Source organism: Lepidochelys kempii, chromosome 2 (genome assembly GCF_965140285.1).
Source record: "Lepidochelys kempii isolate rLepKem1 chromosome 2, rLepKem1.hap1, whole genome shotgun sequence".
NCBI classification, from domain to species: domain Eukaryota; kingdom Metazoa; phylum Chordata; order Testudines; family Cheloniidae; genus Lepidochelys; species Lepidochelys kempii.
The window spans coordinates 42,172,420-42,460,777 of NC_136381.1; the positions used below are offsets into that span (position 1 = coordinate 42,172,420).

General features: G+C 43.4%; 4 protein-coding genes, 1 long non-coding RNA gene and 1 pseudogene across 9 annotated transcripts in view; 4 read left to right on the forward strand and 2 right to left on the reverse strand.

The window, feature by feature from the left end:
* Nucleotides 1-1,817: 1,817 nt before the first annotated feature.
* On the reverse strand, nt 1,818-55,976 carry PTDSS1 (phosphatidylserine synthase 1). Of its 2 annotated transcripts, none has more exons than XM_073330515.2 (13): nt 55,548-55,976; nt 50,260-50,351; nt 45,769-45,813; nt 36,047-36,171; nt 32,414-32,572; nt 28,272-28,423; nt 26,423-26,564; nt 24,273-24,385; nt 22,075-22,140; nt 8,952-9,051; nt 8,429-8,497; nt 7,796-7,865; nt 1,818-6,254 (listed from the first exon to the last, which is right to left on the reverse strand). In XM_073330515.2, exons 1-13 carry the CDS (start codon nt 55,724-55,726, stop codon nt 6,145-6,147), a joined length of 1,422 nt encoding a protein of 473 aa, XP_073186616.1. In that variant the 5' UTR covers nt 55,727-55,976; the 3' UTR covers nt 1,818-6,144. The 2 variants fall into 2 exon arrangements, with proteins under 2 accessions (XP_073186616.1, XP_073186617.1); XM_073330516.2 differs by having other exon boundaries at nt 55,643-55,732.
* MTERF3 (mitochondrial transcription termination factor 3) lies at nt 55,527-94,700 on the forward strand. Of its 4 annotated transcripts, none has more exons than XM_073330519.2 (8): nt 55,527-55,675; nt 60,348-60,702; nt 63,611-63,763; nt 65,178-65,367; nt 74,448-74,595; nt 75,867-75,938; nt 83,943-84,104; nt 93,501-94,700. In XM_073330519.2, exons 2-8 carry the CDS (start codon nt 60,372-60,374, stop codon nt 93,693-93,695), a joined length of 1,251 nt encoding a protein of 416 aa, XP_073186620.1. In that variant the 5' UTR covers nt 55,527-55,675; nt 60,348-60,371; the 3' UTR covers nt 93,696-94,700. The 4 variants fall into 4 exon arrangements, with proteins under 4 accessions (XP_073186620.1, XP_073186621.1, XP_073186618.1 ...); XM_073330520.2 differs by having other exon boundaries at nt 60,351-60,702; XM_073330517.2 differs by lacking the exon at nt 55,527-55,675 and adding an exon at nt 56,029-56,120.
* Nucleotides 94,701-100,915: 6,215 nt separating this feature from the next.
* On the forward strand, nt 100,916-114,643 carry UQCRB (ubiquinol-cytochrome c reductase binding protein). Its single transcript, XM_073330522.1, has 4 exons — nt 100,916-101,021; nt 107,133-107,204; nt 107,427-107,593; nt 114,409-114,643. The coding sequence occupies exons 1-4, from the start codon at nt 101,003-101,005 to the stop codon at nt 114,484-114,486; spliced, it is 336 nt and encodes a 111-aa protein (XP_073186623.1). The 5' UTR covers nt 100,916-101,002; the 3' UTR covers nt 114,487-114,643.
* A 3,119-nt stretch (nt 114,644-117,762) lies between these two features.
* Nucleotides 117,763-124,060, forward strand: LOC140906489 (elongation factor 1-beta pseudogene; annotated as a pseudogene).
* Nucleotides 124,061-162,412: 38,352 nt separating this feature from the next.
* On the forward strand, nt 162,413-177,357 carry GDF6 (growth differentiation factor 6). The gene is made up of 2 exons (XM_073329363.1): nt 162,413-162,845; nt 174,986-177,357. The coding sequence occupies exons 1-2, from the start codon at nt 162,494-162,496 to the stop codon at nt 175,882-175,884; spliced, it is 1,251 nt and encodes a 416-aa protein (XP_073185464.1). The 5' UTR covers nt 162,413-162,493; the 3' UTR covers nt 175,885-177,357.
* A 101,652-nt stretch (nt 177,358-279,009) lies between these two features.
* The window catches only part of LOC140906492 (uncharacterized), a 384,729-nt gene continuing 375,380 nt past the window's right edge, over nt 279,010-288,358 (reverse strand). Inside the window, exon 6 of the long non-coding RNA XR_012157129.2 lies at nt 279,010-279,432. This is a non-coding gene — a long non-coding RNA (uncharacterized LOC140906492). The remainder of the gene's footprint in view (nt 279,433-288,358) is intronic.

Sequence of the window (288,358 nt, forward strand, 5' to 3'; positions counted from 1 at the left end):
TCCAAAGACTATTTTTAAGCTGTCAAGGTGAAAGCTACCGTTTAACGTTTTAATTAAAATGCTTCCAAAACCTATTCGTGTGTGTGTGTTTTGCGTTGGTTATTTTTTTAGTAAGTATAACATTCTTTGATAACAGTAACAGTTTGTAGGTCTGTGTGGACAGTGTATGTAATTGAAGTCAATGGGAGCTGCAGATTCCTTTGAAACATCAGGCTGGGATGAATGAAGTTAGCCACCCAAAATTACAAAGCAACTTTTGAAAATTCAGGGCCTTATTTTGTATTTGTAAGAAGGCATCACCTAGAGGCCCCATCTAAGACTGGTTCCTGCTTGTGCCAGGAACCATATATATATATACACAGAAGGGAGACCGTTCATGCCCTGATGAGACAACAATTCAAGTTGATATCAAGCGTTTTGGGAAAATACACACTTGGGATATTTAGATGAAATTATGCAGATTTTATCAATGTGCATTTTCAAAGCAAGTCACCAAGCACTTAAAACTTCCCCCATCTGATGTAATATCTGTTTATCTAAAGCTCATTCTGTAAAGTCCATACAAGTACTGTGTGTTTAAAAAAACAAACAGAAAACCCACACAAAATAAGTCATCAGGACCCTTCATTTTTATCTGCAACCTTAAAAGTATGAAAAAATACTAAAATTAAATCCATATGGTACACAGCAGTATAGTCTGGGACTTGCATTATTGCTGATTATAGGAATTCAGTGTTTATAATTTGCATTCTTTCCCAGGCCTTTTTTTGGGGGGGAAGTGAAGAGCTGAGGTTTATGCTCTTGCCAGATCATAAATCAGACTCTAGAACAGAGTGGGAGCTTTAAAGACCGCCCCGTTGGGTGAAGTGTTATGTTCCCAAGCTTGAGGAGACCAGGCCTGCAGTTTGACAATGGAAACACTAGGATAAGATCTACAGTGGAGACACACCAGGAGCCTATGACAAAGCGATCTTGAAACACTTTATAAGTCCATGCCGCTAACTCGGAGTTCAACATGGAACCACACTGTACAATAAACCATAAATTTTTTAAAGGATGAGGAAATTCAGGATTACACAAATTCTACTGAGGATGAATCCCGTTGTCAGTAATGAACCAACATATGAAGAACAGTGAAAATACCAGTGCAACCATGTAAACAAAACAGAGCTGAGCTCACTACAGTTCACAGCTTTCAAGAAGGGAATGGAAGAATCATTCCTCTCCAGTTTCCAGTGAATGTGCCTGAAAAAAATTTAGAATCAGTCTTCAGTACGAGCTGTGAAAGTGGAGAGGATAAGCGAAAACGTCCATTGTTCCAGAGATTATTCAATAAGGGCCAAATCCTCCTCCCACTGAAATCAATGGCATCCATTACCCATTTTGCTGTGAATTGCGAGGTTTTATGTTCTGAAATCTTTTGGGGGAGGTACTCTGAGGCCTTCCTGGCCTGTGATTAACGTATCATAAAAGCATAAGAACACAAGAATGGTCCACCTAGCTCAGTATCCTGTCTTCCAATAGTCGCCTATGCCAGGTGCTTCAGAGGGAATGAACAGAACAGGTAATCATCAAGTGATCCATCCTGGCACCCATATCCAGCTTCTGGCAAACAGAGGCTAGGGACACTATCAATGCCCATCCTGGCTAACAGCCATTGATGGACCTGTCCTCCGTAAATTTATCTAGTTCTTTTTGAACGCTGTTATAGTCTTGGCCTTCACAACATCCTCTGGCAAAGAGGATTATATATATATGACAATACAACTCTTTTTGCTTTTCTACTTTTCACATTTCCTTCTTTTTAGCATTGAAAACCTCTCCTGTTCCTGAGAAAAGATACACACAATTAAACAAGCAGAGCTGTACATATTGTTTGTATTCACTATCCAGATGCAGCAGTGCACATGGCTGGTTGTAAATTACAAGTCCTGTATCTCACATGTAAAACAGGCCGTGGTTTTGCAGACAGTGAGTATCAGCATTGCGAGTGTGTCTTTCAGAAAGCTTCTCATGATAGAACATAGGCCTCAATTTGTGCCTGCAGTGTCTAGACACTGTGCTGCCTGGTGCTTTTAGCATATTTCAATAGCAAATAGCTACCTTTAACACACAGTTTTTATACAGTATAAGAACAGTGCTGCTGCTGCAGCAACTACATCGGCTGTGAAAACTAAGCCTAAGTATTCCTGTTATCCAAATGTTGCTATTGTACTTCACTGATGGAGGCATGAGCAAAAGCCCACCTTCTAATAACCTGGGTCTTCCAGTTCACTTTCTGTTCACTTTAGAAGGTCTGCAATCAAAGCCACTATATGACAACTCACTTCTTTCCATATCTTTGTGGTCTGCAATAATAAAGTAACATATCCAAAATGCAAAACGAATAGCCAGGTTTACTAGAACAGCGGTATTCTGCCTGCTAGAAACCTGAGAAGTAGCGTCAGAAACAAGAGAAAGCTCTGATATTGCTGATGTATTTTAAAAGTCTGCTCTCCTCCCAAGTAGCAGATTGCAGTGAGACCTGAGAGTGCTTGAGCCTTGGTTCTGTGATGGAAGTGGATGAACGTGTCAGCCTGCAACTAGGCATATAAAAAATAACAGCTTCCAACAAGTGATCACCTGCTGTGCCCTGTTGTATATAGATGACAAACGCATAGTGGTGACATGAGTTGTTTTACTGAACTACTGCAAAATACGATGCTTCGCAATCAGTACAGAGCAATTCTATTGAAAACAATGTTAAATACGTGGTAATTGGTATTGGCACATATTGTTTGTATTCACTATCCAGACGCAGCATTTACTACATTATCACACTATCTTGTAATCATGTAGTAAATACCAAGGCTTTAATAGATGAAACAGCAAACTATTTTCTTCACAGCCGAGTAACAAAAGAACAACAGAAATCAAGCTCCTCCATGTATTTTATTAGATACTGTGTTTGATTTATACAGCTCTCCATCCAGCTTTAATACTGGCAGCTGGTAGTGAGGTTCACTTTTGGTGGCTTCCGGTTCATTTTATACCCTTCCAGCATTCCCCATCCTGAAAACTGTCTACTGCTATTAAATTCACTCAGTGTTGTAAAGTGTTGCCACTATCCTCTGCTTATGCCATGCTGGACTGAATTAGCCCCCCTTCAATGACTGACATTGAGTAACGTCTCTGGAGGGCAAATTCAGTCCTTTCAACGGCAGGGAATAGCTTGTTTTAAAACTGGAGGACAGAATAATAGGAGAGAGAAAAAAATAAAAGGAAGGCAAGATGAGAAAACATGGAAGGACAAAGAATGGGTAAAAAAGGGACAGTGCATTTGTAACAGTAACAATGACTATTCAAGCAGCGGAATTCTTGATACAAGGAAATTAGTTAATGTAACAGCTCAAGTTATTCATCATTCTCACTGGCCATTGCACATGGACTGTATGTGGAGTTCAGCGATAAGGGGGGAAATGATAATTACTTCAGATTTACAGCAGTGATCAAAAGCACCATCCTATCTGTGCCAATGCAAGGCCCATTGCCATGGAAAATGGAGTGGAAATAGCACTTGTCAGCCAGAGGATTAATTGTCAGAACACTTGTCAATCTCAGCCAGGATTGCTGATGGAGTGCAGAAGGTGCCATTTTTCAAACTGCGTAAAAGACTCTACTTAATTCCCCCCCTGCATCCCCAACTCTCCCTTTAATTTCAAAAAAGTAAAAACAAAGAACACACTGGGAAAACGTGAAAGATGTTTTTTCTGCACATTCCTTTTCCATAGGCATTATGAGTTGAAGGTCCTGACCTATGTTTTACTGGTCAGACCTGTGCTAGTGTAACAGAATTCAGAAGTCAGAACCTTCAACAGATGAACCTTCAACTTTCTTCATATTTCCTTTTTAAAATTTTTAGGGTCCAATTCACAAATGTGAGCACCAATTCTGCACTTGCAAAACATTCACATATACCCACTGTGTGTGGGAAATGGATAACTGTACACATAAGCCCCAGTTTACACAAGCCACGGTGTGTTTTATATGTACAATGCGAGTATGCACATATTTTGCAAGTACAAAACAGGCTCTTACCTTTGAAAAACTGTGTCCTTTAAAATAAAAATTATACATGTGACATACAAAATGTAAACATGATGTTAAACTTCAGCTTCCTGCTTTGGTACTGAATCAATAGGAAAAACAATTCACAATGCCATCCTCAGTCTTGCAGTGACTGAATTATAAACAAGTGACATATAAAAGTAACAAATTCGAATAGCCAAAGAAACTTGCAAATACATTCAACAACAAGCAGCATGCTAAGAACAAATGGAGATGCCACAGACCACAGCTTTGGTAATATAAATGAAAAGAGAATTTTTGTAGAAAAATCCAAAGAAGTCTTCCAGGCCTTTTTTCCTATAAAATTCAACATAGTTGCAGAAAAATGACATAGCAGCCTTCAATACAATTTAGTTGTTAAGTTGTACATTTGTGTTGGACTGAAGAAAATTAAAAGGGCTTCCAATGAGTTAGGCAGCAGCATAAGTGTATTCCAAATGTTGATAATCTGTGGCACATAGGTCGTCATGGAATACACATAGGATGGTTTTCCTATTTACAGTATCATACACTTGTATGATAAAGTCTTTACAGCATTTTACTTTACTAGTACATAATGTGTGGCAAATCACAGTAACATTTCTCAGAAATTAAATCTTAGTTATTACAAGGACTAGTGACTCATGGATGTTATTTATTTGTCTTAACCTGTCTGCTTTGCTGAGCTCTCTAAGGTTATAGGCTCCACAACCCAGTTGGCACCAAAAAAAAAAAAAAAAAAATCAAAAATCTGATAACTTAGTTCAGGAACTAACTGATTTCGCAGGTTTACTTAAAGAACAATCGTTATGCTAGCTGCAGTTTGAGGGAATCACCCACTTTGAGACCATAATTAGTATGGATGTTTCAAATATGTGGTTTATTTGCTGTTTGCTGTTTGATAGCATGTTAGGAAATAGGAAAACACTGTATAAACAGAAGGGGTCATATTGTGTGACCCCTTCTACTCTCAGCAACACAATGAGTCTTTACGAATGATTGTAAACTTACAAAAAAGTGAGCTGCAGTACTTTGTGAAGAAGCTGCCCATCATCAGACTGGGCAGTACCAAAAGCCCTCAAGCTGCCTTTAACATGAATCTTATTTAAAACTTGAGGCAAAGCAAGGGACAAGTATTTTACAAAGTATGACGCAACTGAAAGAGTAATGGCTACTAGTACCGTACACAACACTACGTGCAGCTAATGGCAGCAAATACATAGCAGTAAATGGGGGGGGAGGTGTGTGTAAACTGAACAATACAACATCTGCCCCTGGGGTCAACAGGTACAGTCCTCACTACTGTGTAACAGGTTTCATATATGCATTGGTAGTAGGCTTTAACAAACAGGATAGGGAACAGAATCAGAAACAAGGAAACATTTGAAATTAACTCTGCAATCTTTCTAAGAAATCTGGACACATACCCCAGTTGGTAAAATCCTGCCACCGAGTGGAGATTTTTTAAATAAAAATGAGCAATTGGATAGAAATATGGAATTTTTTTTAAATACTTAAAATAAAAAGAACCATTAGTATGGAAAAGTTTAGTTGTCTGATTTTAATCAAAGATTGTGTATGTTTCAAAACAAAGAAACTAATCAAAACAAAGACACAAAAACAACCAATCAATCCCCTGGCGTTCCCCTGGTGTTCCCCCCCCCCCCCCAAACATCTGGTTATCATCCATTAACCTTTGGGTTAATGTTCTCAACTAACAAAGACATTAAAAATGCAAATCGGGATACCTGAACATACACCTTTACATACCTGCCAAGAGCAAACTATTTTTCCTTTCAACATACTACTACTTGTTTCTGAATGCCAAGTGCTGAAGAAATTAGATTTAAGTCAGTGAATGGCACGTGGCAACAGGCAATGATCTGCAATACACTGATGGCTACATCTTAAAAGGTACTAAGACCCTTCGGTTGCTGCAAACATTTCCCACCCATCTTCCACCTGTTTCTTATTAACCTTCTAATAGGTAATTCAGAACCAGGTCCAGTTTTCCTTCTCATGTCTAGGCACACTCTGGAACATCTTTAGAGACTGATCTTATTTCTTGCCAATTCCATTGGTTACTTTTGTTTTGGAATGACGATTTCTTCTTCTAGATGAATGGCTCTCAGTGTTGCCTGAATGTTTTGGTGGACTATCTTCAGTACCTACAAAGAAATCAAAATTAATTTAAGATTTGGAGCTGACTGTTGAAAGCAATTCTTTACTGTTTTAGTTTTTAAGGTTTCCTAGATATGTAACGTTTAAACTAATTATTTCAGGCTGAAACTATTTGTTTGATACTAGCACTCCATCTAGTGGCCAAATTAAAACATTTATTCTGTCAGCGTCTGCAAGGCAACTTAAAAAATTTAACAAATTAAAATGTGATGCAGAAGTGTCCCTCATTTACACTGATGTCACTCATTTTAATTTGCCATCTCCCTCATACTGTTGATAATTTTTTACATTAGAAATTAAGAACCATGAACCTGAGGTTGAAGAGAATTATGGAACGAATTCTCACATCACCAAGTTTCCTGCATGAATAATTGTTTAGTATCTCTCATTTTGGATCTTTGTCACACACATTGGGCCTGTGCAGGTGTAGAGGTCTGATGATGATTAATATACACTGGCATTAACCTCATGCACACTTTAGCAGAAAATTTGCTATTGAGCAGATAACTCTGATGAAGTCAGGGGACACGGTCAAAGTTTTTAGACCAACAATTAGAGTTTTTTCTTTTCCTATGCTTGAAAAATCTATTTTAATGTATGTATTTTTCTAAAGAAATCAATACGCTTCTTTAAATAACAAACCAAAAAGAAATCAATACAGGCAACTTAGGAAATCTGTGTATGCAACTGAAGAAAAACACATTTAAGTGCTTCAAGTGTCAGGATTCCAGGAAGTTGAAATGAAAAGAAAATATTGTTTTAATGTTGTAAATACACCTGGAGTGTAACCTCTAAATGCTAGTTTCCAGATGCTAATCTTGCCCTTTTTCCACAGGAAGGTCCTCACTAAAGTGTAAGAAGGAGAAAACAGGCTGCCTACTTGACTTTCATTGCAATAAAAAATGGCTGACTAAATGTCCGTGTGGACCCTGCTGAACTGCATTAAGTTCTTTAACTAACGAATATACTTTGATCTAGTTCTCTTTGAAACAAAACGCACATCAGTAGGGTCCACACAGACAGCTAGTCTGTGGCAGGCTAGTGCAGGTAGACTGGCACCCCAACTTGCCATGAACTAAATGTTCATGTAGTCAAGCCCTTAGTAAGTGTCAGTAGGAACATAAGCTCCTGGGCACATACCTGCCTGCTCACTAATAAGCAGGCATAAAAGCACATTTCACATTGTTCACCTGAAGCCATACAGGGGATGTTCAGTGAGAAAACCTGCCCAACGAGGTTGTGAAATTCTCTAATCTCAAACATTCGCTGTCAGGAAGGAATGGAACAGCAACAGGTGGAGGAGACATTTGTTCCATTAAAAATTGAATCACATTCTAACGAAAGGAAAGAAAATCAGTGGGGAAAAATAAAAGTGGCTTTGCAGCCTATTTCTATATGCACTTGAATTGCGAGGGTCAGAAAGTAAATCAAAGAACCTATACTGCAGGTTTCTTAAGCTACATTTATTAGGACTGAGCTGTATTCCCAGTGATATGACACTGAAAATGTGCATGCAAAGCAGCAGTACCTTTAGTGAATTTAGAATGAAGCCATGAGGCATCTGGGCTGTATGGACTGTCCTCGCTTTCCGACAAGGTCTGTAAAGACAAGGAGGACACACGTCATGGGGAGGCTGAGTCAATTTCTACTTCTCCTCTCCACTACATTTTCGGTTAGGACTTGTAGCATTAAAGCTGCAGCAAGAATTCTGACGAAAATGCTAATGGAAGTAAAGGCCTTTCCCCATCTTGTTATCAAGCACAAATAGCTGATACAACAATGGGACCGTAAAATGGCAATAAAGCAACAGCTCCAAGGTGGTCTGTCCTTTAACAAAGCTTTTCTCAGTATTTTTCATATTCTTCTGATCTTTTCACGTAGACAGTGGAGACATTAGTTATTTATTATTCCAGTCTTTGATAAAGTTCCAGCCCTATTTTGTATAGCTAGGATTACCGTGCTCCTTGGAGACAACACCACACTTCGGGCTCACTCCAAAGCCAACTGACTTCAATGGAAGTGTTTCCAACTCACTTCAAAGGACTCTGGATCACAACCTTGATTCCTGTGTCAGAATTCTCTTTACAAGAACTTATAACAATATGGCTTTGTTGCAGTTTAATTTTGGCTTAAAATAAAAACTGAGTCCCCACCAAAGTACCTTTTCTCGGTGGCCATAGTACTCCGCATACCAAACCATTCCATATAAACACAGGAAAGTCGTAACAGCCTACAAGAGGGTGGAAAAAACAACATAAAAATGTTTATAGAATCATAGAATATCAGGGTTGGAAGGGACCTCAGGAGGTCATCTAGTCCAACCCCCTGCTCAAAGCAGGACCAGAACTTTACAGAACTTTGGGCCAAGATCTCTACTGGTTTAATTGCATTGAGTCAATGCAATTACTCCATTTGAGAGAGTTTGGCCCTTTGTTTCTGAGAATATTAGTAAATTCAATTTGTTTATTAAAGAAAGAGTATTTACAAATTCATAGTAGCATCAATAATTTTCAAAGTATTAGGGCTCATATCTGCAACTCCTACTGGGTTAAGAAGTCCTTACTTACTGAATTCAGCAGGAGTTCTTGTATATGTACACACTACCCAGGTACATAAGGTTTGCAGGATCGAGGCCTCAAGGCATTGCTGGGCACGGTGTTTCATGAACGAGAAGTCTCACTTACCACACAAAGAAGCCAAAACACAACATACAATATTTGTGTTTTGGAGAAGAGCTCTTGACCAAACTTTATGCACACAAAAGCTTCAAGGAAACCAATGACTCTGTGGGCAGAGAAAGAAAAAGGGTGAGGTTATAAATACTGGTGAGGTAAAGAGTCTGGACTCTGTCCACGCTAAATAAGCAGTAGCTTTAGCCAGATTTCTGATGAGCACGCCATTCTTTTGCAGCAGCGTTAGTGTAGAGAACATGGAGAATTCTGGGCTGACAGCCCTCAGAGCTGAAATTCTCTGCTTATCCAAGGTATGGGCACAAAGGGTTCACTGACAGTGAAAGCTTCCCCACACTCTCTGCTAATACGCCTCCATCTTTACCTGCAGGGATAAGATGATCATTCCATTTATTAGAGCTCATGCTCTAATAAATTGGTTAGTCTCTAAGGTGCCACAAGTCCTCCTTTTCTTTTTGCGAATACAGACTAACACGGCTGTTACTCTGAAACATTCCATTTCTATGTCCACTCAACCCACAGGTTCTCTGTTGAGACAGTCAGCTGTACTGTGGGCACTTGTCTACTCCATGCTGGACTGACACCACCAACTCATTTCATGCAGGCCAAACAGCCATTAGATGGTAGATAGTAGCTACTTTACCATCCTAGAATCGTTTCAGCTGGGGAGCCAGAGGTGTAAAGCCATCCCCAATCCCCTGAGCCACCATTCACTCTGGGTGAGTCCCCAGGCTGCCGGCTCCAGTAGTTAGGTTTGATAGACATGTGAAGGTTCTCCCTCAAATTCTCCACCCAGCGATAAGATGGGAAGAGTAGAAAGAGGGTAGCAAGAAGAAAGGGTAGACCTGCCTATTATCAGAGAGCCAGTTCCCTCTCCTAGCTAATATGCATTGGGACATGAGTAGTGGCCACACAAAGCTGAGACTATGCCTTCCTGGCAGAAGGAGGGATTCCAGAATTTTGGCCCCAAGTACACACATGAAAGACATTAAAAATGAAGGTCCAGATCCTCAGTAAATCAGTGCAGTTCCACTGCCATCAAGAGAACTGTACTCATTTACACCACATGATCTGGTCCTGTAAGTTTGAAAACACAGAGAAACAACCTTAATTTTATAAACTTGAAGAGATTAGCGCTTACATTTATGGTACAACTGACATATCTGACAACATCCCAGGAAACAAAGCTTCCACACTTGCTAAGTAGCAGGTGACACAATATCACTGGCATACATGATTAATTCATGGATCAGGCCATAGGCGAGAGAAGATAGGGCAGCTCAGATAGCAGCAAGCAAAGTAAATTTGCAGACAGAAAACACAGCTTCCAAAAGGCTAGGTTTTTCTGGTTTGCTCTTTACAGGAAGATACCATGTAGGTCAATATGAAAACTGTAGGACAACAATGCAACATTTAATTTTGCACCTTGGAGTGCAATTATTCTTTCGATGACTCCTATAAAAATTTGCATATATAATCTGCAGCTGCTTACACATGTAAAATATTGTTTGATCCAAGTGATACTGAACATTGTACATTCATAAACACAAATCCAATTTAGGCACAGCAATAAACCCAAATACTTTACTATAAGACAAAGGGTCAAGTACGGACTGCATTAGTCATTATTAAACATCCTTTTAAAAGGCTGCAGAAAGAAGGGCTTTTTCAGATGCCATTCTTATACCAAAAAATATTCTTCACAAAGGCTGTCAATTTAAAATAGGTCACCAGTTATCAAAAACATCTATTTTAGTCAGTTTATAATTAAATCTTCAAAAGCTCATGGGAACTTGGTGAGAAACTACCATAAGGGGTATATACAATCTATAGCTCATGAGGCAGCTGGATAGGCACTGGTAGCTTAGAATTTCTTATTAACTTGTTGAAACTGAGGTTCTCTAAGAACAATAAAAATAAGTTTTCTCCTCAGAAGTGTGTCCAGAAAGAACTATGAAAAATTAAATGAGACTGATTGGCTTACAATAAAAGTATGCTCACTAAGGACTGGAAAGACTACAAAGAGATGTTATCAGAATATCTGTGAGGGTGTTGGTGGGGGGTGAGGGGAGATTTTGTATGATGTCACAACAGTAAGAGTGTGTGCATGAGGGGAGGAGGGAGGGAGGACAGTTAACAGATGCCTAAGCAAACTACTGGTTTACTGGTCTTCCTAAAGAAACCAACAGAGATGAGAAGGAGTCTAATGGAGTCTCAGGTTCTCATACAGTGGAGATTTCTAAAGCAGAGGATATGAAAAAAGAAGGACTTTCAGTTCTGGTCATCTACCTCAATCTCCATTTGTTGCAGCTGTTTGCTCAGCAGAAAAAGCACATCTATCCCCTCCTCAAATCTCCTTGAAGAGGATATCAAACACCCCGCTTAAGGCAAATCGTTCTGGAATCATGACCTTGAATCACCCTCACTCATCTAAAACTGATACTTTAGAAAAGAGGGTAGATGATGTTGAAGATTTCACAAGAGACTGGATGCAAGACCAGAGTGAAGTTTGAAGTCCGTTAGTGGAGTCCTTATCAATTCATTGTTAAATAGAACTCTAAGAAGAATAATTGTGAGAACATCAGAGCTACCAGAAAAAGTTGAAGGACTTATAGATTCATAGATACTAAGGTCAGAAGGGACTATTATGATCATCTAGTCTGACCTCCTGCACAACGCAGGCCACAGAATTTCACCCACCCACTCCTGTGAAAAACCTCTCACCTATGTCTGAGCTATTGAAGTCCTCAAATCGTGATTTAAAGACTTCAAGGAGCAGAGAATCCTCCAGCAAGTGACTCGTGCCCCATGCTACAGAGGAAGGCGAAAAACCTCCAGGGCCTCTTCCAATCTGCCCTGGAGGAAAATTCTTTCCCGACCCCAAATATGGCGATCAGCTAAACCTTGAGCATATGGGCAAGACTCACGAGCCAGATACTACAGAAAATTCTTTCCTGGGTAACTCAGATCCCAGCCCATCTAACATCCCATCACAGGCCATTAGGCATATTTACCATGAATATTTAAAGATCAATTAATTACCAAAATCATGTTATCCCATCATACCATCTCCTCCATAAACTTATCGAGTTTAATCTTAAAGCCAGATAGATCTTTTGCCCCCACTGCTTCCCTTGGAAGGCTATTTCAAAACTTCACTCCTCTAATGGTTAGAAACCTTCGTCTAATTTCAAGTCTAAACTTCCTGGTGGCCAGTTTATATCCACTTGGTGCACATGCTCTCACATTCCATAGTGATAGGCATCTTCAGATACTTTTTAGCATTAGAAAGCATTGGGTCAAAAGTTTGAAATGCTATTCTGTGTTCTAAAGTTTTTCAGAACGCATTTTAAATGATGTCTGGGCCCCTCCATCTGACTCATCCCATCTTTCTAAAACTTGTATTAAGCACAAATTGGAAGGCAACAAATAAGAAAAGGAGCATGAAGGTAATCTGGAGTCATAAAGACACCTTAAAATTATGACAAAATATACAATATTTGTGATCTTGCAAAGTCTATTCAGATGCACAGAAGTAAATCTTTGACTTGTCAATCAGGATATTTTCTCTTCAGGCAGAAGGGCATAGTTCTTTTTCTTGTCAAAACTTTCTGTAGTTGATCAGGGAGAGAAACGCACATTTTTGATTTTTATGACAAACAGCCACTTTTAAGCAATTCAATTGAGAAAAATAATTTGACTGGGCTAAGTAGGGTGATGAATGTGATAAAAAACTATAAAGAACAAAAATAGAACTTCTGAAGAATCCCTTTCAGATTCTGTTCTTCCTGAACTTCATTCAGGTTTTGTTTAAATATGTTATCTGCATTATCCCCCTTATTTTAGTGAAACTTCTATATTCTTTCAAATGATCATTTACATTTTTTTCCTATTTTAAGGATGATTTTTTTCTGACTGCTCAAGGAAGGTTTTTTTTGTTTTTTTTTTAATTTGTGATGAAGCTTTTTCAAGGAGAGATGAGGCTGTTAAATTCAGCTAGTGGTAAAGTTTCTGCTCCTCCTAATTCTGAATGTTCAATTTATAAGCACAAAAGCACAAACTTATGTCCCTTTTTGGCAATAATTTTTTTTAATGATTTGATATTATCTGACTACAGTCTAAACACTTCCATAGTAATCTATTTATTAGACAGCTCTCTTCTTACCAGGGAAACTTCTATTTAAATTTTCTTTAAAATGCATTTTCTTGCTGATTGTCAGTCACCCTATGATCTTTTTACAAATCAGATATCAATGACTGAGACTATTAAATCCCCTTCCATGCACAGAGCTTCTTTATACATTTTGATTTATAGAACACACCTAACCTGACACTCCAGATGTACACACAATGCAGTCTTTAAAAACCCTATATAAAACAAAAATCAAGTTTAACCTAATCTGAATCTACTCATCCTTACTCAGCCCTGAAAAAAATACTACAATAAAGAAACAGGGTTTGCAACATGCTGTGAAGGTCAAAACCTGTGTCAGACCAAAAGAGTCTGCGGAATTTCCACTGTGAACTTCATCTTCCCAGCCCCCAAAATAATTATTTCTAGAGCTTGTCATCTTGAGTGTGTCATCACAATCTCTGGGTTAAAAACTAAGAGGAGAGGATCTTTCCGAGATACACAGAATACAAACAGTAAAGAGAGTGTTATAGATCAATGCCAACACCCTGACTTGCATGAAACGGAAGCCAGTAGAGTCTCTGCAGTGCAGGTGTAATGTGTTTCCTGCGGGAAGTACTGGTAAGTAGGTGGGGAGCTGCATTCAATACCAGCTGAAATTACCCAACTTGTCTTCATAATTCTGTCAAGGCAACATTACCCTCTTGTAATTTCATAATCTGCCCTAAAAAGGTAACGAAAGAACTAGACTTTCCATGCTGAGCTAGATAACACAACTGTACAGAAGTATGTTAACACAGGTTTTGAAGCAATAATGAACAGTCTAGCAAACTATGAACTGTAGGGTGCGTTTTTGGATTCATGTACAAAGGTGCATGTTTCTAATCTATTATTGACATTAATGAGGGTTCCTGTGCTTAAATCTCCATAGATGGACATTAAAATACAGCCCTGACTGTGAATATGCGAAGGATACCTTACACTTGTTGAAGGACCCCAGACTATAACAGGTTGCAGAGTAGCAGCCGTGTTAGTCTATATTCGCAAAAAGGAAAGGAGGACTTATGGCACCTTAGAAACTAACAAATTTATTTGAGCATAAGCTTATGCTGTAGCTCACGAAAACTTATGCTCAAATAAATTTGTTAGTCTCTAAGATGCCAGAAGTCCTCCTTTTCTTTTTGCGAACTGTAACAGACAGTGTGTCCACTCTTCTCCCAAGAAAGAGCAATGAAAGGAATCCACCAATACCACTTGTCAGTTGGTGAGAAGGGCCGCTACTGAGCATGTTTGGTTTTCTCCCTCTGACAGGGGAATGTCTGCACTGATCCCATGAAGCTTCAAATCTCCAACAGTCCATGGAGATTGAGAGGTTTTACATCAACAATGCAAACAGACCTTTACTTAACTGAAATGATACAGTAAAACTACATATAGAGAAAGGATAGCAAAAAGGATACTGTACTTCTTACATTTTTCATCTTTTGTCAGGAGTACATAAAAACATTAGACATTTTCCTATAAGAAGCATGCAGAAGCTGTTCTAGCAGTGGTTGAAAATAAATTTTAAAAGCAACTGCCCTTCAAAATAAATTTAAAGAAAAATCAAATGATCACAGAGAACAAAAAACAGACCCCCGTCTGCATCAGGTAAATCAATTTTGTGGACAAAAGAAACGATTAGACATTTAAGAAGGACCAGGTGTTAAATTGTGGCTCTCTTGAAGTCACTGGCAAACTCTCCTCCACTTCAGTGGGACCAGAATTTCACCCTGGTCTCTACTTAAAAGCAATTATTCAAGTCCTTACTGGTCCAAATACTTTGATTCTTTTAAAAAAAATTTTGCTCTAAGGGACTATATCCTGCTAAATTCTTCCACTTCTCTAAATGATATAGTGATGCCAAGCAAACTAGTGTTCACATTCAATCTCCAAGAGACACAACATTACCAAAACAGTAAGGAGTTTCTTGGCACATTTCCCTTTGGTCTGAAATGTACAAGTATACTGATGATCCATTAGTGTGTGCATATTCATGCCACTTCTTGATCCATTCTTTAAGAAAAGAAACCTAATCCATTTTGTGAAAGATTAAACAGCTTTCTCTGCCCAGAATAAAGTCAGTCTATCTTAAAAGAATCAATGACATATAGCTAAAAGCTGCCTTTTATCTTCCTATATTGTTTGGCCACATTTGTTCACATATAGGACCCACTCAAGAAAAAGAAAACTGGAACTTGTACATTTAGCATCAAGAAGCTCTATCCCTCAAACCTGCAGCCAAAACCTCAGAACCTAAATTAAAGCCTGCACTACACTTAAGCACCCTTAAGAGGATATATGAATATAATAAAAAGGTTCCTTCATTGAACACATAATAGCTCTTCAGTGAAAGACTTTTGCTTAATGTTCTCACCAACTTTGTGTGGGTATTTCAGGTGCTAGAAATTCATTGCTTAAAAGGGATGTCCATTTGTTCAGATTCTTGTTTAACATTTTTATTTTACTAGTGCTTGTTATATAAAATATCCACATGCCGTTCAAAGTCTGAACCACCCCCTATGACCTAGCTATATTAGGATTTTATATAATTTACAGGATTGCCAACCACAAGCATACCAATTTTTGTATATAAATTAGATTAAAAGAAACCAAACAGCTTTTAGGTTTTTTATTTACTTTCTTATGATTGAGCCTTTAGGGTTCACATTTTCCAGCTTTGTTCCACATTCATGAGGGTTATAAACTTCCTTTTAAATTAAAACTAAGATTCTTACTTAGTCAGATGATTCTAGGAGCTGGGGCTATCAGAGAAACACCAAATACCATATGACTTCTGATAAAATCACAAGAGTTGGCAGCAATATTAAATGTATATATTTGTGGTACCTAAGCACTGTACAAAATTAAAGAACATAAAAGCCTAGAACAAAATGGTGTTTTAGTAAGCAAAAGTACCCAAGTTCAAACGACTGACATGTGAGTGTGTGACTTATTCAGCTCTCTAGAACAATGGCTCTTGACCAGAGGTCTGGAGCCCCCCTGGGGGGGCCAGGAGACGTTTCAGAGGATCCACCAAAATAAACCAGAGAGGGGCCAGCATTAGACTTGCGGGGTGCCCAGGGCAGAAAGCCAAAGCCTGAGCCCCACCACCCTGGGCTGAAGCCGAAGCCTGACCAACTTAGCTTTCCGGGGCCCCGGGCAACTGCCCTGTGTGCTACCCCCTAACACTGGTGGCTTTTAATCTACTGGATATACAGAAAAATAGTTGTGGCACAGGTGGGCCGTGGATTTTTTATAGCATGTTAGGAAGGCCTCAGAAAGAAAAAGGTTGGGGACCTCTGCTCTAGAACATCTTAAATTGCAGTGAGAAATATGCCATATACTGTATTTTGATTTTCTTTTATCATCTCTTCCAATGTTTTTTACTGTGCTAAACAATATAGTACTCAGATAAATAGGAAGTGACCCTCATTTGGGGAATCTTCTGATGTTTCAGAGTTTAATTAACCGCAATTAAAAAAATTAATCATGATTAATCACACTGTTAAACAATAGAATACCAATTGAAATTTATTAAATATTTTTGGCTGTTTTTCTACATTTTCAAATATTTTGATTTCTATTACAACACAGAATACAAAGTGTAAAGTGCTCACTTTATATTATTATTTTTATTACAAATATTTGCACTGTAAAAATGATTAACGAAAGAAATAGTATTTTTCAATTCACCCCAGACAAGTACCGTAGTGCAATCTTTTTATCATGAAAGCGTACCTTACAAACGTAGATTTTTTTGTGTTACATAACAGCACTCAAAAACAAAACAATGTAAAACTTTAGAGCCTACAAGCCCACTCAGTCCTACTTCTTGTTCAGCCAATTGCTAAGACAAACAAGTTTTTTTACATTTATGGGAGATACTGCTGACTGCTTCCTATTTACATCGCCTGAAAGTGAGAACAGGCGTTCGCACGGCACTTTTGTAGCCAGCATTGCAAGGTATTTATGTGCCAGATATACTAAACATTCATATGCCCCTTCATGATTCAATCACCATTCCAGAGGACATGCTTCCATGCTGATGATGCTCGTTAAAAAAATAATGCATTAATTAAATTTGTGACTGAGCTCCTTGGGGGAGAACTGTATGCGCCTCCTGTTCTGTTTTACCTGCATTCTGCCATATATTTCATGTTATAGCAGTCTTGGATGATGACCCAGCACAAGGTCATGTTAAGAACACTTTCACAGCAGATTTGACAAAACGCAAAGAAGGTACCAATGTGAGATTTCTAAGGACAGATACAGCACTCGACCCAAGGTTTAAGAATCTGAAGTGCCTTCCAAACTCTGAGAGGGACGAGGTGTGGAGAATGCTTTCAGGTGTCTTAAAAGTGCAACACTCCAATGTGGAAACTACAGAACCTGAGCCACCAAAAAAGAAAATCAACCTTCTGCTGGTGGCATCTGACTCAGATGATTAAATGAACATGCGTTGGTCTGCTCTGCTTTGGATCGTTATCGAGCAGAACCTGTCATCAGCATGGACACATGTATTCTGGAATGGTGGTTGAAGCATGAAGGGACATATGAATCTTTAGCGCATCTTGCACGTAAATATCTTGCGATGCCGGCTACAACAGTGCCATGCGAACGCCTGTTCTCACTTTCAGGTGACATTGTAAACAAGATGTGGGCAGCATTATCTCCTGCAAATTGTAAGCAAAATTTTTTGTCTAAGCGATTGGCTGAAGTAGGACTAAGTGGACTTCTAAGTTCTAAAGTTTTACACTGTTTTATTTTGAATGAATTTTTTCTTTACATAATTCTAGATTTGTAAGTTCAACTTTCATTATAAAGTACTTGTATTAGGTGAATTGAAATATACGATTTCTTTTGTTTTTTACAGTGTAAATATTTGTAATAAAAATAAATATAAGGTGAGCACTGTATTCTGTGTTGTAATTGAAATCAATATATTTAAAAATGTAGAAAACATCCAAAATATTTAAATAAATGATATTCTATTATTGTTTAACAGTGTGATTAATCGCAATTAGTTTTTTTAATCGCTTGACAGCCCTAAAAAATATCATTAATCTTGCTAACTGCCAACTCCATAAATGACTTGGCTATACAGCACATCAGTCCGTATGCCATTCCAAAAGCAGAATCTGAATGTTCACTGGTTGTTATAATAGAATCTCTTGAGATTCAGCAAATGGGCGCGAAATGGACGTCCCTTAAAACCTCAGTGCTAACTCATTCATCTAGGTTGGTTATATTTGCCAAAAGCAAGAAGCAGGAGTAAAAGCATACCTCAGCATGGATCAGCCCTGATGGGACAATATCTACATAAGCAAGCCTTACTGACATAAACAGCACCGATGTCTGTAACTTCAAGAGGACAGAATGTTCCTTTCAAAAAAAGCACAGCTGTCTTAAGACAGATTTGTTCCCGTCACCTTTTATAATGTTTCTGTGAGAAAACAGCAAGTCCTTAAAGGCTTTCTGCAGACTGTAATCCTCTCTTAGCTTTAGAGGACAGGTTTCTGTGATTTTTGCCAGCTGTGCTGCTACACTGTCAGGGGCCAGACTCCTGCAATATGGATCTTACCCAGGCAGTTACAGACATTTTGCTTTCCAGAACTGTCCATTTTAAAATGATCCTTTCCATATCTCAAAAAGAAAAAAAGAAAGGAAAGGAAAAAAAAAAGAAAGAAAAAAAAAGCAGGATAAGACTCTAAAGAGAGATGACTTTTTAAAAATATGTTTTTTCTGCTTAACGTCTCTCATTGCTATCACTTGCATTACTTTTAACATGTTAAACTTCACTATTGTAGAAAAGAATATTTGGGATAACCGCATTGTTTAAAAGAACCTGTGTATACAAGTGAGGGAACAGTAAATAAAAAAATAAGGAAATTTTAGTACTAAAAGTGTTGCCCTACACTACTCCCAGATTGATGGGAATCAAACAGTTACCTACCTGAATAGTAACTGTTGTTCTGCAAAACGTGGGTGCAGACATATATTTCACTTGGCGTGCATGTGCCCACGGCACTGAAATGGAAGAATTTTGCTTTACATTGCCCGTTGGGGTGATGCTTGTGCCCTCTGGCCCCATAGCCCCTCCCATAGCTATTTAAAGGCAGCGCTGCCTCGACCCCTCTCTGTCGTACTGAATGTCAATAGTTGAGACTTCAGTGCAAAAGGGACAGAAGTTGGGTTGTGGAATACACATCTGCACCCACATCTGGAAGAACAACAATTGCAGTACAGGTAGGTGACTTTTTTTCTCTTCAACTGGTTGAAAAGGTGTATTCTACTCAGATGACTCTTAAGCAGTAAACGATGGAGGTGGGGCTCGGAATCTACTTAAATAATGACAGCAGAAATGCTCTTCCAAAGTTTGGTTCTGATCTAGATGCCCCACTTAAGACAAGAACTTAGGGTGTGGCCTCATGGACACCTTGTTTTTGAAGAACTGAGTATAGGGAGAGTCCACCATTAAGGCCTACAAGCTCACTAAATCTCACAGAAGATATGACGATAAAAAAAAAAAAGCTGTTTTTGGCAAAGAAGAGACAGAGAGCAAGTGGCTAGGAGCTCAAATAGAGGACCCTAATGGCAGTGTGCTGAGATCGCACCAGGTGGACCCTCAATGAGCTGACTGGATACAGTTAACTTAGGCTTGAATAGAGACTGGGAATGGATGCGTCATTACACAAAGTAAAACTATTTCCCCAGGTTTATTCCCCCCCACTGCTCCTCGGACGTTCCTGTTAACTGCTGGAAATGGCCCACCTTGATTATCACTACAAAAGGTTCCCCCCCACCCCTCGCTCTCCTGCTGGTAATAGCTCATCTTAAGTGATCACTCTCCTTACAGTGTGTATGATAACACCCATTTTTTCATGTTCTGTGTGTATATAAATCTCCTCACTGTATTTTCCACTGAACGCATCCGATGAAGTGAGCGGTAGCTTATGAAAGCTTATGCTCAAATAAATTGGTTAGTCTCTAAGGTGCCACTAGTACTCCTTTTCGTTTTGCGAATACAAACTAACACGGCTGCTACTCTGAAACCAGTCATTGTGATTCCAGCCACAGGAAGGAGGAACAGATAGAATTTGGATGGTATAACCCAATTGCACAGTGCTTAGGACCCACTTGTCTGAGGTTATTGAATCCCAAGCCCTATGGAAGTGGGACAGCATGTCCCCAAATGGAGGGGAAATAGCCTTGACTGGTGACTAGTTTGTTGCCCTTGAAGGGAGGGTCAAATTGGCTGCTTGCCATTAGTTGATGGACTATGGGCTGGCCGACTGAAGATGGAAAAAAGAGGGCCTTCTCCTGTGCAACTTGTGCCTCCTCTTGGAGAAGTCCTGTTGTGTTGCAGAATAAGCAGTCTGCCTGAAATACTGCTGGGAGTATCAGTGGAATTGTTGTTGTCGCTGATCCCCATAATGATGTCTTAACTGTTGAGGTATAAACCCCAAAGGATCATAATGTGGCCCTGGAGTCCTTAAAAGAATGTAATGTCTCATCAGTCTTTTCAGAAAACAAAGACATAGCCAAGTCTGTAGCCAAGAAGCTCTCCTCATTATTACAGTTGAAGCCATAATCCTAGATGAGGTGTCCGCCATATCGATTGCTGATTGCAGTGATGTCTTAGACACTAGTGGGCTCTCTGCCAGAAAAGCCTTAAACTCTTCCACAGCATCCTCAGGCAACTCATCAATAAATCTGGACATTCTGTCCCAATTCACAAAGTCGTATTTAGATAAAAGCACCTGCTGATTAGCAATGTGCATATGTAAGGAAGACATAGAATAAATTTCTCCCCCATTTAATCCAATCTTTTGGCCTCTTTTAGACATTCACTTACATCTGCCCTGTCACATTCTCTCATTAGTGGCAGTCACTGTAAGCGAATTAGGAAGTGGATGCAAGTAGAAACACTCAAATCCTTGCACAGGGCCTGCACTAATGTGACCCTTGGTGTTGAAAACAGGATCAGTTCTGTTCTATTTAAGCATCTGTTGAAGCACTTTACTAGAGAGTTCCCTTGTGATCCAAAAGAAGGCTTCCTGCAGTGTCAAAGAACCTTTTTACTGGATAGTGCTATAATCTGGCGGGGGGAGCCCACTAGCTCAGATTGGAAGTTCTGGTTAGCAAAAAGGTCTGTTCCATCTCTAATTTCTATGATATGAAGAGGACTTTGTCGTTTAACATTTTATTAAGCCACCGTTCCAGAAGCCAAGTAACTAATAAATGAAGACTAATACAAATTAGCTTGATGGATTTTTATATTGATCTAAAAATAAAATCTGCTAAATGCCATCTATCTGCGGACAATGGTGAAATAATTTACAAAGTGCGCTTAATAAAAATTTGTATAGTGCCCAGCACTATGAGATCCTGATCCATGACCTGGGCTCCTAGGTGCTACTACAATGAAAAGTTATTATTTATTAAGAGCCTAAAATTCAGCTCTCATAAAGCCAATAATCACTGAAAACAGAAGGAACTGTGCCCTCATATCTGAAGGCAGAATTTAGCCCTACTTAATTATGCTTCACAATATCCCTGCTAAGCAGGCACTTTGCACAGTTTAAATGGATGCATCAGAGGTTAAGCTATTTGCTAAAGCCACCAAATGCACCACCAACTAAGTGGGGAACAGAATGCAGATGCCCTGACTAACATTTCTTTCTTTAACCAGCAGCACCTATAAACTCTCCCTTCCCTTCTCTATCCTTTCCACCCCACAAATCTAAGATATTCTTCCCCTGTAGGCTTCTCCCCAGGAACCTTTTCTGTGCCTGTCTTTTAGATTGGAAGCAATTTGGGGCAAGGACTGGCTTCACAGCATACCTGGCACCGCACTGAGCACACTGCCAACACTTAAAAAAAACCAACAGAACAGAACACAGCCTCACGTTTGTAAAATTTCCAACAGTCGAGAACACTTACCCGAACACCCAGCACTGAGTTCCTACCCTTTTGCACTGTGTGTCTGTGAGGTAGGCGTAATATTGCCTGGAAACAGAAACAACAAATGAAAATTCTTTAACAAAGCACAAAGCTTCTGAAATACATTTACACTTTTAAAAAATGATGAACATTAATATTCCCTGTATCAAAAGTGGAGCACTTAGGGCTTGTATCATGCGTTACACTAAAACATGATGAAAGCCTACTGGATAGCTTCAGTTTTAGTAGGACTAATCATCAGATGGGGAAAAAACTCAACCAGAGGCGAACAAGTCTTGGAAGAGCAAATTTGATTTAAAAAATGATCTATGCTCTAAACTTGGAAGTTATTTTTCATTTTAAGTTATTCTAGTTCCTGAGTGTGCATGTACGTCTTGGGAGGTACAGTGTGTCAGTAGAGGGTTAGTCTTGGGGAAAAACATAGTCTAAGGAAACCAAGGATCTGTTTAAAAATTAGATTCATCATTTTAAAATACGCCTCTTTCCGGTTTTGACATTACTCTGAAAGGCTCCCATTCTGACACTGCGTCTCCATGGGAATGGAACACAGTTTACAGGACTATCCTGACAGCCCTGGTGACTGTTATCCTCCATTCACAGAACACACACAGCACAGGGAGCAGCACAATGCAAGGTTTTTCATAATCTGCCAACCTGTATCAGCACTGACCTGGAGAGATCACTGCTAGGGGTGGGGGATAATTCAGTTTCAAGCCAGGCAGTTCATTGGTTTTCTACAGAGACTGCCAATAAAGGATACCACTTGTGACAGTGATTGTATTTTGAGGGTAGCAGATAACAGCTAATTAATGTGAATGGAAGGTAGAGCAATATTTGTGGTATGATTATTAGGAAAAATGCCATTTGCCAGCACAATGGGACACACGATATCAGCACTGTCTTCTTTTTATCCTTTCACAAATACAGAGGCAATTAAATTCAAAAGTCTTATGTTGCTGTAACATCAGGGTTAAGAATTTAAACAGAGGAAGTATAATGGGGAAGAATGGTCCAGTGGTTCGGGGTGTTAAGCTGCGACTCTGGAGACCTAGATTCAATTCCCTGCTTTGCCATAGACTTCCTGTGTAACTTTGGGCAAGTCACTTTAGTATGCTTCAGCCCGAGCAGGAACGTCTACACTGCTGTTTTTAACCCACTAGCGCGAGCCCTGCAAGACCAAGTCAGTTGACCCGGGCTCTTAGACTCGCTGCCATGGGCTTTTTTTTTTTTTTTTTGGGCAGTGTAGACATACCCTTTGTTTCTCTGTGCTTCTGTTCCCCATCAGTAAAAGGAGGATAATAGCACTTCCCTACTCACAAGAGTGTTATGAGGATAAATACACTAAAGACCGTTAGGCGCTCAGATACTATGGTAATGGGGTCCATATAAGTACCTAAGAAAGACAGAACACACAATATTGAAAAGTTACGGTTCCTACACAAATAATTTGCACATACATATTAAAATATATATTTACCAGAACCCCACCCCAAAACAACCTCAAATACAATATATGCTTCAATAGCTGTAATCTTCACTTTTCAATTTGGATGTAAACAGAAGCTGGTACAAGACATTTTGATTGCTACACAAAATTACTTCATGAAATAATTTTGTAAGGTGACTATGGATTGATTAGTTCTCAAGTCCCAGTCATGGTTCATATTTTGTAGCTTCACTAATTATTCAAAACAAGGATCTACCACCTTTCCTTACAAATACATTGTGGTATATTCCATACTCAAGCACAAATAGGTAGCTAGAAACAGGGATCATGGAAAGACGCACAGGTGTAAATTCCCTAACGTGCATGCTATAATGATCATATGGCTCTAGTCAACAAAAGAACCTAATATGAAATTATGGATGGCTGCATATGGAGTTAATCCACCCAACACAGGCAACTGCTGCGCAATCAGAAGAGAGAATGATGGATTCTTATCAAATGCAGATTTTCACACAAGTCTCACCATTAGTAGCATACACCCAGACTGCTGAATTTTATCCTTAGTCTTATACCTAGTACTGCAAAAATAAGGATAATTTTGCCCTTTTTGGAGACTTAAATGCATTATTTCTTTTCACATACTGTACTTATTTATAAAGCCTGCACACCTTTTCTTGTGTTCCTAAGGGTCACAACTACTGTACAATTAGAAAAAAATAAAATAAATTACCTTACAGTGGGTGCTGTGATAATTCCAATGAAGAGAATTCTACCCCAGCTTAAAGGGTGACTTGCTTGGAACACAAAGATATGTTTCAAAAAGAATGTGTTCAACTCAGTCAGCTGGAAATAAAAAAGTCAGTTAATAAGGTTCTGTTTTACAGGACAGACCCATGCACATGTAACCCCTTCTCAGAGACTGATACATAAAATGTTAGAATTAATACAATAATTAAAATACACAAGAGGGAATGATTTATGGTTTATTGCAGCTCAGTAACTAGCTCTGCTGGTTGGATTAAGAATTAAAAGCTCTTAAAATATCATCTTCAGAACAGGCAAAGTTGTATACCAAGTCAACAAAACAAAAAAATAAAATTAAAAAAACCCACCACCACAAAAAAGAAAAAACCCAGTGCTGAACTACTTCGTATACTTCAGATAACCCATCAAGGTTTCAGTTAATAGTTTATAGAGTTCCATTTTGGAATAACAGCATAATTCTTGAAGCAGGGCTAGGATGCAAATTTAGAAAGAAGTGTTCAAGTCTGTAAAATTCAGAGCTCACTGGACTCTTCACAAACCAAATCCAGCTTTTTTCTTTCTAAAAGAGATGCCCATTTATACCTGTTTAGTTTAAAAAGTTGTTTTTTTAAATTAAATCCCTTAAAAAGATCTAAAGTTAGTATAAATTATGGGCAAGTGGCTGAAATATGCACAAACATGTTCGTAATTTAGTACCAGCATATTTATGCTCTCTCCCCAACAAAACCAGAAATTATCAAACTAGTCCATCACTTTTAAAAAAAAATAGCTAAAATGGAATATGAAAATGTGGAATTGGAGGTGGTAACTCCAAACAGCTGTAATAAACCACCTGTTCCCTTGAAACAGGTACTCCTGTTTAATTTTATTGAAGTTTTTAACCCCTTAAGAATTCTCACAGTAGAAAATGAAGTGAGGATGTGACTACTCAGTATGATCATTTGTTATTTTAGATAGCGTGTCCTACACTGTATTGTACTGAAGTATTTTTGGAATAAGAATTGTAGGAACGGCGCCCCAGTGGGCCTCATCTCAAAACAAGATACATCTCTCACAAAGGAAGTCTGTTCCAATCAGCAAAATTGTAAGTAAGTAAATTGCATGCTATCTTGGGGGTGAATTTTCTAAGATGCTAGAATGATTATATTCAAACATCCCCGTGGACACTGTAGAAATTATTCTTTCCCCATTAAAATTAGGCTCCCTTCTACTCCCTCCACCCTTTACATTCAATGCATTAGTTCCTTTCTCTTTTTGCATTAAAGTAAAAGCCTTTGGTGGCAGCAATATAACTGGGGCCAGACACCAATGACTGTAAAGGGTTTGTAGTCCCTCGGTAATGCAGTGCTCTCTTGCTGTATCTCCTTCTGATCAAGAATGGTTTACATTAAACCAGTAGCTCCTGAGCTTTTAGGGCAAACGTACCAGTTTAACTGAGTTGTATGAGGTAGTGTCTGCCGACTCAGACGGCACAACTGAACGAGAGGCAGGTAGCAGTAGCCCAGAAGTGCCCAGGAAACAGGATCACCACTAAAGGCTATGTCATTAAGGGCTATTATGGGCTTCACTTAAGCAAAACTTGTATTAAATGTTGTCTGACTGAACACAGATTAAGGGCAATGGGATTAAAGTCCTAAAAAAGAGAACACATCCCTGGGTATCATCACAAATGCTGTAAGGTATTTCAGCAAGTGCCAAATTTTAAGCACATGAGTAATTCCATTAAAGTCATATGCACTTAAAGTTAGGCACATGTTGAAGAACCTGGGTGCACTGGTGACTGAATTCTGAATATCATACTAGTACATGCACCATCAGCTGGGAAAAACCTACCCATCTATTTCTTCAGTTCTCATAACTATCCATTGCATACAGTAATCCCACAGCCAGTACATCAATCTGCAGCCATTTGTTTCTTTCACAGATATTGTAATTTCACTTGTAACTGTAGTCCAGATGCGTTGGATAGTGTCCAGAATAGTTTGTGGTATCAGTTCATTTAACTGTACATTTCAATGATGGACTAAGATAAGAATATAATATCTTCTAATCAAACTCAGCCAGTAAGTAAACTGAGCTGATACTAGTTTTGATTTCACAAAAGTTATTTCTTACCTGCCAGATGATCATGAAAAGGTATATTCCAGCCACTCTTTGAAATGAAGACTTGGGGTCAAACCAGCGAACATAGGTCCAGCTAGCTGGAGTGAACTGCAATACAGCTCTTTTGATTTTCCCTGTGGTGGTATGAATGTCCCTGAAAGAAAAGAATGGCTGCAGTAAAGACAAGGAAAAGATAAGGCGGGGGGGAGAGGGAGGGAGAAGACAAGTGATACTGCATTTTAGTATTTCTATTACAAATCATGATGCAGTGCTCTTTCCCATAAATCTATACTTAAGTGCAATGTGTTGCGTGTTACAGCAAAGGTTGCATTAAGAGGCAGAATTTATTGAGTGTTTCAGTGAAGAGGCAAACAGCTATTATGAGAAATAGCCTTCTTATAGCAGAGCTATATACAGACTTCAGTCAGTAGTAAAAAAGCAAAAACTAGAAAACATTGAAGTCAAACTCCCAGTACTATCTAAAGTAGTTATTCAGTTTGGGTTTCAAAGCATTTTTTTCTTTCCCTGAAGGAAAAAGGACCAAGAAGAATGGTGTTCTGCAAATCTGCCACAAATTCCTGAAGAGAGGTTCCCTCCCTCATTATCTCCCTATTTTACAGCTTCACTGTCCTTACCAATGAGGTCTAGATGGTGATTCCCTTCTATAGATCATCAACACCACTCTTATTCCACAGGTCTGAGTGTGTTGCTATTGCAGGATTCCCAGCCCATGCTAAGCTTGGTATTGGACCCAACTTGGGTGTCCCACATCGCCATGTACAGCACTGGATGTAAGCCATAAGCTTACCCCTGCTTCATATATTTTTTCCCCCACGTCCCATCTGGGGAGGAAGGGGAGTCTCTGTCAGGTGGGCTGCATTTTGTTTTTGTTAACATCTTTGTTACTTGAACGGTTAACAAAACAAATGAAAGGAAAGCTTTTGGTGAAACCTTCCAACTCTCCTCTCCTCCAGCTGAGGGTTGGGAAAGCGACAAATTAGATTTCAGCCTGTTGCAATGTCACTATCCCACTCCCTGTGCTCCTTCAGGGGAAACAGGGAAATCTAAATCTTTGATTTAGGCCGGATTCTGCCACTCTTATTCACACTGCCTACTGTCTTATACTGCAAGTGCTTCCACTGATATTAATAAAAAGAAAAGGAGTATGTGTGGCACCTTAGAGACTAACAAATTTATTTTAATATATAAATATATAATATATATATTAATGCTCAAATAAATGTTAGTTTCTAAGGTGCCACAAGTACTCCTTTTCTTTTTGCAAATACAGACTAACACGGCTGCTACTCTGAAACACTGATATTAATGGAACCACCTGTGGAGTAAGGTACTACACAACATAGGTTTATCATAATGTGATCTTATGTATGTTAGGTACTGATAGTATTATTGCTGGGTCACTACACTAGAGCATAACAGCCTGATCCCAAACCTACTATTAAAAGGACGAGTCAAACAGTTCAGATGTATGTGTGTATTTGGTTCCTTTTTCTTCAAACAATGCTTTGCTGCCATGAATTAAGAGATTAAAAATGCAAATATTTCCTTCTACCATTTTGTACTCTATTTGGCCTCAACTTTAACCTTTAAGACTAAGCAAAAAATTCTTAAAAATTCAATTATAATCAGGTACACAATTCACACAAAAGGATTGACACAAGATGGTGCCTCAACGTTATTAATCTCATATATAGCACTGTAAATATACACTGATAATACTCCATTTCTATAGCACATGCATTTTACATACATAAAGACATTTAACTAGGAGCTAATAATTCAAAATTTTACACTGCAATATTTTAAACATGAAACTTATTGGCTTTTACTTTAGACCTACTTGAAACTTGCCCAGTGATAGGTCCTCATCTCCAAGAAACGACAAACTATCATGCCCAACCAGATGCCACCCCCGTTACATAGCAGGATGTCCAAAATGACTTGATCCCACCAGCATTCAGCAAAATTAGGCAGAAGATGCATGAAGAACAGCTACAGAATACAGCAAAAAAATTCTGGATGAGGAACAACATAGAATTCTTACAAAGATTTTCAACTTTATTTTTTTTAAAGCAACTGTTGAACAAACAAAAAGTGTCATATTTTATGAGCCTGCTTAAAAGTCTATTGAAGTCAATGGGAACCTTTCCACTGATTCTAGTGGACTTTGGATCAGGGTCCTAAGAAGGCTTCAGACGTTACCCTCCTCTCACCTTTTCCCTCTGGTGCTGTACTATCTATAGGAATCAAATGCAGAGTTTTGAGCCCCACAGACATAAAATGTTATAACACAGAACCCTTGCAGAACAACTGCATTTCTTTCAGAGAAAGGAAGGTGATTTTGTGCTTGTCTAAAATCAAAAGGCTACATTTTAAAGAGAATCTTCTTTGTTATTTAGTGTTAAACAGTCTGTTCTCATGAGCATCAATACTGAAGCATGTTGGAATGCAAGATTTTTAAGACTTCTAATTGAACACATTTCAGGAACTTAAGTCTTTTTTGTTAATGACGTTTTGGGGAATTTCCTGCTTGTAAAAGGTTATAGAGCTGGCAACCCGTATGATGCAGTTTTTCTGTTCATAGATAGATACAGCATAGACAGCGGCAGTGCAAGCTTTGCCATGCTGACCTACCAGACTGTCTCATTCTTGACCTGGAGGGACCTAGGAGCGAGAGGGTATTTCACTCTCTGTGTGCTTTCAATGCCTTGCATTTCTGCTAACTACCGATTGAGATAGTGCTGTGATGGTGCTATTAAAAAAGACGACCAAGGGTCGGTCTACCCTGCTGCTTAAGTTGATGCAACTTACATCACTCAGGGGTGTGAAAACGACAACTCCCTGAGCGATGTAAGTTACACTGACTTAAGGCATTGTCCACATCATGCTATACTGGTGGGAGAGCAGCTCCTGCTGACATTACTTCTGCCTCTTGCGGAGGTAGAGTAATTATGCCGACGGGAGAGCGCTCTCCTGTCGGCATAGCGTGTCTTCATGAGACATGCTACGGCAGCGCAGCTGCATCAGTGCAGTTGTGCTGATGTGGTGCGGTAGTGTAGACATGTCCCTGGACCAACTACTCATTTCACATAGGGCAGAACAGACAGTAATGACTTTCAGTCCTCAATAGCTAGATTCAAACTAGCAATACAGGGGTAAAAGAGCTGATACAATCTCCCAATATTTCCAGTTTCCTACAAACTTCCTTTGGAGAGCGTAACAGCATTCATTTCTAAAGGTCACTGTCTTGCTCCTGTATGACTCAGGTTCATGTCATGAGCAGCGTATGGATTCAGTCCAGCAAAAATATATACCCTGTGCCCCTCAAGAAGAAGTAACTTTATAATCTTCATTCATAGAGTGAGTGAGGCAGAATGGTGGAACTGAGATATTTTAAGTAAAACAGAAACCTGATTCATTCAGGGCTAGAAACGGATTGCTCATCTTAAGTGAAAACAAGTTTTGATCTCTATTACAGATTATCTCCCCAAACCCCAAAGGCTTGAAATTGGATAACATTTATCATTAACATTGGATAACTCATCAGAAAAGGGGATACGTTCATGTTGAACAGTCCCTGTGGTACGTTCAAAGAGGTGCCAAGCAAAACAGATATTCCTCATGGTGTTCTGTATTTTCTTTCATTAAACGCCAAGAAAAGTGAATGGAATTGGCTTGCGTAGTCTCTTGCGTGCTACCAGAATTTCACATTAAAACATCTTTTCATTGCCAGAAGCATGCAGAAAAAATGTTATGTCAGATCTGTGAGGGAGGGGAAAGGAGTGCCTCATGCACAGAGCAAGAAAGGATGCTGGTCACTGTAAAACGAAATACAGTGATCTATCCTGACAGTGATACCTTTCCTCCAGGGTAACTGCAGAAACAGAACTGTTTAAACATCTTTATTTTCCCTGCACTAAAGGTGTGGGCCAGTTTTAACATGACAAGGAAGAACTTTAAATTATTCTCCAGAATCAAAGATGTACACGACTTATACTCTCACAGTGGTTTCAAATCAATCATCTTACTTCATAAAGTTTTTGGATAAATCTGGTGTGAAATGGGCATTATATCCATTTCTCATATTATGTTTTAACTCTCTTACAGTATTTAATGATCACATATACTGCACTATTTTTGCCCAAAGACACTACAGATTATAGCTGAGGAGGCTGAGTTTAAACAGAGTAACGATATTTGCATAATACCAATTTGTGGTGTGGTGGTGCTGAGCACAGAGCATCAAAGGTATGTTTGAATTCCAACTTTAAGAAGATAGTATTCAGCATGTGTGAGTGTCCAGTGTCAGTATGGGGATTTAGCCAGCTGACAGCTAGCAATGTTAACAGGAGATGCACAACAACTAAACCCCTATGCAACTCCCCTGATAACGACTGTAGGTTTCTAATGACTCTTCTGAAATAGTTAAAGGACTAAAAATCCATTTGAGTGGCAGCATCCTATGTATATGGTAAACTTTCCCCTAAACACATTGTCTGTTCCAATACTCTGTCCTTCACTAGCAGGGAATACCAATCGTATGGGGTCAAGTTGTGGGTGGTGGCTTTGTGATGATCCATAGGGGATGATAAGAGTCACTTTAATTTGTGAGCTGAGTCAGGATTTCAACCTGTTCTCCAAAGGTGACGGCTAGTGCCTTAGCTCACTGTGCCACCTAGTGCCTTCATGAATTGGAATTCTCTTTTAATTTTAAACAATACTGTTGTAAGGGGGCCTGGAAGAGACAGAATCCATGAATACCTAAGAATAACAGTACACATTAGTAGGAGGAGATGTTAGGGACAATATTTTCAAACTGAGTGGTACTCATATTAGGTTCCTAAATCCGTATTTAGTTTCTAAAACATAAGTCAGTTGATTTTCAGAAGGCCCAAGCACCATCAAACTCCAATGAAGTCAGTGAGATCTGCTGCTTTAAAAATTAGGCCTACTAAGTTGGGTGCCCTAAAAATGGATTTAAGAACTTAAATTTAGACATCAAAGTCTCAAAATTTTGTCCGAAGTCGTTTTGGCTTGTAAGAACTAGAGCCTTCCTGGTCTGAATTGCTTAATAACTGAAAGCAAGTTTCAGAGAGTCTCTCTCATTGCCAGTTCTAGAACATCAGCTTCCCCAAAACTGGCATCCTCCATACCCTGATCATTCAGGCGTTACAAAACAGAATTCAATTTTGCAGAAATGTGGCCTCAGGAGTTTAGGGAGGTAACATTCTACTGATTAAAATTATAGGTTAGATAAGATAAAAGTTAGATAAAATTGAGTTATTTAGGATAACGAGTATTCAACCTAATTATCACAACACATCTAACAACAAGAGGCTAGCGCACAGCCTGCTGTCCCTATTGGCCAATTCAACATAGATGTCAGCAATTTTCAAGCACAAAGAGGGCTTGAGAATGAGAGACAGCTGCAGAAGTGAGCTAATGTGTGCATACGCCCACATCTAGAGAGAACTGCTTTAACGTGATAGCACAGAAATCAGTCAGTAACTCTTGAAGTTATACGACAGTGTTTTAAGATAACAGTTCAAAACACTACTACTGTAGGCTGGGGTCACGTTATGTAGGATACTGTTACATATGGGGCAAAAGTAGGGCTGAGCACTGCAGGACTAGTCTAACCAAAGGCTTTGTCTACACTGGGGAATAGCTCCCACTTGGCAATGGGTGCCCAGCAATTCATGCCGATCCCTTAGCGTGGACAGGGGCAAGCTAGGGTTTGCACTGATTGAATTTGTCATAGTTTAGTACTAACTATTTTCACTTTCTAATTTTTTTTAGTGTAACCTATTTGGTCTTAACATTTCTTCCTGAAATGATTATAGCATATGTTTTTTATAATTTACTTTGTACATATACTGGTATTTAGCTAGTGCTGAAGTAAAATTGCCAGTCCTCTTTCCTGTATGCTATGAGTAATATATAGTACCATCAGCCTGCTCATGATTTAACATGTCAACCTACCTCAGTGAGCTCCCAGGTGATGCTAATAGTCCAACATAGCCCATAGCTGCGGATCAGCAAGGCCTTCATTGCCCAGCCCCAGAAATGCCCAAAAGCAAATATGTCAAAATGGCTGAGGATTCTCTCCCAGGTGATTACATGGCAGTTCACAGCATATTCCTGTTAACAAAACAACAACAGATCCTCAGCTAGGATTTACATCTGGAAGCACCAGAACAGGAGGACATTTTTAACTCAGCGTAAACTGAAAGGCTGAAACTAAAGATATTCTGGATTTTGAATCCATGTTACTATTCCCACCAACATTAGAAATGCCCTCTTCCGCCTCCTCCTAGCCCTGGCAATTAGGTTAGAAAAAGGGTCACTGGGAAACTGAATGGTAAACATTTGAAAACAATAAGAATTTTTCTCCTTCTGCTGTCCATCTCTATCATTTTTGACTTGTTTAAGCAGGTGCTGATTGTTATCATTGCTGGTAATTATGGGGCAAATTCTGTCCTCAGTGCATAGCCTCAAGTATGTACACTGTAGGCTGGTTTTTGTACACGGTGTGGACTGGGGGCAGAATGTTCCGCTTGGGCCTCAGAGCTATAAGAATGGATTCTCTGTACCCTCCTCCCTGCCTGGATAGAACTGCACCAATACTGCTGCGATCAGGACCTCGGATGCCTGTCTCATATGGAGACAGGACTTAACATTATGTACAAGTTTATATTTTGCCACCTCCTTTTTAAAAAAAAATTAACCAAACAGCTGGAAGCAAAAATCATGCTGCACTCTTCTATGAGCCATAAATCTGAGATGAGGTAGAACAGGGACAGATAGAAGAAATCGAAAGAAATAGCTATGTGGAATAATGTTGCTCCCCATCCCTCAGTGCTCTTCCTCAATTTTTAGCCAATAAAGCTGCAGGAAACAAGAATAGGATAAGACTGATGTCATCATGGTACAAAATGAATCTGAAAGGGGTAGTGATAGTCTTTGCAGCCTTTGGGGTGAATGCTGCACATGTGACTGAAGGATAGAAGCAACAGTTAGGAGAAAGAAATATGGAAAATACACAAATAAAACCTCAGGCAAGCAGGTCATGGGAAAAAAAAAGTTATACACAAGTGATCATGGTTCTCTTGCTTTAACACTGTCCTTGAAGGTCTGGTTTTCAAAAAACTCAACAGTGGTACATCCTCAGTACAATGCCTGAAGCAGTTCCACAGACAAGTTGCAGATCCAACTTCCACTGACTTCAATGGAGCCAGAATTTCACCCAAGCCCTCCCAGCACAGGGATTGTAAGCGCTGCTCACTGCAAGTGACCTCACATGGGCACCGGGTATAATAGGCTAGGGGAGGCTAACCCTCTGCCAACCCCGGCTGTTGCATGACCACACTCCGCCCCAATGCCCTACACTCGCTCCCCCTCCTCTCTGAAGCTGGTGGGGGTTCAGCTCCAGCCAGCGGACGGAGGGATCAGGCTGGGGCTCAGGGACTCTTCTGGCTGCAGGGGCGGGGCGGGGGAGGTGCTCAGGGCTCCAACAGGTGAGGTCTTATGTGTAGGGCCATACCAAATTCACAGTCCATTCTGGTCAATTTCACAGCTAGAGGAGTTAAAAATTGGTCAATTTCAGGTGTTTACATCTGAAATTTAATGGTGTTGTAAACATAGGGGTCCTGACCCAAAATGGGATCGGGGCAGGGGAGGGGGAGTGTGTGTTGCAAAGTTGTTGTAGGGGAGTCTGCAGAATGCCACCCTCACTTCTGTGCTCCCTTCAGAGCTGGGGGCTCCTAGCTGCTAGTCCACACCAGATAAAGGCAGGGGCCCCCAGCCAATTTGGGGGAAGACCCTATTGGGTCACCCTGAGCCTCTGCAAAAGCCGCAGGGGAAGAAGCCCTGAGCCTGGGTGCCCCAAGTCCTGCCTGTAGCCATGGGGCAGAAGCCCCGAGCCTGGGCCGGAGTGGATGTGGGGTGGGATGGGGCGGAAGCCCTGAGCCACAGTGGCTGGGGGTGGGGTGCGGGAGGCGTGGAAGCAGGGGAGATCAGATTTCACAGTCGGTGACATATTTTTCACAGCTATGAAATTGGTAAAACCCTACTTATCTTGAAGGAAGGGGGCAAGCCTCCCCAAAAGGGGGGGGGTTCATGCGCCAACCATGCTTATAGATAAGCGCCACCCTAACAGGGTGGCGGAAAGGGGAGTTATTGCCCTATCTCCTCCTCCTGCAGGCTAGTGGAGTTGATTGGGCACAGAGAGAAGTGAAAGCATCATCCACTGTAAGGGTGGCAAAGCTGCAGTTGCAGTCACGGGCCCAGGGAGATCCTTCCAGAGGAGTTAGGCTTCTTTCAAAGGCTCCTATTGCAATGCAGTCCCCTCTGCACCCTGTCAAGTGCAGACTATGCTTTAAAAGCCACAATCTGGCCCTACACTTTAAAAACCATTACACCATGATTAAAAAAAATTCTGTTCCTAGCAAGTCTCCTAGCTGTAAGGTTTACATTTACTACTACTGGAGAAACCAGTGTAAAATACCAAAGATAGGATAGCATGAGAAAGCTCAGGCCAAGAGGGTGCTTTTTGTGGGTGGGGGGCAAAATGTAAAAGTCATCTTATTGACAGGCACAGCATTTTGAGCACCAGAAGGCTCTCATTTTGCCACCAATGCGTTCTTTAATTTTTGACCAAAGATGGGCATACATCCCACAGCATGCCCTAGACTCTTCCCAGTTCTGGCCAAGGAGACCTGCGCAGTATGAACTTTATGGGTTTTGGGGAGAAGGCCAAGGAGGGAGAATACAGTTGCTTTATGCTTTGTTACTTCTTTTCCTCCATACACATATGCAGAAAACAAGGTCCAAATTCAAGCCATAAAGCTAGAAAGTTAAATTAAGTTCATCTCCCAATTTGTATAATAACCCACATGCATATGCAATTTTTTAACTATGTACTCAGTTTTATTTCTTGAACAAAAACATAAAGTGTATTTTTGTCTGAAGGAGACTGTAAGTTCCTGAATAGGGCAGGGTGCTGCAAGTTGTATGTCGTAGACACAATGATAATACTCAAATAAAAAGCGTAAGACTTGCAGCAAGATTCCCCAGAAAGAAGTCTAATTGCACCTGGCGCTGCAACTACAGCTCCGACACCCTAGCAGTGGGGTGCCGCTTTCACTTTCCTTTGTGTCAAAAGGCGACAGGGCCATAACTCTGGATTTAGTTTGTCCACAGATAAGTCATCTATTATAGCTATTTGTAAGTGATATGAGAGAAATTAAGTTTGTGCAAAAGCACAAAAGGAACAAAGTTCCATTGCTTAGTACTGTCAGGAAAAACCCCATATTCCCCATTAAATTTGGTCTGATAGCAATTGTAGATCTCCTATTCTGACTTGACTCCAAGCTGCTCAGGTACGATCCAGATACTACAATGATGGATATCTTCAGATATCTAGCATCGCTTCCATGATTAATATAACCCAATACCTCAACACAAATATTTCTAATACGCCCAGTAGATCAGTTTTTACTAAGTTGAATCAGAAAGAATAAAAAAAAAACATTTTTATTGGTTAATTGAAATGTAGAGATCTGACAGTTAATATAAAATAGCTGTAACTTGCACAAGGATGCTAAGTATACATACCATGATGTCTGCTTCCCTGGTGGCATAACGAAGATTAGGATCTAGCCAATACATCACTGCTTTGACCTGCTCCAAGTTAAGGAAGAGCACAAACACCAGAAACAGGAAATAGAGAACGCTGAGACCTGTCGGAGGTAGAATCATATTAACATGGAATGTTTATTGAGGAAATTCCACGGGCCAAATAGTCAAAAGTTGGTTTCAAAGTGGTGCCCCAAAGCCTGCTTACAGAGGTTAACTGCACACAGAAATGCCAATTTGTACAAATGCAGGTTTTGTTCAGACAATAGCTGCATACAAACATTTGCAAACACACACCACGTGGCAATCTTTGAAAAAAAACCCAGCCTTTAATACCATTTACCTATCGCATATTCGATTACATAGCCATGACTGAAAAAACAGAACCAAAACAAGTCACATCCAAAGAGCAATTTAAACACAGAATTTAAGCAGGAGCACAGGCGAAGCTCTTAAAAAAAAAGAGACATTGGGATTCAGGGACTGGGCTTTTCCTGTCCCACTTTCATGCTCTCCTGGCCTCACTAACATAGCTATCTAAACCAATACTTACATGTTAAGGGACAGACACACCTGCTTTGAGCTGCTCTGGAAATGCAAATTTAGCTGCAATTCTAGCTTTCCTGGTTAATGCACTATAGCTGCTTTGATGTGCAGAGATTGTCATTAGAAGTTTAATTCTAAAAAAAGGCAAACTACGGAAATTCAAAAACTCAAAACTACATTTGATGGTGTTAAGACTGAGCATACATATCAGTAATTTAAGGGTGTTAGGGTTACTTCCCCACTCTGAACTTTAGGGTACAGATGTGGGGACCCGCATGAAAGACCCCCTAAGCTTATTTTTACCAGCTTAGGTTAAAAACTTTTCCAAGGTACAAACTTTGCCTTGTCGTTGAATGATAAGCTGCCACCACCAAGCGTTTTAAACAAAGAACAGGGAAAGAGACCACTTGGAGACATCTTCCCCCAAAATATTCCCCCAAGCTCTACACATCCCCTTTTCTGGGGAGGCTTGAGAAGAATATCCTAACCAATTTGTTACAAAATTATTAAAGACCCAAACCCCTGGATTTTGGAACAATGGAAAAATTAGTCAGGTTTTTAAAAGAAAGATTTATTAAAAAAAAAAAAAGAAAGATAAAAATCATCTTTGTAAAATCAGGATGGAAAATACTTTAGAGGGTATTTAGATTTAAAACACAAAGGATCCCCCTCTGGGCAAAATCTTAAAGTTACAGAAAACAGGAATAAACCTCCCTCTTAACTCGGAAAATTCACATAAAACAAAAGATAAACTAATCCGCCTTGCCTGGCTTACCTACACTGGTTGCAATATTGGAGACTTGGATTAGGATGGGTTGGAGAAGATGGATTTCTGTCTGGCCTCTCTCAGTCCCAAGAGAAATTAACCACATAATCAAAGAGCACAAACATAACCCTTCTCCCCCTCCCCCAAGATTTGAAAGTATCTTGTGTCCTTTGGGTCAGGTGCCAGCCAGGTTAGCTGAGCTTCTTAACCCTTTACAGGTAACGGGATGTTGCTTCTGGCCAGGAGGGATTTTATAGCACTGTATACAAAAGGTGGTTACCCTTTCCTTTATATTTATGACCAAGGGTAAAAAAAACATTATAGGGATGTTTTAATGCTTGATTTTGGGCATAATTACAATTCCAGGAAATTCAATTTACCGTATATACTTGTTCATAAGCCAAATATTTTTGGTAAAAAAGTGACGCATCAAAGAACGGGGTCGGCTTATAAACAGGTCTACACCAAAATCTGATGATTTTAAACTGTATGGAATCATTGAATTGAGTATCTAATACACTGTCGTTTTGTTTACCTGGCACGTCTGTAGGCATGGAGCCCCCTAGCTCCCAGTGGCTACGGTTTGCCGTTCCCAGACAATGGGAGCGGCGGGAAGTGGCGCCACTGAGGGGCTCCGTGCCTGTGAACGCTCCAGATAAACAAAACATCCAGGCCCGCTAGCAGCTTTCCCTAACGGGCCAGGAGCCAAAGTTTGCCAACCCCTGAAATATAAGGTCAGCTTATGAAAGGGTCATACAGTTTTTGCTATTTTTACCTAACCATCTTGGGGGTCGGCTTATGAACGAAAGGGCTAATGAATGAGTATATACAGTAAGTTACACTTAAGAGAAATCTAAACGTGTCAACGCAAGAAATGCACAGTTTAGACGCTCAAACAACCTTAGTTCTGTCCTCTAGCAATACCATGAGGGGGAAAAATATGGAAAAAACCCCATATTTGTCTTTAAAATCAGTTTAATTAGGACAAACACTAATGAGTCTTAATAATAATGAGGTTACTGCATGATGTCTCTATATATTAAGAGCCAAATCCTGTCCAGAGGTATGCAGACACAATATGAGGACGAGAGGACTGTGCAGAGGGCTTCCCTCCCTCAGGGGATCTGTACAACATCAAGGCAGGATGGATACCTAGCTAGCTACTAGACAAGGTGTGGCCTGCTGATTAGGAGTTGTGGTGAAATATATGCTTCCCAACTGTGCGTGAGACTCTATTTTGGAGTTGCAGTTAGGTGCACGCCTCAGAGCCATCCTGCTCTGCATCTACTGAATGGCTGTGGCTGACTAGTCATGCCAAGGGAAGCAGAATCACACTAGAGCAGGATTTTGCCCTAATTACGCAGGCACACTCTCTCTCCAATAGTACAACAGAAGTTCTGGGAGCGTCAACCTTGAGAGCATCCTTTTAATTTACAGTTATTGTCACCCAAGACTGTACAGCAGAAGCCAGGTTATTCAAGCGTCTCAAGCTGAATTCTCAAAGTTGTTACAGCTAATCAGCAGTGACCCTTTAATGTCAACAGATGAGTCATTAGCTATTTTAAGAGGCTAGATATTTTTAGCTACATAAAAAATCCCAACAGAGGCATCTTCAATATCTTTTTGAACAGATCTGTTCTTCATATCAGACTCAATTCTATAAAAATATTTTCAAAATCTGCTTTATGCTCCATGAACCTCCAAGTATTTTGAGGGGAATTTTGCATGTTTTTGCCATGTATTTAAGATAGTTTTAAGAAATAGAATTTCACTGAGTAATTCCTGCAGTGGAGGGAATTTTTCTGCCCTGCTGTATAAGTGAACACTATGCTGAGCAATTTATGTACCCTGGTTAAAAGTTTTGCAATTAGACACCACATTTAGATACCAAACTGATGGTCAAAAATGCCTAGATAGATAAATTATGCTGGCACACGTGGTTTAATGGGACCCAAGTTGCTCCCCAATAATGTAAGTGTGAAACATGAGTGACTGTAGCATGGGTTCAACTGCACTCCCAGAAATGATAAAACCCAGGAAGCAAACATAGGCAAACATACCCATCTCCTAGTCTAGTGCACAGGGGAGGCCTGCTGGGTTTGAGAACAAGACTGCCCTGCATCTACCTCACAGTGGCATGTCTTGTCCCATGGGTTGGGCCCGACTGCCTGCTACAGGCATTACAGCTGGTGCCCAGGGTTGCAGCATCACTCAATTCTGTCCTGACTGCAGATACTGCAACACCCATGCACCATGTCACAACGCCACTCGATTGAATTGGTCCAGCAGCCTCTCTGTCACGATGGAGGGGCAACCAGGCCAACCCCAAGTGATGCTGTGACCCATGCACAGGTTGCAATGACTGGAACAGAGAGCGGGGCCCAGCCCCATGGGACAGGAGCCACCACTGCCGGTGAGCCCAGGGCAGGCTTGCTCTCTAGCCACTTCCCAGCACCCCCCAGGACGGGATTAGGGTTGCCAGGGTGGTCAGTGCTCCTTTGGCAGTTCAGTATAGTGCACCCACTGAATCGGGAGGCTACCACCACCCCTGATGTGAAAACAGCAGGAAATTCGTAGCCCACCACAACGGATTGTGAACTTCACATTCTACATACATAAATGTGACATATTAATTAATGGAAATCACAGTTTTAAATATTATGATGAGGCAGCAGTTCACTTCCAACATCGTATTATCCAGTTGTCTCATTTTTGTAATCTTGTAACTAAATGGGCAACTTTCAAAATACATGCAACACTTTTGCTACACGTATTGCAAAGAGGATTCCCTGTTCTGATTTTTTGTGTTTATTTCTCAGCAAATTAAGATACTTTTTAGGAGTAAAATGTTTAATAAAACCACAACATTTGAAAACTGCTTTTCTTGAAACATGAAAACATTTCTCTCTCTCTAAGCCCCCATGCTTCCAGAATGAAGGTGCAGTGCCTGGGAGACATCTTAAATGCATCAGCCCCAACAGCAAACGATTCACAAATCTGCAAAGATTTTCAATTTGGGGCTCCTTTCAGTGTATATTTCATAAAAACCTATTCTCAATTTTTCTGCTTCGCTGGAGTTGATCATTTTAAGCACAACTTGAAGCTCTAATTGTAAGACATTTTGGAATACCACAGGTTATCCCTCTAGCTGTAGAAGCAGAGCAGCATCCCTCCACAGACAAGTTAGAGTACAGGAGCAGTGTCTAATTAAAATACTTATCAATAAATTAATGAAAAAAATATATACAAAACAGCTTATACCAGGAATAAAACAATTACAGAGATGGCAATTTTCTTAGGGAGGTTATTTAATAGCTTGAAAATGTAATCTAACTGGATCTCCCAGGCTCCTGGCTCCACAGCAGGGAGCACGGGAGTCCCAGAGAGCCTCCATTGGTTTCAGGCTCCCAGATCCATGTCAGGGAGATCTATGAAAAGAGGCAGGGAAGTTTTGGAGTGAGTTGAGAGAAGCAATGTAAAAGGCTTCTAGGTTCAGCCCATGTGATATCAAGATGGCCATCAATGGAACAGTGGTGGTGACTTGCAATGGATGTACCATGTTTTCTTTCCTGCTTGAAATCCCTTCTGTCTTAAAGATTCTTGCATTGGAGAAGCAAGTAGAGACATTACTGAGAGTCAGAAAAGCTGAGGAGTTCCTAGAGAGCCAGGTTCAGGAAACACTGGTACCCCAGGTTCAAAGAAGAATGGAGCTGGCCACAAAGGAATCAGAGAGAGAGGAAGCCAGAGAGGAAGACTGGCAATTTGTAACCACCATAGGCAAGAGGTCACAGTGGCATTCTACATGGCTGGAGAAAGATGAGGATGGGCAGGCTGTGGCCACCAAAGAGAAGAGGACTGGGAAGGATTCCATACAGCTAGAAATTTCAAATCAATACCAGGTCCTAAATGTGGAAACTTTGGAAGACACCTCTCAAGATCCAGCAGGTCCAAGGGAAGGGAGACATGTAAGGGAATCACATGTGGATAGCAGCTTGGCCTAACATGTAAGAAAATCAAGCTTGCCTGTGAAGAGTTCTCCAATCATTCAAGGAAGACAGACTATCCTTGTTGGAGATTTAATCCTCAGAAGAATTGAAAGAACATTCTGCAAGGGACAAGCAGACAACAGGATGGTGTGCTGCCTTCCCAGAGCCAAGACAAGAGACGTCACTAAGACTGAATAGGTTTCTGAAGTTGACAGGCAAGGAGACATTGGTGATGGTTCACATCGGCACTAATGGAACTGCACTGAAGGATATTTTGCAGATATTAGATGACTTCAGGGAAGTCAGAAATGTGCTGAAGAAGAATGTCCAAGCAATCTTCTCTGAGATTCTTCTTGTTCCACGAGCTACATAATCCTGTGGCACTTCAATTTGAGTGATATATGTGGGAGATCTCATGCTGCCAATACTAAAACATCTTGGAATTTCTAAACATTATGGATGACAATTTTCTATAAAAAAATTGTTGCGGCCAACATGGGGGAATTCTCTATTAAACCTTGTCCTAACAGATAAAAGGAAACTGACTACAGAAGTAGAAAATAACAGTAGCTTAGGTACGAGTGATCATGACTCGATCACATTTATAATGTTCAAACAGAATAAAGTCCAGACCAGTAATAGTGGTGCTTTAATAGGGCCAGTTTCACAAAGCTAAAAACAATTATGAGCCAAATCAGCTGGGAGGAAGAATTTAATCAGAAAAGAGTGAATCATAATTGGGATTCATTTAAGAACACCTTAATAGATGCCCAAAAAGCTGTTGACCCACAGTTGAGGAAGAAGGCCGTACTGGTAAAAAAAAAAAATGACCTGGTTTAGAGGGGAAGTGTAGGCAGCTATAAACATATAATAAATGGAAGAAGGGGAAGCTGATAGTAATGAATATAAATCAGAAGTTAGGAACTGTAGAAACTTGATAAGAGAAGCAAAGGGGCACAAGGAGAAATATATGGCCAGTACACTTAAGGACAATAATGATTTTTTTAAATATATCAGGAATAAAAATAATCTTGACAATAATATTCATTCACTACTAGATGGAAATTGTAGACTTATCAATAGTAATGCAAAAAGGCAGAAGTGTTCAATAAATATTTCTGTTGTGTATTTGGGGAAAACAGATGATACAGTCTCATCATATGGTGATAACACTCTTTCCATTCCACTAGTACCTCTACAGCAGGGGTCGGCAACCTTTCAGAAGTGGTGTGCCGAGTCTTCATTTATTCACTTTAATTTAAGGTTTTGCGTGCCAGTACATTTTAACTTTTTTAGAAGGTTTCTCTCTATAAGTTTATATATTATATAACTAAACTATTGTTGTATGTAAACAAGGTTTTCAAAATGTTTAAGAAGCTTCATTTAAAATTAAATTAAAATGCTGATCTTACACCGCCAGCCCGCTCAGCCCGCTGCCAGCCTGGGGTTCCGTTCACCTAGGCCAGCAGCAGGCTGAGCGGGGCCTGTGGCTGGGACCCCGGCTGGCAAGGAAGGAGCTGGCAGCCAGAACCCCAGACCAGCAGTGGGCTGAGCGGGGCCAGCGGCCAGGACCCCAGACCAGCAGTGGGCTGAGCAGCTCAGCCTGCTGCCGGTCTGGGGTTCCATCCGCTGGCTCCTGCCAGCCAGGGTCCTGGCTGCCGGCCCTGCTCAGCCCGCTGCCGGTCTGGGGTCCCGGCCCTGTCCACATAGAGTAGATACGTACTTTCTCCCTGGTTCTGGCCCATTCTCTTCCTCTCTCTGCACTGAGATGAGTGTGGGAGTGAACTGAGAACAGGGCTGGGGATGAAGGAGCAGGCTGGGGGTTGGGATGCAGGGTCTGGCCAGGAGCTAGAATGAGGGAGGGGGCTCAGGGTTTGGGCAGGAGGTTTGGGTGTGGAGAGCTTACCTGGGCAGCTCCCATTTGGTGTGAGGGGTGCAGGTGGGAATGTGGGTGTGTGTTTGCAGGAGCTCCCGTTTGGTGCTCAGGGTGAGGGTGGGGATGTGGATGTGGGGGGGTGCAAGAGTCACTACATCGGGTGTTGGGGGGCTGGGTATGTGTGGGGGGTGCAGGAGTCAGGGCAGGGGGTGTGAGAGGAGGGTGGAGGAGTCAGGGCAGGGGGTCTAGGTATGTGTGGGCGGTGCTGGAGTCAGGGCTAGGGTTGTGGGGGCTGCAGGGGTGAGGGCAGAGGGCTGGTGGGAGTGGGGAGGGTTCAGGGCAGAGGGCTGGAGGGGCATGAGGGGGGTGCAGGGGTCAGGGCAGAGGGCTGGGGGTGTGGGCTGGGGTTGTGCGGGGGCTCCCAGCCCCCTGTCCTGAGCAGCTCATGGCAGGGGGCTGGAGGGGATATGCTGATTCCACCCCCTTCCCCAAGGTCCCTGGAGCAGAGAGCACTCTGCGGCTCCACTTTTTCCTCTCCCCCTCCGTAGCAAGGGCCGTCAGCTGATCGGCCGCAGGGAGGGAGAGAAGGAGGGGCAGGAACCCTGCACGCTAGGGGAAGAGGCGGGGGGAGGGGGAAGCTTGCCTGCCCTGCAAGGAGAGAGTGGTGGGCAGAGAAGAGTGGGCCGGGCCGGATTTTTAATTGCATGCTGCTGTCCCCGGCAGACAGCAGCGTGCCATTAAAAATTGGCTTGCATGCAGTCTTTGGCACGCATACCATAGGTTGCTGACCCCTGCTCTAGAGGATGTTAAAAAGAAGCAACAAAAGTTAGACTTTTAAAATCAACAGGTTCAGATAACTGGCACCCAAGAGTTTTAAAAGAGCTGCTGAGTTGTTTGCTGAACCATTAATGTTGATTTTCAATAAGTCTTGAAGCATGGGAGAAGTTACAAAAGACTGGAAGAAAGCTACGGTTGTGCCAATTTTTTAAAAGGGTAAACGGGATGACCCATGTAATTATAGGCCTGTAAGCCTGACTTCAATCCCTTTCAAGATAATGGAGCAGCTGATACGGGACTCGATTAATAAAGAATTAAAGGAGGATAATATAATTAATGTTTATGGAAAACAGATCCTATCAAACAAACTTGGTATCTTTTTTTTTTAAATGAGATTACAAGTTTGGTTGATAAAGGTAATAGTGTTGACATAATATACTTAGACTTCTCTAAGGCGTTTGATTTGGTACCACGCAACATTTTGATTAAGAAACTAGAAAGATATATAATTAACATGGCACACATTACATGGATTAAAAACCTGCTAACTGATAGATCTCAGAGCATAACTGTAAACACGGAACTGTCATTGAGCAGGTCTGTTTCCAGCATGGTGTTGCAGGGACTGGTTCTTCACCCTAAGGTATTTATCACTTTTATAAATCACTGGAAGAAAACTTAAAATCATCACTGACAAAGGTGGCAGATGACACAAAAATAGGGGAAGTGATAAACAATGAAGAGGACAGGTCACTGATTCAGAGTGATCTGGATTGCTTGATAAACTGGGCGTAAGCAAACAATATGCGTAAGCTAAATGTAATTGTGTAAATTCGGAACAAAGAACGTAGGCCATACTTACAGAATGGGGGACTCTATCTAGGAAAGCAGTGACTAAGAAAAGATTTGAGGGTGAAAGTAGACAATGAACTGAACATAAGCTCCCAGTGTGATGCTGTGGCCAAGACAACTAATGTGATCCTGGGATGCATAAAAAGAATAATCTTAAATCGGAGCAGAGAGGTTATTTTACCTCTGTATTTGGCATTGGTGCAACCACTGCTGGAATACTGTGTCCAGTTCTGGTGCCCAAAATTCCAGAAGGATGTTGATCAATTGGAGAGGATTCAGAGAAGAGCCATGAGTATTAGTAAAGAATTAGAAAACATGCCTTATAATGAGAGACTCAAGGAGCTCAATCTATTTAGCTTATGGCTAAGGGATAACTCGATTACAGCGTGTACATACCTATGTGGGGAACAAATATTTAATAATGGGCCCTTCAGTCTAGCAAAGAAAGGCATAACATGATCCAGCATCTGGAAGTTGAAGTTAGACAAATTCAGACTGGAAACAAGGGGTAAATTTCTAACAGTGAGGGTAATTAACCATTGCAACAATTTACCCAGGGTCATGGTGGATTCGCCATCACTGACAACTTGGATATTGGATGTTTTTCTAAAAAATATGTTCTAGGAATTATCCTGGGAAAATTCTATAGCTTGTGTTATACAGGAATCTCAGACTAGATGATCACAATGGTCCCTTCAGGACTTAGAATATATGAACCCTGGATTGGCAGGGCTCTCCGGGAGCTGCGGATCATGCAGGCATTGGATCTACGGGCCCAAGCATGTGATTTGGTGCAAGTTAATTGAACCCAATTCACTTTCTTGAAAAATCTCAGGTTCAACCAACCAGCATTTTCTGATGAAACTAAATAAGATAAACATAAAAATTTAAAACTTACCAAAAACCATCCGCCATATCGCTGGATGTGGGCGAGTAAAAGGCCCTGTGGAGAGAAATATTTGCTAGATGACAGTGAATTGATTACAAAGATTAAAACTACAGCATATTATTTCTAAGACTTGGTTCAGGGGGATATCAGCAAAAGTTAACAAGCAAAGATCGGTTTTTCTTCAAGCTTTACAATATACTTGAAAGTTTGGCTTAGAGCCTTAAATAAAACAAGTTCATTAGTAATTGATTCTAGGATTTGAAGGTTTTTTGATCATTACTTGGACATGGAAGAAATATGCAATTACTTTTCATTGGCATTCTTTCCATGGTGGTAAGAAGATGGCATATATTTTGGATGTATGTGTGCTGAGGTGTCAGCTGCTAGTATTTTTAACAGGCTGATCTCTTGATCTGTTTTTTAGATTACATCTGTTTTGTGGCTTTTTACAGTTGTGGGCATGTTTCATTTTGGGAATGAAAAAGTAATCAAATACAAGTTTATGCAGGTTAGCAATGAAACTGGGGGCACTGACTCCCAAAAACATTACCAGGCAGGCCACCTAAAACTTCTAACAGACTTAATATCAGATATCACGAAGAATATCAGGCATCTTACACGCAGAGGTTGGATGTGTGTGAAAAAACAAGCTCTTCTGGCTACAAAATTGAAATTGATACCTTTAGAGACACCATTAAGATCAAACACAAATCCTGATTAAATACCTAGCTCAAAAGGGCTTAACTTCAAGATATATCAAGATTTCTTTAAAGGTCTCAAGAGCCTGGATTCCTGAGGACGAATGTCCTCTGATTACGGCTTCTGTTTTAGATTTATTTATTTTGCCGGAGATTAGATTGACTTCCTTTATTAAATTAAAACGCCAAACTAGAACAAAAAGAGAAGTGGAGATAAGGGCCACCTTTATCTGGTGGCACTGAAAAGTTTCTAAATATAATCCATTCTTCTAGACTGCAGGAAAAGGCTGAAAATATAGGTCTTCAACACACATTATGATTTGATCTTTGAATCCCATCTGCAAATAGCTATCCCTATTTCACCCCGCAAGGGCTTTTTCTAAACCCATAAGTGAACGACAGTCACATGCAGATCTTGTGGTTTGGGCAATTACATTATGTAACCTTCTTCGCATATCCAAATTTGTTCTTCCCTATAGGAAATCAGTTTGGTCTGCATGTGACACATAATTCATTTATGGGGATAGGGACATGAGTGATTACCTTGATGAGATTTTATAGAATGTAGCTATGGGACAGGCACACTGGGTTAAACCCTTGCCTTCTTTTGTCAACAGCATGATAATGGTTGATGTTCATTTGGAGGAAGTTATTTTGAAATTATGATTTGTCTGAGTAATCCCTGAATTTGTGAGGAGTTATTTATTTGCTCCACAAAGATTTTCGAAAAATCTATCCAAAACCAATTATGGCCCATGAATCCGAGTTTTCTAAGAGATTTAATAAAGTTAACAGTCATTTCATCTCCACCTTCTTAGCACCCTAATCTTTCTGTTATCTAAGCATACTTAAAAATACTTAGTTCCATCCATAATATTTCAATAAATACATTAAGTCTATAACTCCCACCAGGAAACTCACATCAACAACTTAAAATATATATGTGCTAGTTCAAAAGGAATTATTATGGGGAAGTTCTATGGGATGTATTATACAGGAAGTCAGACCAGATGTTCACAGTGGTCTCTTTTTGCCTTGAAATTTATGAAACTGGATTTTGGCAGGCATTTACATCTGATGAGAGGCGGCATGATCTCTAATTTATCCCCTCTGCCCCCTCAGATACTCTCCTGTGATCCTTCAAGATTGAAGAATCATTTGCTGCTGAAGACAGAGCTGATCACCAGGAGTTTACACAAGCTCTCTTTCGTGCCAGAACAGCCTAATCTTGAATGCACTAATTCATATTGCGCCAATGTGCACTCCAAAATAAAACTTTCATGGCAATTTTGATATGGTAATATAAACAGGAATTCAGTTTCTTGCACATAAAACTCTTAATTGTTAAGTGTGTATGTCAACAGAAAAACTACATACTATGAAAAACTAAAAATTTTATCCCATAGGTGCTGGGAAGTATATGAATATAGTGTCATGCCAGAAACCACAATGGGAGGTTTAGGAGTCTATTGAAAATATGAAAGCTAAAAGGTACTGGCACAAAATTCCTGCATTTTCCTTCTCTCTATCCAATTCATCATTTTGGTGAGCACATTATGAAAACTACTCATTAATGAAGTTCTAGGAGGAGCTAGATAGCATCGTAAGACAAAGCTCTAGAGAGTCCTTTCCAAATGTTCCCCTTTAAAGCTGCAAATCTGTCCTGATAGAAACTATTGTTCATCTACTGTTGAACAGAGGCAATATCTGAAATGGGGGGAAGCAAAACTCACCAACAAATGTATGGTCATAACCAGTCTACAGTAGGAAACAAAGATCACAATATATGTAACTCAAAACAGGATAACTCTTCTCTTGAAGGGTCTCCAGTGTAACCAAAGCGTTATTCTTTTCAACTCGCATCATTAGTAGAACATGGCAATAAAACTATTTTGATTTACTTCACACCCCGCTCACAATCATTGAAAAATTCTTTCAAGTTTCATTTTCTTAGGGGGTGGAGATGAAGTACAGCAACTTTACTGTTGTACATCCATAACAATAAAGGTCAGATTTTGGTTCTAGTCCTGGCTCTGCCACTAGCCTCTTATATGACCTTCAGCAAGCCACTTCCCCTCTTGGAGCCTCAGTTTCCCCATCTATAAAGTGTGGATAATGATACTGACCTCCTGCTTTGAGATTTACTGATGTAGAACACTGTAGAAGAACCAGATATTATTATTATTAAGAGATTTAATCCCCAAATATGCTGAAAAAGCTGACATTTCCATTTTCAAGGGACTATGGCTCTCTAGCGAGACCATGCAAAAGATAAATAGCCTGTATTTTGTTGGTATTTCAGCTCAATGCTATTACAGTTCATTTATACGGTTGCTTAATTTAATGCCATGTAAAGACAGTGAATAAAATCTATCTTAATTTAAAAAAAAAAAAGTTACTAACCTTTTGTTACTGTTGGTCTTCGAGATGTGTTGCTCATGTCCATTCCATGTTCGATGAGTATGCTCACCACATGCGTTGGTGTGGGAAGTTTTTCCTCAGTGGTATCGGTAGGGGACCAAATCTGGCACCCTCTGGCACATATGCGCCGGGATAAGGGGCCACCTTCCATCCTCCCTCAGTTCCTTCTTGCTGGAACTCTGACAGTGGGGAAGGAGAGTGGGTCATGGAATGGACATGAGCAATGCATCTTGAAGAACAACAGTTACAAAAGGTTAGTAACAGTTTTTTCTTCTTCAAGTGATTGCTCAAGTCCATTCCATGTTAGGTGACTCCCAAGCAGTACCATCAGAGGCGGGGAAGAGTTCATGGACGTGTTGATTGCAACACAGCTCTGCCAAATCCAGCATCATCTCTGGCTTGCTGCGTGATGGGGTAATGAGTGGTGAAAATGTGTACTGAAGACCGCGTTGCAGCCCTGCAGATATCCTGGATAGGGACATGCGCCAGGAAGGCAGCCAAAGATGCCTGAGCCCTAGTGGAGGCACTGCCCGCGCTAACTCGTAACAGATGTGAAAGCAGTGGTGATCCAGTTTGAAGTCCTTTGAGAGGACACTGGAAGGCTCTTCCTTTTGTCGGCAGTCACAACAAAGGGTTGAGTCAATCTGTGGAAGAGATTGTTGCGCTCCAAATAGAAAGCTATGGTGCACCTTACATCGCATCTCTCCTCATTGGTCTTGTGAAGTTTCAGATAGAACACTGGAAGGAAGATATTCTGGTTGATATGAGGAGCGCGCAAAGTCTAATGTCTCTTTCCCTCTTGGTCCAGGGCTTGAATCCCTTACAAATGCAGCACTTTTCATGGATATGGGACTCACCCAGACACTTCAAACAGCTTAGGTATGGATTGCTGATTGGCATGGGTTCCTTAAAACGATTGCAAGGCTTAAAGCCCGGGGAACGGGGCATGCCCCGTTCCTGGGCTAAGTCCCTCAGGGGACTATTCGCTAAAATCTACTAGCTATTAAGAACTGTAAACTAATTACTAACTAACAACAATTTACATAAAAGTTCAAAGAACCACTGAATAGAAACTGCTTGCTAGAACAAGGGGAGCATTCCAGCACAGACACTGGCAGTAAGAAGGAACTGAGAGCGGTGGGGGGCTTATACTAGTGCAAATAAGCGCCACTCCAGAGGGCACCAGGGTACCCCAATGGATACCACCGAGGAAAAACTTCTGGCACCGGTGCATGTGGTGGGCACACTCACCTAACATGGCATGGACATGAGTAATCACTTGAAGAAGCAAGCAAGCAATTCTTTCCATCTCAGAAAGTAAATGGCAACAAGTGAAAAGAAATATGCATGTGAAATAAAGGTAAAGCATCAATATACTTACCATTTGGAAAAGCTAGAACACTAACGATTAGAAAGAAGAAAACCACAGAGAGGATACCCTTCCAAATATTATCTTCTGGGATAGAATCATTCCTGAAAAGACAGACATCATCAACTTAGTAACATGACTTTTTTGAGGACAATGAGAAAAGGCACTCTAGATGCCAGGTTAATGAAATACATTTGGAAATAAGCACTGAAAATCAATGATGGTTCACAATCAATAAGAGAAGCTAACTTAGTAACTGCACTGAATGGTTTCACTTGACACCCTTGCACATCCATTTATACAAGAACAAAGCTAAACATAAAATCAATATACCCAGGCCAGGAGTACAGCTTCTAGCCATTGTCAGAACTGACTGCAAAGTAAAAATAACAAGGCTTAAATTATTCCTCTTTTTTTGGAGAAAGGTTGTTGTTATATTATAGCCAAAGGATAGACCTAAGCATCGAGTGTGAATATCTTGACAGGAAATCCTGGCAAGCCTGATTTAGCTGTTTTTCCTTCTCCGATAGCTAAGAGTACCACCTAGTTTACATGGGAGATCCACCCATTTCAGAATAGATCTGGCTTTTGCAAATAAGTTCTCTCTTCTTCAGTCAGTTCTCGGAGCCTTAAATAACAAAATCAGTAAGTGTAACCATCAATTATTAATAACTCAAATACAAGCATAGTTGATATAGCACATCTTAATTATTACTATGAAGATTAAAATCTTATTGCTTATAACTAAATATTTTTAGGTACTCATCATGAATGTATCTAGGTACCAATATACAATGCACAGTAATATATTCCATTATTTCTTCCTTTCCTTTTAGCGTCAAATTTTCTTTCTAGTTTTACAATGGATTAAGCTGTGCATGGTGAAATAAGGGTATCTTATTTCAGGATGGTTCAAAAATGAATCTGCAGCAGTATAATTTGCCCCACAATAATTGCCAGGATGGGATCAGTGAGGAAATAGTACTGTATTTTACAGTTTGCAATAACATTTAGCCTCAGATGCATGATTATAAATGTGGGCAGGGCCATCCCTAGGGGGTGGGTGGGGCCTGGGGCGGAAGTGACAGATTCATCTCTTCTGGGACTGACTGCACCGGCCAATCGTACTGGCCTGCGGGGCCCTCTAAAGCGTGGGGCCCGGAGCGGTTGCCCCAATTCGCCCTACCCAAGGGGCGGCTCTGAATGTGGGACATATAATTTTCCCCTCTTCCAAAGTGCTGCATAATCTCCTACTTAGATTGTAAGCTCTTTGGGACAGGAACAGGTTTTTTTGTTTTGTGTTTGTACAGCTCTTAGCATGTTACGGTCCTGGTCTATGACAATGGCTCCTAAGTACTATGGTAATACAAATAAAGAAGAAGAATACATTACACTACAGTGGAGTACCACAGCAGCCTTTTCTACCCGGGAAGCTTCTGAGCCCTGGCTAGGTCAGGTCTGCCATGGGAAGGCTGCTGCCATGTGAAGGGACCTACCAAATTAATGGCCGTGAAAAACACGTCACAGACTGTGAAATCAGATCTCCCCCATGAAATCTAGCTATTGGAGGGGCAGGGCTGGGGCGCCCCAGCTCGGGGCTCCTACTGTTCACCAGGCTCCAGCTGCTGGGGTGGGGTGGGACAGAACTTCCTCTTCCCCTGAACAGCTGCTCTCAGCGGGAGATCAGACCCATGTCTGGGTACCTCCCCTGGCTGCAGGAAGCTCATGGCTGTACCAGCTCTGAAGACTCCCAGCAGCCCAGGGGAGATCAGACCCACCTCGACCTCCGGGAATCTCCCCCCGGCTGCAGGAAGCTCCACAGCTGCTGCCTTCAGAGAAGGCAGCACAGAACTGAGGGTGGCAATCCCGCGACCCCCCCCACCAGCTTTGTGACCCCCCCACCAACCCGTTCTGGCTCAGGAACCATATGGTTACAACACCCTGAAATTTCAGATGTAAACATCTGAAAATGTAAAATTGACCCATTTTAAAACCATCTGGCCCTGAAATTGATCAAAATGGACCATGAATTTGGCAGGGTCCTACATATGAGTAAAGCTCTCACCAACAGAAGTTGGTTCAATAAAAGATATTACCTCATTCACTTTGTTTCTCTAAAGTGCATCATGCCAGTGACCTTTCTCTAATCTTCCCCCTGTTCTATCGAGATTTACTAGTGTCAGTTTCCTGGTTATAGTGCCACCCATGCATGTCTTAGAGTCATTCCATGACTAGCTAAAAAACAGGAATTCTGCCTTAGCACTGGGCTCCCTGTGCTCCTCCAGGAGTTCCGCCTTGATCAGAGCTGCTGCCCTGTCTTAGTACAGCCGACGCACAGATTCACAATGGCCCAGCATACAGAGGAGGTAGTCCTCTGCTACAAATTCACATAACAGTGTACATTCATTATTTTCACTTAGTAATGTCTGGTAGAACGTTTTCCATAAAAATGAAAGCTACTGAATGATTTAATAATCAAGTAAAATTGCTGCATAATTCAGTGCAACCTAGCCACATATATTAGAGAAGGGTGGACTAAATCACTTAAGTTAAGCCTAATGTAGCAGCAAATACATTTGGCTTTGTACAGATCAAGATTTCTGAGCCTTATAAAGCATTTTGATTTCTTTTTTGGTCACTACATGAACAGATCAGACTCTACCTCCCTACCCCACGTTTCTAAGATCCTGAGTATTGTGATTAATCTTTAACATCTTTCTCTCTGTACATCCTCTTTACTTACTGCATACTAGATAGTCAAAGCCTTGATTAAGAAAGCCAGAAGTTACTGCTTTAGTTAGTTCATTTTGGGATTAATACAGTTACACTTTTAAAAAGAATGTTTATCCTGTCCCCCTGCCAGAGGCAGGAAAGAAAAAACTACAGCTTGGTTACTGCTTCTGAGCTAGAAGAGAGACTATGGTGTTTGTTTGGAAGAGGTGTTGCTGGGAATCCTGAGAGGAAGGTGCAGGCACAGGGAAACAAAATGACTGTCACAACAAACAATAATAAGAAAATGTACTCTTGAGGGACTTCTGTGCCAAAAAAATAAAAATTCTGCAAACAACATTTTAAAATTCTGCAAATTTTATTTGTCGATAAATAAATGTGGAGGCTCCAGCATGGCAGTGGGGAACACAGGCCACTGGCTGCATGGAGGTGGGAAATCACCCTAAAGCCCCGCACATCCCAGCACATGGACTCAGCGGAGAGGCTGCACTATGTCAGGGTCAGGTGCAAGGGCCGGGCCTGCCCAGAAACACCCTGTGGCCCTGCCCCTCCATACCAGGCACACCAGGTTGGGTCAAGCAGGCTCAGCCCAGCAGGATCCAAGAGTGAAGGGCCTTAGTGTGTGGGGATAGGATTCTGTGTGGGGCAATCTGGGTGTGGGGAGATCTGGATGAACAGGGGCTTATTGGGGGGTTATGGGTTCAGGGGCAATGGGACTCTGCAGGGGGTCCAGGTGAAGGTGGTTGGGGCTCAGCAGGGGAAGGGGGGCTGGATGCAAGTGGCTTGGGCAGGGGTGTCCAGGTGCTGAGGGAGTGGGGCTTGGAGAATACAGTCCTGCATTTTATTCTTGCTTTACTAAAACACAGCCTGTCACCTCCATTAAGTGCTGCTGTGTGTGCTTCACAAAGGAGTGCCCCCAGCAGCCGTCCCTCAGTTGCCATTTGCCTCTTTGTTGGTTGCCTCTCAGTTAAATGAAAGCCATATCCTCCTCCCCAGAGGAGGAAAGGGAAACAGTGGAGCATAGTCAATAGGAATCCCAGCGATAGCAACAGATTTGGAGGTGGGAAGCCAGAGACCAGCTTATCCAAAAGGAAAAACAAGGCAGGTGCAGCAGCAGCCCTGAATATTTAGGTGACAGATACATTACAAAAGCCTAAAATAGGCAAATTAGGCAATTAAACACCCATTCAAATTTACTTTGTTGGCTTTCCCACACTGAAGCAACCCCTCTCTGAAGTCTAGCTCCACCCTGGTCTGCCAACTTCAGGACTGTGACCTCTGTCTCCTGAGATCCTAATGAAGAACCACTACCAGGTTCCCAAAACTAAGGATGGATCTGGCTGCTGCATCCAACAGAAGATCTTTTCCCAGGTTCATCTGAGATCTGCATAAAACAATAGTGTTCAATAAGCAAAAGATGTGATGCTACACAAGGAATGGTGTAGTCCCAGATGACTGCTTGAGAACTATGTTTGACTTCAATGAAGACTTCAACTGATGGTTTACAAAATCATGGTAGGAAACTAAACAACACTGAAAAAATCAGAGTTAGACTTTATGGTACTGACAGCAAGCTTTTTTGATTGTTTGTTTTTAAAAAAAGGATATGAATCATTTCTAGTACCTGATACTCTATATATTGATAGAGACATAATACTTTATAAGACACATTGTAATTAAGCTTATTGAAAAAGGCCAAAACAAAATCTTACCTGATACTACTACTAGACCAAATTTTGAAGACACAGCTATGGTTTGATAAGATCTGTTCCAGCTCACTCTCACTAATCGTGAATAAATTTACCAGTGAGTATGGTAACAAAACACACACCACCCCCTCTCCCTGGCACACTACCTTCTTCATCAAGAAATAGGAAAAAGAAACGTACAACAGACTTAACAGCACTGTCTTATGTCATGATAAAAGGGACTGGTATCACTATCACAAGAGATGCCTTGTCTTTATCTACGGTATCAGCACTTTAATTAATCTGAATTTGAGAGATTGACACAAAATATGTATTCAGTAATGAAGATCTCAGGTACATAACCAAACATACAGTAAACCCAAATGATTGTACTTCAGATTTACATTGTGCATAAAAAACACCAGGCAAAGTGAATGAATGCCAGTTTGAATAAAGCCCTAGTATGATGGTCTAGGATGCATTGTCCTGCTGCAGTCAGGTGCTTTCCAAAGGCAAAAAAAAAACCAAAAACCTTCTCTTTATGGTATTTATGGACAGAAGTAATACTTGGTAGGGATACCTTGACAGCATCCGCGGCGGGGGGGAGGGCAAACTCCAGTCCTTCTGTGGCCATGTTCAAAATAACAGCTCAATTTTTTTTAAAAAAGGAAAACCTGGCGCCTGGTGGGGACCAACCCGCCCCGGTGTGGCTGTCCCCCAGCTGGGCGGCGCCTCCACACGTCACTGAGCTACTGGCCTGTCGCCGAGCCCGGCAACCTTCACGCCTGGCTCCGTAGCCTGCCCCGGCGCTCCCCCGTCCCTCCCCCTCCCCCGTTCGTTCGGGGCCTCCCCCGCCCCGCCCCGCCCCCCCGCCCCGCGCACCGCGTGAAGGCGAAGGCCATGAGGCTGAGGGTGGTGAAGCTCAGCAGGGTGATGGTGTGGGGCCGGTAGAAGAACTCCAGGGTGATGTCCTCCACCTGCTGCTCGTTGATCATGCGGAAGTGCAGCCGGTAGTTCACATCGTCCTTGCTCAGGGTCCGGCTCCCCACGCAGGACGCCATCTCCCCGCGCGCCGCCGCCCGCCCCGGCCCGGCCCGGCCCGGCCGCCTGCTCCGCTCGGCGGCTGCGGGAGGGAGCAGCGCTCTCCCGGCCCGGGGGCCTGGGCGCGCGGCACCAAACGGGCGCTGGGACCAGGCCCCGGCGAGGCGGGGGGGTTGGGGCGGGGAATTACTGCACGGAGGAGGGAGCGGCCGGGCCGCGCGGGGAGAGGGAGGAGAGTATCAACCCCCCGCCGCCGGCAGATGGTCTCGGCCGGGCAGGAAGCGCCTCTGCAGTGTGTGAGGGAAGGGGGCGGGCGAGGCAGGGGAGCTGCGCGCAGACCGGCCGGGAGGGGGCGGGGCGAGGCGACGGGGGGAGGAGCCAGCGGCGCGGCACGAGGCCTCGCCGCCGCCTCAGGTGAGACCCTCGCCGGCGTGGTCACCCGGCTGGGCCCCGCGGCTGGAGCTGGGCCAGGGGGCGCTGGGAACGGGGCAGGCTGCGGGCTTCAGGCTTCAGTCCGCCCGCCGGCCGCCCTAGGGCCTGTGTCTGGGGGCGAGGCTAGCCGCGCTGGAAGCCGCAGGGGCACGGACCGTGCCGGGGCTCCCGCCAGCCCAGCCCCGCGGAGGGTCAGGCTCGGAACCGGGCTCCGGACACGGACGCGCCAGGGGGGGCGGGGGCAGCACCCTAGGCACGGTCTGAGCGTCGCCTGCGCCCCCAGCCAGGCACCCGCTAGTCCTAGAATGTCTGGGGTTTTAATTACTTGTGCGCGGCCTGTTGTCTCGCTTAGAAACAGTGACAATAAGTATTTGTAAGGAGCTTTATGAGCTAACGGTTGCATGGGATTCTGTAATACAAGAAATTGTGCATTGTTTGATTCCTGTGCATGACCCCTTACTTTGACTGGGGCTATGTTAGGCCCTCCTGCTTTTTTTCAGACCACTTTAAGCGCTGCCTTATCTCTAGGCCTCCTGAGGTCCCTTCCAACCCTGAGATTCTATGATAGGTCTGCTGGGTGCTCCTACTTCATGTGTCCCTGGGAGCCCTTGGCAGGGTCCTAGCTCTGGGACCTGCCTGAGAGCAGGAACACGTAGTAGTGTGTCTGCCCCGCCACTTACTTTGGTATAACTTAGGTCGCTCAGGCATGTGAATGAGCCACCCCTCTTCAGTGACATAAGTCACACTGACCTAAGCACTGGTGTGGACTGCGCTACATTGACGGGAGAGCTTCTCCCCTTGATGTAGCTGCGTTGGGGGTGCACTGCTGTAAGCTCTCTACCGTAGCCATAGCCTAAGAGAGCAATGTACCTGTTGGGCTAGGGGGAGCTGCCTTGTCTTTCAAGATACAATATTAATTGCATGCTCGTAACCAGACTAAATGTCAGGTTTCAGAGTAACAGCCGTGTTAGTGTGTATTTGCAAAAAGAAAAGGAGTACTTGTGGCACTTTAGAGACTAACCAATTTATTTGAGCATAAGCTTTCGTGAGTTACAGCTCGCTTCATCGGATGCATACTGTGGAAAGTGTAGAAGATCTTTTTATATACACACAAAGCATGAAAAAATACCTCCTGCCACCCCACTCTCCTGCTGGTAATAGCTTATCTAAAGTGATCACTCTCCTTACATTGTGTATGATAATCAAGTTGGGCCATTTCCAGCACAAATCCAGGGTTTAACAAGAATGTTGGGGGGGGGAGAGGTAGGAAAAAACAAGGGGAAATAGGCTACCTTGCATAATGGCTTAGCCACTCCCAGTCTCTATTCAAGCCTAAATTAATTGTATCAAATTTGCAAATGAATTCCAATTCAACAGTTTCTTGCTGGAGTCTGGATTTGAAGTTTTTTTTGTTGTAATATCACAACTTTCATGTCTGTAATCGCGTGACCAGAGAGATTGAAGTGTTCTCCGACTGGTTTATGAATGTTATAATCCTTGACATCTGATTTGTGTCCATTTATTCTTTTACGTAGAGACTGTCCAGTTTGACCAATGTACATGGCAGAGGGGCATTGCTGGCACATGATGGCGTATATCACATTGGTGGATGTGCAGGTGAACGAGCCTCTGATAGTGTGGCTGATGCTATTAGGCCCTGTGATGGTGTCCCCTGAATAGATATGTGGGCACAGTTGGCAACGGGCTTTGTTGCAAGGATAGATTCCTGGGTTAGTAGTTCTGTTGTGTGGTATGTGGTTGCTGGTGAGTATTTGCTTCAGGTTGGAGGGCTGTCTGTAGGCAAGGACTGGCCTGTCTCCCAAGATTTGTGAGAGTGTTGGGTCATCCTTCAAGATAGGTTGTAGATCCTTAATAATGCGTTGGAGGGGTTTTAGTTGGGGGCTGAAGGTGATGGCTAGTGGCGTTGTGTTATTTTCTTTGTTAGGCCTGTCCTGTAGTAGGAGACTTCTGGGAACTCTTCTGGCTCTATCAATCTGTTTCTTCACTTCCGCAGGTGGGTATTGTAGTTGTAAGAATGCTTGATAGAGATCTTGTAGGTGTTTGTCTCTGTCTGAGGGGTTGGAGCAATAAAAATAAACGAGAGCTGAGGAAGTGGTGTTCTAAGTCAGCCATAAAAATGTTGGCATACTGTGGGGCCATAATGTAAAATAGTTATGGGTAAGGACAATTGGGGACAATGTACACCTTCAGATCAGCGGCACTGCTATGGGTGCCCGCATGGCCCCACAGTATGCCAACATTTTTATGGCTGACTTAGACCACTTCCTCAGCTCTCGTCCCCTAACGCCCCTACTCTACTTGCGCTACATTGATGACATCTTCATCATCTGGACCCATGGAAAAGAAGCCCTTGAGGAATTCCACCATGATTTCAACAATTTCCATCCCACCATCAACCTCAGCCTGGTCCAGTCCACACAAGAGATCCACTCCCTGGACACTACAGTGCTAATAAACGATGGTCACATAAACACCACCCTATACCGGAAACCTACGGACCGCTATTCCTACCTACATGCCTCCAGCTTTCACCCTGACCACATCACACGATCCATCGTCTACAGCCAAGCTCTGCGATACAATCGCATTTGCTCCAACCCCTCAGACAGAGACAAACACCTACAAGATCTCTATCAAGCATTCTTACAACCACAATACCCACCTGCGGAAGTGAAGAAACAGATTGATAGAGCCAGAAGAGTTCCCAGAAGTCACCTACTACAGGACAGGCCTAACAAAGAAAATAACACAACGCCACTAGCCATCACCTTCAGCCCCCAACTAAAACCCCTCCAATGCATTATTAAGGATCTACAACCTATCTTGAAGGATGACCCAACACTCTCACAAATCTTGGGAGACAGGCCAGTCCTTGCCTACAGACAGCCCCCCAACCTGAAGCAAATACTCACCAGCAACCACATACTACACAACAGAACCACTAACCCAGGAACCTATCCTTGCAACAAAGCCCGTTGCCAACTGTGCCCACATATCTATTCAGGGGACACCATCACAGGGCCTAATAACATCAGCCACACTATCAGAGGCTCGTTCACCTGCACATCCACCAATGTGATATACGCCATCATGTGCCAGCAATGCCCCTCTGCCATGTACATTGGTCAAACTGGACAGTCTCTACGTAAAAGAATAAATGGACACAAATCAGATGTCAAGAATTATAACATTCATAAACCAGTCGGAGAACACTTCAATCTCTCTGGTCACGTGATTACAGACATGAAAGTTGTGATATTGCAACAAAAAAACTTCAAATCCAGACTCCAGCGAGAAACTGTTGAATTGGAATTCATTTGCAAATTTGATACAATTAACTTAGGTTACCTTGCATAATGACTTAGCCACTCCCAGTCTCTATTCAAGCCTATTTCCCCTTGTTTTTTCCTACCCCCCTCCACCCTCTGACGTTCTTGTTAAACCCTGGATTTGTGCTGGAAATGGTCCACCTTGATTATTATACACCTTGTAAGGAGAGTGGTCACTTTAGATAAGCTATTACCAGCAGGAGAGTGGGGTAGGAGGAGGTATTTTTTCATGCTTTGTGTGTATATAAAAAGATCTTCTGCAGTTTCCACAGTATGCATCCGATGAAGTGAGCTGTAGCTCACGAAAGCTTATGCTCAAATAAATTGGTTAGTCTCTAAGGTGCCACAAGTACTCCTTTTCTTTTTTCAGACTAAATGTGTTACTGTTGTAATCAATTTATGTGTATTAGCATAACACCTAGGAGCTTCAGTTTTGGACCAGGACCTCCCTGTGCTATGTGCTTATGCTCAAATAAATTTGTTAGTCTCTAACGTGCCACAAGTACTCCTTTTCTTTTTACAGAACCAAAGGACAGTCTGGCAGTGCCCATGAAGAGACTTGACATTGTGGTGCCCTGATTCTTTTTTCATAAACAGATTGTTGAGAATTAACACACTTAATGCAAACAATGTCTGTTGAAGATTTTTAAATTTTTATTGTTCAGTTATGTATTTTCTAGGATATCACATTTGTAAATTCACAAGGCAGCTGAATGACATTAGATAGCACAGACCTACTTCTGCTTTAATTTTGATAAAGCCGCTTCCTAAACTTTGGACCTAGTTTGTGTGAACAGTGAGATGCATTACTTTATTCCTGACCATTTTCTCCTTATAATTAAGTGCTCCTTTTTCTTAGCAGGGAACCATATTTATGTAGAAGATGGCTTTTTGGGCTCGGCAGATAAGCATATGGCACTTGTCAGTGAAAACAAGTAGTGTTGCTAATTCTGTTCAGCAACTGAGAAAAACTCACAGAATGTGGATGCAGTTGCGTAAGCTTTCAGTTCTATCTTTCCTGTGCACTGATAATCACTTTCTTCAGCGTGGATTGAAGACCTACAGATCTGTATCTTTGGGGAACCGTTTACAGTCCACCAACTTAAGTAATGGACAGATTGTTTCTTCAGAAAGTAACTTACATTCTCCAGTAAACCACTACCAGCAGCAAGCAGAAGTAATACCCAGCTCAGATACAAAAACATTATATGAAGGTAAGAAACTTTAAGAACTTGAATTTAACTTAAAGTCCACAATGTCCCATCAGTTCGGTGTCGTTGGCTCTTAGTCTCCAAGCATTCTTGTCCAGTGCATCTAACAAGCGGACACCAACTTTCACGTCCTCCTTCAGCATCTCAAACCACCTTTTTCTAGGTATTCCTCATGTCCCACAGCTACTAGTTCATATACTCTCTAGCCAGCATATCCCACGTTTTGTCTCACTTGACTCGTTCATCTCAGTCAATACTTCCTCTGCTTTTCTGTGGTGAGGGCTCGTGCCGTTTTATTGTGTAGCCTATCTTACCAGTGTCCACCTAAGCATTCTCATTTTGGCAGCATGATGTCAGAACTTCTATTTTTCTGTACTGAAAATCCTGCTTTAAACTTGACATTTGGCTGTTAACTCATTGGACTGTCTTTACAAGTTTCACTCAGTTTGAACCTCAGTATTAATATAGGATTTCTGTCATATAAGACAAGTATTTGATCCAGAACCGTACTGATTGCTTTTAAATCTAGTCAGAAGTTTAGTCGTCTTATCAGAATATCAGACTGGTGGTAAGGAGACCTGAATTCTCTTCTCCATTGTGCCACAAACTCATTGTGTGACCTTAGGCAAGCCACTGAACCACTCTGTGCCCTGACCCCTAAATAAGGATAATAAAAAACAACCACTGAAAAGGGCTTTTAATATGTATGGAGAAAAATTGCTATGGAAGTACTAAGTGTGAGAATACTTCATTCTTCTTATAGCATTTACCTGCAACTGCGAAATAAGATATTGGAGATTGTTTTAACCCTTTTTATATCACTCATAACGTATGTTAAATGATTAGTGTGTTAAAACAGTCGTTTAAACACACTAATCCATTTAAACTGTTTTAGATACTGCTTACAGGCCTCTCTTCCACACAGCCGAGAGGTGGGCTATGAGCATAGTGCCAGGAAACTGAGTTTTAGTCTGGTTCTGTCAAGGACTCCTTTTGTGTCCTTTGACAAACCATTTTCTCCTTCTGCAAATGGGGAATGCTAGAAAAAGTGAGTTTCCTACACTGTGTTGACTTGTCTGGCCTACACTTGCAGCTAACCCCATGTACAACTGAGAAGGATTGGGTCCTCTGTGACTGTAGTGCAAAGTGTGTGTAAATCTGGTTTAGATGAGTCAGCTTTCATCCAGAGTGTGTCAAAACTGATATTCTGCAGTCAGAGGTGCAAATAGGTGGAAGCGTAGCAAGCTGTTTAGTGACCCATATAATGTGCAACTCGCATATGTATTCTTGAGCAACAGGTACCTTTTCTAGCATAGACCAGGACTTTGTGTTTTGTAGACATTAATTAAAGCCCTACAACCAGTCTGTGAGGTACTCCAACTTCCATGGAGTTTTGTCTGTTTATGCCAGGGCTGAATTGGTCCCAGAAATGCAGACCAGTATATTAGGATGAAGTGGAGAAAAAAGAAACTTTTGCTGGAAAATCATCTAAAACTCTATAACAGCGAGAGCTCTGTTTAGACTGTGGAATAGAGTTACTAGAGGCCATATCTCAACTTTTAGGGCATTTAAAAATAGACTCTACAAAGTATGAGAAAATATGAGGAACAATTCTACAGTGACAGTGGCAGATGGATGATATAATTTATAACTCTACCTTTTATTCTGTCTAGCCACACTGGCTATGCATGCTAGCTGGATGTTTCTACTAAAACTATCAGTACGGAAAAATTGAAGTGTTGACATATAAAGCCTTGTTAGAGGGACACCATCCATTTCACATCTACTAAATGGATGTTCTTTTTTTTTTTTAAAAGATACAGTTTCAGGGATTCTACTGGTCCCGAATGTCCCTGCCAGTTTTGTAGTTTTTCCGTTTTATTTTCTTTAAGAAATAACAGGAAAGAAGTTTCTCCCTTATTGCTGTGTGAAAGATCCACACAACTGGAGAAACTTTGAAACAAAGTATGTGAAATACGCTGTCAAGTGTACAAAATGGAAAAAAGAGAGAAGTGTTTTTCTAACCTGTTTCAAGACAGACCTCAAATTACTGTAACGAGTAGGTTTTAAAAAATCAGCCAGAAGTGAGGAGGATTGTCTTGTGGTTAAGGCATTAGACTGGGAATCAGGATGTATAGTTTCAGTTCTGAGCTCTGCTATAGACTTTGTGTTCAGTCTTGGGTAAGTCATTATTTCTGTATCTAAATTCCTAATCTGTTAAACAGTGATAGCAGTAGTTCTCTACCTTACAGGGCTGTTCCAAAGAGATGTGCTAATATTCTCCAGGACTTCATAAATTTAAATGTCTCAATTGGCTTTTACCGCGATGTGGCTTTTACCGCTTCCCTTGAGTGACTACTACATAATTCAATAGATCTCACTATTAGGAAGCTTTTTGGTGATATTGCTACAGCAGCATCAATCCAAGGACCTTAACATACATTCCAGCTATTAATTGTGCTTCACCAGCTAGGGATCTGATATTATCTATATTTGATGGGGAAACTGAAGCAAAGATTGAGGGACTTGCCCAAGTTGCACTGTAAAGTCCCAGTCCTGCTAACACTTACACACATGCTTCGTTTTAAGCACATGATATTACCACTTGGATGCTTAAAGATAAGCATTCAAAAAAGCTTTTGCAGGATTAGCAGGAATCCAGGAAGTCCTGGCTGAGCTAGGGAAGGAATCGGTCCTTTGATTTTGTCACATTACAGCTAATTATGTTTCCTGGTAATCATAGTTGCCTCACAGAAGAAATGCCATAAACAAGTGAAAGCAACAACATAAGTAAAATCATATTCTGAAATTACTTTAATTTCTAGTTCTTGAGACCGATTGGGAAGGTACTGGAAATTGTAACAGTTTGTCAAGAAAATCTATTAACACTTCTCTTATTAATGGCTTCTAGTTTGGGAAGATACACCACCTTCATCTGCTTTGGAGGAGATCTCTGAAGAAGAAGCTGTGCAGATTGTAGCTGAGCCACCCCTTCCCCTTGGTTCTTTCACACTTCGAGATTATGTTGATCGTTCAGAAACTCTGAGCAAATTAGTGCTTTTGGGTAAGTGTAATGATGTTTAGGCAGAATATTTGTGCTTGGTGTGTTGAGTATTCCTTAGTTTATATTTTGATCTTACTGATTTAGCAGTAAACTTGCAAATCATAATTTTATAAGTGTAGCAATGCACAATCCAAGATAGAGGGGAGAGATGCAGGACAAGTGAACACAAGTAGAGTCTGTTTATGTGGTTTACCAGCAATGTATGTATATTTGGGACAGACTCTGTGTTCCTCAGCTGTTGATCTAGCTAGGAGCACTGAGAGGGCATCACCTGCAGCTCCTGGAGGTAAGGAACACCTTGCTGTACTCTAGTAGCCTCCATCCCTCTGGGCTCACTGAAGAAATGTTAACTGGCTGTGGAGAAGCTGCAACTTTTTCTCCTGGGTAGGAAGGAAAGTTACCATCATGCAGGGCCCTAGAAGTGAGAAGAATTAAAAGAGGCAGGGCGGGAGAAATGGGGAATATCCTGGCTCTCTCAAAAAATACCTTAAATTGAAAAAGAAGGATGCCTGAAGTCAAGGTGATCTTTTTCCTCCAACCGTCTTCAAGTGCAAGAAATGCATGGAATACAAAAATGACTTGTGGGAGGGGAGATGTCTACACTGTACCAGACAGTTGTAGATTTTAGTCCTCACTAATGTGCCATGTGCTAATGGTCTGTGTAGGCCCTGCTGCCACGAACTAAAATTTCTCTAGTGTGTATTCACGTAGTACTGTTTGAAATGGGACTACAACAAAGCACGCTAGGGAACTTTGTGTGTGGCAGCAGGGTCCATACAGGCCACTTAGTGCATGACACAGTAGCGCAGACAAAAAGTTATACACTCTAGTGTGGAATAAAGCCCAGAGAAAAGTAAATTGCTGGATTGTTGGGGCAAGTGGGTTTTGTATTAGAATTGCCTTTGGCTAACAGTCTAATAATGAGAGCTATTTGTGTTGGTAACCAAAGACACTTTGCAATAAAATTTTCCTCTCATTACTGTGCCCATATAAGAAAGAGTTGGGAGGTAACCACCTCCACGTACCTCTGAGCAAACAAAATGAGATCCCTGCACATTGCACAGTTCAGAATATGGTGTGAAATGCATCTTACTGTGCTTAACTTCTCTGATTGCAATACTGAAACCTGCTGTCTTTTTCTTCAAAGAATAAACTAAACTGTCTGAATTTTGCTACTAAAATTTGGGTTAGAAAGAATTTAGAGCTTGTTTTATCTCAGTTCTCTCCTGAATATACAAGCTATTGTGACCACAATATCTTGAGCAATCAAAATATTTTGGCTATATGCACAAAAGTTGTATTCAAGACTTCATACATGCAGTGCAGCATGTACTTATGTTTCTTATGAATCTCTTCCTCATAATTCATTTAACTAAGTATTCAACTAAAGTAGTGTCTGATTTATTTGCTGTAGGAGTTGATTTGTCCAAAGTGGAAAAACGTCCAAATGCAGGCCAACTCCTACTGAGACTGGATTTTGAAAAAGATATAAGAAAAAGACTTTTGTTTCTTAAGGATGTGGGTGTAGAAGATAATCAGCTGGGTCCATTCCTGACCCAAAATCCATACATTCTTGCTGTAGACATGGAGGCGCTAGAGACAAGGTAGGTCTTTCATGAAACATGCCCATGACCCAAATCCTATGCCTGCTAACTATAATCACATAAATCCAATCCCTTCTACCTCGATTTACCCATCTATAAAATAGGTAAATATTACAGTGGGATTTTGTTAGGTCTAACACGTAAATGCTTTAAAATCTCAAATGTGGGGCTGGTGCTTGGTGTGCAGGGCTCTAAGTGAAAATCCACAGAAAATGCCTCCCTCCTCATCTATAGCCACCCAATTTCTTTTCACCTGTGCTACAAACCTGTTGGTTGTCCCATGCCTTTCTGTGCCCCCACCATTCCCATCTCAGATTTCCTTCTGCCGCCCCACCTGGTTGTGGGATCGACACCTGCTGATGTCTGCCACCTCTACATGAACCAGGAAATAAGGCAGCGAGGAAGTGCAGCTTTCTAAACAGGTTGCAGAGAGATGCAGTTATAACTGGGTTTGTGCAGCAGGCTGCTGTTGCCAGAGTCAGTCCAGACTAAGGAGGGGAATCGGGATTGTGGGGGCTAGGTGTGCGGGCCCCTGGGAGTTGGAATCCTACAGTCACATAGATCTAAGTCTGCCACTGCTCAGAAAGGTAGAATAAAAATTCAAAAAAATTTATTAGACTGGGAACCCTACAACTGTGACAGTTAGGTAGGTGGGAACATGTGCTTGAAATTATTCTGAGAATGAAAAACTGCAGTTAAGTCACAACAAAATTCTTCTACCTGGCTATTTTGTGGGAGCGAGTCTGACTAGCAGAGGACAGAAAACAAATGAAGAAGCTGGAAAGGTTTGGGCTACTCGCACCTTTTCCAGGAGCCTGATTTGTATGTCATGCCCACCTGCTAAGATGGCTTACTCAATTCTCTAGACTGATATAGCTAAACCTAGCAGAATTGCAGTTTACGAGCTGCCTCTGGCCAGAGCTGCGTTGGGGAAAGCTGTGCCGGCAGCTCTGGGGAGCCTGGATCCCTCCACCCTCCCTGGGTGGAGGGCTCAGGCAGCACCCAGCCCATGTCCCTGCCCCCAGGTGCTCTGCGCAGGGCAGGTGGAGACACCCAGGCTCCCCGCAGTGCAACTCTCCCTGACCTGGCTCCGTCCGGGGTGGGGGTGGCTTGGAGCTGCAGCCTGGCCACAGTAAGAGCTGGGCTGGCTGCTGTGTGGAGCTGCGGTGGACCCTCCACCTTCCTGTAGTTGGGGGGAGGGCTTAGAGCAGCCCCGGGTTGTGTACCTGCCCGGCTGAGGGCAGGTGGAGGGTCTGAGACTCCCACACCCTCTGTTGACTGGGCTCCAGCGTGGGGGTGCCTTGGAGCCTCAGCCCAGCCATGGTAAGTAGAGCTCTGCAAATCTGCAGATGCAGATATCCATGGACAATTTTTGCAGATCGCAGATCAGATGCGGATACACATTTTTGTATCCATGCAGGGCTCTATTAATAGCCCTGCATGTTTTGCATGACAATGGCCCCGGTGGTAGATTTCTCAACTCCAAATTGATTACCAACTGATTGGTAGCAATCTGGTGTTGCAAGTTTCCACAGTGCGATAGCCACTCATTTCTCCACTGTCAATGCACCTCCCATTTTGGTCTCCCTGTGCTGGAAGGCTGGGGCAAGGTCTGCACACAGATCCAGGAATGTGGCCTTGTGCATTTGAAAGTTCTGCAGCCACTGCTTATTATCCCATGCCTTCATTATGACGTGATCCAACCAGACAGTGCTCGTTTCTCAGGGTATGTCTACACTACAAAATTAGGTCAAATTTATAGAAGTTGTTTTTTAGAAATCGTTTTTATATAGTCGATTGTGTGTGTCCCCACGCAAAATGCTCTAATTCCATTAAGTGCATTAACTCGGCGGAGTGCTTCCACAGTACCGAGGCTAGCGTCGACTTCTGGAGCGCTGCACTGTGGGTAGCTATCCCACAGTTCCCGCAGTCTCTGTTGCCCATTGGAATTCTGGGTTGAGATCCCAATGCCTGATGGGGCAAAAAACATTGTTGCAGGTGGTTCTGGGTACATGTCATCAGGCCCTCCCTCCCTCTGTGAAAGCAATGGCAGACAATCGTTTCGTGCCTTTTTTCCTGAGTTACCTGTGCAGATGCCATACCACGGCAAGCATGGAGCCCGCTCAGCTCACTGTCACCGTATGTCTCCTGGGTGCTGGCAGATGTGGTACTGCATTGCTACACAGCAGTAGCAACCCATTGCCTTGTGGCAGCAGACGGTGCAATAGGCCTGAAAACCATCCTCATTGTGTCCGAGATGCTCCTGGCTGCCTCGGTAAGGTCGGTCAGGAGCGCATGGGCAGACATGGGCGCAGGGAATAAATTAGGAGTGACTCAACAATGTCATTCTCTTTAGTCCTGCAGGCAGTCCTATTGCACCATCTTCTGCCAGGCAGGCAGGAAATAAGGAAGGCTAGCAGTCCTGTTGCACCATCTTCTGCCGAGCAGCCAGGAGATGTGGATGGCTTGGCGTCCTACTGCACCGTCTGCTGCCAGCCAAAGATGTAAAAGATAGATGGAGTGGATCAAAACAAGAAATAGACCAGATTTGTTTTGTATTCATTTGCTCCTCCCTCCCTCCTTCCCTCCGTGAAATCAACGGCCAACAATCGTTTTGGTGAGGTCTGTCGGGCACCTTGAAAACTATAATGGAGATTCAGTCCTGCCTGAAATACCAGAGGAAGAGAGAGCTTAGTGGGTTGAGTATTGGCCTGCTAAACCCAGGGTTTTGAGTTCAATCCTTGAGGGGGCCATTCTGTGTGACAGTTGTTTTTGTTTCTCCTTGATGTAAAGCCACCCCCTTTGTTAACCAGAGGTCCCTTCTCTGGCTTGGTTGGGTTGGGAGGGTATTTTAGTCAGGGTGATAAAAAGATCCTGGCTGTCGGGGAGAACGGGGTGCTGTAAGCCATGTAGTCAGTCACCCCTCACTCCGTCAGAGCAACGGCAGACAATCGTTCCGCGTCTTTTTTCTGTGCAGATGCCATACCATGGCAAGCATGGAGCCCGCTCAGATCACTTTGGCCATTAGGAGCACATTTAACACCACGTGCATTATCCAGCAGTATATGCAGCACCAGAACTGCCAAAGCAAAACCGGGCGAGTAGGTGCAGTCAGCGCAGTGATGAGAGTGATGAGGACATGGACACAGACTTCTCTCAAAGGACGGGCCCTGGCAATGCAGGGATCATGGTGCTAATGGGGCTGGTTCATGCAGTGGAACGCCGATTCTGGGCCTGGGAAACAAGCACAGACTAGTGGGACGGCATAGTGTTGCAGGTCTGGGACGATTCTCAGTGGCTCCGAAACTTTCGCATGTGTAAGGGCACTTTCATGGAACTTTGTGACTTGCTTTCCCCTGCCCTGAAGCGCATGAATACCAAGATGAGAGCAGCCCGCACAGTTGAGAAGCGAGTGGCGATAGTCCTGTGGAAGCTTGCAACGCCAGACAGCTACCGGTCAGTTGGTAATCAATTTGGAGTGGGTAAATCTACTGTGGGGGTTGCTGTGATGCAAGTAGCCAACGCAGTCATTGAGCTGCTGCTGTCAAAGCTAGTGAGTCAGGGAAATGTGCAGGTCATACTACATGGCTTTGCTGCAATGGGATTCCCTAACTGTGGAGGGGTTACAGACGGAACCCGTATCCCTATCTTGGCCTCGGACCACCAGGGCAGCCAGTACATAAACTGCAAGGGGTACTTTTCAATGGTGCTGCAAGCACTGGTGGATCACAAGGGACGCTTCACCAACATCAACGTGGGATGGCTGGGAAAGGTTCTTGACGCTTGCGTCTTCAGGAACTCTGGTCTGTTTAGATGGCTGCAGGAAGGGATTTACTTCCCAGACCAGAAAAATAACTGTTGGGGATGTTGAAATGCCTATAGTTATCCTTGGGGACCCAGCCTACCCCTTAATGCCCTGGCTCATGAAGCTGTACACAGGCACCCTGGACAGTAGTAAGGAGCTGTTCAACTATAGGCTGAGCAAGTGCAGAATGGTGGTAGAGTGTGCATTTGGATGTTTAAAGGGTCGCTGGCGCAGTGTACTGACTTGCTCAGACCTCAGCAAAACCAGTATTCCCATTGTTATTGCTGCTTGCTGTGTGCTCCACAATCTGTGTGAGAGTAAGGGGGAGACATTTATGGTGGGGTGGGAGGTTGAGGCAAATCCCCTGGCCACTGAATACGCGCAGCCAGACACCAGGGTGATTAGAAGAGCACAGCAGGAAGCGCTGCACATCAGAGAAGCTTTGAAAACCAGTTTCATGACTGGCCAGCCTACAGTGTAAAAGTTGTTTTTCTCCTTGATGAAAACCCTCTCCCTTGGTTGCCTCTAAATTCCCTGTAAGCCACCCGCCCTCCTCCCTTTGATCACAGCTTGCTTGCAAAGGAAATAAAATCACTATAGTTTAAAAACCATGTATTCTTTATTAATTTATTATAAAAATAGGGAGATAACTCACAAGGTAGCCTGGGTGGGGTGTGGGAGGAGGGGAGGAGAAGGCCACTTCAAAACTTCTGTTGCTTGGAATGTCTACTGGGGTGGAGTGGTGGGGTGCCCAGAGCCTCCCTCCTCCCCTCCCCCCCCGAACCCCCCATGTTCTTGGGCATCTGGGTGAGGAGGCTCTGGAACCTGGGGAGGAGGGAGGACGGTTAAACAGGGGCTGCAGCGGCAGTCTGTGATCCTGTTGCCGTTCCTGAACCTCCACCAGACTCCGGAGCATGTCTGTTTGATACCGCAGTAGCCCCAGTGTTGCATCCTGCCGCCTCTGATCTTTCTGCCGCCACCTCTCATCTCAATCATCCCTCCTGTCCTCACGTTCATTGGCCGCTTTCCTGTATTGTGTTACTGTGTCCCTCCACACATTCTGCTGAGCTCTGTCAGTGCCGGACGACTGCATGAGCTCAGAGAACATTTCATCGCACGTGTGTTTTTTTTGCTGCCTTATCTGAGATAGCCTTTGGGATGGAGGAGGGAGGCTTGAAACATTTGCAGCTGTGGGAGGAAAAAAAGGGAGTGAAGTATTTAAAAAGATACATTTTACAGAACAATGGCTATACTCTTTCACAGTGAACAACACTATTCACATTACATAACACGTGTGATTTTGGTACAAGGTCGCATTTTGCATCTTATATTGAGTGCCTGCGGCTTTGGTGTTAGAGGTCACACACGCAGTACCGGGCAAGAGAATTCGTCTTGTAGGCGGCTATGGTAAGCCTTAGTCTTTTGACTTCTGCAACCTTCATAACAGCAGTGCCCCTCCTTTCCCATACCAAGCAAAGCCCATTGAGTTGGCCATTTAGTGCTATAGTTTTCGTGTTAACGTGCAGCAGCAGAAACCAAACTAATCCCCCCCCACCATCCAATTCTCTGGGATGATCGCTTTACCCCTCCCCCGCACCGTGTGGCTGGTATCAGGAAAGATCCTGCTAGCCAAACGCGAACAGCTCAGTGCCAGTGCCCCCCCCCACACCCCTTGGCTAACTGTGGGGGGGATTTCTTTTTAGGCACAGGCAAACAGCCCAGTAGGAATGGACACCTCTGAATGTCCCCTGAATTAATTAAATTCCCCTTGTAACCAGGTTACCATGAACGATATCACTCTCCTGAGGATAACATAGAGAGATAAAGAACGGATGTTGCTTGAATGCCAGCAAACACCATACGCTGCCAGGCTTTGTCATGCAATGATACCAGACTACTTGCTACTAGCATGGCGTGGTAAAGTGTCCTACCATGGAGGATGGAATAAGGTTGCTCTCCCCAGAAACCTTCTGCAAAGGCTTTTAGAGTACCTCCAGGAGAGCTTCATGGAGATGTCCCTGGAGGACTTCCACTCCATCCCCAGACATGTTAACAGACTTTTCCAGTAGCTGTACTGGCCACAAATGCATCCCAAGTCCTCAGGGCAAATTAATCATTAAAAACCACTTGCTTTTAAAACATGTATTATATTTAAAAAGGTACACTCACCAGAGGTCCCTTCTCTGGCTTGGTTGGGTTGGGAGGGTATTTCAGTCAGGGTGATAAAAAGATCCTGGCTGTCGGGGAAAATGGGGTGCTGTGTGCTCTCCTCAAGCTCGTCCTCCTCCTCATCTTCCCCGTCTGCAAAATCCTCAGGCATGGTGGAGAGTACCCCATCATCGGAGTCCACGGACAGGGGTGGGGTAGTAGGGGCGGCCCCCTTAGAATTGCATGCAGCTCAGTGTAGAAGCAGCATGTCTGGGGCTCTGTCCCAGAGCATCCATTTGATTCTTTGGTTTTCTGGTACGCTTGTCTGAGCTCCTTAAGTTTCACGCGGCACCGTGTTGCGTCCCTGCTGTAGCCTCTGTCCATGGTGGCCTTGGGGATTTTTTTTTAAATGTTTTGGCATTTCGTCTTTTGGAATGTAGTTCTGATAGCACAGATTCATCTCCCCATACAGTGATCAGATCCAGTACCTCCTGTTTGGTCCATGCTGGAGCTCTTTTTCGATTCTGGGATTGCAAGGTTACCTGTGCTGATGAGCTCGCCTGGCCAAACAGGAAATGAGATTCAAAAGTTCCCGGGGCTTTTCCTGTATACCTGGCCAGTGCATCCGAGTTCAGAGTGCTGTCCAGAGTGGTCACAATGGTACACTGTGGGATAGTTCCTGGAGGCCAATACCGTCGAATTGCGTCCACACTAACCTTAATTCGAAACAGCGATGTCGATTTCTGCACTAATCCCTTTATGTCGACAAAAATGGCTTCGTTGTGTGGACGGGTGCAGGGTTAATTTGATTTAACGCTGCTAAATTCGACATAAACTCGTAGTGTAGACCAGGCCCTAAATACAGATGGACACAATATTGGTTACATCACTCTCTGGAATGTTTTATTGTTATGGATCCCATGTTGCCAGGAAACAAAACAAAAGTTTCAATAGATTTGGCATTTATGACTTGAGATAAACACTGTAAAAGTAAAAACATTCCATAATTCATAACAATTCTGACAGTTGCAAATCAGTGTCTGTAGTGCAGCTGCACCATATATGTTTATTTTGAAATACTGTTAATGGTGACTTGAATCTTTAACATGCTTTATACAACTGCTGATCTGACAGGGTTGCCAATTCTCACAGGATTATCGTGAGTCTTGTTCGTGTCTGCCTTAAAAGTCCCAGCTCTTAGTGTCAGGTGACCACATGAAAATGTCAGCTGTACTTTTTTAATTTTTTTTTTTGTTTAAAGTAAGTTTCTGGCTCTCATGGTTTTGTAGAAAAGCTTGAAACCATAAAACCTAATGACTCACCAAAGAGACAGCAAAGAAAAAGTACTCCACAATCCTTTGACTTACATTGTGAAATTTTAAAAACCATTGTGTGTGTTTTTTTTTTAGAATGTTTGGGATTGGCAATTCTGAGTATATGATATATTTAAACGGGTCTTGAACAATCCATTCATTAGGGGTAAATAGGAGACTTCCTCTGAAAATGAAGACCTCTGCCATCAGTTTCTGCAGAATTCTAGGTTTCATTGCAAGGAACAGAGTACAGTATCTAGCAAATTTGAGTGGAAGAAGTGCAGCAGAGCAAAATTGTGACAGGAAAATTGTTTCTTTTTAGAACCATATTGGAAACAAACTGACAAGAATTAGGTCAATTTCACTTTGTTACTTGGGTTGGGACCCCCAGGGTTCCACCCTGAAATTTCAGATGTAAACATCTAAAACTGTGAAATTGACTAATTTTAAAATTGACCGAAATAGACTGTGAATTTTGTAGGGCCCTACATATAGTATTTTAAATAGAACTCCATTTTCACTAATTTCAGGAGACGGAGAGGAAATAAACCTCTCTTAAACATAAAAATGTTACTCATAGACTTTAAGGTCAGAAGGGACCATCACGATGATGATCTAGTCTGACCTCCTGCACATTGCAGACCACAGAACCTCAACTACTCACTCCTATAATAGACCCCCTAACCTCTGGCTGAGTTACTGAAGTTTTCAAATAATGATTTAAAAACTTCAAGTTACAGAGACTCCACCATTTAAACTAGTTTAAACCTGCAAGTGACCCGTGTCCCATGCTGCAGAAGACGGTGACACCACTCAAGTCAGATTGGCAATGCTGCAGAAGAAGGTGAAAGCCCCCCTCCGCTCCAGGGTCTTTGCCAATCTGGTCATAGGGAAAATTCCTTCCCTACCCTAAATATGGCGATCAGTTCAATCTTTTTGAGCATATGGGCAAGACCCCCCAGCAAGACAGCTGGCAAAGAATTATCTGTAGTAACGCAGAGCCCTCCCCATCTAGTGTCCCATCACCAGATGATGGAGATATTTGCTACTCGCAGTTGCAGGTCAGCTGCATGCCATTGTAGGCAGTCTCATCATACCATCCCCCCATAAATATATCAAGCTCAGTCTTGAAGCCAGTTAGGTTTTTTGCCCCCATTGCTCCGCTTTGAAGGCTGTAGATAAACTCTTTCTGTGTCCTGGCAACCAGATGTTTTATAACTAAATCTTGGGGGCAGTAACCAAAAGTAGAGATCTGTTATAACAAAAATAACTTCTACAGATCTAAAAGTGTTTAACTTTTTTGTGGAGGGTTTCACCATACATGGCAATGTATGGTATTTCTACTTCTGTGATATTGGCATAATAGGACTGTGCAAGGGAGAATGGTATTGAGGTCCTTCTTAAGTTTGACCAAAGCAATGAAAATGTATTTCATTAAAATAAGCAGAAGGCAATGTATATTGTCATAGCCACGTGCCCTGATGTGCATTAGTGCGTTCTTAATCGGTGAGACAGGCTGCTACTTAAGCAGATAACTATTTTAACCTGTATTTTAAGTACAGCTGGAAAGAATTAAAATCTGTCTTCAGTATTGACATTTTGCTCTCTCATATTTTGCTTGTAGTTAATTGGAAGGGATGGTATTTTGTTTTTATGATAACTGCAGACTTCCCCCCCTAATTATTTCTGGCAGGGTTGTATGTTAATATTAAAACATCTGTAAAACATGTAAGATATCACTGAGGAATTTGAGCAACTAGATGAATAAATTGAGGCAATAAATGTTCATCACTGATTTTCTTGCTCTTTCCTAGAGTGGCTTACCTAAAATCAAAAAAATTTGGTAAGGAAGCAGTTGCACGGATGGTCTCGAGAGCTCCGTTTTTACTGTCTTTTTCAGTGGAAAGATTGGATAATAGATTGGGTTTCTTCCAAAAAGAACTTGGACTAAGTGTGCAAAAGGTAAATAATATACCCCTACATACTTATGTATTTTGTTAGTGAAAGTAGGCTAGACTTGAAATATAGGTGCCCACAGATAACCTCAAAATACTTAGTGTACGTGCAAGGTTATTGATTGTCACTCTCATGCTGTTGCCGAAAGACATGACTTTAACTCCCCCAGGTAGGTAGCATGAATCTTTAACACTAAGGATCCCAAAATACTGCCTCTGAAGGCAGTACATCTGTGAACAGTGTCAAATGTGTATACAGCTTTATCATCTGATGCAGCATCTGAGGATCGATCCTACTGCTAAAATAATAAATAAAACAAGAAAGACAACTGACTTCATCATTTTCTAAACGCTGCAATATAATGAGGGCCTTAAGTACATCATATAGTATACAAATACCATACTAGCATAAACTCGTAACACTGTACTTAGCCCAGAAACCTATTGGATGTACTCTGCATGGTTGCACAGGAGATCAGATTAGATGCACGGTTCCTTGCTTTATGGTCTTTAAGGCATTAGCAGTCCATTCAGTCTTCTGAAGCATGTAGGAGTTGAGTTAATTACTTCATTCAACAGCTACTCCTTAATTATCAGCCTCCAAAGGGTGTCCTCTGCTCTTTGGCTAGAAAGATAACTGGAATAGAGCCTTGAGAGTGGTGGGAAGGAGAAGAAAATCCAAATAGTACAAAACCATGATGATATGTGTCACACGTGTCTCTGATTGGTGGTTAAATTCTTATTTCAGTCTCATGATGATAGCGTAGAAAGAGGATATGCTGCTAAAAGTCTTTAGGAGACCATGGTGGAGAAATAAAAAGTGTACCAGGAGATAAAGTCCATACACCAGCACCTTAATGTCTCAAAACTGATTGGCTATCTCAACAAAAGAACAACTCTTAAGAACTGTCAAAGGATATGGAGTTCAAAATGCCTTTGTCTGTAGGCCTATTTTAATCCCATCTTCCTGCTGTTTTGCCATACCTTTCAATCCCATCTTTTTCCGAATGGTGAAATTTGACTCCAGCTATTTATTGGTACCTTTTCCTCTTATTTTTTCCTTTCTCTTCAGACTCTCTAATCCTGGTGCTGGAGATATCATAATGAATTTTCAAATGAAAGAATTAGTTTCCTCAGACTAGAACTGAAATTCAGGAGCATGTGTGTAAAAGTCCAACAAAACATTTGTGAATGTAAAATATGTATCTGATTTACATGGATGAATTTCTAACAGTTGTGGTTTCAATAACAGTAATCTTTCCCATTTTTAAATTACAGACCCGGGATTTAGTAGTTCGTCTTCCAAGGCTACTGACTGGCAGTCTTGAGCCTATAAAAGAAAATTGGCAGGTAAGCTTAAAAACCATCTAAGAAGTCAATATACTGTATAACTATGCTAATTAAAAATACAGATTTAAAATTCCTTAGACGTAAATTCCATGCAGGAGGTAATGTATTTATATGTACATATAAAACAACTTTAAGGATCTTTCTGGTAAACCTGTTTTGGTGTTTAACATTCAGGTTTCAGAGCACACATGCTCCAGAGCACTTTGTTTTGTTTTTTTTAATTTTGGATTTAGAGGATTTTTTGGGCGTAATTTACTCAGTTAAAAGTCCTGTTGACATCAGCGGGTATCGTTTTCTGAGTAAACAGTGAAAGATTGGGCTGCTATCTTTTCTTAACCCAAGCTGGCAAAAAATATAGTAATTATCCCTGAGGATTTAGGAGCAAGAAATATGCAGCTGATGATCTTCTCTTGGTAGGAAGTTGAGCTGCCAAAAAGTGGATTTGACACCTATTGTCTGATAGCAGATGGTCATTATTAACAATTGTTGGATAAATAACTTGCAATTCCATAAGGACTTTTCCCCTTTGAAAATGTAAATTGTGTATTGCTTTAATTATTGTGCTGTCACACCAGCTAGGCCAACAGCATGATGTGTAGTAACTCAATTTGAGAAATCCTATTACCATATAATCCATAAATGAATAAAAATCTATTGTTTTCAGATGGAATAGCTGCTCTGGCAGATTTCCAGTGGTCAGGAGTGTCAATCTGGAAGGGTGTGGTGAGGGAGGAGGTTTGGAAAGGAGCAGATTGTTTCAATTAATAGCACTTTCTTTTTAATGAACTTTGAATCCCCTATCTGTGCAAGTAAAGTGTTGCAATGAATGTTTTTGAAAAGCCCAAGTTTGTCTGTCTAATGAAGTACACAGTGTTGCTGTCCTTACCTTTGTGGATGGGAAGAAACAGTTCTCATTAGTCACTAATTAAATCTAGTAATACTGTGGAAATAAGTCCCCTGAAGGCTAGATAATTCAGGGACTGCAAGTGAGATAGTCTTTAATCTTGCAGACTTGATTACAGTCTATAAGTACCTAAATGTGGAGCAAATATTTAATAATGGGCTCTTCAGTCTAACAGAGAGAGGTATTGTGATGGGTTGGATCACAGAAAGCCCCTGGGGGCTGCCAACTGATGTGCCAAGACTACTTCTGTCCTTGCTTTCTTGCCCTGGCAGCTTGGGACTTCAGTGCCCTGCCTGGTTTGAGCCAGACCCGCTAGCCTGCTGCAATCCCAGACAGGTCTGAACCACGTCCCCCTAACAGCTGTAGGCTTAAACTGAAAGCAGCTTAAGAAGCGTTCCTGTCTTTAACACTCAGATGCCCAACTCCCAATGGGGTCCAAACCCCAAATAAATCCATTTTACTCTGTATAAAGCTTATACAGGGTAAACTCATAAATTGTTCACCCTCTGTAACACTGACAGAAAGATACACACAGCTGTTCCCCTTCACACACCCCCCACCCCCGGTATTAATGCATAATAATTAATAATTTGTAAGAAAAAAGTGATTCCATTAAATACAGAAAGTAGGATTTAAGTGGTTCCAAGTCATAACGGACAGAACAAAGTGAATTACCAAGCAAAATAAAACAGAACACGTAAGTCTATATCTAATACAGTAAGAAAACTGAATACAGATAAAACCTCACCCTCAGTGGAGTTCCAGTAAGCTTCCTTTTACAGACTAATCTCCTTCTACTCTGGGTCCAGCAATCACTCACACCCTCTGTAGTTACTGTCCTTTGTTCCAGTTTCTTTTAGGTATCCCTGGGGATGGAGAGGCGATCTCTTGAGCCAGCTGAAAACCAAGTGGAGGGGTCTCCCATGGGCTTAAATAGACTTTCTCTTGTGGGTGGAGACGCCTCCCCCCCTCCCCATAGAATTCCAGCTACAAGATGGAGTTTTGGAGTCACATGGGCAAGTCACATGTCCACGTATGACTCAGAATTTACAGATAGCAGCCGTGGTTCACATGCTACTTTGAACGTCCTCATGTGAATCCCTTCTGATGTGAATTGGAGCCTTCCAAGATCCATTGTCTGTTAAGTGCTTCTTGATTAGGCACTTAACTTGCAAATTCCTTTCTAAAGAAGCTGACCAAATGCCTTACTAAGGCTATTTAAAATCAAACAAGTACACAGCCAATGTTCATAACTTTGAATACAACAATGACACATGCATACAAGTAGGATGAATATATTCAGTAGATCATATCCTTTACATACATGTTACATGGCATATGTAGCATAAAACATATTCCAGTTATGTCATATATACGTTCATAAGCATATTTCCATAAAGTCTTACGGGGTGCAACGTCACAGGTATAACACAATCCAGTGGCTGGAAGCTGAAGCTAGACAAATTCAGACTGGATATAAGGTATACCTTTTTAATGGTGATAGTAATTAACCATTGGAACAATTTAGCAAGAGTTGTGGTGGATTTTCCATCACTGACCATTTTTAAATCAAGATGGGATGTTTTTCTAAGAGAGAGATTCTGGGAATTATTTTGGGGAAGTTCTGTGTTATACAGAAGCTCAAACTAGAGGATCACAGAGGTCTCTTCTGGCTTTAGAATCTATGAAACTTTAGATCAGTAGTTCAAATCCAGCCTAGGTTGGTAGTGGACAAGAGTTGTTACTATCAGACAGTTGTTAGATGGACTGATGGTTCTCTGGGCACCCGGGACTGAGAGTCACCCTTCATCTGCAATGAGGGTATCTTGTCTGTGACTAGCTGGGTATCAGCTCCTTAACGCTACCAGTCTTTCAGCAACTCAGATACTCTCTTCTGGGCTATACTAGCCTTGTCTTTGCCTTGCAGGTTTGGTGCATCTGAGTCCCACAGTCTAAAGTGTTCTCCTGTGGTATCCAGCCCATGACACTAGTTAATCACAGAAATGCCAGGTCCTCTGCCCCAAAAGAAGCAGTGTATCCCAATTTACTAGTTTTACCTTAAATCTCCACTCCCGTATAACCCACAATACAAGACAAAATCATAAAAGCAACTCTTGGTCTGCGCTTAGTAGTAGTTACCTTTCCTGTTTAATAAAGTAGTTTTTCCCCCAAAAAAAGTTCTGTTGCAGAGCTGGCTGGCTTCACAGGAATGAGGCGCATCCGGTTTTTCATGAGAACACCCCCACTTCTTAAGATGCTTCCTCAGTAAGGGCTTGGCTACAGTGTTACAGCGGCTCAGCTGCACCGCTATAGCACTTTAGTGAAGATGCTACTGTGTTGACTGGAAAGTTTCTCCCATCGGTATAATTAATCCACGTCCCTGAGAGATAGTAGCTTCTCCCGTCGATATAGTGATGCCCACATGGTCGGGGGGTGGGGGGTAATCCTAGACTTTAAGGTCAGAAGGGACCATCATGATAATCTAGTCTGACCTTCTGCACGTTGCAGGCCACAGAACCTCACCCGCCCATTTCTCTAATAGACCCCTAACCTCTGGCTGAATTACTTAAGTCCTCAAATTATTATTTAAAGACTTCAAGTTACAGAGAAGCCACCATTTACACTAGCTTAAACTTGCAAGTGACCTGTTTCCCATGCTGCAGAGGAAGGTGACACCACTCCCTCCCCCTTTCCCCCCAGTCAGATTGGCAGGATATTAGGTGGGAAGGCTGTGACAGATACAGAGGCAGCAGTGGTAGTCACCGAAGCAATGGAAGAGACAATGAAGACGACTGGATGTGGAAGCTGCAGGATGAACGCGATCCTGGAACGGATACCTGAAAAGAACTTTCTTTGTATGAAGTGCCGCCTGATAGAGCTGATGGTAGAGAAGATCTGAAGTTTGGAGATGCAGGTGGAAACTATGGTTGAGTTTTGAAGGGGATTCGAGCAGATGATGGAGGGAAGGCAAGAGGAGGCTGAAGGGAAATGTCAAGACTTGCAGATGCAAGCTGGACTGAAGAACTGTGAGGAGAGATTGCTGGGTGAGAAAAGTGGCCAGAGGAAGCATTGCCTACAAGAACCAGGTAAAGGAAAAGACCAGCTAATGAAGAAGAAATAGAGCTCAGAAACAGATTTGCTGAGTTGGTGAATGAAAAAGGGGCATGGCAGGCAGTAACTGAAAGTGGGAGGTCAAGGAAGAAGAGAAGAGTGGCTAGTCCTATAAGAAGAGGGGAAGAGTCAATGGAGATACCCAGAGTTCAGAGCCCCAGGAGGATACAAGATGACTTGCAGAAGATTGTAAGGGAGAATAAAAGACGAGGACTTTCACCAGCCTTCCTCCTGTTCTTTTTGGTGCATCACTCCATCACCAGGAAAATGCAGGTCTACGTGATCGTTTTCTTAGTAGGGAGTCCCAAGACCCAGGCCTGTCACCAGAGCTGATCCAGAGAACAGAAAGGTGTGCTGTCTGCCGGGAGATAAGATATGGGATGTGGATCTAAGGCTGAAGAGGATCCTAATGGGAGCAGGAAAGGATCCACTGATTGTCCTTCATGTGGGAACAAATGATACAGCTAGATTCTTGCTGGAACGTATCAAGGGAGATTATGCCAGGCTGGGGAAGATGCTTAAGAAATAGAGGCTCAGGTGATCTTCAGTGAGATTCTACTTCTCCCTAGAGGAGAATGAAGATGAGACAAAATTATAATGATCAACAGATGGCTCAGGCAGTGGTAATATAAGGAGGGCTTTGGGATGTTTGACCGTTGGGAGGCAGTCATGGACAGAGGACAGTTCTCATGGGGTGGACTCCACCTGAGTAGTGAGGGAAATAGACTTCTGGGATGGATGTGGCAAAACTGATTTAAAAGAGCTTTAACCTAGAAACTCAGGGGAGATGGTTGGGGTATGCTCATGTAATTTCCACAGCTGATTTTAACATTGAAAAGGAGGAAAATCAAGAAAGGATAAAACAATGGATAAAGGAACAGCAGTGGGTAGGAGAATGGACATTAAAAGGAAAAATAGTGCCAATACCAATGAAGCTACCAGTCAGGCAGGCAATACTGGCAATAGATTGAATGTACCCAATTGGATAAGGAATGTCAGTGAAGCTAAGCAGCAACAATTAAGATGTTTATACAGCAATGCCAGGAGCCCGGGTAACAAAAATGGAGGAACTAGAACTATTAGAGCAGGAAGTGAAACCAGATATATAGGAATAACATAAACATGTGGAATAGCTGTCATGACTGGAGTACTGGTATTGAAGGGTCTGTGCTGTTCAGGAAAGAGAAATAAAGACAAAGATGGTGGAGTAGCATTGTATATTAATGAAATTTACTGTAAAGAAATTAGAAGTGAGGGAATGGATAAGACAGAGGGCATGTCTACCCTTGCCATTTAAAGCGGAAAAAAGTCCCTTTTTTGCGTAAAACCCATGGGAGCGTCGACACTTGCTAATGACTTTTTGCAGTGAAACTCCAAAGTTTCACCACAAAAAGAAAACCACCTCCACAAGAGGCGTACAGCTCTTACCAGTGATGCTTCTGCGGTGATGTGCAAGTGAAGACAAGTTCGTCCCTGGAGGAGATCTCTCAGTGCCTAGGTGACCACTCTGGCCAGCAGCTCTGCTGCTCTGATGCCAGGTAAACAGACATCCATCCCTCCCCCAGTAAAGCCCTGGGAACTTTGAAACTCCCCTTCCCTGTTTTCTTGGCAAGTGCACACTTATCTGGCCAGGTGACAATGCCTGCTCCACAGAGCAAGTGATCCCCTGCTTGGAGCAATGCTGAGCTACTGGAGCTTATCCGTGTTTGGGGAGAGGAGGCTGTGCAGGGACTCAGGATGCCCCGCGATTATCCCCCCCTTTCCAACAAGACCCATGTCAAACTGGAGAGAGCTGCACTGTGGGATAGCTGCCCTAGAGCGCTGCTGTCCTCCGTGATGGAAGTGCTGCTAATGTAAACACACTTTGACACCTGAAGAATTAAATGAGTACTCAAACCAGTACTTTACTTTCACTGGTTCCCTATCACCGGTGAAACTTACAGCACAAAAACTCTGCAAGTATAGACATACCCAGAGTCTGTTAGTGCAAAAATCACTTTTGGGAAAAAAGCTACTAGAGGATCCCCTGGGCTTGTGCTTGGGGTATGCTACTGAGCCCCAGGATCCAATTTGGATATGGTAGAGACCTCTTGAATGTTTTTAATGAAATAAATACTACTGGGAATTGTGTGATTATGGGAGACTTTAACTTTCCAAATATAGATTGGAGGACAAGTCCTACTAACAATAGTAGGATCCAGATTTTCCTGAATGTGATAGCTGACAGATTTCTTCACAAAATAGTCTCTGAACCAACAAGAGGTGATGCCATTTTCGATTTGGTATTGGTGAGTAGTGAGGACCTCCTAGAAGATCTGATTGTAGGAGACAACCTTGGTTCTAGTGATCATGAGTTAATTCAGTTGAAACTAAATAGAAGGATAAATAAACATATGCTGTAACTAGGGTCCTTTATTTCAGAAGGGCTAACATTAAAAAATTAAGGGAATTAGTTCGGGAAGTGGACTGCACCAAAGGTCTCCAGGATCTGAATGTGGAGGAGGCTTGGAATTACTTTACGTCAAAGTTGCAGAAACTATATGAAGCCTGCATCTCAAGCAAGGGGCAAATATTCATAGGGAAGGGTTGCAGACCAACTTGCATGAGCAAGCATCTCAAACAGGTGATTAAAAGAAAGCAGAAAGCCTACAAGGAATGGAAGATGGGATGGATCAGCAAGGAAAGCTACCTCTTGGAGGCCAGAAAGTGTAGGGATAAAGTGAGAACTGCCAAAAACCAAGCAGAGTTGGACCTTCCAAAGGGAATTCTAACCAATAATAAAAGGTTTTATAGCCATATAAATAAAATTAAAAGGAAAAAAGTGGGACTGCTAAACACTGGGGTGGGGAGGGGGGATTAAAAATAATCTAGGCATGGCCCAACACCAAATCAAATACTTTGCCTTTGTTTTTAATAAGGCTGATGAAGATCTTAGAGGCAGTGGCAGGGTGGCTAATGGAAGCGAGGATATGGATGTAGAAATTACTGCATCTGAGGTGGAAGTCAAACACAAACAGTTTATTGGGACTAAATCAGGGGACCCAGATAATCTCCATCCAAGAATATGAAAGAGAGGTTGGTATAACTACATTGCTCAGAGTGTGGATAAACAAAAAAATCCATTCATCTGAGCAATGTAGTTATACCAATATAAGTCTGTAGGGTAGACCCAGCCTTGTGAATTCTGCTTCTGGGCAAGTGGAGGTAGTTATATTGTGCAGGGATAGTATTTCTGGAGGTAAGTCTGACCATTTCCCTCTATTTTCATTCACCTCTTATCACCCAACCAATAACCTTCTCAGGCTATCAGAAGAAATATTGTTTCTTGCGTTTACTTTGGTTTGTTGTCCCTTGTGTCATCAACCACTAATCCGGATGGAAGTGGAGGCATAAAAGGATGCCTGTTAATGAAATTGTGGGTCATAGGCCTGGGATGGCAGACATAGTTAATACAATTTAAAAACCCCTGAGAATGTAAGTATGAATACAGTTAAATCACTTGGGATGTTCACTTGGCTCTACAACAGACATATTGTGTGACCTTGGGCAAATCTTTTGATCTCTGTGCTTAGTTTCCTCATCTGTGAAATGGGGATAATAACTCTCCTACCTGACATGAGTTAAGATTGAATTTATTTATGTTTGTAAAGTGCTTTGAGATCCTCAGTTTGATTGTGCTGTAGTATGAAAGTGCAAAAGTTTTCTTATTCAGCAACCTACCAGATCACGTGTGTTTTATATCCTTGTTTGTTGAACACCATCAGTGTTCATGGTGGTCTATAACATAAAGCAACTCAGTTTCTGTCCCAAAGCAGTTTACAGTCTGAACATGGTGGAAGCTATCGTTTAGAGACCCACAGCTAGATGATCAGTGACTGGAATATCTTAGTAGTATGGATAACTTATTTTAAAAAAAAAAAAAAATCAGTTTCAGTGATGTGTTGTTAAAAATCAAATGATCATAGCTGATTTATTATTTCTTTTTTCAGGTGTGCCAGGTTGAACTTGGTTTTCGGCGTAATGAAATTCAGCATATTGTATCTAAAATCCCCAAGATTTTAACTGCAAACAAAAAGAAGCTTACAGAGACTTTTGACTACCTGCACAATGTAATGGGCATTCCCCACCACATCCTTACTAACTTCCCTCAAGTAAGAGATTTAAGAATTGTGGGTTAAAGTGTAATTGCCGTCAAAACAAGGAGTTTGATTTCCTTCACTGGGCCAGCTCTGAGGGCAAAATTATACAATCGCCAAAATCCACATGGATTCTTCAAGTGACCTCTGGCAGCAAAAAGTAGTTTGGGGCTTGGCTTAAATTAGAACAATTTTTATCAGTAATTCACTCATGACTAGTTCAGTGGAGCAACAGGTAGCTGTGCTAAAGATTTAAATTTGGAAGCTCATTTAGCACTTTTTTTTCTTCCTTGGTCCAGTGAACATAATAATCTTGTTTTCTATGGTTATGGCAGTGGTGATCTCTACTGGCTGATTTACAATATAGATAAGTGCCTGCTACATCGAACACTGTTGTTGGAGCCTTCATCATCTGCACCTCAGATACTCACACTGACGCTCAGGAGCTGAAAGTGGTTCTTTAATGTCTCCCCTGCGGCTCTTTGCAGCACATGATACTAAAACACTGATTTAATTATTAACCAATCAGGATGCTTTTACTATATTATTAACCAATTGTAGAGTACTTGGTAATTTGCTGTGAGAATAATATATACCTATAAAAATAGTAAATGAAACAATGAATTCACACTACTGTGGCTCTTTTGGGTAATGTTGATTGCTAATTTGACTCCTGAACCACTGAGGGGTGAGTACCACTGGACCTAAGGTTTTCATGTCAGTTGAGGGTGGAAATAGGAAGGACACTGGAGAAAGTTCATTCTAAATTATTGGAAAATCTAATCCAAAAAATCCAAACTTTCTTCATCAGGTATTTAACTAGTTCTAAAAATGCAGATCTCGCAATGACGACTTTCAGATTTACGCTGTTTCTAAGTTAAGTATTTTAGCTGGCAAAAGTTTAATATCATTAAATAGCTTGAATGTAATTTCGTGTATTGCCTTTAGAATATATATGGCAAGCAACAAAATGTCTTTACGCATCAGTGTACTACTTAGTACATTCACATAAAAAAGAATCTGACACTTCATAAAAGGGCAGACAAATACACAGTGACAAGTTTTTAAAGTGCTTGTACACAAATGCTAGAAGTCTAAATAATAAGAAGGGTGAACTAGAGTGCCTCGTGTTAAAGGAGGATATTGATATAATAGGCATCACAAACCTGGTGGAGTGAGGACAATCAATGGGACACAATCATTCTGGGGTACAAAATATATCAGAAGGACAGAACAGGTTGTGCCGGGGGAGGAGTGGCACTATATGTGAAAGAAAATGTAGAATCAAATGAAATAAAAATCTTAAATGAATCCACATGATCCACAGAAACTCTGTGGATAGTAATTCCATGCTCTAATAAGAATATAACAGTAGGGATCTATTATCGACCACCTGACCAGGACAGTGATAGTGACGATGAAATGCTAAGGGAGGTTAGAGAGGCTATCAAAATAAAGAACTCAATAATAGTGGGGGATTTCAATTATCCCATATTGACTGGGTACATGTCACCTCAGGACGAAATGTAGACAAAATTTCTCAATACTTTAAATGACCCCTTCTTGGAGCAGCTGATACAGGAACCCACAAGGGGAGAGGCAACTCTTGATTTAGTCCTGAGTGGAGCGCAAGATCTGGTCAAAGAGGTAACTATAACAGGACCGCTTGGAAATAGTGACCCTAATATAATAACATATAACATTCCTGTGGTTGGAAGAACACCTCAACAGCCCAACACTGTGGCATTTAATTTCAGAAAGGGGAACTATGCAAAAATGAGGAGGTTAGTTAAACAGAAATTAAAAGGTACAGTGACTAGAGTGAAATCCCTGCAAGCTGCATGGACACTTTTTAGAGGCTCAACTTAAAACTCCAAATTAAAAAACACAGTAAAAGAACTAAAAAAGAGCCACCATGGCTTAACCATGTAAAAGAAGCAGTGAGAGATAAAAAGGCATCTTTTAAAAAGTGGAAGTCAACCCCTAGTGAGGTAAACAGAAAGGAGCATAAACACTGCCAACTTAAGTGTAAAAATGTAATAAGAAAAGCCAAAAAGGAGTTTGAAGAACAGCTAGCCAAAAACTCAAAAGGTAATAACAAAATGTTTAAGTACATCAGAAGCAGGAAGCCTGTTAAACAACCTGTGGGGCCCCTGGACGATCAAGATACAAAAGGAGCACTTAAAGATGATAAAGTGATTGCAGAGAAACTAAATGAATTCTTTGACTGAGGATGTTAGGGAGATTCTCAAACCTTTTGTAGGTGACAAATCTGAGGAATTGTCACAGTTTGAAGCCGCACTAGGGGAGGGTTTAGAATTAATTGAGAAACTTAACAGTAATAAGTCACTGAGACCAGATGACATTCACCCAAGAGTTCTGAAAGAACTCAAATGTGAAATTGCGGAACTATTAAGTATGGTTTGTAACCTGTTCTTTAAATCTGTTTCTGAGGGATAGCTCAGTGGTTTGAGCATTGGCCTGCTAAACCCGGGGTTGTGAGTTCAATCCTTGAGGGGGCCATTGAGGGATCTGGGGCAAAAATTGGGGATTGGTCCTGCTTTGAGCAGGGGGTTGGACTAGATGACCTTCTGAGGTCCCTTCCAACCCAAATATTCTATGATTCTATGAACCCAATGACTGGAAGATAGCTAATGTAACGCAAATATTTAAGGCTCTAGAGGTGATCCTGGCAATTACAGACCAGTAAGTCTAATGTCAGTGCTGAGCAAATTAGTTGAAACAATAGTAAAGAATAAAATTGTCAGACACATAGAAGAACTTAAATTGTTAGGCAAAAGTCAACATGTTTTCTGTAAAGGGAAATCATGTCTTACTAATCAAGAGTTCTTTGAAGCGGTCAACAAACATGTGGACAAGGGGGATCCAGTGGACAGAGCATACTTAGATTTCCAAAAAGCCTTTGACAAGGTCCCTCACCAAAGGCTCTTACGTAAATTAAGTTGTCATAGGATAAGAGGGAAGATCCTTTCATGGACTGAGAACTGGTTAAAAGACAGGAAACAAAGGGTAGGAATAAATGGTAAATTTTCAGAATGGAGATTCGTAACTAGTGGTGTTCCCCAACGGTCAGTCCTAGGACCAATCCTATTCAACTTATTCATAAATGATCTGGAGAAAGGAGTAAACAGTGAGTTGGCAAAGTTTGCAGATGATACAAACTGCTCAAGATACTTAAGACTAAAGCAGACTGTGAAAAACTTCAAAAAGATCTCACAAAACTAAGTGATCGGGCAACAAAATGGCAAATGAAATTGAATGGGGATAAATGTAAAGTAATGCACATTGGAAAAAATAACCCCAACTATACATACAATAAGATGGGGGCTAATTTAGCTACAACAAATCAGGAGAAAGATCTTGGAGTCATCATGGATAGTTCTCTGAAGACGTCTACGCAGTGTGCAGCAGTCAAAAAAGCAAACGGGATGTTAGGAATCATTCAAAAAGGGATAGAGAATAAGATGGAGAATATCTTATTGCCCTTATATAAATCCATGGTACGCCCACATCTTGAATACTGCATACAGATATGGTCCCCTCATCTCAGAAAAGATATACTGGCATTAGAAAAGGTTCAGAAAAGGGCAACTAAAATGATTAGGGGTTTGGAACGGGTCCCATATGAGGAGAGATTAAAGAGGCTAGGACTTTTCAGCTTGGAAAAGAGGAGACTAAGGGGTGGATATGATAGAGGTATAGAAAATCATGAATGGTGTGGAGAAAGTGAATAAGGAAAAGTTATTTACTTGTTCCCATAATATAAGAACTAGGGGCCACCAAATGAAATTAATGGGCAGCAGGTTTAAAACAAATAAAAGGAAATTCTTCTTCACACAGCGCACAGTCAACCTGTGGAACTCCTTGCCTGAGGAGGTTGTGAAGGCTAGGACTATAACAGGGTTTAAAAGAGAACAGGATAAATTAATGGTGGCTAAATCCATTAATGGCTATTAGCCAGGATGGGTAAGGAATGGTGTCCCTAGCCTCTGTTTGTCAGTGGGTGGAGATGGATGGCAGGAGAGAGATCACTGATCTTTACCTGTTAGGTTTGCTCCCTCTGGGGCACCTGGCATTAGCCACTGTCGGTAGACAGGATACTGGGCTGGATGGGCCTTTGGTCTGACCCAGTATGGCCCTTCTTATGTTCTTACACTTCTTAAAATCTTCACTGAGGTGTATTGCACAAATAGGTGAGTTCCTGATAATTAACTTTTTTTCTACTGCCTTGTTTAAATGATTTTAGACCTTACATTTACTATCATCCTAAAAATAAACAGTATATTTTGGGTTTACTTTACCCACTGCTGAAATGAAGTCACCTCTGAGTGGAACATGGCAACTTTTTACAAGAAAACCGTGTGCAATTTAAAACTGCAAGGGGCAGTTTCAGAAGGAATGAAATGATTGTAGCCATGCCACTGAGTCTAACATTCTAAATCTTGAAGTTAAAAGCCATGGGATGGCTAATCTTAAGAAGTCAAGACCAAACAAAAAGGTCAGCTAACAGATTGTTGGGGAGGACTCTTAGAATCATAGAATATCAGGGTTGGAAGGGACCTCAGGAGGTCATCTAGTCCAACCCCCTGCTCAAAAGCAGGACCCATCTCCAATTAAATCATCCCAGCCAGGGCTTTGTCAAGCCTGACCTTAAAAACTTCCAAGGAAGGAGATTCCACCACCTCCCTAGGCAACACATGCCAGTGTTTCACCGCCCTCCTAGTGAAAAAGTTTTTCCTAATATCCAACCTAAACCTCCCCCACTGCAACTTGAGACCATTACTCCTTGTCCTGTCCTCTTCCACCACTGAGAATAGTCTAGAACCATCCTCTCTGGAACCCCCTTTCAGGTAGTTGAAAGCAGCTATCAAATCCCCCCTCATTCTTCTCTTCTGCAGACTAAACAATCCCAGTTCCCTCAGCCTCTCCTCATAACTCATGTGTTCCAGACCCCTAATCATTTTTGTTGCCCTTCGCTGGACTCTCTCCAATTTATCCACATCCTTCTTGTAGTGTGGGGCCCAAAACTGGACACAGTACTCCAGATGAGGCCTCACCAATGTCGAATAGAGGGGGACGATCACGTCCCTCGATCTGCTGGCTATGCCCCTACTTATACATCCCAAAATGCCATTGGCCTTCTTGGCAACAAGGGCACACTGCTGGCTCATATCCAGCTTCTCGTCCACTGTCACCCCTAGGTCCTTTTCCGCAGAACTGCTGCCTAGCCATTCGGTCCCTAGTCTGTAGCTGTGCATTGGGTTCTTCCGTCCTAAGTGCAGGACCCTGCACTTATCCTTATTGAACCTCATCAGATTTCTTTTGGTCCAATCCTCCAATTTGTCTAGGTCCCTCTGTATCCTATCCCTGCCCTCCAGCATATCTACCACTCCTCCTAGTTTAGTATCATCCGCAAATTTGCTGAGAGTGCAATCCACACCATCCTCCAGATTATTTATGAAGTTATTGAACAAAACCGGCCCCAGGACCGACCCCTGGGGCACTCCACTTGACACCGGCTGCCAACTAGACATGGAGCCATTGATCACTACCCGTTGAGCCCGACAATCTAGCCAACTTTCTACCCACTTTATAGTGCATTCATCCAGCCCATACTTCCTTAACTTGCTGACAAGAATACTGTGGGAGACCGTGTCAAAAGCTTTGCTAAAGTCAAGAAACAATACATCCACTGCTTTCCCTTCATCCACAGAACCAGTAATCTCATCATAGAAGGCGATTAGATTAGTCAGGCATGACCTTCCCTTGGTGAATCCATGTTGACTGTTCCTGATCACTTTCCTCTCATGTAAGTGCTTCAGGATTGATTCTTTGAGGACCTGCTCCATGATTTTTCCGGTGACTGAAGTGAGGCTTACTGGCCTGTAGTTCCCAGGATCCTCCTTCTTCCCTTTTTTAAAGATTGGCACTACATTAGCCTTTTTCCAGTCATCTGGGACTTCCCCCGTTTGCCACGAGTTTTCAAAGATAATGGCCAATGGCTCTGCAATCACAGCCGCCAGTTCCTTTAGCACTCTCGGATGCAACTCATCCGACCCCATGGACTTGTGCACGTCCAGTTTTTCTAAATAGTCCCTAACCACCTCTTTCTCCACAGAGGGCTGGCCATCTATTCCCCATGTTGTGATGCCCAGCACAGCAGTCTGGGAGCTGACCTTGAGAGTCTTTTCTCTTTCCATCCAGGATCTTGATAGTTTTTTCCCCAAGGAAAAATGAAAAAATCTCATGTGATCTCCCATTACTGCTTGTATCTCCACCCTTCCCTCCCAGCATTCTCTCAAACTGGGGGTCGTGACCCCGTAGGGGGTCGTGAGATTATTACATGGGGGTCACGAGCTGTCAGCCTCGACTCCCAAACCATGCTTCACCTCCAGCATTTATAATAGTGTTAAATGTAAAAAAGTGTTTTTAATTTATAAGGGGGGGTCACACTCAGAGGCTTGCTGTGTGGAAGGGGTCGCCAGTATAAAAGCTTGAGAACCACTGCTCTAACACTAAGTCCAATGGCCTTGGTGTCTATCTCCATATTCATCTTCCTGCCTTTAGTACTATTCACGTCATCCCTTAGGTTCATGACTCCGTCCCTCTTGGTTCTCCTCCTAACTACATGTTTAGCCATTCTTTCTGTATACATTTAAAAGGCTTTTTGTCTGTTGTGGGTCCCTGAAAGCTCAGTTCTTTGACCCATCAGCTTTTCTGCCTGTGCTCTATCCTTGGTGGGGCCCATGCACTCACTATTAACTATTGCCTTTATCCACATTCACAAATATAAGCTGTCTCCAGCAGCTGAGTCTAATCTTTGTCTCTCTAACATCTCATTTTAGATAATGGATCATCACCATTTCAAGCCTCATGCAAAACCGAACACACAAACTTCCTTACCAAGCCCTCTCACCTACCTCTTTTCCACAACAATAGATGCCACCATCCTCTCTGCTACTTAAGATTATAACTAAGGCTAAGTTTTTGTCACGGATATTTTTAGTAAAAGTCAGACAACAATGAAAAATTCATGGAAGCCTGTGACCTGTCCTTGACTTTTACTAAAAATACCCATGACAAAATGGGTAACCGGGGGTGGGGGGTCCTGGGAGCTCCAGGGTGCGCCCTGCTGCTGTTGGGAGCTGCCGGGGTCCCCCCTGCCACCCGCAGCAGCCACGAGCTCCGGGGGTCCCTCTTGCCACCCACAGCGGCCTTGTTCAGTGGATCCCCTCTGCCAGCAGCAGTGTATGGGCCTCTTCGGCAAAATGTGATTACCTGACCAAGCTACTATGCAAACAGAAGACTGATGTCCTCACTTATCCAATAATAAAAAAGCATTGCAATGCCATATGAAAGAAGAAGATACATCTCTGACCTGGTTTCTATGTGTCTTCTCTGCCCTCTTCACTCTGCCAATATCATCAGCTTTGATGCATCGTGTTCTCCTCTGAGACACATCATCTTTCCTTCTTTCATGCTACCCCTTAAGCTGAGAACAACCTCCCCAAATCTTTCACCAAGCCACCTCCCTTGCCTCATTCAAATTTCTCCTAAAAAAAAATTCTGCCCTCTATTCTGCCATCTTGTTTACAAGAAGTGAGGGGAGAAACGATGACAATTTTATTAACATAACCATTAAAATAGTCTTAATTGTCACACTCTTCCATCTTATTCCCTTATTGTCTGTTTCTGATCCTCACTTATTGCCATGTCATATTTAAATGTTAAGATTTTGGGGGCAGGAACATAGACACTGCCATACCAGAACAGACTAGTGGTCCGTTTAGTCCAGTATCCTGTCTCCAAGAGTGGCCAGAGTCAGAATACCATACCAATACCAGCCTCTTCAGAGGAAAGTGGAAGAAGCCCTAAGGTCAGCAGTTCTGGATAATCTGCCCCCAGGTAAAGATTCTTCTTAACTCCCCTTAAAGAAGTTGAGTGATGCTCTGAAGCATGAAAAATTATATTCCTCTCAAAACTTTTTAATCCATACTGCTATATCTCTGGATACCTTATCCGTATAAATGCCCAATCCCTATTTGAATCCTATCGACCGCTTGGCCTCAGTGTTATTTTGTGAAAATGAGTTCCACAAGCTAATTGTGTACTGTATGATATAAACTTCCTTTTATCAGTTTCATCACATATTCTGTTGGTTCTGCATTATGAACGGTGAATATACCACCACTCTACCATTCATTATTTTGTACTGTATCATGTCCTCATCCCCTCTTATTTGTCTGTTTTCTAAAATACAATCCTAGTCTGAATCTCTTTTCATATGGAAGCTTCTGTTTGCCTCCAATCATTCTTGTTGCTTATCTCTGAACCCCCATTTGTGCTATATTCTTTTTTGAAATAAGGTGACTGACTAGAACTGAACACAGTATTTCAGGTTAGAGAGTACCATTGATTTATGGGTTAGCATATAAAGGGGATGCTGCTTAACAGCAAACCGATGTTAATAATTTTCGGTTAATGGGAGCTGATTCCATCCCATTACCTTTAATATTAATGGGATTTGGATATTGGTAATAGGCATGCTGCTTACTTTTTTTTATTGATTGGAGTAAGGGCCCCATCCACAGGCAAGTTTGCAGGGCTGCAGCCAGGGAAGGAAATCCTAGGGCAGTGCGGTACCTCTCCCTGCACTCTCCAGGGTGCGTCCTGACCTGGCACTGGAGTCCTAGGCTTAGCACATCAGAGAGCTTTCTTCCCTGGCGGCAGCCTCACTGCCTTCACAGGAGTTAGCAGTCTGGGATGCTCGCATAGTTAGCCATCTGGGGTGCTCGCATCCCTGCCCACTGGGGAAGCCCTGCAGGAGTCCTGGCACTGCGGATGGGGAAGGGAGGTCGTGGGTAGGGCAGGGAAGGCTGCAGTCCAAATGCCGGGGTTTTCCATGAGGAGTGAAGGCACTGGGGGTCCATGGGGAGGCATGGTACCTCTCCAAGCGCTCTCTGGGCTGCATCCTGCATGCACCAGCTGCAGACAGGCAAGACACGTCCCAATGCTTTCTTCCCTGGCTGCAGCTCTGCAAACTTACCTTCTGCTTATTGGCAACTTCCAGATAATGACAACTTTTTGCTGGGAACCAAGCAGTTGCTAATAAATGGAATCCACCGTGTGAAGTTACTTTCTAGAGATTTATCATCACTTATTGATTCTTTGTTTAATTCCAACAGTGTTGTTTAAAAAAAAAAAAAAAAAAGTGTAGTATAGGATCTGGTTCATATGCTTAATGAGGAATGGTTCAGAAAAATGGAGGGGGGGAGGTGCAAAATTTTCATTTTTATTCAGAACTTTTACTTTAGTGGCAAAACTTTTAGTTTTAGATGTACTTATAGAGCCTGAAGCTTATAAAACTCAGCCTTTTCTTTTGTTTCCTAGGTTTTCAATTCAAAGCTATTACGAGTCAAAGAAAGACATATGTTTCTTACATTTTTGGGAAGAGCACAGTATGACCCAGCACAGCCCAGCTACATCTCTCTGGACAAGCTAGTATCCATGCCCGATGAGGTGTTTTGTACAGAGGTTGCCAAGGCCTCAGTAAAGGACTTTGAAAAATTCTTAAAAACACTTTAATTAGTAACACATGTAAAAAGAGAGAGAATGTTATGAAATAAATGTATTTTACAAAAACTGCTCTCTCTTCTGTCTCTTAACTGCTTATTTACTGGTTTAAAAAGTATTGCTTATGAAATTAGTGCAATGTGTAAGGATAAAGGCATATATATTTTAAATTTTTTAAATATATTTTAAAATATGTATTTCTTAATGGAAAAGGGTTAAGCAAATGTATGTATAATTATTGACGTAACTCTTGAAATGAAATCCAAATTTTCATTCATGATTGGCAATGCAGCCAACCAGGAACATAAACTTATAAAGCATGTTAAAATTGATTTTTTTTGCTACTTTTTCACCTACAGTTTGTTTCAATATATTGTAAGATGAAAAACTGATCCTCTGTTTAGTTTGCTTGGATGGACACAGTTGCACTTTCTGAATGAGACAGATAATGCTGGAGCAGCAAGATTATTATTCTTTACTACTAGGGTTAGTGGTTGATTCACTTCTATTGCACCACCTATACATGCTCTTACATGGTGGCTCTCACACCAAAGGGACTTCTTAACACCTTCCAGTGAGCATACATCTTTCTTAAGGTGGACACTGAGGTTACTCTAACAGTAGCTAGATAGCTAAGCAAATCTGTTCTTTAAAGATATCAAAGTACCATAATCATTAAAGGATAGCAAGTTATAATTTAGTCCACTTACAAAATAGATAGAAATACTTTTATACTTCACTTGTCAATCTGTGTAGTTTTACAATCCATTTTGTCTCTTCCCTTTTGCTGTCTGAAAGAGAGAAAGTGCTGTTGTGTATACAGAGTTAACTGAAAAACAACTATGTTCCCCACAACTTTCAGTTATAGTAATGTTAGAAAATGTAATAATAGATAAATATATTCAGATGGAAGTGATCTAAACTGACTGCATTCATTAATACAGAATTATAAGGAACACACACCTTCATGGTCCATGCTACTTGCCAAGCTGAATAAAATGCATAAAGTAAATTAAACTGGAGTAGATACTTTCTGATTTTGTTTACAGTCAGTCTGATTCTTCATGCTAGCACAGGGGTGTAGTGTTTGTCTTATAAATATTTTAAGAAGTTTAAAAACTAGATATTTTAATTCAAATGTATTAAAATACAATGAAAATATTTCCACTGATATTTTTGTTTTTAAAAAGCTAAAATTTGGAGCCTATGTTCCCTAATAGTTGTCTCCCTTTAAAGCAGTGATACTCAGACTGAGGCTCGGGAGCTGCCAGTGGCTCTTTCCAGCACTATAGTATTTCTAATAATTAGATCAACCAATCCAGCAACAAAACAGCTTCTACAACACCTTACTGGTTACCCAGAAGCCAAGAACACAATTCCCTTAAAACGATCCAGCCTTGGGCTCCCACCCAGGCAGCCAAGTCAAATACGATAAGGATTACTGAAAATCTTATTCATCATATAAAAAATTCTATCAATCCCAAAGGATCAGACACATTACCTGCCAGGTCAATGAATATTTCAGTTCTTACCCAAATACATGCTTACAGCCAATTCTTATTAACTAAACTAAAATTTATTTAAAAAAAGGAGAGTGAGTATAGGTTAAAAATCATTATACATACAGATATTAATAAAGTTCTTAGTTTAGTTTCATAGGAAAGACGGTGAGCTTTAGAGTTGCAAAAAGTTCTTTCAGAATAAATTCCACTGGACTATAACCTATGACCAATATCAGGATGACCCAGACTGTAGCTGGGGACCTCAGTCTTGTGACTCAAACTTTCCTTGATGGAGCTGAAGCAGATCTGAGATTACAGGATCAGGGCTCAAGAGTTCTCTTTATAGTTCTCTGGCAGCTTCTTGACAGCAGTTGAATAATAAGTGAAGCATTGTGGCTTTGAAGTAGGCCTATTTCCTAAGCATCACCAGTAATTAGCTGTATGGATTAGCATAAGGCAACTGCCCATCTTCCACCATTTACAGGTAAAAAGAAAAGGAGTACTTGCGGCACCTTAGAGACTTAACAAATTTGTTTGAGCATAAGCTTTCATGAGCTACAGCTCACTTCATCGGATGCATTCAGTGGAATCTACTTTTTCCACTGAATGCATCCGATGAAGTGAGCTGTATCTCACGAAAGCTTATGCTCAAACAAATTTGTTAGTCTCTAAGGTGCCACAAGTCCTCCTTTTCTTTTTGCGAACACAGACTAACACGGCTGCTACTCTGAAACCTGTCATTTACAGGTAGTTTATTACATGGATTATATTTCTCAGATCCCAGTCAACTGTATAGATTCTCGGTAGCAGCCATCCATCAGTGGTAATTTTCAGGTCCCTGGCAAAGTACAGGTACAGCTCTTTCCAAGTACAGTTTTTTAAAAAAAAAAAAAAAAAGTAACACAGAACCCATTAATACATTTACATATGAATATTCTATTTATCAAACTGTAAAGGATTAACAGTATGCTTGGATAGCTCAGTGGTTTGAGCATTGGCCTGCTAAACCCAGAATTGTGAGTTCAATCCTTGAGGTGGCCATTTAGGGATCTGGGGCAAAAATTGGGGATTGGTCCTGCTTTAAGCAGGGGGTTGGACTAGATGACCTCCTGAGGTCCCTTCCAACCCTGACCTTCTATGATTCTATGATATTTCAAAGAGAAATAGACTGATATTACCACATTCACCATTCATTTAAATGTTAATATTTCCCTTTGATCTTTGAGTCAATAGAACATAGTGACAGACTGAAACCATCTAGTGACACTTTTAATCTCTAACAAGATATAGGTAATCATTGACTATTACAATCACTATCTTCTTCCAATTCCTTAACAATACAAGTCTACATTTCAAAGCTCCAGTCTATCTAACATGGCTTTGCTAGCTATTTATAAGGAATAGCCCTAGTTATCATTTATTTCTTTCCTAATATGTCTTTAGAGGTAGAATTTGGGTCATTTTGCCTGCAAGTTGTTTAACCCTTTCTGGCTCAGCGTCACAATTACAGTCATGAGAGCAATTGCCATTGATTTAAAATAAAACCAACAAAATGGATTCTGGAGCACAATTCTGCAGGATGGAGTGGATTCTGCTGTGGAATTGCAGAATAGACTGATCCTGGGGTCTAGCAAGTACCTATCCTTTTAAATGGAGCATGCATAAGAGGGTGGGTTTAATAAAAGAATGGTTATAGTTACTGAGGTTGCCTTAAGTCTACTTTTCTAGACCTTCCATGGATGCCAATGTGAGGAGGAAGGCCCTCAGCCCTGGAACCCTGTCTGCAGTGCCTGAGACGATGTTGGGAAAGGGAAGACCCCAATTCTGATTACTTATGGGAGATGGGGAGGGAGAATTAGGGCAGGGAGCTGGAGTCCTGAGCTGGGTGGGCCTCTTCAGGCTCTGGAAACAATGTGGTGTCTGTGTCTTTGGTCAAGAGGGGAAAGAATAAATCTTTTGCTAGGCTGGTAAAGCTAGTATGTATTCCCTAGGGCTTCCCGACACTTAAAATGCTACAAGGGCACAGTTGTGCCACTGCAGTTCTTCAGTGTAGACACTACATATGCCAACAGGAGGGATTCTCCTACCTGTTGTAGGTAAGCCACCTCTCCAAGAGGCAGTAGTTAGGTTGACAGAATTCTTCCATTGCCCTACTGCTGTCTACTTGGGGACTTAGGCCTGGTCTACACTACCAACTTAGGTCGACATAAGCCGCATTAAGTCAATCTAATAATATATGTGTCTACACTACCGGGTCCCTTCCGCTGACCTAAGTGGCCTGTAAAGTTGCCTTCTGTACTTCACCTCCACGAGAGGCGTAGCGCTTGATTCGACATCCATGGGTCGACATGAGGATAGTGTAGACACTGCACTGTGTAATTCAAATGAATTGGCCTCCAGGTCTCTGCTGTGACCACTATGAAGAGCACTTTCAACTCCACAGTACGTCAGCCAGGTACACAGGAAACAGCCGCTCCCCTGTTAAAGCCCCAGGAGCTTTTGAATTTTCTTTTCCTGTTTGATCAGTGTGGAGAACTTGCCAACACAGATGATCATGGAGATTCAAGGCCACAAATGCGCTCCAGCACAGAGTACAGAGGTGGTGGATCTTATTGCTGTGTGGAGAAGAGTCTGTGCTGGCAGAGCTCCAATCCAGCAGAAGAAATGCTGACATCTATGCCAAGATTGCGTGGAGGAGAAGGGCTACACCAGGGACACACACAGCACTGCCCCATGAAAATAAAGGCACTTCGGCAAGCATACCAAAAGACAAGCGAAGCAAACAGTCGTTCTGGTTCTGCCCCACAAATAAGCCGCTTTTATGAGGAGCTGCATGCGATTCTTGACAGCGACCCCACAACTACCCCACATGCTCCGTGGATACCTCCCAGAAGCCCCAAGTGACCCTGAGCAACAACAAGGAGGACATTGTTGAGAAAGAGGAGGAGAACGTGAGGCAGGCAAGTGGAAGATTCATTCTCCCTGACAGCCAAAAACTGTTTTTAACCCTGGACCCCACCCCTTCACAGGACTAGTTGGCAGCACAGCATGAGGCCAGGGAAGGCACCTCTGGTGAGTACACATTTCCAATCAAACTGTAAGAGTTACATGGTATTTTTTATGTTTAATCTGAACAAAAAAGTAGGTGTAGTGGGTATCGGTGGCTACTCCAGCTACGCAGAGGGTGCTCTCCAAAAAAAGACTGTTTATGTGCATGGGGATGGCCCGGAAATTCGCCATAGATATCTCTAGGAAGCTTTCATGGAGGTACTCTACAATCCTTTGCAGGTTTCTGGGAAGTGCTGCCTTATTTTGTTCACCACGGTAGGACACTTTCCTACACCACTCCAGTATTAAGAACATAAGAACGGCCATACCAGGTCAGACCAAAGGTCCATCTAGCCCAGTATCCTGTCTTCCAACAGTGGCCAATGCCAGGTGCCCCAGAGGGAATGAACAGAACAGGTAATCATCAAGTGATCCATCCCCTGTTGCCCATTCCCAGCTTCTGGCAAACAGAGGCTAGGGACACCATCCCTGCCCATCCTGGCTAATAGCCATTGATGGACCTATCCTCCATTAATTTATCTAGTTCTTTTTTGAACCCTGTTATAGTCTTGGCCTTCACAACATCCTTTGGCAAGGAGTTCCACAGGCTGACTGTGTGTTGTGTGAAAAAATACTTCCTTTTGTTTTAAACCTGCTGCCCATTAATTTCATTTGGTGGCCCCTAGTTCTTGTGTTATAGGAAGGAGTAAATAAGACTTCCTTATTTACTTTCTCCACACCAGTCATGCTTTTATAGACCTCTATCATATCTCCTTAGTCATCTCTTTTCCAAGCTGAAAAATCCCAATATTATTAATCTCCCCTTGTATAGCAGCCGTTCAATACCCCTAATAATTTTTGTTGCCCTTTTCTGAACCTTTTCCAATTCCAATATAATTTTTTTGAGATGGGGTGACCACGTCTGCAGGCAATATTCAAGATGTGGGCATACCATGAATTTATATAAAGGCAATGATATTTTCTGTCTTATTTATTCCTTTCTTTATAATTCCCAACATTGTTTGCTTTTTTTGTCTGCCACTTCACATTGAGTGGATGTTTTCAGAGAACTATCCACAATGACTCCAAGATCTCTTTCTTGAGTGGTAACAGCTAATTTACATGAAGCTGATTTCACTTTGTAGTGTAGACACGGCTTTAGTTCTGCTTAACTATGCCCCTAAGCCATGTTATTAAATTGAGCTAATTTTCTGCTGTAGACCAGGCTTTAGGATCAGTACTGAAGTAGGGAGTCTCCATAGAGCTAGGAAAATGTTTTAATTTAGCGTGCTTTTCTTTTAAAACTTGTTCCATAGTGGCTTTCTCAAGTTCTTCCTATTCCTAGACAGTGAATTAAACTGCTTAAGTAAATTGGTCAGCCATTAGTAATGCTTGTGACTTTTTCCACTTCAGAAGAAATTCTCAATAACTCTGATATGTGCAATGTTTCAAAATAAAGTTGTAATTAAAAAAAAAGCTAATAATTCATAGTAGTGGTATCCTAATACTTTTATGTGTCAATAGGTATCATGTTGGGGGCTGGTATAAGAAGAACCAGTGGTGGAATTATCTATACTTGGAGTAGTCTCTTGTATAATTTAGAAAGATACATTATTTTTTTCATATCTTTTTAAGGGCAGAAGAGACCATTATGATAATCTTGACAAACCGCACAACACCAGCCCTAGAATTTCACCAGTTCTTGCATAAGGGATAAATCTATCACAGGATTAAGAACCTAGAACATCTGCCACTGAATGCCAGGGGCTATACTTCTTGGGCTATCAGACTGGCTTCCTACAGCGTTTCAGTTGTTTGAACTGTCATGTATTTGCTAAGCAAGTAAAATGTTCAAATTAGTCCAAAATACAGGAGCCCTACTCTTGTGTAGCCAGCATGCTGCTATCACCTGACTCGATTAAATATTTCATCACTCTCTATTTTTGGGGAGACTTTAACCCATCAATAATACTCACAACACGGGGGGGGGGGGCGCAGATTTTAAGCCCAGTAAAAGGTCAGCTGGCATGAGAGAGACACAAGACACAAACCTAACAAGGTTTGTCCGTACTGCAACCGTGCTTCACTCTGTGGGTTTCTGGCAGTCGATCAAATTCAGTCGGTTTGGCCTAGAGCGTCAGCTCTTTGGGGCAGGGGCCGGCTCTCGCTAGGCTGGTGTGGTGCCTAGTCCTGACCGCGGCTGGTCGTCTAAGTGCTGCTGCAATATCCGGCAGCCGGAGGGGAATATGTTCATTTACAGCGCCCTGCCCTGGCAAAGGACCCACCAGAGACCCCGGGCGCGCGTGGTTGTAGCCTGCCCTCCTTGCGGGGGCGGGCCCAAGGAACGAGCCCAGGGAGCGGCTCCTGCGCGCGGATGGCCGAGGCGCCCCGGGCCGGGCCACCCTCCCCAGCGCGGCCTCCTCGAGCGCCTCTGCTTTGCCCAGGGCGGAGCCTTCCGGGCAGCACGGGGCACTGCCGCGCCGCCGGGACAGCCAGCGGGACGCGCTCACGCTAGCAGCGCCATCGCGTGGGGGAGCCAGTGGGGTCGCAGTACCCTGGGGAACCCCCCCGCCCGCTCTGCGCTCTTCCACGGGACCCGGCGCCGCCCCGCCGCTCTGCTGACACAGGTTACGTTACGTGCCTCCCGGAGCGCATGCGCATTGCGCAAACGCAAAGAGCCCCGCGCGGGTCACGTGAGCGCGCCCGCTCCTCACGTGACGCTGGGCTCGGTAATTTACCCAGAAGCCTGCACGCCTCTCGGAGGTCAAGATGGCGGTGAGGGCACCAGGTGAGGAGTTGGCGGCGGCGGCCTCCGCGAGTCGCGTGTCTTTCCCGGCTTCTGGCCGCGGATGAGCCTGGGGACACGGCAGTGCCGGGCTCCGTGCGCGGAGCGGGTGATTTCTGTCCCCCCGGCCGCTGTTGGGACGTTGTGCCCGAGGGTGGGGGGAGAGGCCCCTGACCCTTTCTCTCTGCGCCCGGCCACATCCGCAGCCCGGGAGGCAGCCCTGCCTCGTTAGCCCCAGCAGACGGCTCTGTGGGGGCGGGGGGAGCCAGAAGGATGGGTTGGTTGGGGACAAGGGGTCCCACCTGGGAATTCGGTGGGAGGGGGAGGGGAGTTAGATTGGGGAATTGGGACTCGAAGTAAATTCAGTTCTACAGTGTTCTGCTTCTTTGTGAAGTCTGGGTAGGTTTGCTTTTTCAAAGGTATTTGTGAGGTGGCTTAACGTTCTCACTTGTTGTCAGGGGGCTGACCTAATGTGCCTAGTTTCTCCCCTCCTCATAGAAGTTTCTGTTTCCTATTGTGTTTTCATATACAGTCAGAAATTTAGGGCTGGAAGGGACCTGGAGAGCTCATCTAGTTCATCCCCTGTACTGAGGCTGGACCAAGTATACCTAGAGTCCTAAGCCATCCTAGAGAGGTATTTGTCAACTCTAACCTGTTCTTAAAACTTCCAGTGATAGTAGTTTCACAATTTGTTTTGGAAGTCTATTCCAGAATTTAATTATCCTTATAGTTGGAAAGATTTTCCTAATATGTAACCTAAATCTCCCTTGCTGCAGATTAAGCCCATTACTACATCTCCTACCTTCAATGGACATGAAGAACAATTGATTGCTTCTCGTTTTAACAGACTTTAACATATTTGAAGACTGTTATCAGGTCCCTTTATTCCGCCTCCCGTTGTCTTTCTATCAAGACTAACCATGCTCAGCCATTTAAACTTTTCCTTATAGATCAAATTTTCTGTATCTTTTATCATTTTAGGTGCTGTCTTCTGGACTGTGTCTAATTTGTACACATCTACTTTGATGCATGGTGCCCATGCAGTACTCCTGCTGAGGCCTCACTAGTGTCAAATAGATCAGGACAATTGCCTCCCTTGTCTTACATATGACACTCCTGTTAATACACCCCAGAATGTTAACCTTTTTTGCAGGTGAATCACATTGTTGACTTGTATTCAGTTTGTGATCCATTATAATCCCTGGTCCTTTTCAGCTGTGCTACTGACAAGCCAGATATTCCCCATTTTGTAGTTGTGTATTTGATTCCTCTTCCCTCCCCTGCCCCCCGCCCCATTGAGTGTAGAATTTTGCACTTGTCTGGAATTTCATTTGTTTGATTTCAGACCAATTCTCCTATTTGTCAAAGTCACTTTGAATTCTAATCCTGTCATCTAGAGAGCTACCAATTCCTCCGAGCTTGCTGTCATCTACGTACTTTATAAGCATACTGTCCACTCTATTATCCGAGACATTAATGAAAATGTTGAATAGTGTCAGACCCTGGAGTGACCCCTGAAAAAGACCACTAGATATGTTCTCCCAGTTTGACAATGAACCATTCTGAGTACAGTCTTTGAACCAGTTGTGCACCCGTCTTATAGTAGTAGTATCAAATAACATTTCCCTAGTTTGCTTATGAAAAATCATGTGGCAATATGTCAGAAAAGCCTTACTAAAATCAATGTGTATCACAACCACCGCTTCTCCCTCATCATCCAGGCCAGTAATCCTATCAAAGGAGAAAATTAGTTTGGCATGATTTGATCATGACTATTACTAATAACCTTATTATCTTGAAGATGCTTACAAATTGATTGTTTAACTTTTCAGGCACTGTATCAAATTTAAGATGACTGGTCTATACTTCCTTGGGTCCTCTTTTATCTTCTTTTAAAGATAGACACTGTGTTTGCTATTCTCCAGTCCTCTGGAACCTCATCTGTTCTCCAGGGTTCTTGAATCTTCTTAGATTGCTTCAGCTACTTCCTGAAGTACTTTCAGGTGAATTTTGTCAGGTGCTGCTGACTTGACTATATCTAACTTATTTAAATAAAAAACAGAACAGGTTAAAGAATAATCTGGTCTATGTTCCTTCCTCCTTGTCAGTACTAATTGTGTTAAGCATCTGGTCATGATTTTCTAGTGAGGATTGAAGCAAAATAGGCATTCAACACCTCAGCCTTCTGGATGTCATCTGTTATTAGCCTCCTTCCCTGCAAAGTAGTGGGCCCACTCTTTCCTGTCTCTCTTGTTCTGTAAATATATTAGCAGCCGCCTCTTGTTGCCTTTTATGTCCCTTGCTAGGTGTAACTCACTTTGTGCCTTAGCCTTTGTCATTTTGTTGTGCTGTTCTTTTGTACTCATTCTTAGAAATTTGTCTTTCCACTTCTGGTAGGATTAATTTTTGTACCCACCTGTGGGCTTCTGTCATGGGTCCCCTTTGAACCTAGTTTAAACCCCTCCTCGTTAGGTTGGCAAGTCTGGGCACAAAAATGCCCTTCCCCTTCTTGGTTGGGTGAACCCTATCTCTTCCTAGCAGTCCTCCTTTCCTGAACAGTATCCCATGGTTGAGGAAGCCAAAGCCCTCCTGTCAACACTACACAGCTATGCATTCATCTCCAACATACACATGTCCCTGACTGGGCCCTTTACCCTCAGCCTGCAACTCTGACTCCTTCACCTTTGCTCCCAGAGCCCAGTAGTCGGTGCTGATCTTAGTGAATGAGAAGCATGGGGTAGTGGTCAGAAGGATGGATAAACCTTGCAAAAAGAAAAGGAGTACTTGTGGCACCTTAGAGACTAACCAATTTATTGAACATAAGCTTTTGTGAGCTACAGCTCACTTCATCGGATGCATACTGTGGAAAATACAGAAGATGTTTGTTTTTATACGCACAAATCACTACAAAAGGTTCTCTCTCCCCCCACCCCACTCTCCTGCTGGTAATAGCTTATGTAAAGTGATCACTCTCCTTACAATGTGTATGATGATCAAGGTGGGCCATTTCCAGCACAAATCCAGGGTTTAACAAGAATGTCTGGGGGGGGGGGTCTCTTGTTTTCCTAACTGCTCCGCCCCCCCTTCCTCAGGCGTTCTTGTTAAACCCTGGATTTGTGCTGGAAATGGCCCACCTTGATTATCATACACATTGTAAGGAGAGTGATCACTTTACATAAGCTATTACCAGCAGGAGAGTGGGGTGGGGGGAGAGAGAACCTGTTGTAGTGATTTGTGTGTAAAAACAAACATCTTCTGTATTTTCCACAGTATGCATCCGATGAAGTGAGCTGTAGCTCACGAAAACTTATGCTCAAATAAATTGGTTAGTCTCTAAGGTGCCACAGGTACTCCTTTTCTTTTTGCAAATACAGACGAACATGGCTGTTACTCTGAAACCGGATAAACCTTGGCAACCTTTCCATAACGTCTAAGATGTGGGATTCAGACAGGCAGTGCTCCTTCTGGGATGTTGAATCAGGTCAGTAGATGGATGCCTCCGTCCCCCTCTGAAATAAGTTACCAATCACCGCCACCTTTTGTCTCCTCCTTTTGGGTGTGGTGGCTGTGAGCATTCCAGCCTTGGGGACAGGTGGTTCCTTTCCCTCTGCCATTGGTGTCTGCTCCTCTTGTCATGTTGCCAGTACAGCATATTGGTTCTTGACTTTGATGGACAGGGGACCTAAGTTGGGAGTGGAGCACTGTCTACTGCATGAGGTGGCCAGCAGCCAGTTCCCCTTCCCCCCTCTAGTAGGGCTGTAATGTTCTCCAGTCAGCTAGCATGCTCCATTCTTGATGTTTTCATGAGCATCCTGTTGATGATGTCCTTGTGCTCCCAGATGCTACACAGACAAACCACCTCCTCGGTGTGTCTTTCACTTTGTGTGAGTCCACCAACAGACACCTCTCACACTGGATAGTTTCCCCTGCCTGGCTTTTGTTAGCGGGGATATGCATGCTGCATTCTTAGCAAGTCAAGACCAGGACCTGGGTAGGAGCCTCCAGGGTCCGGATGCCTGTCGGCCAGGGCACAGAGAAACAGTTAGCAGTGGAGTTGGTGACACATTGGTTTTTGTTCTATCGTGGGCTCTTCCTTGTAGAGTACCTGGAAGTTAAACTTGGGAGAGGTGTGATGGTGGGGGGGGGGGGAGGGGGAGAGAGAATCACCTTATCGCTCTGTCTTCCTCTGCTGGGGAAATCTGGTTAATTGCCATAGTAAACCTGCTACCTTTCTGTTATTCATGGGTTTCAGAGTAACAGCCGTGTTAGCCTGTATTCACAAAACGAAAAGGAGTACTTGTGGCACCTTAGAGACTAACCAATTTATTTGAGCATAAGCTTTTGTGAGCTCATCATGAAGTGAGCTGTAGCTCACGAAAGCTTATGCTCAAATAAATTGGTTAGTCTAAGGTGTGCCACAAGTACTCCTTTTCTTTCTGTTGTTCATGGTTTCTTTAAAACTGCTCATTCATACTCTGCAATATGTTTCATGTATTTTTAAGGCACTCATCACCATTCTCTCTCTCCTTCTTTGCCTATCCCACACAAACTTAGCTTCCTTGGAAGCCTCTCTATTGCCATGCACGTTATTCCTAGAAGAATCCTAAATATAGCAAGTGTGATTGTAAAATCACAAAAATTTGTGGGGAGTGTCAGGGGTGATGTAGTAGTACCTGAAACTCTTTTTAATTCCTTTTGTGTAATGGACTAAATTTCAAATTGATAGTGTCCCTTTTAAGCACTAAAATCTTTCCACTGAGCAAGACCAGAGAGACGGAGTAATGTATGAAAATGAGATACAAGTATAATATGTAAAACTATTCTATAATATCACTTATTGTGATCCATCTTAGTGTTGATTACTGGCTCAGGAACAAAAAGGAAAACAAGCATACCAAAATAAGGCTGCACCGTACACGCCTCTCGGAAGAGGATGAGAACAAACGTGACAGATGTTAGTAAATGCTTAATGCACTACTGGAAAGTGCTTCGTGATTAGGGTGGCATAAAAAGCTATAACCAATAGAATAGAAATAGAGTTCTAAAAAGATCTTGCTGTTGGATCAGTACAAGTATTTTTCCACCTGTGCCTCACTTAATCATTTTCTTCATGTATTGTGCAATGTTAACTTTGTGCAAAAATCCTCCCCTTCCCCAAACTCTGTTTAAGCAAAATTTAAGTTAATATTTACTTTCGCTGTTGTTCTCTTTCCCAGTGAAAACTGAGGCTGTCAATATCCATTCTGCAGTTTGATATACTTCTGGGTTCAAGGGGAGCAATGGTTGCCCAATTTTATTAAACACTGAATTTCTTTTGTTCTCTACTAAACATCACTTAAACTGGTCTAGGTTCTCTTTAACATAGAAATCTTAGTTTGTGATCTTGGAGTGGTTTGTAAAAACTCAACTAAAATTTCTTGATAATATCAGTGCTCTAAAATGTCTAATTGTCTGTTTTTTGAGTTATGCTATAATGTTCACCAGCTTGTGTCTCAGTAATAGCTAGACAAATGTTGTAAGCTGGTGTTTAAGTCTTTAGAGATATTTTAACTAGTTCTGCTTGTGGAAGCAGACACTAAAATAATACTGTACTTAAGTGTGAGGGGAGGAAAAAAGATAGCAACCAAAGTGACATGACTTCAGGGTAAAATACCTCATAGCACAAGGGCTAGGGGAAATACACAAATATAAACAAGTAATATTGGAAAACAATGCATCTTTGCTTTTTAATGGTATAGAGTGTATTTTTATTCCTGGTGTGTTGTGAGGTGATAGACCTTAAAATTGTCATTAGTTCCTGGTATTAGTCTGAGGGTTTTTTTGGTACTGGTCCAGGACTTGGTCCAATATAACTTTCAGACCCTGCTTAATAAGGCAGATACCAAAATGAGTATTGTAGGAGTACTATAATCTTATGTGCACAGTATCATTTTAAAAACACTGAAGAGCAGATGAAAACAAAACTGGCTTTGGTGTAGCCTAGATTAAATGGCATAATTAACATATATGCATAGCAAAGTAGATATTAAAATATTTGCATGTTAATCCGCTGCTAGTTATCTGCCAATGTTAAGTTTTTTGTCTTACTTCTGAACTAACAGAGATCACTTTCAGTTTCAGCAAGTGGTCGACTGTTAGAAGGCTTTCGCAAATGGTATTACAACGCAGCTGGATTCAACCAACTTGGTAGGTGTCTTAATTTTTTTAAGAGTTGAAAACCGCAAACATTTGTGTGCATCCATTGCCTGTGTAAAGAAACTTTCCAGATTTTTAAAGTTGAATACAAATACATTAGTTTTGAAATTGATACGCAAGATAGGTTTTAAATTAGTTAGCCACACCCTTCTATTGCAATCGTGAAAATGTTTGTAGTAGCTTGAAAAATATTGAAAAATGCTACTGTTACAGGATTAATGCGAGATGATACCATATATGAAGATGATGATGTAAAAGTAGCACTGAAGAGGCTTCCAGAAAATCTTTATAATGAACGACTATTTCGCATCAAGAGAGCCCTTGATTTGAGTATGAGACAACAAATTCTTCCTGAAGAACAATGGGTGAAATATGAAGAGGTATTTGTAAATTCACTTTTTTAATATAGGCAATTTATCTGTTTTCATTTTTAAATGTTTGTTTCTTCTATACAAGTTTGGCTATGTCCTGTTAAATGAAAACAATGAATCCTTATTGGACAGGAGACAGCCTACTAAGCCTTGATCCTGAAAAGACTTCCATGTGCTTAATTTCACACGTGCGCAGTCCCAATGAAATGTATAGCCAACTCACATGAGTAAAGATGAGCAAGTATATAAGTGTTTTTCTGAGATACTTAGAATTTGCTCTTGTATCTTACAGGATGCATTTAATAGTATTTTACTTTGATCAGTGTATTATTTTGTATCTTTTATAAATGTAAGTTCCATTTACAGCACACTACTTAAAAGCTTGAGTATTCTTACTGCAATTATAAATATGACATTTTTACTGCTGTGCAGTTAAAAATGCCATCTTCCAAACAAAACTGAATGTTGTATATTGTAAAAGTCTCCCAGTAACACTAGTATATCTTGATTTTTTGATAAGCTCCTTTAATTTTGCAGAAAACTATTCTGACCCAAAGATTTTATTCTTAAAATGGGCTGGGGACATAGGGAGGGGGGAAATTGTTTAAAGGAGAACTCCAATGTAATGTGAGAGATTCCAGTTGTAAAGTAACTTTATACCTAGATATGACTAAAATACCTGATTACCATGGAACTTTCTTTCCTTTTTAAGTGCCTTAAATGTGTCACACTTAAAGTCCAGCAATGCTGTGACACTTTCCTATATGCAGTTGCCACTCATTCATGTAACGGGAAGGTTATACTAAGTTACTCCTGGGGGAATTCTGCACCACTGCGTGTGCTCAGAATTCATGTCCCCTGCAGATTTCTTTGCTTCCCTGCAGAAAACAGAAAAATGACTTTCTGACAAGGAAGCCAAAGGGAAGGTGCAAGAGCAGTCACACACCACTCCCTAGCTGCACAGGTATGTTTCAGGCACTCGGAACAGCTAGCAGAGAGGTAAATCACTACAGGGCTGGGGACACCCCAGCCAGTGACTCCTACCCTGAGCTGGGATCAGCTGCTAGTCCCAGCTGGGCTGGAAGCAGGAGAGGATGGGACTTCCTCTTCCCTTGCAATACGTGTCTGGGGCTGTGTCAGACCCACCCCCAGAAACCTCCCCCCAGCTGCAGGAAGCTCAGCATCCTCCCCTGCTTCTTGCCCCCATTGCTCCTCAGCTGCTGGGGGAGGGGTACCATATGGGGAGCTGCTCCCCCATTCCCCCACCAACCCCAGGCATCTGGACCTCCCAGATGTCCCCACCAAGCCTTATCCTGTACATCCAGAACCCCCTTTGCCCTCCATACCCAGACCCCAACCCCTGCACCCAAACACCAATCTATGCACCAAGACCACCCCTGATGAGCTCCCTGAGCCCCCACATCCAGACCCCCAATCCACTGACCCCCCCCCCCATTAGCTGTACTCAGACCCCCACCCCACTCCCACTGACTTCCCCACACCCAGACCTCTCCGCTGAGCCCCAACCACTTTTTCACCTGGAAGCCCCTGCAGAGTCCTATTGCCCTTGGAATCCCTCCAACAAGCCTCTGTGCTTCCAGATTCCCCCCCCCCCAATAATCTTCTCCCTTCTGCCCCCCACCCCCACTGAACTGCCTACACCCAGATTGTCCCACACCAAATCCTCTCACTCTACACTTGGATCCACCCACACTGACCCTCTCCACACTTGGATCCTGCCTGCTTGCCCCACACTTAATGCACAGGGCAGGCCAAGGCCTTGTGCTGTGTTAGGGTCAGGTGCAGCATCACCACTGAGTCTGTATCCTTGTGTGCATCTGTATTGATGCACACAATCGTCTGAGTTGCAAAGTCAAGCACTTGAAAGTTTGGAAATGTCATTTACATTTGCTGTGCAACCTTAATTCTGCTCTCTTGTGTGTGTATGCATTCTGATAGTCAATCATTAGATCACATACTGTTTTTTCCACAGGACTCCTTCCTCATGCACTGAATGAATTTGTGTGATTGTTCTTTAATGTATTTTTGGTATAATTTTTTAGCCTTTTAGAAAAGGAAAGGTTAAACCCAAATTCTGGTTACACAATGGTGATGGATGTTACAGTTTCATTGGGGTTTGAATCCTGAGCTTTCAGCACTGCTGCATGCTTGACCTGTTGGACCAACTACATTAGCAAACAGCAGGAGAAGGCTGTTCTCATAGACTTTAAGGTCATAAGAGACCATCATGATGATCTAGTCCAAGGGTGGGCAAACTATGGGCCACCGGCCTTCAAGCTCCCACTGGGGAGCGGGGTCTGGGACTTGTCCCTCTTCGGCGCCCCAGGTGGGGAGCAGGGTTGGGGGCTGCTCCACCCGGCTCCCAGAAGCCGTGGCATAGCCCCCTCTAGCACTCCAATGGGAGCTGCAGGGGTGGTGCCTGCAGATGGGGCAGCATGCAGCAGAGCTGCCTGGCCACGCCTCCGTGTAAGAGACGGAGAAGGGACATGCTGCTGCTGCTGCTTCTGGAAACAGCTTGAGGTAAGTGCGTCTGGAGCCTGCACCCCTGAGCCTCTCCCCATGCCCCTGCCCCAGCCCTGATCCCCCTCCAAACCCCTCATCTCAGCCTGGAGCACCCTCCTGCACCCCCAAACTCTTCATCCCTAGCCCCACCCCAGAGCCTGCACCCCCAGATGGAGCCCCCTCCCGCACCCTGAACTCCTCATTTCTGGCCCCACCCTGCAGCCCGCTCCCCAACCCCAATTTTCTGAGCATTCATGGCCCGCCATACAATTTCTATTCCCAGATGTGGCCCTCGGGCCAAAAAGTTTGCCCACCCCTGATCTAGTGTGACCTCCTGCACATTTCAAGCCACAGAACCTCACCCACCTGTAATAGATTGCTCACCTCTGACAAAAAGAAAAGGAGTACATGTGGCACCTTAGAGATTAACCAATTTATTTGAGCATAAACTTTCGTGAGCTACAGCAGTGAGCTGTTAACACGGCTGTTACTCTGAAACCTGTCGCCTCTGACAGTTACTGTAGTCTTCAAATCCTGTTTTAGGGATGATTTATTCCAAAGGGTGGTGAGGAATGGGCTGCTGGCACCATATGGTAGATCTGGGGGAACCTGGCCAGGCTGTCTACCTCTCTTCCCCCCCAAGAGATGGGATTTCCTACGCGCGCGCACACACACACCAGTTTGGTGCCCCATGGGTGAGGGATGAGCTGCTGAGACCATATGCTGCTTCTGGAGTTATAGTGGTGGCCAGAGTGAATATAGGGTGGCTCTACTCTTTCCCCTGGTGCTACATCTGCTCTGACAGCTCTTATATATCCACGTGGTGGTTGGCCTTCAGAATGGTCATGTTTACTATTGGCATTCTGCCTAAATTTTCTGGGAAATGTAAATAAGTGTGTTAAGTTAGCTAAACTTGAATGGAATTTCATGGGAAAAGGCACTTCTCTAGATGGAGGGCTTTCTTGTTACTGAGTTTCAAAGGCCTGTTACAGTGTAGATGTGATAGCTTCTCAAAGTCGCAGGAATCTTATACTGTAAAGTTGCAACCTGCTCCCCCTCCTCCCCCCGGTTTTCAGGTTTTTAAAAGATTGCTTTAATCACTTTTCAATGTAGTTGCTCGACCCAATTTTTAAATGCAGAATTTACCTTGCTGAAAACGCTAGCTTAGCCAAGTTTCACTGTTTTGCACACCAAATTTTCATGCATCCCTAGCCACATCAGATGGCATAGGTGAGACTAAATTTACAGTGTAGGGTCATATCCTTCAATAGCACCGCATTAGGCATGATGACTGGCCATTGAATTCAGTTGAGGTGGAACAAAATATCCCAGCTTGGCACGGAGTTAACATTCCACCTCTGTAGGATTCTGTCAGCTGGAGTATGGAGGGAAATGCAGTTGTGGGCTTAATTTTTCAAGAGTCATAATTGCGCAATGAATTTGAAGGCAATGACAGGTATTTCAGGAAACCTGTTATAAAAGAATTTTCAGATGTATGTATTTAGCACAACAAATATAACTGTATTTTGGAATTTTCCAAAGATCCCCAACCCTTAACAAAAGTTAAGGAAAGCCTGCAGAGCTCTGAATTTAATATTTTGTCTTCCAACAAGGGCAAATTATTTGAAACGCAATTGTTTGCTGTAGAAGAAGAAAAGTCCTTGCACAAAGCTGCTTGCAGTCTAAATGCGCAAACAAAATGTATACATAGGTTGAGGTTAAAATTATGCATGTGATCTTTGAATCTATAGCTTGTGCTTGGTATTGGTAATTGAACGGTCACATTGCCAAGTTCTTCATTTAACAGTATAGTCTATGATTATACCACTATGCCAGCTGCGTTTATAGCACCTTGTGCTGTAATCCTGTTTAATTCACTTGCTAATATGGGTCAGTATTTGAATGACAGTGATTTAGTAGCGACTTGCTGCTTGCATTTGTTTAAATTTCAACTTAAGTCTGTATTCTGCCTACCAAAATTTCCCTTCCAGTTTCAACTGGATATGTATTTATTCCTGAGAGAACTCTGCACCACTGAGCAAAGCAGACTTGTGCAGAAATTAACATGCGCACAGAATTTCCTTTCCTGCACAGAAATGGGCTGCAGTGCTGTAGGTCACCACTAGGGGCCGCTGGACCCGGCAGAGCCTAGCTTGAACATAGAGACACTATCTGTGGGAGGTTTCAGAGTAGCAGCGGTGTTAGTCTGTATTCGCAAAAAGAAAAGGAGTACTTGTGACACCTTAGAGAGTAACGAATTTATTTGGGCATAAGCTTTCGTGAGTTGCAGCCGATGAGTGAGCTGTAGCTCACAAAAGCTTATGCTCAAATTCGTTAGTCTCTAAGGTGCCACAAGTCCTCCTTTTCTTTTTACCTGGGGGAGGGAGCTGGAGGGTTCCTGGCAGCTGCAATTTCCAGCATACCCTGAGGGAAGACAGCAGTGCACAAGAAACTCCATGCAAGCCTGGGACCAAGCATCAGGCTGTTTCTCCCTCTGGATCCCTGGGCTCGGGGGGGAAGGGGAGTGTCTGGGCTGGGGGAGGCACCATAGCTGGGCTCTGGGGGCAGGGGTTGTGGTTGGTCTGAGAGGGAAGGGGGCAGAGAAACAGGAACTGGGTTGTCATAGGGGTTTCTTTAATTCTCTACTCCTGGGGGAATTTCTGTGTGCATCTGTATTGTTAGACATATTTGCTGACATACTTTGAAATAAATTACCAAAATAATTGAAATGGTGTGATTTATATAGTGTTACTTTGATAAATAAAATTTGCAGAATTTTAAAATTGTGCACAGAATTTTTATTTTTTGGGCACAGAATGCCCCCAGGAGTAATAGTTCTGTATTATTGCTGTGTTTTAACAGAAGTCTACACTCCTCTTTAGTGGAGAACAGTGTCTTGTCTAATAATTCTTAGCACTTAAATAGCTCTGCAACTGCAAACGAAAATGTTCTATAAAACATCTTGTATGAATTTGGGTTGCAAGGTGTTATATTTTGCATGGTTATTTTATGTATAAAAGAATAACCATCTCATGAAACATGGTACTATCTCCTAAACTGTACTGGATGAGATATGTTGGCTAAAAGAATAAACCTTGATTGTTGAAGCCAAATCACCTGGCATATTTGCAAAATACAAAAAGGAGTTGTTCATTATACAACATTGTGTTGCATGGCCTAGTTCGGATAATTCATTCCAAAACAAGACGTTGGCCAGGAAGCCAGAGTTAGTTGTTATCCTAAAGCTGGTGTGACTTTAAAAGGTAAACCAAAAAAATGCTCCCCAAATGTCTGCAGCAGGATATTGATCACAACGGTCCCTTCTAGCTTTGGAATCTAACATTAAGTGTTGAAGATTCTGGATCTTATCTTAGATGGGCAGGTCTTTCATGACCTGCTTTTAAGTGTTTGGAAGCTCCTTTCAGGAACAAAAGGGATTCAAACCATCAGTATTGGAAAGGTGGTGTGCAAGACTTCTCCAGTCAGTGCAACTGTGGTCAGTAGCTATCCAAAGGGAAAATAACTTGGGGTATAGGAGAAAGGAAGACTAGAATTGCTTGTGGGCAAGATTAATACATTTTTAAATCCATAGGATCCTACAGATAATGGATTACTCAAGTGACTAAACATAGCTGGACAGATTCACAATAGTTGCATGTAGGTGTGAAACTATTTCTTGGACACTACTTCTGCAGCTCAAGGAGTGGATTGGAAGAAACTGAAGGGCATTAAATGCTTAAAATACAAAGAAATTTTATTCTACGGATAAAATAGCAAGAGCTTAGTTCAACCATTTTAATTGGCCTTCGAATTGTTGATCATGTGGAACTCAAGTTCCACCCAGAAAATAGCTAAAACCATGTGAATAAGAAGGTCTCTAAAATGTAGGATGATCAAAGCTTGGTTATTCACTAGAGCACTTTGGTATTGAACAATGAGTTGGGAAAACTCCTGTGCTTTTGCCATGGAAGACCTGCAGGAGGGCGTAACTTGGAGATGGGGTTGCACATGAAAGCATGATTTGGCCTGCTCATGGTGATGAGGCATGAAAAGGTAGAACACAGCTTGACTATCAGATGACAGGCTGAATTTGCAGAAATTGGAGCTAGAAAATTCATCCTTGGCCCCTTAAAGTAGGCACAGTTTGATACGAATTTGAGAAACACAGAACCCCTGTGTGCCATTTTCAGTTGCACTTCCAGAGTTAGAGCTGCACTTAGTGTGACATTTCTTGTATATGTGTGTTTTTTTTTTTGTTTTTTTTTGTTTTTTTTTTTTTAAAAAAATCTGTTCTGTTTCAGGATAAAAAGTATCTCGAACCATACCTGAAAGAGGTAATCCGTGAACGACTTGAAAGAGAAGAGTGGGACAGGAAGTAACTGCTGGGAAGATACTTCATGCAAGCTGCTGCATTTCTTTCTAACAAATATTTTAAAGTTATGGTAAAAATCTGTTGGGAGGAAAATCTGAGGCTGAAGAAACTTTGTTCACTGAATTTGTCAGTCCAAATAAAATAAACACGTCAAAAGTACAAAATCTAGTTGGAGACTTCTTTTGTAAATTGTAACAAAGCAGTGTTCAGACCTTTCCTACAATCAGATACATTGCATATCCTCACATAAATGTGGTCTTCATTCCAGCCTCTTGATTCATACTCTTGTCATAGTACAGCTGCTTCCTGCAGCTGGGAGGGTAGGTAAGCAAAAGTCTTTGGGTGTTTATGCCAACTCCTCTAGTTAATTTATAAAAGGGATACTTATACATGGAGTGATAGGCTTATATCCTTCATCGCCTCTCTTCCCTGGAGACAGGAATACTATGATGCGTGCTTGAGTACTTATTCAACAGCATTATGTAACTGTGTGTGTACCCAAGCACATGGAATACTACAGGAATGGAATGGAATTTGAGTGATTTGTTAACCACAGAATAAAGATTGCCTCAGTTTTATTAATGTCCTAGTCACTCCCTTCATATACTAAATGCTGAACACCACTTTAGAATAGCTGTCTTCTTTGGTAACAATGGGTAGTTCTAATTCTAAATTCTTGAAATTTTACAATGTTACTGGGTTATAGTGACTTACTCTGATACCCTTTCTAGAAACTAATTTAAAGAGGCATATGTCCTTCCTCCCTTTGCCCAAAGCAAGTCTTTGTGCAAGCTGCTGATCTCAAGTACAAATGTCTACATGTTTAATATATGGACAGTTTAAGCATATGGACCGTTTAAGCACAGAGAAAGTAACAGCTTTCTTGTGAGGCCACAGAATCTTCAAAAAGGAGATGGAGCTCAAATGTGGGTTGTTTTAAAATTAAAACCTGATGGTGGACCATATGCTTTCCTGCATTTTTTTCCAAAGCCTGCCTCAAAACTCTGGGCATGTGCAATCCTGTTGAAATGCACAAGTCTTGCTCAGATAGTAGCAAGATGTGCAGACTTTAAGAAATAGCACATGTTTGTGATCTGCAGAAAGATAAAAGGAGGCAGGGCAAAGCTAAGAGGATTACATATTACGCTGTAAAAACAAATTAACTATGAAAACATGGAGCAAGCCAAGTCTTCTGGTGGTAGGATTAATTTGGCCGACTGACTAGAGCACTGGGATGGGACATGGGAGTCTTTTCCTAGCTCTGCATCTGGCCTGTTGTGTGACCTCCAGCAAGTCACGTTACCTTGGTGCCTCAGTTTCCCCATCTGTAAAATAGGGATATGCTCTTTTTGTAAAGTACTTTGAGCTCTATGGATGAAAAGCATTATGTAAGAGCTAGGTATTACACATCTATTTTTGAAATAAGTGGTCCACACAGTTTGCAGATGGATGGTGACCATCTCAGACTAGCAGTTTGAAAAAGTTGCTTTCACAATTCCATCTGCCACAGCCCCTTACAAATTCTTTCAACAAAGGATCCAGTTATTTTCTTGCTTCCCTGAAATCCTAGTAAAATGTATTGACTAAAACATTTTTGCTGTTACAGACCTGCAAATGAAAGATGGATGTACCTTTTTATAAACTATAAAAAGAAGGCCTGAAAGCTTATCAGACTTTTTTAAACCGTTGAAGTATCAGCAATGTGTAGTCTGCTTTTCCTGGGAGTTTCAGAAGTGGGATTGGTGCTCTGACAGTCTAATCTCATTTTTAAAAATTCTTAAGTGTTTGTAGGCAGAAGTTTAAATAGGTGTCTAAACAAGTAGTCTAAATCTAAATTAAAAAAACTTTTCAATTAAATGATTAGACTTTGGTAGTGCAATATCTTAATCCTAACACTAGTTCATAAAGTATTGGAGGCTAAGGTTTTCATAAGTGAATGGTGACTGAGTGCTCAAAGTGAGATACCTTAAAGTGGCCTGACTCTTTAGAAAGAGCTGAGCCACCCATGCTCTGAAAACTGGATCCTAAAAATGGACACTTGAAATCACTGACTTTTTAAATAAATGTCTGCAGCATTCACAAAATCTACACTTGTATTGTAAAAAACTTAAGAAGCCTTTTGAACTGCCTTAAAACAATGAAGCAAAGTATAAATTCAATTTTCTTTGCCAAATAGCATTTAAAGTTCTGTGCTGGGGGAGTGGCAGGGAGGAAACCAAATTAAGCATAGGTGGTTGTACTATTTATTGCTAGGTTGACTTTCCATTATAAACCTGTTTTCAGTTGCTTATTACTTTGTTAAACTAATCCATTGGGCTGAAATTTTCCATTGTGTATGTCTGCCTCAGCTGAAATTTTCAAATACTTCAGCCTAAAATGGTTCAGCTGTTTGTGACGTTTGAGGGAAAAAATGCATTCTGCCCATGTTTAAAATTCTTCTAGTCATTTAGTTGAGAACCTCTACTACCTTCATGTTGTGGAGGAATGATTTGAAATTTGGCAAAGGTATTGCAGTGCTATGAGGGTTGTGCCTTTGTGCTGTGTCCATAAAAATTTGTGTAAATTTGGCTAAGTTATGAGCTGCTGGGAGCATGGGGGTGGAGGCAGGATACAGAACAGGTACTGAAGGGGGGTGAGGAACTGACAGTGGGAGCCTAGAAGCAGAAGAGTCTTTAGCCATTAAAGACACTCTTCTCCAAAACCTGGAATTGAATCCAGGATTCTTGTCTGTTCCTCTGCACTTAATAAACAACTGAGAAACCCAATAGTAATCTGTTTCTTGCCATCTAATGTGTAGTCCACACAGAGGAAAACAGCCTACTAATGCTGCCAGTTACTCTGTTAGCTCAAGTGTAGAGGTCTGTGCTGCTGATGATCCAAGATAGGATCAATATGGCTCTACAGGAGGACATTTGGGGTTTTTCAGTTTTTGTTTTAAAATTAGGAAATTACATTTTAAAAAAATTAAAGAATACTAAGGTTGCAAAGTCAAGCATTCAAAAGTTAGTCAGTTTTATGGTTGCCCTGAAACCTTAGTCCAGCCCCCTTGTGTGTATTACACAATCTTCAATCGCATGATCAAATACCATTTTTCCACAAGATCCTAGTGCTCAGGCTCGGAGTTCTAGAGATGAATCATGGTTGTGTAATGATGAGGCTGCTGTCTGCAGGACCCTTGCCTCATTCATTGTAGAAGTTGGAAGGTGTGTAGAGAATGAGGTAGGGGATTACAGGAAGAGAGAGGCTGATCCTGAGGTTAAGCCAGTTGAATGGCCTGGCAAATTGGATTCTATCCCTACCTGTGCTACAGAGTTGCTATGAAATCCTGGGCAAGTAACTTAGTGTTCACAGGTGGTTGGTTTTGTTTCTCATTTTCTTGCAATTAAATTGTTTGTCGATTTAAGATGGTCTAAGTTAATGCTGTTCTGCAGTTTAATGGTATTTGACTTGAATTCAATTTTCACGCTCCTCTTAAGTCATCTTGCCCATCACTTGAAGTCCTCGTATTAATTTCTTCAACTAAATTTTGAAACAGCAAAGCCAGAAACAATGGATTATTTTAAACTGCTCTGTAACTAGAAACAAATGTTTGTTTTAAATCCAACTTCCACCCTAATGAAAACTAAAACAGAGAGAAACCCCCAAGGAATTTTTGATAAAATATCCATGGTTGTCCTAATGGAGCTGCTGAATGTTGGGATTCCCCTTTGAGGCCTTTTCTGTGTGGTTTATACAGAACACCTTGTCAAGTTCTGGGAAAACGGTTCGGCTAATTCTCTGAGATCCAAAAACTGCATCTGATGCCCACTCATCATTCATGTTACTTTGTTATGTATGTAACAGCTCTAGGCCCACAGGGCCCAGGCCCAGACATGGGGCAATAGGTACTGGGTAATACCACCGTAATTCCACATCATGTCTCACACTACATAGTTTATATACATCTTTCCTAGCTACTAATATCTTTACTTGAATATAATTGGTTTGGACATTGTAGGGCGAGTGTAAGGACCAATCACTTACATCCTTCCCCTATCTGTACTTCAAGCTTATCAGTTCAGGGTGTTTCTGCTTTTCTCAACTAGCCCAAAAACACCATCCAGCACACAGCCTGTTACACCTTGTTTACAGTTTAACCTCACGCTCAAATCAAGCTATAGGCAGGTTTACTTATGCCCAACAAGATCTAAGCCTGCGCTAAATATTAATGTGATAAATATATTCCTACTTAAAGTATTTTCTCTCTAGATAGGTATTGGTTTCTGTTGTCCTACAGGTTCCATCACTCAAGCTTCAGGCACTCTAGAGAGAGATCATGGGCTGAATCCTTTGCCTTGCAAGGGTCGGTTTGTCTGTGTGCCGCACTGCCGCCATCATCATGGGCTTTGGGGACCTCTGGTCCGCTGCCGGCCTCCAACTCCTCAACGACTTCCTGGCCAACAAGAGCTACATCGAGGGGTATGTGCCCTCTCAGGCTGACATTGCTGTTTTTGAAGCAGTGTCTACGCCGCCTCCTGCTGACTTGTTCCACGCTCTCCACTGGGACAACCACATGAAGTCATATGAAAAGCAAAAGGCAAGTTTGCCAGGAGTAAAGAAGGCTTTGGGGAAATATGGTCCTGCTGATGTGGAAGACTCCACAGGTGCAAGCACAGATAGCAAAGATGATGATGACATGGATCTCTTTAGATCTGATGATGAGGAGGAAAGTGAAGAATCCAAGAGACTGAGAGAAGAGCGTCTTGCTCAATATGAATCTGAAGTCCAAAAACCCAACTCTTATTGCCAAATCATCCACCTTACTGGATGTAAAACCCTGGGATGATGAGACAGACGTGGCCAAATTGGAGGAGTCCAAAGCATTCAGGCAGATGGCTTAGTCTGGGGATCTTCCAAGCTGGTTCCAGTTGGCTATGGTATCAAGAAGCTTCAGATTCAGTATGTAGTTGAAGATGATAAAGTTGGTACAGATATGTTGGAAGAGAGAATAACAACCTTTGAAGATTATGTACAATCAATGGATGTAGCTGCTTTCAACAAGATCTAAACCCTGCTACATCTGGACTAAAAGTACTTGAAAGCTTAAAAAAAAAGAATAGCAGCCGAGGCAATCCTTGAGTAATGCAAAGCTAGAGCAAACTCTGCATAGCTGAGCCTTGGGCCCAATATCCTAATGGTAGACAGAAATCTTCACCTCCTTTCCTCCCCCAATCTCAAATAGCACACAGCCCTCCTAAAGCCTCTCAAATGAGGCCCTTTAATTAACATTTTTTTCACTGAGAGTGGGCCCAGTCCTGGGAAGTAGTAAAAACTCTCCATTCCTGTTGCAAACTACAACCTCGGTGCTTGCAGTCCAGAAACAAGGCAAAAGCCCTTTGCTGTTCAGCATCCCAAACTCAGCTCTCTTCAGGGCACTTTCGAGTTCTTCTGTTGGTAGAACCTCCAGTTTTGGTGGCAGCATTTTTTAAAACAAGTTCCATAATGGAACTCAATCCTCAGACAGATGTGAAGCTTCTATGCTGAATGTGGCTGGTTTTCTTCAGTTAATGAAAAGCCTGAAGATCCTGGAAAGTTACTGAACTTGGGCTTGAGTTAGCAGCAAGCATCCCTCTTGGGAGCCAGATGTAGGGAGAAAATTCCTTGATTTTCATTGGTAAACAACCAGGCCCTAATTTTGTGACTATTACTCAGGCAAGGCCAGGTTCAGAAGCCACACTACCTGTCTGAAAATGTGTAGTGTGCTTGCCTCAAAATGTGTCACATTCATCATGGCTAGACAGGCTCGTACAAAACTGGTCTGGTCCCTGAAAAAGCTGAGCAGCAATGGGGGGAGAGGCAGGGACTATATTTTAGAGATTTATTGATGCTGTCACCTCTATCCAGGGATGCTGATTTGTAACAACAGACACATCAGAGCATGAGGCTGCATCCAGAACCATAGATGTTGGGAGGGTTCCCCCTCCCCACATGCGTCTCACTCGCTTTTGTGATTTTAGGATAAAATAGTGTTTAATTCAGAAGACCAATGATCTTATACAGCAGCTACTGTTCCCTTTGTTATTGTTTGTGCACGTATTTTGGCATTTATACACAATGGCCCACATTCACCTCACCTAGCACAAGGTGGTGTCTGTTTTTTTCCCCCATTCTTTTCTCTGCATTCTGCCCAACAGAGGTCAGGTGCTGCCATCCTTCCTCTGGATTTTTAAGAGTGGAGAGCAGTGTTGGATTAGTCAGGCCTCGTCAGAGCCCTCCTGTCAGTGATTGCAAAGTCCTTGCATGCCCCCATGCTACTGCACAGCCGAATTTTGTAGTGGTTCTAGACTCCAGCATGTTTCCTAGAAGGAGGGGAGGTTGTGGCTGTTTTCTGCCTACAGGAGTTTGGATCAGTGTGTCTCATGGGTTGTTTAATTGGCTGCTCCCCTCTCCATGGATCTTCTGCTGCTGGACATCTCCCATAGACTCAGCAACTATGGCCTTTTTCTATTTTAAAATGCCCTGTTATGTCACAATCTCTCTCACAAGAGTTTAGTTGAAAAGGAAAAGTGTGTTAGTGTCCTCTATCCAACAGCTTAAAAGCTTGCAGGGTCGTAGTAACAAAGCCTGTCTCAGAGTGCTAGCCCCTAATAAATGAAGCAGGTTCTGTGCCAGAGCAGGTGTTCCCACTTTGGCCAATTAAGAGGGTGGGGCAGCACCTGAGGGCTATAAAAGGTCAGGGAGAGACCCAGGCAGGGAGGAGTTCTGGTGAGAATTAGTCAGGAAATGTGAGGAGAACTCTGGGGAATGTCAGAGGACAGAAAATGCTCTGTAGCTCTCCCTGGAAAGTGAGAGATGTTATCAGGAAGCCAGCAGAGGGGCTGGTTGGCCTGCTGACCTTTCTGAGTCCAAGTGAGAGCTGGGAGGCTGCAAAGGGCTGAGAGCTAGGAAGCCAAGGGAGGGGCTAGTCTGCTGATCTTCCTGAGCTAGAGAGCCAAGACTCGAGAGGGCTGAAGGCTGAGAGCAGCAGAAGGAGATGCCTGCTTGCTCTCTCAGCTGGGAGCTAGAGAACTGTCCTTGTAGGAGGACAGTGCTGGAGGGCTGGGCTCTATGTTGCATGCTCTGTTTGGACTATGCTGGTGGAATTCTGGACTGTGGCTGTGGGACTTTTGTTATGACATGTGTGCACAGGACTCTTGTAATAAGTGAACCCCCCAGGGCTGTAATTATACTTGGGAAGATACTTTGGACTATTTCTGAGGCAGCTGTATCTGTCCTGCAGTGGCCTGCAGCAGGAGGGTGCTCCAGGGAAAGGCCCTATCACATTGCCATCAATAAATTATCCAATGGGGTTTTTGTTGAACATTACTTCTAAAGCACTACAAATGCATATAAGAAATCTGATGGATAATCCCCCAAGCAGCAAAAGAAATAAAATTACACACAGGTAATTGAGATCAGAATCTGCCTTAGAATCTCCATACCCTTAGACATGTAACAGCTGTCACTTGGTACCGCAGCGTAATGATATGCTGTTAAATGGGAGAAGGGAATCACACTTTCAGGGAAATTAATGTATAAAGTTTTTGGGGAAAATCAAAGAAGATTCACCAGTTAAACCTACAAAATGATTAATGCCCTGGGGTATAGATCCAGTCAGTGAAGGACTAAATAGGCTATCTCGTTACCTCTCACTGGATTTACTGTAATGACTTGGCAGCAATCAACACCTCAGCACTGATTCTCTGATAGAGATTGTTCTTACCCAGTTCCCCATCCCTGAAATGGTGTCCCTGTTTCTGTTCAGTCCTGTACAACAGGTGTCTTCACCTCCCATGAATGCCCCAGAAGCTTTTCCACTCTCTGGGGTGACGACTTGTTAGAGGTTGCTGCAAAGGACTGTTATGTATATGTTGAACATGAAGACCCCCTGCTGTGTATGACCGAGCACTGAAAGAGGGGCCATGCTGGAAGAAAAAATTAGATGGTTTGGATTGCTGTGTTGGATGGGTTAGTAGGGGAAAGGGAGTAATCAGTCTTGCATAGGGCACCCATAAAGAAACAAACCTCAAAGAGTAAATGAAAACATTGAATGAGAAAGCAGATATGTAGTGAAACATAAATAGCGTGCTACAGCTTTAATGAGCAGACTTCAGAAAGGTGAGGTCAATAAAGCATTGAAGTTCATTAGTTCCTTAATTAGACATCAAAACTTAATACTCAGCATTAAACACTATACATGTTCAAAACAATGTCCTGAGATCAACCAATTAAGTGGTAGGTGGGTAAGATGCTCATTTCACAGCAGGGGAAACTGAGACAAGAAAGATGAAGTGACTTGCTTAAGTCCAAGCAGCAAGTTAATGGCTGAAGTAGGATTGGAACTGAGGACCTGCTGACGCCAGTCTGTGCTTATCATGGCATTCCAAGGTCTCTTTAAACTTCAGAATGTACGAGCTGAACAAAAGTTTAAGCTGCAGCAGATATTTTAAAATGCAGAAATCACAAAGAATAGATTAATTATCAGGAATACACCAATTAATAATTTATAGCTCTGGATGTTATCAGCCTACCATCATCATCTTTAATTTGTAGAACTATTTAATCCTAATATTAAACATGAACATCCAAAAAAACAAAACAAAAACCCAACTATACAAATGTGCTGTTATGCCTAACATTGCTGCGTCCTGTTACATACCAGTTCTTCACCCTGACACTAGATGGGTCTATACCATAACCTTACAAGGCACTGCTAGAAATATCCTGGCTTTGTCTTTTTTTTTTGTTATTATTATTTATTTCATTTTTCAGATGACAACACCTGAGAGGTTTATGACCATCAGGAGAATTTACTACTAAGTCATATACTGATGTAATGAAATCTAATATATGCTGTGTAATGAATTATGAGATGTTACTTAGTTTCAGGATTTTATTACTTCAATCAGTTATGACCATATTTCCTTTTATATGGTTGCTCACTCTTTAAACATACCAGATGACTGTATAGAGAACACCTAATAAAATCTGGAGATGTTAGAATGTAAATGTTTTAATTTTTTTGCCGTAAATTTGTTTTCATTCTAGCAATGAGAGCTGTCATATTGAAAACAGTACATACCTTGTTGGTATTTTCTCAGATCTTTGATAGAAAATAATTGGATAGCACTACTTAATTATGTCTACTGAGAAACATTATTAATTGGTAGTGACGGTGCTTGGGGAAAGAAGGAAGAAGAGGAAAATAGTATTCATTTTTAATAGAAAATTGGAAAGACTATAAACATGCCATTCATGATAGAAACTATTCTCCTGATTCTCATCTCATTTATACCCAGGCACCTCCAGTGACTCACTGAACTCACTCCAGATTTATACCACTGTCAATTAAAGGAGAATCAGGCTTTGTGTTCTATAAGCTACAGCAAAATCAGAGGTATGAAAACTGTCACCATAGCCTCCTGGAATTTCCTCCTAAGTTTTGCCCCAAACCAATTCTTGCATTACATTTACAAGGCTATCATCATTTGACATGTAGGGCTGATGTGGTCTCACACAAATGCACTCCTTTGAAGTAAGTGGAGTTACATAGCTATAAAACAGACATAAGATCAGAACCAGTGTCTGCATAACTCAATTATAAAACTGTCATTAACTGTCTTAAACTATATTATAATAAATAGTAGCTGAAATTTCCCTATTGACATTGTTAGGATGTTTATAACAGTGTTGAATTCTCATGGAAAATATTTTAAAATTGGTTTAATGAGGGTTAGTATAATATACTCCATGGAATAAAAATATCAAAGGGTGAGACCTTCGTGCACTTTAATGTAGGTACTGCCCTGATATTTGAGCATAGATACCTTGTATTTTATAAGGACTGCAGCTAATGATATGGCTATACATGGCTACCGCTGTACAAAAATAGGCCCCCATTGAAATAAAAGGGGCGTTCTAGTTCTATACCAATGGAACAACAGGACGCAAAGAAGCTCTCATTAAAAGATTCTAATAATATCTACAGTACTGCCCTACATCTAAGGGTACATCGACCCAGCTGCTGGGATGGGAGATGTGATTCCCAGCTCAGGCAGAGATATGTGTGCTAACTCTGCCCAGGCTGGCGCACTAAAAATAGTAGTGTGACCATAGCACAGGTGGCAGCTTGGGCTAGTCACCCGAGTACATAGGTAGGGGGTGGGCATCCTGCTGGAGAGCCCATCAGTCAGGGCTGCCCTATGAGATCATCCCTGCAGCGCCATTGTTTGACTTAGAAAAATGTCAATAGACTAATATGACAAAAAACCCTCTCACTTTGGCCCTCCAAAGACTTTGAGCTTTGCCCAGTTTCCATTATCCCATGACCTGATGACCCCATTTTTCATTTTATATTTGTTTGTTATTGTTGCTGTTGATAAACAAGACCAGCTTTCCGTGTGTGGAGATTGGATTGTCTGCCTTAAAATAGTTCCAATACAAAATTATTTAATCATCTAAACAGTATTATTAAGGGGAAGTTCTACGGCTTATGGTATACAAGAGGTCATGCTAGATGATCACAGTGGTTCCCTTCTGGCTTTGGAATCTAGGAATAAAAAAATTCTCTCAATAAGAGTGTATGCTAAGATGTTTCTCAAAAGGCCCATCTTGTTTCTCGCTCCCATTAATATCTCTATCAGTAATTTTATAAAATGTTAAAGAACTTCAAAGTGGTATGGAATAAAGAGCTTTATATTACCTTTGAAGAAAGCCCAGAGCTGGTCCCAGGATCTAATTCAGCTAGAGGGAGATGGCACTTGAAATGACTGGCCAGCATACTTGAAATATGTCTTTTGTACAGTTACAAGGCACAGTTTAACTCCATTAAAAGCATTTTGGCAGTTTATCAATATTTGGGAACAAGCCATTGGACTGGCCTGCCATAACCCTGTATGTAGGAAAAGTTGACAAAGCAGTGTAACTGAAATTGACATCTCTTTACCCTTTAGGTCCTTAATAAATTACTAATACACTTAGTATTACATAGCTCTTAAAACTGTTTTCAGCTGTGTATTGTTAACAGATGCCATCCAAAAACATGTTTTGGCAAATATGTTGTATATTTATTTTGTGTATTTCTTTTACATCCCCCATAACATTGTAGACTTTGAGACATCTCATAGAATAAGTCCAAGCATTACTTGTAACTTGCAAATAGCAGGAGGAAACAAACTGTGCTTTCCATAAGTTCCATAGAGGATGTAAGAATTCATATTTGCTGGGGGTTTTTTTTAACTTTGTAGTCAATGAAAGATCCTCTCTCTCCCAGGCTTTATTCTCCTCCTCAAATTACATCTGATATAAGTTTGCTTTTGTTTCTCACCTAACCTTCTCAGTAGAAGCCCAGAATAGCTTTTCCCAGGAGGGTCACTTAATAAGATATCCTAGTATGTGCTGTTGTTGTAGCTGTGTCAATTCCAGGATATTAGAGAGACAAGGTGGGTGAGGTAATATCTTTTCTGGACCAACGTCTGTTGGTGAGAGAGAGAAGCTTTCAAGCTACACAGAGCTCCGAGCTGAAGAAGAGATCTCTGTGAGCTTGAAAGCTTGCCTCTCTCACCAACAGAAGCTGGTCCAAAAAAGATATTACCTCACTCAGCTTGTCTCGCTAAGATATCCTGCTGGCACTCAGTTGCTGAAAAATTTGATTTCTCTTGCTCCATTTGCTGACTCAGAAGAAACTAGTATATACCGTAGAAACTAAATAATGTGACTGGCTGCCTGTGTCATGGCCAGCCAATAAATCAGCTGTGGTCCTGGTAACAATACTGTGTGGCATGTTTAACGTGTTAATTTTCCAAGTGAAGTAATGATTGCTTGGATATATAATTTAAGAAAATGTTTGTTGGCCCATCACATTATCGTAGATTGACTGGGAGTTGTACCCATTCTTATGTAAATGACGACTGCAATTTAAGCAGTTGCTTAAAGAACTTTGGTCCTGATTCTCATCTCACATATGCCAGCTTCATTACTGCAGACTTCTGTGAAGCTGCTTCTGATTTACCCCAGAATATGCCCTTTCTTTCCTTTGATTGGCAAGGTTAACAGTCAAAGGTGACCCCAGAAACTGTAAATGTGCTGCATGGAGGGTGGAGTGGAATTGTCCTAAAAATATTCGATCTTCTGTTCTGGATTTGCTCCAATACCATTAGCAATATTACTTTGTTCTGCTGAGTGAACCCAACTGGAGGAATCCCATATCTCTTTCTGCTGGCTGGACCAACCGCTCCTATTCAGCATCACAATGACCGTTCCAGTGGAAAGGTACACACATTTAGAAAATGTTTCTTGACCCCCTTGTGATCGCAAAGTGAGTCTTCTCTGCACTGTTGAAGGTTGGAATATTGGCATAAAAAACAGAATATCCTGCAGTGCTGAGATGGGTGAAAATTTGAGTCACTGAGTCAAGGAGTTGGCATAGATGTGTTCATTTGGGATGATGAGCCCATGTTCGTTGGCAGTAACTATCAAAATAGTTTACTGCCCTTGTGCCCCACTTCCTGTGGGGTTCTGTCCAGGAGCAGACACTTGAGATGGTTCTGGGAAATATATAGAAAAAATGGCTCCGTAGATAACTAAATGTGTATGTGATTGAAAACCATCCTTCTTATTCTTGACTCTGTCTGGACTTGCTCCTCCATATCACCCAGGCTTTCTCTCTCTCTCTCTCGCCTCTCTTGTAACATCAGTCAGCTCAATGTCCTGTTTCACAACTCTTGGTATGGGAGCCTTCTCTTCTGCAGCTCCTGCCATCTGCAACAGCCTGGCTGTATCCCTCTAGGCAATTTACAGCTCAAATCCCTTTCCTATCGCTCTCATTTATTGATGAATGCTGAGACTTGATTATTTAACTCTGTAAATCATTTGGGAATATGGTTTGTAGATGAGATACTATACAAAACAAAGACCTTCCATTCTCATTGAAATCAAAAGGGAGGGATGGGTTGCCATTGACTTTAATGGGAGTGGAAGCAGGGCCTAAAGTTGTACTGTACAACTGTATGGTAAACACACATTAAACAGTCTGAAATCAGAACCCATGTTCTAATAGTGATCTACAAAACAGTCAGTGTAGACAACCTTGCTCTGATGTTATGGGAGCAGCATGTTGACAGCAGAAGCAATATGATAAAATCACACACCACTTGCATAGGCAAGAGGGAGTAAAATGAATGTGCAAGTATATAAAACTTGTTCGAGTCAATTACATACGTTAGTAACCCCTGCAGTATTTGAAGTTTAAATTGCTTGGAAATTATTCCAATTCTTATATCAGGGGAGAGCTCCTTCCTGGAAATAGGCTGAGCAGGCAAAGACAAATCTCCCATATGCCGTACAAGTGACTCAAGGGAGCTGAAGAGAGAATACTGTGTTACTGCCTTGTGTTACGAAAAAATATTTAGTCCTAGATGGTGATAACAAGTGGGCTTAATAAGGAGCAATTATTTCTCACTGGGTAAACAATTTTTACAGTTTCCTTCTCTGTCTATATAATGCAATCCTATCTGCTTAAATAACCTAGGATTGTTCATAATAAATTGCCATAGAAAACTCACAGCTCAGTCCAGACTGTGTAATACTAAAGAAATGGCACTATTTGGGTATCCACATTTTTTAACCCGTTTTTTAACCCAAAATATATCCTATAGAAAAAAGGAGGAATGAGAAAGACATTGCTTGCTAGTGTGCAACTGTTTTAAATTATTATGTGGTTGGTTAGCTTTAAATTTGCTTTTTTGGTGGTTTATTTTTTAATGCTTTAATTTGGCGCTGTTCCGTGGGGATTGACTGAATTTATAACCTCAATCCCATGGTTAAATTGTTCCTATGAGAAAAGGCTCCATGGATTGAACTTGCTTAAACTTCAGTATAGAAGGGAGGGGGGGGCGGGGGCGGACCTCATGTCAGTGTTTAAATATCCTAGGGGATCACTCAAGGATTAATGCCGAGGTCTCCTCAGGCTCCCGGGAGCTGGCTTTACAACTAGGAGGGGACCTGAATGGAAACGGGAGGAAAGATTGGGCTACAAATCAAGACAAGCTTTTTCTTTCAGATGCTCAGTAGAATTTGGGATTAGCTACTAAAAGAAATAGTAGAAATAGGCAGGGGAAATGTGTTTATAAAAAGAGGGGTCTTTACTTAGGAGTGCTGGGTGGCTGAAGTGCAGCATGTGGCTAAATGGTGCTCTGTCTCCACTAGAGAATGGAAGCAGTGGTAACAGAGCTGTGGGATGACACCTGAGTAAGTGCCAACCATGCAGCGTGCCTTCACTAGCCATGCTGTTTTGGTTGCAGTTTTGCCTTGTGAATACATTTGCCCTTTAATGCTCAGAGGCAGGTGCCCTGCCCCCGTAGAACCCACTCCACAGTTCCTGACACAGATCCCCTAAGCAGTGGCTTCTGGGAAATATTAAAAGGCCCTCTGGGAACCTCCAAGAAATGACTTCAGAAAGAGGAAAGAAACTTTTCTGTAGCTCTGTGATGAGCGCACCTTGCCAACGCAGCAGCCGACCGTGAGGATGAGAGCTCTCCTGGCTGTGAAGAGAGCAGTGATCGCGCTGTGAACAATAGCTGCCTAAATAGTTAAAGGGCACAAGTCTGGGGTGGGCAGGCCATTGGTGACTGCTGCTGTGGTGAAGATTTACAGGGCAGTACACAGTGTGTTACAGAGACCTCTGATGAAGGTGACTTGTACCGAGACCACTGAGGAATGTAAACACCTGGGATTCCCTAACTGTGCCGTGAACTTGCTCTCACCCCTGCACCACACCAGGATCTGGGCTTATCCATAGTACTAGTATAAAGCACAAACCCCAAAGTCATTCATAACCAGAGCACTCGCCCATCCATACGTTGAAATACCAAGAAATGTGAGAAAAATAACAGTCACAGTTCAGATTCAAAGCAAAAGGCTGCTTCTTGGATCAGCGATGGTACAGACATACTAACATTCACACACAGCACTTACAATATAAGGAGGAAGGTAGGTAGGGATGCTAGATTAATTTGACACTGGAGAGGCATGTCTTTATCACGCTAACTGGACTAACAGAGGTTGTGTAATGCAGGCAAACAGGACCTTCAAAAACATCTCTTGGCGGAAAATCCCAGGCAGAGAAAGAATTCAGAGAGCAAGGGGAAAGCAGATAACAGTACAGCCAAGTTGTTCACATAACTGATATGAAAGGACTAGTTCTGTGAATGGTGAGGTTGTGCAAGTTTCGGTGGGGAAAGACAGAAACGTGCAGTGACCCAAAAACTGATTGCAAGCCTGGAGCACTTGCTTTAAGAGAACGTTTTTATATGACTCCTGAGCCTGGGGAAAATGAAGGGCTAACTTTAGTGTCTGCTAGATTTCTAGGAATGTGTTTGATGTCCCACAGCAGCTAGCCGACAGTGCAATTCTCCCCCTAAATCTCACAGTGCAGCCCTATTGTTATTGTCCGGGCTTGTTATATAGGACTGCCAGTTTCTCTGCCTTCTTGCAGCACTGAGTGATGTCCATCTCAGCCAGTTGCTCACAGCCATACACCAAAGTATTGCGGTAAAAGTAGTGTGCTATGGGGCATTACAGTGTGTTCAGTGTTACTTGGACAGGGAGGTGACTTTTGGCAAACTTTATCCCTGGACAGTGGTGTGCAGAAAGTAAACCAGACAGGCCACCTAGCTAGTGACTAGTGGTGAATTACAGGACAATAGAAGGAGGGCTTTTCATCATTCTTATGCCAGCAGTTTGCATGCATGCTGGCTCTACACCACTGGAAGTTGGCTTGGGGAAGACCACACAGCGGTTAGCCTTGTTCCAAGCAAGTCTAATGCAAATGTTGGTTCGAACACCTATGCACTGTTGGGAACGCTTTTGTGTGTGGATATGAGGGGTGTTACAATGATCCTAGTGAGATCAAATGGTTAAACTCACAGCATACAATGCACCAGCTTGAGCTGATTAGCTGCTCAGTAGAGATGGAACATTTCATGCTGGTAGTTCTGACCTGTGTATGCTGCACCTTTGTATTAAATTTGATACTGCCCTTGGATTCCTGGCAAATTGCAATGTAGTTGGGGAAAGTTAATCAGCCAGATTATGGCAATTCCTGTGGAAAGCAAGTTTCACCTACTATAGAGATAGGGTGACCATACATCCCGTTTTGGCTGTGACAGTCCCTTTTTTAAGCCCTGTCCTGACCTTTTTGACTTTTGTGGCAAAACTGGGCATTTGTCCCATTTGCTCTTGCCAACTCGATCAGTTGCAAGAGCAAATGGGACAAATGCCCACTTTTGTCAGACAAATGGGGTGCAGAGGAACGTGCAGTGGGGGTGTGTGTGAGCGGAGATGCCAGCCCCACACGGGAGGGGAGGGCAGAGGTAGGGTTTGGGGGAAGGCAGTGTTCCAGTATGCATGGGGACGGCAACAGCCTCGTGCACGGGGGCCGGCAAGGTTCCAGTTACCGAGCAACAGCCTCGCGGGGGGGGGCAGCTTGAGCAAGTGGTTGGGGGTGTCCCATTTTCCCTTTGGGAAATATGGTCTTCCCACACAGAGAAGGAGGATACGTGTAATGGATCTATCATTATTTTCATCCTATGGTGCCCATCTCTTTGTTTAAAATGAAAAGTGTGATAGTATTTAAAGTTTAAAAAAATTCATATTTGCAAAATACAGTATATAGAACAACGCTACTGAATACGCTCATCTGGGAAACACCCTCTATTTATATCCGGTGTAACCTTCTGACAGGTGGAATCGGCAGCAAAAAGGGCAAGGTTCAATATCGAGAGGTTCCTTTTAACAAGACAAAACAGAACCAGCTTGAGCCTGCACCCAGTAATCTGAGAAAACTAAGCCCTACCCCCGAGCACCTCGAAGAGGCAATACTTCCCCATGAAAGTACAAAAAAATGTCCCCTTTACATGCCACTCCCCTTTCCCTCTGCCACACCCCACTCACCATTGGTTTTCCTTACTCAGCGAAGACGCAGAGTTCAGAGGTGCATTCACCTGGGTCCACCGGCCAGCCCTGGAAGCGGGGAGGGGACACTGGGCAATGCCTGCACTGCTGCCCTCACCTCACAACTGGCTCACTGCTGCTGTCGCTGTTATCTCTGCTGCCATTCATCTCTGCCACTGGTTTCACTGCTGCTTGCTGCTCTCTGCCACTTCTGCAATGCTGCGTGTCTTAGCCCAGCTCTTAGTGATTTCACTGGATAGTAAGGAAGCTCTGTATTGCTGCTTTTTTATTCTCTTGCAGTGCAATACTGTTCCCATATCAGGTCTAAAGCTTAGCCCCCAGATCTACTCATCACTGAACAGAAACAAGGACTCTGAGTTACGTCTAATCAGCTCTAGCATTAAACGTGTGGGAGAGGGATAGCTGGTGTTGAGCAGCCAACAAATCATCAAGTAGAAACACCTGCCCCCATCTTCTTTTTATCTGTAGTGGAATTTGGCATCCCTACCCCCAGCTTAGCAGGTGAGGTTCAGTTTAGCCCCTCAATCAGGGCAGGCTAAGTGCAGTTCTGCTGCTCTTTACTCATACAATAAGGATAACAATATTCCATTACCCCTGCATTCAACACTAGAGTGATTTGTAACCCCAAACCAGCCCAAATGGATCATTTTGGCAAAGCAGGTCTGTCTGCTGAACACCTAAGCAGAGTAGGTATGTCTATGCAAACACAGTCTGCTTCTGAAGCCTCCCCCGACCCTCCATGCATCACTGGATGTCAGGGGAGAGCTCAGTCAGACCCTGCTTAGACCAGTATGAAATGGTGTGTTGTAAAACCACATTACAAGGTTTGCAATTGTATAGGAAGGGGGTTGGGTGGAGGAGTAAATCTCTTAACTCTAGAAGTCTCAGTTGCAATCCCATCTAGATTACTAACAACAATCCATCTGATGATTTCAACTGAGTTTCCAGTGGACATTTGCCCACTTCCGAAGAATGCAGCGCAGTCTGGCCTAGCTGACAGTCTGTTCTATGGAGTGAGCCAGGACGGAAGTATCAAGGCTGATGCTGGTCAGGACCGATAGGCACTGACGGAAGGTTGTGAGGCAGTTTGCACAGCATTGCCTGCACTCCGCATGGCGGTAAGCCTGGCTTCCAGATGCGAAATATTAGTACAAAAATCGACTGTGTCACTGAGTGCCCAACATTGTTATATTATTGAACAGAAAGAGACTTCAAGCACAGAGGGAAAATGTCTGCTAAGGCATAAACAATTAAAGCAAGAGACACCCTGAACTTTATCTGGTCAATATTGTAAAAGTTAAACGATGTTTTGCATTTCTAAGAACATCCCATTTTAGCATTCTGCAGCAGCAAGGTGGTCACTGGATTTTGGACTGTATCCCATCCAAGCAGAATTGAACTTTCCATCCATTTAAATCCAAGAAGAAGGGAATAATGATCTCAGGATTTTGCATTTATCCTTGGATTTGGCCTATTGGCCTGCCTAAAGAAATGCAACGATCTGAAAAAGTCTTCACAAAGCCAAGACTTACATGGATAAAGTGAAATTCAATTTTATCTTAATGTGTTCTTCAGAATTGTCTTCCCCCTTATTCCTTTACAGGTCAGATAAAAGCTAAATTCTGCTCTGAGCTCCTCCAATCAGTGCAACCCTAATGAAGTTGCATCCCTTGAATGGAGAGCAGAATGTGACCCAAAGATTTCATTATTCTGAAAATGACTTGTACAGAGAATTGTGGGGGAGGTTGTATGATTCAGCAGCCCCAGCAGGACCAGTGAGAGGGTTGATATTTCTGGTCGTCACAGTATTAATTGTTCTCTATATTGGTTTAAAAGAAAAAGAGCCTTTCTGAATATACCAGTTAGCATATGTAGTCACTATGGTATTTCTATAGTTCTTCTTATCTTTATTTTGTCCTGGAAGCAGGTTTTCAAATGTGTTAACCATACGAAAGAGTCCTTACCTGCCCTCTTAGAACCAGAATGTGCCAGCTGCTGAAGTAATACCTTAGGGGAACTTTTCCTAAGGCATAAAGAGGAGTTAGATGCCCACTGAAAGCCTTTATACCCTTACTCCCATTATACTGAACGGAAGTACTGGAGGAATACGGTAATTTTTAACATGAGTAAGGGTGGCACAGTCTCGGCCATAGCTTTTTAACAATGCAGTAATTCTATTCCCCAAACAGTGCAAGAACTTTCAGGCTGGAAGAAGTCTTTTGCTTAGCGGAAGTGTTGAACTGTGGTGTTCAATCACTTGGTTTGCTGACGCATACAATCTGATTGGCACAGTGGCCAAAATCAAAGCACTTTAATGCTGAGACAGTTAATTACACTATCAGAGAACAAACACAGTCATGATGTATCTAGTCACAGCCCTCCACATTTGGATTTAGATCTGGAACCTTATCTGAGAAGGTTCAGATTTGATGTTCTTATTCTTACCCAGATGGTTCCAACCTGTGAATTTCAGATCCAGGTCCAGATCCAAAATTCCCCAGAGTTCCATGGGGTTTGGATTCAGTTTCCTCATTCTGGCCTGTCTAAATGTATCTAAAGACAACAACAATAATATACTGCACTGTCTTGTCTTTAGGCTCTTAGTATTAACCAGTAGCCAATATTGATATTTGTCCCCTCTTGTTATATGTTTCTATATTATTGATTAAACAATTGGACTACTGTCAGCCCACAGAGTTTAGAGAGAGATAGGAAAAGAAGCAATGTACTTTTCTGTCTCACGCACCTCCAGTTAAGTACTGATCTCAGAGTTTATTGCTGATGATGAATAATGATATGTGAAATGAAAACAATGTGACTTGATTTTCAGATATCGGATTGAACTGACAAGGTTGGGAGGCAGAACAAACTGAGTTTTCTTTTTGAACTGAGTGCATTTGATACAAAAGTAATTGAGAGAATAAATATGGAACCATGATCTGTTATTTGTACAGAAGCCCTCCTTTGATCATAAGCACATTTGACAATGTAGGGATGCCTGTGTGTCTATTAGTACACGTATTATCACACCCACACCCTGCCTTTGGAATCGCAGTGCAGAATGCAGGGGCAGAAATTGCTGTTTAACGCCCCTATTGTGACTGACGAATGTAAGGAGAAGCCACTAGAGAGCGAGAGAGTGAGTCAGAAGAGAACCTAGGTGGAACAGGTACAGTAAAGAGGAAATGAACTCACAATGACCATCACACCTTAGAATTCCTTTCACATCTTTAAGAAGCCCCCTCTCCCCACGTTACCACCAAATAGCCTTGGCACTTGTATGCCCTTCCTTTGTTTCAGAATTCTCACCTGGCATGTGAAAATCCTACCCCAAGGTATGAGGCCGTAGATTGTGTGGGCCTTGATGTTACAGGGACTGGAAATGGGCTATAGCGCCTTTAACTTACAGGTTGACCTAGGTCAGCCATGACAAATAGTTTTACCAGCTGATAACTCTTCTGTGGCTTATGTGAAATGAATTTGGGGTGTGTAATGAGGTTGTGTGGCCTCCCTTTGAGCCAGAGGGGGAAGAACCACCCTCTGTGCCCAAGTGGGCAGAGCCAGGCCTGCCTCACCCCTTCCACTGGAAGCGGGTAACAGGAAGTATAAAGAGCAGGGCCTCCAGCTCAGTTGGAGCTGAGACACCGAGGGAGGTAGACGGATCCTGCTTGCTCCTGGCCGCTGACTCTACTACTGAGCCCAGTGGTGGCCTGCTTGCCGGGGAACTTGCGTCTGCCACGGACCTGCCAGAAGAGACGGAGGATGCCCCGCAGATCCAGGTAAACCCCGAGGGGAGGGGCAGAAGTGTCCAGGGACAATCTGGCTGTAGCTCTGCCTGAGGCACGGTTGGCATGTTGCAGCTGGAATCCCCGCTGACCCAGTGGCGGACCACTTTGCCACTGTTAGGGCCCTGGGTTGGGGTCCGGTGGAGTAGGGTGGGCCTGGGCCTCACCTGCTGCCTCACCCCTGGGGTGGCAGCATCCCCTCACCAGTTCCAGAGGCCTGTGTTTGTCGATTCCCCTGCCGGAGTTCGGACACCCGACCCCTGGGGTTTTTGCTCTGTCCCTGCACCAAGGGCCCAGAGCTAATTGACTATTGGGTTTGCTTTTGCCCTGCATCAAGGAACCAGATCTAAGTGACTGCTGGGATTGCTCTGGCTCCTGCAGAAGGGACCTCAGGTCATAGCCTCTATGGTGTTTGCCCAGTCCCTGCTTAAAGAGCCCAGGGGCTATAGTAGCCTGTTGACTGTTCAGCCCCCGCCTAAGAGCCAGGGCATACGGACTCCTGGGAGAACCTGTTTCTGCCTACAGACTGGAAATAATTGCCTATCTGGGGGGTTGGCCCCATTAGGCCAGTCAGGATATTAAACCTAACTTGCAAATTCCCCTAAAACTAAACAGAGATCCCGATGGTGTAGTGAGGTGGTGTGGCCTCTCTCCAATCCAGAGGGGGAGGGATGACCACCTATATTTTCACCTGATGCATGGAGATTTATACATACTACTGGTATGAAAAAAAATTTCTGGGTCCATAAAGTCGTGTTATTGTAAGTTATCACAGTGTTGCTGGGCTACGCTTCAGTTTGAAGACAATACATTCTGTGCCAGTCATGTACATCATTTCCTTTTGAATGCTTAAGCCTAAGCGATTTCAGACCTTGTTTTGGACATCCTGTATGTTTCATGAGCCGAAGTAGTCTTTCGATGAAATTCTTGCTTCGTGGCCCCAAAATGCATCTGAATAAAATTGTCATGTCAGGAGTTCAGATAATTGCTTGGCCTTTCCTGTTAGTCATAAAACAGGGCAATCCAACTTTTTAGACACTTCCCCACACTTTAATGTGCTTTTCAAACACATGCCGAATAGCATAACAGAATATGAACAGGGTTTTATAAATGTGTGGTACTTTAAATGCTAAAGAAATCAGAGACTCTCTTTGCTGGTGCCATATGTATTACTGTGTGATAAAAATTTACCAGCATGTAGCTCCGAAATTACTATAGTTACTGCTACATTAGTCTTAAATCTTATTTATTAAGCACAATATTTCTTTCTGCAATGGAAACCCCAGGCATGTGAGTTCATGCTCTCCGTTGTTTGTGTCTTGAGACACATGGACTGGGCCAGGCATGGTTTTCAAGTCTATCCCCTCACTTTAATTTGCAACTCCAGACCCAAGCACTTCCAACAGAGGCATTTTTTCTCTTGCCAAGCAAGTGGATTGAAAAGTCATTCCTTCTAGATCAAGAGCAGCACAGCTCCTTCAGTCTAACAACCAAAGTGACTTGGGGAACGTAGACTGGGGATTCCATCCTCCAGGGAGCAAGCAAACGATTCACATTATATGCTGCCTGATCTGCAGCAGTGCGGAGACTGAGAGTCCTGGATGGATGGTTATAGATTAGAATAGAAAGAAGGCTGAGGCATACTTTGAGAGTGGTGGTAGCAAGCTGCTCCAATCCTGTCCTCATTGAAGTCAATGGCAAAGCTTTCATTGACTCATTGGGGCCAGGATTTCTCTGTAGTAATAACCATCTGTAGACTGATTGTGTGAGTCAGACCAGGCAGAGGCAGGACTGTCCCGTGGGTGTGAGGGTGGATTCAGAGAAAGAAACAAGGCAGGGAGATGCACATCCTGCTAGTGGATGGAAATCTGTCCGGAGTTCATAAATACAGGGATGCTGGAACAATTCGTATAGTGGGGGTGCTGAGAGCCGTTGAACCAACTGTAAACCATGTATATAATGGAAACCACTTCAAGATATGGGGTGTGGCAGCACCCCTAGCACCCTTAGTTCCAGCACCTATGCATAAGTATTGTAAAGGCTTGAACACTGAGAAGCATTACAAACATTCAAACACCACAGAGGAGGGTTTACCGGGATCAGAGGCCCAAGCTGAGAGATGTGGAATTCCTCAAGGAAAAGTTGTGGTCTGGTATAGTGCATGCGAGATATGAGCTTTCCAAGTGTTTCTGTGGTTGTGAAAATCTGATTGGAATATTAGATTCTCCAACTAAACACTCCGTTTTGATGGAGAGAAGGTTGAAATATTTATCTATAAGTTAAAAGAACAAATCTTACATGAAAGGGGGGGAAAACGTCATTGCAAAGTGAGGAAGTTCTATGTTAAAGAAAAACTCTTACAAGTGTTGGAGATTATGGAACTGCAGAATGCAGGTACCCCTAACAATCTTACCTCTGTATCTGTAGCCTCATCACACAGTGTAAGATAGATACATGGCTATGAAAATTATCACAGCTAGTTCTGATTTTAAAGCTTCTAAAACTTGGTGGTTTGCCTGCCAACCCTACCTGCTACGAACAACTTAATCCTCATATATATTGGCAGTTTACCTACAGAATTTAAGAAGTGCACAGCTATGGATATCCTTAAGCACATCTGTCAGGGTTTCCTCCCCACTCTGAACTCTAGGGTACAGAAGTGGGGACCTGCATGAAAGACTCCCTAAGCCTATTTCTACCAGCTTAGGTTAAAAACTTCCCCAAGGCACAAATTCTTCCTTGTCCTTGGATGGTATAACTGCCACCACCAAGTGAGTTAGACAAAGATTTAGGAAAAGGACCACTTGGAGTTCCTGTTTCCCCAAAATGTCCCTTCAAGCCCCTTCACCCCCTTTCCTGGGGAGGCTTGAGAGTAAACAAGGTGAGCACAGACTAGACCCTTGGGTTTTTAGGACACTAAAAACCCCAATCAGATTATTAAAAACAACTTTATTATAAAGAAAAAAAGTAAAAGAAGCACCTCTGTAAAATCAGGATGGAAGGTAATTTTACAGGGTAATAAGATTTAAAACACAGAGGATTCCCCTCTAGGCAAAGCTTTAAAGTTCCAAAAAAACAGGGAAAATTCACAAGCTAAAACAAAAGACACTCTAAAGCATTTCCTTGCCATTACTTACTACTTCTGTAATTTTAGATCTATCATTCAGTAGGAGCTGAATTACTTGCTTGATCTCTCTTTGTCTTGGAGAGAACAAGAAAGAGCACAAACAAAAACCTTCCTCCACCTACCAGATCTGAAAGTATCTTCTTTCCCCATTGGTCCTTCTGGTCATGTGCCAACTAGGTTAATGGAACTGATTAACCCTTCACATATAAAGGAGGGATTTTATGCTACCCTTAGCTGTGTGTTTATGACAACATTCATTGTGGTCTTTGCAGCCAAACTATGAGTGTGTCCAGGATATAAAATGTCCAATCTCCATGGTTGGTTATAATGTTGTAAAATGCTGAATGCCTGGCATGAGGGAACAATAGTGAGAAGGTGGGCGGAATGCTGGATAAGTGTTTGGAAGGTGTATATGAAGTGTAAGAGGTAACATGCTGGTATTGCTGTCTTGTACATGGAACATGAATTGGAGGACAGTCTAGAACTGTATGGGTTGTGAATCTGTAAGCGGCGATTGATGCATACACTAGTTTTTGAGTCCAACACAGTCTAGTGAGGGTATTTGGCTCATAGCATCAATGGCAAAGATGTTGGGATTATTGTAACCTCTGCAGAAGCCCATATAGACTATAAACAGTGCATGAAACCTTTGGAATTTATGATCTCAGAAGGCCTTCTTGCAGGGTTTATAAACTTATAGCAGTGTATGGTGAGCTGATAAGAATAGTAGGAATCTTTGGAGAGTTTATGAACTCCACAAGAGTTCCTGAAGTATTTTGAATCTCTGTGAGAGTCCTTGTGATTGTTATCATTACCATCAATGTAACCATAGCCACTGCAGTCAATGCATCTTGACCTAACCTATGATAAGGACATTAATCTTTGCGTTAATTTAGGTCAGGTGATGAGCCTTAGGGAAATAAAGTTTTCATTTATTGCAAGTACTCCTGTGACTGAGGCCCCGTAGTACACAGTTCTCTTAGATTATGCATAGGTGCTGGAACTAAGGGTGCTGGGGGTGTTGCTGAACCCCCTGGCTTGATGTACAGGGTTTACAGTTTAGTTCAATGGCTTTCAGCACCCCTGAGACTATGGAGCAGCTTTTTGTAATGTCCATGTTGGGCAGCTCACTGATTGCAATATCGCACCTCTTCCTTTCTGTAATCCAGGCCTCCTTGCTCTGGCACCATATCTATTTTGCCACCTCAGAGTCCTGTTTTGTCTCAGCAACATGGAAGTTGTGCAGCATATCTTAAAGAAATGATAACACTGTCCACAATCGATATTGACGAACACAGAAATATGTGCATTGCACTTCAAAGAGATTACAACCTTCTCATGAGACTTCATTGATCAAGCTGAAGACCCCTCCCCCACAAAAATGGAACAATTTACAAAATTAATTAGCCCAAACTTCCCAAATATAAATAAAGAGACAAATCCTTGCTGATGGTGTCCGAATTAACCAAACTTGGTATTTCTAGGCTGAACCATTCTTGAGATACGATGTTCCAAAGAAAGAAAATAATGTATGAGCAATGTAATGCCACTGATTTTCAAATTCAAATATATCTCATAAAAAACCTCGTGCAGTTACCCCCAAAATTCTTTCTAAAAATTCAGGAGTCCATCAGAGGCATTTCAGATGTGTTGATTCAGTGTTAGTGCATTTAGAATGTGCATGTGTCAAAACCGGGTTAACAAAAGAAAGCCAGCCCCAACGCAACTTATGAAGTACACCTGATCAAAAGACCAGAAAAAACATTTCCTCCCAAAAAATTCAAAGATTTGTTTTGCTAGATTCAGAATAGGCCTCTTTTTAATTTCATTCATTTTAAAATAATTTTGTGTGTCTCAAAAATGTTGTTGAAATAATTATCAAAATGGTTATCACACTTTTTGTTTATCAAAAGCCCAGATTTTGTAGAGAGAGTCTATTTGAATCTGTCAGACCAATGGAGCAAATGAATTCCAGTATTGAGAGCCCTCCACTGCAACTGCCTTGTCTCCAGTCTCCAAACACTGAGATCTAGGAGTATTAGCCAGAGCATATCAGCTGCTCCCAGGTGCTGGGCAGTCACAGGAAGAGAGAGGCAGTCTCTCAGGTAGCTGGGAGGCATCTCATATCAGGCATTCAAAAACACTGTACATGGCTAACAAGAAGCCAGTGTGGTCTGCAGAGCCCTTGTGCAATGGGGTCACTCTGGTCAATCCTGTTAACTGGTGGTTAATCCACACTGGTCAATCCTGCTACAGGTTACGAAAGACAAGCAGCCCCATGCAGCCCTCATTTCAGCAATGCTGTTTGGAGGTCACGAAGGCATGTGGAACATTGCTGCCGTGAGACAAACAGTTGCAGTCATCATATCGGATGAAGCAAGGCACTTCCAGGCACTGCCTGGGACTCCAGCAGCAATCTAGGGTCCAGATAGTACTCTTAAACAGTGAACCTCATTGACAAAGAATGGACAAACTTTCTCAGTCACTGCGAGCACACACTCTAGATCAGGGGTCTCGCACTCCCGGCCTGCAGGCCACCTGCGGCCTGAGAACCTCCCCAATGTGGCCCGCAGGGCTCCAGCAATTTTGGGGCCGGGTCTCTCCCTTGGCTCCCCCCCCCCCGCCTCCCCTGGGCCATTTAAAATGGCCCAGGGTCCCACCCACCATCAGCAGCACAGCGGAGCTGAGTGGCTTCCTGTGCGTTTGCTCCATGTGGCTGCCGGCCCCAGGGCGGGGCCGGGCGGGACTGTGCCTCCACCCCGAGCGCCCCTGCGGCCAATAGGAAGCTGCAGGGGCAGTGCCTGGGGGCAGCAGCATGCGGAGGCCTCCCCGGCCCGCCCTGCCTTGTAGCCCCACGTAAGCGCCGCACCCCCAGACCCCCTCTCAGAGCCTGCACTCCCTCCCCACACACCCCTTCCTGCCCTCAAAATCCCTCCCAGAGCCTGCAACCCCACCCCCTCCTCCTGCACCCCCACCTCCTGCCCCAGCCCAGAGCCTGCACCCAGCACCCAAACTCCGTCCCAGAGCCTGCACCCCAGACCCCGTCCCCCACCCAAACTCCCTCCCAGAGCCCGTCTCTCACCTCTTCTGCATCCAAACTCCCTCCCAGAGCCTGCACCCTGCACCCCAATCCTCTACCCCAGACTTCCTCCTCCACCCAAACTCCCTCCCAGAGTAGGGTGAACAAATAGCAACTGTGAAAAAAACAGGTCGGGGGTGGGGGTAATAGGTGCCTATATAAGAAAAAGTCCCCAAAAATGGGACTGTCCCTATAAAAATGGGACATCTGGTCACCCTATCCCAGAGCCTTAGGCAGGTGGGGGCGGAGTTTGTGGCGGAGTTTGTGGGGGCGGGTTCTGGGCAGCATGAGTGACATTATTGGCTCACTGGGAGAATTTGAGGACTGGCGCTGGCCCTAAGGTAAATTGAGTTTGAGACCCCTGTTCTAGATGCTTCTCCCAGTCAGCCTGCATCACCTCCCTCCTATTTGGCATGACCCTTCATTAGCTCACTCTTACCAAACTCCCTACCTCAGGCAGGCCCTGAGAAAGCAAAAATACCATACTGACCAGGTCCAACAAAAGAGAGAGATTGTTCTTACTAATGGCATCACAGGTTCAAACCTCTTTGCAATCTTCTCCAGCAGTCTTGCATACACATTAAACAGGAGGGGTTCACTACAGAGAAATCTGTAGAACCCAAGAAGACAGCGCTCTCAATTGGTATAATCACCTGACACTGTGGGATCCCTCTGAGACTTAAGAATGAAACCCTTCATTACTTGGTGACCCCCATCTACTCCTACCACAGTTCACAATCCAGTCAAACCCAGTGATTAATAATACCAAAACTTGCTGGCAAATCTAAAAGAATCTGCATGGTCCATCACTTACAGGAGATCACTGATCAATGAAATAAGCACAATTTCCTGGTCTGCAACGTGACTGCCAGGGTCTGGAGATACTACCAAAGCTGTCTCATTTTCACCTTCTCAACTACTTTGCCCCAAAAGGTCAGGATCATATTAAAGATAGCCAAGACAGGGCAATAGGTAGGGATACATATGCTCAACATCAAGGGGTAGGTTCTGAGTGAGGGCCTAACAGTTGCTCATTTGTATTGTTTCAGTTTGTTACTCACGCTCTAGTCCTTCTGCAGGTTTTAATTTCCTTCTCTCCACAAGATGGTGCTGTGAGCCCACCTGCCTCAGCCTCCAGCTGTGCCAAGCAGAAATGTATCCTGACAGGTGTTACATAATAAAATAAAAAAGTAATATTATATCCAGGTGCAAAGCACTTTGCACCTTCTTTTGAACTTAGCGCACTAGTAATAAAATAAACCCGGGGTTCATTTATTTCTGCCCAGAGATCTCAAGATGAATAAATATTCTGACATCAGCTTGAGCCAGAGTTTAAAACTCTAGTAGCTCCAGGCTGTGGTGGTAAAACAAAGAACAGAAGCCCCAGTACCAATAAAGCACAAGGGCTTTAACTTTAAATGAACAGGCTGGCAGTTTTTAGCTGGACTGTAAAGACATTTACTGTCAGGCACCCCATATCCTGGCTCTAAATAGGTAAGTGCTGCACAGTGGTAAGGCACAGCTACCAGTGGTGTTGGGCTTAGATGCCACTGTGGGACCTCGGGGACAGGTTGTGTCTCCAAGAGCTTCCCAGGTTCTAGTGTAAAGAGCCCTCTGCTCTGCGGGCTGGTTCGTGGGCGGGGGTGGGGTGAGCTCCCTTTCTGGAGGTGCACAGAGGAAGCCTGCGTGCTGCAGATCCAATACAAAAAGAGAAGGCTGCTTTCACCCCTCCCCGCTTGGTCCTGGATCAAGGGGAAGGCATCATTTGGTCCTAAATAAAAACCCCGTGCTCCTAGTAAGTATTGTAAGTATGTCACAAGTATTCCACACATGCCTGACTGGCACCCTCCCTGAGTAAAAAGTATAAATTGGGGGCCAGAACCTAGCTAGTGGAATTGACGTAGCTCCATTGAGGGCACTGAAGCTTTGCTGATTTACACCAGCTGAGGATCTGATCCCCTAGTTTTAAAGATTTTATTTCCTCAAAACGGTTCATTTACAGGCAGATGGGATTCTTCTCTCAGGTCTTGCTATTTGATTTTGCAAATGCTTTGACTGATGGTCAAAAAGGCTAAATGATTTGACCACTGTCTCACTGTGATTTGGTAACTAGCTTGGAATAAAAGAAAAATCCCTCTCAGTTCCTAGTCCTTTGCATTCACTTCTAGATCACACTGCCTGCATTCAGACCTCTGGTTTCAGTCCCGCTATTAACTGATTTTATTATGTGCATATTTCTCTTTGGTTTTCCCCTTGGATAATTTTATTTTGCGTTGGGGTTTTCTGAACGCCAACTGATGGTTCATTCCATGGCACTGTCAGTGTATTCTGGACATTGTTCAACAACAACTCACATTTCTCTTAGAAAAGGTTAAAACTGCAACAAATTTCTCAGTAAGCTCCATTCTCCTGCTTTGTAACAGACCAACCTCAAAAGGTGCAGAGCATTGGTCCAGTTCAGATAAGCTCCTGAAAGTTCAGAGGCCAAACCCTGACTCTGGTTCTCAGTAGTCTGGCCAATGCTCCACTGTTTAGCAGGGCTCAGGCCTGTATCACTATTCCAGATGATAGAAAGAGGGGTCCATCTGGCCTGAAGATACTCCTCTTCCAATGCAATTGAGGTATGGAGCACAGAAGAGCTCCCTCTCATTCTCCAACCACCACTTGCTAATGTTTATGTTCGACTCTGACTGAGCCCCTCATCTCTGGGCCTCTCTAAAGTAGCCTCCAGAGCCTGGGTTTTCATGGGAGAGACAAAAAGGCCAAGATCTGTGGTAGCCTGCCCAGGGGATTAGGAGATCACATGAATTATCTTCTCCACCTGCTTCTGGGCCTCAGCAAGACACCCTCACAAAGCATCTCAGCAGCCACTGTACACCCCGTACCTTGTTTGCCTGATCATCTTCAGGATGACTGGGGCACGTGCTGCATTCCCTGGGTGAAACTCAACGGCTTCCATGACACTCAGAACTCAGGCCTAGGGGTTTATCCAGAACCTTATCTGAAACTCTTTCTTTTGAAAATTGGCCTGGAAATCTTGTGAAGACAGGTTTCTTGTCACACTTCCTCTTTATATGTGGTCTGGAAATACAGCAAGAGTAGCCTTTCTTGACATACATCAGCAGTTTTTCTTCAGGCTTCATCTGGAATCAGTAAATGTAATAGTAATCAATACAAGATTAAATGAATTTTTACAAATGTCAGAAATGTTTCTAGTCGAGTTTTGGACAAAGGCTGAAGTTGGTTCTTATTTGAACTGACCTAGGAAATATCAACAAATGGCAACAATATGAAGAGGGAGGTTAGTTTGGAGGTCATCCAGGCAAACCTATAAAAAATCAAATCATGAGTCATATTCTGATACCTGAGTACTATGTTACTCCACAAGTCATTCCCTTGATTTCAATGGGGCTACTCAAGGAATAAGCGTCTACTAAACTGAAGTAAGAGTATTGGAAAATGGCCCTATATGCATTAATTCTTTGGAGGTGGCCATTAAACACTCGATAATGCGCTGCATTTCAACATCTGTGATTAAGCTTGCCTGTGAAATATTTGTTGAAATATTTCAGAGGGGGGATGTATTCAAAGAGGAGGGAACTGAGCTAGGGCAAAATAAACATAAGGTGACATCCAGTTTACACTTATCTATGATGAACTAAAAGATATATTACCAAACAGTAATGTTTTTTCAGTGATATGCCTTAATAATTAATTTAAAAACACTCCACACATCATCAGTGTTGATGACATATTGTGGTGCTTTACACAGATTTAACCCCACAAAAGGTTAGACAAAATCTACCTCATTAATGAAATGGCTATAGCTAAAATTCTAATGTTTCTAGGGAAGGTCCCCAAGTAAGGTAGGTTTTTCTATGTCCCATTTCCTCTAATGTTGGTGTGAAACATTTCCTACTTGTGTAGATCCCTATCCCAAATGGTGTGTTATAAGAGGATGGACAATTTTAAGATTGCCAGGGATCAAAAGACAACAGGCTGATATTAAGCATAAAAACCCAAACTGGGTAAAAGAGCCCCTTGGAGTAAAATGAAGTGTATTTTCCTTTTTCTTTTTCATTTAAGGGAATCAAAGTTTAACAAAAACGAAATATGGAAAATCCCCTCTAATCGTATCCAGCTGGTACAACGATATGATGTAGAGATCTCCAGTTGTCATGACCACTTCATGTAATTTAATATGCAGTCATATTCTTTTCAGTTCCATTTTCTTTCCAAAGTTTAGTAAATAAAATACCTTGCAGACAGCTTGTTCTTAGAGAGGGACTGTTCTTCTTTTATAAAGAGAAGCTTGTATAGCTTTAAGGATGAATAGTTCTACATATAGATGGGCCATTGCCTATGTGATCCATTGGCATGAAAGGAAGTTAAACTGCAACCATAATTCTCATTAATATTAGTGAGCGTTACACTTGTATATTTCCCACATTAGAAGGGGAAGTAGTCTAAAAAGAAAGCCACTATTTTCTGATAACCACATTGTAACATTGCTGTAAAAAGGCCCAATGCAAAACCCATTGAAGACTCCCATTGACTTCAGTTGGCTTTCGATTCAGGCCCAAAATGAATAAACCTCTCTGGGCTTCTGAAATCCAGAGGCAAGCCAAGGGGTTTCACAAAGTGTGTTGTGTTTATTTTCTATTTAATTCACAATGAGAAAGGGGGTTTATCAGTACTGTGTAGCTTAAAATTGGTCTTCTTAATGATTCTTTTGCAGTTAAATGTATTTATGAAAGACAATTGGCTTTGACAAAGCACCTTTTGGAACAATAATAAACAGGAATGGCCACCTTTTTCTTTTCTTTTCTTTTCGATATTTTTTAGTCAACCTCTGTATTTGCACATTCACCAAATCTGTGTTTGCACATGTAAGTAGGCATGTGAAAATGCAGATTTCACTTGGGCAAGTGTGTGTCTATGCAATTTAGTGAGTGCAAAGTTAGAAGGCCCTTCTGTAAATATGGTCTTGTTTTATAATAATAATACCTGGCTCTTACATACCACTTTTCATCTGTGGATCTCAAAGTGCTTTACAAAGGAGGACAGTGCCATTATCCCCATTCTACAAGTAGGGAAACTGAGGCATAAAGAAGGGAAATGACTCTCCTAAGATCACCCAACAAGCCAGTGATAGAGCCAAGAATAGAACTCAGATCTTCTGAGCCCCAGTCCATGCACTAGCCACTAGGCAACACTGCACTTCATTAGATAGCTTTATTCTTTTTGTGCTGGTGACATGACTTTACCATTAGTTAGTACTGTACTACTGTGATTTGCTACTAGTGTTAATGTATATTATTAGAAAAATACCTACATCAAGAAATAGCTAAGGTAGAGAGTACATATCTTAAGGGTATGAAACAAACATGATGTAATTATCCCCCAGACAAGCATTATAGACCCAAGAAATCCAAATTTCAGATTAAATTGAAGAGAAATCCAAACATGGCATGGTATGGAAATACCTATTAATTTTTTCCATATTTTTCTCCCTCATGGCATCATTACAGAGCAGAGTAACGGTTGGCATTTCCTGATATTTGAATGATTGCCTGTGCAACCTTAATATTTTCTTATGTGTTTTTTCTCATGGAATAAATATAGGGTTAAATCCTGATGCCACCAAAATCAGTGCAGAACCTTCACTATCCCCTGACTTGTGAGTGCTTCACTTTGTGACGTTAACACTCTTTTGTATTAACAGTTGTTGTAATGTTGAAAAATATATATAGCCTTGGAAATTGTTTTGGGGTGTCAGTTTTATTTAATTGTGCAGTTTATATGAAGAATAACTGTGTTATTTTGCTAATTATAAAGCAATTAGTGTTCATTTAAGATGAACCGATCTGGTTGTGTAAACATTTTAGTCAGCTCACACATTTCACAGGCACTGTTTAAGGAAACATTAGCCTGTTAACATACTTACTCAAGTAAGTTGTACACTCACTATGGCAGTATTTACAGTAATGAATCCAGGCAATGTGAAGACTCTAACGAGAACATCTTACTATCTGCTTAACCATCTATAAAATAGCAAAATAACTCAATTAGCTTGGGAACAAAAAAGAATTACTTGAAAACCATGCACCGTATCAGAATTTGTTATTTAACACTTTTCCTCAAGAATCTATCTATCTATCTATATCTATCTATCTATCACTGAATGAAAAATGTACCAAGGAGATGAGGGTTGGTTTTGCAGAACCAGATCCAGTCATACTTTGGAGTATCGGTAAAGGAGGAGAAAAAAAATGATGGAACTCTATTCAGGATCTACTTTCCATGCCCTCTGTTCTGGTGGCTTCTCTCATTTAACCTTTCTCTCTTCCTCCATGGGCTGGCACTCCTCATTTCCCTCCCCCCCCCCCTTTTCCAGGTAGTTCACTTTGAGAAATCTGGATAGAACTAGGAGTATGTTATGAAATTAAGAAAAAAAAATTAGCTGGGAAAAATCAAAGAAAAATTCTGAGCAGTGACTGATCTATGAGACTGTGGAATAATTTCCAAAGGTGTGTGGCAGAAGCACCATTTCGTGGGAATTTTAAACCTGGACTGCAGGAAACACCAGAAACTTTCCTGTTCACTCCAGGGATAGATAAAATGATCTAACCGGTATTTTCTAGCTCTAATTTCTATGCTCTCAAACCTCCCTGGAAAAAAACCACATTAGATTCAGCTCAAATGATCTGCTTCAAAGGAGTTAGCAATGTCTGCAATTAAACTGTCATTATTAGACTTCAGTTAACAGCCCATAGAGAAGAATACAGCAGTTTGTAACTCTCCAAGCTATTGTTTAAGGCTGCCTTCTGGCACATTATTATCAATAATTAGTCATAATAATAATAATTAATAATAACGTTTACTATGGAAACAGCACTGTATCTGTTCAGATATGGAAGATTGCTTTGCAACCATAAGGATTTTCATTTAAAAAAAAAAAAAGCTTTGAGTTTGTATGAACTGATGAAGCCATAGAGGAAGTCCAAATGGCACTCCAGCCTGCTCCTGTCCACTTGGGCCTGGGGCAAAGCTTGCAGAATCTGTGCTTGCTCTTATATTGTGGGCCAACCTGGCACTTGCATAGCCTGCAAGACTGGAGGCATGAAGGAAACTTAAAGCACAAGCAGAGGAATGGGCGACCTGAGAATCAAGCCCACTAGCTCTAAGTGATGTGAATGGCGATGTCTGTGCAGATGGGGAGCCAAATACTTGTTAAAGGGAACCATCAAAGAAAGACCATGCTTTTTGAGCACGTTCTGCCTGCTATTGTTCTAAGGGGTCGTCTAGAATAAAAGGATTTTTAAAAATTAATTAGTTAATACATTTTAACTAACATAATTTAAACCCCTAATAGAGAGAAAGCTCGTTGTATTGTAACATGTGTTGGCTGGTTGAGGTGAAACTTAGGGTTCACGTTGACCAGCTACCATTTTACTTACGGAGGGAGAAACAGTCCCTGCCTTGAAGAGTTTACCGTCTAAATAGACAAGAGAGACAAAGGGTAGAGAGGAAAGAGCAGCACACAGAGGTGAAGTGACTTGCCTGAAGTCAAACAGTAGGCAGTGGTAGAGACCAGAATAGAACCCAAGTCTCTTGAATCTCAGTCAATTGCCCTTCTCCCAGACAACATTCACTCCCTCGGTGGGCTCACTCTTGCTTGCACCGAACTTCCCTTGTCTTAAAACATTTTAGCTTAACCTTTATCCTAGTGTGGACAAGGGTTAAAATTACTATAACTGGAAGAGACTAGAGGAAAAACTAGCAGTTCCCTCTATAGTTTCAATTTGCACCCTCCATGCATAAGAGATCACTTTGTGTGTAGTCAGTTTACCATGGTGATAGGCGCTTTATGACAACCCATGTAGCTAGATAGATTAGAGTACCATTGTGCTAGGCACTTTATGCTCATAGAGGGAGACATTGGCGTCGACTTTCCAAAGTGCTAGGGTGCTTGACCCCTAGCTCTGCCCCAGGCCCCGCCCCCACTCCACCCCTTCCCCCAGGGCACCACCCCACCCCGCCTTTTCCTGCCCCTGCTCCACCCCTGCCCTGCCTCTTCTCATCCAGTTTCGTCTCCTCCCCCGAGCGTGCCATGTCCTCGCTCCTCCCCACTTCCGGCACGCCGCGAAACAGCTGATTGTGAGGACGGGAGGCGCGAGGTGGAGATGCTGATCTGCAGGGCCTGCCGGCGGGCAGGACACAGTGAGGGTGTTGGGGGGAGCTGATGGGGGCTGCCGGTGGGTACTCAGCACCCACCAGCTTTTCCCCGTGGGTGCTCCAGCCCCCGAGTCAGCACTTATAGAGGGAGAAACAGTCCCTGCCTTGAAGAGTTTACCGTCTAAATAGACAAGAGAGACAAAGGGTAGAGAGGAAAGAGCAGCACACAGAGGTGAAGTGAATTGCCTGAAGTCAAACAGTAGGCAGTGGTAGAGACCAGAATAGAACCCAAGTCTCTTGAATCTCAGTCAATTGCCCTTCTCCCAGACAACATTCACTCCCTCGGTGGGCTCACTGTTGCTTGCACCGGCTGAGCTGTACTGGTGCTAGCTTAATAATGTGAGAACTCCTTACAATTCTCCATGTAGACAAGGCCTGTGAGAACAGTACAGGCTCTTGGCTATAAGTGCTCAAGCAACGTCAAAGTAGTGAGGGTGTTAACCAAAGTTTATAAAGCAGAGAAAGATGGAAAATTGTTTTTAAAAAAATCCTCCTGCATCATTAGTTCAGACTACAATGATGCAGTTATTCAGAAGGACTCTTTAAGCTGTTATGAAAAGGAGCTGTTTTCATTTGTCTCTCTTATGCTTTAGAGAGCAGGCAGACTTGTAAGCATTTGTATTGGTGAACAGCATTTCACAACATCAGCCTTCGCAAAGCCAATACTGAAAGTCTGGATTGAAATATTTAGCAGAAAAGGTTGACTTACCAGGCAGGCAAATATTCATACTTAAAACGGCAAAAGTGTAAGAAAATGATGGAAATGATTTCAACATTTTCTCAAAGATCAAAGGTTATGTCTCATCAATTGTTTCCTGAATGCATTGCAAAGAAGTAAGCTGTAGTCATGGGAGCATGCTTACTAAGGTTGTGTCTACACTACAGGTGCTACAGAGGTACAGCTGTTATAGTGTGGATACTTACTACAGAGACAGAAGGGGTTTTTCCATCGCTGTAGTAAATCCACCCACTCTAGTGGGAGTAACTAGGTCACTGCAAGAATTCTTCTGTTAACCTATCTACATCTAAAGGGGGGACTAGGTCAACCTAACTGCATTGCACAGGGCCATGGGCAGCATTGAGGAGGCTTACACACAAGCGCCAGAAGCTCCCTAGAAGTGGGGAGGCCACCGGTGTCAGACCATGGCCCCACCCCTGAGGCCCCTCCCCCACTCCACCTCTTCCCCCTCGGCCTCCTCTCACTCTGCCTCTTCCTGCCCCCTCTCTGCCCCTTCCCACCTGTCCCCCTACCCAGACCTCTCCACCTGTTCCCCCGAGGTGCCCCCCCCACCGCTCGCTCCTCTCTGCCTCTTCCCCTTGAGGCCCCCCACCCGCCCACGGCTTGCTCTTCTCTGTCGGCCTCATGGGAAGAGGCTGAGTGGGGGTGAGGCCTCTGGATGGAGTGCGGCTGGGGCTACTTCTAGGGAGCTTTGCTTCTGGTGCTCCAAAGGTGATAGGCTGCCTCCAAAGGGAGGTGACCTGCATTGCATCCGCGGCATTTGCCCTCCTGCATGGCCAGCCTTTTTCGGCTTAGCCTCCCCAAGCCTCTTATATGCATGGCCCATGGACATGGCATGAAATATTCAACAGTCCTGAGTGATGTAGCTAGGTCGGGTGGACCTCAGTTTTAGGTGTAGACCAGGCCTAAGTGTTGGGGACTGCAGGCTGCATAGGACAGCCTGCAAATGTAGGGCCTGATCCTGGCCAAGGATGAAGCCGTCTTGCATCCTGCAGGAATAGGAAAGGGAATTGAAGGCTCTCAGCACCTGAGAAAAAGTGCACAGCATCTCCGTGGACTGATCTTAGTGGAATGGCAGACTGTGATGGGGTGTGCAAACCCCACACTGGGCAATAAGAGATTAAGGAATTACTTTGGGCCCAGCCAGCCCTGCTGCGCCACACCTGTAGCAAATGGTCCATCTGATGGAGCAATTAAAAGACAGGGAAACAGCTCATTTGGGTGGCAGAGCTGGAAGAGAGCAGACCTGCAGTCCACAGATCCAGCAGCACAGCGGGAAGCCTAGAGTCTCTGATACAGCTGCCCAAAAAGGGCCTTCCCTGAGGGAAGGGAAGACCTGCCCCAGAAACAATCAGAGAAGGGAAGTACCTCCTGCCCCATGCCTGTAGATCCTGGACACTGGTAATCCCCTCTTATTTGATTTGGACTTTCCCAACAGGGCAAAGCCCTGAACTAAGCTGACTGGGGGGGGGGGGGGGGGTGCGCAGGGGGGAGGGGGAAGGTAATGAGAAGAAGTGGCCCAGGGAGGGCAGCCTTAAGCAGTCCTGGTTGCCAGACCACTGGTAGCCCACAGGGCCCTGGGCTGGAGCCTGGTGGAGTGGAAGGTCCTGGGCTCCCGTCCCCACAAGCTCCCTGCTGGTCATGGGTTGCGGCCTTGACAACTAGGCCACACTTCCATACCAGACCCCAAGTGAGGGCCATTACACAGGCTAAGAGTATGTCTATACTATAATTAAAACCCCACAGCTGGCCTATGCCAGCTGACTCAAGCTCATGGGGCTCAGGCTAAGGAGCTGTTTAACTGCAGTATAGGCATTTGGGTTTGGGCTGGAGCCCAGGCTCTAGGACCCTGCAAGGTGGGAAGGTCCCAGAGTTTGGGCTGCAGCCTAAACCTGAACCCCTCCAGTGCAATTAGTCCCCTCCTTAGTCCGGGCCCAGACCAGCTGCAGGTGTCTCACTGCAGTGTGGGCATACCCCACAAGAACACGGTAAGTGAGGCTGCAGTCAAACATTTAAAAACTGACTGAACGGCAGCAAAGCACCAGCCTTTGGATTGCAGGCCCCCCACTTGCTGAAATTAGTTCTGTGCAGTTGTTCATACACCATGGCTATAAGTCATTCTCCATGTTGGAGTTGGCAGCAGGATGTACATTATTAGAAACAATAGACTCTGTCTGTGTTAGCAGTATAGCTGAGCAAATTGTAAAGCATAGTAAAAGTGGTGGTTCAGTTTATATAGCTGGAGTTCTGAAGCAGAAATACAGATTATGACAGGTTAATGGGAAATGTGACATTCTCTATACATGTAAATAAACACTGAATTTGAGAACCCCTGTTTTCCCAAAGCACTAGTAAATAAAAGTATAACAGAGACCTCATGTAAAGTAGCCATATGCTTATAATTATCCAAACATTGTAGATCCCCTGTGTGAAATTTCACATCTTTACTGCTTCTATTTTAATGTTTACAAAGTTGGTAGTAATTTTTCAAAAACAAATCTGATCCTAAACAGGAAAGTCAATTTCCTATATAATTTTAATTTTCTGTGCCAAATTGAGCAAAATAAAAACCATTCCTATATTATAAACATCTTCACTTTCTCATACTCTGCATGCCATATTTTGTTTCACTGATGTCAGTGTGTATTTTGGATGTGTGACGAATGCGGGCCTGGTTTCACACTTAGTGCCATATATTAAGTTTATAACTGCGAGCAAGGTCCAGTATGGTTGTAATCTAGGACAGGGACAAAAAACGTTGAGTGCTTGCAGAAAAGCTTTGTTGTCGCTGATTCATGGTAACATAAACACTGGAGGGAAAAAAAAGAAACTGTGTCAAACAAGGTTAGTTCTGTTCCTTTCCCTGGCTTGTCTTATGAAATGGCCAACAAACAAAAACACAAATAAAAAGAATTAAAAGTATGAGACTGTTTGGTACTGTGCAAATGCCTCTAGAGACCAGGCTATACATAATCACCCTTGAAGAGAGACTCAGATCACTCTGGGCTCAGAGGGAGGGAGAAATGCAAATTAAATTACAATATAGTTAGAAAAGGAAACAGAAATGTTCCTGGTGGTCCAAAATCCGATGAACTGAACATCTGAAGGCTGATTCAGATTTTCCTAAAGCAGTCCTATTTATCTGGGTGCAGTCTGAGTACTTCAGCCTTCTGCTAGTTCATATGGCATAGTTTTGCCCGTTACAATTCTTGGTCCAGTTACACCAGCTCTAGAGGTTTACAGTACCAATCTGGAGACTGAACAGACTGAAACAAATACAGAGAAGTAATGTATAGTTTGCTGTAATTTAAAAAATATTTGAGTAATGTGGAAGTATCAAGCCAGATCATGGACAGGGGAGCTTGACACGCCATCACTCAGGATAGTGCAGCATGCTCAATCCCCCTGCATGGAAGCACAATCCATCCTAAAACTCCCTTTGGCTATAGCAGAGTGCCTTCAGGAACAATTTGCCAGAAGGTGAGGGAGGAGATAGTCCATCTCCTTGGAGGAATAGCTGGATCTTTGTAACTGGGAGCATCTTGTGAGTGAAAATAAATTTCTGGAACATGAATGTTCTTCACAGTACTATGGACTAAGGGTAACATTTTCAAAAATGCCTAAATGACTTAGGAATCTATGTCCCATTTTAAAAAGTGACTCTGAGGCTCTTAGTCCCATGGGAGTTAGGCACCTAAATATCTTTGAGGAACTGGAACTCAATGGACCATAGGTTCTCTTGAAAATCAATGGACCATAGGTTTCTAAGCAGCTAAGCCACTTCTGAAAATGGAACTTAGGCTCCTAAGTTACTTAAAAACTTTAGAAAACTTTGCCCTAAATGCTTTGCCAGTAAAATCCCCCGCCCAATGCTTTTCTGATTTTAATCAATCCTTCTAGGACTTTCTGTGATGAAGAGAAATTAATATTTTGGCTGGACAAATTGTCTATTCATACTAATAGAAGAAGCTTTTGTAAAATGTAGTATGAATCATTCATGCTGAAATAAACAATGAATTGGTTATAAAAAAGGGGATGGGGAACCTGGTTGCGATTTACTGAGGAGTAGTCAGCTGATAGCAGGAGGCTCTACACCTGAAAAAGTCACACCTTGGATCAGTTTTGTGTCAGTGGCATTTCAGTGTCCTTAGAGACTTCTCTTTGGGTGGTGGGAAGTCTGTGTCAGAGCTAAGATAGGATGGTTTAACACGGCAGCGATGAGAACTCTGTTGCATGGAGCAGAAACACGGCCGTTAAAGCAGCCAAGGAGAGGAAATGAAACCATTTTCAGTGTCAGAGTTACTGTGTGTTCTTAACATCCATTGGATTGATTTTGTCACAAACAAGGAGACGCTTAGATGATCCTGGCAAGCTGCAGTCTTGAGAACAAGATGATTGCAATGTTGGGGGCTGGTCAAGCGGCCAACGTGCAGACAAGATACACTCGGAAGGTCTATAGAGCTGAGGTTGATGGACGCAGAGAACAAGGCCAACCACAAACAAGGTGGGAAGGTGCAAGGGTGAGGAATTTAAGAAGCCTAACCCTTCCCATACTGACTCTTGCCAAAGGAAGAAGACGTGCAAGGGACTGTTCATGATGGAAGTCTATCCTACATGCCACCACAGCTACATCATAGCCATATGAATCTGCTGTGAGGCTGCATCATATTGGGTGAAATTCACCCTGTACATAGGGCCAGCCCAAGGCCTCAGTGCCAGTAAGTCCCACAAACATTCACAAAGCAGAGCTTAAGTGAGGCTTAGTGGTACATAGGCATTGGGCTGGCACTCTGCACAGGGGCAAATTTCATCATTTGGGTATGTCTACACACAAGCAGGAGGTGAAATTTCCAACATGGGTAAAGGTAACATGCTAACGTCGATTGAGCTATCAGGCTAAAAACAGCAGTGTCATTGCAACAGCATGGGTGGTAGCTTAGGCAAGCCACCCAAGCACGTATCTAGGATCTGGGACAGGATCCTACTCAGGCGGTAAGCCCAAGCCACTGCTCATGCCACCATGGCTGCACTGCTAGTTTTAGCACACTAACTCAGTCAAACCTTGTGCAGGTACATCTACCCAAGTGAACAACCATGCCTCCAGACTGCAATGTAGATGTACCCTTTGAAACTATAACTAAATCCTCTGTGATGAGGTATACATAGCCCATACTGGGCCTGAAGGGGTTAAAATAAAATACTGGGCTGACGTAACCCCGCTACTACCGGCCTGCTGAGCATGCTCCAGCTGGAGGGGTGTGTTAAAAGGAGTTCAGAAACTCTGGCAAGGGGTGGTAGACGGGCTGCAGGAGAGAAGAACCCTTCTCTAAAGAAGCCAGACAGAAGATGGAGCCTGAGAGGGGACTACATAGCAGATAAGGTCCCAGGCAGAGGCTTCCCCTACTACCCACTTCAAGAAGCAGCAGGTCTTGCAGGGCCCTGCGCATTTGGGACTTTGTTTGTGAAGTTATGGACTGTTTGGACTATACCAGCCATGCCCCAGACTGAAGGGGCACATAGGTAGGAAGTAGCCCACAGTGGCAGTTAGGCCCTCTATGGGGAGGAACCTGCCAGTGTTACTTCCCATAGGGTCCTGGGCTGGGATCTGGTGGAGAGGGATGGGCTAGGTCCCCCTACCATGCCCCACTTAAGGGCAAAGGCCCCAGATGTAGTGGGGAGGCCCAAACACTCCTGGACTGGAGATAGGGACCAGGCACTGCTACTGCCCCCTGACAGTGAGAGAAGGAGTTGGAAATCAGGTGCACTAACCACTAGGCAACATAGCCCTCCAAGCCCCCTCACTTGCTACAACTCACACTAGGGCTATGACAAAATATTCTTCCACCAAATGTCATGGGAAAAATATTCACATTTTGTTTCAGGCCGTTTTCTGATCACCAAATTTTGTTTTTTTGTGAAATTCTCCCAGAATGACAGTTGCACATAAAAAGAAACATATAACATAGTGGAAGGTTGGGTTTTGATGCAAAGAGTTGTCAGAACTCGGTTTCAAAATCTTAAAGGATTTTTGCCACCAAAGGGCCACTTTTAGGGTATGGGGGAAAACAGCCCTGTTTTAAAGGAAAAGTTAGTGAAATTTCAATTTTTCTCATAACAAAGTAGTAATTATGTGAAATTTAAATGAAGCATGAAAATCATTGCAAAATCCTTTTAGTATAGCCTTGCAATAAACCTGACCAGTGTTGCTGAGGTTTTCTTGTTGCAAAGTTCTGAATCCAAGAATCTCAAGTACTTCACGTATATTCATTAATTAATTCTCATACAGTCTTATGAGGTGATTGTTTCTATCCCCATTTTACTGATGGAGAAACTGTTGTGCAAACAATAAGGTCTAAATTTTCAGTCATGTTAGATGCCACATTTTTGGGTGCCCAGTTTAAGACACCTAGGACTTAACTTTCCGAGGCGTAGGGTAGTCCGCACCTAATCAGGCTGTGGGCATCTCCAGGGAGGCAACCAAAAATTCAAGGACTCCATTTCAGTGGATGCTGTTGAAAACTGTGGGAGTGGGTGGCTTCATCCGGGGCCTAATCCAAAATCTGTTAACCTCATGGACATTCATTGACTTGAATGGGCTTTGGATCGGGTTCTAATAGAGGCAGAATATAATAATCCGTGATTGTTAACCAGATTCCATTTTGTTCCCTTAACAGCAAATAAAATAGAATATTTTAGTGTGGCTGGAAACATTCAAGTGGGGCACTTTGACTGCAATACTATATAATCTTATTACCGCTGCCTCCCCCTCCCTCCCCCTTTTGTCCTATTATTAACTTAACTCGTCGCTTCAATTAAATTGTACGCTGTTTTGGACTGTGACAGTGCCTTTCTGTATGGTTTTAGAACATCCTGGGGGCCCTAATCCTGACTGGGTCCTCTAAATCAGTGTTTCTCAAATGTGGCCACCAGGGGCTTTTCTTGCCGCCACAGCCTCCTGGGCTGTGATTGGAGGAGGGGAGGCAAAGCAGTGGCCCCTCCCTCTCTCCCTGTACAGTTGCCAACTCTGACTGAAGATATTCCAGGAGATCTTTTTCCCAGCATAATGTTATGTCATTGTCTTAAAATATTCTATTAAAATCTCCTGGATTTCTTTCAATAATCACCAGGAGATCGATGCCGATTCTGGAAGACTTCAGGCCAATCCTGGCAACCCTACCTCCCTGTTGCTTCTGAATGCACTGCTTTGGAGTTGGTTGCTGGGGCCACCAGCACAGATTGGGCCTTGCCCCCCTCTGGAGTTCCCTGGGGCACAATGCTTTAGGAGCAGGCAGCCGATGAGTTCCCTCCGTTCCCAGAGGCGGTGGAGCTCAAGCATTGGGCTTCAGCCCTAGGGTGGCAGGCTCTGGCCATGGGGCTTCAGGCTCCAGCCCTGGGCTCTGACTGCATGGCTACAGGCACCAGGCTCTGGCCCCCTGCTGCCTACCCCAGCCCCTCACCCCCATCTCCCTTGGCCCCACTGCTTCCCCTGGCCCTCCATCCAAGGCTTAATTTGTCCCCAGGCTTGCCAGGGCTGAGTAAGCCTGCTGTGAAAAATGATACTTGTATGGTTGTTAATATCACTTTTTGCAACAGACGTACTAGCTAGCAATAAATAAATTACAATGATTTGGACATGTATACATGTATATTTATTTGGTTTTCCTGAAGCTAATTAAGTATTTTAGGAAAAAGTGTAAGAGCGGCCACCAGCAAGAGTTGGTAGCAGCACTCTGAGGCCACCAAAAAATTTGTCCTGAGAACCCCTGCTCTAAGTGGATATTGTTATTTCTATTTCTTGTAATCTACTACATGCATTTGTTTTTATGCACTTCCTCAAACTCCAGGCTGGGATACAACACTGTGGACATAGATCATCAACACACACGCACGATAGCCTAGGGACTGATCCAAAGCCCACTGATGTCAATGGGCTTTGGATCAGGCCCATAATGAACAAATGAGGGTGGAAAACCACCCAACAGGTCAATTTTAGAAAGTGCATATTATTGTAAAAGCAGCAGGTAGAAATAAAATCCAAATGATGGAGGTTGCTCCTGAGACTACTGATCTGTAGTTTTGCATTAGTATTAAGCCTCCTACCCCAGGGAATGGAGGAAATCAGTGGAGGAAACAGCAGAGAGCAATGCAAGAACAAGAGAGGCAGCGAGAGACAAAAATGGGAGCAAAATGGACACTTGGGGAGTCACAGAGGAACTGTGGAAAGAAGCTGGATGTGAGCTGTGACACAGCCGTAGAGGGACTGACTGGAGGCCAGCAAGGGAGGCAGGGGGAAGCAGACCGGGGCAGAGAAGTGTGATAGGGAAATGAAGTGAAGAAGTAGTAATAGGAGCAGTGCCATGGGAAGGAAGTGGGGTCAGTGAGATGCAGTGTGAGGGAGAAAAGCAGCGTGGACCATGATTGGGGACAGAGAAGAGATGATAGGAGAGAAGAAGTAGGGAGCTGTTGAGCATATCTGAGACAGCAAGAAGGACAGGGGAAACTGCAAGGACAATGGGAGAGCACCAAAGGGGCAGAAGGAACCAGAAAGTAGTGCTAAGGCTCATGGAGGAGCAGTGGGAGGGATGGAGGAGTCAGGAGGGGAGTGGAGACAGGAAGGGCAGAAGTAGCGGCAGGACAAAGTAGCAAGATGAGTCAAGGAAACAGCAGGAGGGATGGCTGGGGAAAGCCAGCAGGTGGAGAGGTGGGTGGAACAGTAGAAGAGATGAAGGTGAGGGAATGGCAGGACAGCACCAGAGCAGAAAGCAGTCGTGGGGATTGGGAGCTGTGAAGCTGGGGAACTGTCGTAAGGGAGGAGCGCTTGAGAACTAGAGAAGTGGAGGAAAAATAGTAGCAAGGGAAACACAGGGCAGAGTGGCAGGGGAGCAACAAGAGGGGAGTGGCAGAGGAAGGCAATGAGGGGGCTAGGTTTTGTGAGGTGATTCCTTCACTTGTGACTAGTTTTCCCCCCAATAGCAACAACATACTTCCTCCCCCACCTCTGTAATTCCTGCACCTGTGTCCTCAGACTGTGGTCACCCACCTTTGCCTCTTTGTGTGACTGGCTCTGGGGGTTCTGGTCACCCCACACATGGATGCCACTAGCAGGTGAGGGAGGAAGGCGGCAACAGGAGGGAAATAAATTCACTAGGCCAAATCCATCCCTGGTGGAATACCAGGGAAGTCACTGAAGTTACTCCTGGAATGAATTTAGCCCAAGAAGTTAAATTAGGAAAGTAGAGCAGAAGGCTGATGAAAGAATGGACTGATGACAGGAATAAGAGGAGACAGAACAAGAATGAGGCACGGGAGCTGTATACTAAACCTGCAGGGCACATGGGGACAGCACTGGCAAATGGCAACAGACTATTTGTGCTTGGTTTATGAAAAAATAGAACACAGAGGCAATACTTCAGCTGGTGTAAACTGGCCAAACTTCACTGAACTCCCTGGAGCTATGTCAGTTTACACCAGCTGTGGATCTGGCCTTGAAAGTCTCTCTCAAATGTGGCTCCAAAAGTTGGTGGGCCAGGCTGAACTCCAACGTGGACAAACTGTGGTTAACAGGACACACCTCTGCTCCATGCTGCTGTGGCTATGTCTGCTTCCTCTCACTAATATGTCTGGTGTGCTGGGAGTAATGTCAGATGCACCAGGAGAGCAGATATGAATTCCCTCCCTTGTGCAGGGGTCTGCTGTTGACCTGCCGCCACATCCTGCATGGGAAAATGAGAAGTCAGGGGCACTAGACAGTCAGCATTACAGTGCTGTGGTTAAGGGTCAGAGATTGTGTGCATGGCTCATAGAAGAGCAGAAGCTTATGTGCTTGCAGAGATATCATAGCGCAGGGGGTCAAATTCACTGTGTGGAAAGGGCTAGATTACCTTTTAAATGATGGTCTATAGGCCACCTTTGGACAACATACTGCCCTCCACCCACAGCAGCTCTCCTCATCGGGATGGGGGTGGGGAATGATGGGTGCCTATATAAGACACAGCCCTGAATATTGGGACTGTCCCTATAAAACGGGGACAGCTGGTCATGCTAAATGGGAGGAGGAGGGGAGCCTGGGTACCACAGGAGTGTCTGGAAGAGTAATGGAAAAGTTGAGGGGCAACGGGAAGGCAGCGGCATGGAATTCAGTGGGAGGGGCAGGTAAAGCAAAAAGAGGGAATGCGGGAGGGAGAGGCAGTGGGTGCATAGGGTAAAGTGGGTTTGTTGCTCTTCTGCGTTAAGAAGTTGTGCTGGGATGTCCTGTGAGTTACTGTATGGAACAATCTATCCACTCAGCCTAAGCCTGGTGATGGGGAATGGTTTCTAAGAGGCTCCTGATTGAACAGAGCAGGAAGAATCCTCCTCTGCTGCCTGCTGCTGCTCTCTCATTTAACTCTGAAGTGCCCAGTGTGACAAGAGCAGAGTGTGGAATCGCTGCCCCACCAGCAGGCTTTCCTGCCTGTTCCTGGCTCAGCGCCTCCTGGTGCCCCCCTTCCCCTTCTCTAGTGTTTCCTGCCCGCCTGCCTGTGCTCCCTACCAGGCCCTGGCCTGGTGCTAGCTGCCTGCCCGTGTTGCCCTCAGTTTTGGTCTTACAGTTTAGAAGAATACGAATCACCTGGAGGGCACAAGTTTCTGTAATTTCCCTCTCAGCCTTTTGGGAGTCAGACTGGGCTGGCTCAGAGTTGCTGGACAAGCTGGTATCTCCCTCTCTCTCTCTCTGGTTTTTTGTTCTGGAATCTCAGCTTTCATTTAAAAAAGAGAATTATTTAGCCCTTACGGTTGCAAAGATAACACGGAAAATGGGAATCAGCTGTAACCAATACCATTTATTAGCCTGAGTTTGCACACAACCTGAAACGACAGCTGGAGAGCTGAGAACCGCCATATAAATGCCAAAATTGTTACTTACTTCACAGCTGATCAAAGGATGTAACAAAGGAGAAGCACAATTTTCTTTTACGGATGTGTACAGCGCACTCTGTCTCAGTGACAGCTCACTTTGGCACAAGTAGGCAGCACTTGGGAGAGTAACGCCATTTATCTCCCCCCCCCCCAACATCTATCTTGCAGGCAAGAAGGAACAGAGGCCAGGGGTCCATTCCAGCCTCACCCAGAAAAACCGAGCGCAGTAGTGCTCAGTTGCGTTACTCAACCTCCGCCAACTGGGCTCAGGTCTAGGTGACCCAGCAATGTACATATGATCACGGCACATTTGCACAGATAATGACATCTCATTTGAATGTCCCAGGGGGATGGAGGTTGGCTAGTGGGGGCACAGCCTGGCAGGGTACCAGTTAGGGTTGCCAATTTTGGTTGGATGTATTCCTGGAGGTTTCATCACATGACATAACCTTCAATTAATTCCTGGAGACTCCAGGACAACCCTGGAGGGTTGGCAACCCTAGTACCAGTGTGGGGAGTGTTTCCAGTTTGAGGGCTGCACTCTCCCGTCAGCAGAAGGTGCTGCCGCTTACTCTTCCCTCCTAAGCTCCCACTGCCCTGGTTTTAGGCTCAGATACCCCGGTGATGGGCGCCCCACAAGAACCCAAACAGACGGGCAGAGAAGCCAGCCTTTTTTGATTACAAGGCATTAGCTAGCAGCAGTGCGGCTGCTCCCAGCCCTTCCCGCACTGAGGGGGAGCCGCGGGCTGCGCCCCTCCGTAGGCCCAGCTCTGTGCCCCACCCCTGGCCAGGGCGGGGATGCCTCTGGGGGACCCGGCCACCTTCGCTCCACTAGCCAGCTGCTGGGGGCGGGGCCTGCCTCCGGACTGCCTCTCCCTCACCCGCACAGCCACGCCCCCGGGCGGGCAGCGGCCCCGCCCCCCCCGAGCGGTGTCCCCCAGGCCGCGCTCCCCCCTCGCAGCTGCAAGGGGCGTGTCGCTGGGAAGGAGGGAGGGAGGGAGGCGGGGCCGCGCCCGGGGCTGGTACAGTCCCCGCTCGGCTCTGCCCGCTCGCACTCATCCCAGCACCCAAGGCCGCTGGAGCTCGGGCTGCTGCGCTCCGCCCTCGCTCGATCCGACGCCGGCCGGGGCTTTCCGTGCGCTCTGCTCCGGGGAGCCGCTCGCTATGAACGCAGCCCGGGCCCTGCTCTCCGCCGTGTTCCTCATCAGCTTCCTGTGGGATTTACCCGGTTTCCAGCTGGCTTCCATCGGCTCCTCCACCCAGGGCCCGAGGAGCCGCCGAGAGGCGAAGGTGGCCAGGTCCCCCAGAGGCATCCCCGCCCTGGCCAGCCACCAGCCGCGGCTGCCGCGGGAGGCGCAGCCGGGGGGCAAAGCGCGGCAGCGAGCGGAGCCCCACGAGTACATGCTGTCTCTGTACAGGACCTACTCCATAGCGGAGAAACTGGGGATCAATGCCAGCTTTTTTCAGTCATCGAAATCCGCCAATACTATCACTAGTTTTGTAGACAGGGGACGAGGTAAGTTCAAAGAGCCGCATCCCTCTACCCACCCGAAACTGCCGCCGCCGGGTACCCGTGTGCGTAGAAGGGAGCCTGCGCCTTGAGCCCAAATCCCGAGTAAGCCCTTCAGAGCGCTCTTAATACAGCCACGCGTTTGTAGATCATTTATTTGCCAGGCTGCGTTTCTCTGCAGCCGATCTCTGGAGAATATTTGATTTGGATTTTTCTGTAAAAAGGAGCGAAAGATCGGGAAGGTGGATCTTATTCTAAATAGTGGATTTTTTTTTTTTTTTTAGTAGCAAAAAGATTAGCAACTCCATCCGGATTGCAGTGACCACGGGTTTACATGAGTGAGGCATGCACGATCGCTCCTGAATTCACAAGAGATATTTTAAAAAGATACAAGCGCTCTCGAGTGTAAACGCAATCTTAAAAACTGCTCTTCTTTTTATGTCCTTCTTGCAAAGAAAGGATCACTCTTATCGCTTCAACGGTAAGGCAAATAGAAAGTTCAAACCGACCGAGGGCAAAGCTTTACTGCTTAAAGCTGCTCTAGCTTATCAGGGTTGCTTTTATCAAGATTGCCTGCAACAAGCCCAGCTCCGTTTGAAATCACTCGGAGTAGGAAGCGGCTTTTAACTGGGCTCTTCTAAAGCAGTGCCGGCTAGTTCATGGACGCTGCCCTTCAAGTCCAGGAAAGTCTTATAGCAGAGCGTTCGCTGATAGGCGCAAAACTCTTTGCGGGGAGCCAGCTCAGGATTGAAAGGTGCTTTGATTTGCTCCTGCTTTTATTTGGGCCCGATCCTGCTTCCATTAAAGCCCGCGGGGGAAACCCTCGTGGATTTCAGTGGATGCAGGATCTGCACTTCCTCGCTCTTTTGCTTTGTGTTTTGTTTTGCCCGGGCATCAGCTGTTCTCTCCCGGTGTTGTAAACCTCGTCCGCCGCACCAGGTTAACGTGACAAATGCCGATAGAACCTTAGCGAGCCATACGGGCAGCCTGAGACCGCCTTGTTCTCGATCACTTATGTCACCCCCTCCTCCCCCTACAGCTGTGTGCCGGGGGGAAAGATCCACCCCAGATCTTCAGCCCTTTTCGCATTTAAAGGTTGTTGAACTGCCTCTCCCACTGATTCTTTGCCAGCTCTTATACTGGGGAAGGTGAAGTTGAGGATGCTTTGGGACTGGGACAGAGAGTGTAAAAACATTTTGTTACCTGGGCTTGTGATCTATTAATGACAGAGGAATTAAATAGTTCTTAAGGAGGGTTGTAAATTCCTTCCCTTCCCCCCTAACTATTTAGGACCCCCCCACCCCGCCAACCTGCACACTACAACCTGCCTGCAGCTCTGACCCTATAGAAAGAGCAAGCTGCTCTTTCAGCTGGGTCAGGGGGTTCATTAGCTGTTGAAAGCCCTGAAAAGCAAATTACCTTCCGATATTTGATGATTTTTCGGACAAAGCTCAGCTTTAAAAAGCCACATGGCTCCTTTGTAGTTATATGAGCTGGTTATTCAGTCCCCAGCTTCAATCAAAACCAAAAAGCAGCTGAGACTTGTTTGCCCCCGAAGCTCTTCTTGTCTGCTCTGCGGAGGGACATCCTTTATCTCCTACCTGAGCTGTTCCTCCAAGTCCAAGCGCCTTGCTTCACACGCTACTCTTGAGCCAGGGGTCCACACAGCCAAGAGGTCCTGGGACAATAGGCGGTAATGTTCGAGGCAGTTTGTTTTCATATGGTCAAAGAAGAAAAGTGTGGGGAGGGTTAACGGCAAATGTGTTTTCAAACTCTACATTTTCTCCTTTTATGCCCCTTATATTTGGCCCCGTAGAGTTAATTTGAAAAGCGTCGCTCGTCCGAAGTCGTCTGCTCACTCTGAAATCGCTTTGAGGAATAGGATGCGTGGGATGAGCTTTGAACGATTTTGGACGCGGAGTAAAACGCCAGTGAAGGCGTAGTGCTTTTTGGTGCTTGCTTGTTTTGTAACTACTCCCTCTCGGGGGTGTGTGTGTGTGTGTCAGAAACTCCCGTAGGTCCCGGATAGGGTTTCTAGGAAGACAGAAACCGAGAGCTAGTTTTGGTTCCCGGTTGTGTCTATTTTTTTAAGTTGCTTTCTGAAATTAAGATTTCTTTCCCCGCCATAACAATTACCCCACTGCCTACTGCCAGCTTGTTTGCAGAGCCCTGAAAGCCGCATAAAAACACCCCTTTCAAGATCATCTTATTCTTGATCACCAGAGGAAAGACAGTTAATTTAACAAATTTAGCTCATCTTGCTGCATGGAGGATTCTACTCCGTGGGGAAGTGATTTGCGAACAGAAGTCCCGGTTTGATGAAGGAAAAGCCTCACTTTCCCTCATTGATTTTGATTTGATGTGTCACAGGCTGTGACCTTGTGCTGGACCTTCTATGGGTTGCTTAGCATCAAGCCGCTGATTGGAGTATTTCAACTCAGTGATCTAATTGAGTGTTCATGTCATAACATATCAAATATTGTCTAGTCTCCCATAATGAAGTGGACCAGCCAATGGCACATCACCAAAAACTTCAAGAGAACTTCCGTTCCTCTGAAGTGGTAGCTTTTTTACTGCCCACCTCCCTGTGGGCTCCTCGCCCAGTTAATTGCCGAGCTGGAGTTGTGCGGCTGCTGAACAGTCCCTGCTCAGAAAAGTTTCTGTCAATTCATTTACAGACAATATAGCCCCCCAATTGACCCAATTAGATAGGCTGCTATTTACCTAACTAGGAATTCTGGAGGAGACAGTGGTAGCCATACCTTGTCTGCCCACATGACCTTGTTAATTGCAGGGGTTCATAAGGATAACAATTGGGGCGGAGTGTAGAGAATCCTTTGGCCACATAAAGAAATTCGGTTCCCAGACCTGTTCTCTGGGAGGAGAATTTCAAGAAGAGTTAACAGGAGTAAGAGACTTTCTTATTGGATGATTTGCAATTACTCGTGTGTGTGTGTGTCTCCTTGGGTGAATGCATGGAATTGCAGCCAAAGAACATAGCCTCTGATCTGTCCACTGCACACCCAAAATAGTGCACCGGTATCTTCTCAGTAACGAGTTAAGAAGTGGAGAGCGGTTAAATCGAAGCTCCAAATACTATCCCTTCTGGCGTTGCTTTCTTCCTTCCCCTAAACGAGTGAGATCGCTTTCGGGGCAGTTGGATAGGGGAAGAAGCCGCGCTAGCCTGTATTAGTCTCAAGCGTTAAAAATAATTCAGAAAGGGAGCAATAGGCTGTGATTCCCCCCGCCTCATTTTGCCACCCCACCCCGCTTGTTACGGTCGCAAGATCACACAGGACCTAGCTGAATGTAGGAAAATTACTGTTGGCACATGAAGTAACTCATTAAAACGCAGATGGTGCTCTCTGGCCTCAGGACCCCCAGCATTGGAGCGCCACAGTAAAGCAGGACAATTAGGAAGGAGAACTAGGCAGGAGAAAAGTAAGAGAAGGAGGGAGCTGCGAGAGAGAGAGAGAGAAATCAACAAGGAAACTGGCAAAGAGGAAGAAATGCAGAATGGTTCACATACAGAGGCAGTGTCAGGGAGAGCTTCTTTCCAAGCAATAACGAGGGGACAGGGGAAGGGGGCAGGCAATTGGCCCTTAGGTTAATGTCAGATTTCCCTTTTGGATGCAAAGTTTCTACGTCGGTTCCAAACAAGAGAGGATCCTTATTACATTGGAGGAGTTTTTCCACAACAAACACAGTAAGATCTGAATATTATTGCCGGATTTGAAAGAGATGCAGACCGTCTCCTTCCCTCCAGTTTGTGTTGCACGGGCAAGATAGTTCATTAAGAAGTTTACAGGAATCTGATTGTAATTTTGTGTTGTTTCCCTTTTATGTTGTGGGGCGGGGGGAGGGAAATCCACGTGCAAAATCTGAAAATGTCCCGGCTGTTCATGTGGCAGAAGAAAAGGAATGTAAATCCCACTTGAAGTTCATTTTGTGCTGCATGTTTATGCAAAACAGCGGGTTTCTGGGTGGACCTAGGGCTGCAATGCAGTGTGATCAGTGTAGAGCCTTTGCCCAGGCAATGTTGTCGTTGGCAAAAGGAAAATGAAATATAAGCAGGGAAGTATTTTAATGGGGAAGGAGGGAATTCACAACTGTTAATTATTTGGTGACCTTGTATTCGATTTGTCTGAGCCCCTTATAAAAACACTAATGCAGACCAGACGGCCAAAGTGAGGGAGCCTGCAGAAGGTTCCAATCTGCGCTTTATTTCCCTGGTAAGAGCCTTGGAAAGAGTGGAGGGACTGGCGGTGGGAGAAGGTTGGAAGGCGGTGTGCTTGCAGTACCCTCCACCACTGGGGTGGGGGACATCTTGTCTCTTTGTTAACCACAAGGGACAGAAAGGTCTCGAAAGAGATCCTGCGACTAGCCACGAGCGAGAGAAAGGAACTAGATTTGGGGCTAGAAGGTGGGGGAGGCTTTTCTGTTCCCGGGGATGGAGTGGGGGCAGCCACAATTCCTCTTGTCACATTCTCTTTGGGCGATGTGGTTTTTCTTCTGTCAGTCCTGGGAACTGAGCTGGGAGATGTTGGGACGGTAGCTGGGAGGGAAGAAGTGGGAGGGTACAGAAAAGTTATAGAATAGTCGCAAAGCAATTGCCACAGAACACTCCCTTGTTTGTTGTGTCTTTTTTGAACAAGACACCGGCCTTTTGCAGCAGTAATCCAGCTGTATCTGTAAAGATCACTCCATCTACTCTTGATACTGGCTAGGCGTTTTTAATTTAGGTGAAGCAAAACAACCAACTTGCATTCGGATCTATAAATCCTCCATTAGCCATCCATTTCATCGGGCAACAAACAAAACCGTTTACCACCTCATTCTGTTGATCTTAGTCGCTACCTCATAAAAAGGCACGGGTACATCTTAAATGCTACACAGTCTCTTTAAAGCCCTATGCAGTGTGCAGTAATCAGCCAGTGCAAACTGAAAATCAAGGAGTCCAAATACCTAAAGTAATTCCAAATGCTTATTTTGGACCCGATTCCACAATCTTTACCCCTCCCTCCCGCCCGCCCCCCCCCCAACCCTTCCCTTGTTTCCTACGGGACAGATTTGCCCTGGTAAGAACTGTAGGATCGAGCTCTTTGTTTTCAGAATTGTTATTGCTGTTTAGAAAGCTCCCATCTTTTTCTTGCCCTCTTCCCCAGAATGTTGTGCAAAACTAGGGTCACAGCAAAATGCCATAGGATCCTGCGATGAAATATGAACTGATCAGGGAGATCGAGAACGAAATCTTACCATCCACACACGCCTGCCCGCCTCTTAGACTGTTTACACGTACACGAGTCCTTTAGAATTCCGAGTCTCCTCATGCAACGCTCAAACTAGATTCGGAATGCAACATATTTGTTTGCCACTGGCGAACTAAGAGCAAGAGTAGCCGCAGCGGTGGGGTTGTAAGGGGACGTTAATCAGGCGATCTGCCGCATCGCGTTCATTACTTTCGTCATTACTTCTTAATCCTAAAAAAAAAAAAAAAGAGAAAGAGAGAGAGAGAAAAGACGATGTGGAAACGCTTGTTTCCTCGCATGCCCTGCTGTGGCGTTTTGCAACAAACTAGCAATAGGTTCTGGAGCTAGTCAGCCTCGCCAATAGGGAACTCCGATTGTTCCCTGGCCACAGGACTAAAAGATGGTCTCCAAACTATAGGGGGACATTTTATTTTTTTACTAACTGGTAGGCTAAAGAATGGGCAGAAATTTAAGCCCCGAATTTGCTGAAATGAGTGCTGGTCTTTATCACACATACATTTCTCGTCTCGTTTTTCTACTCTTCTGTATCTCTAGCTTCAGAAATAATCCAAGAGCTGTAAAACAAATAATTTTGGGACAGGAATATTTTAGGATTTGGGGGGCTATTTAAATTAATATTTAGGTAAGAAAATAATTCAGACTAACGTAGGGAGGGACCACACTTAACTTGCTCTGAGAGTGAAGCCATTTCGCTTTAGCATGCATCCTACTCTTCTACGAAGCAGTGAGGGCGATTTTAACTTTGTTAAATGTGTTATATAAAAGGGCACTAACACCCATGCTAAACTCCCTTTGGATTTGTCTTGCATAAGGACTGTATTATCCAGTCCAGTTTGATAGGGCTATAACTTCAGATTGGTGGCTAGAGTACATTTGTCTGTTTTGTCACTTTGTTGAAGTTTGTTCATGGGATTAAAGAGAAAACGAGAGAGAGAGAGCGAGCAAGGAAGAGGCTGGTGATAAACCCAGAACAGAATTGCCATAGCAGAGGGAGACAGCTAAAATGTAAGATTTAGTATTCGGTATTTTCAGGCATAGATTCAGTGAAGAAAATGATCAAGAAAATAAATGCACGCTAGCTGTGGGCATTTTGACTGTAAAATATGCACTAAATAATCACCCTGAGTTCGTTCACTTTTTGGCAGGATGAGGAACAGATTCTAGGAAGGTGTGGTCTTTCCCAGTTACCTGATAGTGAGCGAATGAAACGTTTAAACCTAGTCACACAGTGCAATAAAAAGCCAGTGCAAGGCGCTCAGAGATGTGGAATTCAAACTGGAGAAATGCCACACATGGAGAGCTAGCCTCTTTACTCTATAGCCCACATCATGCATAGAAAGTACTACCTGTCAGTGTTGTTACTGTGCAGACAATGTGTAGGCAGCCTGTCATGATTACTGAGGATATATGTTTTAACTTTCAGATTATTGTTGAACGAGAGTCTTTAAACGGTCTTTAAACTGCAAATGTGCTTTTGCTTTGAGTTTAAATATGGCTTGAAAGAGAATTGGGAAAGAGAAAATTCTTCTTGAATGTGGTTTTGGTATAATTTGTAGTGATGTAAAGTTAAGATTTGAGCCCTAATGAATTGGCGGGAAGCCCAGTACCTGATTTGCCATGAAAAGGGAAACTTTGTGTAGCCTTCATTAATCCCAGCCTTTCCTCGGAGTTCAGGTCTGCCTGCTAGAAAGTGAACTCGGGAAGCAGGAGTCGTTTAACACAGGGAGTTAAAGGAAACATCCCGTGCAAATAATTAATTTAACCCTAGAGATGGTAAAAACCACCACAACCACAAAGTAAAGGAAATGTACATAACAGGAGGGCTCCTAGGAGGGAACCCTTCCAGCTCCAGCTCAGATGGCATTTCTCCCACAGACTCTTCTGTTAAAGCAGTGACATGAAGGTGTCCCACGCAAAATTCCGCAAGGCAAAACACGATCAGCATATTCGTTTCCCGGGACACGCTTGAAAGGGCAGGGTCTACATCAGGCTGTTTCTTTTCCCCACCAGTGCCACGTGCTTGAATCCAGATAGATCCGTCTCCCACCGCAATATTTTAGCTTCACATAGACAACTAACAAAAAGGACATTCGAAAGAATAATATAACACTCAGGTGTACGCACATTTAAATTCCAAACACCAGGGTACCTGGAGGCTGACTTCTCCCTATGGTATTTTCTGTAATTCCGTGTTTCCAACAGCCACTTGTGTGCTTTAGCAATACAGTACATTTGTTGAGCTCTGGAAATAGGTTAGCAATAAGCTGAGAGGGGGCAGATTTTGAATGTGTTGTCTGAGGACACAGATTCCACCCTAGCCATGTCTTTGATTTCAAGGTAAATAATGAAGCAAAGCCCATAAACACCGTAAGACCCTACCACAAAGGGTGAGCGAGAGCAAGGGGTGTTTTCACCGTTACTGTGCTCTTTGCACGGTAAAACGGAAAACAAATGGACTGAAAGTTTCTAAAAAAGGATCCGTCTTTCTCAGATTTCTAGAATTTTTTATGCCCCCCCCCCACACACATCGCACTCTTCCCTCGCTCCTCTGGTTTTCCCACCCTCTTGATTGTTTGCATTGGGAGCAAGCCAATATGGTTTAGGATTATGTCTTCATCTGTAATTATTAGGTTACAAGAGTGAGCAAACAACGTTTATCTGATCGGATTCAAAGCTGCCTATTTGAAATAACCAGTGCCCTGGCCCCTTTGACGGAATAAGGAGAACTGGCAATTTTATCAGTTGATGAAAAGCTTTCTGACTGAACAATTTCTGGACCTCAGGTAGTGCCGAGATGTGGCCGTCCTTTGACATCTTCTTACCCACCTGGTACATTTCCTCTCCCTTTCTGACGTGCCTGTCCCATGTGACATGAAGCCAGTTCAGACTCAAATATAGTTAGAGGAGCAACAGATTTGTTCTTGTTTGAAACCCACACGTCCGAGATCGTCCTACCCGTGGCTGGAAGAGTTGAGTGATCTCCTTAACCGCAGGAATAAGCACAGAGCGTTCGGACAATTTACAACCCTCAAGTTGCCGTTTTCAACCCTAAAACCTCACATGGGATCTCGCATTTTCCTCCCCACTACTGCTCAGTGCGTATAGCTGCCATTTAAAAGTACACTTGACATTTGCCCCTTGATGGCATAAATCTCCACGCCACATTCCGGAGCCACTAAATGTCCAGCCCTGCTGATAGAAATCTGAGACACTTTGCTTTCACTTGTCCTCACGTGGGAAAAGGGAGACTTGGCCCACTCCCCCCTTTCAAACCTCTCTCAGGCGATCCCCACAATTCTCTTTGCGGAGCTCAGTTGAAAAATGTGCCTGCAACCCTCCCCCCACCCCCGTCCAGCTGAAAGCTACAGCCCCATAGAAAGGGGTTAGTTCTATGGAGCAGGTGACTGCCCGTGCGTTTCCCCTTCTCCCACCTTCTAGCAGGGTGACCGGAGAGCACTACACCTTCCGGTAGATCTCCGCCTGGTAACAGGTCCCGGGAAGGGGCGTGGGGGGGGGGATACCTCTATTTCAGGACCGGGTTCTCCGCCTGCCACCAGCCTGCTGGGGTGGGACACGTGCTGACAAGCTGTGAGTGGGAAGCGGGGAGCTAGGCTCAAGATTTTAGGGCTCTGAAGGGACTCTGAGAACTGGTAAACCTGGGATCACAGTACTCTGGGGACCCCAGGGTCGAGGAATCTGGAACCAAACAGATCCAGACACCTAGACTCAAAGGTCCCAGTGGGCTGGGCTCCTGACACATCTGGGCTTCAGCTGCAATTCCCCGGAAGAGAAAAAGTGGAGGCCATCTCCTTTGAGATCAAACACAAGACCCCCGCCCCTCAAGCAGGACTAGAGAGACCCAGCTTTCCCCTGGCCCTGAAGACCAGGGGCAGAGGGTTGGTCGCCTGGTAAGCAGGGGTTGGGAAGGTGTTGGCGTGTGCCAGACAGACATGGGGAAGAAGATCTGCAGCCTCTCTGATCCCAGCAGACCCAGCAGCACTGCGTGAGCGCCCACGGGCGAATAAATGGAGCTCCTACTTTCCTAGTCCTGCCTCGGACACTATTCAGCTCCCGGGCCGCTCACAGAGCGCAGGGTCAGCGGCCAACGCTGCGTTTAACCTGGCCCCCTAGGAGGAGCGAGCTATTCAAAAGCCCATAGCTCTGATCACCCTGCCACCCCCTGCCCCATGTGAATGTTGGTTTACAAAATAATGAATAAGAGAATAATGAAGGAATGGGGCTGCCGCTGAGCTTGCCCTACGCGCCTTAGGTTCTAGACAGCCATTTACGAGAAGGATCAACTACGCTTTCAAATTGCACCGAGGAAAATAATGTAGCCCTGGCTCTGGCTGCAGCATGAATTTAGGGCTCTGGATAGTGAAAGTGAAATGTGACGAAGCAAGCAGGGCATTGTTCGAATCATCCACATTCTTGCTGTTGGAATGTCCATCTTTTCCTGAAACTTACCCCGCATCTCAGACCCATGCTCAGCACATAAAGTGGAGGAAAAACTCGTGAAGCTGACACACAGTCCTGGCTGGGTGAGTGTTGTCTGAGAGCTTCACTTTCTTGAATTATTCACCCCATCCTGAAGTCCTTGTGCACTCCGAACCCTCGCCCGAAGTCAACAGAGGAGATTTGGGTGTATTAGGAACGAGGGAGGGGGGAAGGGGTGTGTGGATCAGGCCCAGTGTGAAAAACAACAGAGAGACAAATGAAACCATAAAGAACTATGGCCCCATTCCGAATTGTTTCTGAAGCACAAGCCGGGCGGACACAACACATTTTGCCTTGTTCCAGCTGGAGGGCTGATAAAACACGTGTAAACATTGCCGTGATAGGCCGAATCCTGCTCACTTCTCTCAATGGAGCGCTCCCAACAGCACTTTAAGGTCATTAGAATGAAGCTAGGCAGCACTTGCTATATTTCACTTTTATTTTAAACAGATTGTTTTAACAGCTGTCGTTGTCACCTTGTTTTTGTAGGCTCTATGGTTGTTAATAAATGTGTAATTCCCACTGAAGTAGGTTTGTATCTCCGTCGGGGCTGTGTCTGGGTATCCCTGAGCTGCTGCTCTTCAGAAGACCCAACTGCAGTTTGAATTAATTAGTTCTAGTTAATCTTCATTATGGAAAAGGAATATTCCTTCCTCGGTTGAAACTAGGTTACAGGAGTCTCACTTGGAGGTTTTGTAGGCCTCATTCCAAATTCCCTGGTGCTCTTCTTTATGAAGAACTCTGGCCACCCGCTTGAAATTAATCAGCAATGGGATTTCACTTTTAAAAGGCGCTGGTCCGATTTCTACTGAAGTCAAGGGGAGATTTGCCCGTGATCTCAGTGGCAGCGGGCTAGAATCCCAAGTGCTTTACCCAGGATTAATCCATCTTCATACAATCATTTTGTCATCTGCTTTGGTAAAATCATTCCACCTATTTTATTTTAAACGAATTAACCCTTTGCTGTCTTAATTATCTTTTATCTTCCTCACACAAGGAAATGTATAATTGATTTCCAGGACCGATCTATGTTTATCAATGACTCACATAAACATTTCTAGGGAAAGAAAACCTATTTTTGCCTTCCCCCCGGGAAAACATAACCCTGCCCTGAATAAAGGTGGAAAGCTCCTCAGAAACATTTTCTAGAGGGATGGAAACCTGGTAAAAGTGTACTTCGCTACAGCCACCCAGACGGGCTTCCACCGGGTCCCTAAACTCTTCCCAGGGGTTTGTTAGGAAACCCTGGTTCTGCGCAGGGTTGCAGAGAGGGCTCTGTTAGGAAAGAGCCGCGATCTCTCGAGGAATATTTCCTGGGCACTGTGTCCCGGTTAGGCAATGCGATTCCAGCTGAATTTCACACAGTACCTATTGGCTGCATTTTTGGGGAAAAAAAGCAGCCAATGGAGAGTGACTTTTGAGTTCCTGTATGTCAAGCCATATTGATTTTTACATCGATTTGGCAAGTCTGGAGGTCTTGGATTCCATAAATCATCCGGCTGTTCCCCCACGCCTCAGCTGGCTCCCCCGTCCCAGACTTTTCAGCTGGACCTTCGGTTGTGAAATACACTGATTAGAAATAGCAATGACCTCTGAAATCAACAAATAACAGGGATTGTATATTTCTTTAGTCTCCATTTCTACCTCTGGTGCAAGCTGAGCTTGGAAATGCTGCGAGGGGCTGCTGAACGCTGGCTCCAATGACACTTTTACTATTGAAATATACACAAACTTTACTAGCTTCTGGGGAGACCCAGGGGCTTTGGGAATTTTTGTATTTGCTGGGTTGTAAACATTTTATTGGAAAGCAGCTCGGGGGAATCTGGTTTGCTTTTCGTGCTGTACTTCGTACACAAATGTGTCAAAAAAGAAGTCCAGGTTTCTCTCTCGGAGCGGAATAAAATAGCCCCCTCCCCTCCCCCGCCGGACTCTAGCCGCAGAGGACAGCAGGGCTGACGGGGTGAGGAAATGTCCCTGGAGCGCGGGCTGTCAGAACACGCCCGGTCCCGGGAGCCAGTGTGGACGCGGAGCGAGGCGATTCTCGCTGTGTGCCGATCCTGCCACTAAACCACGGGCTCCCTTTTAGAGACACCCAGTGCCCACAGTGGAAACACGCTAGGGCCAGCGACTCATCTAACCCCCCGCAGCGACCCTGCCATGGAAGGAGAAGCCCCGCGGAGAGTCGCCGGCACCGGTCCTCTCCCTTCCCCGGGAGAGGGCGCCTGGCTCTCGGGGCCGGGCCGGGGCCGGGGCCGGGGGGCGGTTTCGGGGCAGGCGGGGCCGCTGGAGGAGTGAGCCCAGGCTGCCTGCCCTGTCTCCCCGCGGCCGCGGGAAGGTCCCCCGGCGTGAAACTGACTGTAATTATGTGTTATCTTGCAGACGATCTCTCGCCCGCCCCGCTCAGGAGACAGAAGTATTTGTTTGATGTATCGACCCTCTCAGACAAAGAAGAGCTGGTGGGAGCGGAGCTGCGGCTCTTTCGCAAAGCCCCCGGCCACCGCCTCCCCCAGCCCCCGCCGGGCCTGTCCTCCATGCAGCTCTTCCCCTGCCTCTCCCCCCGGCTCCTGGACGCCCGGACGCTGGACCCGCGGGAGGCTCCCCCGGCCGGCTGGGAAGTGTTTGACGTGTGGCAGGGGCTGCAGCAGCAGCGGCCCTGGAAGCAGCTCTGCCTGGAGCTGCGGGCCCCGGGGGGCCGGGGGCAGCAGCCGCGGGCGGACCTCCGGGGCCTGGGCTTCGGGCGGCGAGGCCGGGCGCAGCAGGAGAAGGCCCTGCTGGTGGTGTTCACCAGGTCCCCGCGCAAGAACCTGTTCGCCGAGCTGCGCGAGGAGCGGGGCTCGCCGCGGGAGGAGCCGGGCTCGCCGCGGCGCGTGCCGCAGGAGACCCAGCAGCAGTTCAAGACGCGGCGGAAGAGGCGGACCGCCTTCGCCAGCCGCCATGGCAAAAGGCATGGCAAGAAGTCCCGGCTCAGGTGCAGCAAAAAGCCCCTGCACGTGAACTTTAAGGAGCTGGGCTGGGACGACTGGATTATCGCCCCGCTGGAGTACGAAGCCTACCACTGCGAAGGGGTGTGCGACTTCCCGCTGAGATCCCACCTGGAGCCCACCAACCACGCCATCATCCAGACCCTCATGAACTCCATGGACCCCAGCTCCACGCCCCCCAGCTGCTGCGTGCCCACCAAGCTGACCCCCATCAGCATCCTCTACATAGACGCGGGCAACAACGTGGTGTACAAGCAGTACGAAGACATGGTGGTGGAGTCCTGCGGTTGCAGGTAGCAGGCTGCTTTGCCGGTCTCCCCGGGGGAGATCGAGGCGGGTTGGAGCTATAAATGAACTCAAAGGACAGGAGAGGGCTGGTCGAGTCTGAGGTCCCGGAAACTTCACCTATTGGACGGGACGGGAGGGGAATTCTCACATGTTGGGTGCTCCTGGAAAACAGTCAAGGATCTGAGGCGCGTCTGCATCGGCCGGCGTGATCTGCATACTTGATAGGCTTGAATGGGTGAGGAATAGTTTGTGTATCCGTCTCCTCTGTATCCCTGCTCTCGACACATTGGAAACCAGCGTTAAAACCAGCCACCAACCAACCCCTTCCTCTGGCGAAGCTCCACAGTACAGAGGAGAACGTGGGCTTTAACTGCCCTCTCCGTGCCTGACCCAGCCAGCCCCAGGGACCCCTCACCCAACAAGCTGGGGCTGCTCAGTTTTCAGGAGAAAGCTGGCACTGAGTAGCCCACCTGCCAGATCCTGCTTTGCACACAAGGAGGTTCAAGCCCACCCCTTCCTTCAAAGAACTGGGTGGAAGTGGAGGCAGGAAAGTGGGAGGGGGCGGAAAGAGGGGGACACTTTTGCAAAAGCTTTCTTCAGATCTGATGGGAACCAGCGCTCTCCAGATCCGGTTGTGGGAGTCAAGTCTGGAGAGAGAAGGATTATTTTGCTGCGCCTTCTCCGTTGATGTTTCTCCCCAGTGTATACAAGATGCAGCGACAGGCACCTGTTCAAACTGAGCCCGTTTAAGATTAAGGGAAAGCAACAGGCACGACTCTTTTCGTGGGTTGGCATGGGGGGAGTAATGGAATTAGCAAGCAGAGGAGGCAAAAAAAAAAAAAAGTTCCCAATAAAGTTTTGGTTCCAAGGACTTTCCCCTTAGAATTATCTGATGATCTATATCTGCTTTAAGGGTAAAGGCAATTTACCAAGTATAAAAACAATCAAAGCCAGAGAGCAGAATGACTCCTGCCTCTGAAGTTTCCCTAAGAAGGGTTATTTCGTTTCTGCCCTCTCTCTTTCACATTCCTGCAAAATTACCAGCCAGAAATAGCCTACGGCCCCCTCCCCCAAAAACATTGTTCCAGATTGTAATTACCAGTTCGGTTATATTTTAAGGCTTAGTAATGAAAAACTGTGAAAAGAGCAAAGTGTTACAGAAAACACAAATGGGAGTGATTTGGAATGGAAGCTCCTTTAAATTTTAAGAAAAAGCATGAAACTATTCAATTAACAAATTCCGTATCAACCTGCAACAGTATTATATGGAAATATGGTGCTGGAAAAAGCATTTTAAAGATTTTTGTTTCCTTCCCACCTTTAGTCTGAAAAACGGCTTTACCCAAGGAAAGTGCACTTCTCAGCATGCCTAACCCTTTTTGGTTTTATTTTTAACTTGTATGTTTACAGGTTTAGACGTCCCCCACGGAATTCTAGTGCTGTTAGCTTATCTGGTTTCACAAAGCTTCAAACAGGTGAAAAAAGAGGATGAGAATAATAATAATAATAATAATTAATTAATAATATAAAACGCTAATAATAATAAAAAGACTCGACCAGGAGCAATAATTTAAAATGCACATTTTGCTTTGGATGCACTTGTTGTTCATATTAAAGCTGTAAATATTTGTTTATTTAAACAGACTGAAAAGTGCAAAATGGAGGTGAACAACATGCATTTCTTTTTTAAATGTACAAAACATTATATGCACTCAAAATGTTATAATTTCTAATATTTTTTAAAGTTTATATTTGAGTTGTACAGAGTTAAGCATTAATCAAATATTTCATTCTTCCTTAAAGATATCATTTCCTTAAAATATTATTGCAAGATTTAAATTCTGTGTTAATAATGGAGATTTTTTTTTACTGTCTACCTCACTATAATACAAGTATTTACAACTCTAAAATTATCTGAGGTAAATTAATATTCAGAGCATTTTTACAGTACACTTTTACTGGACGATACTACAACTATTACTGTATTATTAAACTTTTTTTTTCTCAAAAAGTCAGCTTGCTTTTATATGTTCTCTTGTTTGGTTAAGTAATAACAAATTCCTCTCAAACATTGGCTGCAATTCTAAAATGATGTAGTGTTAAGTTCCAATAAACACCACTTAAAATATAATATTCAAAGCCATTCTTCCTACTTGAAACCCTTCTGTATTCTCATAAGAGTTTTACTTTTACCTTTAATATACATTGTTGGTATTATTATGAGAGAAGCTACATTCTGATTTTATATAACTTTAATGTAACTGGAAGAATGCATTACATGGAAAGATTCAGACGAACATTTGTAAATATCATCTGTATTGGACACATTTCTATACACTGTATTATGATGAGAAGCATAAGTACTGGATGTTTTATAAATGATATTTATTTTTGATGCAATGGGTAAAATATTTATTAAATTTTTTCCTGGTTATCTCTTAGATAATGAAGAGCTATTCACTGAGTAACTGTTTCAATAAGAGAAAAATTCCAATCTCTTATTATGACATGGTGTTCAGACAACAGCAGTAGCCCACTGTGCATTTAGCATGATTCCTTTCAAAGAAAACTTAAATCTGTATGCACAGGAGTTGAAAGAACTTCTCACCTTGTAGAAACTGTGAAATGTATTTGCAAACAAGGTTCTTTTCATGGAAGGAGGCATTTCTATCTGATCACAGGACCTACTCCACAGATTTTACTCAGGCAAACTTGCATTCATTTGGAAACGTGCTTGAATAAAAGATTGCAGGATTGGGCCCATAGTTTTTGACACCAGTAGGGTAGAAGCCCAATAGAAGAGTCCTGCTGTTGTAATATGCTTTCATCTCAAGAGAATATTAATGTTTAATGTTTAAACATGCTTCCTGCTAATATTAGATTCAGAAATAGCATCCTTAATATGAGAGGTTAGTTTCAAAATACAGTTCACTGATTGTATATGGCAAGAGGTGGAGGTGTTCCTTCCCCTGTGAACTTTGATTGCTGCTTTGAGCTAAATTACTACAGTTTTCTTTTAAGAGTGTTTTACTGTGGATCAGTCTTCTACTATAGGCTTGAAGGAAGGCAAAGTGGAAAAAAAAATCTGTATCTTAAATGGATATAACAGTGTCTGTACCCAAAAAGGAGCAAGGAATAGGACACCATGAACTGGAAATGACTATTGTATGCAAACCTGAAATTCTACAAAAAGAGCACATTCCAGAAGTTTTTAAATGATGAGTTATTTCTCTTTCAATTGTTATTGTCTAATTAGCAAACAAAATAGCAGCTGTACAGACACTTATTGTTCCAACTAAAAAAATACAGTATACTTTTCAATGCTAATCATCTTAACCTCTTTATTATAAGAAGGATTTTGCTTATAGTATTACCCTTTATATAAAGTATTTAGGTGCAACTTAATTGTAAACATGCATGCTGCATTTTTTGGAATGTCTCAGAAATGACATTGTGGAGGCTGGTTAGAAGTAATAGAATAATTATTGAGAACCTTATCACCCTATCCTAAATCCCCCCTCCACCTCCACTTTTTCATTCTTTTTATGCATCTGTTTTGGATGCTGTAGTTCATTTGACATGTTCTGGGCACATTTTGGCAAGTCCCCTATTGCCAATAAACCGCATTTCTGCTTATTTCCTTTTTTAGTTCTGCAGTGTCCCTTTAATATTGTGTGAAATTGAGAAGGCAAAGAGGGGAGGTGCAAAAATACAGCAAGGCTGACAGATTTTCATTCTCCCCTCCTCTCCTCCTTCTAAAAAAAAAAGCATTAACTAGTGAGCTGGACAGAGATTGTTGGTGGATGTTTTCTGGGCTCTTTAACATGAATCCTGAAAGCCCTTAGTACAGAGAAAATGAACCCTAATGCGATAATTGAATGGAAGTATATCTCTGAGTGCTGCCAAAGGACTTTCTTTCCTATATTCAACTCCCCATGTTCAAAAGCATAGTTAGAAGGAGACAATGACCAGCAGGACAGTGGGGTGGGAGGAGGTATTGTTTCATATTCTCTGTGTATATATAAAGTCTGCTGCAGTTTCCACGGTATGCATCCGATGAAGTGAGCTGTAGCTCACGAAAGCTCATGCTCAAATAAATTGGTTAGTCTCTAAGGTGCCACAAGTACTCCTTTTCTTTTTGCGAATACAGACTAACACGGCTGTTACTCTGAAACCAATGATTTCTTTATTACATTTCTGGCCAGAAGAGGGAGCAGGATCTATTAGGCTGTGGAAACAGTTACTAGCAAATGTTAGACAACTCTTCAAACACTGATTGTATAATAGCATTGTAAAAAAATGAAACTCCTTTCATTCTTAGCTATGTAACAGAGCATTTAAACCTGAGGTATTTATATAATAGAAGTGTACAGAGGCTTAAACACGTGGAGGATCACACTCTTAAACCTTGCAAAACACTTTCTTGCCTTACAAGGGATGATTCTCATTTTAGATCCAGTTTTATCTCCCTCCCACACAGACCTGCTGGGAATTCATTTTTATTGTTGGAAGTGGTTTACATCAGAAAAGCTGGATCAAGATATTAAGCCTGTAGGCAATAGGCCCAATTTTTCTCTTCCTTATGCTTATACCAGTTAGGTATAAGTCTATTGAAAGCAGTGGAATAGTTGAGTTTTACACTGATGTAACTGAGATCAGAACTAGGCCAAATGTTATTTAGGCTATCAAATTGACCACAGGTAGTGTGAAATTTCGCATTTATTATTATTAGTAATTAGTATTTTATTGTATTATTATTATGCCTCTCATTTTGTGTCTTAAAAGCCCATTTGAGGCCTCAGGAGTTTGAGAGGTTTGAATAACCTACATTTATACTTGGGGATTAATGGTACAGAACTTAGGCAACACAAAGTGGATTTCAATAAAGTCTAATTTATTTAATTGCACATAGGCCCTGGTGCTGTGGTATAGTGATAAGAAGATAAGCATGTTGTGTGGAATATACTCATTTATTGTAGGAGTCTCTCATTAATATTGTATTTCCAAATATCTGTGGTCCCTATTTCTTTATAATGTAAAAGCAATTATAAGCACTAATACACTCCAACTGTTCTTTTACTATGAGGGAGGAGATTTGGCACCACACCTCCCCCTCCCCTGCCTCCATCCTTGGCCCCTCTGTCAGATGACAGAGGGAACAGCTGGTCTGCACCCTTCCCTGATCAATTTGATAGGTTCATTTAAAATATGTCATTCTTTTAGCATACAATATTGCTAGGGTGACCAGATAGCAAGAGTGAAAAATGGGGAGCCTTTATTTTCAGGGGTGGGGGTAGAGTTGCCTACGTAAGACAAAGCCCCTAATATCAGGACAGTCATGATAATATCGGGATGTCTGCTCACCCTAAATATTGCCTGAGTGTTGGAAATGGTTCTCCCAAGTACTTTAATTTGTATGATGAAAACACATTCCCTGGAAGCAGGACATCTAAAAACAGTTTGGGGAGCTTTTATCCAGCTCAGCTTCCTAGACAGATATCCTAAAAGCTGTTTCCACACTTTTATTGGGCTAGCTACAGATTCCGTGACCTCTGACCCTAGGTCATGAAAGGACCCTGAGGAGCATTTTCACCCTGCAAAACCAGTCTCTGAGCAGTTAATTAAGAATCCATCATTTTTTAGTCTCTGAGGAATTTCAGTATGTTTAGTCTTACAGAAAAAATACTAAAACAAAAGAAGGGAGAGGAATGATTGTGGTTTAGGCTCTGGGTGGAAACTCGGGATATTTGGTTTCCGTTCTCAGCTCTGGTTTCAATTTCCAGCTGTATGTGACCTTGGTCAAATCACATAGGGCTAGATTTTTAAAGTTCTTAAGGCACCTAAAGGTGCAGCTAGGCACCTAGTGACATTGATTGCAATGGGAGTTCAGTGCAGAGGTCTTTTGACAATTCCATAGGCACCTGTTTGCATCATTAGGCCCTAAAGACCTTAAACTCTCCCTGTCTCACTTCCCCGTCTGTAAAATGGGGATAACAGTACTTCCTTTCATCTATTTAGCTATTAAGCACTTCAGGGCAAGGATTCTTTGTACTGCACAATACAGCCCTGATTTTAGATTGGGTCTCTTGGTGCCACCACAGTACAAATGATATTATGCTGGTCTGATGACTTTTAATGAAGCCTCCAGACTTTGATCTTTTGCTGACATTGATATCAAGTAGCTAATGAGTTACAAAACTAATAATCCAAGCCTGGCAGTGAATATGCTATGCAGGACCCTGTTTGTTTGCTGCAGCTGATTCTACAGATATGGTACATCTGTGATACTTTTCAAAGTAGTGTACATTTTTTTTCTGGTATGAATGATTATAAATTAATTGGTTCAGTTGTTTTATTTATTATTTGTACTGTGTTAGTGCCCACATACTCCTGGTGAAATTGGGGCCCTATTGTGATAGGCAATGTACAAACACATAGGAAAACATGGTCCCTGCTTACAACCTGTAGTCCAGATCCTGCAAACTCTGTGTGGATCATGTCACAGATTTGTTTCAGTATAGCCCTCGGAACAGCACTGAATTGAATTTGCGTTGTTTATTAATGAATTCATTCACAAATCCCTTTGTTTCATTACCAGACCAGCTCCAGTATCAGGTATGTCATGGCCACTTAAATGTTACATCCCCTGTTCTGTTTTGGTGTAAAGTAAGTTAACATTGTCAGCTAGAACTGGAATTCTTTAAAATATCTTCCTATTACATCTTGGCAATATCTAACACAAAGAAGATTCAAAATTATGTTCATTAATAAGGACTGACATTTTATTACCCCAGTTAAGTACTGTTCAGTCATTGTCCTTCTCATTCTTTTAGACCAGGGTCCCCCTGCCCTCCTAACCGAGATGTACCTGAACTCTGCCAAAGTGTGTGGTCTGCTGCAAAACAATGAAAGCAAAGTTATCACTGACATAACAGGCTGTAGAGCTGAGTAACATAAAGCAGATCTGGCTGCAATGTTTTGGAAGGGAGTGAGAAAAGAAAGCGGAGGTGTTTAGCATTCAGGGCCTTTGGAAGTATAGCTGACTTTTGATTTGACTTCCAACTCCCCCCTAAAGAGAAATGAGCTTCCTTGGAGAAGGTTAATGCCATTAGGAGATAAAACAGGTGTGGTCAGTATGTGGCTTGTAGAGTTGCTCTGAACAATTTGAAAATTTGGAAATTTTAATGAAGAACAACAAAAAAATTTCAGCAGTTTTTTAAACGGCATTCCCCCCAACCCACTATTAACCAGTCCTAGTGGTTAGTCTATTAAAGTGGTTGCAGAGGAACCATCTTTATGGCATATGAAAGCTTGCTGACCTTTTCCGTATTGCTCAGTAGTACAGTATTAAGAATTGCTGAAACGTTTATCCTTCTTGTATTGATCAAGTGTTGCACTGTCCTCTCAACAGCAGGCTTCTACCATGCTTAAAAGAGTTACAGTACCAGGAGCAAAATCTGAACAATGTGCTGTTACACACCATGATTTTTACAGTTTTGTATCTGTTTATACACCCATCTCTTTGTCCAACTCTCTTCACTCCTCGGATATTATCATGAGTTTGAGCATGGAAATCTGCTTTATCTGTGTATCCTAATGTCAACATAAGGTTTCACTTGTCATTGATTACGAACCTCTCAGACTGTATTACAGCAAGTCTTCCCATGGTATATAGGCATATCAGTTCTTACCCATTATACCTAGAGATTTCTTGTTTTGTGTGCAGCTGTGCAAAAATTCACTTTCAAAGTTCATTGCTTGGTGCAGCATCAAGTTCTGTGCTGATGGGATAAAATATGATGTAATGAAATAGGATATGGTATGATGCAAAGGCCATAATTCAAAGGTAACCACATTTCTCCAACTGGATACCTGCCATCAATTTTGAAAGCCAAGTGTCTGGTCTGAATGCTGGTAGACTTCTAGAATAGGGAGAGGATGTAAGAGGCAGGTGATTTCTGGTGTTTAGAATTACTTAATGATTAAGCATAGCTCATTGTTCTCACAGTACTGTTCAAAATTAAGCACCCCTTTGGCATCAACTGTAGGACACAAGGAGAAAAGCCTTTGCTGTTAATGCTATACCCTAAAACACACGTTCACAGCTCAAACAGATCGTGCGCTGAGTGTGCTGTAAGCTAAAGCAAAGTCTTCGGGCTGGTGATCACAGCTCTTGTATCTGCTGCTGATAGCAGAAAAGAAGAGCTGATTGCTGAAGGGACAGATTGTGCCTGCAGCATAGCCCGCTCTTGGGGGCAGACTGGCGGGTCTCAGCGAAGCAGGATGTCTCCCAGAGCTCCTCAAGACCTGGGGGAAGGCATAAACTGACTTGTTCAGCATACACCTCCCCTGCCCTCTGACTCTGCTGGCTGGTCTAGGGGAAGAGCACAGAGCCATGCTCCACCTGCGGCCCAGCCCGTTTGGGATGCTGTGCTATCTTTGGGGAGCATTTGGGTAGCCGCCCAGTGCCGTTCTGAGTGTAGGAGCTGCGATCTTGGCTGGCTCTTAGATGGGCCATGTCAGGTGGGGGAGGCTGCTTACTGCCATCCCTGCACTGTGCCTGTATGGGCCCCTCATGAACAGGAGAGATATCCCAACAAGAAAGTGGTCTCCTTTAGATGTGAGCTGTTATGTGCCTTAGGCTGTATTAATCATCATCCTATGACTTATGCCAGTCAGAGATAGGCTGTGCATGAGATTTCTTCTATGGGTTCTTCTATGGGTTGCTAAATACCTCGTGGTCAGACTCATGAGTAACTCCCTTCTTCTGACTGCTTTGAAATAATAAAACAATTGTAAGGTGCTGACATAATGTGATCCATGTCTTTCCATACCCTCACCGTCACCTGCCAGATGACCTCCTCTTTCCTCCCCCAAATTACAAAGTTGCTCCACTCCAGCCAAAGGGCAGCTGCTACATTGCTCAGCCCATGTCAGTTTCCCCTTCTACTCCCTCCCCTTGCTCTTGCTTCCATATTGTATTAATACTAAACTTCTCTTCCTGGCCTTCAAAGCTCTGGACAGCTCCTGCCCTGCCTGCATCTTGCATATTGTTTCTTACTGCATTCTCCTTTGCTCTGCCAATGACATCAGCCTTCTCAACCTCTTTATTTCCTCTCCCACTCCCAGTTTTGTGCCTTTCTTCATACTAACCTCACGCATAGACTGACCCTTCATTCCCCATGCGCCAGTCCCAACATCTCTCTTCATTCAAATCACTACTAAAAATGCGTTTTGTTCAAGAGGCCAGACAACATTAGCCCATGTCAATCAGATTCCTCCCCCACAGCATCACGCTGGGAAAATGATGGAGATGATAAAAAAATCATAACCTCACAAGTTAAAAGGACATGGTTTCCCAATGCACTTTGTCTTTTCAGTATCTGTGGTTTTAGCTAGAACTGGTCAAAATGTCTTACTTTGAAAAAAAATTTTCATGGAAAAAAATGCGGTTTTGATAAGAACAAATTTTGTGGAAAAAAATGGCATTGTTGAAATTCACTTTTGACAAAACTTCGAATGAAAAAAGGCAGGGTTTTTTGGGGAAATTTTCATGCAACATGGTGAGACAAAAATCCCACTTTCCCTCACTTCTTAACTCTTCCCTCCCCAGGTTTTTTCCCCCTGGACAAAGTAAAAAAGCGCAAGAAAGAGAGGAAAAAACCCAAACATTTGAAACAACTTTTTAAAAACAAACTAAAAATTTTCATTTTGTTTTGAAAAACATTTAGATTAAAAAAACAAATAAAAGAAATTGTGAAACTTTTTGAATGAATGGAAACTTAGGTATTTTTGGAATTAAAAGCATTCTTTTAAATAACTCCATGGTTAGGAGTTCTGATCTACAACCAGAACAGTGCGTTGACCTATTGAGGTCCACGTTGCAGAAAGCAAATTTCAAAGTTGCATGTGGCCACATGGATCCACTCAGGTGGAAACAATTGCAGGATCGAGGCCGTACACCATAAATTCCTCAGGGCAAGCACACATTGACTGCGCATATCAATTAATAAATAAAATACTAATGCATTGGGTACATTGGCTTTTTCTGCATACTGTCATGGGAATTATTTGACCTAACTTGAAATAGCTTGCATGGTGCAATTGTTCCATTGTTTCCACATATGCAAAGAGGCAGTAGAAAGCAGAGGTTGGAGAAATATGTTTGTGACTTGGCGGGGCAGAGTCAGATGGCTCTATATTGTGAGATTTCTTTGAAGAAACTGTTGGTATTTCTCTGTCACTGATATCCTGCAATGTATCTCACTGTAAGCAATATCATAACAATAATGAATATTTATAAAGGGTCTTATTAGAACATTTACACAAAGAGAGACATTGTCTAATGTGTAGTGGGGTGAATAATGCAAAATGTTTTCTCTGACTAGTCATTTGAAATTTGTAATGAATTCACTATGACCATGTTCCTGCCCCTTTTGTGTTTGCTAGCTGTGAATATTGCAATGTTTGAGTTCAACAGACAAGGATGCGCAGAAAGCTAATGCCAAAGTTGCATGTGTAAGTATTAATGGGAGCCACATTTTAAATATACTACATGCAGGTGTCTATGCTAAAAGTGATTTCACTTCCAACTAATCAGGGAAAAGAAACAGTTTCGTCTGACAGGTTTCAAGGCACTGCATTTAGCCGTATGGAGTGGAAATCTATCAACTGCATGAAAAAACTTGTACAGATACAGACAGACATCATCTTCCTTTCCAAATGCAAACAGATGGACATCGCACCAAAAGGACTGAAGGTAAAAAATCCATTACAATCTACATACCACACAGACTATGCTGACAGCTTGTGCCACACGCTCTCAAAGAAACTGCAGAATCACCTGATCAACATCCTCTACAGCAAACAGGGAAAGATTAAGAATGAGCTCTCAAAAATGGATACTCTCATAAAAAACCAACCTTCCACACAAACTTCCTCGTGGCTGGAATTTACTAAATTTCGTATGACTTATCTGACCAATCACAGCTCAGTCACAGAGATCCAACAGCAAATATTTGTCATCAAGTCAAACACACACACACACAAAAGACAGTGAAATAAAGCTGAGTAAATCTGAGGGAACTGTGATTGCTTAAAGATGTTCAGTAATCTGAAAAAGAGGTGAAATGTGTCTATTAAATTTGTTGGGCATTATCTGCTCAGCTTCAGGGCCAGGTTCACTTCTGTGGCTGAACTCCATTTAACACAGGAGAGGGGATTAGGGCAGGGGTTCTCAAACTTCATTGAACCCCTTCTGACAACAAAAATTACTACATGATCCAGGAGGGAGGATTGAAGCCTAAGCTGCCTGAGCCCCACTGCCCTTGGCCTGAGTCCTATCACCCTGGGCTAAAGCCCTTGGGCTTTGGTCCTGGGTGGCAGGGCCATCCTTACCCATATGCAAAGTGTGCAGCTGCGTAGGGCACCAGGAAATTTCCCCCCACTCCCCCAGGGACTGCAGCAGGGCTCGGCCTGCACTCACCGGCGGCGGGAAGTGCAGCAACCCAGCCCCAGCCATGCCGCCAGTGAGTGCTGGGGGAGGTTCCCCCTTGCCCCCCAAGCCAGCCCCGCCTCCCCAGTAGAGGCCTGTGGCCAGTCCCATCCCACACAGAGGCCTGCCCTTCCCCCCCCCATGGGGCGGGGGGCTGCGTAGGGCCCCAGAATAGCTAGGGATAGCTCTGCTGGGTGGTGGGGCTCAGACTTTGACTTCATCGCCGGGCAGTAGGACTCGAACTTCAGCTTTGGCCTCGGGCCCCAGCAAGTCAAACACCAGCCCTGGTGACCCCATTGAAACAGGGTTGTGACCCCCAGTTTGAGGACCACTGGATTAGGGAGCTGGTTACAGCTCCTTGAATCTGCTCTGGTCCTGGCCCTTGTGAGGCCAGTGGAGTACAGGCATAGCATGGCAGAGCCTGGCCATGCCTCTTTCCCTCTCCCTCCCCACAGGCCTCTGCCATTCCCCAACATGCCTCCTCCACTGAGTGGAGATGACACTACCGGCATTCCCTGCTAGCTGTTTGCTTTTGCAGCCAAAATCTGGGTCCTTCAGACTGGATCCTTTGAATGGCATAAAGAGGCCATGTTTCATCTGATAATCCGTCCCTTTCTCTAGAGGTGTGAGCACAGGGCTGGGAGCAGGAAAGCCTGGGTTTTAATCTCTGCTCTGACAGTGACTCGCTTTCTGCTTCTGGGTAAGTCGGGCAACACCTCTGCCTTGGTTTCGCCGTCTTTAAAGCGGGGAGTTTGCTTGCCTACCTGAAAGGGCTGCTGTGAAGATGACTGTGTAATGTTCTCTGAAGATGAGGAATACCATGCTGCTGCTGCTGTTTCCATGTGTGAAAAGGAAAACAGGCCCCGTCTGTCGAATGACTAAATGACTTCTATTTCAGAGTAAAGAAAACAGCCACAAGACAGAACAAAAGTGAGGCCTCAATGAGAGAGCACAGTGTTTAGAACTACTCTATTACAACACAGAACATCTATGGGGAAAAAAAAAAGCTGTCGAATGCTGCACAAAAGGGGGAAGGGGTTCTTAAGCATTGTACACAGGATACTAAAACCTTCACAGCCTCATAGCAAACTATACCCAAGCTCAGCCAAGATTTTCAAAAGGGACTAGTGATTCTGGATGCCTCAGTTTTTGGGTGCCCAACTTGAGACACATTACAGAGACCTGTGTTTTAGAAGGTGGGTGCTCAGGACTTGCTGGAAATCAGGACACATTCAGGTGTCTCAAGTTGGTCTCTCAAAAATCCCTTTTGAAAACTTTGGCCATCATAGGATTTGTATTTTGAATAGGATATGTTTCAAAATGGCTCCCAGTGCCTCTTTCTGGGATAATCAGGAGGCAGGACATAGTATTCCTAATGGTGAAATTCACTGTTGTGCAGGAAGCCAGCACACAAGGCATATGCATCACTGAAGTCCCTCTTAAGTCTTGTTTTGAAGAATTTTGTGGGGCTTAATTAATAAATAGGTTTTGTGCTGTTCCTCAGCCTGGAGGTGATTTTCACCCAGAGAACTTTGAGATCTTAAGCTGGAAAGAACAAAATAAGTGCAAAGGTAGGTAATTCTAATTTGTCCTTTGCTTGTGCCTGTCACCAGGGAAAACTCCACAACAGTGCTGTGAGTCTGGAAAAAGATCTGTCACTTGAGGAAATCATTTGAGATGAAGGAGTAATCTGAACTCGGGCACTGAGATGCCACAGTGCTGCAAAAAAATACAAATAGATAAATAGATAGATAGATAAATAGAGCTAAATTTTTGTACACCCCAAAATGGCTCTGGCTATGTTCCTTAAGTAGAACAAATGTTCCTTTTGAATAATAGAGACAGTGGATTGATGGGAACAGTGGGTATGCAAGCCAAGTTTCTGACATCTATGTCTGTCTTGAATCATATGTTTGTGATAAGCAAATAATATTTTATAGCCCACAGTAACTTCACAATCCTGAATATTTTGCTGCCTGCGTATTTCACTAAAAAGTCCACTAATTTTGAAAGGTCACACAAGTGTAATTGCTGGCCCAGATGTGGAAACCAAAGAGACAATATTATCATTACTGAATAGAAAGGGACTATGTTACCTTTGGATTCTTAAGTCATCACTCATTAGTATGTTGGATCAGCTGCATGCACTAATTATCTATGTGTAGCTATTAGGTCCCAGGCCAATACTTGCTCCTAGATCATTTGCAAACCTTTTGAAAAGAGATCCTTTTCTTTTCCATTTCTAAATCCTCCTTCATTCAAGTGATATAAAAGGCTGAATTATAGCATTATAAAACAGAGGGGAAGTAGAGGGAGGCATCATGTCTATTGAAGACATAAAATCTGATTTTTAGATCTGATGTGCCCCATTTAAGGCATCCCAGCCAATGCAGAGGGACCACAAAGCCGGTTTATCTGGCTCCAGGAGAATATCCTTGGTGCAAGAGAGTTCTGTGTGTGGCATAAGGCTGGTGGAATGGCCGCAGGAATGGCTCTGGTATAGGGGTGTGCTGGGTGGTGCCCAGGCATGAAGGTGCATGCCTGGGATGTATGGGGGAGTGACCACAGGGCTGCTGTAATTTACAGAGGTGAGGCACGGCCCTGTCAGGACCCAAAATCCTGCAGGTTCAAAGGCCGTGTAAAGTCATCATATCCCCTCCGTCCCCTGAGATGAGATTTCTGTGAAGTACCTCTATAGCAGTAGGAATATGCTATCAGCCACCTGGCTAGGACGGTGACCGTGATTGTGAAATGCTCAGGGAGACTAGAGAGGCTACAAAGGCAGAAAACAATAGTAATGGGGGATTTCAGCTATTCTCATATTGACTGGATATATTTCACCTCAGGACAGGATGTAGAGGTAAAACGTCTAGACACCATAAGTGACTGCTTCTTGGAGCAGCTAGTCCTGGAACCCACAAGGGGAGAGGCAATTCTTGATATAGGCTTAAGTAACACACAGGATCTGGTCCAAGATGTGACTATAGCTGAATCACTCGGTAATAGCAACTATAATGAACTTAAATTTAACATCCTCATAGGGAGAAAACTGCCAAAGAAACCCATCACAGGAGCATTTTACTTCAAAAAGGGGAATCACACAAACAAGAGGAGGCTAGTTAAATGGAAATTAAAAGGACCAGTCATAAGGGTGAAATACCTGCAGACTACCTGGAGACTATTTAAAAATGCCAGAATAGAGGTTCAAACTATATGTATATCTCCCGCACCCCACCCCCTCAAAAGAGTAAGAGATCCAAAAAATGCCACCATGGCTAAACAGCAGAGTAAAAGAGGCAGTTAAAGGCAAAAAGGCATCCTTAAAAAATTGGAAGTCAAATCCTACTGAGGAAAATAGAAAGGAGCACAAACTCTGGCAAGTCAAATGTAAACGCATAATTAGGCAGGCCAAAAAAGAATGTGAAGCACAACTAGCTAAGGGCACAAAAACTAACAATATATATTTTTAAGTACACCAGAAGCAGGAAGCCTGCCAAACAGTCAGTGGGACTACTGTTTGATTGAGGTGCTAAAGGAGCATTCCAGGAAGACAAGGCCATTGTGGAAAAGCTAAATTAATTCTTTTAATTGGTCTTCATGTGCATAGGATATGGGGGAGATCACCACACCCAAGCTATTCTTTTTAGTTAACAAAGGTGAGGAACTGTCCCAGACTAAGATGTCGGTAGAGGAGGTTTTGGAACAAATCGATAAATTAAAACATAATAAGTCACCAGGACCAGATGGCATTCACCCAAGAGTTCTGAAGGAACTCACATATGAAATTATAGAGCTACTAACTGTGGTATGTAGCCTATCACTTAAACCGGTCTCTGTACCAGATGACTGGAGGATAGTTAATGTAACGTTGATTTTAAAAAAAGGCTCCATAGATGATCCTGGCAATTACAGGCTGGTAAGCCTAACTTCGACCAGGCAAATTGGTTGAAACTATAGTAAAGAATAGAATTATCAGACACATAGATTAAACACTACATGTTGGGGAAAAGTCAATGCAGTTTTTGTAAAGGAAAATCATGCCTCATCAATCTACTAGAATTTTTTGAATGTGTCAACAAGCATGTGGGCAAAGATGATCCAATGGATATAGTGTACTTGGTCTTCAGAAAGCCTTTGACAAGGCCCCACACCAAAGGTTCTTAAGCAAGCTAAGCAGTCACCAGATAAGAAGAAAGATCCTCTCATGGATCAGTAACTAGCTGAAAGATAGGAAACAAAGGGCAGGACTAAATGGTCAGTTTTCATAATGGAGAGAGGCAAATAACAGGGTTCCCCAAGCATCTGTACTGGGACCAGCACTATTCAACATATTCATAAATGATGTGGAAAAGGGGGTAAGTAGCGAGGTTCTCAAAATCTGCACGATATAAAATTACTCAAGATAGTTATGTCCAACGCTGACTGTGAAGAGTTTCAAAGGGATCTTGCTAAACTTGGGGCCTGGGAGACAAAATGACAGATGAAATTCCATGTTGATAAGTACAATGTAATGCACACTGGAAAAAACAATCCCAACTATACATACAAAATGATAAGGTCTAAATTATTGTTACCACTCAAGAAAGAGATCTTGGAGTCATTGTGGATAGTTCTCTGAAAACATCCACTCAATGTGCAGTGGCTGTCAAAAAAGCAAACAGAATGTTAGGAACCATTAGGAAAGGGATAGGTAATAAAGCAGAAAAAAACATTATTCCACTATATAAATCCATGTTACGCCCACACCTTGAATACTGCATGAAGTTCTTATGGCTCCATCACAGAAAAGATATATTAGAATTGGAAAAGGTACAGAGAAGGGCAACAAAAATAATTAGGAATATGAAACAGCTCCTGTAGTAGGAGAGATTAAAAAGACAGGAACTGTTCAATTTAGAAGAGAGATGATTAAGGGGGAGATATGATAGAGGTCTATAAAATAACGAATGGTGTGGAGCAAGTGAATAGGGCAGTGAATACTCCTTCATATAACACAAGAACTTGGAGTCACCTGATGAAATTAATAGGCAGTAGGTTTAAAACGTAAGAGGAAGTACTTTACACAACACAGTCAATCTGTGGAACTCATTGCCAGGGGATGTTGTGAGGGCCAAAAGTATAAGTGGGTTCAAAAAATATTTAGATAAGTTAATGGAGGATAGGTCCATCAGTGGCTATTAGCCAAGATCGTCAAGGAAGCAAGTCAATGCTCTGGGTGTCCCTAAACCTCCAACTGCCAACAGGTGAGACTGGATGACAGGGGATGGATCAATTCATAATTGCCCTGTTCTGTGCATTCCCTCTGAAGCATCTGCCACTGGCTACTGTCAGAAGACAGGCATCTGGGCTTGATGGACCATTCGATCAGAGGTTTTCAAACTGTGGGCTGTGCCACCCCAGTGGGGGTGTGTGGAGGAACATTTGCAGGGGCACCGCCAGCCCCCCAGAGCTGACAGTGGGAGCCCCACCTGGCATCCCCCTGGAGCTGACAGTGAGGGCCCCAGCCAGCAGCCACCCAGGGCTGACAGTGGGAGCCCTGGCTGTCAGTGGCTGATGGTCGGGGCTCCCACTGTCAGCCTAGCCGGCTGCCCACTGTGGATCCCACTGTCAGCCTCGTGGCTGACAAAATTGTGGTGGAAACCATGCTCATTTCCATAGCAACAACTACCTCTTCTGCCTTTCTATAGCAACAACTACCTTTCCCACTTTCCGGTTTAGTATATCATCTCCTGTCCTTTCAACAAACAGTTGTGCGGTGCTTATTCTGCTGGTGAGGTTGATATTTTTTCATATCGTTGTGAGGTGAAAAATGGTTGGGTACTTATTGCCAAAAGATGGTAGTGTTCTGAAATAAAAGGCAAGAGCTGAAACGGCTAAAGTCAATACAGAGAAAAAATCTGCAAAATCAAAAAAATCTGATGAAACATAATTGGACTTTAGTTTCACTTCTGTTGCAGTTAACAGAGAAATTAGGCCTCTGTGTGTAGTCACTTTAGCACATGATAGCCTGAAGCCAACAAAATTAAGAACCAAAACATGGAAATCTGGTAGGAAAGAACACAGAGCTTTCTGAATGAAAGCTACAAGAAATTAACCAACAAAAATCCCACAATGACCTGCTACTTTGCCTTTCCACTCCTGATCTCGCTTCCTCCATCCAATCCCACATTCCAGCCTGTCTTTCTGATGTCTCTTTCCAGATGATTTGCCATCACTTTAAACTTAATATGCCCTGAATTGAATCCCTGGGGTTAGATTCTCAGCCCCATTAAGGCTGCATTATGCCATTCTAATGATGCAAAGCAGCCTTAAAGCTGGCTTAATCGACCAGTGTAGGATTCCCTCTGTGAAGGAGAATCCTCTGGTGTCATATAGCTGCCAGAGCAGCCCTTATAACAACTCCTACCTGTCCTCAGCATAGGAGATCTGTCTAGGGAAAGGAGGGTGTAGATAAGACATCCTTATGTCCTGTGAATCCTTGACTTTTAAAATAGTTCCTTGGGGCTCTGGGTAGCTGGCCATAAATTACAGCAGCCCTGAGCCTGCGCTATGTTACACTGGAGATTGAAGCATCCACCAGAAGACCAAAGGATCAGGGGAACAGAAAGGCGTTTTAAAGCTTTGCCCCTCAAAAAGGTCTGGGGAGGACATAGGACCATGGCTCTGCCCATCCCCTGTGCCAACCAGCTCCACAGTGGCCTGCATCCTAAAAGATGGTGTGGCCCATGAACTCCCCTGTACGCTAGGGAGATTCTGTAGAGATTGTGCCTAAAGGTAATGCAGCTTTGAATAGCCTCTGTAAGAGGTGATTGTTTTCAAAGCACATTCTGACCCCTTAGATTTGTATGTTTTTGAGCAGTAAGAGTAACATAATTCAGACTGTCTTTGTCTTAGGTTTTATATGCAAGGGGACACTATATGCTGCATGATGGATCAAGAGTTCTTACCTCAGTAACTAGACCTGTTTGTCTAAGGACAAACTTAAGCTTAAATCTCAAGCTAGGCAATGCTTCTCTGCCAGATTAAGTGTGTAACAGTAGCCCTTGGATGGTTTAAGATTCTATTTCACTTTCTAAAGATAAAAGGATGTTCCTACATGATGTTCCATGCAAGTGGCATGGAATATGCCTATTCTTTCATATATTGTTTGCAGTGCTGTTGTAGTCCTGTCGGTCCCAGGAGATTAGAGAGACAAGGTGGGTGAGTAATACCTTTTATTGGTATTAAATAAATACCTTCTGTTGGTGAAAGAGACAAGCTTTCAAGCTACAAATGATAAAAGACAAAAACATCCTACCATCCGGGATCGAACACTTTTCACAAAACAGTCATACCATATCTGATCTCTCGGTCCTCATCCTCAAAGGAAATCTGTACAACACCTTCAGAAGATGAGCCTGGGAGCTTAAATTCATAATTCTGCTAGATACTAAAAATCATGGTCCCAGTAAAGTCACTTGATTTACGGTTTATTACAGCAATCTGTAAACTACTGTCAGAGCTGTCCTTTGGGTATGGTAAATAGGGGCGACCGCTCCAGGTTCTGCACTTTGGGGGCCCCCGTGCTTCAGTGTGTGTGTGTCATGCGAGGGGTGGGGTGTGCTAGGCCGGCCTGGGGGGGTTGGGTTAGGGGTGCCTCGGGGGCCAGGACAGCCGGGGGGGGTGGGGTTACAGGTGCAGGGGGCCAGACTGGCCCAGGGGCTTAGCAGGAGTCCTGGTGCCGGCAGTGGGGGTTGGGCCTGCATTCACCGGCGGGAAGAGCACGTTGTATTTCTTTTTCTTGCTCGGCATTGTGGGGCTCGGGCTCAGTCTCCAGCAGCAGCAGCAGCGACCCCAGCCTGCCCAGCTCCACCTCACCAGCTCCCAACGTCACCCGCCACTGCACCGGCCGCCAGCATCCTAGCATCACTGGAACATGCCTGTGCCAGGCTGACCCATCCATTACCCTTCCGCCCTGGACCCCTCCTTTTTCCGGGATGCCCCAGCACAGGGGGCCCCCTCCCCGGTAGCACCGGTGCCACCCTGTGACTTTCCATTGTCTCTCGCCCCCCCAGCACTGGGGTCCCCTCCCCACACCAGATTTCACCTGTATAAAAAATGTTAAGGGGGGCCCATATAGGCTGATTTGTCCCTGGCCCCACACCCCACTAGGGACGGCCCTGCTCACTGCCCTGTGACTGCAAAGGTGTTAATGGGCCACTTCACTTTGAATGGTCTCTTACAATATGTGTTAACTACGTGTGCAAAACAATCTGTTCCACCTTCTATTTAGCTCTGACACTCTGGGTACACTTAGGCTTTGTCTACACTAGCACTTTTGTTGGCAAAACTTTTGTCGGTTAGGGGTGTGAGAAAAACACCTGTATGACAAACATAAGTTTCACGGACAAAAGCACCGGTGTGGACAGTGCTATGTCGGCTGGAGAGCGTCTTTCGCTGACATAGCTATCGCTGCTAATTGGGGGTGGTTTAATTATGCCGGCGGGAGAGCTCTCTCCGGCCGGCATAGAGCAGCTACACAGGAGACCTTACAGCGGCGTAGCTGTGCAGCTGTAAGGTCCATAGAGTAGCTGTAGCCCTATGCAGAGATATAAGCCCTATGGCAGGGCTGCAGCTGGCCTGGATCAGCTGCCTTGGGCTTGAAGGGCTTGGGCTGTGGAGCTAAAAATTGCAGTGTAGAGGTTTGGACTTGGGCTGGAGCCCAAACTCTGGAGCCCTCCACCCTCACAGGGTCCCAGAGCTTGGGCTTCAGCCCCAACCCAAACCTCTACAAAGCAATTTTTCACTCCCGGAGCCTAAGGCCCTTGAGCCCCTGTCAGATGACCGGGGCCAGCTGCAGGTTTTTTATTCCCCTGTGGACAAACTCTCTGAGTACCTTTCCTAGACCTGAGGAAGAGCTCTGTGTAGCTTCAAAGCTTGTCTCTCTCACCAACAGAAGTTGGCCCAATAGAAGATATTACCTCACTTATGTTGTCATCGTTCTAATACTCACTTTGGCTTCCCAAGATGGAAGGACACAGGGATCCTACATAAAAGGTAACAAATAGAAAACTGAGAAGTCAAATTGAATATTAAAGTAATTAACGCAAACTTTCTAATAATACTCAGCTCTCACATAGTGCTTGTCCTCTTCAAAGTGCTCTAAACCTTTAACTAGTTCATTCTCACAACACCTCTGTGAGGTAGGGAAGTACTTGAATTTTAGTTTTAGAGTTGGGGAAACAGGTAGAGGGCCAGAACCTAAGGCCTGGTCTGCACTACAGAGTTAGGTCAACGCAAGGCAGCTTATGTCGCTCTAACTATGGAAGTGTCTAGACTTAAATTTCACTCCCGTCGATGTAACTGACCCTCTATGCCAACTTAATAACTCCACCTCCATGAGCAGCGTCGAGTCATGGTCCATATAGTTAGATTGATGCAGTGTCCGTGTAGACACTGCGTTGCTTTGTTGACTGTTACTGGCTTTCAGGAGCTGTCCCAGAATGCTCCACGCTGACAGTACAGTTGATATAAGCGCTCCTGGTGAAGATACACACTGCTGACACAAGAAGCAACGTGTAAATAGGCACAAGCAATGTAATTACTGCAGTGGCTGTACGCCACCATAAGTTAGGTCAACTTAATTTTGTAGTGTACACATGGCCTAAGGTTTGTGTACACAGGGACACTCAGGAAGATTAATCCAAATTAACTAAAGGTTTGAATTTAACGTGGATTCGTTAAACTGCATTAAACCCATGAGTGGATGCTCTTATTCAGAATTGAAGTTAATTTAGTTAGTTTTATCTTAATTCACTTTGTAAATGAGTTAAGATAAACTGAATTAAGGCCACTTTAATTCTGAATAAGCGTGCCAGACAGGGGTTTCATACAATTTAGCTATACCAAATTAAGGTCACTTTAATTCTGAATAAGAATGTCCACACAGTGGTTTAATACAGTTTAACTAATCCACTCTAAATGTTAATTTGAATTAACTTTCCTGAGTGTCTCCTTGTATACAAGCCATAAGGCCTTGTATACACTTAGGCCAGGTCTACACTACAGATGTTTACCGGTATAACCATGTCACTTAAGGGTTTGAAAAATCTACACCCCTAAGCAACGTACTTATACCAACCTGCTCCCCTGTTTAGACAGTGTTATGCTGACAAGAGAGCTTCTCCCTTAGACATAGCTACCGCTTCTCAGGAGGTAGATTAACTACACCAACTGGAGAAGCTTTCCCATTGGTGTAGGAGTGTCTTCACTTAAGCACTACAGCAGTGCAGCTGCACAAGTGCAACTGCGCCGATGCAGCATTTTAAGTATAGACCTGCCCTAGAAAAGTTTTGCTGGCATAGCTATCCTGGTAAAACTATACCAGCAAACCCTCCTAGTATAAACACAGCTTGTACCAGTATTAAAATGCTTCAGCCAATACACTTACACCAGTTCCCTGAGAGACATAGTGGTTCACAGTCATACTAGAAGGGCATAACAAGTCATGTCCCGCAGGGACCAGTTTTGGGTCCAGTTCTGTTGAATATCTTCACCAATGATTTAGATAATGGCATAGAGAGTAAATTTATAAAGTTTGCGGACGATACCAAGCTGGGAGGGGTTGCAAGTGCTTTGGAGGATAGGATTAAAATTCAAAATGATCTGGACAAACTGGAGAAATGGCCTGAAGTAAATAGGATAAAATTAAATAAGGACAAATGCAAAGTACTCCATTTAGGAAGGAACAATCAGTTGCACACATACAAAATGGGAAAGTACTGCCTAGGAAGGAGTACTGTGGGGGTCATAGTGGACCACAAGCTAAATATGAGTTAACAGTGTAACTCTGTTGCAAAAAAAAGTGAACATCATTCTGGGATGTATTAGCAGGAGTGTTGTAAGCAAGACACGAGAAGTAATTCTTCCGATCTACCCCGCACTGATTTGGCCTCACCTGGAGTATTGTGTATAGTTTTGGGCACTACATTTCAGGAAAGATGTAGACAAATATGAGAAAGTCCAGAGAAGAGCAACAAAAATGATTAAAGCTCTAGAAAACATGACCTATGAAGGAAGACTAAAAAAATTGGGTTTATATATTCTTGAAAAGAGAAGACTCAACAGATTTCAAGTACATAAAAGGTTTTTACAAGGAGGAGGGAGAGGAATTGTTCTTCTTAACCTCTGAGGATAGGACAATGGGGCTAAATTGCAACAAGAGAGGTTTAGGTTGGACATTAGGAAAAACTTCCTAACTGTCAGGGTGGTTAAGCACTGGAATAAATTGCCTAGGGAGGTTGTGGAATCTCCATCACTGGAGATTTTTAAGAGCAGGTTAGATAAACACCTGTCAGGAATGGTCTCTAGATAATACTTAGTCCTGCCATGAGTGCAGGGGACTGAATGAGTTGATCTCTCAAGGTCCCTTCCAGTCCTATGAGTCTGATTCTATATCAGCAAAACCAGTTTTATACTGGTATAAGTGCATCTTTGCTATGGTTTATACCAGCATAGCTGTGTTAGGAACAAAATCACATCCCTAACTGACATAGCTATTGTTACCCAAAATTGGGCCAGCTAGTAAGCTTAGACAGGACTAATGACCCACCAGAGTTTGGCAGAAAGCAGCACGTTTATTATATTGATAACTAAGCTCAAAAGAAGGGACGGGGTCACACTCACACTCGCATACTCACGCTCCCAGGACAGGCACGGCACTGGAGATGTCAGGATCCTTCAGGGTAAGTGTCCCACAGCACAGCAATGGGTGGTGCAATGAAGGTAAGTCTTCCCAAGGCACGATGGAATGCAACTCAGTGAACCTCTGGCCAGGCGGTCTGAGCGAAGGGCCTTTTTGGGAGGTACAAGCTTGTGAGTTCACTCCTGAGCACATGGCCACTTCCCCTTTTAAGGACTTGCTCCTCATGGCCTGCAACTAGAGATGACTTGGCTGCATCTGGTTGGTCACACTCCACCACAGGCAGTGTCCATGCATTGGATGTGTGATCACTGCTTAAGTAGCGTCCCAGACACCTTGTCTACCTTGGAGCTCTTCTGAAGCAGCCCACTCATCCCACAAGCATTCCAGGAGGGAGGGGGAGGGGGAAAGCCACTTCACAGGTATTCAAAGAGGAAGAGGAGACAAAAGGCGAGGGGAGTGTAACAGACCTTTTTGAGCATAGAGGTTATACATAGCATAGTCATACAGAGCATACAGATCACTGCTGCTCCTACAACAAGTATAAGTTTTAAGTGTAGACCAGACCTAAGAGTCTAAGGGCTTGTCTACGTTACCCGCAGGATCGAGGGGCAGCGATCAATCCAGCGGGAGATGATTTATTGTGTCTAGTCTAGACACAATAAATCGACCACCGAGCGCTCTCCCGTCGACTCCGGTACTCTACCAGAGTGAGAGGCGCAGGCGGCGCTGACAGGGGAGCATCAGCTGTCGACCTACTGCAGTGAAGACACCGCGGTGAGTAGATCTAAGTAAGTCGACTTCAGCTACATTATTCACGTGGGCTGAAGTTGTGTAACTTAGATCGATACCCCCCCACAGTGTAGACCAGGCCTAAGAATTCTCACTGTAATTATTGTTTCAGACAATTTACCTGGTGCTGAAGTAAAGCTCACTGCTCTGTAATTTCCAGGACCTCTTTTTTTTCAAGCTAGGTACCACATTTGCTACCCTCTATCAGTCTGTGTATCATATAGTAGCTGGTTTTAACAAGAGGCTGGACATTTTTCTTACCAGAACCACACTGGAGTTTTACCTCGTGACAGAAGTTGAATGCTTCCTGCTTCATTTTGTCAATTAGTTCCAGCACAGACTCTTTGGACACCTCAGCCTCTGACAATGGGTCAGCTTTATGACTTGAAAAGTATACATCTTGGGTAGATTGCTCCTCAACAGTCAGAGTGGGGAACAGAAATTGTTTAACTTCTCTGCAATCACCTTATCCTCCTTAATTGCTCCCTTCACCCCATCGCAGTCTGGAGAATCCACTTGTTTTCTTGCAGGCTTCCTGCTTCAGATAAACTTAACAAATTCCTTGTGACTTATTTCTATGTCTTTGCCTCGTTGTCTTTCAAAATGCCCCTTAGCCCTCCTAATTTCCATCATACACATTAGCTGCCATAGTTTCTTTTCCTTTCAACTGCCTTGCCTAGGATTGAATTTCCATTTTCTGAAGGATACCTGCTTGGTTTGAACAACCTCTTGGACCTTGCCATTAACTTTATGATTTTTTTCTTGCCTTCCTATTTTCTCTTGTGTTTAGAGTCATGCATTCTTTCTGTAGTTCTATTAAGTGTGCTTAGGTAGCCTCCATGCTGACTCTAAGGATTTTAATTTCCTTTCTTTTGACCCTAGGGTCTTTTTCACCAGTTTAAACTTTAAGCTAAAGTCAGGGGGGGTCTTTTTTGCTAGCAAATCCCAAAGGAGGGCACTGGTAGTGTCACACTGCCTCTGCCATCTTTTTCCTCTTTAGGGTCCAAGCTGCTGGCTGACATAGGGTGGAATAATTTACAATCCCGAGTGAAGACAAGAGTATCTGTCCCATTGTCACTTCCAGGACTTCATTCTGGAGTGTTTATATTACTGAACGTTTGACACTCTGAGGGAGCTGATTGTTGATTTATTGTACATTTTCCTTTCTAGATCATTTCCCATGTGAAACAATGTAAGCAAACTGCTCTGATCCCCAAAGAACAAATCCTTGGTTTAATCTTCCATTTCCATCAACCTTCAACTTTTGCTTTGACAGCCAGGAAAAGGTGCCAAATTCTGCAGTTTAATTACAAAGTATTATTCATTGCGGCTAACCCTCCTGCTTTCTGAACAGATTTCTTCTCTCCTTCACCTATCACCAGTGACTTGATCCAATAAAAGTATCAAACCTCATACATCATGCTTGGTAAGACATTGTAAAATATGTCTTGCTGGTTCCTCCTGGTACTAAAGAGCTTTTTTATCAGTGAAACACAGTTTCTTTGCCCACCTCCTAGCTATTCCTCTTTGGGATAGAACCACACTGGAGTTTTACCTAGTGACAGAAGTTGAATGCTTCCTGCTTTAATGTTTATTTAGTAAAACATTTTACATTCCTGGAGAGATACCAGTCTGCCATTAATGGATTCTTGGCTCAGGGCCAGCAGCTAATAGTGTTATTGGTTCTCATAACATAGCTATGTGATTTGGGTAACTACACTGAGCTGCTGCTGCTTTTTTTCTTTTAAGCCAAAAAACTGCATGAAGGGCTAGGTTTAGGAAGCCACTAGGTATCTCCATTACATGGGGGGAAGGGCAAGGAAAAATGCTCCCTCCCAGACCTTGAGGCAGCTGGAAAGCCGCTCAGAGGAGGCTGCTCAAGCCCTGTGTGGCCCGCATTTCGCCCAGCCTGGGGGAGGGGGCAGAAGGCAGACCCATGAGATCCATGCGGCGGTTGATCAACCCCTTGTTGCATAAGGTGCAGTGGCGGCTCGCGCCTCTTTTGACAGGTGAGGCACAAAGCACCTAGTCATTGCCACCCCCGCCCAATGTGTCTATGAAAAGCTTACCTCACTGATAGCGAAGTAGCAGCAGGTGGACCTGGGAGCTGGAGCTACCCAGGCATGTGCAGGTGGCAGAGCATGAGGTGGTTCTAGGGCTCTGTGGCGGTTCCTCGTGCATATGCATGGGACCCACCTCATGGGGTTGGGGGCCGAGGAGGTGCAGGTTGTAGGGCACGGGCCCCAACCCCACCCCCTGCAACCCTTCCGCCCCTGTAGCCTGGGCGTTAACCCCTACAACCCTGCTGTGGCCTCCCCGAGTGGTGGTTACCACAGCAACACCCTTTTCAAGGGACTCCTGGGCATGGTAAATTGCCGTGGTAGCAAGGCAGCTTTTTGAAGCACTAGTAGCTATACCAAGATTTGAGCCTCATGCAACACTGCACTCTTTGAACTTTCTGGCATTGCGCTTCACTACTGGAGCGAGTGAGTCATGCCATTTAAATCCAATCACAATTTGTCCTGACATCTGTATACCTGTATCAGTTAAACCAAGGAGAATATGGAACATGTATTTGGTAGCATTTGGGAATTCGTGGCTAGGCTGGGCCTCTCTTGCCTGGGCTGCCACGCTGCCACTGGTAAGATGCCCCCACAAAACTCAGTCCTGTCTTACACGCAGGGAATGTGCTCACCACCAGGTAGGCCCACCCCGTACCCTCTCCCCCCAGCCGAATTACACCAAATCTGGTGCCAAGCAGATTGCTGCAGGCACAGGAATGGGTGCAGGATTTGTAAACATGATTGTACATTTAAACTGTCTATCTGTCTAGCTCAATCTCATCTTCCTACGGCAACTCAGATGGAAACATTCATCTTGTTAGAATCTCCTTGTTATTCATACTTTGGTGTATTTTTCAAAAGGAAAGGCAGTGTCCTAATTATTTTTAAATAGGGTTGACTTTCGTCTTTCAGCTGGAGAAGCCAGACTGTTATATATGTGCATATGCATTTCAATTGTATGACGTAGCTGGAGAAAAATGAGTGCTTTGGTGCTACAGGTCAAGTTTATTTAACACTGCAATGCTTTAAAACAGGATGATGCCATTTCAATTAAATGTCCCAGAATAACAGAATGTTTTGCAAGGTAATTGTTTAAAAAACTTTTCAGAACAACTCTTGCAAATCAAACAAGTCTTGTATAAAATACACCAGCAATAAAATAGTACGTGTTAAAAATGAAACTTGGGACTTGGTAGAAATGAGGGAAGCAGTAATATCCTTTTCAGGACTGTCTGGTTTGTAACAGAACATTATTACATAAATCAGCGGTACCAGTTCAGGCCATATTCCATTCGAAATATGAATGCCTTGCATCTATCTTGTTGTATGATACACAGACAATTAAAAGAAAGAAAAGACCAAGGACAAAGTGTTTGCATTTCTGGTGAGAGCACTTGCAACTGCTTTTCTTTCAGTCCTGGCAGCTCTTCCTATGATCTCCATTCCCATTTCCCACCCATCAAATTCATTACCACAGCTGAGACTGGCTGATACTCTTAGTAGGAATGTATGTGACACACGTGAATGGATCAGTTACAGATACAAAGGACATTTACAATTTTAGCTGTGGCAAGGTACGTCAGCTTTGAAATCTTTGAATTTGAAACGAAACTTTGTGGCCCTTCCTTAGTATTGTCAACCCCACTTGAAAATGTTGCTAAAATTGCTGGAATTTTGGTCTTTTTTTAAAGAAACATTTGAAAACTTGTAGGACAATGGGGTTGGGTCCAATCCCATTTTCACTGAACTCAAATATAAAGATTGGAAAACATGCCTTATAGTGCAAGGCACTCAATCTATTCAATTTAACAGAGGGATGGTCTAAGGGTGATTTGATCATAGTTTATAAGGGCTTGTTTACACGATGCTTTAGTCTATACTAGAGTGTAAATTTTAGTCTGTACTAGTGTGTTGTGTACTCACTGGCCTGTGTTTGAAACAGCACTACAATAACATGCACTAGGGAACTTTGAGAGTGTGCCAACAAGTAGTACAGGGACCAGTTAGTGTGCAATACGCTAGTGCACGCTAGAATTCATACCCATCTGGTGTGGACTAAAGCACTGTGTAGACGAGTCCTACATTTCTACTCGGGTAACAAGAAATTGGTAATGGGCTCTTCAATCCAGCAGACAAATGTATAACAAGATCTAATAGCTGGAAGTTGAAGCTAGAGAAATTCAGACTTGAAATAAGGCATACATGTTCATTAGTTTTCAGAGTAGCAGCCGTGTTAGTCTGTATCCACAAAAAGAAAAGGAGGACTTGTGGCACCTTAGAGACTAAATAAATGCTCAAATATATGTGTTCGTCTCTAAGGTGCCACAAGTCCTCCTTTTCTTTTTATGTTTATTAGTGAGGATAGTTAACTGCTGAAACAATTTACCAATGATCATGGTGGATTCTCCATCACCGGCAATTTTAAAAGAAAGATTGGACGGTTTTCTAAAAGATGTGCTCTACTTCAAGCAGGATTTATTTTGGGGAAGGCCTGTAGCCTGTGCTATGCAGGTCAGACTACATTATCAGAGTGGTCCTCCTGGCTTTATAATCTCTGAATCTATGAACTGCAAAATTCCCTTTGGCATCAGTGAGAGCTGTATGGAGCCCATGGCTTAGACACTGGGTGCCAAATTCTGATCTCACTTACACCGGAATTCCAAAGTAACTTTGATTTCTGTTGCGTTACTCCAGATTTATGCTGATGTAACTGGGGTCAAACTTTAGCCCTGGGATTCTCTATCGGTTCCTCATTTGCTCAGCTAATATCTGCCTGCTTGTTTCTTGCTCTTCCTATTGATTTCTGACCTGCCTTGTCTCACCTGCTGCTCATGTCAAAGCTGAGCGAACTTGAGAGTTAATTTAAATGGAGCTCTCTGTTCCACCCAGTGGCAAAACTACAAGTGGCTGTGGATCCTCCACATGATATTTCTGGTTTCCCAAAGGCTAGAAATTAATGACCAGTAAATGAATGGAGAACAAATAAAAGGAAATATTACTTCACACAGCATGTAGTCAACCAGTGGAATTCACTACTACAGGAGGTCACTGATTCAAATAGCATGGCTGGATGTGAAAACTGGCTGAGTAATTATCTGACAATTAATCACCGTTGGAGTTACGCAAGCTAATATTGAGGTAATCAGATCTCTTGCTTCAGGGTGCATGCTGATTGTCTGCAGTAGTCTAGAAAGCATTTTCCCCCTTATGCACTGTGTTGCCCAACGGCAAATTCCATGATGTTTTCCCCCGTTTTCCTCTGACGCACAAAGTCACTGTTGGAGGCAGAACGAAGGAACTCATGCATCAGTGGTTTGAATGGGTTTGTCTACTTCAAAACCATGGATTCCCAGCTCCTCACAAATTTGGGTCAGTTAAGATCTAAAATCCAAGATCCAAATCTTATGCTTGGGCCCAATGATTAATTATTAGTTATTATTATTATTACTTGAATGTTGTTAGTGCACTGACGTCTCTATATTCACATTAGAGAGAGAGAGAGAGAGAGAGAGAGAGAGTGTGCCAGAGTCCTTGCCCTGTGATATTTACAACATACCTCAAGCACACAAACTCAATTCAAAAGCCAAGATTTTCAAAAATGGGTGGCCTAAGGCTGAACTCCTGCTCCAAAGATTATATGTAGGGACCCAAACAAATCGCTTGATTTTCAAAACTGCTGAGCACCCAGCAGCTCCTATTGAAGCCTCTGACGTGTCTGCATATGGACTCAGAAGCCTAATTTTGGGCAGCCATTTTTGAAAACCTTGAACTGAATGCACAGTGCAAGAGAGAAGGTTGTTTTTTTAAAATTACCTATTATAAGGGGGAATTCGCATGCGGTGGTGGAAGCTGTGTGTTTTATGGAGATATTTGAATGAAGACAAGGAAGTTGAATAGTACACAAGGTGAGGCTGTGAGCTACAATCTATTGGGATTCCCTCCAAGACCTTTTCCATTCGGACACCGTGTCCAGTTCTGGGAGAACACTTCCTCCTGTTCTAGGGGATCCAAAAAACTCAGTTTGACTCCAACTCATTACTCAGTTTACTTTACACTTCTTGCATATAAAGACCAATCACTTTGAAGATTGCGTGTAGGTCAGTTGCTTTGCAGACTGAGTAAGGTTCAGTTCAGGATGTTCCTGCGTACTTTATTTACTATAAACATGCCAACAATAGTTTAATTAGGTTCTGTGTCCCTTATTTATTATAAACATATTCACAATAGTTGTTTCAGCAATTACTTGTTGGGGCTTGATCAGCAATTACTTGTTCAGGCTTGTCATGTCTTAACTGGGGCCTGCTCATGTCAGCTAAGCTAGTCCTACATTCCACTCCCTTTCATTTTCTTTTAAGTTAGCATTTGTTTCATTTGCATCACATTTCTCTGTGCTTGCTTTTAAAATTTTATTATCCAGCAACACATTCTCATGACCACAACAGTTGTTATTATTTGAACTCCCATTAAGACTAAACTTACTGTATTTACTGGGGGTGCAAGCTCACCTCCTCTGGTATGGGTGTTTCCAGAGCCTGTATGGCTTTGTCCCCAGTTTACTGTTGCTTGACTAGCAGCTGGGTAATGGGCACCAACTGCTGTTTGACATGGTCTACGCTGGGGTGCGGGGGGGAGGGAAATCGATCTAAGATACACAACTTCAGCTACGAGAATAGCGTAGCTGAAGTCGACGTATCTTAGATCAATTTAGAATCACTTACTTCGCATCCTCACGGCGCAGGATCGACGGCCGCTGCTCCCCCGTCGACTCCGCTTCTGCCTCTCGCCCTGGTGGAGTTCCAGAGTCGACGGCAGAGCCTCTATATGGCCTTTAGGGCTGACTCATATCAAGCAGAATGGGAATCTCTTGCTTATGTTTAGGAAACTTTGCCCCTCAGAGTCCAGATAGCATGAAGATCCCAGTTTTTCCTTGTCAGGATTTTTATCTCCTTCACTCCAGAATCCAAGCTGATGGGATGAGATCATACGCAGGCTTCCCCTTCCTGGAGGGAGTGAGGAATCCACAAGCATCCTTTGATGCTACCCAAAGCATAATTTGCCTTCAATGGGCCACCTTGTTTGCAGGATGAGCACTTCACCTAAATTAATGCTTCTTTTCCTGTTTGGTGAGTTACATAATGACAGAGGTTTACAATGCAAACACTCAATATAACTTTATACCACGGGATACAGATATTATAAGTAGGATTAATACATGCAGCATCCTACAAGCATTCCATAAAGTCTAAACACATTATTATAACACGAACATCTATTTCAAGTATACTAACCCACAGGTAAGCCAGACTGGTTTCCAGCTATGCATTTGCCCTGGGCTTTTGACATGAGCTAGCACCTGGTTTGACAGTGTCATAGATACCACATTTTTTTGCACCTGTAAACTTTGCTTCTGGAAGTCCTGTACCCAGGCTCCTGACAAGGCTATGGTCGTCAGATGGCCTGGTTGAGAGTGCATCATATTCTCCTGCAATCTCATTGGTCTCCCCAACAAGGCCTCATCTGGGGAAAACCCCACAGATCTACATTCTCTTGCTCCAATGCGCATAAAGACCAGTCACAATATTTCATCCCAATTACTACCCACGTGGTTTACTCCCTTCTGGAGTTCAGTTTTAATGGTTCTACTCATTCTTTCCATTTGCTCCATTCCTTCAGGATTATAAGCAATGCATAATTTCTGATCAATGCCCAACAGTGTACACACTTTCGTGACCACTGATCCACAAATCCACTACTACTGTCTGAATCAATTACGGTAGGAACCCCTTCAATGACTGAACAACTGATGGAATAGTTGTTTAGCTGTTGTCAATGCAGTCATATGTTTAGTTGGGAATGTCTCCACGCAGTGTGAGAATACGTCCACTACAACTAGTATGTATTTGTTCCCTCAGGGGGTTAAGGGTTGTTCCCCAGTGTAACTGATCCGGATCCTTTCCCAGGGTCTCCAGGAAGCCTGTCTCATGAGTGCCCTGCTGTATTTTATATTTGAAGGATTTATCTAGCACAAATAAGGCAAGAATTAAACTGTTCATTCAAATCCTGTTCCCATCTGGACCACCATCTTATTTTCATCAATCTTTTCTGGGCCTCCTTCTGTTTAGGGTGACCACCCATAGTAGATCCATATTCTCATGTTAAGAGGTCTTTCTGCATATCCCTTGGTACGACCCATACCGAATCATCTTCTGACTTTACACTCAGAGCCCCTGCTCTAGTATTAACTCCTGACCATCCACCTTTAGTCCCAGGCTTTGAGCTTCCTTCTCTAGCGGACCTAACTCTGACTACTGCTGCTGGATGCTCTGCAATCACCCTGTCTTAGCTTGTATCGATTGCTGCTGGCTTTGGTGACCAGTGCTGCTGGAACAGCTTGTAACGCAGTGTCCTGCCACCAGAGTGGTCCAGTTACCACTGCATCTTTGGCTGCCAAATCTGCTTCCTGACTTCCTTTTACCAACTGCCCTTTCTTTCTATACACTTGCATTTTTATTATAGCTACTCTTGCAAAATATCATCCAGCATTTGCCATGTAGTGCTGAACTGTATTTCTCCTCCAACCCTGCCCGATACTCAGTCTGTTCCCACCAGCTCAGCATCAGCACAGCTCCCCTGAACACCCAATCCAAATCCAAGACTCGTTCTGCCTGCTGAGCGGACTGACTCCCACACAGTCCGGGAAGAAAGCAAATCCTCTGTTCTTCTGTAGAAATCCTCACATGTTCCAAAAGGCTTTCTGAGAGGCAAGCATTGAAGTGAAGGGGAGAAATCTCTCCGCCATTTTCAGAGAAAGCCTCTGATGGTGACCCTTAATAGCAGAAGGAATTAAAAGAGGCTTCACGAAAGCACCATGACTTCTTTCTATCCTTTGTTCTTGTTGATTCTCTTCTGACTGCTGCCATTTCAAAAAATCTTCACAGGGAACAGGCCTGGGACACTACCTGACTGAGACATTTACGTTCCACATAGTCAATAATTTTCAGCCTTGGTTGGGCACCCAGGGAGTTGTTGTTAATTTGCTGGAAGAGTGAGGGCCACATGTAATTTGTATGTGACTGTCAACAGGAGTTTAATTAGAGAGCCATGCACAGGTCACTAATTTTTTGTTGATAGAGCACAGTGAGCACACTCAGCACTTTCACCATGGGGGCGGGGGGAGGGATAGCTCAGTGGTTTGAGCATTGGCCTGCTAAACCCAGGGTTGTGAGCTCAATCCTTGAGGGGGCCATTTAGGGATCTGGGGCAAAAAAAAATGGGGATTGGTCCTGCTTTGAGCAGGGGCTTGGACTGAATGACCTCCTGAGGTCCCTTCCAACTGTGATATTCTATGAAAAGAGAAATGAGGTTTCTTGTTATTACAGTGAAAGAAGGATCAATAAGCATGCAACTTTATCACCAGTGGTGTTTTGGTGTGAGTCTGTTAGGCAACCGCAGTGGTTTGAGTTGTTGAGATTCTTACCACAAAAGGTCTCTTCACAATCTAAGTGCTTCCAATGAGGTTTACACAAATGCCAACCCTCTGACATGGCTCAGGGGAGCTGTCACTTGGCAGGTGCTTATAGAAAATCAGTTTCTTTCTTGAAATTTGACAGCACAGTGGATCACATCCATTCTAACTGGGCATTGTCCTTATCTTCTTTGGGTTCAGTCAAAAATGAGTTTGCAGACATCACAAACATTTAATTTGTTCCTCTGGAAGTTTCTGAGCTGTCAGTCAAACAAATCTTGAAGTTTCTTACCGCATTCAGAATAATTAGGAATGGTTTCTTGAGCATTTATTGGCAAGCAGGAAAGATCTTTCTTTTGAAGTTGTCCATGATAAAGCTTGCAGCTGTAAAGAAAGATCTATAGCCCCCCACCCTTCTTGGAGATGAAAACAAAGGCCTCCTCCCTTGGGGCTTCTGGTAAGCACCAGCTTCTGTTTTCCTCTAGTTTTTTGTCAACTACAAATGTAACTCTTCTACCCATCAGAGTTGGCAGCAACAAGGGCCAGGTTCAGTATCTAGGGGTTCCATTCCAATAACACAATGCAAAACCAGCTCAAGCCTCCACCCAGTGACCTGGGACAAATATATACCACCCCCGCTGGGTGCCTCTAAGAGACAATACTTCCCCTCTCGCAAGCACAGAGTCTGAGTGTAGCAAAAGCCTTTTAATAACAGAGAGAAACAAGGTGGCATTATGTTGGGGAAACACCACCACCAGGATTCATAACACAACCCATGAGCCAAAACCCACCCCAAGCAAATTGGGCCGTATCCTTTCCCTTTGGTTCTTGAGTCCAGCAACCCAAAAGTCACCCAAAGTCCCAAAAGTACAACAACCCAAAAGTCTCTGTCCCTGGTCAGTGCAGCCCCAGAGTTTGAAAGTTTATCTGCAGAGTTTTACCTCCCAACCTGGGTGGAAATGGGGGGGGGTTAAGGGGCATGTTACATGGTCCGAAGCCCACTGCCCAACCTCTCCTTGGGGCTCCACTTTGCTCCACCAGCTGTCCCATGAATTGCTCTGCTCTGCCAGCCGCTGTGCTCCACCCTGCTCCACCAGCCATCCTGTGAGCCACTCCCGCTGTCCCACAAACTGCTCTGCTCCGCCAGCCATCCCACAAACTGCTCCGCAATATATCTTCAGCACCCCCCCACTACTTAACACAACACTCAATGATGTCAGCTCTTAGTAATTTTAGCTCTTTAGTGATTTCAGCTTGTAGTAGGGGAGCCTCAGGGCTGGTACAGCATTGGGCCAAAGCGAATTCAGCTCAACAGCCTTGTAACTAGACTTCTAGCAGAATCAAAACTAACTTGGATATCCCACCATAGAGAGCAGAGAAGATACACTTGACATATATGGCCCATACCACTAAATATTAGTGCCTATCCCCAGCCTCTCTCAATTCACTGGGTTTGGGAACCCATGACCCTTGCCAGTGAGTGCTGCTTAGTTGATGGTGAGTCCCTCCATCATAACAAAAGGCCAAGGACAGCTCCACTGTCCTTGATTCACATAATCAGGATAAAAACAGTTTATTTTTCCTGTCCCAATAACAGAGAAACTGGGTCTCCTACAGCAACCAAAGTGACCTTCTAGGCGGGGTGGGTGTGCCTATGCAAATAAGATCATCCCCTGAAGTTCTTTTCCATAACCCACCATGACTCACCACCAGATGTCAGAGTAGAGCTCATCCTGACTCTGCCTACACAAACAAAGACCCAGTAGCACCTGCAAATGAGGGTCCCCGCTCACCTCTGCTCCCCTAGCAGCTGATCACAAAGGTCCTGCTCTCTGGTGGAGTTTAATATGTTAAAGTTCCTGAAAGTAATGCTTTGTCAGCTGTTGAGAGTCAAGAAGGGGTTTAAGACTTGTTGAGAGTGGAGTCCTCATTCAGCCTTGCAGAGAGTCCCACCATCCAGGATAAGCTATAGAATGAGCCTTCCACAAGCTTCACCAGTGGATGCTTCTGAGCTGCTCAGACACTTAAATCAGGTCTGCCGCTGCTCTGATAAGACCTCAAATCAGGTCAAACTATTTAGGGCACACACAGAAATTCTCTTCTCTTATTTTCTCTTCCAGAGATTTACTATAACTGGGAGCAGTTCAGGTGCTGTGGGCTGTGCAGCACGGACCAGCAAGTTCTTTTCTGTTAAAAGCTGATGTAAAGAGCAGCACAGAGGAAGCCATTTGCAGTACACAGCAACAATGAACTTTTATTGGTACCACAGAACCCATAAACAATGTTACACATTCTTGAATGCCACCTACTGTCACACTTTCCATTAATTATTTACAGACAGACAGAGCACTCTCATAATGTTTTCCATCTCTAACTTCCAGAGAAGGAAAATGGTGCTCTGCAGTCATAATGAATATAGACATTAGCTGGTGTGACAGTTTGGGGAATCTGCTTTTGTACAGATTATGAATTCTGTTTGATGTTGGGGATTCTCTATGTGTGTCTGGGCTATATTGCAAACTCCATTTGGAATGTGGGGCTTGTCTGCCTTATCGGCTGCCTTTCAACTCCATATTGCGTTAAAGCCCACAGGAAGTGGCAGGTGAAATTCTTGCACCTGGCAAATGGTTAACAATGAAGGGTCATTAAACAGTGAAGGGTCATGATGAACCATTCAAATGGAGTACCCTTGAATGAAGAAATGGCTGCCATCCAGGGCAAACCAATTTCTCAAGTCTGAACTCCATGGGGGTGATAACTAAGCAATGGATCACTTGGTGGGGGATTTGGATCACCTGATGACACTGATCAGGGTGGGAGTGGGGGCCACCTGACAACAGGGACAGGAGGTTATAAGATAAAGGGTCTCTCATTGGCTATTTGCTACACACACACACACACACACACAAAAACACCAACCAAACAACCACCCCAGACCCAGGAAAGCTGGCCATGGAAGAGAGAGAGAGAGAGAGAGAGAGAGAGAGAGAGAGAGAGAGAGAGACTCCATGATTTGGAAAAGATGTCCTATGCAGGAAGGGGGATCCTAGATTCCTTGGAGGACTCTCACCTAAGCCGAAGGAACACTCAAGAGTGGTGAGGAAACTGAGGCATGGAACTGAGTATAGATGATTTATTGTTTTGTCTAGATATGTATATCTCTTGTGCTATCTAAAATAAAGAGTGATTGGTTTTGAAATCTTTGCAAAGTCTCCGTGTTATGTGTGTCCACTATCACATGTCCCTGAAGGGGTAAATTGTAAGCCAGAATGCCCAGAAGGCTGAATTTCTTGTACTTAAACAACTGGGGTGTTTTGAGGTATCAGCACTGGTCCTGAGGTCCCAGGGCAACTGGATTGCTATGTCCCACTACTGTGAGGGGTGGCTGTACTAAAGAAAGCTTGGGCCAGAGACAGTGGCTTGAGTCTACTGAGACCTATGGAAGCTTAAAAGGGTAGGCCTCACTTGACATAAGTAACTTGCCTCATTTCTTAGTGGGCACGACTGGGAAGGTGAATGGAAAGTTAAATTGTAAATAAGGGCTTAACAAGCACTAGGCTAAAAAGACAGAATGTTGGAGCCAGCTAAGATAAGCAGGAACACCCTGATGTTAGGGACAATGGATAAGATAAACCTGGAATGTAAAGATCAGATTCTACATGAACAATGTATGGACAGAGCATGCTATACAGGGATTGGTTCCTGCATCGTAACCAATCCAATTTTAAAAAGTGTGATGCAATGCAAGTGTAAATGTATACAAAGGAAGAGGTTTTCTGTGTAACCTTGGATGTGTGGTGCACTCTATACCCACCCCCTATGCTTGAGTCTGATCAACTCACATGCTGTGCTGTGTGCTAAATAAAGGAACCTGAGTGACAAAATCTGGAGCTGAACTGAGTTTTTTGGATTCCAGAGAACTGGACGAAGACTTCTCCCAGAACTGGACAAGGTGTTCTGGATAAGCTGAGTGGAAAAGGTCTTGGAGGGAATCCCAACAAAATGCACATGGGTCCAGTATGTGGGACCCAAATAGAGCAACCTGGTGAGTGTTGGGAGGAACTGTGGCAGTGGGCTATATCTGTTAAAATTGTCAGCAATAAAAAAATGTTGATATTTAAATAGCCATCGGTAAGTTCAGCGTTAACCCACTGAGATTAATGTGGGCAGTTCACAATCTTCTAGAGCTTTTGGTCCAAATCCACTGGTCTGCTCCACCTGGGCTTGGTGCAAGAATGGAGTTTGTATGTGGTTGTGGTGGTTTGCAGCTCCCTGGATCCTGGGACCCACCTATGTCAGCCTGATGAAAGGTAGAGTAGTAGAGCTCCTCCACTAACTTCCCTCCCTATGCAGGGGGTGAGTCTGAGGAAATCAAGGGTGGCTTTATCTCTCCATGGTTCAGTGTCCCCCAGCTGCCAGTACAGTGCATAGGGCAGCTGGCAGCCAGCACAGCTAGGAGACCAGTCCGTCACTGAACAGGCTGAGATGCATATGGTTACAAAGTCAGCACCTAAAGCACCTTTTGCCCCCGGCCCACCAATTCTTGAGCCACGCACACTCAGCTGGACCAAAGAATCTGGCCGTCAGATAGCTTTAACTGCATCCTAATAATTTCTAAATAGGAGCATTTATAAGAGGTTTTTTCCCCCCTCTTCGCGCATGTTAATAGTAAGAATAACCATGATGTCTATATCCCTGTCCCTGTGGAATTCCATGCACCGCATTAATCAGTCATGATACAGGACTGTGGTTAACGCTTTGGGGGTGCCAGCTGATTGGAGTCATCAGCATTACAGTCTCTCTGGGGTCACTTGTAAAGAGATGTCGTCCACATCATGTTGATTTGCCAGAAGCTGTGTCTGACCCCAAAGGACTTTGAAATGTGATTCATTTTGTGTTACAGAATGTCCATTCCTCTGGGCCGTGATTAAAAGGCCTTTGATGCAGATCACTGTGTAAGGACGACGCGGGCTAAATGATGTCATCAGTTTCCCTTCTTTCCTCTGACGGACTTAGTGTTGCCAATGTCAATATGAAGTGGTGACGCTTGATGTTTGTGACCAGTGTTCTGAGTCGTTTAATTTTATAGGAACAGCCAGTATTATATCTTTCAGCTGAGGTGCAAAGTTTGCTTAATGAGTATTTAAATTTTTTAAAAGGCAACTTTTTTGGGAGCAATAGTTTCCATTTTAGAAAAAGGCCAATTTTTTGACAAAAAGCTTTTCATTAAAAAAAAAATGTGACCATCTCTAATTGTTTTATTTATTATTATGTGTTTGGGTTGTTTGGGTGTGTGTGCACTTTTTATTCGACGTTAGTTTGATGCAATTCATTTAACTAATATATTTATTAACTCAATTTACCTTTGGTTTGTTCAAACAATGATAGGTACTTTGAGTTACATCTTGCTAGAGACCTAGAAGACATCAGGAATGGAGTATCATATAAATAAATACATTCATGCATCATAAGTATAATTATGTAGCTATTATTAGCAGTATAACTATAATAATTATTATTCATTATTAAAAAGTGGTCTTTAGTTAGTGACAGAAAAATCAAATTGGGTAGTTCAATGCCAGAGGCAAAGCCTATCTGACTGGATCACTATTAATATAGAGGATTTACCAGTATTATCAATTAGACTTTTTAAATTAAAAAAGGAAGACAACCCAATGTTTAATGTTCTGCCCGTGTAGTTGTTGGTGTTCAATGAATGTGTTTGCCAGCAGGTGGAAACAAGAGTCTTCTTTCTGAACCAGCTCCTAGTGTTGGCGCCAGCAACTCTTGTTGAACCGAAGGGGAATTCTGGCTGCTCAACACCTCTCCAGATGTGTGCCTCTGGAATGAGTGGTTCAAAGTATTGCATTAGTAAGACCAACTGCCAGCAGGCATATCTGTGTAGCGTAGCATGGATTTACAATGGCCCTCATTCTGCCACAGTGTCCAGTCCCAGTAACTCAGCTGGAAGTAGGGCACTCCATGGGGGAAAGTGGGAGAAGAGTCTTCACCCCACATCCCAGAAGGGGAGTGGAGTTGTTCTATGCTTGTTTCTCCAGCCTGAGGGGCAAATCCCATTAATCTCAGTGTCAGCATTCTCATTGATTTCAATGGGACTAAGATTTCCCCTAAAAGTAGCCTCTAGGTCTATTGCCCCTTTCCCCTCTGTGTGAGGAAGGACTGAAGGCTCTATGTAATGGCTGGTTCCTCCAGCTCTACCCCCTGTTCTTTATGTGCCCCCCCACAAAGAGCCACTGCTTGCGGTGTCACTGAGAGCCTCCTGGATCTGTGCTCTCCAGCACCCATAAACTCCAATCCATATGCTCCTTCCAGGGCAGTGAGACTGTAGAAATTTCACTGTGATGCAGAGGCGGGAAGATTTGCACCTAAATGAACCTAGGGATTGAGATTTTAGGTCAGAATTTGCTTGCTCTCCTCTCCCCAAATACTCCCGGAGGACATTTTTATGTGTCTCTCCCACCATGTTTTGGACTTGGAAATAAGACTGGGAAAAATTCTATACGGTGGCAACATAGCCTCAGATGCTAAAATCCAATCTCTCATGTGTATAGGATCTCATTAATACAAATGATTTACAACCAGCGGAATGAGAAAGTGACAGCCTTGACAAATTACAGCTTTTTAATGGTTGTAAGGTAGCATTATTAATGTCTGCTGACTTGGTGTCCCTCCTTTCACTTTGAACTGCTCCTTCCCGTTGCATGGGCCTGGACAAAAGCTGTGTGAGTTTTGAAATACATCCACATAAAATAAGCTCTTGAGCAATGTGAGTGTCCTAATGGGCCATACTAAAAAGAGAGCAGAAAAAGCAGCAATCATCGTTCTCAATTAAAACCGAACAAGAACTCAGCGAGAATAAATATGACCCACAACTGCAGTCCTCTACCAGGCAACGCCCAATGACCAGAGTGGCATTTTAAAACATGCATTTAGAATACCATTCACCTGATTTTTTGAGGCATGACAACTTGCTCGGTAGTGTCAGGGTCGGGCGAAACGGGCACCTTGTCTCACTGCAGTAACCACGGGAGCAGCAATCTCCTGAGCGACTAACACTGGGTCTGAGACTGAATTCACTTAAATGTGAACAAGATGATTCAGTAGGTGCTAATGCTGCTAATTCACTAGGTGCTAATGTGTGAATAATTATAGATGTATTTAAGCAGCTGCTGCGCCTTTCATGCCTTCTGTGCATGAGAATTAATAGTTCTCTGGTTGGAGGTGTATGTATGACTATATTAGAAAGTGAGGGTGCTGGTAGCAACTCCACAGTTAAGGCTGCACTGAGATTTGCACTTGAGGGGGACTCTTTTGCACTCTAATAATTGAATTTAGTCTCCAAACATGGCACAAGAACTCTTCAGAGGGTAACTGAATTTTCTATGTATTACTTCAATAAAATGACTCACTTAAATTTTTTAAATGCTCCCTTCTAGAAAATTTAAATTTTTCCTCCCATTTCTTGGGGTTCCTCTAGCTGAAATTCCCACAAATTCCCACAAATTCCCCCCGAACCCTCCACACCCAAATGATATCTCAGATGTAGACCACTTTTGAGATTGTAAAATTACACACAGAAAAGCACGTTCCCCTTATTTGGAAGAACTGTTTTGTGCTATGCACAGAATACCCAGCTCAGCACTCAGATAGTGACTGAACTTGTTCTAGATTAGGGAATTAACATAGTAGGGCCTGAGTACCCTCAACTTCCACTGCTTTCAGTGGAAGTTGTGGCACTCAGGATCCTGCTGAATGCTATGCTCAGACAATATATTAATGAGGAAGTATAACAACACAGTGTAATAGTGAAAACAGGCTGATCTAATAGCGTTTTAGAATGACGTGTTTCAGTGACTATCCGAGTTCTAGTGAGGTCATATCTTTTATTGGACTGGCTGCTGTTGGTGAGACAGACAGGCTTTTGAGCTACACAGAGAACACATCTTACTGTTAAGACAGTAGGTGCCAAGCATCTCCCTCAAGATATTCAGCACCTAGTAGAATTTGGCCCCTACTCAGACCTTTTCTGATACAGGCACGGACAAAAACTTTCTCACATGTCCTCTGTTTTGCTTTAGGACAGTGAACAGGGCAAATCTGACGCAGTCGGGTAGGTCTCCGTGGTTTATACATACAGCTGTAGAAAGGGCTTTATTGCATCTTCCTGATGTTTGTGAAGCCTGCTTGCTTTCTTTTCCATGACCCTTTGGGAACCGAGGGGGTTGGTGACATTTCCCCTCTAAGTGCTTGTGCTGAGATACTGCACAGGACAGGCCCTTGGAAAAGAGAAGGTTATCCCAACAGAGAGAGACTTCAAGAGAGTTATGAAAGCCGCTGGGAATACTTCTGCTTCAAGATCTGCTCACTCAGGCAGTCATCGCTAATGCAACCTCTGACGTGAACTAAAGGCAATTTCTTTCCTTGAAGTGATGCTGCAGGGACGTAGCTTTCCAAATGATACAATGCACCGTATGTTCCAAATGAGGCGCCATTTAACAGCACAGACTTCCTTCAATCCCCCAACATAACACATATGAATATGAGCATTCCAGACATGGACCAGTGTATTTTCCAAAGAAACACGTTACATGAAAACAGTTAGATCAACCTGATTGCTGACATGTTAGCACTTTTACTTAGAGCTAGCAATGTAGGCTCAGGTCTGTATTTGTTTAGACCACTAAAATGGTCATTCTTGAACAGTGGCATAAGCTTGGATGAGATCCAGTCTGCCGCCATCTAGCCTGTCTCAAAGCTTAGATTAATTATAAAGGTATGCAAGGGGGCATTGCTGCAGCAGCTGGTTTAAATAGCTGTACATCAGTTTGACTTTCAGTGCCTCCATTTTTAATAGATTATATCATGTGAAGGTTTCACATTATCAGTTGGATGAAAGTCAGATATTCGGAGATGGAATGATATCCAGAGCTTTTCTGTGTTTCTGGGAACTTTTCGTTAATATACTCTGTGTTCCTTTGCAAGATGCATAAAGCTCTCGTCCCAGGGCTTGACACACTGCATAAGAATGGCTTACAACTGCTAATTAAAAAAAAAAAAAATCCAAGATGACAAGCAGGAAGGCCTACTCCCTTGTACTTTGTACACAGGCAGGGAAGTATCTGAGTTCATGAATGGTTCATTGATACTGCACGTTAACTTATCTGCTTTTTGAGTGCTCCCAGTCTGCTAAAAATGTCAGATGAATTTGCACTAGATACCCCTTGCCTAAACTGATTGTCAGTATCAGATCCAAAAATAACTTAATTCTTCTACATGTTACCTTTGCTTCCTATTACACTGGATAGTACTTTATTGTCTCATTGTGTTGGACCACATTTTGGCATGTCAGTTGAAGCTATTTGATGGGATAAAATGGGAGATGAAAGTGCCCCTGTAGTCTTTTACAAACAACAGAACAATCGACTGGGAAATACACGTTAGCTTGGATGCCCTCTAACAGTCTGGATAACAAAAAGTTCATTTTAACGTTTGCACGAGGATCTGTTAATTGTCTGTGGTTCATGGCCATCGCTGGCTCCCTTCCTTCGCTCTTTAAGCATGCCCTCTCTTTGCCTTACTGCTCTCTCCTATCAGCTCATCTCCCCCCTCCCCTTTCTCTTCAAAAGTTAGACTGGAAACTGAACCATGTGCCCACACATGGGAATAAGTAGGAGTGTCCCCCCCACTTCTGGTGCTGTGTGGGTGACCTGGATCTTGGTCTGGGTGTGCATAGGTAAGAGGTCTTGCACTCCCAGCTATTCCCTCTGCACCCAGAGCAGGCAGGTGGGGAATGGGTAGAGTTTTAGCTTGGACCCCTCATGTACCAATCTGCAAAGCTGAGCTGGCCTGGGGACAGCAGGGATAGTAATTTTCAGCTGTCCTGAAGGAAATTACAACCCTCTCTGGAACAAGGGGGAGCAGGCAAGGAAATGTGGTTCTCTTTGAGCCCAAATTCCTCCCCTGGGGCATGCAGCTCCCTTGGGCTGTTTCCTTGAGACACACTGAGGTTCCTGGGTTTGCCTTTCCTGAAGCCTCAACTTCCAGTCCTGCAATTATTTATTACGTCCTCTTCAGTCAAGCTCTGGCCTCCTCCTCTCATTATGGAAACTAGTCTCCTATAGTCCCTGATAAAAATCTGCACCGTGAGGAAGGTAAGGCTGAGAGCACATAAGAGTAATGACAGGTTTCAGAGTAGCAGCCATGTTAATCTGTATCCGCAAAAAGAAAAGGAGTACTTGTGGCACCTTAGAGACTAAATAAATTTGTTAGTCTCTAAGGTGCCACAAGTACTCCTTTTCTTTTTTCGTAACAGTAACGTAAGTGCGAAACCCCTAAACCCTTATCTAGCCTGTCTCTCTATTTGCTTCTCATTCTGCCTGTCCACAGCTCTACTTTCACCCTGAGTTTGCTCTGGACTTTCTGCCTTCTCCCTGCTCCATGTTTCAGCCTCTCCAAAGGGACTAAATGCAAACAATTTAGATGCAAACAATACATTGAAAGAGTGCCTGTCCAGGGCTCTTGGCACTTCTGGTGTGTTAAGAATACAACCACACTCCTACTGGTTCCAACAAGCCCATTAGCCTCACCCCTACATAAAAGCTAAACAAAAGAAAACAACTCCTCATCCTGCCCAGCCCCCAAATACCAGTGCCCAGCTCCCAAATACCAGCCCTCTACTTAAAGATGTAAGCAGAGACAGGGTGGGCTCCACCCTGACATCTGGTGGTGAGGTGTGGCAAGTTGTGGAAAAGAACTTCAGGGGCTGATCTCATTTGCATAGGCACACCCACCCCGCCTAGAATGAGGCCATAACTGCCCAAATCGTCACTTTGGCTGCTGTGGGATCCCCAGTGTCTCTGTTATTGGGGCGGGAAGAATAAATTGTTAGTACCCTGATTATGGGAACTGTGCTTGGAACTGTACTTGGCCTTTTTGTTATGATGGAGGACTCACCATCAACTGAGTAGCACTCACTAGGCAAGGGACATGGGTTCCAAAACTCTGTGAATTGAGAGAGACTTGAGACAGGTATTAGTGCCTGGTGGTGTAGGCCCCTTTGTGAGGGCCTGAAGCACCAATTGCACCGCTGTCTCTCTCCACTGTGGAATGTCAGAGCTAATTTTGGGTCTATTAAGAGTTTTGTTACAGGTACTGTGCTGAATTCACTTCAGCCTTATAGTGCACCAGCACTAAGGCTACCACTACTATGAGCTGAAATCACTGAGAGCTGAAATCACTGAGCACTGTGTCAAGTAGTGGGGAGCCGGAAGATCTAGTGTGCAGTGGAGCCGGTCGTGAGACAGCGGTGTGTTCGTGAGATGGCGAGCTGAGCGGAGCCGGTCGTGAGACAGCGGTGTGTTCGTGAGACGGCGAGCTGAGCGGAGCCGGTCGTGAGACGGTGAGCTGTGCAGAGCGGAGCCGGTCGTGGTGGAGCGGAGCAGAGCCCTGTGGGGCAGTCAGCTTCAGGACACGTAAGGTGCCCCTTACCTCTTTCCCCCACACCCAGGCACATTTTAGCCAGATTGGGGAGTAACACTCTGCAGGTGAACTTTTGAACTCCGGGGCTGGACTTTTTTTTTGGACTTTGGGTGATTTGTGGATTGCTGGACTCAAGAGACGTTTGGGTTCTGGGACTCAAGAGCCTGAGGGAAAGGATGTGGCCCAATTTTTCTGGGGTGGGTCAGTGTTCATGGTTTGGTTAATGAACACTAGTTGTGGTGTTTCCCCAATTTAATGCTGATGTTGTTTGCCTCATGTTATTAAAGATTCTCTACTACACCAAGACTCTGTGCTTGCGAGAGGGGAAGTATTGCCTCCTTGAGGCGCCCAGGGGGTGTGTAAGATTTTCCCAGGTCACTGGGTGGGGGCTGGAGCCAGTTTTGCATTTGCTTTAATGAGAGGGAACCCCTGTGTACTGAACCCGGCCCTTGCTGCTATCAACTTGGCCTGGCAGAAGGGTTACAAAAATGCCAGTCCTCTGTGCACAAATACTTCCTGTGCACTTCCCTCCTGTCCCGGATCCTGAGAAAGACATAGACTTTGCTGCATGCCTCAGAGGGCAACAAATTTGGTTATTTTGGGCCCAGGGAAGGAGTGAATGTGAAAGTTGAGGGCCCATGCCAAAGAATGTCCTGCGAGCAGCTATTTCTTTTTCACAGTGCTGGGCTCCGGCTTGGCTGGTTGTGCTGAGCACAGCTGTGGCAGGATGGCATGGTGGGGACAAGTGGTGATTAGGCTGAAAGAGTTCATCCAAATCCATCCTTAGCAAGGACAAATTATTTGAAAGCCACCGAACTTGCGCTTGTCCACAGCACTTGTTTACTAACCACGTGTAAAGGCAAGACAGGACTGGGTGGTGCAGTTCAGATCCACATTCAAAACTGAATCTGAACTTTCCCTAAGTCGAGAGATGTTCTGCTTCAGATTCAGGTCTAGAGAGAGGCCTGAAATGTGATCTTCACCTCTGAAAATCCAATTTGGGCCTATGCACTTGGCACTGACGTACACAGCTACTGTACCTTGGATAGTGAAAACAGGGCCGCTCCTTGTGGCCATGTTTGAGGTCTTTGCTGCTTTGTGTACTCAAGTGGTGAAACCTCACCCTCATGCCAGTCTGCAGCTGCTTATTTGGAGCTCTCTTCATGAACAGCATGCAGGCTTCACATCCCTGGTCCTGTAGAAAAGTCTCATCAAAATGAAGACACGCCTCATAAGTCAAATATTACTGAACAGAAGGATTTTGATAATTATAGTATCCCAGGCTCACAGCTCTGCTGTGCCAAGAGAACTTAACCAAGAGTCTACACAGCTGCAATCTCTCAGAATGAGGAGAAGGGAAAAGAAGAGAGACATCCTGAGTGTTTGGTTGCAGTTCATCCCAAAAGCCCTGCTACACAGTTACAACAGCCATCTAATGAAGGAAGAGCCTCTCACAGCCTGACAATGAATGTCCTTCAAGAGATGATTGTCTCTGCTGAATCACTTTAGCTAATAAATGACTTTTGCTTCTGATTATACAACAGGGACAGTCTTGCTTACATTAAAAATTGCATCTCAATATCTTGATATTCCTCTTTCCCTCCAGCATTACTCAGAATGTCGTATTGATGGAGTTCTGGAGTCTCCTTGTACTAGACTAGCATCTGGTTTCTATTATCCACTTGGGAACTGCTTTTCTCGAAACTCTAGGGCAGGCTAGACAGAGAGTGGCAAGACACAAACATTTTGCACCCTTTAAGCAGAGGCAGCTATGCCACTAAGCTTAAATGCATGGGCAACATATTTTAGAATAGCCAAATGCCTCAGAAATGCCAAGATTAACTCTGGGCCAGGACACAGCACTTTTGGTGGCACCATTTTAGAGAGGCAGCCACTGAGGTAGGAAGGGAAGCAGCAGGGGCACAAAGAAGATTTGGGTAGGCAGGGAACCTGTGGAGCAGCTGGCCAGCCAGCTGATATTGAGCAAACTGAAGTTTTGCTGGCTGCCAGCTATGGAGAGGAGGAACAGGTGATGGGAAGGAGAGAATGAAGAAAGAGGCCTGAGGAGATGATGCAGAGCTGGCTGAGGTGAACTACCTCTGTGAAAAGAAAGGGTTCCAGCCCAGCTGGAACATTGTCATCCGTTGACCTCAGCTGTTCACTGATGTGGAGCATCAGTGTTAACAGATTAAAAAGTATGGGGGAGGAGATGCCTAAAACAATAGAGGGTCTTTACTGGTGCTTATTGGATTGACCTGGTTCTGATTATGCTAAAGGACCATTCTTCTGCAGAGAAAGAAACAGTTTAAAAGAGGGTCATAATGACACAGGGGCTTAACTGGTATCAGCAAACAAACAGAAGAGACTTAAGGATACATTTAGTACTTGCGGAAGCAATAGCATGAGTATGCCTACTCTGGGCAAAGACAGCTTAGCGGGGAGGGATAGCTCAGTGGTTTGAGCATTGGCTTGCTAAACCCAGGGTTGTGAGTTCAGTCCTTGAGGGGGCCATTCAGGGATCTGGCGCAAAAATTGGGGATTGGTCCTGCTTTGAGCAGGAAAGCAGGGGGTTGTACTAGATGACTTCCTGAAGTCCCTTCCAACCCTGATATTCTATGATTGTATGGTACTCATGTTTCTGACTCAGCCACTCTCCCAAGTTTTCTGTATATCCTGTGGAGTGTCTTGATCAGGGACTGGGAGTGCATTCCCATAACATAAACTCTATGGCTGCTGACATCTAGTTGCTTAATTTCACCTTGGTCCTACATAATGTATAGTAGATATATGAAAACAGATAAACTGAAAGCAATGGTGGATCATGGGGGGTTACAAAACTTTAAAAATACCTCACTACCCTGATCTGGCTCTGGAGAACGTATTAGAAAGGTTTTTCTTCAATATGATAATTTCCTTAGTAGGTGAGTGTGACTAAGAACATAAAGAAAATGTAACGAGAAACTCTCTTTGGAAATCTTCAGAATTTCCATCCCCACAACCCCAAAACTAGGCATGTAGGATATACCTGGTTGACAGCTTAAGTGGTTGTCCTAATTTGCACACTCACTTCATGACCTGTGAGCTTTGTGTTTCTAAAGTGCCTAGACCAGAGGTGGGCAAACTTTTTGGCCCGAGGGCCACATCAGGGTTGTGAAACTGTATGGAGGGCCGGATAGAGAAGGCTTTGCCTCCCCAAACAGCCTGGCCCCCGCCCTCTCCCACTTCCTGCCTGCTGATTGCCTCCCTCAGAACTCCCGACCCAGCCAACCCCTCCTGCTCCTTGTACCCTGACCGCCACCTCCTGGGACCCCAGCCCCTAACCGCCCCCGGGACCACACTCCCTATCCAACCTCCCCCTGCTCCCTGTCCCCGACTGCCCCAACCCCTATCCACACCCCTGCCTCCTGACAGGCCCCCCAGAACTCCCATGCCTATCCAACCCCCCCTATTCTGCGTCTCCTGACCGCCCCCCCACCAGAACTTCCACCCATCCAACCGCCCCCTGTACCCTGACTGCCCCCCCGGAACCCTGTACCCCTTATCCAACCCGCCCCACTCCCCACCCCCTTACCATGCCACTCAGAGCAGCAGGAGCTCGCAGCCCAGCCAGAGTCAGAGCCAGACGTGCGGCCCAGCAGGAGCGGCAGGCCAGAGCACTGGCAGCGTGGTGCGGTGAGGCTGCAGGAGAGGGGGGACAGCAGGGGAGGGGCCGGGGGCTAGCGTCCCCGGCCGGGAGCTCAAGGGCCAGGCAGGACGGTCTTGCGGGCCAGAAGTGGCCCGCGGGCCGTAGTTTGCCCACCTCTGGCCTAGACAGTCCCTGCTGGGATGAGTTTCCAATATAAGGAAGAGTTTGAAATCTATTATTAGGATTGTAATGAGTATTATGAGTCCAGCAATGTGCTAGATGCTGGGCATGCTAAATGAAGACAAGGCATCTGTCACAAGGAAGCGTTTATTTGCAAGAGTAGCTCTACTGCAATAACTCAATGGGACTACTCATGTGAGTAAGGCGTACTCTGTGGCTATGCCTACACTACGAGCTACGGGTGTGATTCCCCCTACTGGCGCTATTTCTCATAAAGCTAGGGCAAGTATAAATAGTAGTGTGGCCACAGTAGCATGGGCAGCAGCCAGAAACTGGTGGGTACATACTTGGCATGGCTAAGCCACGCCTCTGCGGCTACACCGCTGGTTATATTCACATGAGCTCGATGAGAGATAGTGCGAGTATTTGTACGCCAGCAGGGGAATCACACCCCTAGCTTATAGTGGAGACGTAGCCTATGGGCGAACTTCAGCCCTATGCAAAAGGCCAGCGTGGGGCCTTTGCATCACTTCAGTCCCATTTAAGGCCTCAAAACAGAGTTCAAGACAGAGGCTGAAGCGATGCACAAGCCTCAACCTGGCTCTCTGCACAATGGTCCATTTCACCCAATGTGAGTAAGGATTACAGGCACCAGGCCTGATGGCGTGATTACAATGGCAACAATAAAAGAATGGGAGGAGGTAGGCACAGTGACAGTACATGAAAACCTTTCTAAGATGTGGAGAGCTTCACTTGTGTTGTGTGATATTTTGTGCAAAGTTCTTCTCCCTGGGCCTGATCCAAAGCCCATTAAGAAACTAAGGATGGTCCAGGGATTATGGCACCAGCCAGAGACTGGGGTTTAATTCCATGCTCTGCTACAGACTTCCTGTATGACCTTGGGCAAGCAGGGGTGAAAGTAACTTAAAGGACTTACTGGTACGCTGGAGTCCTGAGGGGGCGTGGTCTCAACTGGAAGAGGCGTGGCCTCAACCGGAAGACGCGGGATCTTTAAATCCATATTTAAAGGTCCCGGGGCTCCGGCTGTGGCTGGAAGCCCCAGGGCCTTTAAATCACCCCAGAGGTGAATTAAATGGCCTGGGGCTCCAGCCGCCATGGAGCGCCGTGACCCTTAAATCACTGCGGGAGCCCTGCCACCGCTACCCTGGGGCTCCGGCAGTGAGGCTTGGGCGGTGCTTTAAAGGGCCCCGGGCTCCCCGCAGCCCTTTAAATTCCCGCCGGAGCCCAGCTGCCAGAGCCCCAGGGTAATGGGGGCAGGGCTCTGGAGGGGAATTAAAGGGCGAGGGGCTCCGGCCGCTGCCGGGAACCTTGGGCCCTTTAAAGCGCCGCCTGAGCCCCGCTGCTGGAGCTCTGGCGGTGATTTAAAGGGCCAGGGCTCCCCGCAGCGGCCAGAGCCCTGGGCCCTTTAAATCACCACCAGGGAAGCCAGTCCGGTCCGGCACGGTGTACCGGCTCTTGCCAGTACGCTGTACTGGACCGTACTTCCTTACTTTCACCTCTGTGGGCAAGTCACTTAATCTCTCTGCGCTTCAGTTCCTCTCCTGTAAAATGGGGACAACAGCACTGCCCTACCTCACAGGGGTGTTGTGAGAGTAAATACACTGCGAGGCGCTCAGACACTATGGCATTGTGGAACATACAAGTACCTTAGATAGACTGAAATCAAGGGTGTGGGGGTCTTTCCATCGACTTCAGTGGGCTTCCTCTTTCTCAGATAGAAAATGGATGGTCTCAGATTACTACCATATGTGACAATATGGGAGCATTTTGCTTGAGTGCCATCTGACCTGTGTGTACTGTATGAGAGACCCAACTTATGAAATACTATTTATCACTCCACACACACTCACTTAGCTCTGCAAAATAATAGCTTGTTTGTACAGAGACAATGCAAGAAATTAATTATGCCATTAAAAATATTAATATGCCTAGGAAAATAAACAGAGTAAAACACTGTTTTCTACTTGAGAGGGGATAAATGGGAGGACTGCCTCATATGCAGCTCAAATAACAATCCAAAGGAGCAGAGATCCAAGGAATTCCGTCTGCAATAGAGACACTGCTTTCCCATCGTGGACATGCCATAAAGTGACACACCGCTGATCTTCTTTGCATTTAATGTAATTAGGGAGCAGGGAAAATATGACGGAAGAACAATTTAGTACTATAAATGATTATGAGGGATTTGGGCATGATGTGCATTTAAAAAACTGTCACACCACAAAAATTGGTGTGAACGTCACAAAATATGTAGAGAGATGATGATCATTTTCAAAAGCCCTGTTGGTAATATTTGGAGCCCTAACCTCGTTCACTGTACAGTGGGACGAGGGTAAAACTCTACAACATAAAACCCATGACTGCACAATTCATGTAGGGCCCTATTCTGTTGACTGTGGGCAATATTCATCCCAGGTTCTACACAAGCCTGAGGTGCATTGGGGAAGGTGGCAATGGTGGGAGGCAGCCCCAAATTCCCTTCTGCCAAAGAGGAATCACAGCAGAGGGCCAGTGCAACCCCAGAGTGGGCAGCATTTACTTGAAAGGAGCCTGGTGCGGGGATATGTCTGTTCAGTACATCACCTCTTCACAAAGAGAATGGAAAAGAGCCCACACAATCTGTGGGAGGGGAGATACAAGCCAGACTTCTACAGTCCCCACCGGGTCACCAGCCACAGTTGATTCAGTCTCAGAACCACAGGAACATACAACTACAGCATTGGTTGATAAAGGTAATAGAGTTGGTATAACATACTTAGACTTCTGTAAGGCATTTGACTTGGTATTGCACAATGTTTTGATTATAAAACTAGAAAGATAAAAAATCAACATGGCACAAACTAAATGGATTCAAAGCTGGCTAACTGATAGGTCTTAAAATGTAACCGTAAATGGGGAATCGTCATCAAGAAGATATGTTTCTAGTAAGGGCCCTCAGGGATCAGTTCTTAGCCCTGTGCTATTTAACATTTTCATCAATGACCTTGAAGAAAACATAAAATAATCACTGTTAAAAATTTGCAGATGACACAAAAATTGGAGGAGTGGTAAATAATGGAGAGGACAGGCCACTGTTACAGTGAGATCAGGATTGGTAAGCTGGATGTGAGCAAACATTATACACTTGAATATGTCTAAATGTATACATCTAGGAATAAAAAATGCATACTTACAGAATGGAGGACTCTCTCGTGGGAAGAAGTGACTGAAAAAGACTTGGCGGGGGAGGGTCATGGTGGATCATGAGCGGGACATGAGGTCCTTGTACAATGCTGTGGCCTAAAGGGCTAAGGTGATCCTTGGATGTATAAGTAGGGGAATCCTGAGTAGGAATAGAGAGGTTATTTGACCTCAGTATTTGGCACTAGTATGACTGCTGCTGGAATACTGTGTCTGGCTCTGGTGTCCACAATTCAAGAAGGATGTTGCCCTATTGGAATGGGTTCAGAGAAGAACCACAATACTGATTAGAGGATAAGAAAACATGCCTTATAGTGGTGGACTCAAGGAGCTCAGAATATTTAGCTTATCAAAGAACAGGGTACAGGGTGACTTGATTACAATCTGTAAGTATCTACACGGGGAACAAATATTTAATAATAGGGCTCTTCAATCTAACAGAGAAAGGTATAACACGATCCAATGGCTGCAGCTAGACATATTCAGAAATAAGGTACAATTTATTAAACAGTGAGAGTAATTAACCATTGGAACAACTTGGTGGATTCTCCATCCTGACAATTTTTAAATCAAGATTGGATGTTTTTCTAAAAGAGCCGCTCTAAGAAATAGTTTGGGAAAGTTCTATGGTCTGTGTAATACAGGAGATCAGACTCAATGATCACAAGGGTTCCTTCTGGCCTCGGGATCTATGAATCTATGAACACAATCTGGTGGAATATTTCCCAATTTTGATTTTTTCGTTAACATTTTGAAATTCAAGAACAACAACAACAAAAAAGAGATGAATTTTTGGAGAACATTTTCATGCAAAAATCTTCTCTTTTTCAACTAGCTACAGAAAGGAACAAAATAAAGGCATACATTTTTTGAAAAAAATGTCATGAATTTTTTTCCCATCTTTGACCAGCTCCACATACGACCTATATAAACAGAGAGAGTAATCTTGTAGATTTACATGAATGAATGGGCAACTCGCTGTAAATTACTCTGCTTTGGGAATCAGAGTAAGTAAATAAATGCTCAAAGAAGTCAAGAAGATGAATCACAGAATGTCATTTGTTCGTTTACTGAGAAAGCACAGCTTAATTTCAATGATGAACGATAGCATTTCAAAATGTTTTAATAAATATTCAGAAGTATAGTGTGTAAAAATGATGACCTCTTAGTAATATGAGACCTCACTACAGGACTCTACTATTAAAACTTTGCAGAGATGATGTTGGGTTTTGTGAGTGCTAATTATGGTGTTTGCCAGTTAGTAAGCTTCCACTGTACAACTGTACACAAGACATGGTAGAAACGTACAAAGCTGTATACAATACTATTTGCCAGGGGCTGACCTGCATTTGAACTGCTACGTAAAAGGTGCTTTTCACTAAAGAATCAAGTAGCTCTCCAATCTCATAGTTTCCTCAAAACAAAATAAAGAAAGGTTTGCAAGGAAGAGTGAAAACATGGTCCAACTTTGTTACCAGCTATTCTAGTAGTATGGTGTACGTCATGAGAAAGGTGGGCCAGCTAGCTACGGAGATGGAGCCTGTCATGGAAGAGTGCTGTGAGCAAACATTCTCTGGAGCTGTTCAATAGAATGACTTGGGTTCCTTGCATAACTCACTCACTTGGTTTCTCTCTGTTAGCTGCCTGACAGGGCTTACAAGGCTAAAAGATCAAACTGGAAACTAATATACATACAGACTCGGTAGGTGACCCTTGACTCCCACCCATTAGGTTAGTTGCTGCATGTTTTCACTTTTTAATCCAACCACTTCTGTTGTAGTTCTAGCCTGATTCAGTTATTATACATGGAAAAGCCACCATTAAAATAAAGTCCGGTCAGATGCCCCTTAAATGCACAATATCCTGCAGAGGCCACATTTTCAAAGGATAGCACTTACATTTACTAAAGAAGATGGAAAGAAACAAAGTTACCCAGAGATAGGAATGTCAAAATGCACTTCACACACCAACACAGTTCTTTGACTTTGGCAGTATCAGTTTTAAAAGATCCTATTTTCACCTACCATTTTATGGTGCAAATTGACATCAGAGAAGTAGTAGTCTGGCAGAAAAGGATGAAGAATGGAAGCCAATTCTCTATATAAGTTGAAAACTGTTCCCCAGGGAATAGAAGTACAGTATAATGAGAAAATAATATTATGGTGGAGTCACCAGATGGCGCTACTGCACAGACTTCGAGTCTTTTTTCTTTGTATGGGAGTAGTGTAGGACCTTTGAAGAAATGCTATGTTGTTAGTTTGGTGATGTTATTTCTCTTCGGAGGAGCTGTTGCAAGTAGCAGAGAGTTTGCTTTCTGCCTAAATTTCTCTAATTAGAATCAATTCTTGAGGAAGAGCTTCTCTGTGGGAACTAATTCTTGATATTTTGGCTGAGATTCCTGAAAGAGGGGATTGCCTGTGCCTGGTTTGTGACCATTTTTGTTCAAGGACTGGTGCTTATAGTGTAAATAAAACAAGTTATACTAGGAAAATACTCAGACTCTATAACACTAATTTCTCCTCCAATGGAAACCTGACCTGCAAGACCATAAAATTGCTATTACCCAGCAGAGGGGGACAATAATATCTGGAAATAAAATAGGCAGTAGAAACCCTATGGTATTACCTTGTAGTCATCCGCTTTACATTGATCATGGATCATTACTTCCAAGCCTGGAATACCCTAATCCCTCACTGGTGTGAGATAAGGGACGTGGCTCTCCATTCACTTGACACCAGTTTTACTCTGGTGATATACAGCTATATAAAATGAGCAAAGGATTGGGACCAAGGATCTGGAGAAAGACACAGGGACAGAAGCAAGTATAAAAAGGAGAGAAGTAGAGGAAGCCAACAGAAAACAAGAACTCCAATGATAAAGAATGAAGGGGGTCCACACTGTATATGGCTGTCATCCCAGTAAGGGATCCTTAGGGCATTAACAAAACAACCACATGCACCCCCCAGGCCTTACCGTCCCCATGGCAGAATAGGGTCCACAAATGAAAACTTCTATAGGGCCTAGGGTAGGGAAGGAAAGGAGCTGTGCTTCCCTTAAGGAGCTCCCTCTCAGGGGTCCCTCAGCAAACACCAACCAAATAAGAGATGTGTCCTCTGAACCCACACAGCTAAAAGTGGCTCCCCCCACCACAACATTCATTGTAAAGTGTCTTTTTTGAAAAGGTACCTCTCCCTTGGCAGTGACTATTGTGAAGAGAACCTTTAAGAGTTAGATTGGGCAGGTACTGCAAGCCTGGCGTGATGGGCAGTGCATCATTCTGCGGCCCTGGGAGCAGACCAGGGACCAAACTGCAACTCAGAGAGTCCCAGTTCAGTCCCTCTTATCCCCTTCTAGGGGGAAGTAAACCGTTTGTTCAGTTGTGCTGGGTAGTGGAGCCAAGGCCTCAGCTACTCCTTGTCTACCTGGGTAGCTGCTCTCCCCCACCACACACAGACCAGCAAATTGGGTAATCCACTCTGGGGAATAAAGGGGCCTTCACTCTGATTCTCCCCTATAGGGCTGCATGATAGAGCCCTAAGAGAACACAGAGCGCAAACAAAGGAAGTGCCACACTGTGGCTAACTCTGGGGAATAAAAGATGTGATTCTATGCCATGTACTTGAGTTCTGCAAGGCCCTCCAGGAAGGCAGGGCAGTCTGACAAATCCTCCAATACAGCCTCAGGGCTCTGGGTGAGGCTCAGGATTTTGTAATGCTGGACGCGAGTTTATTTTATCTTCCTTTTGTTAACAAACATTTTGTTTTCTTCCCACTAATTGAATCTCTTTGCGAGTCTGTTTGGCCAGTGACAGTGCCCAAACTCCGTCAGTTTTGTTTTAAGTGTGGGAGCAGTAAAGTCACTGATTTCCAAACAACGTTCAGACCAAAAGCTTGACCCCTAGATTCCAAGTGACAAGTGAAATGTACTAATGGACATTTTAAGAGTTCCACGGCAACAGATATATCTTTCCACAAACTGGTTGGAGGTTATTTGTGTGAACTTGTGATAGTTTTTCCCCGCAACTTCCCACTCTAAAGAAAGTAATAAATTAAACTGATCAATACATATACTGTAAAGGTGATGTAACAAACTAGTGCTTTGAAGTAATGTTTTTCAAAGAATGATTTGTATCAGAATAATATTCACAACGATGACATCAATCTAATGCTATAGCCTTGATCCTTCAAGTGCCTCCTGTGAAGTGCTTGGCTCATAATGGAGACAATAGGAATTTAGGGCACTCAAGCATCTTACAGGGCATTCTCAGCACCGGAAAGGCTCCAGCTCTAAGGCTGTGATTGCGTGAGACAGTCCTAGTAACATCTTAAACCACAAGAACAAAGCTTGATAATTTGGGGCTTACTTCTACTATCCTTAAACCCAAGCCCTGTCCTGAACGCTGCATGGGTGGGCCTTCATGGAGCCTGGTACAGGATCAGGGCCTTACACTCCTGAGAAGACTTACTGAAGTTAATGGGATAGCACAGATGAGTAGGTGCTACTCAGCTTGAGTAAGAGTGGTTGAATTGAATGAGTCACGCTTAATCTACACTAGCCTTTTTCTTAAAATCTCACACTGCTTTGCTGCAGGTGGGCTCAGTACAGGGGTAACTGAGTGAAATTCTGTGGCCTGTGTTAGACTTAGGTCAGACTAGATGATCTAATGTTTCCTTCTGGCCTTAAAATCTATGCATTTCTGAATTTCACAGACGTGGAAACTGAGCTACAAGAAGTTTTAAGTGACTGCCCAAAGTCATGCACTAAATCTGTGGCAGAGCCAGAGACTGGAACCCACATTTCCTCTTTTGCAGGCTTTGGTTTAGCCACAGGCCAGCCCTCTAGCTCATAGCCTTAAACGTCTGTGCTTAGACTTCTAAATACCAGTCCACATGGACAAATGCCCTATTTCTTCAACGAGACTGGTCATTTAGAAATTTAAGCATCCTGACATGCATATTTTTGTTCAAAGCTATCAATGCTCTATTAAAATAATCTGGCCGCAATGTCTGCAACATTCTATTTGATTAGCAATACCTGGGAATAGGCAAAAGATGATACTGCTTGCATGTTCAAGGGTGAAATCCTGGCTCTCTTGAAGTCAAAGGTCTGTTGAAGCCATGGACTTCAATGGGGCCAGGATTTCACTTCAGCATACAGCTGGAGCCACTGGGCTGTCTTTTTTGAACAGCAGAAGTTGCTTCGATCTGCTGTATCTATAAACTCTTTGCAATCTTTTTTCCTTTGTCCCTTTCAAAGCTAAGCATTTGCCAGAAGCTGCTCTAGCTATAGGCATGCTAGGCAGCTGCCTTGGGTGGCAGAGTGCTGGCAGTGGTGGTGGAAGATGAGGCTGGCAGGGCTGCTTGGGGCGGGAGGTAGCCACCAGCTGGTGCTCGGAGGAGCAGAAAGCAGCCCTTAGACACTCCCCCGACTCTGTCCACTGGGAAGAAACCTGCTACCTGCTGTGTGAGAGAGGATCAGCACCCTCACCTTGGGTGGTTTCATGCGGGGTAGGGAGAGTCCACACTGCCTGTTAATAGGGGCCCATCAGGTTGGCAGCAGCTCCCTGCCAGTGATTGGGTGTTGGAGTGTCCCCATCCTGTGGGCTTTGTCACTAGGTTTTCAGCCTCTGAAGCCCCAGGCCAGGGTCTGACCCATCAGCCTCCAACTTGGCTGCATGACATTTGGGGTGGGAGTGGCAGTGACAGGGGTGTGCCAGGGGTCTGCCGTATACTTCTAAGGGGCCAGAAGGGGGGTAGCACACTGGTGTTTTTCCTAGGGCAGCAAACTCTCTGAGTAGTCTTTAGCATTTGCTCACGAGATACAAGTGGGTGTTATGAAAGTTCTCAGTCTAGTTGTTTTAGCTGGAAAGTACAAGTTAAAAGGTGCTGTATACACCAATAAATGCAAGACTACCAGAGTCACTAGAAAATTCAGTTAAAACTGCAGGTATTTGACTAAGGGGCTAAAAAATAACAATTTCTATGAATGAAAGCTATATTTGAAAGATTGCATAAATGTCACATTTTGCCAGTTCCTGTTAGCAAACAGATATGTTTGCATGTACTTAAAGACAAAGTCAGTAGCAACATGGTTTTCATCATACTACAAAATGTACTGTTTAATGTATTATCTGGGATATAAAATATACACACACACATATATATATATATCTGTGTACATTACATTAAATCATTACCTGTATGAAAAATAATTATATTTATTATGGATATCTTTTAATAGCAAATCAGTACATTTATGAATATACTGTAGCACATTAAGAGATGCATTAGTTTTTGCTTTAGGCTGACATAGAATGAAAAAGTGTTGTTGATATACCAGTGAATAATTCAAGACATGAAAAAATATGAATTATCCCACATTCTTTATTTCCATTACAGCTAGTTAAAAAGGCCAAATTTTGAAATGTTTGGAAGAAACAAGGGGTTACACTGCCCGCAAAAATGTTTGCAAAAATCCACCCTGGTTTCAACCAGCTGTAATTTCCATAAAGTTACATGTTTCATTAACAATGTGTGTTCTACAGCAGATGAAAATATGTGGTATTCTAAAATTATGGCCAAGGGCATAAAACAGAACTTGGGAACCTCTTCAGAATGCAGTGTAAGTTGAAACACGGTGATGCCTCAGACACAATATCTCAACAACAAAAAAGTTAATCTGGTGTTGACCATGCTTACTCAGCCACAGTTGGTCCATTTTTGTAATTATGTGTCTAATCAAGTCCAGTCTTGCCTCAGTCTCCTTAGCCAACAAACATCCCAGACTTAAATATAACCGTATGTATCTGCTGTGATTAGAATAGACACAAGGCACTTTCAGCTATATCATCCTGCCTTTCACTGACCCTGCGTGTTGGTGTGTCACATTCCATATTTTATCTGCTAAATATGCAGACCAAATGCACACAGCGCAGCCTTTCCCCTCAGTGTTCAGGCTTTAATCCATGCTGATATTGATTACTACAGTCTAAGTGCCAAATCTGCTCCCTGGAGCAGAGCCTGACTACAAGTGATTTGCTGATGGGAAGCACATGGCCTAAGGGAGGATGGAATCCTCTCCCCAGTCTGCAAGTATGTTTAAGGGTGCCTGATTGTGGCCTCTACTGGAGAATACAGGCAGGAGTAATAGATGCAGTCCACTGTGCCCCCCATGCAAGTTTGTGGCTGTGTATAGACCCTGGTGTGTTTGGTGATCGCTCAGTGCTTCAGGACCTTGCAAGAGCTCTGTGTTATTCTGTGACCAGTGTATTACAGCAAGAGCTTCACGGCATCCTGCCCAGACTCTCTGGGAAGGTCAGCCCTTTAAAGGCGCACCCCCAACACTACATCTTCCTTTGCAAGCCAAAACTTAATGATAATGAAAACCAGAATTAATATAACACACAAATACTCATAACCAACCCATGATGACTAAACTTTCTAACGGTCTTTGAGGTGCTTTGCTCAGTTGCTGGGACCTCTTGAGCTCCCTGGAACATTAGCACTACTGCCGTCAGGAGGCAACAAGGCCACTTGTTCAAGTTGTTCCTTGTCCACTGGGGCTCCATTGTCTCAACCTGCTGTAGTTGTCTGTCTGAGACCCCACTGAGCAAAATGGAAAACTCTGAGCTCCTTATCCCCCTCCTTTCTGGGATATGGAGAAAGGATTCCTAATTCAAAGCCTGAACGGACCATTGTGATCATCTAGTCTGATCTCCTGTACAACACAAGCCATAGAACTTCCCAAAAAATAATTCCTAGAGTAGATCTTTAAGAAAAAAATCCAATCTTGATTTGAAAATTGTCAATGATGGAGAATCCACCATCACCCTTGGTAAATTATTCCAGTGGTCAATCACTTTCATGGTTAAGAATTTACACCTTATTTCCAGACTGAATTGTTCTGCCTTCAGCTTTCAGCCATTGGATTGTGTTGTACCTTTCTCTGCTAAATTGAAGATCCCACTATTAAATATTTGTATTAGATACTTGTTGACTGTAATCATGTCACTCCTTAACCTTCTCTTTGTTGAACAAAATATATTGAGCTCTTGGAGTCTACCTCTATGAAACATGTTTTCTAATCATTTTCATGGCTCTTCTCTGAACACTCTCCAACTTATTAATATCCTTCTTGAATTGTGAACATCAGAACTGGATACAGTATTCCAGCAGCACTCACACCAGTGCCAAATAGAGGTCAAATAAGCTCTCTACCAACTCAGGATTTCCCTGTTTATACATTCAAGGATCACATTAGCTTTTTTGGCCACAACGTTGTTCTGGGAACTCATGTTCAGCTCCTTATCCATCATAACCCCCAAATCTTTTTCAGAGTCACCGCTTTCCATGATAGAGTGCCCCATCCTGGAAGTATTGCCTATATTCTTTGTTCCTAGATGTATACATTTATCCATATAAAAATGCATATTGTTTGCTTGTGCGCAGTTTATCAAGAGATCCAGATCACTCTGAATCAGTGACTTATCCCTTCATTATTTACCACTCCTCTAATTTTTGTGTCATCCGCAGACTTTATCAGTGATTATTTTATGTTTTCTTCCAAGTCATTTATAAAAAGTTAAATAGCACAGGGCCAAGAACAGATCCCAGTAGGACCTCACTAGAAACACACCTTCTCGATGACGATTCCATTTACAATTACATTCTGAGACCTATTAGTTATCAAGTTTGTCATCTGTTTAATGTGTGCTATGTTAATTTTATGTCATTCTAGTTTTTTAATCAAAATGTTGTGTGGTACCAAGTCAAACACCTAACAGAAGTCTAAGTATATTATGTCCACACTATTACCTTTATCAAACAAACTTGTAATTTCATAAAAAAAGAGATATCAAGTTAGTTTGACAGGATCTATTTTCCATATACACATGTTGATTTGCATTAATTACATTACTCCCCTTCAATTCTTTGTTAACCAAGCCCTGTATCAGCTGCTTCATTATCTTGCCCAGGATTGTTGTTAGGCTGACAGCCCTATAGTTAACAGGGTCATCTTTGTTTACCCTTTTTAAAGACTAGCACAACATTAGTTTTCTTCTAGTCTTCTAGAACTTCCCCAATAGTCCAAAACTTATTGAAAAGCAATATTAACAGCCCAAGGAACTCCTCAGCCAGCTCTTTAAAAACTCGTAGATGCAAGTTATCTGGACCATCTGATTTTAAAACATCTAAGGTGTCATCTATTCTGCTGTAGTATGTGTCCTTCTGGAGTGACAGCCTCATATGACCACCAGGGAACCTTTTATGATACTATTTATGACCATTGGTTTCCCATCATAGTGATGCCCAGCATCATTTTCATGAAGTGGTGGTAGCTCCCATTACCCTGAATCATATTGATTTTTTTTTGTTTTGCCTCACTGCTCCAGGTCACTTTTCCTGTAGTATTTTGGATTCTCTCTCATGTCCACAGTGTCAGAACACTGTCCTGTCTCCAGAAGCTTCAGTCTGGACTGGGCGATTCCCTTTGCTTGGTGAATGCTGATGGCTTTGTCGAGGGTTAATTCTTGGTCTTCCAGCAGTCGCTGAGTTTTTTGTTCCAGATCCCAGTCGTGCTCTGGTCTCATACTAGGGACTCAGACCTCCCAAACTTACGAGATTGACTCTTCAGTTTTGACCAGTCACAGACTCTACTATAGTTTCACCTGCTTTTTGCCCTCTGTGTAAACACTGAGCTCTCATTCATTTCATCTCTACGGGAAGTGCAGTACTCCTCAAATTTCTGAAATACAGCTTCAAAGTTTACTTCCTATGCCTGAGTTAACTGAAAACTGTTAAACACATCAGGTGTTTCAGAACCAGCTACACTATTGTCAAAAATAAGGCTACCTATTAAATGTCTTCCTTTCTGCTGGCATCGATTGCTTGCAGATACGGAGTGAAGCGATGTTTAAACCTCCCACTTTCTACATTTCCAAAGAGTTTCAGTTCTGTTGGGATGTTTACCTGATCCATTCATGGTAGTTCTTAGTTCCTTTTTACTCCGGGTACCATGTGGTGTTCGGTGATCACTCAGTGCTTACAGAGCTTGCACAACAGCTCTGCTTCTTTTTGTGTCTGGTTCCAACTTGGCACCAGACACAGCAGCAGCATGACAGCACCCGGCTGTCCCAGACTCTAGCTCAGCCTTTAAAGGCACAGTCCCCACTGATTAAGCCTCCTCAGTGATCCCTGTTCCAGCCATACTCCAGCGAAGAGAGAGCCAACTGGAAGCTTTGCTGTGCACTGAGGGTTACAAGGGCAAGGGCTTTCCACTGCTTGCCTTCCTGCTCCCCCCATTCCCGTGTATTAGAAAAGCTCCTTTCCATTGCTTTTAGGACCTTGTGTGTCCTCACTGGGGAAAGGGGACATAGGGAGGAGCAGGATTTGCTCTAAGTGCTTTCTACAGTTACCTTGGCAAATTCATTATAATATGTCTATAAAAGCAAACTAAAAATGCAGCGAGGAAAAAACAGAAACTCACAATAATACTTTTCAGGTTTTCACTAGGTGAACAACAGGGTTTATTATCTACAGTGTTTGTAATATCATCCAGGGGGCTTAGTTCTTTGATAATATTCTGACTTTGCCATGCCAATACCAAAGTACACAGGTAATTAGAACAAAGCCACAATGCTCATTACTTGCTGACTTCTGTTCAGTCACTGGCCCACCATATTACAGGGTTAGCTATAGAGCCATGCAAATAGCGGATTTCTTGGTTTGCTGGCAATTTTGAAAAATCTAAAAAAAAATCATTTTTAGTCTTGGTGAATCTAAGTTTTGGTGAATCAAAAAATAATATAAAAAAAAGATTTCAGGTTTGATTTCATCTTTGGTTTATTAATTTCTGGTCATGGGGTGAGGACAGCTGCTGGCTCAGGTTTTTCCTTTTGTGCAATTGTATTTTTCATGTATGGCAAAGGCACTGGGGCTACACTGCACCTTTGCCACCCAACCTGAGCAAGAGGCAGCGAGCACATTGTTACGCTGCCCCATGAGCAGATCAGGTTCCCTCCTTGCATTGCGTTAGCAGTACACCAGGTGCAGATTACTTCCCAGGTTGTGCTGTCTTAGTTGTGTTCTGTTGCAGGGCAGAACCAAGGCTTTGTTCATTGTCTCTCCACCAACCGTCTGCCTGCGTGGAAGGAGGCTGTTCTCCCCCCGGCACTGCTACCCCCAAGGTGGGTAGCGAGTGCAGGGGAGTAAGGGGCTGCAACATAAAGGCCCATAAAATAGGTCAAACTCCGGCCCCCAATAGGTACTATTTTTATATGCTTTACAAATAGAGCAGGGTGAAATTTTCACACAAAGCTTTTTTTCCAGGGAAAAATGCAGATTTGGCAACATCTAAACATGTTGCGAATTTGTGTTGGTTTTTCCAAATTGTTTCAGTTGAAAACCATCCCCTGCAAAAAACATCAAAACAGCTCCGCTTGACATTTTCAAAATGAAACATTTTGACTTTTTGCTTAACTTTATGACCCAATCAAAAACATTTTAAAAGGCTCAAAGTTGAACCAAACTTCTCAGGTTCAGGTCAAACAAAAGGTTTCACTAGATACAAAAAGCTTTTTTTTTTTTTTACTTTTTGCTTCCCTGAAAATGTAAAAAAAAATCATTTTCAGTTCAGCCCACAGTGAATTTAAAAAGTCAGAATAGCTAGCAAGTCAAAAACCAGTTGTTCACACAGCTCCAAGTACAAATAAAAAGCAGTGCCCGAGAAGGACGAGTGGGTAAATGGTCCCTTTCATGTGCAGTCTATCCATGGCTGCAGGTGAAGATTCCCTCAGTCACAGTGATGATGATGATGGAGTCGGGAGGGAACAAAGATGTCAGTCGGAAAGTCAATCAGGCCCAGATCCTCAGAGGTATTTAGGAACCTTTGTGGGTCTGGGCCTCAGTTTCTCTGTGCATGAGGATGCCCTGCTCATTCCCCTAAGCTGAGCTGCTACTAGTGTATATTTTATTTTATAGATTAATATTTGTGTATTTATACCATATTGAGCTCAGCATGGAGCTGTCAAAGCACATTAATAGAAATTAAAGGAACAACTGCTGGCAGCAGTTGTCACAAGTCAAACAACTGGCATAGATCAGGCTCCACACTAGCCGCAGCCATGTCACCCATCCAGGGGACAAATACCAGCTAGCCCCAGGCCCAAATTAAGACAACACCACAGTGCACAAATACCTCTTGCACTGAGTCAAAAAAATGCCAGTGCTGGGCCCCGTTGGCCGGCTGGGGGAGTGAATTCCAAAATCAAGGAACTCTCCAGTAAGAGTGCCTGACCAGCCCATCACCCTACATGCACCAGCAGAGTCCGGCCCTGGGACAGACAGCCAGGGCTCTCTGGCAACAGGTAAATGTGAAAAAAATAGTTATTGCAGTGAAGTTAGTGTTACAGGCAAATCACAGTATTCTGAATGTATATTGGGGTTCAAAAACGTTACTTAAAAACACAAAACTGAGGAAATTCAGAGTGAAAAAATAAAGCATTGACACAATGAATAATGGCTCTGGGCCAGATCTTCAGCTGGTGTAAATGAGGGGAGCCCAAATATCAGTTCCTTGGGAATAGAGTTAGGCCGCGTTTCACCAGCAGCCTGATCCAAAGCCCAGGGAACTCAGTGATAAGCCTTCTAGTCAATTCAGTGGGCTTTGAGTCAGGCCCCAGCTGGGGAGCTGGGCCAGCACCCTGTTTGTACGAGTTGAAAACATGGATTTTCAGAATGAAGCAGCCAGAATTGCCACAGTACTAAACCCTCCAGCCTCTCTCTCCCTGGTCTCCCAACATCAAGGCCAATTAAAGAAATCTGGGGGGCCTAATCACAATCCACATGGGACCCCCATGGCCACACCCCCAGACCAAGGCCCTCCCCCTATGCCACCCATCCCTGGAGCCTCAACAGGTTTCAGAATTAAGATGAACAGGGCAGTTCACACCACTTGGAGTGGTGGCTTCAGGAGGTCTGCAGACTCAGGCAAGCAGCTCTGACATTCAGGTTCTCAAGATTTTCTTTGCATCCACGAGCTCTAGAAACATTGTTTTTAAATGCCAGTTGAGAGTCTGATCTCATCATGGGACTCCAGGAGCTGGGACTCTAGGCATGGGCGTATAATGTCTATGCCTTAATCCAGTGGTTCTCAACCAGGGGTACGTGTACCCCTGGGGGTAGGCAGCGGTCTTCCAGGGGGTACGTCAACTCTGCTAGATATTTGCCTAGTTTTACCACAGGCTACATAAAAAGCACTAACAAAGGCAGCGTAAACTAAAATTTCATACAGACAAAATGTGAAAGCAAACAATTTTTCAGTAATAGCGTGCTGTGTCACTTTTGTATTATGTCTGATTTTATAAGTGAGTAGTTTTTAAGTGAGGTGAAACTTGGGGTACACAAGACAAATTCGGCTCCTGAAAGGGGTACAGTAGTCTAGAAAGGTTGAGAACCACTGTCTTAATCTGGCCCTACCCAACATGGCTTCTTTCTCTCCATGACACCAGTCCCGGCATACTCCCTAAGCCAGATGGGGCCATGTAGAGATGCATATTCCAGCCCTACACAGCTCCTGTGCTGGGGGAGCTCTCCCCTGGGTCTGTTATGGTCCCTTCAACAGCCCTTTTGTGCCGCCTCTGAGGTACAAAAGAATGGGACACCTGGGATGATCCTGACCCCATGAAAGTGCTGGCAGTGTGTAGTGAGCATCTGTACCAATATGTATCCCGTGTACCTCAAAAAAGAGACAGCTGGCCCTGGAAGAGGCCCTGAGGTTTTTCGCCTTCCTCTGTAGCATGGGGCACGGGTCACTTGCTGGAGGATTCTCTGCTCCTTGAAGTCTTTAAACTACGATTTGAGGACTTCAATAGCACAGATATAGGTGTGAGGTTTTTTGCAGGAGTGGTGGGTGAAATTCTGTGGCCTGCGTTGTGCAGGAGGTCAGACTAGATGATCATAATGGTCCCTTCTGTCCCAAATATCTATGAATCTATAAATCTGTGTATTGAGCACCATTACCAATTTCCCTGGACGTCTACCTCAAAAATGGGATGATCCTGAAAAAGTGGCAACCCTATATGTCCACTGAATGCATGCGATGAAGTGAGCTGTAGCTCATGAAAGCTTATGCTCAAATAAATTTGTTAGTCTCTAAGGTGCCACAAGTACTCCTTTTCTTTTTGGGAATAAGACTAACACGGCTGCTACTCTGAAACCTATACCTGAGTGTAGATGACAGGTGGGGCCAGAACCTGGCCTTAGAAATTTGGATCTGTGTATGAAAAATAGAATTGCAACACAATGCACTGTGAAATCAGATAATCACAGCCTCATTTCTATTGTAGCATAACAAGCACATGCACTTGTGATAACTTAGACTACGATTTAATCACAGGTGTTTTTCATTTCAGAGGGGTAGCCGGGTTAGTCTGTATCAGCAAAAACAATGAGGAGTCCTTGTGGCACCTTAGAGACTAACAAACTTATTTGGGCATGCTTGGGGGTTGCTAACTAATTATGCGACCCCCCCAAGCATAGCCAAATAAATTTGTTAGTCTCTAAGGTGCCACAAGGACTCCGCGTTGTTTTCAGTGTTTTTAGTAAACTCATGGACAGCTCACGGGCAAGAAACAAAAAATCATGGCCTGTGACCTGTCCATGAGTTATACCATAAATACTCCTCATTGACTCTTAGGAGGAGTGGGGGGTGTGACACCAATGGCCGGGGGAGGCGGAACCCCGGGGGGCCCACGGCACCAGCTGCGGTGTGGGGGAGGAAGCCCAGGGGGCCTGGTGCTGGAGGGGGAACGCCTGGGGTCCAGCAGCTGCTCTGTCCGCCGCCATTGGGGGAGCCCCCGAGGGGCCAGCAGCTGCTCTGTCTGCCCCTGGGACTGCTGCTCAGGCGGTCCCTAGGGCCAGCCGCATTGGCCACTGCTTGCGGGGTGGCTGGCTGCGGGGCCACCTGAGCGGCTAGCTGCAGAGCCGCTCCAGCAGTGGCCGGTGGGGCTGTCCCCAGGGCCTCCTGAGCAGCTGGAGGTCACACTGCCCGCTGCACAAGTCGTGGAGGTCACAGGAAGTCACAAAATCCATGACTTCCGCGACCTCCGTGACAGACATGGAGCCCTAGTGGTAACCCATTTTTGTAATGTAATATTGAGATTTCTGGTTGTAGCGATGAGATCCAGCCGCTTTGACTTGTTTATACTTTTTCTTTAAATTTCCCATTGTGGCACTAACCCTGATGCAGCTCCGCCAGCAGTAGCAGTAGTTGGAGCTCTAGAATGGACAAGGCCCTGGTAGCTGCCAGCATTTTTACTACCAGGCTGTCTAGACTGGCTCTGAGCAGGACTGGATGGCGCAGTTATTTTCACTGTGGTAGTCCTGAGATCAGTCTGTGAGATGGTTGGATAAGGTTATCTCGGACTGTCTGGTTGTTCTCAAGATGGGTTATGGCAACAGAGTTAAGGTTATTTTAGGGATATTGACTGCACAGGTGCACTCTTTTAAGTTTCAAACACTTTGCTTAGGGTTCCTTTTTTAGATAAAGACAGCCCGGAACTTGAAATGTCTGTCTTCTTTTTCTTCTTTATTATTTGTATTACAGTAGCACCTAGGAGCCCTGCTCCTGGATCAGGACTGCACAGTGCTAGGTGTTGTACAAACACAGAACAAAAAATGGTCTCTACCCCAAAGAGCTTACAATCGAAGTAGTGTCAAACCTGTCTAACACTGGTGATTTCTGAGAAGACTACAACGTTCTCACAAGGATTCTTTTGGCATAAGTGAGTGATAGATTGCTAGCTCAGGTTAACCACGTTTCTTGCTTGGAAATAAAACATTGAATACCAAAAGCCCACTTCAAGTAATCAGTCTGTACAACTTTCATTGTTCTTTTTAAACAAGTCCATAGAAATGATGGGGCCAAACCGGGGTCCACTGAGAATTGTGAGAATTTTAGTATTTGGCCCTTTGAACGGAGTTCATATGGAAATAACAGACCTGGGGTAGCTGCAGTTCTATAGCAGTGTGAGAAATGTTTCCAAGAAGTTGGCAGTCATGGCTGAGTTTTACTTTTGGTAAGATAAAATAAACAGGTGGCTATAGGGATGGATATGGTGTCTGAGTATTTGACTTGCACAGGGGCTGAAACCTTCGCTCTGTCCGCTTTGTTTGCACTAGCCAGTATAAAACAATCTACATACCATAATCTGAAAGGAAAGGTCATCCCAAAGGTCACAGGTTTTAAGGGTGCTACTTCAAAGACATTTATCTCCTTTACAACACCATTAAGTCTCTGGTAATGGTCTATTGTCTTTCATCATCTCAACCTCTTCACCTGCTTGTTTACTTTTACCCAAACGTCAAAATTCAAGGCGCAGTGTAAACAGGTGCTTGGTGGAGCATGCTTGAATGAACACACTCCACGCTGTTTAATGACAAGTGGTGAAAAAGCTGCAGGCTTTTACGAGAGTATCAGACTGTAATTGTTACTATTCTGCTCAATAGAATACCTTCTCTGCTTCTTCAGAAACCAGAAGTTAATCCTTGCAGTTTGCTACCGTCTTTTATAATCAGGCCCCTATTTCTTGGTATAAGAACGTAATCTGATCTCAGGTCTCCACCAATCTGCATCCTCCTTGTATGATCTGCTTCCAGCTTTCTGCTTATTGGCCATATTGAGAAACTGGGCATTGCCACTTGAGGAACAACCTTCACCTCAGCAGAGCCAAAGAGTGAATTTGTCTGTAGTCCCTTGAGATTATCATGTTCCTTCTTTAACCTATTATCTATGTTAGGGCCAGACTGCACCATCACCACTGACTTATAAACCTTAAGGCAAGAGCCAGATCCGCAGCTGATGTAAATCAGCCTAGCGCCATTGATTTCAATGGCGCTAGGCTGATTTACACCAGCTGAGGTTTTGAATGTCCATGTGAACCTGAGAGAACTACCAGTGCCAGGTAAAACCTTGCTCCTGGGTAGGAATTATATGAGCGGCTATCCTCATTTCCTGGTGTAGGTCACCATGGCTGAATTACCAGACGGGTCCTCTTCAACCTGCTGAGGAAGGTGGTCAGACAATACTAGGATGTCTCAAGCCGTATTAGTTTCCTTTAGACTCACATATTCAAGTGATTACGACTCTACTGTTTCCTGCTACCCCTGCCTCTGGCTGAGGTGAACAATTACCATGCCTAGTAAGTCAAAGCGAAGTTTCAGGTCATGCACCAGGGATGAGATCAGCCCCTTATGTCCACACTGCCTTCCAGCAGGGGCATTTCAGAAAAATTCTGGGGGAGGCAAAGCTGTGTCAGCATATAGAAAACTATATGTGATTATATCAGACAGGGAATGGATCACTTGATAATTGCCATGTTCTGTTCATTCCCTCTGAAACATCTGGCATTGGCCACTGTTGGAAGACAGGATACTGGGCTAGATGGACAGTTGGTCGGACCCAGTATGGCCGTTCTTATGTTCATATCCTGCAGTCTGGGCTTGGGGTGGGGAGGTGAAAGGTGGACAACCTAACAGATCATATAGACCTATGAAAATTTGGGGGAAGGGCAAATCAAGGTATGGGGTGGTGGCAACTGCCCTGCTTGCCCCACAGCAAATGATGCCCCTGCTTTTCAGCAGCCACAAAGTATACAATCTGCAGCTTTGCCGAGAAACATTTTTGTCTCTGCCATATGCTCCAACACTTCATTGGGACACTGCGACCATCACTTCACCCACAGGAGAAAGCAGGGTCACCCTTTAGAAAGATAGGCCTCGGTCTATCTCTGACTGCCAGTCATTTAACTTGTCATCCATCCTATTTTCAAGGCCCCTTACCTCTTGGTAATTAAGCAGCGAACAAAATTAAAGTAAACCATCAGAGCCAAGAACACTGAATGTTTTCTTTCTCCATTCTCTGAAGGTGAATCTAGGGACTCGTGGAACAGGACTGGGAATGTCTGATGCTTGGGTGGAAGAGGGGGATCTGCTGGATGGAGAATGCAAGGAAGGGGATCCACTGGGTAGGGGGGAGTGGAGAAGTTTTGCTGGGTAGATGGAGGGAGTCTGCTGGGTAAATGGCCTACTTAGTGTGGGGGGGCTGTTGGGAGGGGACAGGAAAATTGGGAGGAGCAGAGGAAGAAAGGCTGCTGGGTATGTGGGAGAGGCAGAAAGGAGGAGTCCACTGGTCCCAGCTGGGTATGGTCATGATGGAGGCTGGAGTGATTAATGGGTACAGCTTGAGATGTCTTTTGAGTCCTGTTGGGTGGCTGGACTTGTGCTTTACCTGGGGTAAAATAGTTCTTCCTTCATTCTCAGCCTTTATTATGAATTTACCTATGGATCCCTGAGTACATCCGGACAGCTATGATTTCCAACCGCATTTATGAATTACTTCTTAAATAGTTCTTCTAGCTGGTTCCATCCATGGATATAGCTGACACATTTTCCAAGCATATTATAGGAGCAGCTGGTAGCACTGCCTGTAGTTAAAGTTGCCCAACACGTCCCATTTTAAAACCCTGCTTTCAGTTGATAACTTTGCTAAATTTAACCATTTGGGCTGGAATTTCCCATGCGGGTATCTGCCTCAGGCTGAAATTTTGGGGACAATTTCAGCTAAAACAGTTCAGCCACTTCTGAGAAAGAGATTAGGGAAAAATACATTGTTTTGCCCATGTTAAAAAGAAACTTACAATCATTTCATTAAGAAGCTGTAGTGTGTCCATGCTTTGGAACAGGGGCTTGAAATTTGGCCGAGGAGGGGCGGGAGAGGCAATGGTGGTGGGAATGTGTGCTTTGCTGCTAGCATAAACATTCACTGAATTTGGCCAATTTATAAATAGCCTTGGAAAGATTAGATTTTTATCGGGTTCACTACATACACACAAACTATTGAAAAAATATTTCCAGTGTTAGTAATAAAAATTTACAGATAGGAAAAGTGAGAAAAATGCTGCTTAAGAATTTGTTAGAGTTTGATTAAAGGCTATTTACTGTATATATTTTGACCCGCGATATTAACAAGTTGTGTTTTAATGGTTATAAACTTTAGCTTTTTGAATCTGAAGGTGTACTGTCAATAAATAAAAGGAGTACTTGTGGCACCTTAGAGACTAACCAATTTATTTGAGCATGAGCTTTCGTGAGCTCATGCTCAAATAAATTGGTTAGTCTCTAAGGTGCCACAAGTACTCCTTTTCTTTTTGCGACTACAGACTAACACGGCTGTTACTCTGAAACCTGTCAATAAATAATTATTGTTTGACCTCTCTCCCCATAATTTTCCACAACTGTGAAAATTTAAATGGATAAAAATGCTTAAAACCCATGACTCTGTGCAACTGGGAAAATTTAAAATGTATACAAATTGCTTGAAAATAAACAGTGAGATTATCTATTGAGATTATAAAATACAAAAATTGAATTTTGCCAAGTCTAGTTATAGAGCTGGGAAACTCACTGACAAAAATAAAAATTTCTGTCCTGCGAGAAGTTCTGAATTGAGATGAAAAGTCAAAATACCAGCAATTTTTGAGGGATGTATATTTTTGTAGAAACGCAACCTTAATTCTGACATTTCCTAACTTTTGAGCTCAACTTTGCAACCTTAGTGACTTTTCAAAATAACTTTTTTATAATGTATATAATGTACATTAATATGTACATTATGTAGGTAAAGTGTGACAGATATATAAATGGGTGTGGATATATCTGTACATTGCATAGCCTTGGAACTTTAGGTTTGCATTTGTCCTGTAAGAAGGGAGAGATTTTTTTTTAACAGGAATTCAGTGTTATCTAGTGGACAGTTATAAGCTCTCAAAATTTCAAACTGTTTTGGTTTTGATGATTATAATGAAAAGGGTTTGTTTCCCTAAGCTATGCACAAGAAGATCCAGTTACACACATATACAATTCATTTCTGGGACTTTATAAGGACACTGGACACTCTGGTGTCTGTTTTACTGGAACACTATTTTAACTGACTGTACACTGTGGCTGTATTTACTTATTTATTTGCATTATAAGGCCCAGAATTAGACTCTTGCGGTCACACAGCCCCAGTTGCAGAACGAGTGTCTCAAATTGTTACAGCTGAACTATCAGCCTATTTCTCTTCTCGTTCATGCATTATTCATTTTAATTGGAACAATGCAGGAACATTTACTATAGATAGGAAACAGATTCTTCTTCCGCACTAGTCTCTTTCTTGTACTGCAGCCCTAACTATTCTTCTGACAGTGCTTAAAATCTGAAAATCCAGAGGCCAGATTCTCAGCTGGTGTAAAGTGGTACAGCCACATTGAATTCAATGGCATTATGTGAAATTACACCCACTGAGGATCTTGCCCCATATTTTTAATTATATATAGGAAAGAGTGAGGCAACATTTCCAAAGCCCTGGAAAGACGCACTTGTTAAATGCTCCAAGTAGATATTTTTAGAGCCTTGTCTCTTCAAAAGTGAAAAACTAGTTATTTTTTTTCAGTTCCCTGCCAGCACTCTCTTGAAACTGGTATAATTCATAATTCATTAAGTGGAGTGAGAACGCTTCACTAGGTGCATAAAAACCTGTGAAAATGTGTCTAGTGGGATTCTTCCCAGAAAGCCGAGAGCATTTGTTTTGCTTAATTCGGATTTTTGTCCTGTAGCTTCTTTTCACTATTGCTCCAGTGTAGCTAAATGAGTTATTTATGAATCTTGATGTGGCTAATTTAGGGTGAACATGTTAATAATCAAAATTAATGTTCTTTCTTTCGTTCTTTCTTAACCGAGAACAGCTCAGGGGCAACGAATGCCGGGAATTGTGCATCACTCTGATGGAAAACAAATAAACACTTCAATAGCACTAATAATGTCAGTTATCTGCCATAAAAAGTGTCCATCGTGGTGTGCCAATGCAGTTACATGCTATGTGACCCACTGCAGGGAACAGAGCATCCAAAATGAATTATTTTGATTTCATACTTAACACCTCCCCTCAGAATGTTATCTGGCCTGCGTTAAATAATACTCTCTGAGCTCCAAATACTTCACTATGGGTACTGTATTTTTAAAATTCTATAATTGTAGCCAGCTAAGAAAACAGAGAGAGACCAGCAGAAGGAATATTGACAGTGCTCACCAAAACTAGAAAGTTTGGGGGAGTAATCATACAGTCATTCTGAACTGCTCCCTGACTGGGTTTTGAACTAACTTATTTCCAAATAAAAAGAGTTTAGCTTTGATAGCTCCTCCTGTATCTTTGTTTCTTACCAATAGGAAAAAGGATCCAATATAGTTAGGAAATACAATTCTGTTGTATGTGCCAGTGTATCCCAACATTTAATTTGATTAGCTATCAGAATTTTTTGCCAATTATGTGACTTCATAGTTCACAGATTTACTAGTTTATTTTCTATATTCTATATAGAATAATATTTTCATCTGATCTGGTTCATTTTAATGTGTGGGTTATAAGATGCATGACACACATTTGTCCCATGTATTTTATTTTTAAAATGGCCTCCTTTGTTGCCCCTGTAATTCACAGACACAATAGGGTCATTTTTGGATTTCTAAATATCTAAATAGCAAATCCAATACTAAGAAGGACAAATTAATTAATGTCTGCATGCAAAACTGTGGGTGTAAGATGGGAGGCCTAGTTAAGAACAGACTGAAAATCAAGCACCTACTTTACAAGAGTTAAAAATTAACTAAAGGGTGAATTCAAACCTACCAGCATTTAACTCACCACTATGTGTATGTATTCACATTATATACTGAATAGTTACAAAAATCACTAGAAATAGTGGTTAATCTTAAGTAACAACAGATCGGTTAAAATGATAATGAAGCATATCTAGTAAGTACCAGTATTTTCAGCTGCTTGAGTAAATGCAGAGATTAGGGGCTCAGGAGGGAGGTGCAGGGGGTAATAGTGAAGGGGGTGCAGGGATTAGGGGCACAGGAGGGGAGTGCAGGGGTTGGGGTGAAGGGGGCACAGTGCAGGGGTTAGGGGTACAGGAGGGGGCAGGTGTTGGGGTGCAGGAGGAGGTCAGGGGTTGGGGTGATGGGGCATGCATAGTGCAGGGGTTAAGGGGGAAGGGAGTCTGGGGAGCCCATGGGTCAGGGGCAATGGGGGTGGGGCGGCACGCCCACAGGGACCAGGGGCACCAAAATACAAGTTTGCTCAGGCTGCCATTTTCCTTAAGGCTGGTCCTGGTACAAGTAGCCTGTTGAATGCTCCAGCTGGGATTGAGTGTGAGCTTGATAGTCACGTCCAGATCCCCTGAGCGCTCAGGGTGCTGAGGCCTCCAGGAGAACAAGCCTGGGACGTCGTTAAGGAGGAAGATACTCAACCTGGATTTTCAAACTAGGGCACAGCACTGACATAACAGAGGCCTAAGAACTACCAAAATGGTCAATGAGTGGCCAAGCCTTTCTAAACCGGAGATTCAGGTGTCTGCATCAGTCTGGTGGGATATATAGCCTGAAAGGCAGGTGGCCTGATGGTGAAAAGCTTTGTTAGACATGCATGTGCACTATCATTTGTTGTGGCTTTTATAGTATTTATGTGTAATTTGAGAGGCAGATACTGACAAAAAGCACACTCCTTTCCCTTCTAACTAAATACCTATGTAAAATGGCCTAGCATATAATCATTGGCCAGATCTGTTCTACCACTCGGTCACTATGTGCTGAAACCATGTGAATGGTGGGTGTTGTAACCTGGAGAATTTGGTATCTGTGCCCCTGTGCTGGGGCCACTTTATGCAGCACCGCTGGCACAAAGTGGCACTAAAGTCCATGTAGCTGGCCACAAGAGGTTAATCCCAATGTTGGGGGACTCCCTGGTGGCATAGAATCAGTGCCAAGACTTCTATACCCCTTTGCTCTTGTGGGCAGTATAGGGGTGTGTCCAGGAGGAGGGGGAGTGGCCAGGACTTATCTGCACCCTGGTGAACCCCAGTTACCCTAATGGTCCTCTGGGAGCATTGGTGGTTGGCATAAATTGAAACAATCTTGTAGAGAGAATCAGTGTATGAGGAGAAGGAGAGAGAGAGAGAGTCAAAAATAAACCCAGTTTGTGGGTCTATGGGACAGGGAAGATGATGGAGCTGTCAACAGCAATAGAGAAAGGAGAGGGAAGGATGATATTGGAAGACTGATAAAGAGTTCTGTTTTTGACATGTTTTGAGTGTAGCTGGCATGTGGCATCTAGGAGGGGATGTCAGAGAGACAATAGGAAATGCAAGTGTGAATTGATGGGGAAAGGTCAGGGGAGGAGAGAGAGATCTGTGAGTCAATAACAGAGCCGCAAGCAACTCACAATTTCACTGAATAGTCTGACGGATAGGAGAGAGAATAAGACCGAGCCTTGTTGGAATCTGGACACAAGAGCTGGTTGGGTAGAGCTGCCTATCATGAGTGAAACCAACGTAGAGTGGCCCTATTTGACTCCTGCCAGTTGAGGGAGGCAGGCCAGCAGAACGTTAAGGTTGCTACTGAACAGCACTGACAGATCTAGTAGGATCAGCCTGGGTGTTCAACTTTTGGTTAGAAGTGGCTATAAGGAAAGTGCTGGCAGTGCTATATCTGTGCCATAGACATGCCAGAAACCTGAACAGGAAAATTTTAGGATAATGCTAGGGATCAGATGCTGCTGGAATTCTTTTATAGCTGTTTTCTTCATAACTTTATCCCAGTAGGAGAGCTGGGAGACAAGGCAATAGTGAGATTTCAGCATCCCACTGCCATTGCAAAGAAGCCCTCAGTACTTCCAGTTGTTGGATGACAAGGGACTACCTGTTTCAATTTATTGAAAATGGACACAGAACGATCTGGAGGAGATACAAGCCAAAAGAGTTTTAAAACTAGGACATGCAGGCCTGGTTCTTAGCTATGCTATAGCAACTCAATGAGATTCTACTGCAGTCACTGCCAAGACAAGATCAGCATCATACATGTTGGCCACGCAAAATGGTTTCACTGTGGTGGAGACGTTTATCATCTTTTAACGAGAGCCACAATGCCATTATTGGATGGATAGTCTCAGTTGAAGAATTTCAAATCTAGAACATGGGACTGAGCTACCTTTTTTGTGAAAACATTTCCTCCCTGGAGACATTGTCATTATTGGTGACAGCAGGTGATCCTGGGTGAACTTCTCCTATGTCACGAACTGATTTTGTTCTAATTCCTGTTTCACATGCACGGTCATGATGAAAGTTCCTGTGTCATGGTGTACTGGAACAGATGTCATTACTTGAGACTCGGACCCCACCCCCATATTTGAGATTCTTCTTATTAATGGTGAGGCCCATATTTTGGAGGAGAAGAATGGCAGGGTTAAAACATAATTTAAGGTAGCCTATTCTCATTTTCTAGTTAATAAAACATTCCTCTTTGGGAGGAATCTGATAGAGATTGTAGATTCTAAGCTCTTCAAGATGCATATGTCTTTCTATTTATTCAGTAAAGTATCTTGCACATTTCTGGGTGCTGTATTAATAAAATTAATATTAATAATTTGTAGTAGATTGAGATTATGTATGGCTTTTCATAGAATTTATAGGCTGCCTTACTATTCCATCTTGAAAATTATGGGTTGACAGACTTAATTTCTCTGCCAAGCATCAGAAAGATAAGAGTTTGTTGCTGGTGCTTTTGTTAGCTGGAGGTTTATGTAAATGCTAACTTAACACAAGTGAATTGGGTTTAGATATTCATCACATTCCTACTTCTACCTGTTACCAGACAATAGAACAATGAGATATGTGAATTAGGAAGCAGTGGAAAAAAGGACAGCCTTCTGCATTAATCATATGCCACAATATGAAAGCATAAATATATGTTCAATATCCAACCCCAAAAAAAGGATTCTTCCTATTATTGAAGTCAGTGTAACTACTCAAATTCTTAAAGTTAGGCATGTACTTAGGTGTCTTGTTGTACTGAGACCTTTAATAATTCCTTTCCACCGTGTAAGTAAAGTATGTGGGAAGTAAAGTAAAGTTGTGCTTTTATCAAGGGTCATAACTTTTAAAGTATAAATAAGAACATTCAACAATAAAATACAAAATTGTGGGGATGGGAATCAGAAATATTTTTCTTGAGACTGAAAGCATGACTTAGGCTTTTATAAGGTTGGGGTGGTTTTAGTTGATTTAAATGTAAATCATGATACAATCAGGTTGGATTTGCTTGCTTTGGAGGGCAAGAAAAAGCTGTGAAACCCAAGCTTCAAAACCAAATTAGGGTAAGATACAAAAAATAAAAAATGTTTGACACTATGTCACGTAATGTTCCCTTTCCAGTACTGGCATCCTGTAGAGCTGATCTTCCCCTCAGCTTCCACAAGGAAGGGGGCTGTGTTGGGCTCACGATAGCTAGGGGGAAAGCAGCCTGTGTAGCAGTGTCCACCACTCCTTGGGACCCTGCAGAAGCCCCTTCAAGAATGACCACTGGGGATCAGGATCTGCAGGGTTTGGCTGGTGATATGCCTCATAGCATTCTTCTTGCTACAGACAGTGAACATCCAAGCAGATTGCACCTAACTCAATTCTCTTTCAAGCAGCATTAACTAGATCTTTGTGCCCTCAATCTCATAAAACTTATATACAGGGGCAGGGTAGCTGGAGTTTTTCTGCTAGGGAGTGGAGGGGCTAGAGAAACAGTACCAGAGAGGCTGACCCTCTGCAGAACTGCAGTCTCCTTTCCCTGTGCATCCCAAGATCCCCTCCCAATCTGCCACCCTTCTGTGGTGGTTTCCATGGGAGGGCTCAGTTGGGATCTATTGATGATTCTTGTATTATGAAGAAAACTCACTCTCACTTTGTGCTGATTCTCCTGGTTTTACACTGTATTTTCTGCCTGCACTACTTCCTTTGTGCTAATGAGTATAGACTGATTGCAACCCCCAAGCTGAAGCTACACCCAGTGTAGACTAGACTCCTGTAGGCACAGAGCCAGTGTATTCAGCTCCTATGAATCTCTCCCCATAGCCTCTGGTGCAAGGGGTGTGTTAGGAGCAAAGACGAGTCTGATCAGGGTGCTGAAGGGCAGGGCAGGGGAATGGCTGGTATGTGATGCATTCTGGCTATCCCCAGCTGATGGATGACCGCTTTGGGAGTGGGACCCTAGCCCATGGGCACAGCTAAGAATACCCCCGTAGGCTACTTTAACCTTTACGTGAGGTTGGGACTAGACAGAAAATCAAGGACTCGTTGCTCCCTGATGCACCTCTCCCCCTCCCCCACTGCACCCAACAGAAATTAGCTGCAGAAGAGAATCTGGCCCATCAGTTTCAGTGGAGCCCCTCCTGATTTACGCTGGTGTGAGACAGGAACCAGGCCCTTTGAATGAAGAATATTGTTAAATTGTGTGGATCAGAACAGCTGGCCTAATGACACCTGAATCATGACCTATGGTGAGAGTCATCTGTGTACAAACTGGTGTCACTGGAAAATAATTCTAAAACTGCAATCTAAAGCAATGTGGAAACTCTGCATACCAGTGATATTCTTCAGGATACACTGCAGATCACTGCACTTTGGAACGCCACAATTCAAATGGAGTCATGCTAGTGGAATAACACAAAAATGACACATATTGCAGTAGTTTTATGCTCTCAACAAAATGTACCCCAAGCACAAGGAATACAAAGAGAAGGAGGAAGGGAAGTATCTGGCTATTTAACTGAAAAATGACTTTTCTCTGCAATCACCTTCTGTCAATAAAATGCTTATTTTCTGACATGTCAATTAGGTGATTCAAAAGCCAGATGACCATTGCCTTCCATTTAGCACTGCTCAGCTGGGTTAAATGTCTTAAGTGTTTACCTTTTATGACCAGTGGCATGTATCTGTTCTAAGTCAAACTGTGCTATGCATGACATGTTTGCCTGTAGGTTCTCTCCTAAGGTAAAGTTAACCATGATTATCAGATTCTGAGAAAAATGGTAGATTAGGACAGTGGTTTCACTGACAGCAATGGATACAGCTCGTTGTACAGTAATGTGTACTAGAAATATGAAACAGATGAGAAGAATTCACATAGAATTAACCAGCCTGTAATTTAAAGTGCTGTCATTAAATGGGATCATGTATCCGTATTTGGTACTTCAAAGGCAACCTCTCCTCTGTAAGGCCAGTTATTAGTGAGGAACATTTTGTCCAGTATCTGAAGCCATTTTTGAAAAGAGCTGATTACAGCCCCCAGCCCCCTGTTATAATGAAATTATGTTTCTTAAGAATATCTAGGGCTTAATGCGTGTCTACCCAGAACTACTGTTGACTTCAATGGGAGTTTCAGTTGTGGAATCTTGGGAGAAATGCCCCAAAAGATAATAGAAGGTTAAACTTTTTTTTAGTTTTTTTGCACATACAAAGCTATCTGTTTGCACATAAAGATAATGCAGATTGTCACTAAATGCTCCTTAAGGGTAAATGACTCCTATTTTTATGCTTAGCAGGGTGGCTCATTAGTGTATTAAAAAGAAAAAGGCTAAATGCTGAGCATGTTAGAACTAGCATAATGCCATTGAAGTCAATGGAGCTATACCGATTTACACCAGCTGAGGATCTGGCCCAGGTTCTTTTGATTGGGAAAGTAAATATTTTTCTTTTCCCATTTCTGGCCTGGATTAAATGTGGAACATTCTTTTTTTTTTTTAAAAAAAAGAAGTCAACACAATAAACACTACCCCCAACCAAAAATCACAGCCTCTGAGAGGAGGCCTGCGGAGTTCTAGTGGGTCTGTAGAACGCACCCACGCAAGCACAGACAAGTCAGCCAGAGCCTACCACTTAGGTGAAGCATTCCTCAAGCAGAACAGGCTTGAAAGTGTAGTGTTCGAACCCTCGAGGCAAAACATTTCATGTATCACGTGCATATTAGAGGCACAATGGAGTCAAAATACCAACTCACCTCTAGGTACCATCAAAGTTCCAGAAAGTAAATTAGTAGCTCGACTTGGCTAGTAGCCCCCAAAATACAGGATGAGTTTATCATATGAGCCTTAGATATGACAACTGTCAGTGCAGATGGCTCTAAAAATGGGGTAGCCAGCCAAAGGAGGATCACCGAATATCGGGATGCCTGGATGTTGGAGAGCCAGTAGAGTGGCTTCTTTGCCAAACTTGCAACTGGCATAAGAAGGTGTTACCTCAAAGGGGCATGTGGTCAGGACTCCATTACATCCTGGTGCACAGCAGATCCAGGAGTGAGGAGCACAAAGATTTACAGCCCACCTCTTGAGTTACATGGGAAATTGTTGCTATCCTGATCACAACATTCCAGACAATATGTCACCATAATAGAATGACGTTTTCTTCCTCTCTTTAACTATGCTCAAACTGGGTTTATGAAACATAGATCAAATACTAGTAAGCTCAGAGAACAGGCTGCTTTGTCTCATATAGAGAGAAAGAGAACAAAGAACTCTCCAAATAGCAGCAATCTTGCTGCTGACTATGTTCCCTGTTGCACTTTGATTTAGCAGTAACCTTCCATCAAGAATCTGATTTTTCAGGCCTACCAATTGAGCCAGTAGATCAACAAAGGCCATTGGACCCACAGCTTATCTCACCCCTGGCCTGCCACCATGCCCTGTCTGCACCTATAGTGCTTCAGAGAAGAACATAGTTCACAGAAGGTGTCACATCCCTCTACAGAGATTCTCATTGTCCTGCCCCCGTGCACAGGTACCGTGGTGGTTCTGATCCAGTTAGCATCTCTGCATCCAGCAAAGTGCTCCAATTGTATTTCAAAACATCCAAATTTCTCTGACTTTTAGCAGAGGAAAGGGGGAGATATCGATGTCTACCAAGCCTCAAACAATCAGAACTGAGTGGGCTCCATTTTTTTGCTCCACCCTCTAGCCCTGGCTAGAGAAAATGGCGCCTCACAGAGGGGCGAATGGTGAGGCCAACCTATTTGAATTAGTTATAATTAAAGAAAAGAAACCTTGTTGCCAACTAGTGCCTGAAATGAATATGAAGACAAGCCAGCATTAGTGAAGGTGAGGGAGTTCGCTTTTGCACTCATTCATTAGCTTGTTTAAAACCATGGAAATGCAATGAATATTGACATCTGGAGGGAAAAAAAATCATGTTGCTATTGTGCACTCTTAATGGCTACAACAACGGGGCCTGAGATGTGAGATTTCATTTAATTAACATGCTCATGAACCTTATTATCAAGTTGAATGTGAATTCTTCTTGATATTATACTCACTGTGTTGCCTGAGGCTGGCTACAGGAGGCCTTAGCCCTACTTTCCTGTAAAAGCTGCTTCCACATTCCACATCCCAATTACTCTGAAGGGCATACCCAAGCTCCCCATAAAATCATGCTGCAGTCTATGCTGCCTTTAAATGCTATTCTACATGTGTTTCTGATCATAAAATCAGATTTTCAAGGTCAAAATTATTCTCCAAGTGGAGGCTGAATTATAGCCTAAAACTTTGTACTTGAGTAGAAAGCTGAAAATTAAAATATGAAGCACCTGAAAATTCACTGCATTGCTTTCTTTATTTCTGTTTGAAGCCAAGGCTTCATATATATTGTACTGCAGTTCCTCTATGCTTCTTCAGATTGTAAGGTCTTTGGGACAGGGACTATCTCTATCTGCCTAGCAAAATGGGCCCACAGTCTTGACTGGGTTTTCTAGCTGCCGCCTTTATTACAAATACGTGATAATCGTATTAAATTTCAGGTCTTGGTTTTACTGGTCAAGATCTTGAGTGGTGGAAGTACAGAAGCAATAAACAGGTCCTCTGTTTAGGGCTGTCTCTTCGATGTGCCCTTCCTCAGCATAACCTGATTAGCGTCTGTTAAATATTTGTGTTGAGGAGCATCCCATCAGCAGGACTGTTTATTGGTGAGGAGGGCTGATGAGCAGGAGAGTTTTGTTTTGGCTACAGCGAGTTTGTGGACCCGAGCTGGAAGGCTCCCTACTTAATGCCATGCTCCATGAAAGCTCAGTTAGTAGTCACTGAGTTTTCTGGTAGGTGATCTGCTGTATGAGTGGGTGGGAGCCTGTGTTCGGGAGTGGGGTAGGAAGTGGGGAAACTGTGTTCCACTTCAGTTGGTTTTGCCTATGAGGCACAAGATTGGGGTCCAGCCTCATGTGACCTGCCTAGGGACTGCATACCTGGCATGTGTCCTTTCCACACACACAGGTGGGGATTGGGCAGAACCTTGGCTCAGGCAGCACAGCTGAGGCAGCAGAGCGGGAGAAGAGGCGAACTGCTACTGGTAAGGCCGCTAGCGGATTACTTACCCATTAGAAGCAACTGGGGAGCAGGGAAAGGTTTGTGGCTGAGGCACACTCCCTTTGTTGGGCTGTGGGATAGCCGTGCACTGCTTCTCACACAGGGCAATGCCTTGAGGCACAGTCTGGCCCATCGTACTTTCCAGAGGTTAATGCTTAGCTCCGGCACTGGTGGCTGGTTGGTTCAACAAGTTCTCCTTTTTTTTTAAAAAACACTGTTTTGTCGATGCTGATAATAGCTAATGATTTACTACATAATATTCTCTTCTCAGCTACATTGCTTTTCTTTCGTCTGATGCTCCCACTAAACTTCAGTAATGTAAAACAGTTCGCTGGAACACGGCTCCGTACTTTCTCTCGTTTCTGGTTACTTACTAGGAGTTGTCACTTTGAATCCATGAGAATTACAGAGAAAGATGACAGATTCCACAGGCTGCCCATTTCAGAGCTGGAGGAAATGGATACTAAACACAACGTCATTTAGATTTAAAATAATGGCTCTTAAGCGTTCCCTGTTGTTTGTAATAAATATAATATATATAAACTTCAGCTTGCGGCTGAAATCTAAACTATCTGTTTTAAATGAATGATAACATAAAACATGTCATAATTCCTGGCCCATTAGTAGTGATGAGGCACAAATTAACATTCCAGAACCTGGATTTAGCGAAACATACCTAGCCATTGAAAGCTGAAAGCATTTGAATTCTGAATGTAAAATTCCTATTGCCCGTGGCATATTGCAGTTTAATATCAGTACTTTCTTGTAATCATTTCTTGCTTTAATGTTAACCTGGACACTGATTATCTCTGGATCTGAAGATGCTTTTTGTTTCCTGATAATGCAACCCCTGAGTAGGATTTGTGAGGCCGTTATCTATCGATCAGCAAAGACTAAAAGCCGCACTCTACTTCTACGCTTCACTTCCGTTCCTGATAGAGAAACTAAGCCCTCTTTATCCAGCCCTGTATTAGACAGTCAAGTCTGGCAGAAAACTGTTTGTTTGGGGCCCACTGCCTTTATCAGTGAAAACCAGCAGGTTTCCCTAAATCTGAAGCTCATCACAAGGTGATATGTCCAAATGGCTCTGAGAAAAAACATCAAAAGAAGTGTAATGCCATATCCAGAAGCAACTGACAGGCAGGGTCATCACATACAAGCTTTCACCGAGCAAAAACTATTAAAGTGGTGAATGCTTGAATTGTGAAGAGATATGTATCGCCAGGGTCTGACATAATAACATCAGAATTCACTCACTGCACTACCAGGCTCTAGGAAGTAATCTTCAATACAATTTAATAAAAAAAAAAAGGGGGGGGGGAGAAGGAGAGGGAGGAGCAGACACCAGTCTTCAGTTTCTAGCCTTTAAAATCATTCACCCAGGGTGAATCTGCACCCATCCTCATACTAGGAAGACTCAAATGCATTTGATTCCTGCATCTATGACAGTCAAACTGTATTATGGTTAGAGCTGGATTTTTTAATCTTCATTTCATAAACTCATTGGTATTCCATTAACTTCCCATTATAACTTTAACCAGCTTTTGGATAGTCTTTCTTTGTCACTAGTTGTTCGCAGTAGCGCCCACAATGGGCTAGGCACTTTCCAGATGTACAAGAAGGGATGGTCCTTGCCCTGAGGAGCTCACAGTCTAAGGATGGACAGAAAGGCAGGCCAGGGGGAACAACAAAAGGGTTTTCTATACAAATCTGCCTTAATTAGGGGAAGGTTGACAATTGTTTTTCTAGTAGGTGCTATAGATAAACAAGCCATCCTAGCTGATAGATAGATAGAAAGAATACCATCTACTGACATGTAAGATATGTAGCATTGTTAGTAAGTTGGTAGTTCAGTAAAGTTGTGCACTGCAGTAGCTTCCCGATGAAGCCACTCTTACCAGAGCCTGTATCCTAACAAAACTGTAAACGTTACAGGGTAACTGTCAAGGATTGAGACACCAAATGTGATGTCTAGCAACCCAGTTTCTATAATCTCATCAGTTTAGGTTGCACACTCTTTGGAGAAGGGACTCTATCTTGCTCTGTATTTGGAAACGTCCAAGAGCTCACTCAGGGGACCAATATCCATGACCTTCTTGACTGCTGAATCCCCAAAATGCCCTCTGCCTCTACCACAGGCTGAGTGATCCAAGAGAAAGGCTGCATCAATGACACAGAAGACCACATGAAAAAATTCCCCAGCTCTTTGGCTGGCAGTTGTGGAGCTGCATAGACAAAGGAGAACTTATGAGAGGCCCCACCGGGGGGTCTGGAGGTGGCTGGAATACTAGCTAGCCCAGAAGGAGACTGGGAGGCGTGTTCAGACCCACTGCCCCCCGGTCTTATCTGGTGTACCAGGAAAGAGGAATGAGACAAATGGCTGGCCCCTAATCCAGTGGCAAGTAGGGGCTACAAGGCCACTGAGTATCTCCCCTAAAAGAGAACTAAAAGTAAAGGGCATGTTAGGGAGAGAATGTTCCCTGTATGAAGGAGGTCTGGATGACTCTTCATAATGAAACTGAAGACATTATTGTTTATTTTCATACAACAAGACAATATGGTCAGCACGACAAGCAGTGGTCTCAGCACACCAGCAGCCTAACCGCAGTCAAGCTTTTTGTAGGTGTCGCAGCAAAGTAGAATTTGAAGGACAGATTTGACGAGGAAGAATGAGAATTAGGGAGGTGGTGGACTCTTCTTCCTTAGAAGTTTTTAAGGTCAGGCTTGACAAAGCCCTGGCTGGGATGATATAGTTGGGGACTGGGCCTGCTTTGAGCAGGGGGTTGGACTAGATGACCTCCTGAGGTCCCTTCCAACCCTGATATTCTATGATTCTATGAACTTTGGGGACGTTTATGGGGAATGCCTTCCACATGTGAGGGGTACCATGGGAGAATGCACAGAGGTGCTTGTTTGAAAATGTAGCAAGTGGGTGATGGGCCAGTTGGAGGCAGGAGTTGACATCTTGATAGTGAATGAGAGATGAAGGGTAGGGTGGGTTAGGCTGTGAAAGGCATTGATAGTGAATACATGTAACTGAGGTTTGATGCGAAAGCTGGTGGAGGGATGCAAAGAGAGGAATAAGAAAAGGAGTACTTGTGGCACCTTAGAGACTAACCAATTTATTAGAGCATCTGATGAAGTGAGCTGTAGCTCACGAAAGCTTATGCTCTAATAAATTGGTTAGTCTCTAAGGTGCCACAAGTACTCCTTTTCTTTTTGCGAATACAGACTAACACGGCTGTTACTCTGAAAAGAGAGGAATGACGGCCAAAGCTGGGCCATCTTGGTAACTGAACCCAAATTTTGCAGCACCTTATGGGACTTGAATCCCGGCAAACCAAACCCACCAGAATTCTTTGCCAAGACCAGTATACACTGCAAAGCTGTTAGTTTTCTCGCAGCGCTAACTAGGCCAGCTAAGGACACCTTGTTTTGGACTGTGGCTCATTTAAAGTTCTCAGCTGGAGAAGACAGTGGAGTCCCAGACCCGTGGCAAGGGAGCAGCCATAGTAAGTCATCTAAGGCAGTATTCTGAGGCTGTGCTTTGCCTTCACAATGAAGATCAGATGTCATGACTCTATAAGCTAGGAAGCCCACAGACCTTCAGATCAGCAGCCCTGGTGGCTCGTTTGGCTTAGCTAGGGCTTTGTGTTCCCCTTGTTAATTTTGCAGCAGCAGATTAGTGACAAACACTATTCACGGAACTGTGCTGACTACGGTTGATTTTTGTACAGAAGCAAGGATGGTACGGCAAGAGACAGTGCTGTGTAACTTAAAAACACGGTTAATAAAGGGCCAAACCCTGATGTCTTTCTCCCCCAGTCTTACAAAACTCCCATTGACTTTACTGAGAGCTTTACCCAAGCCAGGACTTCAGGATTTGTCTCAATCAAAACAGCTACATCAGGTTAATTTCAACTCCATTCAAAACATAGGGGGAACGTGAGGGCTTGCCAATTCAAACAAGAAGGAAACTGGGAGAGAAAAATGTTTTTTCAGACTTCTCAATTGCAAACAATAGAGAATAAAAAGCAAACTGAAACAGCATTAAATTATACCTTTACAGTGTGCTTTTAAGTTGCCAATAGTTATCGCAGATACTGGGGCTCTGTGGATTTGAACTAGAAATCAATGTCAGATAAATATGAAATCTGACCTCCCTTCTACAACTGGCTCAGATTAGGCAGAGATTCCCTGAAACCCTATATATCGAAAATATTTTGGATAACAAGCCAGATAGCCATTCCCCAGGACTACTATTGTGCAGGTTTATGAGGCATTGGGAAACGTCTATGAGAGAATATCAGCCCTTTGTGGGAAAAGACCAGCAGCTTTTAATTTCACTCACTGTCTGCAGCACATTCCATTCTGTCTTGTGAAACCGAAAACAAATTTGGCAGCAGGCAGTCATCTGATTTTCATGTAATTCAATAATTTATCATGAAAAATATTCATTTATAAACAATTCCTTGTTTTGGAATGATAGCAGCTGTCATTTTGCAGTCTGTAGTTCCCCCCATTGGGATATTATTGTGAGTTTATCCATCATTAAATCATGCAGTGTTCAATGTTTTTGGGATCTGGGCTGACTGCACTTTACAATGTGTTTATGTTTGGGTATGTGCATAATATCATTTTTACTTTACAGTCATGAAATCCCACGTTGCCAGATGTAGAAACTTCTCTTTTCTGAGCAGCTCCCGCAATATGATTCTCTGGCTTTATGGAGTAATATTCCCATACAGACACAATATCCAAAATATCACTATTTATATTTCATAATCATGATTGTAGAAATATCTAAAACAAACACATAACAAAACAGCTCCAACTAGAATCCCTTTTAGCGCAGCCCATGTACGCACTGGCCTTTGGGTTCAGAATGAAAAGCAGACCTGAAAGATGCTGATGGTTTTCTCATTACTGTTTGGAAATTTGACCATTTTGAGATCAGACAAGAAGCGATAAAGACTTTGGCCCCAATCCTGCTTAACTTTATGCACATGGGTAGTCCCACGGACCACTGACATCATCCTATATGGAACTAATTGGGAGTCTGCATGAAAACTGCAGGACTGAGTTTTCTGAGAGAATTAGATCAACAAAATTAGCTTCATAATTGTGCCTTTAAAAAAAAAAACCCCACAACAACAACAGCTCTCTCAGCTCACAGAAGCCTTGAGAGAGGTTAATAAAAATTAATGGCCAGTTTAACAAAAAGTCCATTGACTTACTTCTAAGGTAAATGGCAAAGGATTTTACAGAAGTTGGGGTTATGCCATTTTTGCTACTTTAATGTGTAAAGTTAATTTGAAAGATGTTTTTAAATAATCAGCTGCCCCCCAGCCCTCTGCTTGTTTTTCCCATAGAAATTTCAGGAATGTCAATTCTGGTCTTCTCTGGCTTTGCTGGACAACTTCTTTGGATGTTTATTGGGAGCTCTCACACCTTATTTAAAGTGGCAGGGTGGCTGGAGTTTCCACACAGATGCTCTTTCGTCTAAGTTTTCATTAGGAATCAAAGTTTAAAAGGTCTGAACAACAAGAACAACAAAAACCAAAACAACAACAACAACAACAACAAACTCTCTAACTGAGAATTTAAAATAATCTGAATAAAAATTTCTTCCTTTCTGGCTTGCTCAGCTTTCAGTCTCTTGTAATATTATTGTTTCAGGAGTTCTCTGGTTACCTTATCGTCTTTGCATATAAGGGAGAACCAGCTGACATAGTTTTTCTGGACCTTCTAACAACTTCTGGCAAAGTCCCACACAAGCAGTTTTTAAGGAAACCAAGTAGTCCTGGGTGAAAACAAAGGTACTGTCAGGGATTGGAAACTGGCTAAGAGACAGAAAACAAAGAGGAAGAATGATCCATTTTTGACATTCACATGCAAGAGGTAAGATGGTGTGACAGGGTCAGGCCAGATGGCTACAGTAGAGTGATGGCAAATATATTAGCCCCAGGTTAAGTAGGTTCCTTTTCTCTGGGTAAGGTAACAGGGAACGTTCCAGAACAATCAGGAACCTTCTGGAGACAATTAAGACAGACAGGCTGATTAGAACACCTGCAGCCAATCAAGAAACTGCTAGAATCAATTAAGGCAGGCTAATCAGGGAACCTGGGTTTAAAAAGGAGCTCAGTTCAGTTTGTGGTGCGCGTGTAAGGAGCTGGGAGCAAGAGGCACTAGGAGCTGAGAGTGAGAACACATACTGTTGGAGGACTGAGGAGTACAAGCATTATCAGACACCAGGAGGAAGGTCCTATGGTGAGGATAAAGAAGGTGTTGGGAGGAGGTCATGGGGAAGTAGCCCAGGGAGTTGCTGCTGTTGCACAGCTGTTCCAGGAGGCACTCTAGACAGCTGCATTCCAAGGGCCCTGGTCTGGAACCCGGAGTAGAGGGCGGGCCTGGGTTCCCCCCAAATCTCCCAACTCCTGGTCAGACACAGGAGGAGCTGACCTGGACTGTGGGTTCACGAAAACAGCCAAACTGAAGGCTGCCCTGAAGCTCCAAGGCGAGCAAATCTGCCAATAAGAGCAAGACCCACCAAGGTAGAGGAGGAACTTTGTCCCAATGGTTTAAGGTTCTACGCAAGGCCCCCAATGCAGCAGTCCATCCCTAGACAACAGGACACTTAAACAGAGACTTAACATTATGCATGTGCTTACGTCTCTTTGTAGTGAATTGGAGGTCAGTCTAGCATGTGTTTAAATGCTTTGCTGAACTAGGGCTTAGGACTGGTGTTATTTAATATATGTATTAACAATCTGGCAAAAAGGAGTGAAAAGCAAGGAAGGAGAATGTGGAGGTGACATAAATTTATGTAGGTTAGTCAAAGACTGTGGAATTTTAGAGGGACCTAGCAACACTAAATGAATTGGCAGCACGATGGCAGATGAAATTCAAGACAGACAAAGGCAAGGCAATACACATTGAAAGGAATACTTTGACCTACTCAGATACATTGCTGGGTCCTAAATCAACTGTAACCACTCAAGAAAGAGACCTGGTATCATTGTGGACAGCTCAGTGAAAACCTCTTTTCAATGTTCAGCTGGAATGACAAGCCCAAAAACAATGTTAGGATGCATAATAAATGGGAGAGAAAATAATACTGAAGATAGCAAAATGTGACTGTACAAACGAAGGGTATGGTCCCAGCTGGAGTTTCACGTTCAGTTCTGGTCACCCTGTCTCATAAGATAAATAGCAGAAGTAGAAGAGGTTCAGAGATGCAAGACAAAACTAAGAGGCATGAAGTGATTAAAAAGATAGGGCCTGTTTAGGTTACAAAGGAGATGAATAAAATGGAATATGTAAGACTTATACAGAATCACAACCAATATAAGGAGGGTAAATCATGTGCCTCTGATTTCTCATAATCCAAAAATAAGGTAGCATTCAACAAAATTTAAAGCAACAAATTTACAATGAAATACTGTTTTACACAGTGCACACAATCTATGGAACTCATTGGCACAAGGTATTATTGAGGCCAAGAATTTAGAGCAATTTCAAGAAAGGATTAGACATTTACATGGATAATTAGACTATTGATAATTATTTTACACAGGGTATATTTTTATGCTAGCTATATAAAGCTCATGCTTCAGGATAGAGGCCAACCTCTAAATGAAAAGGGGTTATGAAGAAAATTTGCCTCTGAGCAGGTTATTCTATAATTATCCACTACAATTCTTCCATCTTCCTGTAAAGAATGTGTGTCCTGTCAGAGAGCAGATACTGGATTAGACGGATCATTCGTCTGATCTGCTAAGCGATTGCTATGTTCCTTTGTTCTTCCAGAGGAGTCTAGACCTCAATTTCCAATGTAAACAACAGACAAGGAACAACCCCCTCTAATTTTTCTGGGGGAGGCACAAAACCCTTTTGGGCCTTCCTACATTATCAAGGAACAAAAATAGACAGAAGCTCCCTTTCCCCCCCACCATTAATCAGTTGTGATCTGTGGAGAATGATTAGAAAAAGAAAGGAGCTAGGGGAAGAAAAAAACATTCCCACCTCCTCCCCGATTCTGACCCTGCAAGGGTAGCTCACTCTTGTCCTTCTGTGCTGCACTTTCTCCCCCGAATGCAGCCAAGCACATGGCCAAGTGAACAGCATTTTGCGTGGCCATTTGATATGATGGGCCAAATGTTCTGCGGGTGCAGCTCCATTGGAGTTATGTCAGTAAAGAATGTAGCCCAGAAAGACTTAACGCTTACATAGTGCTTTGAAGATTCCAAATGTTCACTCAGTAATCCCTGCAACAGCCCTGTGGGGTACCTCTGTATTAGTATCCCATTGTCCAGATGGCTAAACAGACAGAGGGGTTAAGTGACTTGTTCAAGATCTCAGAGGAAGTCATTGTCAGAACCAGGATTGGCTCGTAGGAGTTGCTGGCTCCAAGGCCCATGAGCGAGCACAACAGCTAGCTGAGGATTAGGTCTCAATGTATTAGTCAAATATATATAGGATATTACTTACTAAATATTGATGCACAATGGGCATGCAAGTGTCAGCCTGAAAAACGTAAGAAAGAAAAGAAAAACAAGCATCTGGAGGAATGCAATGCATTTGAAACCTGATAAGTGGCTGCTGGTGTTCCCAAGAATTACCTTTTTTAACAATCATAAAGGATTTCTGACAACCCCCGACCCAACCCAACCCCCAGAGCAATGCCTACAAAGACTGATTCATGCTGGGTTTGCCATTGTCCTATACTTTGTAACTGTATTACATCTATATGAAGGTATTTAAATGGCTGGATCAAACTAATCCAAACTTGAGGGGAAAAAACCCCAACGACGCGTGGCTAATAACAAGCATACCAAAATTCAGAGTGAGCTCTAATATGGTCTGTGAGACATAAGCCAGTCAAAGCTGGCTTTTTGCAGAAAAGGTAGACACAGCCTTGCTTTACAGTACAGTATCTAGTAAAATGGCACCAATGAAAAATGTCATCCTGAGGTAACTGCCCTGAAAATATAGTACCATAAGAGCATACAGCTCATCGTGAGGCTTACTCAGATAAGAAAAGAAATGCAAGCTCAACCAGGCCCAGATCATGGCTTGTCTTGTGGGTGGATTCAAAAGGGATGTAAAGCAACCCTTTACACCCTGGTATTGGTGCATCATGCCACCCCTTTCTACCATCAGGGGGCAGCAGTCTTCAGCGGGCGGCTGGGAAGGGGCAGGGAGTCAAGACTCCATCCCGCTCCAATGCACTCAGCAGTGTAGTTATGACATCGCTCCAGGGAACATAAGAGGCATTAGACAGATCTGTCACAATTAGAGTTGGGCAAACATTTCTGGATGAATAGTTTATTCCCTGAAAAATGGAGGCTTGGGTTGACTGAAACCACTCACCAATCAGGTAGAAAAAAATACTGATTTTTGCTTTTCTAAAAAGTCAAATGTTTCCTTTGGGCAGTTTCAAAATGAACTGGTTTCGATTTTTTTTTTCTGTTTCGAAAGGACATTTTATTTAGAAATGTAGCTAGAGGTATTATTATTTGTAAGGGCAAAAAAAACACCTGAAAATGAAACAAAATGAAAAAAGTGGTTTCAGGTCGAAGAAACCATTTTGTGTGACCCAAAATGACATTTTATGGGGGGAGAGGGCATGAATTTCAGTGAGAAAAACCAAAACCGTTCTGTTTCGGGTCAATCCGAAATGGAAAAACATGGGATTCTTTAGTTCAGCTCCAAACAGAAATAGCAATTATTTTCTCAACTCTCGGCACAGTTTCTTTCCTCCTCAGAGCAGAAGCTTTTAAACAGTGAGCCTTGGTGGGGGGCCTGGACCTTTAAAAGCAGGGAGCTCTGTTTGGCCTCCTCCCTTCTGGTGGAGCAATTGTGGAAGAACTTTGCAGAGATTTCTTCCCCTTCAGTTCCTTCCCACAAGTTTTCCGCAAGAGGCTGCAATCAGGCCCTGTACTCATTAAAGTCACGTCAGAAACTATGCTCTAGAGTAAAATAGCTATTGCTCCACACATACGCATGGAGGTAGCATAGCACTCTTCAGGCTGACAGGGCTTTCAGAAGAATCTCTCTCTCTCCCCATACTGGTCAGAGAAGCCAAGGTAGTGACAACTGTACTTGAAAACTCGTTTTGTACATGGCTGCTACTAGCATGATTCAAGATGGAGTACAGACAGAGCATTACAACACCCCTGTACTCACCTGACCCAGATGTGCCAAAGCTCATTTTCTCTCTCTCACCCACACAGTCAGAGATAGAGAGACCCACAGACAGTCAGATCCATCGTTATGCCTTTATTCCCAGTTGCCATGTTATCTTTAACATTCAAATTGAGTTGTTGTATTTGAGTCCTCTCTGAGCTTCCTTCTGATCTCATGTCCCATGGGCAAAAGTGGCACCCCCAAAGGAAATTCTTTGCATGTGTGCCTGGTAGATGAACACAGTGAATTCTTAAGTGCTTTTTCCCTGCAATGTGAATCTCTGGCAAATAGCTCACTGCAGCGTGCGTACAAACACACACACACACACACACACACACACAAAACTCTTTCAGAATGAAAATAAATGATTCCACAACTGCCAGGCAACACAGGCTTGATAAATTGGAGTTTTAGCCACCGATGTTTAAAGTGAACTCAGTAAAGTGTGGATAACGCTGGATGAGTCGAAAGTCTTTTACTAAATACAATAGTCCAAAGCAGTGTTTCTCAACCTTTCTGATGCCAGGGATCAGCTTGCTGCCTTCCTAAACTGTGCCAGGGAAATCTCAGGGACCGGTGCCGGTCCACGGACCAGTCATTGAGAAACACTGGTGTAAAGAAATTTGGGTGTAGTAGTAATAATTAAAGTGGCTGTGAGTTTAACTAAAACAACCCTTGTATGGAGAAAAATTATTGGGATTTATTATCCTATTAGTTGTTTTTTCTCTTTTTATAGAGCAGCTCTCAGAGAGTCCTGGACAGCAAGTCAGAATCTCTATTTACCAAAGATGTTTTTTTTTTAAACATCCTCTTGAAAGTTGAAACGACCGAGTTTTTGATGGGATACCATAAATATATTTGAACTGTTGTCAGTACAAACTATGCATCTTGAAAATGTAGCACATCTCCACTGGGCATAATATTGTTAATGTTTTTGAAACATTTTCAGAACTTTGCATTTATTTTTAAATATCAATGTTTGATTTCATTCCAAAAATAGCTGCATTCCAAAAGTATCTCCTAGTATAATAGTTAAAACGACTGGATGGACAGAAAGATAAATAGATGATTTTGTAAGGCACAAAAGAATGAAATTTAGATTGAACATGTGTTTTGGGACTCGTGTTTGTGCTAGGATTCATATTTTGGCTGAATATCCATATGTATCTGTTAGATCAGTGGTGTCCAAGTTTATCAGCCTCAGGGCCAAACATCATTTTGAAAAGGTCAATGGGCTACAATTAATACTTTGAGAGCAGATTCTCTGTCCTGTTTTGCTCCCTCTGCACTGATCAGGTGGCACAAAAGGAGCTGAAACTATCCCCAAATCTTCTGGAGATTCCTCCAGGAAGTCCTACCCCTTTTACCTCACACTCCTGGCACAGGGCACATCAGGTGTGGGGAGGAGGAGTGGCCGGAGTGGGTTGTGCTCCAACTAGTATATGGCCCGTGGGGAACACAGCGAGTTGGGCTGCTTTAGCTAGTCTGGGGCAGGTGGGCAGGAAGCTGTTGCTGGTTCTCAGCTTCTCCTTTCCCCCATTTGTAATAAGATTTGATATTAAAATTGTCTTCTTTATTGATCATGTCTATACTCCATAGAGATCTACTTCCAGAGTCCAGTTCCAGCACACGCTGAGCCCAGTGTAAGAGCCAGCACAGTGTGTTTGGCTGTTGTCTCTTCTTCTGTTCTTTCAACGTGCTGCTCAGGAATGTGGAGGGAATCTTCATATCAGGAAATTGTATCCAGAAAATTAGGGTTCTAGCCCTCCTCCCCTGACCACCTGTGGATTTAAAATAACATGCTGGCGATTCTCTCTCAGTCCTTTCCTCAGCAAGGTCAGTTAGCTCATATGGTAAAAAATGGCAACTTTCTTCTGACAGCCAACACCACAAGATCAATTTTGTATCTGAAAGTCCAAGTTGTCTTGCTAGTGTCCCATATAGTGTCATATCACCAGTCACACAGGTTGTACAGTTAGAATGTCTCTGTCCATTTTGTTGTACATAGGGCCATATCCTTGGCTCCTGATAAAGTAAATCTGTGCTGTTGCCCCTAAAGGGGCCAATAAGGGTTCCACCATGGTGGGGGAATCCTGGGCTGGCATAGAGACTACATAGATGGCTTTATACCAGCTTCTCCCACTTCTTTCCCTCCCTTGTGCATGTGGCCCAGAATTGGGGAAGATGTAAAAGACATCATACTGGCCCCTATCATCACTGTGTCTGAGCACCTAGTCCCAGTGCTCTGGGGTGCAACAGTAGCATACGGTGTTCTACACCAGAACTGTAGCCTACACCACTGATGCCATTTTGAGCCCCATCCTGTATCTGCTATAGGAACTCCCATTGAATTCATCGAACAAAATGATGAACAGCTGCTCTTGGGAACAGGTGTCCAGAAACTCTGGTGATGGGCCCACACTCAAATAATGGAGCGACTGCTAGTTACTCAATAGCTAGGATTTCAGCCGCCTTGTTAAAGCCGTGGTTCTCAACCCGGGGTGCACATACCCCTGGGGGGTACACAGAGATCTTCCAGGGGATTCATCTACTCATCTAGATATTTGCCTCATTTAACAGGCTACAAAAAAAGCACTAGTGAAGTCAGTACAAACTAAAATTTCATACAGACAATTGCTTATTTATACTCCTCTATGTACCATGCACTGAAATGTAAGTACAATATTTATATGCCATTGATTTATTTTAGAAGTATATGGTTAAAAATGAGAGAGTAAGCAATTTTTCAGTAATAGTGTTCTGTGACACTTCTGTATTTTCATGTCTGTAAACAAGGAGTTAAGTGAGGTGAAACTTGGGGGTACACAAGCCAAACCAGACTTCTAAAAGGGGTACAGTAATCTGGAAAGGTCAAGAGCCACTGCTTAAAAGCAAGATTTTGCATCCTCTCTAAAATCTAAAATAAATAATCAATCAGCCCTTGAAACAAACTAATAAACAAATAAAAATCAATTTTCCTTAAAAATGGGGACATCAGGTAAGAGACCATCAGAGATTGTAGGGAAAAGTTTGAACTCAAAATGGGGAGGGGACGGGTGAAATGCTGATGTTGAAGATGTTAATGAAACCCTTGTTTACTGTTACAGTACAACATTAAACATCTTTGCATAATCCAGGGGTCTGTGTCAAGTTATTACTGGCTTACTCCCAGTGTAACAACCACCAGTGACCATATTTTTTACCTTTTGTTAAAGATACAGAAAAAGCAGGAGAAACAGTTAAGGTACGAGGAAGGGGGTATTAAGTGAGGCTTTTATTTTAACAACATCCCTTTCCCTTTAGCTGGAGACGGTTTTTATGGGGAGCTCCTGCCCTCGCGCCCCCCCCCCCCGACATACTTTTAGCTGGTATTAGAGAAGGTAATAACTGCCCTTTGAGTGGGTGGGGGAAGCGAAGAAGTTAGTTGAGATAGGCTGCAGCTGCTGTCATTGCTGTTCTTGTTAAAGTCTGATCCTGTTTCCTTGAAGACAAAACAAGACCAACACACATAAGGGGACGTTTCAGAGTAGCAGCCGTGTTAGTCTGTATCCGCAAAAAGAAAAGGAGTACTTGTGGCACCTTAGAGACTAACAAATTTATTTGAGCATAAGCTTTCGTGAGCTACAGCTCACTTCATCGGATGCATTCAGTGGAAAATACAGTGGGGAGATTTTATATACACAGAGAACATGAAACAATGGGTGTTACCATACACACTGTAACGAGAGTGATCAGGTAAGGTGAGCTATTACCAGCAGGAGAGCGGGGAGGAGGGGGGGAACTTTTGTAGTGATGATCAAGGTGGGCCATTTCCAGCAGTTGACAAGAATGTCTGAGGAACAGCGGGGGGAGGGGGGGGAAGAGGGGGGAATAAACATGGGGAAATAGTTTTAGTTTGTGTAATGACCCATCCACTCCCAGTCTTTATTCAAGCCTAAGTTAATTGTATCCAGTTTGCAAATTAATTCCAATTCAGCAGTCTTTCACTGGAGTCTGTTTTTGAAGTCTTTTTGTTGAAGAATTGCCACTTTTAGGTCTGTAATCGAGGGGAGAGGAAAGAACAGCAAAGAGAGAAGCAGCATCTTCTTTGTTTGGTGCTGACTCCCACTTGCAACCTTGCTGCTGGAGAAACCCAGGCCCAGCACAGTCTTATCAGCCATTCTGGAACCTGCTAAACCTGTATCAGCATCGGGCTGTTGAGGGCATTGCTCTGAGCTGTGTTACCAGTCAAGGCTTATGGCAAAGTAGGCAGTCTTGGCCGGCTGAGCCAGACTGTGATTAAACAAAAGGCAAGAGAGAAAGATCTGGAAGAGAAGAAGTGAGATGGGGAAAGAAAAGGACACATTGGGGGGAGGGATGAGAGTTCAGGCATCCTGGCTCAAATTCCAGGTGATGTTCAGAATGTAGCGAAGCTGGGGGAAGTGGTAATGTCATTTGGTTCCCTCTCTGTGGCCCACTCGGGTCTGCATGACCTTCAGGATCAGGATGATGAAGGCCTAGTGATGTCCTGGTGGATCCTGGGGGTCTCAGGATATGGTGGGGATAGCAGCTATGATAGTAAAACTCAATGTTTTTGGTCCACATGCTCCCCTCTCCCACTGAGTAACTGAGATGAACAATGTCCAAGAGCGTCTCCTCCCATTCTCATTAACCAAGTTAAGAACATTTCAGTCATTTGAGCTGTAAACATTTCTTCCCATTTCCAGACTCTTAACTCATTGCCATGCCAACCTGTGACTTTACCAGGAGCCTTGAAGCACCCTGATCACTTGTAACCTAAACAAGCCAATTTGTCCCAGTCTATTTATCTTTGTTTTTGCTGACTGTCATAAACAGTTTTATGTAGCAGGCTGAGCTAGACATCTGTTATCTTGGCCAATGCAGGGTATGTCTTCACTGCAGCTGGGAGGGAGCTGTCCAGCCCAGAGGGACAGACCCACGGGAGCTTCGCTCAAGCTACCCCACTAAAAATAGCAGTGGGCTAGCTTGCGGCTCTGGCAGAGACTCGGGCTAGCCCCACAAGCTCACACCCAGCAAGGTTGGGCGGGCTTCAGCAATGCCCATACTGCTACTTTTAGCAGGCTAGCTTGAGTGGAGGCAGCGTTAGCTGACTCCCTGGGCTGGGAGGCTCGCTCCCAGCTTCAGGGTAGACATAACCTCAGAGTACAGGCCTTTCCCAACAGCCCAGCATCTCCAACACTTCAGCACAGACTTCTGACCCCTGCCTCTGAAGGCAGCAAGAATTATGGGTGCTGCCAGCCCCAATAAAGCAATTAATATGAAGCTCATAGACTGTAAGCTCTTTGGGGTAGATGTTGTCTTACTCTGTTTGTACAGCCCCTAGCACAATGGAGTTCCAGTCCCAGTTGGGGCCTCTAGGCATTTCTAGATTACCGATAAACAACATGAAGAGGTGGATATGCACAATTTTATTGTGTGAAAAGAAGAGCACATAAGCATCCACAGCTGATAAGTCATTATTTAAGAACAGGTAAGACATGGAATTGTAAAAGGACATAGTAACTTCTAAAAGGATTCCATATACAACATAGGATTTTTTTCATGGTTATTATAACTTAAAGGAACAGAAGACAGTCTGGGCAGAAACAAGAAATAGGCGACCACAGCAATCATCTAGAAATATTGCACCACGCAAGATGGCAGAAATGAAATATTTTCCTTCCATAGTATTTCCTTTTTTAAAATCTCTTCAGGCCTGGGTGCTTAGAGAAACACAGCCTCTCCCCTTTACTGCCCCCACCCCCCAAGTGTAAAGCACTAATATGGACTTTTACTAGAGTGGAACCTAGCAAGTGCTGGCTGTTCTTCTGGTGGCTGTTAGCTGGCTCAACACTGCACAGTCACCTGCAATCCCTGCTGAGCTTCCATGCCTTTTATCAGCTGCCTCAAGGAGCAATTCCCTCATTTTAACATATCAAGATCTAGAAAAATACTGTTGTCAGCTCCAAGGTAAGCTGCTCAGAATTAAACGGAGGTCTCTTGATTACTGCTGATACATTCCCATTTCGGAGTGCTGAGCCTCATCCCAAGGTCAATGAGGCAATGCCTCATACAGCTGGCATTTTGTCTACAACTTTGTCTGCCTTCTTTCCCAGGTCTGCCCTTTGTATTTGCAGGGCCCCTAAAGAACAGGGTGTCCCTGCATAGAATCAAAGGGTTAGAAGAGACCGCAAGGGTCATCTAGTCTAACCCCCTTCCAAGATACAGGATTTGTTGAGTCTAAACTAGGGGTGGGCAAACTTTTTGGCCCGCGGGCCACATCTCAGTACGGAAATTATATAGAGGGCTGGATGGGGCAGGGATTGGGGCACATAGGCAGGGATGAGGGCTCCAGCTGGGAGCTGTGGGGTGGGGCTGGAGATGAGGTGTTTGGGGTGCAGGAGGGTGCTCCGGGCTGGGATGGAGGGATTCGGAAGGCGGAAGGGGACTCTCAGCTGGGGTAGGGGACTGGGGTACATGGGGGCATTGTGAAGCTCCAGATGGGGGTGCAGACTCTGGGTTGGGAGGGTTGCGGGAGGGTGCTCCAGGCTGGGATCAAAGAGTTTGGAGGGCAATCAGAGCTGGGATGGGGGTTGGGGCGCAGGGTGGGCTCAGGGGTGCAAGGTGGTGCTTACTTGAAGTGGCTCCTGGAAACAGTGGCCTGCCCCCCCGCTGGAGGCGGGCCATGCCACTCTGCATGCTGCCCCATCCACAGGCACCTCCCCTGCAGCTTCTAGCCAATGGGAGCTGCAGAGCCGGCACTTGGGGTGGGGCAGCGTGCAGAGCCTCCTGGCTGCTCTTGCTTCTGGGAGCTGCTGCACATGTGGAGTGGAGCAAGGCAAGCCCACGACGCCACTCCCTGGCTGGAGCACAAGAGCTGGGAAAGCTCCTAACCTTGCTCCCCAGCGGGAGCTCGAGGGCCGGATTAAAGGTCTGACGGGCCGGATGTAACCTGTAGTTTGCCCACCCTGGTCTAAACCATCCAAGACAGGGGGCTATTCAGCCTCCTTTTGAAAACCTCCAGTGAAGGAGCTTCCACAAACTCCCTAGGCAGTCTGTTCCATTGTCCTACTGTTCTTACAGTTAGGAAGTTTTTCCTGAGAGTCAGTCTCAATGTGCTATTCTGTATCTTGAACCCACTGCCCCTTGTCCTGCCCTCTGCAAGAACAACTTTTCTCCATCTTTTTTTATGGCAGCCTTTCAAGTATCTGAAGACCACTATCATGTCCTCCCTTAATCTCCTCTTTTCCAGACTAAACATACCCACTTCCTTCAGCCTTTGCTCATATGGTTTGCATTCCATCCCGTTGATCATCTTTGTGGCTCACCTCTGGATTCTTTCCAGTTTTTCTACATCCTTTCTATACATTGGCAACCAAAACAGGACAAAGTATACCAGCTGAGGCCCAGACAGCGCCGTGTGGAGCGGTACCATCCCCTCTCATGACTTGCAGGCTATGCCTCTGTTAATTGCATTTGCTTTTTTTTTTTTTTTTTTTTGTAATAGCATCGCACTGCTGACTCATGTTGAGATTGTGAGCCACCACAACTCCCAGATCCTTCTCCGCCATGCTGCTGCCAAGCCAGTTATCCCCCATTCTGCATTTGGTTTTCCTTCTCTAAGTGTAGCACCTTACATTTGTCTTTGCTGAGTTTCATTGTGTTGTCTGTAGTCCAGACAGGAAAGAAGACTGGCAGCAAACCGTTCTCCCCAGTCCATTGCCAGAGAGAGAGGAAGACATCTGGTGGCACAGAGTTCTTCCCTTTCCTCCACCACCAGCAGAAGAAAGCAAAAGAGAGTCATCCTGTGAGGGGAAAAATTTGTGCTGGACTCTGGCTACCCCTAGAAATGTATGACCCCAGTTAACCACTTGCTTGGCTTGTGCATTAGGCTGACACTTAACAACAATACCAAAATATCCACAAGTGAGCAAATTCACATGGAGCGAAGTGACCATCTGACAGGACTTTTCTTCTATAGCAGTCTTAAAGAGTTAAAAAAAAAATAACTGCCCTTGTATCGCAGCTTCCAGGCCAGGATCTCAGCATGCATCCTAAACATGAACAAAATGAAGCCTCCCCAAGGCCCTGGGAGGCAGGGAAGTGTTGTTATCCCCATTGTATAGAGAAGAAACAAGAGGCAGAGAGAGGCTGGCTACAGTTTTCAGACCAGAGTGCTGATGGATCAGAGGAGTGCCACTCGCCCCCTATAGGAGTTACTCAGAGTAATTGTCTTACAAAAAGAGCTGGGTGGAGAAAGGTAATTCTGCTTCATGGAGGATTTTGACATTTCAAAATTTGGATTCACTGCAAGTCAAAGAAATTGAACCAGATCCATGAAACAGTTTCATTTCGACAACTCAGCAAAATTTAACGAAAATGTGTTTGATAGGAATTTCTCCAACCTGCTCTATTTACGTTGTTTTCACAGCTATTATAGCTCTAGGATTTAAGCAGACACATGTGCAACCAGATTTATACATTTTCATATTAGAGAACTGCAGATCAACAGGCTATTTTAAAAACTGAACTTTACGATATTAAGTCACTTGTGCAATGCCATAAAATCCTGGTACTAAACAAGAGAGTTAAGATGTTATAGAACAAGTCATAAAAATGTAACTTGAGAATTCTAGTTAATTTGGAACAATCTATTCTGCCAGAGTCTTCTGATTATGTTTAAGACCACCATGGCAAAAAATGGCCTCTCTTATAGAATTCCCAAACCAGCTAGTAGGAGCTCAACCCATTAGCTGTCTGTGCGTTCCTACACTCTTTTGGCAAGCATCAGACATTTCTTTGATCAAGACAAAATCCTAGTGAGAATTTGCCAAAAGACAAAAGCTGTGTATCTGGGATCACATCTTCACAATTGGCAGCGGGAAGGTACATATGGCACACTTCAAAGATTTGGCACAGGGAGCTCACCTTAGAAGAGAGCATTTTAAGTCATTGGAAAATCAATTTTGTTTGACTGGGGTGGTGCTAAGATGTCTTTTTTTTTCTTTCTTACAACAATAAAACCAAATTCAACTGGAGGCAAAGAAATATATTTTCAAAGGCAATGATGAATAAATGTTTTTCGGATACCAAACTATTGCAGCTTAAGTTACTAGGTCAAAGCAACCTGAGGAGGACAAAATGACTATTAATTCTGTTATACCAGAATTAAGAGTGATTCTTCTATCAATATGAGCTCCAATTTTTCTCCTTGGCACAGATCCAAAGGGTGTGCTGTCTCTCTGACCTTTATACAACCTTTCTGGGAGTGTCCCCTTCTGAGTACTAGGCCCTAGGCCTTCACATTTCTTTGTGGGAGCCCTGTGACTCTGCAATGCTGAGACTGGGTTCCTTGCTTCAGCATGGCTGTTTCTCACCGAGGGTACTTCAGCAGTCCAAAGGAGTTTGGACCCCTGTTGGAGACTAGCTGTGCAACCAGCAGGTGTCTTCCATGACCCAGGACAGCCTTTCCAAAACAATACCTTGTTTATTAATACAGGATTGAGGGACATTGGGTTAGAATGATCAAGCAAGGCCTAAACTAGTGTCTCTGACCTAACTTGCCAGCGTCTTCTTGCTTAGTTAGGTGGGTCCCTCTCTGCCCTGGCCTGGAAGGCAGACTGACTGCTTGTAGCAAACCTCCATGGCTTTGCCCAGCTGTCCTGGATTTGATTATCCCATCTTCTGGGAGAGCAGGTTATTTATCCCTGCCTCCTAACACCTTAGCACTTTGTCTCAAGTCCCAGTCATGCTGTTTCCACATCTCCCCATCCCAGGTTCCCTCTCTCCATTCCCACCAGCCTCCAGTCCCAGTCTTCCCCTAGGCTCCTTGCTTCAATCTACTCCCTCTGTCTCCCACTCCGACGTCTGGCTCGTCTCTCCTCTGCATTCGATTCAAGTGACTTTCCTCCTGTATGCTGCCTGGGTATCAGCAGGGGGGCACAGAAAGCACAGGAGGGGCAGGCTCTCTGCTCTCAGATCAGATGCCTGGACTCCGAACTGGAATGGCCTGCAGCAGCCCAAAGGTGTGTTTGCAGGGAAAGTCCTCCTGAGCCAGAGACTGGAGCACACTCAGTGCAGACAGCAACTGCAGGGAATTAAACTGTGAAATCCCAACAATTCTCTCCTGAGTATATGCAAGCCATGATTTCTTGAAGGATGGGAGTCCCCCTACCCCTCTTCCACAGACTGGATCTTTGTGTAACATCTGCAAAGTTCAGTGATGGGCACTGGGGAGAGGTGTTTGAGCCTCGTGTTCCAGTTTGGGGCCATGTCTAGTATATATTGTGGCTCCATGTGTCTCAGCTAAATGAGGAGTGAAGGGGAGGGAAGGTGTCTGTGAATCACTTGGGTGGCTTCTCAATCCTGGAGCAGATCCAGTCCCTAATCATAAATTAAAGAGACTCAGGTGTGCCTATGGCCGCAAGGTGCAGTTCCAGCAGCCAGAGATCAATGGGGCAAAGGAACATCCTGGTCATGCCCCTTTTCTGCTGCAAACACCCCTCTATGCCACCCAGAGATTCACCTTGCACAAGGATGTCATCCCCAGGGAGCCGATTAAGCTGGCTCTTAGGCAGCCCTGCCCAGCTGCTCTGCATCTGAGAACTGGCCCCCGTGGTTTTCATGAGATGTCTACATACAATCATATATTATTTAAAAGTTGTTGAGATGCTACAAATATGGACCTTTGAAATTTCTTTGCAGTCATGAAAGATAAATAACAATGATAAATAGCTGCATACTCTTAACAGGCACAGCCTGCTGAAGACAGAAATGTTCCAACTAAGTGACTGTCCTGATAACTACAGTTTTAGATTTTGCCACAGCTGCCGAAGCCCCTGGAACGTTAGTCTCCTTCGTGTATTCTCCATGCTATGTCACACGTGGACTTGTTGCAAGAATGCCCCGCCCAGAACTCTTGTTAAAAAGCCACGTCATGCTTTAATTTGGGTGAGAATGAATTTCAAAGGAAAGAAATGAAGTTTTCTGATGCTGTCCATCAGGTCAGAATGAGGAAGATACCATTGATTTGGTTAGCATGAGCACCAGTGAGCCTGTAGTCGGAGATAAACTGCTTCATCTCCCCTGTCAGCAAGGGGAGCAGGAGATCTGGATAAGGAAAGAAAAAGGTAAGATGAGATAGATTTAGGGCCCTGTCTACAATGGGCGTCTCCTGAGTTAAACTGCCCTGTTCAAACATGAGAAAGACCAGGTGGGTGAGGTAATATCTTTTATTGGCCCAACTTCTGTGGGTGAGAGAGACAAGCTTTCGAGCTCCAAAGAGCTCTTCCTCAGGTGTGAAGAAGTGACCTGAAGAAGAGCTCTGTGGAGCTCGAAAGCTTGTCTCGTTCACCAACCGAAGCTGGTCCAATAAAAGACATTGCCTCACCCATCTTGGCTCTCTCATATCCTGGGACCAACAGGGCTACAACAACACTGCAAACCACTGTTCAAACATGTCTGATTGTCACGCACATTTAAACTAACCCCAGCCTTTTAAAAACAAAAGAAGAACCTTAAGAACATGCATTTCAGACATTCCTTAGCCCCATCCACCCTGGGCAATCAAATCATGTCAGCAACATTAGCTTAAACATTGTCCATGAACTCAGTTTGGACAGTGCAGATGGCACCTTAAACATAGAAGCTAGGATTTCAAAGGAGTTAAGTGCCCAACTCCCATTGAAATTCAGTGGGATTGAGAGCTAAATTCCCTTTAGTCACCTTTGAAGATCCCAATCATATTCGCTGATTCACATAGAAGAAGATGTTTCCTGCTTATCCACGGTAATGCCAACAATGTCAACTATTTAGTGAGTAGGGAACTTTCTCCAATATAGAGACTACACAAATCGACGACGAGCTACATCTGAGTCAGAACAAAGCAGGATTGTGGACTTCTTTGGCATGAATTGAACATATGTACTGTATGTTCTTTTAAAAAATCTATTTATTTATACAATGAAGATAGAAGGAACACATGGTACTATTATTTGCATATAAGATGACATTGCTATATTAAGAGGGGACAAATATTAAATTATCACAAAACCCTTAAGACAAGTTAAGTCAAAGACAACAGCTGTGCAAGGCATGGAGAGAGTACTGTGGTAACAAAGTAAACATAAACAAGAACTCAGATGAACTAAAAAATTAACACTAGCAGCCATTCCCGGTTAAAACATAAAAAGCTGGTTGTCGCACTCATGCAGGGAGTTGTTGAAGCTGACCTGCAAAAGGAAAAGAAATATTTTTGTACCCTCTTTTGCTCCTTTATGGAGCGTAAAGAAAGCTGGAAAGATTTCCCCCACTGCTTGTTTAGTAATTCAGGTCTTGTTTAGCCTGGAAGAACCTATGGCAATCAGAGAACTACAGTATTGCCATCCCCAATTGCTTAAAAATAAAGAGATTAAAACAATAATAAATATTGGGGTTTTTTTATTTGTATCCTGGTTTTGGAGTCTTTAGGGGTTAACTTTTTCAAGTTTTTCTCTGCAACCAAGATGGCTAGAAATTCACTTTTAAAAAAAGGAAAGCTGAGAATCTCATGTCATCCCCTGATTTCGAGAGTTGGGGATTTAGAAAAAAACCTAATATCATGAGACTTAGCTCCCTAAGAGCAACAGAACCAAACACGGTCAAGCTTATCTCTCTGCTAGCCTCCTTCTCTGTGTATTCACCTGCCTGCTCCTGTTTCAGTTTCATTGACTCCCACAGAGTTCCAGACAACCACAAGCACAGAGCCAGTTCCAGGACTGGAGCCTTGACTGGGTTGTGGCTGAATCCATGAAGGTATCTTGATTAAACCTCTTCAGTTTTAGCACTAAACATGATTTTTACTAGGATTTGTGAGTTTGTGAACTTGACAAAAAAATCCAAGCCCAACAGGAACTCAAGAATTTGGAAAAAGAAAAGGAGGACTTGTGGCACTTAGAGACTAACAAATTTATTTGAGCATAAGCTTTTGTGAGCTACATGCATCCGATGAAGTGAGCTGTAGCTCACAAAAGCTTATGCTCAAATAAATTTGTTAGTCTCTAAGGTGCCACAAGTACTCCTTTTCTTTTTGCGGATACAGACTAACATGGCTGCTACTCTGAAACCTGTCAAGAATTTGGGTTTACACACTTGTTGAAAACCATTGTACAGGAAAGTAACTAATCTCCCAGTAGTGAGTACAGTACATGCTTCATATGTTTTTAACACAGAGAAGTTGCTTCAAAGAGGAAGAGGATCTAGCACATCATGTGTTAAAAAATCCAGGGGTCCTGCATCAGTTAGAGCCGCCATGTCATAATAGTTTACCCTTCTCCATAATTTCCCTCCGCCTGATCTTGAAGAAATGTTCTTTCTGGAAACTTGCCCGCTTCCATCCACCCCCCAAGTGTATGAAAAGGTGAAGTATGATGAACAATGCCCTGGGCACATGTCTGTTTAGAGTTTGGACAGAAGACTGGATTCATCAATGAAGTTAAAAAGGATGGCTTAAGGCTACTTCAATTAACACCTTTAAAGATCTGGGAAGGGGAACTAGTTGTACATCAGGTCACTCAGTATTTGATATGTTGACATTATTTATTACAAACTAGGCTTTTAAGCATATCATTCACCAACATAAAAGTCTACTATAGTATTAATTTCACCTAAATCTCATCAATATTGCCTTATAATATAATTTCATTGACAACATTGGTGCGTTTAGTGACTCATATCATTGCGTATGGAATCCATCAACGTTTTGAGTTGTAGAGGACAATTTTATTGAACTGTGATTGCCATTTATATTGTGTTAGAGCCTAGAGCATATTGTGCCCCATTGTGCTAGATATAAAAAAACATGTAGCAAATGAAAGTGCCTGCTCCAAAGAGCTGACAGTCAACAACAACGACAAAATCTTACATAATGACAACCCTGTTATACTATCTACAATAAAACCCATTGACCATGCTGCTTGGTACATAAAACACACACAGAGAATAATTTCCCGATCATTTATTTAAATGGGCAGGGATGGTGTCCCTAGCCTCTGTTTGCCAGAAGCTGGGAATGGGCAAGAGGGGGATGGGTCACTTGATGATTACCTCTTCCGTTCATTCCCTCTGGGGCACCTGGCATTGGCCACTGTTGGAAGACAGCATACTGGGCTAGATGGACCTTTGGTCTGAACTAGTATGGCCAAGCTTATGTATGTTCTTAAAGCTTCACATGTTAAGAAACTGATATCAAAAGAGAGAAAGTACAAAATATATGGGGATGAAAGGCCTAGAGTTTACATTAAAAAATCATCCAGTATTATAAAAAATAATTGAAATTAGGGCAGAAGGATCTGATTCTACTCCCACTGAAATCACTGGGAGCTGGATTAGGGCCATTATTGCCTTAATTTTAAAAGAATGAGGAGAAGAAAGCTAGATTTTAATTTAAGATATTAGCTTAATTACTCAGTGAGAGGAAGGGTATCAGAGTCTGGGCCTATGTTTGCACTGTTTGGTCTCTATTTCCTGAACAAACAGCATGAAGTTTCTTCAGGTATTTGCTCTAGCATGACAACTTAACACTGGAACTTGTTCTGTGGGGCATGTTTCCTTAGAATCATAGAATCATAGAAAATCAGGGTTGGAAGGGACCCCTGAAGGTCATCTAGTCCAACCCCCTGCTCAAAGCAGGACCAATCCCCAACTAAATCATCCCAGCCAGAGCTCTGTCAAGCCTGACCTTAAAAACCTCTAAGGAAGGAGATTCTACCACCTCCCTAGGTAACGCATTCCAGTGTTTCACCACCCTCCTAGTGAAAAAGTTTTTCCTAATATCCAACCTAAACCTCCCCCACTGCAACTTGAGACCATTACTCCTTGTCCTGTCCTCTTCTACCCCTGAGAATAGTCTAGAGCCATCCTCTTTGGCACCACCTCTCAGGTAGTTGAAAGCAGCTATCAAATCCCCCCTCATTCTTCTCTTCTGCAGTCTAAACAATCCCAGTTCCCTCAGCCTCTCCTCATAAGTCATGTGTTCCAGTCCCCTAATCATTTTTGTTGCCCTTCGCTGGACTCTCTCCAATTTATCCACATCCTTCTTGTAGTGTGGGGCCCAAAACTGGACACAGTACTCCAGATGAGGCCTCACCAATGTCGAATAGAGGGGGACGATCACATCCCTCGATCTGCTCGCTATGCCCCTACTTATACATCCCAAAATGCCATTGGCCTTCTTGGCAACAAGGGCACACTGTTGACTCATATCCAGCTTCTCGTCCACTGTCACTCCTAGGTCCTTTTCCGCAGAACTGCTGCCTAGCCATTCGGGTTCCTAGTCTGTAGCGGTGCATTGGGTTCTGCCGTCCTAAGTGCAGGACCCTGCACTTATCCTTGTTGAACCTCATCAGATTTCTTTTGGCCCAATCCTCCAATTTGTCTAGGTCCCTCTGTATCCTATCCCTGCCCTCCAGCGTATCTACCACTCCTCCTAGTTTAGTATCATCTGCAAATTTGCTGAGAGTGCAATCCACACCATCCTCCAGATCATTTATGAAGATATTGAACAAAACCAGCCCCAGGACCGACCCTTGGGGCACTCCACTTGATACCGGCTGCCTTCCTTAATTATATTTTTCTCTTACAAAACAAAAAACTGCCACCTCGATGATTTGAATTTGAAAAAAGCCCAGCGTGCTAAGCTCTGTCGAGAGTCGTCATTTTTTCCTTTGACGAAGACATCCAAGAGGTTAAGGGCCTGCTCTTACAAACCTCTCTTGCTTGGGCTGTCCTGACTCAGACACACAGTCCCCCTGAAGACAATGGGCTACTTGCATGAGGGAGAATTTTAAAGCTGGACCCTGAGAAAGGAAGTGCATTTTGGAAAAAGAAAAACCAAAGGATAGGTGTGGTTGACAGTGCTTTTCCCCTTGGATACATGTTTTGTATATGGTCCAATTTAGGCTAGTCAAGGAAAGCAAACTACTTTTGTGAGCCAAAACACAAGTAAAGGAAAGTTCCTAAATCCAGTGAGATTGTGTTTCTATTTCATAAACCAACCAGGGCATAAACACATGTGAAAAACAAATGTTGATACTAGAGCTGACCCAGCAATCGGTGACAGGAAATGTCTAACAGCCTTTCTGGGTCCTCCTTACAGCGGATCTGTGTGTTCTCTCTTGCTTGCTTGCCTTGTAGTTACTGCTACTAATCTCGATAATAATATGAGGTTTCTAAAGTCTCCCTGAAAGTCAACATTTAACATTGTGGTTCCCAGCTTGTGGGTTATAACCACCATGGGCCCTGTCTGCCTGAAGAATCAAAGCCACAATTGAAAACCACAGTCAAAATAGCGTAGACAGGGCAACAGGAGCCACTAGCAACAGTTTGGTGCTGAATTGTGATCCTGTTCCCCTTCCCTTTCTCCCACAGGAGTGGATCTGCACTGGTTCTTGCAATTATTCACTGCAGGTGCCGAAAGTGTCCTGTAGTCTATTGTGATTATTCTCACAAGGTCTCCTTTCAACCTGCGGCAGGACTCAGCACGAGAGTTGAGCAAATCATCGAGGTGGCAGTTCTGAAAAACCGCAAAAAATTCCATTGGGGTCAAACCAAATCTGAAATTTTTAGTGACTCACAAAAGTCTGTTTGAGAGCATGGATTCAAACCCGGGTCTCTCAAATCCCAGCTGAGTGGCCTAACCGCTGGGCTAAAGGAAGGGGAGGGTAATCACCCGCTTTGTGGCTAGCCAAAACTATTTGTGTCAAATTCATAGATTGTTTGAAGTTGACTGAACCTGCATTTTTTTGTTGAATAAATGATTTATCTGAAAAGTTGCACCAAGCTCTCCCCACCACCTCCTTTGAAGCTCAGAGGTGCAAAGCATTCTGTGGTGCATTTGTGGATGACTGGTTGAGAGACACACGGCTCCTATTGTGATGGTGGACAGACAGACTGTAGGTCCAGCATGTAAAAGTTAGATGATCTAAATTCCTGATCCCATTCTTAATTTCGTAAATATGTCTTTGCTGCGTTTGTAATAAAAGCGTGAGCTATGGCAATTTCAGAAAAAGAGCAAGGAAGCCAGGGATATTATGTTCAACCAAAGGGCACCTCTCCTTTCTTTTCTATTGAAAAACAATGTTAAATAAATAAAAGTTGATATGGAAAGGCAATGCGGGCTAAAAAGTTTGCATCAGGTATTTAATGTACTGAAATAGGAACAGAGAAAGCAGATCTGTGACAGTTTCAGTCCCCTATTCAGCAAGGCACCAAGCATGGAATTAACATCAAGCCCCTCAGTCGTCCCACTGACGTTTATCATTCATAGTGATTGAGGTGCTTAAAGTAAAGTATATGCCTAGTACCATGTTGAATTGGGGCTTAAATCCAGAAAGCCTACCATGTATTCCCAATATATGAAATTAAGGATTTGGAGGAAAAAAGGAAAAAGTAGAGAAATATAATAGCCAACTCTTCTAACTCTGAAGATTATAGGAGCCCTGGTTTCAAGCTTTGCCTTATGGTCTATATAAATCAATATGTTCAAGCATGGTACAATATCTTGCATAGCTAAAACCATCTATTTTGTTTTAGTGGACACACGTCTTTATAACTACTGCAATCATAAATCTGCCACATCTAGACTTACGGCTTTGCCGTTCTGGTTCTTGTCTTACCCTGCTACCTTTTTAATGAGGACTTGTAGATGACCATTTTCAGATATTACTTACAAAAGTATCTGATAAATCTGGTGAGGAATGGCTGAGCCCTAGCAGAAAGTCAGAAGAATACTGGAGCTCCCTCTTCAACAATTTGTTTCAAGTTTTGCTATAAAACTCAAACGCTTGGAAACCTGCTTTGCTTGCAGATTTATGGGCAAGGAGCATGCTTCAGTTCAGCTGAATGTCAGGTGTACAGGTCTCTGTGCCATGGAGGGTGTCATCATCTGCAATGCAAGGATATCTGGCAGTCTATCTTGGAGTGTAGCTGGCTTGAGAGCTTTTATGGACTCTTCTATTCTCAGGGAAGTCACCTATGTCACTACACAATTTGAACTACTGGCTCAGAAAGACTTAAATAGAAGAACATAACACAAACAATAAATTACATAAAATATTCAGTGGCTATTTTGACTGTAAGCTCTGTGTGTAGAGTTCATCTTCTATTTTATGATTGTGCAGGGCCCAGCACAAGGTGGTCCCCTCTTGTTTAAAATGTCTGGGTGCTCCAGCAGTATACAAATAATAGGCATGAATCTAAATAAATAAGTCTCAATGAGTCTAAGTCAGTCCAGAGAACTTCTAAAGGGAGGCAACATACTCACTGAAAGAAGCCAGAGGAAGGTGTGACTTGTACTGTTTTTTTAGTCTCCCTCTAGACTCGCCTATGAATTTGGCCTCTGTTCTTCCAGCTGTCACTTCAGACACTGTGGTGACGGGGGCCATATACGTACCTAGGCAAACAGCCCTCAGAATAAACTTCAATCTTCCATGTCCTCCCATCAAGGGACTATATCCTGCCCTTGTGAAATGGTAGGCTTGATGATGTAGTAGGTCTATTCCATTCTTTATTCCAATGATCCTAAATTGCTATAGCTAGTTTTACCTCCCCCTTTCCCTATGGGCCCTGTATCCATTCTGCACTTTCTCTCTTGGGAGTCTGAACGTTTCTGCCAAGGCAGCTGCTCAGTATGAGATCTGACACTGCATGGAGGAGGGAATTCTAACAGAGAGCCCTATATACACTCAGGAGTGCCAGGAAGGAATATTCTTGGCTCCTCTTTCATCCGTACTGTAAATGATGTATCTGGTGAGTGCTGAGTGGTCATGGTGGTTTACATCCAAATCCCAATCAGCCAGAAGTATGGTCATAAGCAATAAACTAATCCACCCCTGCAAAGCCCCACTTCCCATGAGGAGTAAATCCTATTCATACAGAGTGAGCAAAGACTGCTATTCACAGGGCCCTGTAATGGTAAAAGCAAGTGAAATCAGGTTATTCACTGACATTCATTTTTCCCCTAGGGAAGAGGGATGGGGAACAATCACAGACTCCACCTTGCTGCATAGCATTGGAATAGTTGGGGTCCCTTCCAGACAAAAATAAACAATTTCCCTGGTGCTATTTGCCAAACAACACAAAGGGCAAAAGTTTCAAAAAGGCCTAAGTGAATTTGGAGCTGAAGTCCCATTCATTTCCAATAAGACTTAGGAGCCCAAGTACCTGAGTTACTTTTGAAAATGGGGCTTTGGCTCTTAAGTCACGTAGGCATTTTTGCGTGTTCGACTCAAAGGCTTTGAAATCTGCTTTAAGTCTTGGAAGGACTCCGTGTCCCAGAGTTTAATGTGGGATGGGCCACAAATCCCAATGGAGCCACTGAATCTAAGCTCTGGAGAGCGGTTAAGAATAATTAGAGTTTATAAACGACTCTGCAGAAAACAACTAGTCACTACTATTAAACTAGCAGAAAACAGTCATTCCACAACCATCATCTTTCAGTTCATTTTACCCCAACAAGCTTTTTTTTCCAATAAAAGATTAAAAAGTTAAACAGGAGGGGCCTGCCAATAATAATAACAATCCAAGGGAACACATTGCACATGTCACCAAACAACATAAGAACAGAAGTTTCCCTGTGTGCAGGAGCAGATGGAATATAGACCCAGAAAAAGAAAGGAAGATATGGCAAGTATCATGAGTCACTGCAAGTTTAGCCCTCCTGTTTATCATTGTTTTCAGTGGAAGCAACAACTTCCTCTTAATATAGGCTGATTTGAAATGCTGTTGTTGTTGTGACAGTGCTTTAAATACTTCCAATCACAGTGTAAATACACCAAAGAAGCAGATACTCCACCCTACCTGTGCCATGTTCAAATGTTTTCCAACACCACACGGACACATGTGGTGTAGTATCATGCTTAAAAAGTAGCGTAACTTCCCATTCGTTTTACTATTTACCATAACTCTCATAATAGTTACATATTTACATGTTTAAAAAGTAGAGTTAGACTCTTGTAATAAGCTCCTAGTAGTTTAATTTTGCTATCACATATACAGGTTT

Coding starts and splice junctions, on each gene's coding strand:
- PTDSS1 (XM_073330515.2), bottom strand. CDS start 55,726: ATGGCGTCCTGCGTGGGGAGCCGGACCCTGAGCAAGGACGATGTGAAC. Junction 7,866..8,428: donor ACTATGGCCACCGAGAAAAG/GTACTTTGGTGG, acceptor TTGTCTTTACAG/ACCTTGTCGGAAAGCGAGGA. Junction 6,255..7,795: donor TCATTCTAAATTCACTAAAG/GTACTGCTGCTT, acceptor ATTTCTTTGTAG/GTACTGAAGATAGTCCACCA.
- MTERF3 (XM_073330519.2), top strand. CDS start 60,372: ATGGCTTTTTGGGCTCGGCAGATAAGCATATGGCACTTGTCAGTGAAA. Junction 60,703..63,610: donor TACAAAAACATTATATGAAG/GTAAGAAACTTT, acceptor AATGGCTTCTAG/TTTGGGAAGATACACCACCT. Junction 75,939..83,942: donor CTATAAAAGAAAATTGGCAG/GTAAGCTTAAAA, acceptor TTCTTTTTTCAG/GTGTGCCAGGTTGAACTTGG.
- UQCRB (XM_073330522.1), top strand. Junction 107,205..107,426: donor AGCTGGATTCAACCAACTTG/GTAGGTGTCTTA, acceptor CTACTGTTACAG/GATTAATGCGAGATGATACC. Junction 107,594..114,408: donor AATGGGTGAAATATGAAGAG/GTATTTGTAAAT, acceptor GTTCTGTTTCAG/GATAAAAAGTATCTCGAACC.
- GDF6 (XM_073329363.1), top strand. CDS start 162,494: ATGAACGCAGCCCGGGCCCTGCTCTCCGCCGTGTTCCTCATCAGCTTC. Junction 162,846..174,985: donor TTTTGTAGACAGGGGACGAG/GTAAGTTCAAAG, acceptor GTTATCTTGCAG/ACGATCTCTCGCCCGCCCCG.